This window comes from Anas acuta, chromosome 4 (genome assembly GCF_963932015.1).
Source record: "Anas acuta chromosome 4, bAnaAcu1.1, whole genome shotgun sequence".
In the NCBI taxonomy this organism is placed as follows: Eukaryota; Metazoa; Chordata; class Aves; order Anseriformes; family Anatidae; genus Anas; species Anas acuta.
In genome coordinates this window covers 8,856,606-9,136,291 of record NC_088982.1, presented here as the reverse complement: position 1 = coordinate 9,136,291, position 279,686 = coordinate 8,856,606, and the positions used below count along the sequence as shown (strand labels likewise).

Below are 279,686 nucleotides of genomic sequence, written 5' to 3'. Positions count from 1 at the left end.
TAGACTGACATCACAATGTTTAATTCCAGTGCTCTCATTATAGAAACATAAATGTTTTCCTTTTACTTTTCAGAAAATAAGGGTCATCCGTAAGACTTTTTAAATCCAGTTTTCAACATTAAAGACAATTTGCAGCGCAGGACAGAAAGTCTTAATAAACTGTCGAGGCCAGGGTCTTTTTTTTTTTAAATCTGCAAGTAAATACTAGTGCTGGGGAAAATGAAGTACTTTTATGGCTTTGAACAGCACTCAGCTACCACACCTTATTTTTAACTTACAATTAGCTGCTGAGCCAGTAGGTTGTTTTAGAAATGAACTTGCCAGCTTGGTGGTGGATTTGAACATTTGTATGAACTGGAGCGAAAGGAAAAGGAAATTAATTTGCCTGCTGCGAAGACTTACAACCAAGATTCTTGCCCTTACTTGAATCAAATTATTTAAAATGTTCCACCTCATCCCTACAAAAATAAAGCCAGTCATTTGAACAAACTAACTTTCATTTACCTCTTTGTTAATTTAAAGAATGGCATTGCACTTCAATATCCTTTTGGGGGAAAAATCATTTATACTCCTAAAGTTTTTCAAGTTTTCCAGGAACAGCATTTATAAAAACTCACTGCATAAACAGTGCAGAATGCTGCAGTGCATTCAGATGGCCTTCCTTTGAACCAGCCGAGCTTCAGTAGCGTTGTGGTTTTATCTGTGAAGCATAAAGTCAATAAAAGCCTCTGTGGAGAGTCCTGCAGGTCACAGTTACCTTCAAGTTGTGCATTCACAATGCCAAGGGGTCTGGGATAACCCAGTAGGGTTTTACTGGAATATTTGTGCTGGCCCCCTCTTGCACTCACAATGACGTAAGGAATCCATGCCACTGAACTCTTGTTATAACTACACTTAAATAATAGGTGCTCTGCTAATCATTACTGTTCTTGAAAAAATAGGCTCTGTGCCAGGGAGGGTAAAATTTACGGTTTCTTTGATTTCAAGTGGTTGTAAATTATGTATTTCATGCAATAATAAGTTAAAGGAGCAACTCACATGCTGCACAGCAGCTCCAAGAAGAGTTAAAGCTGTCCTTCTCTTCTCCACCATCCTTTAATTACCCCCACTCACTGAACTATTGTTTTATTTACATTTCCAAAACTTAGTTTTGTGGCCTGTTTTTTCTCTGTTTCCCCCATACTGGTGCAGTTTTACTGAAGACATGGGGCGCTGCGTTGACATTAACATTAGCCAACTCTAGTAATTTGTCAATGTAATTATTCTGCAACGATCACTATTTTGTCTTTGCTGTCCAACAGGGGGTCATTTTAACAGCAATTCCAGTTTTCTAAAAGGCTTCTCTACAGGACAGTGAACATGCACGTGTGGACAAAGGGAGGTATGTATTTACACATAAATAAAATAAAATAAATAAAATAAAATAAAATAAAATAAAATAAAATAAAATAAAATAAAATAAAATAAAATAAAATAAAATAAAATAAAATAAAATAAAATAAAATAATAAAAACATCTGAAAAATATGGAGCCCAAGTGCTTTATCACATCATAAGGATCATTGCCATGGTGAGAGACCCTCTCTGTGTCAACATGCTGAACTCACATCCCAGCACTTTTTGGTAGAGCACCTGCAGGTCCCTGAGGTCTCACAGAAGGGCTCTGTGTGTCTCCGGGGACAGGACCATGATTGCAAACCAGCACACAGATCACTGAAGCAGCATCACAGCATCCTGGGTGCCATTTAATCAGCATGCCTCCGAGTCTTGTGCACGGTACAAGAGCATCTGAGCTCCTTCTGCAGACTAGGGATGTTGAAAACAAATTCCTGGATGGGTTTCATAGGGTCCTAGGCACTGCCTCCTTTCCAAAGCATGCGTAACTTTTGGGGAAAGGTTATAGATTTATTGGCTTTGATGGAGGGAGTTTTTTTGTTGCATGGTGGCTCTGAACTGAAGAATGATGCAAGCAATGCCATTCTTCTCGCAGGGCTTTCAGTAAGGCAAAGGACTGCAGTTGTTTCTTCAGAAGGCCAAATTCAGTTTCACCTAATCTCCTCTGGAATTTGTTTCACAGCCAGATGCCTCAGCTGAGAAAACTATCTAATGCAGAGAAAGTTTAGAGCAGAATAAAGGCAATCTCACCTGCTGTGTAATAAAATTTTATTTGATTAGCTTTATGACCTTTGCGGCTTTATGGTTATTGGCTTTTTTTTCCTGGACAATCTTCACTCGCCCTTAAACAACGTGTTCGTTAAACCTGCAAGCACAGAGGTCTTGCAGAAAGATTTGTTTGAGTGTCTGCCATAGAAAACAACATCCCAGGGAAACCTGGATTTCATACCTGGTGTAGCCAAGAAAATGTGTGATTTCTGGGTGCTTGTTCACAGTGCCAATGCTGAAGGACTTTTGTATGATGCTGAATTTATAAATAATAAACACAGAAACTCAAAAGCGAGAAAATTATCTTTTTTCTCCTGAATGCCTCAGTAAATAAACTGAAGAGAGCTCCGTTTCTTACCATAGGAATACTGCTAGAATGCGTATGTCAACTGCATTCAGCAACTTTTCCCCAATATTTGATTCTTAACCGTTTTTCTTCCTTGGAGTACTCTTTCAGCCTGTTCTGAAGGATAGCTTTTCAAACACCTCCTGCATTTTATGAGGCATGGCTTCATTCTGGCCATTGAAATATGTCAGGTGATGCTACTCTGCACGAGCTGGCATTTTTCATACGGAAAGGTTGTACATCTCTGCATTACAAGGTATTGTTGCCTCTTAGTTACAAAGAAATGTTTTGCGCATCAGTACAAAGACAGCAGCTCAGGCTGCACAATTCCAGGGTATCCTAATGAAATCGTAAGCTCTACCTGCACACGGGGAACGACGTGCCTGCAGGCTGCTGGCACGCAGACGGAGGATCCCCCACCAGCAATACCCGCAGCAGTTGGAAATGAAGTGGAGCAGCTTGGAGGAGCCCGCCTCTGAGCCCTTACCATGAAGTGTGCAGGGAATGAAGTTTACTCTCCCAGCTCGATTTTCAGAAGAAAATCCAATTTCCACCTTTCAGTGCAGGTGTTAACCTACGCAGTCTGAGCTCTGCTGGTGAGCTGATGGAGTGAAAAGGATATTTCCATAGTGCAATCTGCTTTATCCACAGAGCCCCAGCGCAGTGGGAAAACACAGCTGCATCTCCTTGCTTGCAGTTTCCAGCCCTGTGCCCAGCCTCTCTCCTCCTCTGGAGGCCACGACTGAGGCTGCTCGCCTTCCCTTTCTGCCTCCATCCCTTGCAGACTGCCAATAATCCTTAAATTAAGCACTGGCAGCCTGTGCCTGAGAGCAGTGCCAACCTTTGGGGATGATTCTGGTGCCAGTCCCTGTCAGGTCAGAATTGTTCAAGTAATGGTTCATCTGGATCCAGCTCCTCCTGCAGAAAAGGTCTCAGGGCTCTTTTGACCCTCTCATTTCACCTTTTAGAAGATGCTGATCCATCCATCATTTTTAAACAAGAGTATGACAGCTGCAAGATCAGAGCATGCTTCTTGGCAGCCATTAACACGTAAAGCAGACATCTAATTTCATTGTAAGTTTTGCCGATGGAAGCACATCCTGCTTTTGCACTCGTTGATCTCGAGCATTTTAACATTATCAAAATGAACAATGAAGCTTGAGCCTCTTTCTTATGGCTTATCTTTCTGCTTCTTTGGCTTTTAAATTCATTACCATAGGGGAAAAGACAGTATCTCATCGCTCTTCTATCAGCTGTTTCCTCAAAATATCCCATAGAATTTATTCTTCCCTATCGCTGAGATACGATACAGGAGACTTGTGGCTGTGATACCAGATCTCTTCATAACATGAGGATGCTCAGCAGAGCTCATGGATCACCCAGGTTTCCACTCTGTGCCTGAGAAACCCAGCAGAGATAAGGGACAACATTTTCTAGTTTCTTTCCTTCTTCTCCAAACTGCTGCCAGCTCTGAGCAATCAAGTTAATGAGTTTTGGCTGCCGTTTGTGGAGTGGTTGAACCCAGAGTAACAAAATGAGGGGGTCTGGGTGCTCACACCACCTCTCTCTGGTGGCAGGAGAGAGGGGACACTGGATGGGACATCTCCCCGCCAGCACGACACCAGGGGACTAGCAGCAGTCCCAGGCAGCATCTTTTGTCTATCCTGGTTGAACAAAGAAAGTGGAGAACCTGGGCCCTAGGATGCTACAGGCATAGAATTTAAGCCTAGAAAAGACCGATTTATCTGCCCACCTTCTTAAATTTTCACTTGTTATCAGGATGTCCCCAGATTTGTTGCTGAACGACAAGGTATTTTTTCAGAAGGTCTCTGGACCCAGCCTTAAAAATCCTGGGCAATGGAGAACATATTGTCACGGGAAAGTTTAACTTTTGTTGTTGAAGGATTAAGAGCTCTGCTGCAGCTCAGGCTCTGCTGGATACGGCCTTGCCTGGAAGCAGCGGTGTCGGTGGTGCAAGGCCAGGAGCATTACCTGCTGCTGCCCTCAGGAAGCCCATGGTCACTGCATGAATCTTCATTTCACGTTTTGACAGCTTGCCCACTAATTCAATGGGGGCAATTCAGTGAGGGCACTCCTGAGCAGAGTTGGAGAGAAGAGGGCCCTCAAAAGCCTCTCGCTTCTTCACAGGGGTGAATTCAGATTCCCATGACCCTGTCTTCTTTGCACCCCAGGCTGTGCTGCAGACATCTAGCACCAAACCGTGATGCTTTGGCTACAGGATGGTTGAGGACAAAGCTCCAAAATGAAGTTGTGCTGCGTTTGCTTCTGACACAAGGGTAATGGGAATGACCCAACACCATTCGGTGGACTCATCCTGTGTTCAGATCAAAGGTCTCAGATGCAGAACACACCTGTTTAAGCATTAAAAAAAAGAGGTAAAATGGAAAAGTTAATTTCTATAACCAAGATTCTGCTTCGATAACAGTGTTCAAAGGAAACCAACACCTATGCTGCCACCTTGTCTCAGTGACCGGCTAAGAATTTTTTTTTTAATCCACCTTTCCCTTTCAATCCCACTTGACAGACAGAGATCCCCCAGTTGTGCCATCTGACAAGTTTTAGGCAGACATTAACTTGCATGTCCCCCAGGTAGCACCACGAACGGGAAAAACACTTTCGGTCTCTTATCTGTAAGGAGAGGCAGGAACCCGCCGGCCAGTCTGCCCATGCGTAACTTCAAGCACGGCATAAAAGATGCTGCCGCTCGCCCGGCCAGGCGGGGAGGAAATGAGAGAGCTGGGAGGGGAAGGGAAGGAATGCAGAGCCCAAACCCATGGGAAACTCGATTCCCACTGCCACAGAGCAGCGTATTTCAGACCGAGATTCAGAGATGGCTTCTCTGAGGTTCCTCAGAGCCTGGGGCATCTGGGGACTCGAGTTTGGTTCAAGATCAAAGACACCAAAAACAGCTGTGAAATTCCAGTCCAAATTGAAATCCTCACCACAAAAAGTGTCTGTGCTTCAACTTAAATATTTAGTTTGCCTGATGAGATTATCGGAACTGACTGGGCTTGCCCCTGGATTGTTGACTCATTTCCACGTTGTCTCCTAGGGTCCAGGCTGTGCCTTTCAATCTTCAGAAAGCTTGAGCAGTTAATATAGAGACACGATCCCCAAAGATGCTGAGCACCAGAAATCTCATAGCAGCAAGTATAAATACATCTAGCTTTTGGCTGCAGGTCCTCTCAGAGCTACCTGTTGTTCTAAACCCTTCCCATCATGAGCACAGCGGGGCTTTTTGCTGGACTATTGCACAGCTGACTGTAAACAACCATTTCATGGTATTTATATGAATACAGGGCGTCATAATGCTGAGCTTCTCTCATCCCTCTGAGAGAAAATATTAAAGGAAATTCCCCAAAGGGCAAGTCACATTCAGATAGCGCTGGCATCACTCCAAGGGTGTGCAATTGCCAGAGAAAGGGAATTTACTTGATGAAGAATGAGAATATAGCTTTATTTACCAGCTAAGAGCTGACCCTGCAGGGGGTGGAACATTGTCTTCCGTGGTATCGGAGTAGACTGAGGCCGCTCCACATCTCAGGCCCAGATTTAATAAACACTGACGTGTTTGCACAGTGTGTGCTTGCAAGAGGCATTTCGGTAAGTGCAAGGAGGCAGTTTGCGCATTAGCAAGGCCAGCAGAGACATTTTCCGAGCCACTTCAGTGTCGGGGTTGTCAAGTGCAACAGCGATATCAAAAGCTTCAGCAGAGACGGGCTTGTTAACGTGCACTGTTTCTGGGCACAAACCATTAGCAGAGGGCTACAGCTCCTGGGTCTCAGAGCTTTTGCTAAGTTTATTTATTTATTTTGAAGTAGCAAAAAAACCTAGGTGTTCTGTACTGTTCATGCATGTGGATAATAAGGAAATGAATCCCTATGCTCACATTTAGAATCCACATCTGAACATACCTTTTGCTTTAACTTCACGGGGACATTGGTGTGCAGTTGTACACTAAAGTTCGTATTTCAACTAGCACTTTCCAGAGAGTGGATCTGCCCGTCAGACACATGCTGTGTGTTTGGGAAAGGGGGGGAAGAAGGAAAGACTGGACACTGCAAACGTTTCACCCCATGTAACCCTACTGCTTCTTGAGAACATCGAGGGAGACCACCGAAATGCAGCCTGAAGGCACCGTGCTCCAACACATCGCTCCTTTGCTTTCTGCCCTTCTGATTCCCCCTGGTAAATACTGGCAAGTTTGGCCACAAAAGCAGCACCTTTCTGGCTTCGTCTGCGCAAGTCTTCCTCACACGCACTCCCAGTTCTCTCCAGGATGGTGCCCAAATGGTTTTGAACAGCAGTGAGACAGCGTTGCAACATTAAATAGTCACAAATTGTGTTTGGAGTGTCACTGTTCCCCATGGTGGCTAACGGGTACCTGAGTCAAGGCTCATTGACAAATGAAAATTTTCTCTTCCCCCTTTGAAAGAAAAGAAATTTTCTCTTTCTGAAAAGAAATTTTCTCTTCCCCCTTTGAAAACATCTGCATGGCTGTAGCCAACTGATGCCAGCTGAAGCCAGAGGAAGCAGAGCAGCTGGGTTGGGTTGTGATAGTGGGATGTACACTTACTGCCCGCTGTAGGAATATCCCATCACATCCCAGCTTCTCCAGCCCATACAGCAGCTCCCTCTCCTTGTCTAATGAAGCACTTTTAGTCATCTCATTCAAAATTAAAAATCTGACATTGCTGTTGTGCCAGATGAGAGATGGGTGTATTCTCAGGATTCCTTTATTTCTCGGTGACTAAATTGGAAACAGGCTGGAACAAAGAAGAGATATTTCATTACATGGCTGCAAATAAATGGTGAATAAAAACACTCCTCACAGTACATCATGCGCCTCAGCAAAACTACTTTTTGCTGTGAGGAATACTCTGCGCTGAAGATTTGCCTGGAAATCCTGCACTTCTCAAAGAGGAGCCACCTTTCTGCATGCCTACATTTCAAGCAATCCCATTTACTTCAAAGGAAAAAGTGGGAAGTGGCTTTATGTAAGGATATGTGGTGGCTGGATGTGCCAGAGATAAAAATAGTGGTTAATAGCTGAAATCCAGAAGGGGAAACAGATTCAGCCTGAATGAATTCGAAAGCTTTGTCAAAGAGAGCAATTCATTTTTTGGCAGTGTGAAAGCTTCGAAAGCTAGCAGGGGAAGGACTGCCAGGAATTTGTTTCTTGAAAGAAGACTTTTGCTGAGAATCCCCTGACCAAGGTTACCCATCTGACGTTCCCTGCTCTAGGCTAGGACGTGCAGAGGTCTGGGTTGAATTTCCTTTTCTGCCCAGTGCCCCGTGTGACTCGGAGCATTTATTTAACCTCCTTGGCCTCAGGTTCCCTTGGGTAAAATGGAAATAAAAAACACTGTACAAATCTTCCCTCCCAGCCTCTCCAGCGTGCTATCTGGCACTTTGTTTTCAAAATAAATCATGGATGATTGCGAAGACCATATAAATCTTATCTACAAAGTAGGTTGATCTGTCAGAAAAGCTACCTCAGTTGAATTAAATGATGGCTTTCTCCTACCAAACGTACCGGTAACATTGAGTAAGGAGTCAGTGGAAAATATGGTGGAAATTAAATGAGGCACAAATAAAATCTCTGTAAAACCACCTACGAAGAGGTATCTAATACTGGCAACTCTTCAGAAGCTGTGCTTTTTGTCATCATGTGAGAAGATGGCTTAACATTTGGGCAATTCAGATCCTGCTGTAAAGGTAATATATCCACCGCCTTGTCACAGCACTTGTGATGGCTTGCTAAAGCACCATCCCTCAAGCATTTATTAAATCCGTTTAGGATTTTTTTTTTTCCTTAATGGCAATAAAATACTAAATCACTATCTCACAGCAGTTTAATAAATGTTCGAGTTCTATCAGTACCAAATAATATAAATATAATATAATGCTGTGTTACTGCAGGGACGAGTCCCCTCTGCTCTGACCAGCTAACTCGGGAGAGTTTTTACAGCATTTCCCCCATGTTATCCTTGGAGGGCAAGTACAACGATGGCTTTGTCTCACCCTTGGCTATAATTATTGGTAAGAAGAGAAAGAGGGGAAGCAGAGGAGATGCAAGAAGGGCATTCTGGAGGGCACTTTGCAGTCTGGCTGTGACGCCTGGGATGTGGTGGCTTTTGTGGAGAAATGCAAACATATTTGGGTTCAGCGGTGGGCCAAGGCTGGGACTGGTTTGGGTTTGTTTGCTGTCTCCCACAAAGAAGCTTCCAATGAGAGGAAGGAAGAAAGGGAGAAGCTGGTGATGTCCAGGCTGCGATGCCCTGAAGAGAGGAAGAAAGGAGCTGCTGCTGCCAGCCCTGCGGGGCTGGAAGCCCCACAAGGGCACAGAGGTGGGCAGGGAGAGGGGAGGTGGTGGCCAGAGACAGGGGAGGAAGAAGGAGATTGTTAAAGGCATTTCTGGGGGTTCAGTTGCAGCAGTGGACACAGGGCCAGCAGCAAAGAGGGGATGGGGCGAGGGCGAGGGAGCAGGAACCAGAAACTGCGAGGCCGCCCACGTCACCTCTGCACAAGCAAAGGAACTTACTTTTTTTTTTTTTTTTTTTTTTTTGATAAAACAAAGCCAATTGGAGCGTTTTCAGGATGCATCCAGATTTCTGTAACCTTTTCCTTCTCGGCAAGTCCAGCCTCACAGTATCCATGGCAACGCCAAGCGCCCGTTTTCTCTCTGATTTCCCCCAGTTGTAAGCAGGGCGGAGGGAGTTGGTCCTGGCCTTGCAGCACCAGGGATGCTGCTGGTGCCGATCCCCGAGCTCAGCCTTCAGCTGAAATCCTCAACACCCATGAATTAAAAAAAACAACAAACACAAACCATGAGGTTATTGTCCCCATGAACTTTCCTCATTCTGATAAAAGTGGTGCTGATCAGTGCTGTATGGCTCCTGCCCCTATAGCAAGGCTGCTGGACCCACCACATGGCCAGGGGGCTCCTCTGCAGCCCATGGATGTGCACCCAGACCAGTGAACCACCAAAACCCACAGCCCTGTTCTTACAGCATCACTGTGCCTCCTCAAGAGGTAAAGGCAGGTAAAAATACTGCAAAGAGCTCACAAGCTGGCCCTCTGAAGGCAATTAACACTCTCTCTCTCTGACCTCCATCATGCAGTCTCTGTTGATGTCCACCGTTTTTCTGGGTTCACTCTCATCAGCACCCCCATTACTGAAATATACATATATTTGGTGAAAATATTACAAATTGCAGCTCATTTCATGAGAAATGCAATGCCCAGGGGCCCACATATCTGTCATGCCCACTCTCCCACTCCTTTCAGCATGGTGACATCTCCCCGCCACCCTGCCATCGCTTCTGCGCTCTGCCAAAGAGATAGGACAGCTCTTGCAAAATTCCCCGGTGATTAGGTAGAACAATTCGCATCCCCTTGGTCTGCAGTGAGATGAATGCTACAAGCCTGACCTACACCAGGCCTTCACTTTGCCTTATGTGCATTGGGAGCGGTCTCTGGAGCGGCCAAAACGCTGCAGAGATGCCACCGCTGTCCCTGCAGCCCGCAGCAGAGCTGTCCCACGTGCACAGAGGGAGCATGGGTGGTAACCCCTTGGAAAAGCTGTGGATAAGAAGGTAGAAACACCAGCCTGATTTCATTCTGCGTGTATATTCTGTCGTGTGTTTGTCCTAGGGGAAAACATAGTTCTTTTCTGCTGTGTTGTTAGTGCCTAAACCCTTGCCACAAGAGGCCAAAATGGCTGCATTGCCATTTTGCCCACCACTAGTTGCAGGTCTGTGAGGCTGTTCCTTACCAGGAGGACCTCAGGCAGTGGAGGCAGGGATGGATTTCAGCAGGGTGCAGCTGCGGCTGCCTTGCCATCAGCTTCCCTGCTGCTGCAGCAGCGGGCTCCCTCCTCTCCGTGGTGCGAAGACTCCTCCTGGTGATAACACAGCAGAGAGCTTGACAACCTGAAACAGCTGAAACAGGGCCTGAAACAGCTGAAACAGGGCCTGAAACAGCTGAAACAGGGCCTGAAACAGCTTCCCAGCCCCAGCACCCAGCACCTGGGGCAGATGCTGGTGCATCCACCCTCACCTCACCATACCCACAGGGCTGGATGTGCCAGCCCACGCCAGGATGCACCCACCCGGGGATTGTGACCCACGGATGGAGGATCGAGAGCACTCTGCAGAAGGGCAATGCCCTTTTCGAGGCCCTGCACCACGGCCAGGTCTCCTCTGGACACCACATAAAGCCGCTCCGCCGTTTCCAAGGTGATCCTGGAGGTGAAGGCTGTAATATATTCTCTCGCAGGTAGCAGCAGCTGCAGCCGAGGTGCCCTTGGACAGGCCATTGTTTGCAGGGAGGTGGGGAAAAGGCAGAAAGAAAAGATCTATTTGTAATTATTTTTTAAAGACCTGTAAGGAACAACAAAAAAAAAAAAAGACAAATGAGGGCATTTATTCAGCGAGACGGTGAGTGTTTTCTAATGCAGTTTGAGTCTTTGCATCTGGGAATGAGCATTGCAACTGCATGGTAAACAACGAAATTAATCATTTAATCCTCATTTAGCGCTGTCCTCTAATGCGATGGTTACAAATGCTGTTAGTGCCTAGGGCTGGGCCTCGGGTTACCTGAGGAAGACCCTGATTTAGGGCCCCACACCCATGAGTCGAGGCGCATGTTCCTTCCCCTGCCTCCCCGGGGGACGGGTTTGCAGCATGTGGCCCCTCGCTGCCTCCCGAAATCTCAGGGAGTTTGTCCCAAACTTTATACCATTTCTCTGGAATTTCTTCTCCAGAGGTTCGCCGCAAACCAAAACCACATTTATTTGAAGCTTGATTTAGCCTTGCTGGAGCCTTTCTGCTGACCTCCTCGGGCTCAGGATTTCATAACACCCCGTGGTTTTGTAAGCAATGGCTGCTTGGTTTCATGGATACATTTCAGTCGGTGCCCTAAGAAAACAAACAGCAAGCTCACCCCAGAAGATGTTTGTCTCCTTTTTGGTTTTCCTTCTGATAAATCCGTGGGGAAGCCATGCACATATCCTGTACACACTTGGATACGGCGCGGATTTCTTTGAAACATTAAGCTCCAGTCTCGCAGGGTAGGCTTTGATGTCCAGCAAGGTCGGCCCAGCTCCTCCGCCTGTATCCAAGCAATCAATGCCAGACGTTTTAAGGGAAAATTAATAAAGCCAGCCCCAGGCTCTACCACAGTTTGTAGGACACCTCTTCTCAGGGCAGCTTTGCCCAGTCTCTTACGGTTCAAGATTGAATTAAGGACTGGGAGATAATACACTGCCAAATAGCATGGGCATCAGCCATGTGGCTGGGTCTTCTTTCACAGAATCACAGACAATCATTCAGGATGGAAAAGTCCTCTGAGATCATCAAGTCCAAGTGTTAGACTGGAGAACATCAGCCTCAGCCTGCAAGAGAAACTCCTTGGGTCTGGAAAAGTGGAGAGGAGGAGGATGGAGATGGAGGGAGCCCGGCCTCACAGCAGCGCCAGTCCTGCAGCCCTGCTCCCTGGCTGCGTATTTATTTAATGCCTTTGCTTCCCAAAGCTCCGTGGTGCATCCAGAGGGCACAACGTGCATCTGAATGAGGTGTGAGCATCAGCCCAGCAGCAGCTTGTACACAGCGATGGCAGATTACATACTTACCACCCTTCTGTGCTAATGGGTGCAGGGAGCGCCGGGAACACCGAGGCTGTTTCAGCATAAATCTCGCTTGATGTTTTTGTTTGCTCCTGAATGTTACAGCCTTTTAATCTGCCTCCGACACGCTGAAATCCTGCAGCACTCTCATTTTCCTTGATTTATAATTCTTCAAAGTGCATCGACACTGCCTGACTGCCTGCCCCGTCCCTGCAGGGTTGTCGGCCTTGCCCATGCCCCTCGGTGCAGCACGGGGCCAGCTCTATGTTTGCAGGCAGGTGCCACGGGTCAGTTTTTGAGCAAGCTGTCACCTGTGTGAGTTCCCCTGGGAGGCAGAGTGTGCTTCCTCGGGCAGGGCAGCATCGTGGGCTTTGCTTCAGGCTGTGCTGCACGCAAAGCAAAACACAAGCACAAGCAATGAAAACCAGAGCAAGAGAGCATGGTCACAGGCTCCCTGGGGGTTGGTGAGGTAGGAGGCGAGTGGGGGACTGCAGCACTGATCTGTAGCCAGGGATTTTTCCTGTGTGTCTCACGCCAGATCCCCAGTTACTCATTGTACTACGCAGCGTATGCTCTTGCATCACTGCTTCCTGCTCTCACCTCGCTTATTGTAGGAAGCCTCTGCAGCACATAATTCACTGCTAATTAACTCACGGTGGCAGCCTCAGCACCAGCGCTGCTGGGGGAGCGACATTAAACCTGGAGACTGTAACTGGTGGGGGAGGATGCTGAGCAGGGAGCGGTCAGCCCGTCACAGAATAGGTATGGGCATGTGGGATAAATGGTGATTCCGTCCTGATGAGGCTGAAAATACCTTCGAGACCCCTTGGGGGAGCACCAGGTGGAGCAGCAGCCTCTGGTGCAGTAGAGAGAAGGTGCAAGGAGTGGGCAAGGTGTGCTCGGATGCTTCCTTTGGGAAGAGAAAGAAACCAACCAGGAGGCTGCTCAAGTTCGTGTCTGTTAAGCTGAGCCAGTTCCGAGACACAAAAATTCCCAGCAGTGCTGAAATAGTTAATCTTCATCTTTCAAGATGCTATTTTTACACAGACCCCTAAAAAAAAAAAAAGAAGGTTATTAAAATTCTCTCATTTGTCTTCTCTCATCCTTTAAAACTGTGTTGGAAGAGAACATCGATGCAGCCCCATCAGCAGCGCGGTGTGGAGTGCAGCATGCTGACCCCGAAAAGTTAACAGCCCCTGGAGATGCACTGCCACGTCCTAAACCAGCATAAAGCATTTGGATTAAGAGATTTTAAATTCATTTAAGGCATAAGGATGGTGCTCATCACAGAGCCCGGCTGCCTGCACGAGGAGTGAGAACATTTTGCAGCGTGTCAGCTCTCAGCTAAGGGAAACACGTGATGGCTTCCAGGAGCGGCGTCACTTTCCAGTCAAACAGACCCGAGATGGTACATCAGTCTGTTCAACAGATACAGCCATGTAAAGCCAGCTCGATTTCAATGTAAGATTAATTAAGGGGTAATTTTTGAAGTCTTTCTATCAAGACATAAAACCACCAGGAAGCAGACATCTCCACGCGTGAGCTCCCCCACTACAGGTGATGCAGGCACCTGGTGCCTGTGAGGAGCACATCGCCTCGAAACAGGGAGCTTTCCTCCCAAATCCATCCTTCACTGCTCTCCATCCTGCTCAGCACCACTGCGTGCCTTGAGCCCCCCATCACTGACCTACCCCGACTTAGTGACCTGGAAAAGCTCCCAAACCTCCCGGACTGGCAGCAGTGCCCATGGGGGGACAGCCCCGCAGTTGGCCAGGCCAGAAGGCACACGTCCACCCACACGTGAGTTTTGTTGGCTTCTGGGTGCCACCAGACCATGGCGATGCTGTTGGAGAACATGAAAGGAAGACCCTGAGATGTATTTAATGCAAGAACATTGTCCCTCATCTCTGTGGGTTTTAAAACACACTGACAACTTCGTAGGGGTCACTTCGTGGCCCCCAACAAGGGCACCAGTGAAGTCAGGGGCAGGAAGCAAATCCCAACACCCCAGCCAAGCTTGGCCATGCAAAAACCCACATCATGCCATAGCTGCCACGGGAGCAGGAGCTGAATGATGGCAATGACCTAGCCTGGTGCTCCTCCCGGGCCATGGGACAACATTTTAGGAAGTTAATTTATTTCCCTCCTCTCTCTTCTATTTTTCTTTCCCCCCTGTGATTTGCATTACCGGTTGCTCAATGGGTTGTGGCACACTTTCCCCCCATTCACAGCTCCAAAGCCCTCCCCACGTAGCAGTGTTGCAGGTAATTCACTACTTGATCTTACAACTCCAGCACGTATTGCCAGCCGCAGGAATTTTATTTCAGACCAAATCACCATCCTTTTGGAAGTTAATAGCCATTATTTTCCTCTAGTGGAGTTTCATCTCCTCTATAGCAAGTAGAAAGAAAATATTTCTGTCTCTCTGGAGGCATTAGGTGGAGATCTGCGTAACGGAGGCTGCCCAGTGCTGCCCCTTAATCTCTCCATCGGCGCTGAGCTCATTCAGAAAATAGGAGTTTTCACTCTGCTCATCTCTGCTCTTGAGGTCAACTTAGTTTTTGTGGAAAAACGGTATTCTGGGAGTTTTTGTTCATCCATTCCCCGGTGTAGTGGTCAGGCTTTTCTCCTCTTACTTGAGGTGTTCAATGGCAGCCACGATGCTCCTGTGACCAAAGACCTCTGGAGAGGCCCAGCTAAAGAAACCTCGGAGCCACAAGGGCACGTTTTAACTTTTCCCATTAAACTTGAGTGATCCCTTCCCTCTCACACTGGGCCTGTTATTGCAATATGCTTCAATATACGAAATACTTCAGTTAAATCCTCCCCAACAGTTCCCTTGTTGGGCTAAATAAAAGCCAGCTTTCTTCCTTCTGTCCCACTAAGATCTCCAATCATCTCCATTGTGTTTCTCTTGGCATCCTTAATATTATCGGTATGCAGCCAGAACAGAAATTGCTGGCTTTATGATCAGCTTTAATAACAAGTGTTTAATAATTGCAGGTATAATTATTCACAACACTGACAAATTTTCCTATTCACCACTAATTTCTTCAAATTGCTCCAGGCATAAAGCAAAAACAGACTAGTCAGAAAGCCATTCATTCCTAATCAACTTGTGTTGCTGTTGTTTAAGGAACAAAATTTTCAACCCCGGCGTTCCAATGAGATTTCATTACAATAAATGAAAAATAAAGATAACGGTGGCTTACTGCTCTATACTATGCACAGATGCTTCTGATTTTGGTTCGGAGCATTAATACTCGAGCTCTGTCGGGGTGCGCCTGCACTGATAAGGCACGACAGGCGCCAGCAGCGTATTTCCTCAGCCTGTTTTTGTCTGTTCAAATGCTTTGATGATTATTGCCACAAGCCTAAAACACAGGGCCATGTCATGAAACCCCAAAGAAGGGCTTGGCACCGGCTGCCACCCGTCCTGCTGGGGACGTCCCAGCCTCACAGGATGGCTGAGGCTGGCAGGGACCTGGGGGTCCTTCTGCTCAAAGCCCTGCCCCAGCAGGGCCACCTCCAGCAGGGTGTCACTAGAGCCACAGCACACACAGGAGGGACACACAGCGTGCTTACAGCGAGGAAGGAGCAGCTACAAGGCATTATGGAAGAGCTACACCCCTTCCTCCGTGCTCGCTTGGCCATGGCACCCTTCCCTATGTGCTGTACCTCACCAGAAGAGTCCAACTCCAAGTCCAGCTGCTGTAATGCATGAGTAGAAGCTGCGTGGGGCAATCCTGGCTTTGGGCTGGGTGGCAGAGGTGGCCTCTCGTGCCAGGTACAGGTGGTGCAGCTGTTGTGGATGGATAAGGAGCAACCTAACCCCAGCCCTGGGCTTCATCCCCTGTCTAGGAATGAGCCAAAGCTTCCACAAACCAGGCTTGCCCTGGTGACAGCCAAAACTCCTCACAAGTTTTGGATCTAAGCTAAAACAGACATGGTTTTCTATAACGTTGACCGGCATTGCATCCTGGTCTGGTTAATCTTTGTCCTTGGCATCAATACGAGGTGAATGGGACACCTGGGACCTGCCACACAAGCCCAGGACAGCATTTCCTAGCCCCGAAGCACAACACGTTGTCCCCGGAGCCTCTCAGACAGAATAGTAAGGATATACACAAGGACACCGGGGATATTTGCTAATTCAGACGTCCAGAGGTATGAGGGAGGAGGCAGGGTGACAGCAGATGGGACAAGTAGGGACAAAATCTGCCCCTCAGTGTCCCCAGACGTGGTGAAGGCCATAACGGGGCCTACCCCAGGGCGCTGTGGCAGACCCCGGCCCTCTCCCGCCTCGTCAGCCTGCGCCTGCCCCATAACAGCGGTGACAATCTGTAGGAGTTTATGGAGCCATTTGATTTTTGGGGTTCAAAATATAATAATAATGAAAACGATTTTTTGAGGGTACACGTGGCTCCAGCTGAAAGCCCCCCTTGCTTTCTCAGGGCCTCATGGCTTTCAGTGCAAGGCTCTCCACCCTCACAAAGCCGGAGAGGGCGGACAGGAAAGGAGCACCGGGTGGCAAACACAAAACACCACCTCCACCAACAGAGCCCTCGCCATTACAATAGCACTTCAAATTTATTCTAGCCAGAAGTGTTGGAAGATCAGTCTTTTGCAAGCGTTTTTTCTAATTAGCACTCTGCAAGCCACGGAGCCCCTGTCACCACAGACAGATCTCTCTCCGAGCGGAGCCCCAGCTGATCCTGGAGCCCCACGCTTGCATTGCTCAGCATTGAGGGGTGCTAATGCTCCAACATGCAGCAGGCATTTTCTTGAATGTTGAAAGACTTAAATTACAACCATCCTATAATTTGGCAGGTTAGAAAAGAAGCTTTTAAAGAGCCTTGTTAAATGAATGACTTAAACCCTCACCCCAGGCTCTTTTACAAATTCATTTGCACCCCAGCGAGAAGGCAGGAGGGAGGCACAGACGTAGGCATGATCCATGTCTAAATTCCTGATTGCTGAATTAGAGAGAAGCTATGATCGTTTCACCCATTAATAAGGATTTGGGGGAATTGTGTTGGAGCATTGGTCACTGCCATAGCCACGGCTTCCTCCCATTCCTCCACAGGGCAGGGATTTGAAGGAGATTTAAGGAGGAACCTGCGGTAGAGAAAACATTCAACTTGGCACCTTCAGATGCTTAATAAAGTGAAGGACACCATGCAAGGTGTTGTTCCTAGAGCCTGGCCACCGCAGCACAGCCCTGCCACCAGCGTGCCACTGCAGCAGGCAGAGCTCAGCAGGAGAAACATTTCCTCCCTATAGGAAATGCAGGAGAAACCACAGCATAAGAGGGCAGAGGTCCTTCTCCCTCTCCTCCTCCTCCTCCAGGAGGATCCCTCAGCAGGAGCTGAGAGCGAATGTTGTGTGCTGACCGGGTAACAAGTGTCCCCGTATAGAGTTGAGATGTGATTAAAATCAATGTCTGCAATTTCTTGCGTAGACAGACCTCTAAAGCTATTAAGCCCCACCTCTATATTAGAACGGTATCAAACCCTGTAATTTTTCTTACATAAGGTTTTTAATGCCTTTTTTTTTTTTTTTTTTTAAATTTTGCTAACAACTTGTTCACATAATTTGGGAAAGGAAATCAGTTCAGAAACAAACAATTTTCCATCTACACTTTCTTTCCCAACGTATCTGCTTCTGACTGCCTTGCTGGCAACCTTAAGATAACATCTAACACTGGAAATAAGAAAACACCGAGTCTGTATCTAAAACACCTGGTTAGCAGCATCACAAGTGGGTGGCAAAGCCGTTCAGTTTTATGCTGCTGCTGTCATTAAGGGCTTCAGTGAACAAAAGATGTTGCAACTATCAAAATCATTTTGAAATGGAGACCTGTCATATTCTTAATAAAAGCAGAAAAATGCGCTGTGTTGGCTCCATATTCATACTCGACACATACCACCAGCATGGGTTGGACTCCATTCTGAAATGAGAGGCTGGGAAGAGAACTCAGACTGCATTTGGACACAGCCTCGGAGATTTTCCTTGGTAATAATGGTAATCTTTCCCTCTGGGAAGCCCAAGACGAGATATTCCTGTCCCTCTTACTTTCCTGGAACCCACAAGGAGAAATTGGAGGAGGACTTGGGATGTCACAGAGAAGCCTTACAGCATCTCAGTGCTAACAGCCCTTCAGTCAGCTGAAGAAACTAGTAGGAATTTGGTCTTCACGTGAAACAGAGCAACACAGAAAGCACCAAGATGGGTTTCACACCATCAGCAAAAAGGTAAAAATGCAGATTAAAAAAAGGGGGAAGGGGGGGGGGCTAAAACGTGCTCATAAGCACAAAGGCTCAATCTTATACTCCTTCTTACCTGCCTTCCTAGCTCAGGACTTCGGCTTTCCCCGCTTGGGTATCTGGCTCACATCTTGTATTTACCCCTCCTCCTCTCCAAAACTGCAAACTAGGATCAGACCCAAGGTGAGAACTTCTTGTCATTCATCCCACAAAGGCCACATCCGACTGCAGGCCGGAGCTGAGTTCTGAGGGACCTGCTATTTCCAGTGGCACCGGGAGCAGACCAGGCAGCAAGGACCGAGCCACCACACTGCCTGTGTTTGCTCAGCTCGTTCAAATGGGATCCAGCTGGTTCTGCAGGAGGCTCCCGGGGGGAATGAAGTGGGAATGAGAAGCCTCCGGCACCAAAGAGCCTTCAGCAGCAAGCCAACACAGAGCAAAATAGATCAGCGATTTCCAACACTCTTGTTGTAGAAGGGACAGCTGTAGCATTCTGGTTTAAAACAAAGCCAAATCCAAAATAACGATAATAATTTGAGATTAACCAACACCTTAGAAAATCAGATTGCCAAAGATCCTTGCAAAAATCTGTTAAATAAGATCCAACATACAAATTGTTCTCAATATTGCCTACAGCAGAACGGAGAGACTGGAACTTAACGCTGAGGGAAGGGACCTCAAATGCTGGACTTACAGAAAGAGAATTATTCTTGGATCTTTGCCTTGCAATGTTTTAGCCAGGATCTGAGCTCGGGCACCTGCTTGTCACTGGTGTGTATTTACTGTAGACTTGTAGGACTGATCACCTGCAGATGAAAGCAGCATTTTGCACTAGCCTCTCTATTTTTAAGACTAGAGAACACTTCCCTTTAATATATAAAAGCCCCAAACAAATAGGTAACCTTTCTTCCCAGAAAATAAAATCTCCCCAACATAAGCAGAACCAGTGTGGACAGAGTGGGGAAGAAGAAAAACACAATTAGAAGATGCAAAAAGGCATCAGGCTGCTGTAAATAAAGATCAATAGAAAACACACACACTTAACGAGTTCCATTAGCAGCAACATATTTCAGAATAACACATTGACTCCCAAAGCTGCTGTTCAGGTCCATCATAACACATTTTAACACCTGCTGAATAAATAAGATTACCAGTGCACCTCTGATGCAACGCACTCACATACGGATGCGAGCGTGATTAAGATGCTCTACAAACTGCTTACACAGACATAAAAGGCGAACCTCCCCCCTTCCTCCTTACAATGCAGAAGCTTCATTAGGAAAAATGAGTAAGGAAAACAAATTAGAAGCACAAGAAAAGAGCTACAGGGCAACAGCATCTACTTAGCTTGTTTGGAGAAGTAAAATGAAGTGTACAGAGGGACTTCCAAACCACCTCGTGACGTCCTCTCCTCCGCACTCATCGCCCCCTCTCCTGCACGCTTCCATGCATTACAGGAGCAGCAGGAGCAGCGAGACGCCTCACCACACGCCTGTTCTGCCCAAATCCTTGAAAGTGCCACCAGCTCCCAGCTCCCAAAGCACCCGGTCCCCGCTCCCCGACCCTGCAGCAGGACTGGGAGCTGCAATCTCGCCCTCACTCCTGCACGAGGCAACACCTTCCAACACCAACTCACCAAAACTCCATTCATTTTGGGATCTGGGATCTTTTTTTCCCCAAAGCATTTAACACCATACAATTAAAAGCACGAATACTTCATTTAGTTTTTATTTTATTTCCACCTGTTTAAAAGAACTGTTTGCCTACCAGCAGAGTCCAACATAGATGTGACATACAGACATGAATACAATTAAATACAAGAAAAATTGAACTATATACAACAAGACATACATTTACATAATGAAAAATCTTTATATTATCTATCAGTTCTTGCCAATGTGAAACGTCACTGGAACTCAAATATATTGGGGTTTCTTTTTTATTTCATTTTTAATAAAAAAGTATAATGCAACTTAGCATTTTTCCATGTACTGCGAGCTTAAAATTCAAGATGCACAAATTTGTGGCACTTCACAGGGTACACAAAAGCTAAAAAACTTCTTTTTGTTAAATATTTTATAGTTTGGGATATCTAAATTTCAATTAGGCCTACTTATTGAAGCACAAACTATAAAGTGATATTTACATGGAGGGAGTTGTGCAAAGTCAGTTTAGGCTATAGCTAGTACACTATGAAAGATGCATGGATGTGTGACTCAACGTCATTCCCAGAGGTAACTCATTAAACCCTCTCGTTATTGTCCCTCTGACACAGTAACCACTGCAGGAAAACTGGCCAGAGTTCTCCACCCACCCCCCACCTCCCGTTTACGGCCCGTAAATATTTTCACAGTTTCACATTGGGCTGCTTCTCTTCATGCAGTTCTGTCTGAAACAACCCCAAAGGACTGTTTCAGCTTTTCATCTGTTTCAGGGACACCAACTCCAGCCTGCCTTGTCACCACACTATCCTATGACTGCCCTATTCCTTCTCTTATGAGCTCACATTGCTGCTGTCTCCCCAGGACAACGCCGAACCCAAGCTACCCCCAACCAGGGTGGGGAAAGTATTGCATTTCTCAAGGTGGCCTTCATGGAGCAGAACTCTTCACGGATTGCTATCTCCAGTAACACCCCTAAACATCCTAAGAAGAAACTCAGCTCTTGGATTGCCATCTTCACTCAAGAACTTAGGACAGCTAATTAGAAGAGCTGCTTTAATTAAAGGCTTCCTACAGCTCGCTAGGACATGTTAGCAAAGATACATCAGACATCAATGTTAACTAAACGCTTCCTACAATTCTGTTGTACCAGAGCACAGAATGCTACTTCTAATGGCTTTCATAATTAACAAACTTCCAAAAGGAGGCTTAACAGTTTAATTTTGCATTTTTTTTAAAAACATACTGAATTTCAACCTTTACAGATGCAGCTACTGCATATATGGACAATAAAGCACCAATTTTAATCATCTCATCTACATTTAATTATTAAAATCCTATTTGTATCAGCCCATCTTGGATTCCACATCAGCTGGCAGAGTTTAGCTGTATCAGGTTTAAGCAGACATTTATATCTTAGTCCTAGAAGAAGAGAAATAACTGGCTAGCAGTGCATACGCATGTGTATTCCTGCCTTGTTTAAATAGAAGAGTTCTCTCCTTTGACATGTACCTGACTTCTTTTTAAAAGAAAGATGCATGACCCTCAGGGCAAAGACAATTTAAGCTTCTCTTTCAAAAAATTTTCAAGTCAAGATTGCTGCCATATGTCTTTTAAAGTCTCTATTTCCTCTAAATTCATGGTACTGCAATTATTTAAATTTTGATACTATACATCAGGCTGAAACCAGCCAAGTGTGTCAGCAGAGCGACTGAAGAGAACAGTGAAGTGAACGTACTGCACTTGAAGCATTGCACTGGGTACACTTGATACAGCAAGAAGATCTGTCTGGGTAGTTTGGTATTCAGCTGACAAGAGCAAAGCATACAATTTGCTTCTTATTCATCACTAGCAAGCCTAGAGAAGACTACATTCGCCTCAGGTACAAGGAGACAGAGCTCTATAGAGTGGTAAACGCAAGTGACCATCTCATCATGTTAGAAAATAAATTCATTGTTGTGATCCAAATACAGGAATTCTTGGCAGTTAAAACATTCAAAGAACTATTTTCATGTTGTACATGTTGCAATTTGGCTACGTACTTCAGATCTCATGGAGTTCATAAAGACATCTACACGTTCAAGCCTTCTGCTTTAAAAAAATCTGACTGCTGGTTAACAGCAGGTTATTTTATTGCATTACCCTGGGTGTCAATTTCATATTGATTTATGATGAAATGATCAATTGTTACAGAACTTATTCTACTTGGACAAAGATGATTCAGCAGAAAATAATATAGTAATGAGCATATTATAGGATAAAAACAAAAGAGTAATGAAATGGCAAATTGTTCATCTGTATTTTGAAAGGTAACTATTTCATATCCATACGCAATGGTGGGAATAATTTCAAGAGTTACAAATAACAAAATATTCAGACCCCCCTTATTTACGCATTAAAAAAGTAGAAGGAAATGGATTAGCTGCTTCATTTCTGATATAGGCTGCTGGTCTAGTTTATAGACAGTCATAAATTCATTATAACCAGTGACATAACAAGAAGCAGCTTGGACCATAAAAAAGCTGTTTATATATGTACAAGTTATTCTCAAAAAAAATCAGTTTTATTTGGATGTGTTCACAACCTGCTGCTCCTTAAATCTTCAGAGCACTGAAACCAAGACGTTTTCCCCAGAAATCCAGTTGAATCTGTCCTGAGAAATGTTAAGTACTCATATATAAATTGGATGGTATTGTCTGTGAGTGAGTTTTTTCCTACAGGTTGGGCAGGAATTGGCGTTCCGAAGGGAATCACGGAGGCACTGACTACAGAAGACATGGCCACATTTGGTTGACACAATAAGTCGCCCGCTTTGCACAATCTGGAAGAAAAGAAACCACAACAGGTATTTGGAGTAAGGAATTCAGCTTTGCTGGTCTATTGGCACCAGCTAAATAGCACTTGAATATCTATACCCAGCACATTATTACTATAAGGAACCCAACTCTTAGTGCCATCTTGGAAAGTATTTCTCCCTCTACGTATACTAATAAGAAATGACTTTGAGTTACAAGCCAGTTTGACCTTGGAACCAAAATCTGGACTTCAAGCTAGCTGTCTGTGCTGTCCCACATGACCTAACAGAGCTGTGTTGCTCAACCTCTTCCCCATTCCCCCTCCCACAGAAAAGAAATGACGACAACGTGTGGGTCCTTACCTCTGAGTAGCCGTCCATGCAAATCGGACAACTCACGGTACCAGAAGGCCTTGTGGTAAAGGGAATAAAAAAAGTGAAAAGAAACACGTCCATTAATTTCATGGTACATTGACATTTACTGATACATAAAATGTCAGGTAATCATCTGACTGCACAGAACAGCCATGATGATGCACTACATCTGAAGATCCCTGCACAGCTTTAACTCCCTAAATTCCTTGCTTTTAATAAGCAGTTCGGGTCTCCTTTACTTAGGGGAAACAACTTGATTTCCATTGACAAAAATGGGAGAAAGATGTAGTTAAGTCACACACTAACATGAGGAAACATTTAAAAAAAAAAAAAAACTGGCTCAGAAGACCAACTGGGTGGCCATTTCCAAGCTGAGGTTACAGAGGCACCCCCTCCTGCCTTCCCTCTCCAAGTCAGCTGTACTGCAAGCACTGCGTACTAACAGGCTGAGCTATCCTGCATGGGGGAGTGTTTTGTAACATAAGTGCTGAATGATATTCTCTATTAGAAAGAGTAAGAGCTTTTTGCCACTTTTATTGACAGATTAATCTTGATTTTAAATGATCAAAGTAAGCTGCTTTCATAAGTCTTTACCATAAACACTTGGCTTTACCGTGTAACCTCCCATGTTAGGTAACAGTTTATAATTTATTAATCACAACAGGGACAGAAAACATGATACCTTCCATCCCACAATCTTAAATTCAAGCAGCAAGTACTGAAGTCTACGCCTAGTTTCACATACATAATTTAATTCTATTGATTCCCCCATTTTTACTACTCAAATTCTTCATGCAGCAGCTATTATACCAACTCAGTAATTACAAGTAGTGATAACCTCCATGTAAGCAGGAGTAACCTAACTCTGCAGCCCAACACTGTGAAGGCTCTGCGGCAATCTATATCATCAGTACCTTTCTGGCAACGTTAAAAGCTGCAGCACTGAGCTGTCATAGCCATACCTAAACGGACCAAGAAGGCCCAATCTAACAGAGAAGCCTGAGCTTAAGATAGCTAAACATAACATTTCTGCATTAACTAAGTAGTGGGATTTATTAATATAATATATATATTTAAAGGCCAAAAATAACAAAAAAGATCACTAACTCATTGGCCAAATCCACTCTGTTTTCAAATACAAGCATTTCAGGTTGCATATTAAGAATCTGACACACAAAATTTTCATGTTGTCTCTTATATTGCCCTCCACTAAACTAAAAGGCTCAAAGTACACCAACAAGATAAAATTATCAGTATATGGAGCTGCTTCCCAAAGCATGCTCAAGTAGTCCTGTCACAGAGTGCAGAGTTGTATATATATAAAAAAAAGACTGACTGCATACTTTCATGAATGCACGATGGAAGAACTGACCACTGCTTGAATAAGTATTTTTTTTTTTTTTTTTTTTTTAAAGTCACAATGAAGGTTTTAACTCATCACATTGCTGGGGCAAAACAGGAGGACCTGAATTGAAGATACCCAAAAGGATTAAGAAAATCTGAGAGTTAAGGCCACATGTAAATGCCTACAGACACTGAGATGCCAAAAAAGCCAAATAAGTTAGCACACTGACACTGTTACACTGGGAATGTTTACACTGTGGTTTTTGTCAACACCACAGACCACTTAAATTTTAAAAACAAAATTCATCACCAGTGCTCTTAAGCTTTAAGATTATTAGCGCATCTTTAGCCAATTTGTTATCCTTTATTCCCTGAAAACCAGATCAGGTAGATCAGTTGCATCATAAATGCCATTTAACTTGCCTAAGATCTAGTACCTTATGCTGTAAGGTCAGATGGGGACACCCTATTCAAAGCTGTAAAACTGTCAATGAGATAAGAACACTGCAGTTACTGAGTAGGGGTGGCTAAGTCAGCTGTCAAATTTGACTAAGTTTTAAATATGAAATCAAGCCATTCATAGAAGAGTTTAGGAAATATATCTCTTGGGAAGAGTAACAGATTTTTTTCCCTTTAGTTTATTATCCACTGCACTCCAGTTTCACCTTGATTTCATCTATTTCCTAGTCAGAGAGTACATTGGACCAGCTGATCTTAAAGGTCTTTTCCAGCCTTACTGATTCTTTGATTCTATGACAGTAACAACACAGCCTGGACAGCATGGTCTAAGCACACAGCAATACAATCAGTGAGCTAAATGAAAGACTACATTAAAACCCTAAATAAAATGTGTATTCCCCCCTCTCTCAAACATTTTACAAGACACTTATACCAATTCTCATGTTCTTTGTCTGCCCTAGTCGCACAGATACCTGCTTTCATAGTTATTCTAGTAGATTGTAACACCAAACCTCATCCACACCAGTGAAAGTACTTCCATATCGTAACAGCACTACTGGAGCTTTGCATGAAAAGGAAGTGTAACACATTATAAGCGATGGCTTGTCACTAATCCTCCTTCCTTGACACACCCCCACATTCATCTTAAAGGTTGTATGCAAAGCTGTGCATTCCTCTTGGGCTGGCTTTTTATTGCAGAAGTGCAAACAACATCATTTTGTCAGTATGTGAAATGTGGTGCTGTACTCATCGAGAGTGGCAAACTAGAGTAAGATTTCAAAGCCAAGACTGATTATAACAACATAAATTAGTCCTGTATGTATAAAAAAGGGCAAAACTTAATATTTATTCGGTCGTAAGGCATACATACTTTGAACTTGCAGTTTCATCCTCCAGTGGTCCCAATTCTCGAGACACTTTATCTGTTACATACACATCATTATCTCTTGTTTCATCTTCATCATCGCTGCTCAGCACACAGCTGTCTGACTGCCGCTGGCTTCTTAGTCTGAGATTTCTCCTTCGCCGTTGATTCTCTGTAAATTATTTATTTAAAGTTAGATACACTATAAAATATATAGCCCTGTAACTAACCTTGAAATGTGTGAGTAGACTAACAGTTGTAATTTTAAAGTGGACTAAAACATATTCATCTCCGTTAAGAGCAACAAAAAAAGCTTCCTCAATATTGAGGATGGACATTTCCAGACGCTTTGAATATTCTGTTACATATTGACACAAAACATTTGCTCTATTCTCTCTACAACAGCCAAAACCTGACCTTAAAGCTTGTCTGTATGTTAAGTTCCCATACCATTACACTACGTGTGAATAGAACGCCCCTATAAAGGGAGGCTACCTCTCCAGACTTCTAACAGAAGAAATGTCTAACAGAAGAAATCTAACTACCTCTAACTACTATGATACAACGTTGAGGAACTGGAACAATTGCTACTTGATTCTCTAAAGGAAATGAAAAAAAAAAAAAAAAGAGAAAAAAGACAAGTTTCCAAGTAGCATGGCGAGGTAGCACAACAAAAAGGTCTGACAAAACAGAGAGCACTTTGTTCACAACTGTATAATGCATGAGATTAGAAGGGAGCACCATCCCCCACAATTACCTAAACTGCTTAGGGCAGGGATATCATTGCCAGCAGCCAGTTGCTGCTTCAGGGGATTATCGACCATATGTGTGTACACACACACACACAAAATATTCTTCCAGTAACAACATCTAAAATAAGTAATTTTTCAGAATTGATGGAAGACATGCTTAAGTCTAAACATTTAAATTATGCAGCTGCTGTGGTTTCTCACTGCTCTATCCAGGTATACTGAAGCGTTCCACTCTTTTTGTCTGTCTTAAATCAAATCGCCCTACTCAAAAGCAGTTTTGACAAAATAAGCCTTTTTAAGAACAGTATCTGGCAGATTACGTAAATACTTGAAGTACTGTCTCCTTACACATTTTCTTCATCATCCTCCTGAGTTAGTGCAACTTGAAAATGGAGTTCATATTGTCCAAATAAAAACAGATCAAAATAATTACCTGGCCTGTAGCATCCAAAGGTTACAGAATTGCTGCTTGCTTTTTTAACAATTAGAAACTGCATGCAACAGTTATTTTTTTGTTGTTACATCAACATTGAAGGTGCAACCATGAAGGATTGATTAACATTACATCAACAGCCATAAAATTTAAGTTTCTTTCTGCATTATTTTTCAGCTATAACTTTTGTTGCATACATTTTTATTCACTTGCTCGTGTCATTCAGAGCCCAGAATGGATTACATTCTAAGTAAGCAGCTAACAACATATTAACGCATCTCAGGTATTATAATCAGAGCAAGGTCTGAAAGATGTGAAGGATTAAGTTCTTTATACCTATTCTACAACTACTGTAATACATGAAGTAGAAAAAAAAATCTGTATTTGTTAGCACTTACCAGTATTAAATTTGAGGAGAGTTAGGCTACACAATTAAAGTGAATACTATGACTTTTGACATCTTTCTACTTCAGTTCCTTCACTGCAACACAGGCTAATAAGACCTTTCAACATTTTCCTATTCAAAGCTGATATTCTACTGCTAAAAGTGCTAGTTAAATTGATTGTTCGCTTCAGGCTCACAGAAGTTCTGTACTTGGGAAGAAAAATATATTTTGAGAAACTGTGATGGATTTTATTTCAGATACTTTGTATCATCTTCCATAGAGACTATGAAACACAGACTGGATCTGTTCTCCAGAACACTGGCCAGATACTGTAGCACTGCTCTTTGTCTTTTGCCAAACACAGTTTCAGTCCACGCTGCTCAAGTTTGTTGGAAAATAAAATAAAAGAGTAAGTTCAGGACAATTCTATTGTCACTTGTAAAACGTCAACTCACCTTCAACAATCTTGCATCAATATATATGTTATGGGAGAGAGAAGAAAAATAAAATTAGATTTTTGGTATGCACCCCAAGCATTATGTACAAGTATCTAATAAGGTAAGCAATTAACAACAAAGCAAGCTAAAAATTTTAGGATATCATTATATTATTTTGTTTAAGAATGTGTTAAAAGTAGTTTCACAGCAACAAGTAATTTACAGGTTCTTACTTCTGACTCCCTTCTCCCTGTCCCCCAGTTTCAGTACCCCAATTTGATTTGGGTTGGAAGTGATTCTTCAGCTCCTTCTTCCCCAAACAAGCAAATTCACGTGACATATCCCTAAACACTTCATATTAGATAACAATTGCTAAAAAAATAATAAACCTAAACAGAAAACCAGCCCACTATTATTTTTGGTGGAACCAGAACCAAGGCAACGCAGATTACATTAAAATGTTTGTGGCCTTTCCTACGTACATGCTCAGGAACAATCTTAGCATGAAATACCCTCCCTGTTACTCCTGCTGCTTGTTTGTGGTTCTGTGCAGCAGTAGTGGCACCCCAAAACAGCCATTAACTACACCATAGGCTGGATCAAATACTGTTTGAGCTTTAAAAATAGCAGTAACAACAAAGTGGATTTTTTTAAGGAGCTCTTGGAGTAAGAAACTGAACTAGTTTCTAACAGTCAGCTACAGTTGTGCTTGCCACCTTAAACTAACGTTTCAACTAATCACTTCATATTTATGAAGTCAAAGACTTATTGCTACCTCCTCCACTTTTTATTTAAATCATTGGCCTTTATCTTTGATATATCTAACACAGCTCCAACTTTAAGTAGCATCTGCTTCTATTACATTACCCGTGACAGGTATATAACCCTGAGATCTGGAGCAACGAGCTATTTTAGATTGTGCTTTCATTATCTGCAGGTGATATTCATAGATGTAGCTACACCTATAAATCCATTTGGCATTGAATGTGAACTCTGAAGTGCTAAATAAGGGCCAGGTTTTAACCCTTTAAGTCAGGCTACTTAGATTTCAGGAGCTGTTTGTCTAGAAGATGAGCTTTTGAAGATCTAAGGTCTTGGTAAATTATGACCCAAACCCAAATCTTGTAAAGCTTAAGCTTACTTCTGCAGTCAGTATCAGTACTACTTCTGCAGTCAGTATATCAATTTACTTTTACTGTGCAGATCTTCAAATATTCATCAAATACACATTTCAATAGAACTCTTTAATGCCTTAGCATTTAGTTTTCCAGATTCCTCAAGCTTAGTAATTATCAGTAGGGTTCTTAAGCACTCATGACAGCCATGACAAGCATGCCAGACTTCTGATCCTTAGATTAGAAGCAGTAAGGTCTGTACCTAGCTATTAAGGAACACACCACTGCAACCCACAAAAATAACTGAGGAGCCTGTGCATTATGCTCCAAATAACTATACTGCTCAAAAACCCAGAGAGCAGTATGGGAGCAGCCACTGTGCAGCTCAAGTACCTTCAACATTTAGTGAACAAGGGGCCTAGATTCTTAGAGAATGTCATACTTGAAATGCATTCACCATCCTGTCTACACTACGAAAAGGCATATTACTATCTTGAGCCTGGTTAAATTGGTTAAACTCCTAGAGACATTTATCCAGTTGTTTTTGAAGAGTGCCCGTGCAGATTTACAGCACTCCAGGAAAGCAGGGAGAGACTACACTGCTGTACCCAAAGAATGCTTGTGCTAAGGAGCACCTTCAGAGCAGCTTCTGAGTTGACCTGCAATGCATGGCTTTCGTGCATTGAGAAGTCAACTCTGAACTTAGAACTCATCCTTAAAGATTCTACATGTGAGCACAATACAAAGTTTGGCTATAAGATCTAGATACGTGTGTCATTCATTACTTACCACAACAGAATCATTGTGAGTTAGATCAACTACTACAGGATCAGAAGATTCACACGTGAGATCTACAACTTCTTCACCAGCTTAAAAACACAACATTAGAATCCGTATCAGCGATCACAGGACTAAAATCATCTGTCAGTGTGTGACACGCTAAGGTATGATTCAACACTGCCCTATCCCTCTTCTCTTCGGTAATTTATCTAACATTTCACTCAAGCTTTGCTCTCAATAATCCATGTACAGCATTAACATCACTGCCTTTTGCAAGTCACACTGCAAGAGTAACAGCAGCTGACCTCACACTTTCTCATACGTCAATAGCTTGCAGGAGGTATGCAGCAACAGATTATTCATCCAATATAGGAGAACATTCATCACACCATAAAACACAGATCATACAGGACATAAGAGTTTTTCAGTGCTATGCTGTAAACGTTCTCATATCACGCCTCCTCAAACCTTTAGTAGTTAAATGCACAGCAAAAAGACAAAAAGCCATATAACTACCTACAGACCAACAGTTACTTTTAATTCTTTCCATAGAAGGCAGTTTAAGTATTATTTTTAAAAGCCTAGTGCTTTTTGTAAAACGATACTGGACAAGGGCCCTTAAGGGACAGGGCATGACTGACAACAAACTTTTAATTATCTTTTTAAAACTTGGGAGTTCCCAAATTTACTTTGCTGTTATCTGCAGAGGCAGCTGCAGTGAGTCCCAGCAAACAGCCTGATATTTGAGCATTTGCGTAGCTTCCTTACATAACTCAGCTGTAGCAGTGAACACATCACACCTCAGTAACCAACTCAAACAGTTGTCAGCAGCCTTGCTGTTTACAGATTCCATACTACAGGCATTTTAGAATAATTAGGTTTCTCTTCTCTTTAAATGCCTTGAAACTGGCAAAAAACGTGTTAGGTGGGATCCCAACACTCCAGAAGCAGGTGATTCTCTTACCAAATTAAAGAGAAAGCTTACCACTTTCTTCAAGTTCTATTGGCTCCGCTTCTGAAGCCATTTCCGTGGTGGAAGCTATCAGCCTGCTTCGTTTCTGAGCTTGCCTAGAATTCACCGATCCTCCACGGCGCTTTCTTTGAGTCTAAGAGAGAACAAAGCCTCAGAGTTTTAAGAGTAATGTTAGTGGAGACCTCACTTCTGCAGCATCAACGACAGCATACAAAGATGGACAAAACACATCACTACAAGGCTGCAGTATGGACACACTAGTGGGATGGGGCAGTCCTATCTCAACTCATCACACCAAGGAAGACATCACTCCAGATCTCCAGCCAGCTGAGTCACAAAAAAAAAGTAATTATGACACATATTGTGATGGTTTACAACTGAGAAGATGAGCTCACAATTATGTCAGAGGTTAGCTTTCAGCCAACCATTTGATCAGTCTGACCTAAAGTTTTTGCTGACATTTTAAGCATTCCTGAAACACTGCTAGCTCCTAGAGATTAATTTATTATTATTTTTAAGTAACACAGAACATGAGGTTACACAGGAACCTAATATGTTAGTATACATACAATAAATCTTAAAGATTTACAGAAGTACTATAAACAAGACACTTTAAAAGTAAGTTTTACATTGATTAGTGAAATACTTACTGTACTCATGGTGTTTCTTGATCTAAAGTTACAGAAAAAATAAGAGGTACAAATACCATAAAATTGAATGCAAGGAAGCTACAACTTTCAATTCCTTATATTATATTCCTTATATATATATATACATATATATTACATATATATTCCTTCTTGAGGTAGTACACTGTTAAAAAGTCCAGATTTCTCAATATCTTAGAATGATGTTCTTCCAAACCTATAAAAAAAGAAGAGAGAAGATTACCTATCTGTAACTCTTGTTCTCTTCAACACACCTGCTTTAAGGTTCCCATTCCTGATCCACTAGCTGCTGACCAAAGCCAGGCTGCAAGTCCCAGGAGCATTTAAGCCTCAGACACCTGCAGATGGGCCTGAAGCCTCACTTGTGTTTGCCCATTTCCTAAGCTAAATATCAGAATAAGGCAGTTCAATAGCACACCACACACACACACAAAAAAACAACAAAAACAAACAAACAAAAAAAAAAAAAAACACCACACAATACCAAGGAGTCCCAATTAAGTGTTATCTGAGAAGAACAACTGATTCTCTTCAGGCAATGTTTGTGTGTGGGCAGAAGTCACCGGGAATTGTGTCACAAGAAGCCATCTCCAGAGAACAAAAACTAGAGGTAAGCAGTTCTCTTTTCTCCATGCTGCCTCAAGATTCCAACTGAACAGCTTGAAAGGAAGCTAAAGCAGGTGGAGCGCAGGAACATCAGCGTGGAACTGCTCACAGGTCCCTGGTGTATGAGAACAGGAGTTCACAGCCCCTGTTCTGAAGGAGCTGTAGGTGTGCACGGCCCTGCTAGCAGGCAGCTCACTGCTCCAGGGAGAAAGCACTAAGCTGGTTCTCGCAGCAGCTGGCACGGGACTGAAGTTCACGATGTAAAGCCTGCTTATAGAAAAGCTATCACGTGTCCAAACACGACAGGGAGCAGCAGGGGGACCCCAAACAAACCAAATAACTCATTTCAGAGGACAGAACGTTACAGAGTAGTAGGAAAAATATTCCTTAACAGACAGCCTGCATTTTAGTGCACAAAAGACCAAGCTGAAGCCTTCACAGCCTACTAAGTGTCCAACCATCATGCCTATGCAGTCGTGTTATAGATCTGTCTCTAAAAAATAAATAAATCACTTCTTGATGCACCACTGCTTTTACCTGCAGGGGTCAGAAATTGCCCAGAATCTCCTGTCCCTGGTATGTCTTTACAGGCCTGGCAGCAGGCAAGGCTTGGCAGGAGCACCCTGGGCACACAGACGTATGATCTCAAAGTACCAAGTAAAACTAAAAATATGAAGTAAATCTACAACCATCCACTGCACAACCTTCCTGAGCACAAGGACCAGCACGTGCCCAAGCACTGCTGAGGTCGCTCAGGCTCCCACAACTTCACCATCTGTACCCAAATCTCCCCTCTCCTTTTTTTCCCGTGTCAATGGAGGTACAAACTAATTAGCAGGCTATTAACCTCTTCCTAGGTTAAGAAATGCTGAGACCCCCCAGGGGATGGAATGACTTTGGTCATCCGTTATAACCTCCAGCTCAAGGAAACCAACTGAATGTTATTCCCCCTCTTAAACATGGTCTGTATTTCTTAAATCACTATTTTTTTAAGACCTATTAACATGAACTGTGACACAAGACATGCCTGTGAATACCTTTACACTACATTTAGCACTTTCCCTAAGCCAAAAGATTCATTTAGGCACAATTTAAACCAACACAACACACCTCTCAATTTTCTGCCTTTCTTCGCCTCATTTTAAAATTGCCGCTGGATTGCAAAAAAATAAGTTCAAATTATTATTTAGTAAGAGACTACCTGTCTAGTGCTGCTGTTAGTGGCCCGTAAGCCCACTGGCAGGTTCTGCTCACAGCAGATCAAGTTTCCCAAGTCCTTGTGCACTGTCACCCACCCCTTCCAACAGGAAGATCCTGTTTTGCTCAATTTTTGGAAGAGGGAACAAGAACTTTTAAAACAAGACCACATCTGATTCTGTGCTCCTACAAGCTGCAGGAAGGGCACGCAGGATGAGGGATGGCAGAGAACCACCTGTAAGCCTACCAGCAGCTCCCTCAAACCCCAGCTGCTCAAAGGCCCCATCTTCATCCGACAGCTACCACTGAAACCAAAAATAACTCTGGCAAAGCAGTTTCCCCCAGACAGCAGGAAGATGAACGAGACCGAGCAACATCTGAGTTATATAAAGAATCCGACGGCGTGGATTCTTGCTAAGTTCATTGCACCAAGGAAGCCAAGAGACATTTCCCTCTGTTCTCCTCAGACAGGGAATGGGAAAAATACTTGGACATTAAAAAGCTGGGAAATATTTGTTGATACACGCATCTGAGGAGCATAAAGAATTAAGCTTTAAACAAGCTTAGCTGAAATTACAAACTGCTAGAATTCGTTTTAACTGAAATCTTTTAAAGATCTTTTCCTTGGCCAGGAGTGGCCTAAATGCCAGAGAGCTATTACAGAGAAAATCAACAGCACCACAGCCCAGAACAACAACAAAACAACACAACCAAAACCACTTACATTTGGAAAGTTATCGGGGGGGGAGGATGACGACGAGGAAGTACCGCACAGTAGCGGATCCGTCACACTAAAGCCATTTACCTCCGTTAACCATTCCCACACCTCTTCACCAGGAGGCCCAGAAATGCATCGTTTATGGGATTACTGCGAGGTGTCAAGGTAACACCAGGCCTCAAAGCAACACAGAGAGCTTCAGCTCACACTGAGGTGACAGCCCCGCGTCGCTATTCAGCTGCTTTATCCTCCTGAACGTCCCAGCACCACCAGAAGGATTTCTTCATACCGATTGTTACAGCTCTTGACACAGAGCACACACAAGGCACACGTGTTCCTGTCCTGCTCTGGTTGCTGCTGGATCAAACCTCAACCTCCATGGGAAGTTCTTCTGCAGAAGAAAGTTGGGAGTGGGTATCCGTAGGGGTGCTCATCGCCCTAAAGCCACCCTAAAATAAACCATCAGCAAACCACCAGCATTAACCAAAGCCACCTCACAACAAACATGCTTACAGGGAACGCCAGACTGCTGGGATTTATTAGGACTCTGGAAGGAGCCTCTTGATCCAGCAACATTCTTTTCTTGGAAGAACAAACCTCTTCTGCAGGGCTACAGATTTCCACACTAAGTTACTGGCTTATTCAGGAATCTTTGCTGAATGCTAATTGTCTGAACCGCAAGGAGGAGGATGAAAAATAAAGCTTATTTTCTTTAGTATTCCACAGATTAAGTTAGCGTCACACAAGAAGAGATAAACAAAGCTGTTCAAACGCTGCACACTTGATGACACACTCACTAATTTCTCTGGGGCCCCACGCACAAGAACATGGATGCATTAGAACAAGCCCAGAGGAGGACCGCAAAGATGGTCAAGGGGCTGGAGCACTTCTCCTATGGAGACAGGCTGAGGGAGTTGGGGTTGTTCAGCCTGGAGAAGAGAAGGCTCCAAGAGACCTCACAGCGGCCTGCCACTGCCTGAAGGGGCTGCAGGAGAGGTGGGGAGGGACTCTTTGTCAGGGGTGCAGTGATGGGACAAGGGGGGATGGCTTTAAGCTAAAAGAGAGGAGATTTAGATTAGATGTAAGGAGAAAATTCTTTCCTCAGAGGGTGGTGAGGCCCTGGCACAAGCTGCCCAGAGAAGCTGTCGATGCCCCAGCCCTGGAGGTGCCCAAGGCCAGGCTGGATGGGATTTGGGCAGCCTGGGCTGGTGGGAGGTGTCCCTGCCCATGGCAGGGGGTGGGAACTGGGTCACCTTCAAGATCCCTTCCAACCCAAACCATTCTGTCATTCTGTAACCAGAATTCCTTAAAAGATTTTTCAAGACCTCAGGACTACCAAATCACAATTCGTTATGCAGGCCCAGAGAGCCCAAATTATTTCCTAAGGCCCACATGCTCCTCCTCCAGCAGTCTCTATGGAAACCCAGCATCAGGGCTCCGACAGGCCGACACAAATAGAGTTACTGCACCAACACCTCTCCTCCCCAAAACAACCTGTAAGCATCACATCACTGCAGCTGAAGCTATCAGTAAGGTCACCCATTATACCTGTGGCAACATGCACTCGGAAACCAGTTCAAAATTCCAGATTTATTTATTTTTTAAGCTAAAGACTTCTTTTTTTAAATATGAAAACTTTGCAGATCAACTCAGCAAGCCAATACGTTCTTCCAAATTTTAGGGAACTTTCTGCATCACTGCATGACGAGGTGTTACCAGCAGGAGCTGCTGACCCCTCCTCACACACACAGAGCTCTCCACGTGCACTTACTGCTCCTGCCGTTCAGCTCTCCCAAAGGCTTAAGTATTTGTCCTCATAACAGCACAGTTCAAGGCCTATTCTAGCTAACCCACTGATATTTTAAGTACTATAACCACCGGCATTCCTCTGTACAGGTAGATACTTCAGAAGAATAATGGTAAAGCCACATAAATGTTATTTATAATAGGAGCAGAGGAATATTGTGCCCCATATTTATGACTTCAGCCTTCCGTTCGTATTTTTGTTCTAAAAAGAAGTTAGTACATCTGCCGTGCGTAAGTTGAGCTCAATTAACATGTCTGAATGACAGTCCTGCAAACTGAACCCTCTGGTCAGCACAAACCGAAAGCTTCCCTCACACCACTCTGAAAACAAGGTTGTGATCTGCCACGAGCCCAGAACGCTTTGAAGCAAATCAGCTGAAGGAGAGGCAGGCATTTCCGTCACATCTGACTAATATGGACAAGACTGGATTTGGTAAACACCCCAAACATCAAAAACTGGCTAAAGGCAGTGTTTGAAGGCAGCAGCGAGGCAATGGCCTGGTACCCGCCAGGCGCAGGTGACCCCACACAGCCCATGCAGCATTTGTCAGGGCAGGGCCATGACAGCTCTTTAAAATTGGGCTTATTTCCCCTCTTCAAACCTCTGTTTGCAACAGGAAACAGCACCAAAGACGTAAAAAAAAAAACAAAACACAAGGAGTGGGGGTGGCTCCCTGTGGGGCCAGGCCCAGAGGCAGCCCAGGAGCCCCCCCTGCCCCCAGGCTTCCCAGAGACCCCCCCCCGGGCACCCAGCGCCCCCCCCACACCCACACCGCGCCCCCCCCACAGCACCCTAAATAAAAAGGGCAAAACAAAGAGGAACCCAGCCCAAACTTTCACCCGGCAGCCACACGGCGGCGAGGAGCGGCCCCGGCCCCACAGCCGGCCCCTGGGCTCCCCTCAGCGCTGCCCCCCCCCCCCTTTCCCCTCAGCCCGCCGCCATCACGCCCCCCCCCTCCTCCTCCCCTCAGAGCCCCCCGGCCCTGCGGCCCTCACCCTCCGCGGCCGGCCCGGCGACGGCGTAAGGGCAGCGCCCGCCCCCGCCTCCCTCCCATTGGTGGAGCCGCCGCCCCGCCGCCCGCCCAAAGGCCGCGGTGTCTGTCAATCAAAGGGGGGATGGGGGAAACAGAACGCGCCCGCCTCTTATCCGGCCGCGGGGGGTGCTGGGAGTTGTAGTTCGCGTGGGTGGGGGTGAGGCCTGGAGGTCCCTCAGGGCCCAGTGGCCCCCTGGAAAGTTTTGTGCCCCCCCCCCCCTCAGGGGCTGAAGCGTTTCATGGCCGCTTTCCCCGTCCTTCCTTCGATTTTTACTGCCCCACGTCACCCAGTCTGGCTTTTTGTACATAAATCCATAGCTCTTCCTGCTGGCTTCCCTTGCCTTTCCTCACAGAGCAACCAGCTCTCGAGATTTGTACCAGTTTTTGTACCCAGCCACCACATCACTCTTTGGTTTTATGTGAATAATGAAATATCTGCGCTGTGTAGGGTAGATTTGCCTGGCCAGGCACCTAGGGACTTGCCTCATTACCAGGTTGTGAGTCTGGTTTGATGTAGGGAGCCACGTGGCAGTGACTATGGTACAGGGGCATGCACCCTGTGTCCAAAACCCCTTGGTTTTTCCTCAGTTTTTCTTAGACTCGTTATACTGTAAGTCCAAGACAAAGTTGTTGTGATCAGGCCATCTACACTGAAATAAGAGACCTCACATTTATCTGAGTGATTCTGGCATGTGAAATTTATGGCATTAAAAGGGGTTTCTTAATGAGCTCGTCACTAAAACCAGACAGGTAAAACCTCTGGATTTGTGTCTGTTTTCAGAGATCATTGAAGAGCCAGCCTCGTACGCTTACACTTGTCTCCTTGGCTGTAACAAATACTGTAACAAACACGTAAATGAATCACGAATTATTCATGCCCCTGTGTTTACCAGTGTGAAGGCACTGCTGATTACCAATTATCTCTGCGTGGATTAACCAGGCTGTGGATTATCTGTGCCACAGGTACAAGCTGTGGCTGCACAGAGAAGTGCAACTGTGTTGCTTCAAAACTCCCCTGGCTCTGATGGCATTACAGCTGCTTTTGTAATTTAAGGCTAGAACGGCCTGCCAGACCTTTGCTGGCTCTTGGTGGGATCACCTTAGGTTTCAGTGCACCATATTCCTGGAATGAGGAATAACACTACGGAAAGTGCTCTGGTGGCCATGGGCAGAGTGGTTTTGGCTAGGGTCTGCTGCCTCCAACATCAAGTTACGTATGTTTGTCATGAGTATCATGGTATTTTTAATGTCATCCTGTATATTAGTGATATGTTATAACATATCTTGGTGATACGGTTTAGTGGAGGACTTGTTAGTGTTAGGTCAGACGTTGGGCTAGGTCATCTTGGAGGTCTCTTCCAACCTAGATGATTCTGTGATTCTGTGATATTCTGTTGCAAGACCTGCCATCACATTAAAATCAATAGCTTATGGAAAATAAGAATACATTGGAATTTTTCCTTAAAGACTCAAACTCTTTTACATTCCTCTAAACATTAATTCTGAAGATGGATTCATGCATCAGGTCACAAGTACAGTAACAAGAACAGGGCTATTTGTAACTTCTGATGGTGAATCTGCAGCTAGATTACTGAGATTGCTCTGTTCCTCAGCCCTTCCATTTGAGAGCAGGGAAAACATGGAGAGGGAAATAGTTCTGAGACATCTGGATTGCAATTCAGTAAGAATTTTGAAGGCCTGGTGCAACATTCCAGGGGAAGAAGCATGCAGTATGAAAGGCTTTTGAAATTTCTTTATTACCTACGTAAGTACACTTAAAAAAAATAATCTCAAAATGCAAGATATATCAAAAAGTATAAGAGGCACTACTCAGCTATGCAATATTCCAAAATATGACTGTCAGCCCTGTTAATTTCTAGCTTCTGGAAAACTGAGGAGTTACAGTCCAGACCTGGCTTTGCTGTTCTGCAGCAGAATGCTGAACAACCACAAAGAACTCCCTGCCACCTAGTGTTTGTCCTTTTAGACTTTTACAATCCTCTACCAGACACAATGTCATAGTTCTCTCCTCTCCATAGCTGTGCTGCTATCATCCCTTCTTTTCACTCTCTTAGCTTCCCTAACTCTTCCTACGGAGCATGAGTCCTACGTTGCTTTTGTGGACTACCACAGCATTTGCAACAAATGAAAAATACAGCACATTTTATCAGCTCGCAGATTGTGGAAGTGATCTTCACAGCTAGATGGCAACAAAAGAATTCCATTAGACTTCCCTCGCTAAAAAGTGAGAAATGTAATGTTGCGAGAGCATTAAAAGCAGCTGCCTGACTCTAATGTCAATGACAGTCTCCTTCAATTTAAATATTTGCAATAGCCATAATTAAACACTTAGTAACTGGCATCAAGTTAAAATAGAAATACATTACATAGTCATACTGCTGTGCAGATTTTAATTCAGATTTATGTCCTCTTTGGCTTTATGCCTAGAGTAAGTCTTGTGATTTAAAAGCTGTTTTACTCAGTATAGAAATTGTCATAGAGGGCAAATTATCTTCTAGGTGAGTAACAGAATTTTGACTTTTCTGGAAGCAGCTTGCTAAAGTGATCAAGCAATGTTATGTTCTCCTTCCACTGTTTAAAGACTGAAGACATTAACCTCTGCAAACAGAGGGATGGTCTTTCGGGTCACTGAGCCTGGCCCCTGGCAGCTGCAGGCTATCGTGTCATCTAAACCTTCTGAACAGTTCTTCTCTTACCCTCTAAATGCAGTGTTGAAAGTGGTGATCTTGTTACACACAGTTACTGTCATGGAAGATGTGTTAGGAGCCTGGCATGAGCATGCCTTCTGAAAAGATGCTTATATAAACAAATGCTGCTTGTTTTTTCCCCCATTTTTATTTTCTGGGAACGTGAACATAGCAAACCATGGCCCGGTATGCAGAGACAGCAGAAATACAGACCTCAGCATTCTCACCCAGACATTTGACATTTTGATCTCTTACAGCTTTTGATTCTAACAGAAGAAGATACATATATACCATTATAGCTTAAAAATAAAGTTCCATTCTAAAAAATTAACACATTTTTATTCTATTGTGCCCGTATGACCCAAATTTTGCTATTCACACTGTGAAGATCAGATACAGATTAAAATTCAACCTTGTAGTAAATAGGCGCACTGGGAGATTTCCAACAGGCCTGAATTTGTTCCAAGGGTACTTTATTTTACTTCGGAGCGCAATATACAAGCTGTGGCTCCACTTCTTGCTGCCTCATAGGCTGCCATTTTCTGAGCTGTTTCTCTGGCCATGAAGCCGTACTGAAGGGTCTTGAACCTCCTTTCCCGACTCTCCTCCAGTTCTTTCCAGTGGTTCCATTGCAAAGAATCCTGCAGAGAGGACACACACATGCTCAGACTGCAGAGAATATAATGCTGCTATTTAGATACACCGAACTTTTATTTGATAATCTGGCTGGCTGGTAACACAGCTATTTGCTAGCATGATTGGGGAACGTCAGCATCAGTTTGGGCATGATGGATAGAAAGGTAACTCAATTGGGTTGCCCAGTTTAAGATGAATTACCCAGCTGCAGCGCTCCACAGAATGTGAGGTCAAGCTAAAACTATCTGGATCGTTTTCTGTGGCTCCAAAGCCACAGAACCTTATGCTCCTTCTTTGCCATCAGGTTATTCTTGAAGCTGTAAATGAACAGTGGCACAAATCCTATCAGACTCCGCTGGCTTGCTGATTTACAAGCTAGGTTCACAAGGGATCATTCCCCATAAAGCTCATAAGAAACAGAAAATAGCTACTTTTTCATCTGGTATTTCACTTAAAATGTTAGAAAAAATACATTTTCTTAAATTAATGGTAGCTTTCTGTATCTTAGTTTTCCAAATCACAATATAAATTCTGTTTTACTAAGAACTTAATAGTGATTTATTAACAAATGTGACTTTCACTTAAACTAGCACAAATGTGTTGGGCCTCAGAGGCTATCACAAATGGAATTGAAGCTACGATCTGGACTTGGGACTTTAAAACATGGGGTTAGTCTCACTTTTTGTCTATATATTGAGAAATCTAAAAGGTAGCTATACAAACTGAATGCCAGATAGCTATTACACTATAACTAAGGATTTTTTTCCTATAGTCACTCTAACACCATGTACAGCAATATGCAGTTCAACTAGAAAAAGATGCTGCTGGGCATATCTGACCGGAATTGAGCCACTTCACTGTAATAACATTTGGACAGGGTCATGCAGAGCTGAACAGCACTGATGGAACAAACACCAAAACATCTAAATAATTTATAGTAACCTTAAGGTTTTCCTGTGGTTTTATTTTCTTTATTATTATTTCTTTTTTTTACAGATGTCTTAACATTTGAGCAGACCATAAACAAAAGCACTGTGACATCTTAGGAGACTTAGTGTGTAAAGCTAAAAAAAAAAAAAGGAAGAAAGAAAGAAAGACAAAGTCTAACTTCAAAACATCTTTAAAGCCTTGGCTTTTTTCACATTTATAAAACACCAGAGCACTCACACAGACCCACATCAGTAGTCAAATGTCCTAGCTCTGAATTTATAATTTGTTTATTTAAAAAATGTCTCACATTTGTAATTATATAGCTGCTTTCCTTTGAAGTCTGCATTTATTGCTTCTGCTTTATACTGGACCTCATTCAGCAAAGTGATTAAGCATATGTTCAAAGCCTCAGTTCAGAAAGCCAGCCCAATTTAGGAAATGCTTTCTTCAAATAGGCCTTCAATACTTTATTTGCTAAAAGGAACAGACCTCGTGTCTGTGAAGCACCTACATGTTTTGCTTGCTGTGGCTTGAAATGGGACTTCTGAGGGCAGCAACCACTGATACTCTGAAAGATTGCACTATTTCAGTTTTTAGACTACACACACTTGAAAAATACATTTTTCCTCTTCATTGAACTCAGCTTCATCCTTCTCACAGAACAGGTAAAGCGTTACTATTTTCGTAGGTAAAGAATTACTATTTTAGGAGTAGGAGATTTAGTTCTAATTTTATAATGCTCTAGTACAGCTTTTAAAAAGTGACCCCGTTGTGACCGTTCCCTGCAGTGTTTCATGTGCTGAGGGAGACGAACTGTTACTGCTACATGGACCACTTGTAAATGTTAGGCATGCGTGAGGCAATGGCAGAAGTGGCAGCAGCAGTGGCAGCAGCAGCTCTCACCCCTTGTCTTTAGACCCTTGCCAAGGAAACGCAACCAGTATAAACCAGCATAAAGCCCACAGGCTTACTGGTGCTTCCATTCGATGTTGTGGGACCTGGCTGAGGAAAGGTCAGGTAAAAATCATGGAAATGATAAAGTGGAACATGCCTTGGGTGCGAGAAGGGGAGAATCCAGTTTCAGTGGGCTGAGAGTGTGTGGTAAGGCAAGTGGGAAGCTCGGTATGGGATGGATGGACCCTGGCCTGTGGTAGCAGAACGTATGGCAAGGAGCTGAGGTCAGGGCTCTGGTTTGGGGACGTTGTGCCTATGTGGGGCGTTGTCACTGCCACTCATGTGTCACACCACCTGCTTCTGCCACCCCTGCCAGTGCTGGCAGTAGAGTCAAACCCTAAACAGCAGATCTATCACACAGCATTTTCCTTCAGTAACTCCCAGACCTTCCTTGATGCAATGCTGGTTTTCTGGGGAGTAATCTTTAAGAGTCCTGCTTGCTTTTTACGCTCCATTGCCTTCTCTACAATCTTTTTCTGCAGGTTTAAAATGCGTTCATCTTTCATATGACTTTCACCAGCCTGGGACTTTCTTTTCTTTTCTTCTTGTCTGCAAAATGAAAAAGAAGCAATGAGAAGGTAAAATAATATCAACCTACAGAATAAATCCATCTGAGTATATATTACGTGGATGATAATGAATTTGCTCTTGCTTCTGGGGACCAGCTAGACTGAAAACAGGTTTAAATCATAAAGCTCAATGAATGTGGAATTCACAGCTTGCTTCTTGTTGTTTACAGAACAGCATTACTAAACAGGATAGAATAATTTCTTCCCACAGGATGCCATGATGACAATAGCTGAAGGATTTCAAGCTGACATGACATTCTTTGGAAAAAAAAAAGTGCAAAACTTGTGTTAATACTACAGCTTTTTGCTTGTGAGAGCTATGGAGTTTTCTTTATATGATCATTAGTATTCATCTCAATTGCTGTATTCCTTAGCAAATGAAAGATATTCTTGCCTGTGTAATCTCAATGCCCAGATTCAGAATATTTGGGGGCAGTGATGTAGTAAGGTTAGAGAGTCTAGGTGGGCATAAATTGATAGTACCGCGTGTAGCATATGTGTAAGGCATAAGCATAAAAGAGAGGTCATTGGATAGGCTTTTCTTTTTTTTTTCCTTTTTTTTTTTTTTTTTTTTTTTTTCTCCTTCTATTGCAGTTACTTTTCAATCCTTTGTTACATTTTATCTGTTCTTGCTTACTTTCACCCAGCTGGCACAACCTACTCACAGTTTTTCATGTAAGTTTCACCACCTTGCACTGTGACTTTGTTACATCCAGCTTTCTCTTTTGTACATTGCCCTTGGATTTGGCTGAGTATCACCAGGCTGCAGCCTTACATTATGCCACCAGCAGTTGTCATTCTCTGGCCAAATCCAGTGCTAAAGGAAGTGTCAGACCCACCAAGGAATACACCTCATATATCACCAGGTTTGATTTGATGTCTTCTCTCAGCTGGCAAGGGGAGTTTTCTTCAAGGTCCTTTTATGCTGCAGTAGTACAACAGTACATTGCTATTATGGGAAACCTGAATAGGATTCCAAACAACCAAGAGCAAAGTGCACTGGGACCATGTTCAGCCTGTACTGGAATTGCTGCTCTGTGAGTGGCAGCACTAATTTCACTCACAGGTTGCCCCTTAGAAATGTTTTACAACAGAACTGTTCCATCATCACCTGGGCATAGAAGTATGTAAGTTTATAAGGCACACTCTTCCCATTACCTCCAGAGGTCCCTTCCGACCTTAACCATGCTGTGGTTCTCAAGGAGCTGGAGGAAGGGGATGAAGGAAGAGGTTTTCCTTCTGATGCTAAAACCACCACTTTGCTTTAAAAAGGGTCTTTATCAAGATTCCAGGGATGCAAACACTTATTTCATCTCGGGAGAGATGATTTTGTCTGCCTTGCTAGCTTCATCCTTGCTAATCAGAAAATCCTCATAACAGCAGGTATTCCCCAGAGCAGCCATTCTGTTCTGTGGTCCCCCAAATCCTCAGCAACTGGATGAAGGGGAAGTTTGACTCATGATACATTCTGAAATGTGACTGTGAACTCTAAAAAAGGGGTGCAGTTTAGCTTGGTTTCTCATTTCCCTGAGACACTTCCTGAACTGTGCTGCTTGCGTCACGCAGTCTGGCTGGGATAACACTTCCGTACCTTCCCTGATACAGTGACACACTCTGTGACACCGAGATTAATCCTTAACACTGCTCTGTAAGTCTAGAAATGATGTACTATCATTTAATCTAATTGAGAACACGGGATATTTCTCCTTGCATTGTAACGAGGCGTTGCATTCCAAGGGATATAGCAGAATATAACAATAAGGTTTTTATGTAAACACTTGATGATTAAATATTGTCAGTGGGAATAAGCAACAAAACCTTTCATTACATGCAAATCCAGATTCTTGTAAATGCCACTACGGGAAAAACAGCAAGAGGTTTAACATCATGGAGCAGCGGCTGCTTATGAATTAACATTGTGAATAGCTGGCTAGCATCAGACTGATATTCAGCCCTCTTCAACACGAAGGCATGTGCCAGCCATCTACTCTGTTCCAAAAAGCAGCCAGTCCCACACACATTCAGATACCACAGCACATCCTAATGGAAAGTCAGAGAGGGGAAGGAAGTCCTGGTTTTCTCTGATGGCCAGGTAATACCTTTTAGGACTCAAGACAGCAAAATCTCATACAATTTCTGTTTCCCCATATGATGTGGGAAGCAAAGTAATAGTCACTCAGAATGGGATAGTACATGGCTAGAAGAATCTTCTCCAGATTCAATAGGAAATTATCTGATAATTTCTGGAAAACATCAGTTATTGGTATTGAATAAACAACTTGAATAAAAGCAGTCTTTAAGAATGGTCTTAGTTCCTAAAAGGTATTGTCAAATCTTTGGTCCAAGAGAGAATTTGTGTCTTTTCTTATGGTCTCAGATGAGTTTTCTGCCTCTTTGTGAATCTGCCATAAATAAAAAAAACTATTTCCCTACTAAAGACTTTGAAAAAAATTGCAATCCTTTTAATGTCCATATGTATTTGAAATGGTTTAATGAACTCCAGTTTTTGCTTAGTGACTTTGTCAGAAATTACCTTTTAGTGGTAAGGAATGAGATGAGATTCTTGTATGTGCCCACGGAGGTTTGTAGTACTGTGGGGTGTATGTATAAACTACTTAAAGGAGGAGGGGAAGGAACTAATGAGAGATTCAACAGAATACGGATTAAAAAATAAATAAATAAATAAATAAAACTTTTTTTAAATTATTTTTTTATCTACTACTCATTTCATTCTCTACTCACTTCCTGTGCATACTGTGCATACAGTCAACAGCAGGAAGACTTTGGCTCACTGTGATAAGTGCAGAGCAATTCCGTCAGTGATGGGTAAAATGTGTTTTTTCTACTTAAAAAAAATATTCCAGGCTTTGTAAACTGAAGTTCACATCCCATACTCATTCCCTCAGTAATTTCCTTAAATAACATAAAGGTGTTTTTTTTTTTTAAGTATATTTTTACGTCACATTTTACAATTTGTAATGGAATTTGGCAGTCCAGGTTCTTCTTATTTACCTATCCCTTGTAATTATTTATCTGCCCTGCAGTTTTAGCATTTGGCCACATGGACTGTAGGTCCAAAGGTCATCTGGCCTAGAAGAAGCAACTCAGCACTAAAAGTTTTCCCTGTATGAGATGAAAGCCCTTGGAACAGCCAGGTTAGGTGATCCCAGCTGTGTTTAGAAAATGGGGAGTGTAGATTTGCTCAGGGTATTCCTCCTGAAAACCAAGCAGTGCCTTCATTTACATTCTCAAACTCCAGACGTGCATTGAAACTGTGACATACATAGATGCATGACAGCTCCTAACTGACTCAGTACTAGCAGCAGATGAGTACAAATGGCTACCTGACCACTCTAGGCACCAAAATATCACTTAAGCACCTAGGACTGTTTTATAGGCTCACCTTACAAATACTAGCCCTGTGTTGTGCAACAAACAGAAGTATATTTTTAACAGCAGAAGGAAACTTAAACAAGTATGGTTGCCTCATATTGCAATAAACAATACAATTTTTTGCTATTTCCTCATTTTTTCAGTCTCAGTGGCTTGGGCTGTCTGTACTTCACAGTTCTTTGTCTTTTATCTGTCCTGCACTCTATAATCTCAGTTATTGCGATGAGGAAAATGAATGTATCTGTTAACAGCTCACTGTTAGGGGAGCCATTATTTTCATATTTAAGCATACTCTACTGCCAGATTGATTACTGTTTTGTACTAATGTGAGGGATTTCAGCATTCGAATCCTGGCTCTCTTCCAAACCAATTAACTTGCTAAGCACCTCATTTCAGGTGGGGAAGTGACTGCTACTCTGTTTTCCTCAGCTGAAATAAAGATTATCAAGCTGTATAATCAGTGTTCACCCACAGAACTGCAGAGTGCTGGAGGCAGGCAGGGACCTCTGGAAGCCGCCTGCTCCAATCCTGCTCAGACAGGGCTGCCCAGGACCACGTCCAGGTGGCTTCTGAAGCTCTCCAAGGAGGGGACTCCACAACCTCTCTGGGCAACCTCTGTCCCCCACACAGCACAGAGGAGCTTCCTGATCAGGTTTGGATGGCACCTCCTGTGTTTCATTTGGTGCCCATTGCTTCTTGTCCCGACACGGGGTACTGCTAAGAGCCTGGCTCCATCTTTTTACAGCCTCCTTTCAGGTATTTATGCTGCTGATCCATCATTGCTGGTGAATTTCTGCCTACTGTTTCCAAGCTAGTGAAGAACTGATTACCAGCAGCAGGGATTGAGAAAACAAATCTTACTTCCCTACTGCAATCACATACGGCACCCTAAGTACTTGCGAAATTTGTGAAATGAATGAAATCACAAATATTACAAAACACCAAACCCAGGTCCCTCATACTGCTAATCATTCAGCCTTTTTTCAGTGTTCTAGGCTATGTTTTTGAAGACCTGAAACAATAGCCACGCACTGGGGTAGCATGGCAGGCATTCCTCTATCACATCTTTCCAACTCCAAGAAGGCCTTTGGTCGCTAAGTCAGACCTGGTGTTAGTTCAGATTGTCACCCTGGAGCAGAAGCTGCTGCCTTCATCTGGATGTTGTCCTGGCTTGGACAGGGGAGGAGGCTTGGGCAGCAGGCACCATTGTGCCCAGCTGGCTTCTGTGTGCCTCGCATATGTGGCAGTGGCTGGGGGCGCATGGATGTGCTACTGTCAGCTATGTGAGACACTAAAATGTGAGAGACAATAAAACAGTGTGGTGTTTCCTAGAGGGACTTGCAGGGGAGCCAGGAATTGAGTATGAGAAGTTTTGTGAGATAGCTTTCCTCTAAACAGCTTTAAACCACATGAATGGGGAGAACATACAACCCCAAGACCAGGCTAAATCTAAATCTAACCCAAAGTAAAACCACCAAACCACAGATAATGTGGACAGAGGGAGCCTCAGCACCAACTGATTTTATCTATTGCTTGATTCTTACTGAGTTTAATTACCTGCAATATAGACATAGCCTCACTAGTGTGAAAGATCTGAAGCATACAGGCACATACCCATAGTACATTAGCATGTACTTAAATGGCCATAAATATTTTGGTGTTCATGTTTGAAAGCTGAGAACTCCAATGTTTGTCCACTTCATATGCCAGTGCTGATTTTCAAGCTGTGTGAAGTTCTAGCAATTAAAGGGACGTCCTGCGTATATCCTGAATTGATTCTTAAGTGTTCTGCAGGCACTCACAAAGCTACTGCTGTGATGGATGTCATGGCTTGCAGTCTATTAAAGGCTGATGTCTCTGTAATTTTTCATGTTCCATTTCCTATTTTGTTTAATATAGTTCATTATATGCTTGCTCAATGTGCTTCTTTTGTGTTGATGTATGTCTGTTTGTAAATGATATTGAAAGGAACCTGCTTGGTAGGGACCCAATTAAACTCCAGCTGACACTAACTAAAGCACATTTGTTGGGAAAAGCTTAGCCATCACACTTCAGCTGATTAGCAGGAGCCTTCAACATAACACAATTGAAGATATAACGTGTAATTTTTTGTTGATGCACAGCGCTATCTTATGAGCACCATTGGTAAGATTTGCTATTCTATGCCTGTAATTATGATTTAATTCTGTAAACACAATCATTTGCTCTTTACATCTTCTGTGCAGTATATCAATACAAGCCAAACAACTAATCACTCACATTGACTTGATAGAAATTTCAGGAGTCTGGATCTGTAAATCAGGTTTAACACATGAAGCCTACAGCTTGTTTAGAGAAAAACAAAAGCTGCAGCAAAGTGTCTAGCACTCCTAAATAGGCCAGCATGCTGCATATTAACACCACCACAGATTTGCATTCTGGATGATAATGCATTAAATACATTTCTGAAGAACAACATTTCTAGTATGTTTTGATGGTGCCTCTTCCTAGTACATGTAGATGCTCCCAAACTATGAGACATGAAAGAAAATGTCTTGTAACATCTATAATGAAACTTTATATTTGCCTTATTTGGAGAGCAAACAGGGCTCCCTTAAAATAAAGTATATTCCTGTATTCCTCATCACGAGTCTGAATAGAAGCTTGCAAACTCAGAGTTTAATTTCATTTAGATTCTACCATCTTTTGCATGGTGGTCTGTTCTAAATAACATTTCAAATATGTCGGGACAAAGAGTGAATCAAAGTTAACCTCGCATTCAAGCATAGCTTATTTCAGGATCAGAAGAGTTTTAGATTTGAATTAAGGCAAAGAGCCTGTATTAAAGAAACCCAGCACTATGCAATGTGCACAAACCGTGTATCTACCATAACAAATGATTATTAGAGTGCTCACTGGAAGAAACACATTTTGTAAGGTATACAAGTTCTTAATGCCTAGTTCGAATCTCTGGTGGAAAAGGATGACTTGAAATGCTCCCACAGGCTTTCACAACACTGAATGCTTGGAGATGGGAATTTATTTCCAGCTCTAACTCCATTTCAGGTCCTTTAGTCTTAGTCTTCTCTTTATAGACGCTGTAGAAGAGAAGTTCACTGATCTATGCAGTCAATCCACTGGAGCTGCAGTTATTGATTCATTAAACTCATTAAACTATGCTCCCGAGTACTAACACAGTAAAACCTCACTCTTTGGAGATTAACTGTCAGCAGCAAACCGAATCACAGCTGGGACCGGTGAAAACTATTTGAATGAATACACCAATACTGCCTGCTGTGATTGGGATTTAGAACTGGAAGATAAACCAATAACATGAACTGAACTCTTACGAAGCCGCCTTCGATATCTAAGTGATAAACACAAATTTAAGACGTGTCTAAAGACGCATGCTTTTAGCCTGATAGAATATGTCTTCAAAATGCCACCCTGAACACCGGCTTGCAGGATAAATATGGCAGGACAAGGACTAAACTATCTAACTCACAAAAGAAAAAACGTGAAAGAAAACTTGCAAAAAATAGCAAATAGTCCAGATGCATTAAAGATGGCATAAGATCAAGAGGTGTGCCATATTTTATACTTTTACACAGGCTTTCTTCCTGCTCAGATTTATTTGCAAATAGTTTCAACTTAGATTTTAAATTCTTTGTGGAAGGGACCTATCTTCTGCATATGTAACCATCTACGATGGTTATGGATCCTTTATGACAATGAATAATAAATACGATAATGAATAATGAATATGAATAATGAATACAAAATTTGATCAGAGAGCCTGTAAGCAAAGATTTTTCTCTTTGATCTACTGCTATAATTTATTTAATTTATAATTTATTATTATTATCAGAAAATCTCCTTCCTAAAATATCTTCAATTTCCAAAATAAAGCCTGCCCTTTTACATAACAAATGAAATTCAAGGAAGAAGACTATAGCCCTAGTGTATTGGTTTAGATGAAAATGAGAAGCCACTTTTAGTAGCAAGTTAGAATGATTTTAATAAAATCAAATTAGTTCTGATTAACTGAAAAGGAGCAGAAGAAAGGCAGAGCATCTTTCACAAGATACGAGTTTGGCTCCCAATCCTGAGGCAATGCTGTCAACACTAGCCTATAGAGCATCTTCAACCACAAATTCAAACTGATGAAAAAGATTTGTTACATTTGATGCAAAATATTTTCAAGAATAAATCCTGGTCCCAGTGTAATCTTTGACAGAAATCACACTGCTTTATAAAAGGGCAGTATTTTGCCTTTTTTTTTTTTTTTAATTCTGAAGGGGCTAGCAAAACATTAACAAAGTTGTAATGTGCTAAATGTCGTATGCTGTTTTATACTGACTTTAAGGCAGCCGCTCGTCCAAGTTCTGCTCTGAACACAGAAATCTGGTCCAGTTTATCTAGAAGAAGTTGTTCCTTAGCTTGTTTTTCATGAATTATCTGGTCTCTCTTCTCTTCCTCTGCTGCCTTCTGTGCTTCTTTGAGTAGAGCGAGGCGTTCACGTAGTTCCACTATTGACATTTCACAAATTAAACCGTGGCCACCAGTCTAGGAAATACGAAATATAGGTTTAAATAACACAGTAAATGGCAAGGGGAGAGTAAATGACTAAAACCAGAATATTTTGATTGTGTTCCAAATCATGCTGAACATATTTTGACTTCAAAAACGACAGGCATGGCTCTAACCTAACTGTAATTTACAAGCTGTTTTTGAGGTGTAGAGCTCATCTTTTGTATGTGTAAAAACACAAGGCTCACAAAACATTTCATGCAAAAGCACTGAAATATAGTGTAGATTAGACATAAACACATTTGCTGTCCAGAAAAATAGTAGTTGACCTATCTTTTAGTTTTAGTTAGACATTACAAGTTTTGAAATGTGTAAAAGTGCATATTTTCTAAGTTTGTAAAACTAGAACTGACCTTGCACTCAAAAACATGGATTTTTTTTAATTTATCTATTTCCATGTTACAGATTTGATCTATGATGGCATCTACTATTTTTATCTGAAAAGACATGGAATAAAAAATGCTTTGTATACAGGAAATTCAAAAAAATGCCCAAATTTAAATTATTCAAACACAAATGTTTAAAGAAAGCTTTTTAAAATCTGCTTTGCAATGAGAATGTGTAGTGGTTTAACCCAGCAGGCAGCTCAGCACCACACAGTTGTTCACTCACTCACCCTTCGTGGGATTGGGAGAGATCTGGGAGAGCTAAAATTCATGGACTGAGGTAAGAGTTTAATAGGTCTGAAGACGAATGGAATACAGTAGTAATAATAGTGACAGAGGAATATACAAAGCAAGTGATGTGCAATGCAATTGCTCCCCACCCCACTGGTGAATCCACATGTCTATCCTGTCCCCAAGCAGTGACCCCACATCCCCCCCAGAGCAGCCCCTGCAGTTTCATTGCTCCGCATGATGTCCTACAGCATGGGACGTCCCTTTGGCCAGTTTGGGGCAGCTGTGGTGGTTCTGTCCCCTCCCAGCTCCTGGTGCACCCCAAGCCCACTCCAGCAGGGCAGTGTGAAACGCTGTAAAGGCCTTGGCTTAGTGTAAGCACCACGCTGCAACACCTAAACCATCAGTGTGCTGTCAGCATTGTTCTCATCCTAAATCCAAAACGCACCCTCATACCAGCTGCTAGGAAGAAAATGAACTGCATCCCAGCCCAAATCAGGACAGAGGGATAATGAGCCTGATTCTGAGATATAATGAGAGACTTCTGCACCTTAGATTACATCTGAAGACAGATCATTTCTAAACAGTTGTATATATTTGAAGTTTTCAGCCCTTGTTCTTACATAAACTCTCCCTTTCCCTGTGTCAATGCAATTATACACCTGCATAAAAGGAAAACTTGCACAAAGCCACATGAATATTGAGCCTCTCTGCAGTTTTCTCTGGAAAATTTCACCCCTTACACATCAGCTAACATTCTTTTGTCTGTCAACCTAGTTTTGGTACACATCTTTGGTACATATCTGGTACCATGGCATGTTATAATGGAATGCATATGATGGGTGCAGGAAGTCAAGATGCTTACCAGATAAAATTGTACAAAATTAAGAGTGATATAATCATTAAGATTTTAATCACAAAGGCCTTGGTCTACTTAGTTCCATAGAACTAAGAACATAGAACATAGAAAATTAATAACAAGGTTTGGAAAGGCTGAACTAGAGGAGGGCAATATAAAAGAAAAACCACTCCTCCAAATTTATTTCTAAGACTGAAATTAAGTGGTAATGATAAATCTATGTAAGTAAAAATCAATGTAATCACTTTAATGGAAATTATTCAGTTAAAAGAGCCTTTGTGTTTCAAACAATCCTTTTTAGCAGGAAAAAGCCCCTGTACTGAATACTTAGTTGCTTGTTGACAGAAAACTATTTACCTTTCTGCTTTTGGGTTTTTCACAAAACAGAATGTGAAGGAAAAAAAGGAAAAGAGAAGGGTGCTCTGGCAAAGACACATGCTCTGATTGTTTGGCTGCAAGAACTGATGTGGTCCCTGTCCCTCTTCTCTGGCTTGGTGTGTCATCTAAGCAGCCTAGTCAGGAACCCTTCATTGACTGAGCATTTTGTGGCTGTTCAGAGCAGCAGGTCTATGAATCTGGGTGAAAGATGAGAGAGGTGAAGAAAATAGTAACGGCAGTGGGAAGAAAAACACCAAATAAGACAAAGAACCAGGCTTAACCACCTGCCGCTACAGCAGTAGTGCTTAAGGGGGCTCAGTATTGAGTTAGTCTGGAGAGCCTGGTCATACAAGCACAGCAGTGAAGGAGAACGTGCCTTGGGCAGCCATCCCTGGGGACTTCTCCAACATTTCAAGGAGTCCCTCCTACCATTTTGGTCCCCACAGCTTCTCTTCCTAAAGCTTCAGAAGTTGAGCAAGTAGGAAGAGAACATCACCTCACTGTTTTTTCACCTAAAGCTTGACTCTTCAGTTTTAGTTCAGTGGTTTCTGCTTCCACACTCATGTTTACTGAACATGACCTAAATAAGCATTGGTCACCAGTAACATCAGAAGACTGATGGAAGAGTTCAATATTAAAGTTTTCTTTTTGCATCTTTTTCATAGACATGTAAACACCATTCGTAAACACCATAGGTTACTGAAACAATAAATGATCATTTATCTCCTTCTCAAATTTCAATTTAGGGTGAATTTGCAAATGGTAAATGCTATCATACCTTGCCTCTAATTTGAACTACGCAATGACCACCAAGTTGTATTCACAGAAAGTGAAAGGAAAATGTTTTACAACAAATACGTCCCACTGGTTGTGTGTGAGCACGGTAAGCAGAAACCAAAAAGGCCCAGGGAAGAGAATTTCCTAGAAGCATAGAATGGTAGAGGTGAATACTTTGAGTGTGCGCATTTCAAAAATATTCAGTGAAGTGGTTCCTAAAATAAGAAAGTTTCTATACTTGTGCAGTAGATAATGCTGATACTTGGGCAACTGAAGCACCATCAAGTTAAGGACTGGGTACTTTAAAAATTGTGAGAATGAGTGTGAATTTTATGGACACATACTTAATTTTATTGAGCCTGAAAAAGCCTTTTGTAGAAAGAGAAAAATAGGGCAAGCTATCACCAAAAGAATGCTAAATGACTCTTGAGAGCCATTGCAATAACAAGTATAAGGGAACTGTGAAATAAGCTGAGATATCATTCAGTTTGACTCTCTTATACTTGCAATATGACCTGTATGGCCAGCCCATTTCCAGCAACCTTACACTACAGTAACCTTACAAATAGCATAAGCTTGATTTCAAATGAGTTTTTCATGTATGACTTGAAACCAGTTATGTTTTTCCGCTGTCTTTTCAGATGAGCTGGATGGGAAAATGCACTTAAAGCCATATCTGTACTTAGAAACAAACACGATTCCAGCAGAAGATCTATGTCAAGGGTTGACAGCCACTGTAAGTGGCAATGAAATGAACTAGGTTCACAAATAAAAAAGTACTGACATTCCAATCACCTTCACTTGCCTGAATGAGAACCTGCACCATTTTACCATTGTGATTGAAGAAGTAATGACATTTCCACATCCAGCTACATTATACTGTTGTGTCTTTGCAGCCTACATCTTATGACTTTGCAGCCTACATCTTGTGACTGAATCATCTGGGTAATAACTGTGCAGTGAGACCACGTGCTAAGGGCTCTGTTTAGGGATGACAAAATGTGAAGCTCTATCTGGAGCAGTAAAAGACTTACAGATTGGAGTACCTTTCTGCTATTTCTATGAAGACAGTTTACAATATCTGTGGTGTAAAGTAATTATTTGTACTCTTCACTTATTTCTCTTTTTTTTTCTTTCTTCCTTTCTTTTTCTTTTTCTTTTCGTTTGTTTGTTTATTTGTTTTGTTTTTATTAGATTTCAGTATTATTTCTCCATGAATGGCTGGAGTGAGTCTGGGTTTGAAAAAGAAGAAAGAAGAATTGCATTCTTTGGCTGGAAAGGTGGAGAAGCAAAGAAAGTAAAGGAGGATTTGACATCTGGGGAGTTGGTTTTATTATCGTTCACTTATTTCACACTTAAGATTAAATGTGTTCTAAATTCTGATAAATGAGATGGGTGCTTTATCTGGAGCCTGCAAATATAGCAGGTAGCTTTACAATCAGTGAATGTCTCAGTTCTCTTCAGAGGAGCAGGAGATAAAACTAAAGCATCATACAGACTGTTTGAACAGCCCCATGGAGGGAAGACCTGTTCCTTCTGTATGGTTTCTGCAGACTAGCCATGGATGGTTTTGAGTTTGTTACCTTCATTTGAATGCTAATAAAAAAAAGCAAGAAAAAAACAAACAAAATGATTATATTTAAAATTGGTGGGGTCATTTTATATTATTTTATGTTATTCTTTTTAATTTGGGTGTGAAAAATGGAAGAGTATCTTTTAGCTACTCTGCTTCTAGTTTAGTGGTAGGATAACAGATTTCTAGATGCTAAGTCTGGAAATTCTGCAAAAGTGCTCACTGCCAAGCCCAGTACCAGGCATATTAGTTGTTGTGTATCAATAGTAAGTCCAAGAAGTTTGGGATATATTTACTGTGGACTTAACCACACGCAGACAAGGCATTTGCACAGTACATTGTAACAGAACAGCAGGTTTGGGTTCTCCAGACAATCTCTTGTGTATACCTGAATGTTGACAGTTTTGAAAGCACAGGAAATTAATTTTGCCAATTACCATGGCAATCAACACAGCACTATGATAAAACAGTACATCAGTTCACACTTTGTTTTTTGTGTCAGTCCTTACTGAGGACTGATGAATCTGTGACTTTTTGAAGGTGGATAGCACACGTTGTCATCGCTTTGTAGTCTCTTTCTGAAGGACGCTGAGGAAACCTAGATACCATTGGCAAAATTCAAAGAAAGTTCAAAGGGCCTAAGATTTCACTTACCATGAGAAGTTTTACGTAAGATCTCACTTACCATCACAATATTCTTCATGGTAAAAATTTTATTTTATAAACTTTGTGAAAGTTTCATTTCAAAACTAAACTTTGTGTCATGGGGTCACTTTGTATTTAACACTACGCATGCAGGCTGAGATTTATCAGTACACAACTCCTCTGAACATGTGAAGCACACACAGTATGCATCTATGTAAAAACTGTAGTTCTTCCTTTTGGGCTTACCTCAGTTAAATCAACAAACTTGTGTTTAAGGATTGGTAAAGATTCAATGGCTCGTATTTGTTGAATTAATTCACATCTTTTCCGAAGCTTCTCCTCCTCTTCTTCTAAAGCTTGCCGAAGAAGTTCTCGATTTTCTTCACTAACTTCCTGAACTGAAAGAAAAGAACTAATCTCTGTTAGCTGATTGCATATTTTAACAAGTAGTCCATCTGGAGGAAAATTCATACGCATTTGTGAATAACGATAATAATACGGATCTAAAGGTACTTGAGGGAACAATCTGTCATTGGTGGGAGGAATGATTAGAGAAACAAATGAGTACTTCCCACCTCCAGTATCTATCATTCTATTCAACACTGAAGCATATTGTATACATACATAAAAAAGACACTTGAATTATTGCATCCTAATTTCTGCTCTAATTAATGTATACTGTTTCATTATTTAATAAAAGGATATGATGCAGTATCAAACATTCATAGTTTTTCAAGCTATATATATATCATAGAAATCATTGAATTACAAAGGTTGGTAGGCTTCGCTAGACCATTTTTGACTGGCTAACTCTCTCTGCCCCCTCAAATTCAAGTACGGAGTAAGATAAGCAGAGAAAAGTCTTCTGCTCACTAAAATATGCACAGAGGTAACCCACTTGTACACCAGAGGTTAAGATGGTATTGCACTGCAGTAAGTACAGACATGCCAGTCAGAACGGCCTTCTGCCTGGACTTCATTCACTGATGCATTAACTGAAGAATTTTCTTTAAGAATTATGGAGGATGAGTAACATCATTTCTCTTCATCCTAATGAGTGGTCTGTCTTGGAGGTGCTACATCCTCCTCCCTCGTGATCCTACCCTTCTGGGAGATGTCTTTTCTTTCCTCAGCTACAATCTTCTTTTCCAGACTGTCTTCTCTGGAGAAGACAATAATCTTGAGCTATGATTCTTTCAGAGTGGTTGCTAGGCAAATCCTCTCTTAATGGTATGAATCACAAGAAGCTGAGCTTCAAAACTTGATTTGACAAAATGTACAGTCATTTCACATATGCTGCTTTTAGATGGAAGGGAAACCAGTTGCAGAACATTAGTGCTGTATTTTTCCCTTTTAAACAAAGAGTAATTCCCATGAGCAGTAGCTTAGAATTTCTGATCTACCCATTACAAACCTGCTACTGGCATTCACATGCTTACATTTCTGGGAATGTATATCCTGAGTATTTGCCTCAGCTTCCCTTTCCTTTCAGTAAACATTGTAATTACCCCACTAAAATAAAATAATCTGGGGACATTTGGCATCATCTTTTTTTTTTTCTTTCTATTTTTCTTTTTCTTTTATTTCTTTCTTTATTTTTTTCTGGCAATATATAAATACCTATCTGCTGTTTGTATTTCTGAAGCTTTAGTTTTGCTTGCTTTGCATTCTTGTGTCCTTCCACGACCTGCTCCACCAGCTCTCTCATTTCTTTCTGTTCCTGGAGACGTTTCTCTGCATACTGGTGCATCAGCTCTGCTTTCTAAATTCCAGACAAACAGGTTAATAAAATTACTGATAACTGGTGATCTGAGAGCCTCAAATCATTGAAACAGTGCAAAGGTAAATGGATTCGTAGCACTACATCATTCATAAAAGCAGCAAAGGACTTTGGCTGGGGACAACATAAAGACCCGGTTTTAATGCATCCCTCTCTACCTTTTAGTTTCACACCACAGCCCTCCATAACATTTGTACTGTGATTTCCCAGGGTTTTCTCCCATATGTTTCTAAAAGTAGACAAAAAAAATAATCTCTGGATCTGATTTTGAGATACCAAGAAGAGTGCCAGTCTAATACACAGACAGTTGTATGCCTGCAGGATCTTCTTTGGCCTGAGCTGTGTATCTGTAACGTACAGAAAGTCCACTTTTAGTGACCACGTTCCTTTCTTTGCCAGACAAAACAAACAGGAAGCAGAAAACCATTTTCTAACATTCTTTTCTGTATTTTCTGTTTTAGATGGAATACCAGAGTTTTAAAAGAAGGAGGGAGGCCACCATGACAGCTGTTGGTCATGGATAGAGTGCCCTGCTCTCATCTGTTGGAAAGTGAAGGGAGCTGTCAGGAATTGGTGAGGTTAGAGCAAGTCTGATTTGCACATTCCCAGATAAATATAGATTGGGATATTTCTGTTAAAAATAAAACATACGTGCCCTGAAATCAAGGTGAATATAATAGTTACAATCATTTTGGAATGGGTGTGACCAACCATACCATGCACAGTTGTACATGTTAGGGTTCACTTTAAGTTCTTGCTACAGAGTGTCTAGATAGACATAATGCCAAAAAAGGTTCAGATTTTTTTTTAAAGGACAAAAAAGGACCACATTAAGCACATTTCCCTTTTGTAGCATAGCTTTTATAAAAACCTTTGTGTCCCAATCCTAAGTTCCTGAGACACTACTGAGACATCTGTGAGAGGTGGCCAAAAGTACTGGCCAGCCTATGGGCATAGCAATAAACCAGGATGAGACAAGAAAAGCAGTGGACACCATGTGTGATAGTGACTATTAAAAATATTAAGTCTATAGTATCGGTGATTCCTTGAGCATTTGCTTAGTTTATAGGAAAACCACGAGAAATGTATTGGGGTTTGGGAAAAAAAATGAAAAGATCTAACAATGTTTTGGGAAAAAATGTGATTTGCGAGATTGTGAAATGTGTGAGAGGTACTTCTTGGCATAAGTATTCATTTTTCATGTACGTAGATCTAATGAGGGTTCCCTGTCTGAATTTTCCCCTACGAGAGATCCAGGCATGTCAGATAATATGAAGTAAATTGAATTATATCAGTTATAGAAAACAAGTTCTTTTATATTTGTGGCTCTCATTTTAACAAGATAATGAAATTAGTCATATATTGATGATTTCTTTACAAACAGTGCTTAATATCTCAGTATCTGTGTAGAAGGAATATTAACAATGACATGAATATAGGGCAACATGCTTTAAACTGTTCAACTGAACTCAGAAGTGCTACCAGTCAAATCAAAATCTTGTAAAAAATGCTTAGATGTATAAGTATTGCTGTGTCTGGAAGCTATAGCAGTATTTTTTTCATTGTTTGCAGACTCCTGTGAGTAAAGACATTGTACAGAACTTTTATAACTGATTATAAGAGTTATATATATATATTATAACTAGTTATATCTATGGTAAGTTTTGCACTGCTTTAATGCAAGCAAAATTTGAACAACACTATATATATTACCTCTTCTCTCATTAGATCAGCTTTCTTCTTATTTTCTTGAGTTACATTCTGATGGGCTAAAACTGCCTCTTCATGACTCAGTTTCCCTTGAAGCCTCCTACACTCTATTTCAGCCAGTTGCTCCTCCAAATCTTTACCACGCATCTGTTTTTGCCATTCCAAGAATTCAGATGGGTCTCCAGCCCCTCGTAGCAAATTTTCAATTCTGCAAGAGTGAAAGAAGAGTATACCATAGTAGGGATCTGGCTCTCCAGCAACTGCCTTGGTTTGTAAAACATTTCTATCAGTTTGTTCTGACATAACGTGTTTGATCTCTCCAAAGAAAAAAGGTGGTCGTAGCTAAGTCACTTCACAAATGCATTTTAATTCCAGTGTAATAGGAGATCCTACTATGAAGAAAGCCTGGGAAAGCTGGGCAGGAAAAAAGTGCATGAGGGTGTGAAATTTTTCAGAACAGTAAAGCCCCAGGAGAGGGCTAACTTTATTTATATATGTATTCTCACAAGGAGTAAGAAGAATCAGGCCAATGGTATGTACATTTTCTCAGAGGATTACTTTGCTTAGAGGTAGAAAGAACAAGAAACTTTTCTCTTTGGCAGTCTTCTTGGCCACTTTTACACAGAGAACTAAAATCTTTCTCTGCTTAATTCTGTATGTTTTGTACTGTATCAATTAAATAATCCTATAACATGTAACGAGGACAAGAAGTATTCAGTTATTAAGCAAAACCACATTCTTATTTTTTGTGCTTGGTTGAGAGAGAAGCATAGCAAAGCCCTGCAGCAGGCCCCTCAAAGTCCAGCAGCAGAGGATTGAATGAGCCAAGAATTTGGGCAGAGACACAAAAATGCAGTGAGTTGTGCCTTATTGTTGCTCCCCAATGCATATATATGTATGTGCTGTTTGTTGAATGCAGCTGAAGATTACATCTCATGAATATAAAATAGTGTTAAGTTGAGGGGAAAATCTCTTCCTTTACCAAGTGGAATAAAATTCTGCCAGATAGAGTGAACGGTATCATGCATAATTGTATAAAAAAAAAACTCAATATGCATACACATCTGTTAATGATAGGAGGTAGCACAACCTGAGTGATGTGTAATATCTTACTGCTAAAATCCTGATCCATATATCAAAATTTGCTAGATCCAAAAACTAAATCCAACTTTAGGCACTCATTCCAGGATTTAAAATGCTAATATTTAGTCCTTAGCCTGCTAAGTTAGGTGGATTAGTAATAATACTAAATCAAGATGACAATGGTATAGGTTTTATCTTTGCTAAAATTATTATTGAAAATGTTCTGTATTTCTAGTTATATAATACAATCTGCAGTGTACATTCAGAAGTCAATCTCTCCCTAATTAACATCAGCTGAAAACCTATGCCACTTAGTCAGGCTTCCTTATGTCAGAGCCCTAACAGCACCAAAAGAACCTGCAACCTTTTGTTCCCCACTCCTAGGATTTAGTTTTCTGTGTTCAAAGGCAGCTCTGTTGTGGTGCAGCTGTACACCACTGGATCAGACTGCAGTGAAAAGAGCTGTGTGAGGAAGAGCTGTGAAAATTCTTATGTGTGCGTGGACTTTCTTTCTGGGAGCTGCATTTCGGTTTGTGCTAACAGCCACTGTTCTTGCCTAAGCTATGCTGCAGGTATGCGTGTGCCCACCCCTGTACTTGCTGTCAGGATGTTGTCCTTACATGCCTTGCTGTCACTCTCTGCTCCTGGCTCATTTGCCCGGTGGAGCAGCAAGCTCTTAGTTCTCCATGACAGCTGACTGTGATAGAAATGGACAGGTATTTTTATATACGGATAAACAAGTTCAACTATCAAATCTGGCATTTAGTTCCCCAGAAACTGTCAAAGAAAATGAAGGTATATGAAATGATTTGGCTTAAAATATATGCTTCTTTTATAATGGACAGGGGTAAATGTGTATTTGGGACATTATTTATTTGGCAGAATTGGAATAAATATAACAAGTGATTTGTATTGGACTTTACAAGTGGACACTACCCAGAGTGTGAAATCAGAACACTGTCACACTTCGACAGCATCTACAGCAAAATGACTTTAATGTAGACATTCATTTTAGACTACTTTTCTCTTTGTCAGCAATGTTTATATGTTTATAGAACAGCTTCCTAATGCCTTACAACAGATCCTTTATATTATTTTACTTGGAGTTTACTTGGTTATTTTCATGTGGCTAATTATTCTGTATCAATGAATGTGAAAAATAATCTGAGAAAGATGCTTGATTGTACCTCTTGAGCTCCTGTTCCATTTTCCGCTGATAGAGGGCACCCTCCCTTAAAATAGCTGCTGCATTTAATTTAATAGGTATATTGTCAATCTGTCAAGAAAGGGAATGTACATACTATCGTTAGTAATGTAAACTATAAAACAGAGTATAAAAACATTTCAATGGGTTAAATAAATCGACCTAAGACAGCATAAATTTTGCTTAAAGCATTCATCTAGCATTAATCTGACATTCACAATGAAATTGCATGCTGTTCATAAACCACTCAAGCTGCTTAAGAAATCAGCAAAGTCCCCCAAGTGGATTATAAATTTGTAATCACTCTTGGACCATGTCAAATCCCTTGGAATGTGTTCACTTCCTTTCATTGGTTCAGTGCTCATATACATAGTGTGCATGGATTCTATCTGGGTTGAACAAAGAAAATCAACTGCTTCCAAAGTTAAATATTTTGTGTGCCTATCTCTGAGGGAAAACAACTTGGCCAAAAACATTAAAGTAAATCATAAGCACACAAAGGTCTTAAAAGTTTTTTGCAAATAATCACTGTTTTAACCTAATAATATTTCTAAGACAGCTGGTATTACCAATTGCCATATCCATTTGCTAGACAGAGGCAGCAAAGTTCTCAGTGACTCTCAGCCTTCATGGTACAAGTTGGACTAGATCCTGTAGCTGCTCCGTGGTTCTTCAGAGCACTGCCTTAGGACTAACTTCTAGACAACCTATAAATACTGTGTGAGGAAGGGAACAATCTCTCTTCCAGTTAAAATGCTCCTTGAACACATAGACTGTTCAGATAACAAAATATAACACCTTTGCAGATGTGTATAGTTGGAACTGATCAGAACCAAGACAAAGCAGTGCAAGTGGGATAAGAACTGGGATCATTCTTGCAGAAAACCAAGTTCAATCACAACACATTTGACCTAAGTCCAGACAAGTTGTTTAGAATCCAAACGTCTATTTAGACTCCAAATTAACAACTTAATGAGTAGCTGAGAAACAGATGCAGAGAATCACTAAAGCAGATATTGTATGTGCAAATATGTTCTGCAGTCTCCTGAAACATATAAGCTAACTGGAAAAGCAAAGGGATATTTTATACTTCATATTAATTAGGCATGTTGAGGATAATAAATGCATGGTACCACCTAGAAATTCAGTGAGTAGAATTACTGAGTTTTCCACGTTTAGAGTTGGAATGGAGCTGTCCATTTTAATGGACAAAAATTAATTACCTGCCTATTTCTTGGCAAAATGATGATAACTCAAAGAATTAGGACAAGAACCCCAAACAATGTACTTAAAGATGGCTTTAAAGAGTAGGTAGACCTCACAAGGTATTTGAGGTCACAATACAAACACAGTCTCCTCATTAAATTATTCTGGATAGGAACTTGAAACAAATGAAAGGTGACAGATTGAATGATATAAGAGCAAACATTATCTGTACCATAATTATTGCAGAGAGAGCAACTTGAGTTTTCATGTTCTGTACCATTAACGGTGAACAGACCATTTTCTGTATTTACAGTTCTCCCACCCTTGGAAATCCTAGTGGAGAAACAATCAGTATAGTGGATTTTGTGACCTGACTACATGTCTGAAGGACACAAGACAAACATCCAGACAGATTGTATATTGCATATCAGACAATCATTAACTGGAATCTTCGTTCTTTAGAATCTCATATCGAAACTGTGATTTATGGATACAAAATTCTTCCGTCCCTGTGCTGAGTTCTTAAACCATGGGTTCACAATTCTCCTGCTGTCCGTACTGGACTTCCAGCATGGATCTGGGTTGATGTTGTAGCGATGTCTCCTGACTGGAGTTCCTGGGTTGACCCTGGACCTTGCTTTGTCTAAGGATGACTGGCTGTCAGCAGAGCCTGTCACTATCACCAGCCTTGGCCTGTTCAGATACCGTAGCCTATGTCCTGCTTGGTGAGGGCACTGCCTGTGATTTTATTACCCTTGGTTCATAGTTTGTCCTCCCTCCTGGAGTAGCCACACTCTTGTTGCTCCCTGACCATTTCTTTGTGGATTGTAAAACATCCATAGACCTATACAGCCTTAGCCCTAATCCATCTCATTCTCCTGCACAACTCGTGTAAAACCTTGGATTCCAGCAGAGCTCGCATTCCCACAAAATTTGTGTTATTTTACTCTGAAGTTTTCAAGTACATTCAGAAATGGAATCTGAACTTTTACTCACCTTGCTTTGGATCTTTTGAGCCCGGAATGCTGGCCTACTCTTCATATCGTTGTGTATGTTCTGCAGTTCAAACCAAAAATACATTTTTTCATTTCAGAGTGAGAATTTCAAATACTCAGCAGAAGAATATTAGATCTTTACAGAAAATCACTCTTGAATAATCATCTACAGTAACAACTGTGATCATGGAATATATTTTGTGATTGTTATGTCCTCAAAAACTTGCTATATACAACCAATGCAGTGGAAATATTTCTTATCAAATAACCATGCAAACATGGGTGCAAATAAAAAGTTATTGCAAAGATTCTTTGATTTCCATAACCTTTCTTGACTAAAATAATACCAAAAACAGTGATGTTTCATTTGACTATTGAGTTCTATGTATAGATCATGAATGTATTCAGCTCTTAGCTGAAACAGATACTGGGAAGACAAAATACAGTGCCAGAGGATATTAAAAAATATATATTAAAGTGGTAGAATTCTAGCAATGGTTATTAATTTCATTTTATGGTAATACTGATGCAAATGTGTCTGGATATTATGGGGATGAACACAGGGAATAGAATATGCAGATGTAATGAATTGTTTGGTGACAGAGTTGCAAATGGGGAATCAACCAAAGCAAGAGTTCTGTATGAATGGGAGTGTTACTGCCTCAGCTTGACTGCTCCATGAAAAAATAATATGTGGGTTTAGAGGAATTTTGGTGGTTTGGAGACTTGTAGTATCACAGGAAAGCTCATGGTCTCAGAATTAGCAGAATAATAAAGTAGGACCAGAAGAAAAGGGGGCTGTGCACTATGGATGCAAAGAAGCAAATGTTAGTATGTTGCATAATCTGAAAATAATATGTATGTGAGCTGTCGACACAACCGCAAGTTGTGTGACAAATAAAAATTTTCAAATACTTTGCAATATCTTTATACACCTCAGCCATTTTTCATCTTCACACTGTGTAATTTGTAAAAAAAAAAAGCATACCTCTCCCTTTTTTGGATTCGTGGTTGCACACTTGAACTGGTCAGTATTTGCTTTCAGAAGCAGATCCTAGAATTAAAGCAATTAACTTAAGGAGTACGGTACGTTTAAATTCTCTAATAAGAATTTTCTATCTGAAAAAAAAACCCTGCAGTATGGATCAATATACTAACTTGTTTCCAATGAATGAAGCCTGGACTTAACATTGAAAGTCTTGGACTTAACATTGACAGTCTTGACTGTCTGCACAGTTCTACCTAGTTGTATCCTTTGCATAGGGCATCAGGCCCTTTGCTACGTCTGCCCACGTGAAAGATGTTACTCATTCAACTTCTCCTTAAAAGCCTCATAATCATCTATGGCACATCAGTACCATAGCTAGTAACTGTTTGCACATAGCTAATAAATGATGGCTTTGTTCTTCTGTTAAATCAGAAGACTGTGATCAGATCTGAGCACCAAGGGTTGCTCCAATGGGCACATCCGTAACACTAATTTTGTCTGTCATTTCCAAGGGGGAAGTACAGGCAGCCACATCTCCTGTTTCTGGATATTTCTTTTGATTGCAAACAGTAATCTTTAATCCAATCTGTGAAACACAGGCTAGATTTTCCAATATCTTTCAGGTGGTCAGCTGTCCATAACATCCACACATCCGTAACGGTACTGAGTATGGCTTCCTGCCTTTTAAAGCTGCTCAGACATAGTACTTATAATGCCATCTATAGCTATTGCAAGAATTCTAGGAAACAAATGGCATTTCTTAATGCATAGTTCTTTTAGGACCCAACATTTCAGCTTGTTTAGCAAACAGTGTAGGGAACTGACCTTTTGGAATGCTTTGGATGCCTTTTATAACATTCCAAAGGCAACAAAAACTGCTGTTATTGCAGATCTGATTTCTGCGGTGGTTTTCTTTTGTTCCTTGCATTCACACATTTTCCCCCCTGAAGAATGTGGCTGGTAGTTAAGTGATTTTACAGTTGTCATAGATTTCTGACAATATAGGCACTGTGATATCCTGCTTTTCCTCCCCAATTTTTCTAGAAAGTTTGTACGTATAAATGAGCATACAATGTGCTTTCTCCACAATGTGGAAACAATACAAGGATAATAAATAATGCAGTACTGTTTGATAATGAAATACCAAGCAATGTGATGGGCCAGCAAAAGGAATGTAAAGTTTATCCCCCTAGAATCTATCACACATTAAGGTTTTTACTATTTTACCATCGTTTAGGAGCAGAATCCAATGCCCCTTTCACAAGGACATGCACAAGGACACATGAAGAGCCCAGAACAGTGATAAATGGTCTTGTACTAGCTAGTGAAAGCTAAAGGAAGGCATTTTCAGAATGGAGGTGGGAGAGTGCAGATAAAAACAAGTCAAATAGCACACCTTTTATCACACGCTGTGATTGGGTTGGATATGGTGATTACATAGTGGGAAGGAAGAAAGAAAGTGGGAACTGACATTTAATTAATTCCCTTCCAAGGAGAAGAAGGCAACAATCCGCTTTAACCATGATAGGAGCTAACTTATTGAACAGGTTTCATATCAAAGTTTGGATCAATTCAAATAACTAAATCTGTGTCTTTCTGCGAGGGTACTTACGAGGCCCTCCTTTCTCTTGCTCTCTTAACATACAGACCATGTACTCTGCTTCTTTACAGATCCTGATGACTTCCCACTCCCTCAGTCCACTTAAGGAATGAGTATGGATTCCACATGAAAAAGAACTCAGGATCTACTGATATTTTAAATCAGTAATGACATGTGGTTATTTACCAGTTACTATAGAAAGCAAACAAAAATATTGAACATATTTCATATTTTGAAGCCTTGATTATTAAGTGAATGCCTTAAATATCCACATGTCTTGTGGGAGTAAAAGAGCCAGTTTCAAGCTGGTGAAGAGAAGAAAGTAATTGCATTTCTGTTACCTTACATAGTTATTTGCATAATCCCTCATGTAATTCTTGTGAATATAAGGTGACCTTAATAATAAAAGGTGGATCTTAATAAATTGATAATAAAATAAAGAAGATGGGCAAAGGATGATAGAACAGAATAGAGAACACAGACCTCATGACTTTAGAGAAAGAGCCGTGGCCTATTAGCTACAAAAGCAAATATGTTTCAGATAGAGTTCTTAGATTTGTGAGAACTGGTACAAATTGCAGAACAGAGAGTTCAGAAGAAAGAAAACACTGGAACAGGAACTTAATACACTTACTTCTGCTTTCTGTCGATTTTTTATTTTGACTTCCTTTAGTTGCTTTTTTTCCTTTGGAGGCTTGTAGGTACTTGGAGGAACCTAAATAAAAAGAAAATAATATCCACAGTATGGGATATAAAACATTTAAAGTGATATATTCTTGCAGGGAAAACACCACATTCACCTTTACTGTAAAACAACTGCAGTTATTTTTTAAATATTGATTCTTTTCTATCAGTGCCAGCATAGAAGCCATGGACAGATTCCAATTAGCTGGGACCACCCAGGCTTTTCAGACCTGTGCAGTGTAATATAAGCCCTGGACAAAGGGCCAGAAAGAAAGAATAATCTGGAACTAGTACAAGAAAGGCTGAGGGAATAGTAAACACCATAGGCTCGATGAAGGGGAAAAAGAAGTTACCAGAAGGGGAAAAGTTCTGTCTGGCATCACACAAACTTCAGCTTCATAGCTCTGACAGCCAGATAGGGTAGCTGTACAAAGTTAAGTGGTGGAGCTCTTTGGCACAGTGTGTGTTGACAAGTTTACAGAGGGTCCAAAGAAGTCTGGGGAAGAAAAATACTTTGAGGGTTATTAAACACCCAGGCACTGCATTGTAACTGAGGACGTCTTTGAATGTTTGGAAACTGAGAAGGTTGTTGGGGAAAGCAGCAACTATGCTTGTCTTATCCCTGTGCTCCTCCTAGACGTCTGGGTTTGGCCACTACTGGAGAATAATAATAATAATAATAATAATAATAATAATAATAATAATAATAATAATAATAATAATAATAATAATAATAATACCAACAAACAGGCCAAATGAACCTTCTTTCTGTTATACTGTGGCTGCCCCGATGTGCTTGTAAAGGGACATCACTGGAAATGTAGATTAAATGTTTGGAGGTAGAGGACTGCGAGGACCCTCCCAGCATTAGTCAAACATTTAGGAAAGCATTCACATGTCAGAAAGTGGTACAGATAAAATGACCAGGAAAGATTTATAGTCTGGCTGTCCTATGGCTCAACAATAAACTAGGCAGAAGGGGGAAACAGGACTGCATCGTTTTGATCTAGGCTCAGGCTTCTGGGGCATTTCAGTATTTGTGTAAGCAATACCTTTAGTACAAAAGCAGAATCTGGAAAAAGACTGGATGTCTCCCTCTTGGGTGGATGAGATAGTCCACCAGCTTATGGGGCATCTGCTTGAGTATTTGTCTTGCTAAAAATGTTCTATCTCCATTCAAAGTTATAGAATTAATTCAGGAGTTACTGGGAAAAATCTACAATCTGTATCATTCTGGAACTCAGTTCAGGGAAGTAGGGGGATCCCAACCAGCTTTACGGGACTGTAGAAAGAGCTACGCTTTGAAAAACTCATGTTATCTACTGCCTTTGCTATTTGACATCATTATCTACAGGAAAAACAAATGCACAAATAGAAAAGGCTAGCAATTAAATGCATGGATGAGACTGCTTAAGTATTTTTGTGAGCTTTTTAAGTGAAGTAGAACTGAAAGTATTTCCCAGCAGTATCTATTTTTTTTTTTATTATGCTTTTATGGATGGAGAAATTAAAGCCCAGAGAATTTGCAAAGGGTTGCACAGCAATGAGTATCAGTTTCTTTCAATGTTCTTCCCAGTCATGTGCTTTACCTACAAAACTGTACTCATCTGCCAGTGTGAGCTGAAGATCTCTCTGCAGAAACTTCTGTGCTTATTCCAAGTAATTCAAGGAGGCAACTTTTCAATAAGATGTTTCAAAAACAATCCTAGTCTTGTAATTTAGCCTTCAGATACCATGGTGATGAGTACCCACCAGACAGACAGAAAGACAACACCGCAATTACCCTTTATAACAATAAACAGCGTGCAGTTGCCAGACGAGGATGAATAAATCACTCTAAGCAAATTGCAAATTCCAGCAGTAGGGAGATCAGAAAAGCCAAACCGTACCTACTTAATCCTGAAGTAAAAAAGGGGGGCTGGGAGTACGGCACACCAAGCTTGCCTGTGGCCAGCTTCACCTGTGCTTTCTGGATGCTCTTTTACTGGAGGTTTTATTTAAGGAGTAGGTATAACAAGAAATTTAAGGAAGAACAAACCTGCATGATGTACTCACTGAGCTGACACCATGCATGGATGCAGAAAGGAGCAGAACTAGAAGCTTTTTTAATGGGCCCTGAAACAAATTGCTCCTGAATGCATCCTCCTGCAGCCCTGGATAAACTCCAGCCCCAACACAGACTAGTTATTGCCTTAAATGTGCAGAGAGACACATACCTGGAGAATGACAAATGATTTTTAAGAAATCAGCTCAGTTTTATTTAACCAGCCCCAAAATACACACCCAAGTAGAAATACCTTATATTGGTTCAGATGAGGCAATTTAACAATGACAAGAGAAAATAAATTTCAGGAAAAGGTGTGAGAGGAAAATATGCAAAATGACAAATAAGTACTTTGACCTTTGGTAGTGATCAGAATTGTATTTTTTTTAAATTACTGTTATAAGATAGACAAGGACAGACTAATGCAGTGCTTGTTTTAAGAGCTTGTTTTTATACAAAACAAAATAAAAAAGGTAACTATATTGTTTGATCTATAGATTTGTAAACAAAATTATCTGTATTAGCCTTTTAATTATTTTAAATAATCAAGCAAGTCCACTGGTGAAGCTCAGCTGAAATAATAAGGAAAATCTCTCCTTTTCATCAGTTTTTGATGAATGTTTATGATGATGACTGAGGATGAGTTATGAGGATGAATCCTAACCTTTCAGGCCTATGTCACCCCAGTGAAACATCCCAACGCCAGCGGAGAGTCCCATCTCAATACTGATCACTTAGTAAGACAACTACTCTGTCTTCCACAATAACCCACCTAGAATCACAGAATCACAGAATATTCCGAGTTGGAAGGGACCCACAAGAATCATGGAGTGCAGATCCCGGCTCCACACAGGACCACCTATAAATCAGACCCTGTGTCTGAGAGCATTGCCCAAATACTTCTTGAACTCCAGCAGCTCTGTGCCCTGTGAGGCCCGTTCCAGTTTCTGAAGTGTGTTTTCAGTGTCCAAGACAGTGTTACTATCCCTAAATTCATGTACATGATACATCCCATCCTACTTTGTGTTTTATTTTAATTATGCTACATAATGCAATGTATCAGGAAGAAATACCTAAAATAATAATCTTATTAATCAAAATTAAATCATTTCACCATAGGGATGCAATGACTTCCCAGTAGTTGTTGCTTAAATTCAGACACCTCCATATGAATTCATGCAGTTGTTTCAAAGTGGCTCTGCCTGTAGTTAGCGTATTACTGCAGTATTCCCAGCTAACATGCCAAAGGGCAAACTCTTTGACAGATGAATGAGAACCATGAGAAAAAATGGATATCTCAGAAAACTAACAACTTTGTGAGAAAACAGACAGGAACAGCAGATTATGGGATATAATCTGGAAGAGGTTTTCTTTTGTGCATTCATCTCAAATAGATACAACTCTCTGCCACAGAGTAGCCAAAACTAAGGCCTGCACTTACTTTCCTGCATCTTTGTTGGCAACTGGGCTGACTTTTCTCTGCTGAAAGTACAGGATCTAAAACAGGGATGCTGGCAACAATATGGCAAATTAAAGCGAAGCTTAATTTGCTGAGACACATGCAGAAATGAGCACAACATATGTCACTACTACGCTAATGGTTTTAGATTCACACGAGCTTTTAAATTTGCAGACTTGGCCAAAATGTAAACCAAATTTAGTATAACCCTAACAACACAAATGAACTTCAGTAAATGCATCTGCGTTAAAGCAAATTTATTCTGAGAGGGGCTGCACATTATAAAGTCACTAAAATGACAGCAATATGACTCATTCCTATACTGATTAAGTAGTTATTAAATGCAGTTTTTCAGAGCCTGGTATTAAGCTGTTTCAATGTAAAATCCCATTAACTGTATAACACACTGCCATTAAATTGCGCCGCCATCCTAAGATGTAAATGGTATCTAAGAGCATTCAACACATGTATTATTTAAAACCTCAAGTGCTAATACAAGGTGGCATATAATGCTCCAAACTATGGCTTCCAAGCTCACTTCCCACTGCATTTAAATATAGATGATTTTGGAGTCTTCATTAAGTTAGTCATAGCAACTTGATCCCAAATCCTGTTTGCCTTTCCCAAGCGAGCTAACTATAAACTAATTGTGTGTCTCTGATTTGTACCAGTGCAACTGAGTCAGTATCTTGGACAGTTAGTAAAATGAAAGCGTGGCATTTCGAAGATAAAGTCAACTCTCATTTGTATGTAAGCAATAAATTAAAATGGTAAAAAATATTAATTTACGAGATTCAACATGAATACAAATAGCAAGGAATAAAAATCTAGAGTTCCTCTCATGTCCAATGAAGTTGCCTTGTTACTTATTTAATGAGAGTTCATCTACCAAAAAATAATCCATCTAGTTTATAAAATTGTTCAGTTGAATATTCTTTTCTTACCTGCTTCAGTGCATAATCCAAAGCAAACATTTTACAAAATCCAAGGACTATCAGAAACCTCTGTATCATGCTTTCATCGGTTTGTATCCACTGTAGAGTTCTACATCCAAGAGATGCAAACCAACTACAGGAAACAACCTTTTCCCTTTCCTTTGTTTGGCCTACAATTTGCTTACACAAGTTTTACTGAAATGAAATAAATGAGTTATTTTTTAGAAATCTGACCTTCAATAACAAATAAATCCTTGTTGATTTGTCAAAGATTGTAAATTTTCTACAATTATTTTGAAAGATACAATTAACTCCCTTACCATAATTTTGTGCACAAGATTACATAGAGCAGAGTATCTCATAGAGCATTAAAAAAACTCACAGGTGGACCTTTTTCCAGTACTGGTATTGGCAGAGGTATAGGAATGGCACGTGGTTTGGGTACAGTCAAATTAAATTCCTTTGGCTGAGTGACCGTTGAAGTCTTGACAGTGGTAGTACGATTATTTAATTTATCCATGAGCTGTTCAATCAGTTGCTGTACTTTTGGCTGCCATCTTCAAATAAAAATAGATTATTCAATTTTATTTCCTTTTTCTTCTTTTGTACACACAGTGTAGTATCTGAGGCTGGCACAGGTGCGAATTCTGTAACACTTTCAGCTATTCTGTTATTTTCTTTTTAACAAAATTAACCCGCGAATTTGTATGATTTAGTTGGACTGTGTTATTTCACCTCTTGATAGATGCTAGTCCAGTGGTGAAATAGCCATAGTTTTTACTGAATAAGCAGTTAATAATAATATTAGTTAATAAAGTTAATAATAAGCAGTCTGTTTTCCAGCAGGACCAGACTATGAATCAGAAAATCAGCTGTCAGAAGCAGAGTACATACAGATGAAGAGACTATGACCAGACAGTGGCCTAAATATTGCCATTGTCATCATCTGTCAGACACACAGATCAACCTCACAGCCCAGGCAGTTCTAATAAAAAAATAAATAGAAAGATGTGTGGAGTTTGGTAGAATCAGCAAATGAACCCTCAAAACTAGTTGGTGACTGTAGGGCAGATGTTTTTGAGTTCTCTGTGTTTGGATTTTTGCATGTGTGAAGTTTCAAAATTCTTCCCAGGAGTGACAGGAAGGTACAGAATTCAAGGTAACACACAGACAAGTTATCAGGGCTGATTTTGGTGACAGCTTCATGCCTGTTATTTCTCCGCCATATTTATTCCACCCTTAAGTACTACACATGCAATAGAGTTTTCCCAGAATTTAAAAATCAGCTGATGATGCAAATTTGCACTGACTTCTTTACATGACAGTTAGCTTAGCTAACACTGTCACTGTGGGATGAGGCTTACAAATAACTTCCAAAATAATGCAGCTCCATTAAAATAAAATGAACTTTTTATATTAACCTCACTGATGTTAGAAAGAGGAATACAAAGACATATTTAAAAGAATTGAAGCTACTTGAGTGATTAAACTGATCAGTGTATCCTCAGCCCCTTGGAGGAAGTTTCAAACCCGGTGATCAAATCTGGTCTTCAGCATTCCTGCACAGCTTACGTGTGCTTCTAGGCAAAACACTTGTGCTTGTTACACTGAATGCAATTGAGTGTGAAGGACAGTTCTCACAAGCCTACTATTAATGAAACACAAGCTACAGATTATATTGCTATTCTGAATCTCTCTCTGTATCTTTATATTCGAGCTGTACGCATACTTTATAATTAGAATTACTACACTGGAATATATTGAGACAAATTCTGACTTCAAATGTCTCCATAATTCCTGTAGGACTCAGTGAAATTGTATTTCAAGCCAAAACTATAGTACTACATTTGCTAATTTCATATAATCTAAAGAGAATCTAAAGGGCTAATTGTGTCTGCTGACATGACAGAAGTAGATGCAAATTCTTTTTCAGCTGACATTGTTTGTAACAGTTCTGTCTAACAGTGTTTGCCATCATCTCTGGTAATCTATACTGCAGTGAGGAGGAGGTGTGATTGCAGCCACCTAGGTGTGCCCATGCTAGCTTTAATTTCTCAGTCTTGGGCAAAAAAAGAAAACATGCTGCTGAGTAACTTGAGATTCAGCTACTGATTCTCCATGTGAAAATGTTCCAGTTTGGCAAGAATACTCAGGCTACTGTATCACCACTTAACACACCTGGCACCTTAGAGCATTTAAACCATTCAGTGATGCTGCAATTGTGTAAATAAATAATAATTTTAAAAGACATCTTTACATGCTTATCTTATTTGCTCAGAAGGGATTTTATGACCATTTGCATAAACAAATCTGAGCATAAAGCCACGCTCATGGAAATCAAACACCTTTTTTTTTTTCCTTTTTTTTTTTTCCATGTGCTTAATGTCACGCAGATGTTGAAGTGACTGGCTGGAATCAAACTCTCTAAGAGAATTTAAACCTGCTAGCATGATGATTGATCTATGCAGGAGCACTGAGAAACAAATGTACGACAGCTGTGAAAGGACTTCTCCATGAGAGAACCTTGCCTCTGGGTAAGTAAAAGGGATTACTATAGTCTCATGAAGACCAAAAGGGTTCTCAGTGACTTAAATGGGAGCAATACTTTAACAGCAAATCAAATTTTCAGCAGAAACTTTCCCCAGTGTGTTGCATTTAAACTTTGAGGTGACCACAGGCTACTTAAGTACTGACTGCTTACCTTAGCAGTGGATCAATCCAGTTCTCCTTTACATACAGCGAATCGTAGAACCGACTCCATTCATCTTTTATCCATGTGTTCAAATACAAGGCATTGAAGAAGAATCTAAGAAACTAGTAATAAGGGATACGTTTTAAATATGAATACTAAAGGTACAATGTACATACATGTAAAACTACAAAAACCACGTGTTTGTTACAAATACTTTCAAAGACCTTATTTTCATTTTACCCTGTAATTACAACCATATGCTTGATATTTGTATGTTTTCAATAGTTCTGCTAGGACAGCCTCAGGTCTTTCAGCCCTATTTTGTGAAACATTAATAGATACTAAAATATTTTAATGGTCTAAAAAATCTAGTAGCTACAACATGGGGATGCTTTGATGCATCTTTAAGTTGCTTCAAACATCGTGAAACAAAAAGTTTTTTTTAAAGAATAATTGCTAGTGCAATGCACTGATTTTTGTCTAATTATACAGTAGAGTTTTAAAGTCTAATATTTCCGCAGCCAACTCCTGATCATCTGTAGCTGGATGATCCACGGTGCCCACAGATATCTCAGGCCTGGCACTGCACCTGAATTGCTTAAGATCCTTTCAACTCCCTGGGAACTTTGCAGGGGAAAGTGGTGAGAACTATAAACTGCTATACAATATGGTTCCTTTTTCTATTGAAATATAATTAATTGGCATATTCCCATTAAAGTAGAAAGCTGAAATTTGGCACACATATATCGTAGAGCTCTACATGCTGGAGAAGTGGCAATTAACATTTGAACTTTTGTTTTCCACTGGAGTTCACCAGAAGGTCAAGAGCCTTTTTTTAAGACTCGAACTGTTCAAATAGCCTTTTGAAACACTCTTGAAAAATGGCACTCGGATTCAGCATGTATCACTGACAGCAATATAAATTCCAAACTTGAACCTGAACTTTTTCATTACAATTCTTGGAAATGGAAGTACCGGCAACCATAGAATCATCGAATATCCCAAGGTGGAAGGGATCCAAGTATCACACTGAAATAACCCCAATAATAGAGAACCCCCCTAAATAATATAGACATTATGGGAATACAGACATACTGGAAAACTGCGTGCAGTCACTTGAACAGTTTCCAATGGAGATTGCAGGACTTATTATTTCAGACTTGGCATCAATCCTTTCTTGTTTGGGTTGATTTCTACAGAGCCATATAGGTCTTCATATAGAGCTTTTTGTTCCGGAGGACTAGCAGGCAGCTTCTTAATTCACATGTGGTGCCAGGCTCAAGATGGCTCACAACCTCGTGAATAAATCAGTTATAAACAATACAGACTTGACTCTAGGTGCTTGCTGTGGATGTTCAACAGGCATAGAAATCCTGCTACTTGAAATCTATAGTCTTGTTGTGATCATTTCCAAGGAATTAGCCTGCAAATTTAGTCTTATTTTCATCTGTTGCACTTTTAGTAGAGTTAAATGACTGATGAACAACTGAATGACTGAGTGAATATTACCACCTTGGACTCCCATTCATGTCTAGAAATTACCGTTCTTCCCCAAAACTACAGCTGCTATTGTATCAACACACTGTCCAGAAGAAAATTCATCCCTAAAAGAAGGACTAACAAATTGTGAAGGGTTTTTTGCTGTTTCCAGGTTCAGTGGAGTTTGCTAGGTATATGATAAACAAATGCATTTCATCCCATTGTTCTAGAAACTCATTCTTTCTTCTTTTGGAGGACCTTTCTCTATAATACATGCATCTTGGATTTCATTTTCCACATAACATAATCATTTTTGCTTATGCAATCTATAAATAAAATGCGAAAAGTTCACAGTCTCTAAGATAACTGATGCACTGCATATACGCTACTTCTAGCAGTTATCACAACAAATTTTACATCCAGGCATCCCAGGTGTAGATTTGATTATAGACCCAGAGAATCATGTCTGTTGCCAAAGTACTCTTCTTAACTTATAGAAGGCCCCAACTATACCCAAAGTTTATCAAAAATGTGTTTTTAAACCCCGTATATGTAAGCAAGTGTGTATACAAGGGTGGACTGAACATGAGCATACTTAAAAAGAGGCAGACTCTGAGGGTAGAAGTTGTTTACAATTTTGGGGAATTCAGATAACGCATAGAAGAAGCTGATATGGAAATGCTGCGGGTGGTGTTTTGTAGATCCTCCAGTTTTCTTTCATTGTTTTTTGCTAAGTTGAACTCCTCCTCCCTCGCTGTGTCCTCAGTATTCCCCTAATACTGCCTACTCCATCCTCAGAGCCTTCAATCAATTGTCTATTACATTGCCACATGAAACTAAGCCTCTGAATTATTGTTATTTGAGCTCTCCCTGACTGATCTTTTCTGTCTAGGTCTTCTAAATATTTGCTTTAATAATCCTTTACAACGTACTTGCAACTACCTCTTCAAGGCAGATGAAACCAATAAAAGCATACAGTCAGTGATTTCTGGCTGTTGTATGGAACAGCTGGCTATGATCCCTTGAGGCCTCTCACTGCAACTCCAGTTATGTTCTCCTTATTAACATTTCACACTGAATTAGGACAAATGGATAATTCTGTGATGGATGGATGCTATGACGTATTCCTATGAGCTACAGAGCGTAATCAGATAGTTATTGGGATGTATATTACAATATTCTGTGTTTTAGTCACAGTCCCCAGAGAAATGCTATAATATGGGTATGCTCAAAATGCATCATGTGGGAGAAGACTTGGAATGCAGCCCTGCAGTGGTTACCCAGGCAATGCAGGGACTGCCAGTGGTAATGCAGGGATTACCAGGCATTGGTTCTGACCCTGGGCTGCCAGGATCCAAGTCCACAATCTTGGCTTTGACAAATCATATCACAGATGGCAAATCTGGGCAGAATCAGGCCCATGAAACCATAGGACATTTTGTTTCTTAACAGGAAAAACTTCTGTGCTTTGTGAACTGAATTACTAGGAAAAAATACCTTGTATTTCAGTTTTCTCTTTGGCCACACATGACCAGGTGGCAACCCCAATATTATCAGTCTTTGCTTTTATAGCAGCAAAATACAGCTTGAAGTTCTCAGATTCCTGTTCAGATGTTACCAGCGTATCTCTCCTTAGAGAAGCTGTTGGACAGTCACTTTGGTAACAGCGCTGTCCCGTTTACTGGTCCTCTGTCTTGAATGTTCCAAGCCCAAGAATTTCACTACTCACAGAGCATGACAAACCAGCTTAATTTCTCCTCTGAAAGCAGTGTAATTACAGCAGAAATTGTATCAATTTTTACTACTTTACCTTCCTCTGGCTGTGGTAAGATTGAACAAGGGTGTAAAATTTGACTGTTTTGTAATGCATTTGTACAGGTGGGCTAAATTAATGCCTTGCTTATGAGAATTTGAACATGCCCTGCTAATAGTCTCTTAATATGTTTTTATACAGTGAGATTATTTCTAAAAATGAAATGAAACAATGGGAAGTTTCCTCATCTGGGATTATCCCTACATCCATGAAGTCATATTTTATTTCATCACATATTTCATTTATATTCACAGCATAAGCTTTTGATTCTTGAGTTAAAGAATCAACTGTAAGAAACAGTAGATTGAGGCACAGATCAGCCACTACCTGCGAATGAGTTTATTTTGGCTGTATGCAACCACAGATATTTGCTGTAGTAGCAAAGGCAATCAAAGAGGTTCCTGTTCACTCCTTTCTTCATCTGTTGATTCTTTCACTACTATTCTTCACTTGAAGTTGAATTACCTGTAAGATTTTAACTGGAACACGGAAATGAAAAGGAAGGCAAGAAACTCTTTAGATGGCTTTCCTGCCAAGAAATAATAATCAGAAATTCCATTTTGAGGATCCTGATTTGAAGCTCTGGAGAAAAGTGTCCTAGCCTGGTCCCAGATACTTCTGCCACTGTTTGACCCAGCTAGGATTTATTTTGATGTTTCATCCTCCAGGAGGCTGATCTTGTCCTATTATTCCTACCTCATCATAACAGCAATAACAACACATGGTTCTTATATAGTAATTTCATTTGCAGATCTCAGAAATTCTTTATAAAGGACTTCACTGCTGTTGGTATAAATCAGAATGTGAAATAGAATGAAACATGTTCTTGAGTGCTAGAGGGAATATGCTACTTATTTGCATTTTTTTTACAAGGCAAGTTTGAAATTATAAACCTGTTTACTTCAACTTTTTATTTCAAGCATCTTTTCTCTAACATACAAACCCTTAAATTTTATCACAGAAATAAAAGAACAAAATGTATGAATAATAGAACATGAAAATAGGCTTGAGCTAGCAGTGCACAGCTAAGTTCTTAGAAGAACAATCCTGCTCAGGTTACAAAATTGGGTTTTATCCAATGATTCTGTCAGTATAAAATCACAAAGAATTGTTGCATGTATTCTTAACATTACAGAATAAGCTTATAATTTTCTGTTCAAGCAGATGAACATGTATGAATGAGGTGCCATTATTATTCTGCCTTGATATTGAAGGCCCCAATGAAAATATTTGAACATACACCAATCATAGGGGAACACTGACTTTGATTCAAATGGATTCCGTCATTCACTCCTGTAAAAGGAGGTTTACTCACACAAGTACGTCTCATTCATAAGAACAGTGCCTTTAATTTCATGAAGACTACTAATTTGCGTTAAGATTTATCTGCACAATTAAGAAAATTCCAGGCAGCCTGTGATGTGCAGAAACATTTCTGTTAATCAAAGTAAATCTTTTCTAAGTAAATATACATGAATAATTATTTTGCACCTCAACTGAACTCAGCCACAAAAGTCATCAGGCAGTATCTACAGGTCAGCATCCTGAAGAAGAATCCCAAATTTCTGACAACTTCAGGCTGTTGCTAAGGCTGCAAATCTGCCTTCTGCTGTTTTTGTCACTGTTGCTGGGGGACCAAATGCTGCTTCTAAATCCTCTGCTGCAGGTGCATTAATATAATCTAGCATTACTTGGTAGACAAAGGACCTCTTCTAATGCAAGAGAAGAAAACCTAGATGCTGTGGTGATGAGGATCTGGTAAGATACTTAAGTAAGCAAAATTACATCTACCGCGAAAAAAAGGTAGCAGGTGCAGATCATCACACATGCAGCACTTCCCTATCAGAAAAAAAAATATTCCAGACAAGGAGATAGAAATTGTCTGAAGTAAAACGTCAGGGTACTGACACATCAGCCATATAAAGCTAGGTGAATGGAATTGACAGGAGATGTCATGTAGTGGGAAGACTGTGCTGCTGGCTGAATGAGCTCAAGATGCATCCAATCCAGTGGCTCGTTTCTAAGATGTTTACCAAAGAAGGGGCTGGAGAGCATTTAGACAGAGAGTGATTTGTCTGTCTGTCAGATTATGATAATTCTTCTAGCCACTTCTCTGTTTTTTCTAGCAGTTAATGAAATAAATATATATATTTCCTCTCAATGGAATTAATAAAAAACAGTCCAAAGTAAGCCCATCAAAACAAAGTGACCAGAGGGCTGAGTGTTTTAAAAGCATTATGCAGACACCCAAACCTTCTTTCTCCCTACACATTACAAAACAACTGTACTTAGGAAAAAGATACAGGCATCCACATGAACATTCAGTGTAATCAGAATAAGGACAAACCGTAGCCTTTTGAATATTAATGACTAGAATTTGCCTATCCCTTGAATCTCACGTTTATATAGAAGCCTATACACTTGCTGTTCAAACTTTGTGTTTGGACATGCTTTGAAACATCCAGATGATCAAAGCTTACATATGTATGTCACCAGTAATTTAATTTTTAGCCTATTTTCCCAAGAAAACAAGGCTTATGGGAAAGCATTGTCAGTCAGTTTATCCCTCTCCCTGACTTTAAAACATAGCTTTTAAGATAATCAGCACTTTCAACCATTTTGAAAGAGAAGCAAAATATATTTACATTTCCACCAGTTTCATGAAATTTAGCAAACTATGAGAGGAGAGAAATCCAAACCAATGACCCCGGAGAGGAAAAGGCAGGCAGAACTTTGTTGTCATGATTTCTATTTGGCAGCAATGGAATTGTATATATGTTGCAATGAGGTAACTGGTACATGTATAGCTCCAAACAAGCAACTGTGCTTTTTTGGAAAAGAAAAAAAGCAATGGAAGGGAAAAAGGCTTGATAAGCAAAGTGGCAGTGGGTTATTTAGGGAAAAAAAGAACACAAATTGGCAAGAACCACAGTTTCAACAGATTCATTGTGTACAGCAAAAACTTCTACTGCCTGAAGTCAAAGAACAAATGCAAGCAGAGCCAAGAGTGAGTATGTAAGTTAGGGGGACAACTATAAACCACATGAACTGTAGATCCTGTGTTTATTCTACTTTCTCAGATGATAAAAAATACATTTTAACTTGATCTTTGACTGAATATGAGATAGTCATTGCATAAATACAGAAACTCAAGATTTTTATGATAAGAAAATAATAATTTCTCATTTTATTTCTGAATTTAAACTGAAAGTAACACTAATTTCTGAATTTAGATGATCTTAAAAGTTGAGAATTCATCTGATTAATAAAACACAATGAGGAAAACACTAATTGTAGAAAAAAAATTGTAATATCATTACCTTATGCATTTTTGCGGTGTCCTGAGACTTCACAATTCTGCTGAAGTGCTGAAGACCAAGCTCTTCTAGTTGAAAAGTTGCCAAATAGCAAATAACTATCAAAAGATAAATATATTTAAAATGCAGCAGAACATTCTAGTAAATATATACCCTATACTCAACATGCTCTAGGATTTAGATTGTTACTTTAATTTTAAATAGTCTTCAGTATTGCTTATCTACCTGGGCAATATAGTGCTTGACAATGAGAAATTGTAATAGGATTTTATAATATTAACTCTGTGTTCATTACTAGCATTCTGACTGTGCTGAGGTTCATATAAATAAGTTATGTGTTTCTTGAGTTAGATCTAAGCAAGTAAAAGTCTACCATGAATGCATGCAGAATTTTATACAGAAATGGTAACAGCTGAGGGTTCACTTACGCAAAAATTGTAAAACAAGTGTAGTTATCCAAAGTCATGCTCAGACGTCCTCCGGATGCCTGCAAATATCTGTTTGCAAAACTGGGAGATCTACCAGAGCAGAATTTGGAATCCTCTAAAATCCTGCTGTGATTTTGCAGTCATTTCATTCTGCCAACACCACTAAAACAAGCAGCTTTTTCAACCCCTGAATGCTTGTTCCTATTCCCCCTTTTAGTTCCTGGTGTTTCTTCTCTTGGGCAAGTACAGTCCCCCACACAGCCAAGTTAACTCAGGCTGTGAATTTTAACCTGAAGCAGTTTCTTGATCAGTTCACTGGATGGCTGCTAAACACTCATTCTAACTCATGGGGGTGAGAATGAGTGGCCCATGATGGAGACACAGGCAGCCCATTTCTTCCGGTAGTAGCACCATCTTATACACCAAGCACCTGCATACTGCATCAGTGAAATTCAGTGTTAATCTGGCAATAAGGCAGGAAAAACAGGAGACAAATGGCTCCTGACAGACACAACTGAAAGGTTTCTGAAAGAATGACATTGCTGAAAATAGCTTTCTTTTGACATACCCAAAATTTTCAGTGTAAGCAAGCTTATTCTGACAAAATTTAATGTAAAGAGATGACATAAAAGAAAGTTTTGATATTGGATTTTTTCACATAATCTGTTTTTAATATTGTTAGAGAGGATAGTTCTTACTCTGTTACAAAATCAGTTTATTACATAAAACAAAAAATTCAAACATAAAATATCATATCTCTACTATTTCATTTACTTTTCTTTCTTTTTTCTTTTTTTTTTTTGAAAGTGGCTGTTTTGCACTAAATGTTGTAATTTTTTTTTTTTTTTTTTAATTCTGAATTATAATAAAACCAAACTTTAAATCTGGAATTCTCTGGGAAGTCCCAATCTGATTTTCGCATCCCCTTCTGGCATGTATGCAGTTTGGTATGGGAAGAGTCAGTTCTTTAAGATTTTAATGGACCTGTAAAGTTCACGAGTTCCTGTATCAGCTCTTATTTGACCTTATTCACTTGGATCAATCAGACTCACTTGCAGTGCAGTACTTTAGCTGCCACCAAATAGTAATGATGAAATCAGTAATTCCTGACCAATATGCTGCAACCAACTCAGTGTATCGTTAGACTTCAGTCGTGTGCTTTAGCATAGCAACATATTTAAGCAGTCTTAGTAGAGTACACATTTATCTCCTACCAGCTTTATTAAATTCAAATCTGCTCACACATAGCAACAGCCTTTATAAGCAGCTTTGATCATTTAAGTGTCAATGCAGCTTGGTAAAGGGAATCACAAGCAGCTTAAAAAAATCTAAGCCAATGACTTTAGACTCTCGACTTGTTGATAAAGGAAAATCTTCCGGGGTCTCCCCTTTGCCCATGATTAATGGAGGCTTTTGTGTGGACCAGTCCTGACAATCCAATTACAGCAACACTCAGCTTAAAGTTGTAATATATGTGCCCCAGACACTGAAAAACATGGCTTTGCAGAAATGGAGACAATGAAGCATTATTATTTAGAATCAACTCAATGTACCATTAATTTCATCTCTGGCAGTTTAGGTTCCATTTAATTTGTTATTTGATTTAGATTTCTATGCTTTTCCTGGGACTGTGGCATTAACAACCAGAATTACAGTTAAAATGTAACAGCTTTTAGAACATAAAATGTAGACGTATGTATATTAATTCAATTTTTAGTATTTTCAACCACTTTGAATTACACTGACTGGACTTTACAAAGTACCTACAAAACTTCAGAACATGTAAGACTCAGAGAAACAATGCCAGTGCAATTGTGATTCAAATTTCTTTATGGACTTTATAACTCAATCTCAGTTATATTAAGTGCATAGCATAAACATATTTAAAGATGACTTTTCAATGTATTTCTTAATGCCTGAAATAACATTGGTGATAGTAACTAGTCTGATTAACTAGCTCATACTATCAGATGTAGTAATATTGTAACTGATTTTAACCAAGTCACTAACGAAAGGGAGATAATTGACTTATCTCACAGAGACAAGACAGGAGTCTATTCAATGTTATTGTGATGACCACTAATGAAGAAGTCCAGGTATAGATAGAAGTTATGTATCTCCTTCTGTGAGATATGCTGCGTTCTTCAGCAAACAGAGCTTTGTTATACAGTTTCACATCTGAATGGCAGAGGTATTAGATTAGAAGGCAATAAAGGGAAAACACTGAATAATATTTTTAAAGTGATAGTTGAGCTTTCCAGGTATTTCTTGTAGTCAGTGATGTCATTTTCCACCTGCACGTTACAATTAGCTTAATCTTCTGGCACATTCTGCAGAACATTTTTAGGTAAATATCCAGCCAACACCTGTGAGAATCCAGACTAAATAACAATCTCAGGATTTAGGCTTTAGATCATAAGGCCATTGGAAAAGGTCCTGGATTTCATGCTGCACTAGCCACAATGATAACAAAACCTGCACTAATAATATAATATTTTTTAAAGTTCTGTGTTAAACACATTTGCTGTTTTAAAGAAAACTTACCTATGTAGAGATTACGCTCAGAAATCAGACAGTATTTCCCATCCCGAACAAAAAAGGCATTGACTACTACATCCAATAAGGATTTATATTCTATGCATCCAGCAAGTGTTTCCAATACAAATTTTTCTTCAGTCACATTAAGAGTCTATAGAGATACAAAATTAATAATTATTAATGCATTTTGGAAAGAAAATGTTAGTTGTGTACACAAAGAAGTACAATCATTTTGAGGCAATGGAAAACCACAAATACTTAAGAGCAGTGCCTTTGTAGGGCTGACATTTCCAACACTACCAAGACATGGGAAGTTGTAACAAATCAATGGCCTTTATTCAGTAAAATGTAACCTCCCCCAGTATTAAACTTTCAGTTGATCTGCAGACATGTGAATTTAGTTAAAGGGCACTGATATGTGAAAGTTAACCGTTAATAACAACAGACAAAATGGCAGACAAAAATGATTCTCTGACTTAAAGAAGTTAGCCAAGAAAAAAGCCAAGTCATCTTCTGAAAAGATAGTTCACATTCAATAGACGATCTCTCCCACTGATCTGAGATGTAAGAACAACAGACCTGCAATGACATAAGATCAGAGGTGCACCATGCCCAGTAGGCTATCGCCACTAGCATCATAATCACTTTGTCTAATATAATACAATTTTAGTTTAAAAGTATTATTAGGGGCTTCTAGAAGAAAGTATGTGAGTCTTCTGATGCATGACACTGTGTAGGGCTTTGAGACAGGGCAAATACATGGTAAAACTTTAAAATTACAGTTCCAGTTTTTAAATGTAGAAAATGACATAGAAGAGTTCCAAGTGTATTTACTTAGCTTGTCTTTCAGAGCAAGTACAGCTCTTTTTTTTTTTTTCACTAGTCTTGCTCTAAAGCCAGGTTTCACTCCTTTTTACATGCACATTTTCACTAGAAACACATCACTGTTGCATCTGTATAATTGTCTACAAATACATATGTATATATACTCACAGGCACACATATATGCAGGCAAAATTACACAAACACATGTCCTTTGTAACTTCTTTACTGCCACTGAAATCACACTAATATATCTGACACTCTCTAGAAGAACTGTAATAGACAACATTGCTAATAGTACACATCCAGAACGAGAATCAAACTCAGTTTTTGTGGGTTTTAGGTCTTTAAAGCTAGTAATAGTTAAAATGATATACAAAGCTTTATTTCTATAACTGAAGTAATCAGGTATGACTTTGGATATATTCTGTGACCCATATATGTTGGGTAAGAAGAAACAGTATAGTCAAACTATACGTTACATAGAGACACTGAAGTCTTACAAAGTCTATTGGGCATCTAGAGACCGAGTGCAAGTAAGCAGGGTATCACCTTCATTCTTCATTAGGGCTCCTGAGAAAGAAGAACTAATAGGCTGTGGTTGAGATAGCAGAAAGATAAAAGGGAATGCAATCAGGAAAATGGAGCCAACAAGAGGGAGATGGCAAAAAGGGAGTAGAGAGAAAGGAGTGCAAAGGAAGGCAGAAGAAAATGGGAGATACAGGAGGGCTTTGATGGAGGAAGGACACAAATGGAAGAGCAAAGAGACTGAACATATCCGAAAAAAAATAATGTATATATATATATATATATATATAAAATTGATGGGAAGCATGAACTCCATCTTGCTAAGCATTGAGAATTCTTGTGAGGGATACCTTCCATCCATTCCAAATATACCTTTTCTGGATTTAAGGAAGATCTTTCATAAATGAAAGCAGAGAAAATCCAGAAATCTAATCCCCTACCAATATTTAAATATATATCCCAAATTTCATAGGAGGTATCAGAATTCACCACAAAAGGCAAAAGCGAACAGAAACACCTGAAATGCAAAAAGAGAGAAATAGTTCAAACAAAAGTAAGACTGTGGCATTTTGAATCTAAAAAGATAGGTCCCCTTGAACAGATGATTTTGTTCACAAGCAGATCAATCTGCAAGTAACAGTAGCTCTGATTGTAAAGAGAAGTTCATGTTAAAATTGGACAAGCTTGCTGGGAATATGCCTCCAAAACCTCTAACAATTACCTCCTCTAAAAGGCTAGAAAATAAATAGTTCTTAAGATATTCATTTGATCAGAATCCTTGCATTCACCTCCTGAGTATCCTACGTGTACAAAGTCCTCCAACAAACCCGTGCTTTTCAAGTGTACTTTTGAGAGAGGAACAGAAGTAGACAACCAGATGGCAATAGGAAGACACCAGTACCCAAGGCATACCTCCTGCACAGTTCAGACTACACAGAAAAGTGCAATTGCTTATATACATTTACTCTACTTTTGCTGTTCTGATTTAACTAGTCAGCCAGAAGCTAGTTGGTAGAACAAACACAGAAATATGTGCTTACCCTTGTCACAGCTAGGGGCAAATAAAGTACATAACCACTGTATGGTCTCAACGTAAGGAACAAGTAGCAGGAGGTGCAGCCTGGGGACAGCTGTGCCCCAGAACATTTATACTGACCAGTAATTCTGTGGACCACATGCCCCAAAGAGTCCTTTCCTCTTATCACACAATATCATACACTGAATCTTTTTTTAACTACAGAAGGTACTAAGTGTTCTGTTTCTGTGTCATCTGAGGAAGTGATCTCACCCACACTCATAATAAACTAAACAAGACTGGGCAGGATCAGGACTTGGATAAGAAATCTCAAAGGTAAGCCAGTTTTTGGTTTAGTAGGCCTGATAATCTATTAAATCAAAAACTGACCTAATGCTTTAAAAAGTTCATAGTCTCTGCTATGGAAAATGCTATGTACAAGACTAAATAAATAATTATCAAATAGTTGTGGTCATTAATTCTGGTAGTATTCCTAGGCTGTCCACTGAGACCAGTAATTCATAAGCGCATTCTTTCTCTGTGCCTTCTTACGTTGCATTATGTCAGTGGGATGGATTTCACAAGTGGGTCAAGTGACCCAGAAACAGTTACTACAATATGATGACAGATTGTAAAGTTACAGCAGCTTTTGAATGAGATTCTCAAAACATGTCACAAATATTAATTGTGCTTAAAGAAATTCCTTTTGGGTAATACTGTTTTGTAAAAGTGGGAACTACAGGACAGAGCTGGGAAGAAATTTTCCCCAGATAACACCCTAAGTCATTGGTGGCAATCAAAAAAAAAAATTATAAATGCTAATTTCTGAGTCTTTGTGCTGTCCATCAGACCATATTCCTACTTTCCGAATTTCACTTCACCTCATTTCTCTCAAACAACTAACAGGTGGTTATGCTTGCAAGTATCTTCTGTATGTCCTTCAGCATGAGGAGGGCCAGATAATTTACAGGTGAAAGTAATATGCAGCTATCATCTTTTGTTGCACCAGCTATTGAAATATATCAAGGACAATAAATCTAGAAAACTATGCCTCCAGAAACAACCTCTCTATCTCTAATGCTACAGGGTCTAATTTTTTTTGTTTTGTTGTTTAAAGCGAAGTAAGTTTATAGTAGATGAATACTGGATGGTTCGGTATTTTTAATGTTCGGGAGCCTATATATTACTGTGCTGAGCAATGCCTGCACTGTATATAAGCAAAATATTGTTATATGTGTTCGTAATGTCATGTCATAAAAATATCTGACCATATTCTCTTTATGACATTGAATTTCAGCTTTTCCTGATTCCCAAGTGATTAAGCTGTAAAGAAAGGATTCAGTCTGCAAAAAAAGATGCATGAGATTGACCTACCCTAGTCTGAATATGTGCTGATTGGCATTATCTCTGCTTTTTGGGAGATCCCTGGTGCCCTCAGTCTGCCTCTTTGGGCGCATTTTCCCTGCTTCCTGCTCCCTCACTGTGGCTGGAAGCCAGTCAAGTTCCTTCAAGAACAGAAGAGACTGTGTAAGAAAACTTAAGCACAGGATTTGTAAGCACACAACTTTCAACATGCGTGAGTACAAGCAATAGCATGAATTGAATGGAAGAGCATCTGGAAAAAACAAGCCTTGCCACAGGGGGTGCATGATAAGCATGGTGACAATGGGATCTGTTTAAGGGAGGTCAGAGAAGGATGGGTAAGGAAAGACAGAAAAGTTCTTGTTTCTAGAGGGAAGGGAGGAAATGAACATCAGCCATGCCCTGCTTGAGACTGCTCAGGATAAGGATTTAGTTTAAGGTGAACAAACATTTAAGGTAAGAAGCTAATATTTGATGAAAAGATAAATACCTTTCACCTCCCGAGAGAACTGTGAGTAATAGCATGTACTGAACTTGTCGACTTCTACACACATTTTGCAGATGCAGTCTGATTAATTCATAGCACTTCAGCTATCAGTGCTAGTCCTCTCCAGGGGTCTAATCAAAATGCCATGGAAATGAAAGAGAATATCCCTACTGACTTCACTGGGTTTTGGATAAGTCACCAGAACTCAGTCCTCTTTGCTTCCATTAATTTCAACAGGGAAAAAAGCCCTGGGATCTTAGGATATAAACACAAGAATGCACTGCTTCTACTATTTACAGTCTATGTTGCATTCACCGTCTCATATTTTCATCTTCATGTGATAATGCCGACCATCTTGAAGAGGTACAAGTAAGGTTATTTTCCTTTGTACTTATTATTAAACCATATGAGCAGGACATTGTGGAAAAATCAGATTCCATCCTTTTCTTACAAAAATCATAATTTACATTTATATCAGTAACCAATAGTACAAATTAGACTCGTATAATTTAGTAGGATTTTTTTTTAAACTACATACATCAAAGTAATCTTGCATTAGATGATTTTCATATTTAAAACTAAATCTATGACATTTGATATTTGGGGATTTTACTCACAATTGAGTGGGCATGTGTGAGACATACAGCTGAACCAACACAAATGAGAACTATGAAGAGTTGTGCCAAATTACACCGTGTTCTTGCAAAACAGAAAGCTCAAAAGCAGGTTCCTGTTGCTATCAATGAGAGGGAAAAAGGACTAAAACCGTGAATTTGGGGTGGCAATTCTGCTTATACAGAATTAAGCTTTTCAGTAGATGGAGTTTATAAAGCTCAACGTGATTGGTCTGATCCTGAAACTCTAACTGAAGCAAATCATTCCACTGAAAATAAAGTGAGTTATTTACATAGAGAAAGGCACAAATGTTGCATGATAACTTCTGCATTAAAATCCATCTATCGTTATCATAGCAAAAGCTTGATTCTAATAGTCACTCCAAAGAAAAACTGTCTGGGATGCTTCAGTTTTGTACAAAATTCATTTTTTTCTTCAAAATGAATAGATGCAGTCCATTTTTATAAATGGTCTGATGAAATGATGTATGTTATTACTTATGTACAATACACCAGATGAAGGATCACTACGATGTCGATCATTTTAATAGATTTAATTGAAGACACTAAAAAAAGGGGGCTTTAGTAAACAAGAACAATGACATTATCTGGAGGGCATCAATCTGATGAGAAGAGTAGTAAAAAGCATTTAGGAAGATAAACAAAGAGAAGTAGTGTTGGCATTCAAATGAAGAACAATAGAAATAGAGATGTTTAATGTTTTCAATATGAATACCCATAATTTAAAGAACTAAGATTTAAAGAACTATTTTAAGTTAATGTGCTATTTGGGATAATTCATACTGAACTCCGTTAAATACCAACAAGGTCGCAACACTGAAACGAGCATTTATTTGCATTTACTATTTGTTTTTATGAGCTTTGAAGGGCATAACATGATTCTTCAAGATTGAAGGTGAAGGTTTGCTTGTTGCAACTAGGAATCACACATCATATTACTAATGAACCCATGTTCCTATTGAAAATATTCCCAGTGAAAACAAGTTCAATATTATGTTGTAAATGTTATAACGTACAACACAATAAGCATGAGGACTGTAAATAGCCAAATTACAAGTCAAAGCGTAGTTTCTTTCCTGGAAGAAAATCAAGTCTGATCATTCATTGGGAACAATGAACAGAAATTCTTTTCATGATGTAAAATTAACATGTTGCAGAAATAAAATATATGGAGATTAACACAGAATTGCTTCTAGAGTAATTTTGATCATAACATTCTAATTAGAGGAAACCGTGTTGATTTATCTCGCACTATTCAAGAAATAAAAATGCTTACCATATTTCATTTGTATTTCTCTAACAACAGAAGGCTAATAATCAGTGAGATTCACTAGTGCCATTTGTATATAGAAGCACGAGCTAGGAGCTGGAAAATAGGAAATGACACCGGAATGTGGTTTTCTGTCTTGTTTCCTGAGTAGCCATGTAGAGATTATCTTCTCTCTTAACAACCTGCTTTTCTGATCTATAGAATGAGGATTATCTCAAACATGTTCAGATATAAACTAAAAGCACCATAAATTGCAATAATAAATAGAAAAGCAAAAGCGTGTGCTTGAGTGTTTTGCTGAATCGTGACCGAAATGCCTATACAATAAATTAAGAAAGAATGGAAGGCCTCAATGTTGTGCTGAATCTAGCTTTCTGTTGGAGCTGAAACCAAATATTCAGCTGAGCAGTAGGTATTTGAAAAGACCTTCATCTGCCTTCTGAAATGAGAGGTCCCTTCCAGAGAGCAATGAGGTGTCCCCCCAGACTCCTCTTCTGCAGACCAAACAACCCCAATGTCCTCACTTTTCATAAGTCTTGTTTTCTAGACCCTTCACCAGCTCCGTTGCTCTTCTCTGCACATCCTTGAGCAACTCAATATCCTTGTAGTGAGAGGTCCCAAACTGAAAACAATGTTTTTGGAAAGTCCTTTATTTTACCATTTAACAATATTTGAGATGCAATCTCACCAGTGCAGCATACAAGGGGAAAATTCCTTCCCTAGTCCTGCTGGCCATGCTGTTCCTGATGCAGGCCATGATGCCATTAACACGGTAATTCTGAGTGTGTGTCACTTGAAAGACCCAGCCTTGAGCTAGTTACAGCTACACTAAACATTACTAACTACATGACACTTGGGCAGTCTATTTATACATTTCCATCACACCACGAGAAGATTCTGTCTTTATATATACAGTGGTTCGGACAGATCTGAACTACTGTCAAAGTAAAGCTCACCTCTATTCTTTAAAATTCAATTTCTATTCCTTTGGTACTAATTTTCTGATTCCCTATTTGTATCTTGAAATAGCATGTGGTTGCAAAGTGCAGTAAGTGAAGAAGAAAAATGCATTCCAACAGTTATTGGATATGCTATCTGCATCATCTGCTTCAATCACAAAAATATAGGGAAAGATGGGTGCTGTGATTAGATGTGCAGCCACCATGATTGTAAATGGATGATGTAAAGGCAAAAAACTTAAAACTTAACTCTAGATAGCTTTATCTAATTCCTCTGCAAATAAAAATGGTCAACTACTTATCTCATTTACACCAACATATGTACAGACTACAGCTTCTGACTTTGGGAAGTCACTCTGGAATATACTTGGAAGCAAACAGTACACCCAACTGTTTTTCAGATAGGTTCCTCTCTCAAAAGCTTGAGACAAGATTTCCTACAATGAGCGAATGTATTCAGATGGGAATAATGTATTGATACTTAAAAGAAAAATTATAATGATGAATTAAGAAACAATAATATTCAAAAGGTTGCTTCTCTTGTTGATGTCAATTGATACCCTCCTCTGGCATTCAAAAGGAACAAGACGAGAGCTCGTGTGGTCTGATGCAAGGAACTATTTCATGGAAAGCTGTCTACACCATTTTAATAGAAGAGCATAATATACTATTATTATTTAACATAATCACGCTTTTTGGGCTTTGATTTAATTACTTATCTAACCTTACGTGAAGGAAAAATTAGAGCAACTAAAGATTACAAAGAAAATCTTGCTGAGAAGTTATTATGCAAAGCTCTGGGTAGTGTCACCTTTGTAGCAGCACAGTGAAACCAACAGAAATGTTGTGCTGGATTTGGAGCAGAACGTTCAGCACAGACCTATTCCTTCTATACTAATAAAGTAAAAGGTTTAATATGGAATTCTGCCAGTTAATTTTCACTTAAAGCAAGTTATTCTCAGTAGTTGGTACATTTTTAACCTACAGTTTTGACCCTTTGGATTTTATGCCTCTTTCTTTTTTTCATGTTCTTTTCAAGTCCTTCATTTTAACATATATTTGCTTGCCCACTTTGCCACTTTCATTTCTTTTCCTGTACCTCAGTTTGCCACCCATTTTTAATGCTTTAATTCGTACGGATTCCCACAAGAATAATTCCTGGTGGACTGTTGACAGGGATATTTTGGTCAAGACAGATTATGCCTTCAGGACTTACTCCCTTAGGATTAAATCCAATTTCCTTTTATAACATATCTACATTCACTGTGTACGTAAATAAGAATTCTAAACTACAGTCTAAAATCCAGCCTCATTCTGTATCATTTCCTCATTGTTGTTGATTGTCATCTGAAGATGTTAAAACAAAACTTCAGCACTCTCTTGCAACTTCTTTCCACAACTTCTTTTCCATAACTTCAGAAGTACTTCTTACCAAGTACAAAAGTCTAACAAAGTAGAAGATAGTAAGTTGTAGAAAAGTCGAGTCTGATTTACTGCATATCTAACTAACTAAATATAAAGAGAGCTGTGTCTTGCAATCATATGGATTTGTGCTCTTGGAATCTGATTCTCCTCATTTTTGTCTAGTCAGTAGTCCACAATATTAGGTTTGCTATTAGTCATTCTGCTAGCACAAGAGGTACAAGCTTGGACTGAGTGTGGTTTGAAGTGATGGCCTTAATCAGGATTCTAACTGGAGGAAGTTTCTGCAGGAAGCAGTTAATACCAAGTCAGTTAATACTGGCTAATTGGTAAGTGGCCAAGCCAGGAGATCATGTGTACAAAGATGCTACAATATTTCTAGGACCACAAGTCTATTCTGAAACTGAAAAGAAAGTGAAATGAATTTTCCATGAGGAATTATAATCACCCATTTGGTACTAAGACATTGCATGAAAGCTTAATTTTGTATAAAAATAGATCTCTCTTTCAATTTTCTCAGATAAATATGCATAAAAATTATTATATAGTAAACAAAGTGAAACTGAATGATTTAAGATGTCCCAGACAAGGATTTTTGCCCTATCTTTGGTATCAGCTATCCTCCGTGTTCTTTCCCCTTTGAAAGTGTTTATTAAGAATCTTAAGATCCATGTTTCTCTAATGAAGCTGCTACTTCTGTTGTCTTTGTATCACCTTTCTTGGGCTGAGAAGAGCAATGATCTGAATATTAATAGGTATTTATTTTGGCAGCAGTGGTAGCTGAATTTACCCAGTCTTTGCCCAGTCAAAAATGATTATTTTGAAACTGGACCAGTTCCATGATGTAATTCAGCATATGAATCCAGAAAGAGTTGTGCCAGCACTACAAGGCAGGAGGGCAGTGCCAGAAAATAGGGGCCTGAGTAGAAACTGATGAAGAAAGTAAATACCCAAGAAGTGTGCATCACTGCCTCAGCTTGTGATGTCCATATCAGACCTCTGAAGTTTTATATTCTTGTAATCTGTTGTGTTTATGCAAAATAAACATAAAAGACTAACTAATTGGAGTAGCAGTATTTTAGACCTTATTGTCAGAAGTGGCAATGAGTACTTGAGCTACAACGTGGCAATGCGGAATGAGGGCTCTGACAATGCAGTCTGATAATACACAGCATGCGCAAACAACAGCAGACTAAACAATATTACTGTCTTTTCTTAGTAATTTCCTACAGCTGATCCAATCCTCCAGCTGCACCAGCAGAAGTCAGGGGTGCACTAAGGACAAAGAGATGGGAAAAGATGAATGAACATGTTGAGGAAAAGACAGGAACTGCTTCAGCTGGTATAGCTATACACTGTTGAATCTTGTTCTGGTTACCTGCAGTATTAGATTAAAAGCAGGTGGTTAATTTAGTGCCTCTTGCCTTCCATCCCACTGTTCGGACAGTCATGTCCTCAAAGCAAGAATACCTGATCCTGTGAGTCAGCTTCTGAACTGTGTTTGTGTATACAAACAGGTGGTGCTGGCAAGAACTTTCATTTAGAAGGAGAAAAGACGAAAGAAAAGTACAAAACAGCTTAGAAGTGGGAGAGAAACTTTCCCTGTCACCATCAGATCCGTTTTAGTAGGTTGCTGCTTCCCCCATCTTTTGTTGCTACTCAAGCAGTTATTTAATGACTCTGATCTTTGCTGCCTTGTTTTCTGGTGATAACCACAAGAAATTTGGACTTTACTCCTGAATCAAAAACGTTGGTGCTGTAAGAAAAATCTATGAGAGTTACAACAGCATGTCAGAAAACAGATATCTTCATATTTAAAATCATCTACTAAAACATTGTAAGCAACATAAGATGAATTGAAACTGAATATACCTGCAACATCTCAGCTGATTCATTCAAGAAATCCTCCACGCTCTGATTTTTTGGGTTAAATTTGTTAAGCTGTTGGACTATTAGCGCAATATGTTTTCCATGGCTGACCATCTTCACCATGGAGAATCCTATAAATATAGTAAATCATTAATTTTTCATGCCTGCTTCAGTTGTAGCATAATGTATGTTGATAGGCTCATAGAGAAGATACACTGCAGTAATGTACACAAGAACATTTAGGTCAAGCTTTCAAAACCATGGGTATTCAGAGCAGCAGAAATGAGAACACTAGAAACAATAGAAACATCAATAACATAGAAGACATAATTACATACTTCTTATTCTGCAAATATCTTGGAAGATCATTAGGGCAATACTTTAAATGATTTCTGTATCAGATTATTTGACAAAATTTAATTAAAGATAATACTAGAGAAAAGCATTAATTTTTGTATGTGTGCTACACAGGTCCTACTTAATACATTGATCTTCCTAGTGAGATGCAAGTGAATACAGAATTTTACTCTTCAACCTTATTAAGTGTTATTACTAGCGGCCTATTTTTCAAGACAGAAAGAAAGAAAGAAAAAAAAAGAACAGGAGCGGAGAATATGAGGAATACAAGGAAGCAATGAGACAGTGTTGGTCAGCAGGCAGCAATCACAGCGCATCGGTAGCTTAGGCCACTGCCAAAGTTTTCTAGGGCACAGCAGCTGAGTACACTTAATGCTCGATGCTTTGTTTGTGAAATGAATGGATTATATCCACCTCTAATGATGCCTTAATCATACGTGAGTCCACAGTTCTTGCTACCTACACTTTAATGTTCACATGACAGGAACTATAATTCATCTGTTTACACTCACAGGCATGTTGCTGTGTATTAAAGACCAATGACAGTAATGAGCAGGGCTGAAAGTCAGGAATCCGGTTTATCAATGGGAAAAAAAATGAGCAGAGAAGTCATTTCACATGGTGAAAAAATACTTTTGAAAATTGTTCTTTCATTTTATATATCATTATACTCTGCTGTTGGAAAAGAAAGCTTGATCAAGATGATTCATTCCCACTGTGGTAAATATAATTCATTTCTTGTTGTAAAAAGATGTTGTAACATTTTCCGATAGTGTTTTTATACCCTGCCTTTCAGCACTATCAAATGTAATTATAATTGCCTAAACAACTCTTTTAATTACTAATGTCAAGGTCCTTAAAAAAGGTGTTTTGTGCAGTATAGACATTTAGTTACCTAGTATGATGAAGATAAAATGTCCAAATAAAGAAAAAATGACCAGCAAGACAGGGCTGGATCATGACAAGTGAGGACAAGCAAAGAAGAGGTGCTACAGTGCCTCTGTCATCGGGGGAATCACCGTTTCTCCCCTCCTCTGCAGAACATGATCTGTTTCTCTGTACCTGCCAAGGTTCTTACACTCACAATGAATTTCGGATAAGGGCGATTGAAATACCTCTGTACTCAGACTGAATCATAATTCAGGCTCCAACAGCTCTCTCTGTGACAAATATTTTTTCTTCTGGCACGGCAGAAATCAGTTTGAGTTCCTGTGCTCTGTACATGCCAACATTCCCTCTTCTCCCTCCCCACCAAAAAAAACAGTCATTAAAGCAAAAAAATGGAATATGAGAAGTAGGACACATACACCTTGAGAACTCGGGACATACAGGGGTTCTTCACCTGTGACTGTGTTTAAACAAACTGCTGCTTTTTTATTTTATATTTGTTGATTATTTTAAAATAATCAACGTTATTTTAAGACACATGCACCAGAATTAAAATGTGTTATGGAGTGCACCCTTATTGCCATATGGTTATTTAGGAGAAAATACTAATTCCTGTGTATAAAAATGATACAGAATCACTGCACACAAAATGGTATACATTTCCTTCCATTGTCAGATGTAGAATTCCAGTTAAAGGAATTAAGAGCCTGACTTAGCCTTATTTTATGGCAGAGCTTGGAGATATTCTGAAACTAACTCCATTTGGTAAGGTCAACCACAATTGTAAGGACTTGTTTCAATGGCATGAGAGAGGTCTTCTGGTTTCAAGTGTGTTCCTACATTCCTAGCCTAGAAAGTCTGAGATCGCATGTCCCTAGATGAAAGCAGTGCTTGGGGGAGGGCTGAAATCAATCTTCCTGCAAAATTCACTCAGCTCAAGCCACTCAGAATGCCATAGGTGTTCTCCTCACGTGTGCTAGAAAGAGAGCCACCGAACGCAGGGTGCTGTTGCCTCCGTGGTCACATCCTGCTGGTCGCATTTACGCTGGAATTTAGAACCACAGAATCGTTAAGGCTGGAAAAGCCCTCCAAGACCAGCCGGCCCAACCATCGCCCTACCACCAGTGCCACCACCAAACCACGTCCCTCAGCGCCACGCCAAAGCCTCGGGTGGAGAACATAAATGCTGACCAGCTCCAGATCTCCTCCTCCTCCTTTTTAATTTTTCACGTTTTTCACTATTTTGTCCCCTACAGGCGTTGTATTTCACACAGCACTTTTGTCACCTGATACCTCGCGGAACTTTATGACCGGGGACCCGCTGCCCAAACCCTTCTCAGGGAAGCGAATCCCGACAGTCTCGTCACGATACGTCACGATATGACGAGTTCCCCTCTCGGTCTTCTGTTTCGTGTCTGGGTTTGGGCGCCCCCACCCCCGTACCTGGCTCGGCGCCGCTCCCGAGCCCGCTGAGGCCGCTGAGGCCGCCACGGCCCGGCCCGGCCCGCCGCGGTTGCTAGGGGCCGCGGGGGCTGCTGGGAGTTGTAGTTCTCCCGCGCGGCCGCTTTCGCATCGCACAACGGGCGCGGCGGGGGCAAAGAACTACGGGGGTGGGAGGAAAGATGGCGGCGATTGTTTGCCGCCGTTGCCAAGCAGGTCGGTCGGCCACTTCTCTGTTTTTGCGCTTAGGAGCGGCTAGAAACTAATCCGCACGGACTCGGATAGGGTTGTCTGACAGAAACAGAGGCTTGTTGCCCAGAACCGGCCAGGTTTACCATTTGGTTGGGAGAGGAGACTACAACTCCCAGCACGCACCGCGCGGCGGAGCACCCCCACCGCACCCCCAGCAGCCCTGCGCGGCATGCCGGGACATGTAGTCCCCCGTCTTCCTCTCCCGTTACGCAAATGAGCCGCGGGGTGGGCGGGGCGAGCCCGAGGGGAGAGCGAGAGAGGCGGAGCCGCCCGGCCCCCTCCACCCCCGCGCATGCGCAGAGCGGGGCCGGGGCGCCGCTGCCGGGCGGGCGGCCGCGGGGGCTGTCAGTGAGGCGCGGAGCCGGCGGCGGCGCCGGGCGGTCCCTGCTCTGCGGGCAGCCCGCGGCCACCACAGCCGCCAGCAGCGGCTCAGCACAGCCCTGCCTCACGGAGCGTCCCGGAGCTTGCCGGCCAGCTCCCCCCGAGCAGCCCCGGGCGGTGGCGGTGATGATGAACAGGTTCCGAAAGTGGCTGTACAAACCCAAGGTGAGCGGCTCCGGGGGGCTGCGGGATGACAAAGCACGGCGGCGCCTTGCGCTCTGCCCTTCCTCCTCACCTGCCCTTCCTCCTCGCCCTCCTCATCCTCTTCTCCCTCTTCTTCCTCCTCTCCATCCTCCTCTTCCTCCGAGCCGCGCGCCGGAGGCAGCGCACAGCCTCCTGCTGTCGCGCCGCTATCGCGACAGCGCTGTCGCGAGCACCTCGTCCTCCCCCTCTGCCCCTGTCCCCTTTCATCCCCGGTCCCCTCCTGCTGCCGCCCGGGTTTGGGTGTTGGAGCCGAGCCCCTGCAGCCCCCGGAGGGCACAGCCCGCTGGGGGGGGGGGGGGCTGGCGCACGGACAAAAAGTTGAAGCGTGGTTTTCGGGGAAAAGTTGCGCTTTGCCTTTTTTTTTCCTGCCGTCGGAACCCCGGCCAGCCTGTGGGGGAAGGCTGCCGGTCCGGCGGGGCGGCTGCTAAACGAAAAGGAGATAAAATTGAGCGGTGAGGGAGCTGGGAGCGCGGCGAGGGGCTGAGCGGGCGGGGGGGGGGGGCAACAAACTTCAGCTGTGCCCCATAAACTTTGTAACTTTGTGCTGTCCTCTGCATCAACGGGATCCTAAGGAATAATAATAAAAAAAAAAATAAGGAACGTGGAGCTTGCAATGAATAAAAGAAGCGGTAGAAATTGTGCGTGCAGCTTTTGTCGCCGTTTCTTTATCAAAAAACCAATTAGCCTTCCCTCTAATTGTCTTCCTGATAGAGATCTGAGCTTTTTTTTTTTCTCTTTCTGATAAACCCCGGGTTGGGGCTTTCTGATAAACCCCAGCTCGGGTTGGTTTCAGAAGCTGGCTGCATCGCTCCTTGTGCTCCTCTTCAAAATGTGGCACTGGGGGGTGTAGTAAGGTGACGACCGGTTCCTTCAGGAACAAGCATTTGCTCTGATTTTCCTATTGACTTGTTACGGGTGATGCATTTGAGCTAAATATGCAGGATTTCGCACGGTTTTTTGTTTGGTTTTGGTAGCAAGTCAGATGGATGCGTTCAGGTGTAGCTCTCCTGGTTGCTCTCCTTGCTGTCCCATTTGACCAAGGGGTTCTGAGGGCTCCTTCCCGTCAGGCTGATGGCTTCCACAGTCTGCTTTGGAATATAACCTCTTTCAAAGCTGTTTCCTTTTGGGATTTTTATTCTGGTGGGGGCTTATCCCCACTCACATTACTTAGTTATAATCTTCTGTTAGGTACTGCAGGCTCCACGTGTGTTTTGGGGGCAGGAGCAGTATCAAACCGACGATGGAGACTGCTCCTTTTGAGGCTTTCCCCATCCTAGTGCGATGTGACAGGACTCCTGCACGGCAGCATCTTCTGCTGGTTATTTGGCTGCTGTGGGGTGTTTGGCTGCTGCTTTCATTGCATCCGGAGCTGGTTGTGAAGGCAGAGGGGGAACGGGACTGGGAGGGAACAGGGGAGCAGCGGGTTCGCAGCGCAGCCCTGTCAGGAACCTGGGTAGATGCTCATATTTGTACATGGCTGAGGCTGAGAAATGGAACAGAGAGGTATTACTCAACACGATTGAATTACAAAGCCGTCAGGATAATTGCCAAGTTACTGTAAGAGGCAGGGACCTGCATCTAGGCAGAGACATTTACTTCAGAACTGCTGCCTCTGTTTGAGCATAGCAAGGAGGTGAGAGAAAACGTGGGTGTAGGGAAGCGGAAAGTCCTGACTAATGTTGGGAGCGTGTCACGAGAGCAGCACGGCTTTCCTACGGCCTTACACAGCCCGTGCTCTGACTTCTGGCCCTGCCCTGGCTCTCCAGGTGTGCTGGCATGCCCAGACGTCAGTAAGCAGGGTGCTGGAGGTACCCAGGGACAGAAATAAACAGCAACGATGAGGTCTGCACAGCTGGCAAGAGGCAGACTTTCAGCTGATGTATTAGAGGCAGAGCAGAGAGATGAGGCTTGGTTTCCAGCCTCCTGTGCTGCATCGATGGTGATAGAAATTTTTGTGTGCCTTCACGTTGGTGGAACGAGGGCTGCGTGCTCTGACCTCAGGGCACTGCAGGCGTCCCACTGCCTGCCCGGCTCCGCTACCATATGCAGAGAAAGGACGATTGCTTCTAAATCAAAATATTTGTGCGTACGCAGAGATAGACCAGAAATATTTCCTGTCACTCCAGGGAGCTTCTTATCTCGTACCTCTTGCTGTCGGAACATTCCACAGGTGCGAGGTCAGAGCCTGCTGCCGGGCAGACCTGAGCATCCCGCGGAAGTATGGGAACTGCCTGGGTTTGGACAATTCGGAAATGCTTTTGATGCTCAAAGTATTCCAAATAACTTCTGTGAATGCTGCTGCTGAATTTCCAAGAATAGCTTGAAAAGGGAGCAGAGAAGAGCTCACCAGGGTCGATGTTTTGAATTTGGATCCATTTTATTGATATTTTGAAAGAACTGTTCAGTATTTGACATGGGAAAAAATAATCTCTGTAACCACAACTCAAAGATGTTTTTAATCAGCTTAGCATAAAAGACTGGAACATCTTCAATGGATGTTCAGTTTCCTTTATTTAAAACATTAGTTGGTGATTACATCTATGAATCTGAATTTCCTTGGGTTTTCTTCACGCTGATGATTGCTTTCTGTAGCTGGATTAGCAGATGCATTTTCAGGACAAGAGATTCTTGCTTTCTGTTAACGTGTTTCTATGAAATAACATTTAGGGATGCGTGGATGGCTGGTACTGGGAGAAAGCTTGTTTTCATGTCTGTGCATAGTACCTTTCTCTAACTTTTTAAGGGCCTTCTTACTAAGCTATGTTTTGGGAAAGTAAGCCCTAGGTAGCAACAATGCTTTTTGTAATATTTATTGAAGGATTTAGAGTAAAACATAGATATGCTAATTTAAAACAAGGCTTTAAAACAAGAGCTAGTAAATGAGCATCTTGGAAGTAAGAGGAAGAGAGAATATTCCTAGGGGATCAAGAGTAATCCCCTAATGTAGAAAAGTGAGAGGCAATGGCAAAATATTCATCAAGTGACCTCTAGGAGCTTCCTAGAGGCTCTTTGCATAAGGATAAGTGGTTTTGTTTATTTTATTATTTTAAATATATATATATATATATATAAATAATAAATGCATATCTATATTTAAAAAGTAGGTAAAAACTGATCATTAAAACCTGCAGATACGAATGTAATCTTGCTTGGGAGCGTTGTCAGTGTTGCTTTGTGGCAGAGCTGACTCAAAGCATTAAAAGATGGGAAATAAATAGAAAATAGCCAAGGCTTTTTTTTTTTTTTTAAGAAGAGGAAAATATTCATAGGATTTCTTTTTAGGAAGAAGTTGTATACAGAAGATGATGAATTGAAGTATGAACTTTAGAGGAACAGAAGATAGTAAAAATTTCTCTGGAATATGTGCTTAACACCCTGTGAAGAACACTTTTAAAATTGAGTCAGTAGAATGAGATGTAGGAAGAGGGAGGATTATTTTAAGGAGCGCTTTGATGGACTGAAATGGTGAGAAATGAAAAAGGATGAAGCTACTGGAATAGCCAAGCAACTATTGAGGCTAGTTTGGGGTGAGTGCAAGGAAAAGGAAGGATCAATTTACAGAGTGATAGGAAGAAAGCACTATCTTATCTTAGCTATAATTTCCACATCTTAAAAGTGAAGTGTTTACTCTTCACGGAGCGAGTTCAGTTGTGGGAAAAGTGTCTTAAGAAAACTACTTGAATGAAGAGTGAAGGAAGAGGTAAATTGCATTCGTAGCCTGAAATTTCTGTTTACTGGTGCCATACAGTAACCGAAGTCTTTAGGCGCTGCTGTTTGTGAACAAAACTTGGTATTTAATACTAGATTTTTATTAACATCTCACTACTTTTCAAGACAAAATTTAGGAATCTTATTTGCGGAGACCTCAGTTACCTGCTTAATTCATCTTGTTGCTGCTGTCTGATCAGAGGCTGCAGCTATCGAACCACATTCCTCAGCAATATTGATAAAAATCCGGAGGAAGGCAACTCAGACATCAACAGACATTGCTTTAGAGCTCTGCATGCTGAAGCGCTTTATTTCAGAAGCACCATCTAGTGGTTTGAACACACGTGTGGAAACTGGGGATTCTTTGCAGCTCATTGTGACTCTGCAGCCGACTTAAGGTAATTCAAAGTCATGTTATTTGTTGGCCTTGGTTTACCTACATCTGAAAAAGCCAAGTGGGCAGCTGTTGTAGTTGTCTATTAAGGGAAATGCTTGGCTGTTCTTAATTACCCTGATGTGGGAGAGATGCATGGACCTTGCAAAGTGACTTTTTGGATGTAGGTTTCTGTGAGCAGAGTCAGGGTGTATCAGAGCAGGAGTCCATCCAGCCTGGTGTCACGTCTGGTGGTGCTCGTTGGCTGCGTCCCGTAACAGATGCCTGGGGAGAAAAGATGAGATGAATAGGAAGTGATATTTCCCCTGGGCTTTCTTTTGAACTTACGGCAGTCTGCATTTTTTTCAGGAGTGTGCTGAGCTGCGGATTGTGCCCTTATAATTCAACAGCTTTGGAACATTTTTCCTTAAACTGTCTAATCGGTTTTCAGTCCGTTTATACTTCTGGCCTCCTTTATGACTACTGGCTACTCAGTGCTCAGAGCTGAGTTTCCCTCGAGTGAGGTAAATGTTTTCCAGCATCCACCAGTGCGACCCAGCGTGTCCCTTGTCCTGCACACTCCCTTTGCTCTTCCCCTTGGAAACTTATTTGGATCTTTCGACTCCCTGTCCTGTTCTCCCTCCATGATAGTTACCAAAACCTAGAAAAAAATACTTAAAGAACACATTGTGCTCTTCTGTGTTATTTAGAAGAATCCCAATACAAAAAAAATGTCCGCGTTGACCACAGTATTTAAGCTCTGGTAGTTGAGGGTGCCCAAAGAATATTTTTGTACTGAGCTAACTAAAAAATTAGCAGTGCAAATACCTTTGACATGCTTCATTTAGCTGTTTTAATAGTTATGATCTACTGTCTTGGCAGTTCTGTTAGCGATGTTCGTTTAAAAATGCATTCAGTAAAGCTATTTTTATGTAAGGATGTTAAAAATAAATGAATTGGAAGCCGTGTAGGTACGTTTGACTCATGTCTGAAGACTGACCAGCCGTCACAGCGCATCTGAAAAAGCAAGTTTCTCAGGCTGGGTTGTTGTATTGGAGGATGCTGCTTCGTTGGAGTCTGTCTTACCTGTTCTCAGATGAGTCTTTTTTTCATCTTGAAAGTACAGAATATTCCGGTGTATCTAAAACTACAAGCTGGTTTAGTGCCCACGTGCTCTCTGCTTGTATTTTAGACATGACCTGCTGCTCTGCAGACAGGGTGAAGCTGCTGAGCCCCCTAAACCAAAGCTGTCCCGAGCCAGCTAACACCAAGCTCTCAGCCCCTGTGACAGGCAGAGCTGTGTAGCAGAATTCGGTTTTCTTTTTTTGGGGCAGCATCCAAGCCTGTTGTTTGGAAACAGGCGGGTGGCAGAAGTTGTAATACCCTTTGCAGAGCTGTAGATTCAGGATGTAGGAAAGGCTGAGCTTCTGGGGGGTTGTGTGTTGGGACAACAAAGATGCAGCCTTCCTGTCTGAGTGCTTGTCGCTGTTAAAACTGGAGAGTCTTGCTCTGTCTTACTTATTTTGATGGTTTGGGTGAGACTTGCTGCCTTCTCTCTGTGTATTTCTGTTCTCCCTCGCAGCCTGTAGGATTTCCCTTCTTGTTTCCTAGTGGGCAGTGACCCTTTTGCAGTACTTCCTTGAGCCCCTAGCATGGATATTCTTCTTGACTGCCCTGATCCTGCTGGTGGTTCTGCTTGCTCCTATCCCTCTCTATTCACCACCGTCTCCTCCCTGGAGTATCAATGCTTTTGATGTTGTTTAGGATCAAGATTCCCTGAAGAGCTGATCAACAGGAACTGGGTTATCAAAGGAAATAGGATCCTGCAGCCAGGCTGTGATTATACCATTGCACTGCAAGGAAAGCTGAGAATGTCATGTAAGGACTGCCCCTGCTTTACCCTGTCTTTATAGGGCACAAGATCATTTTTCTTTTCTCTCGCAGGATCTTTAGCCATGCTTGATGGCTGTTCAGAATGAATAACGTAGCAGTGAGCATCGTGTCAGTTCCATGTACTGCGCGCTGGGTGAATGCAGGAACGGAGAGCTACCAGGGGAAAGGCACTGAAGGGGAGAGAGGTGAATAGTGTAGAAGGAAGTGCTCAGGATAAAAACATAAGAAAACCAGTCTGAGGGTGGAAAAAGGGAGGAGATGACTCTCCTCTTTCGAAATGCAGGCTTAATATTTGCAAATGGGCCATAGGTTGATTCAAATTGGGGTGATGTTTATGCTGGAATGTCTTAATTCCTGCCATCGCCTGGCACTTTGATCTCGGAGAATTACAGGTGGTTGAAGCTAAACTAACCGGATGCTCAGGGTGTTCGGCATTTCTACTTTGCATTCTTCTAATTTTCTCCTTCCTTTGTCAACCTTTTAACACAGGAGATGTTTCCTGCAAGTCTGAGGTTCATCAGATGTTGAAAACAATCAGATTATCCGAGCTATCATTTCTGCTCTGTACTGATGTTACAGAGCTGAGCCTGAAAGGAGCCTTCCATGTTTATCTAAAGTTGGCTTTTGGAGGGTTGTCATCTTAGGGATCTTTTTAGAAATGATAAGGGGCGCTCATATCAGTGCCTCTGTACAGAAGGAGAATCAGAGCAGCATCAGCCTGTTGGCAGAAGCTTCACCTTCCTGGATCAGTCCAGTTGCTGGAGTTTGAGTGCTCTTACCGTAGAGATAAGGACTTATCAGACTGTTTCCTATCAAGCCCTACAAATCCTTTGAAAGAACTGCCTGCTTTTACCTAATTTTCAAGATTCAGAAACATAGAGTACCTGCACTTCTGAATGCATTATTTAATGCTTTTGTAAAGTGTTTGTATGGAGCTGGATGAGCGTCCCTGATCTAGTTGATGGCCTTACAAAAATGGCTTGACGCAATAGAGGAGACGTTGTTCTGTGGTGCAAGATGGATGGAAACCCTCGTAGAGTAAAGCAGAGTTAATAGGACGTAAGGAGAAGGAGAAAATGTTAAGGGCCATAAAGCAAATCTCATCTCGAACCTGTGATTTATTTGGCCTTGTATTTTAAGGTATGTTGCAGGTCATCACTGAGGCATAAGAGATTAAATGGAAATGGTAATTAGGTTTGCTCCAGTCCGATGGCGATGACTGGTGCATGTTCATCCTGGAGCTGAGTGACTGCTTTTGTTTATGTTTGTGTAGGTCCTGTAGGGACTTAGGGTGCCCTGGTGAGGTCTCTCATATCCTTGTGTCTGCCTAGGCGCTGTTGGCCCATTAGGTTGTGGTGAAGAGGTCTTAGAACATTTTTGCATTATTTTTTTCCCTGTCAAACTTTGCTTCTCTTTGGTACGTAAGCTTCTGATGGTGAGCTTAGCCAGAGTTGGAGGGCTTTTTTGAAGACTCGAGAGTGGTAGTGGGTTGTTCCAAGGTGTGAGCTTCCTGTGTGCTTTGTAGCTCTCTTACAGTGTTTGTATAAAGCCTGTAATAAGACCGCAGTGTCATGATGAGCAACAAATAATTGGAAGAGGGCAGGTGGGTTATTTTATGTGCCTTACATTAAACGGTGCATGTTGTTTACCTATAGGAGTTCACTGGTGTCATTGGTCACTTGGTTGATATTTTCTTGATAATTAAGTTACTCTCAAGTGTTTTCTTCAGAACTGATGTGTTCAATTTGGAGACTGCTTTCAGCTGTCGGGTTTTTGTGTGTTTTATTTCCCTAACAAAGCTGCTGCTTCTTGCTGGATTTTTTATTTTTCTTTTCGTAGTTGGGGACTTGCTATAAATTTTTCTTGCCTCATGATTTCAGTCTAGAGGTGCAATGCATAATGTGATAGTGGTCATGATGGTAGGAAGAAAGGTACTGAAGTACTCCATTTTCCTTGCTAGAAGAGGCAAGGAAGCAAGGTTTATTGTTAGGCATTCATCTTTATTTCATAGCATATATTCTATTCCCATTTTTTGTCGTGTTATTTTAAAGGATGTATTATCTCAATCAGCTACAGTATTTCTTCTGATTGGTTTCCTGAAGAAAGCCTCAGCCTTAGAGTGTACCTATTTTTCAGTAGACTACTTCTTCTCCTGTGTAGCTTGGAGAGTTGCTGTCTGGCACTTTCCTGGCAGACAGTTCTGCGTGTAGCTGAGAGCAAGAGTTTGAAGAATTTTCTGATGTAGACTTGGGCTGCAACTTGCAAAATGAATGCTGCTTCAAAAAGCCCCAATGTATATGTTGCTGCATAAACAATTAAGATAATTTTTTACTTTAGAAACGTTCTATTGATTTCTTGATATAGTGTGTGTATATCTAGATCTACCTATAGCTGTGTGTATGTGTTTAACCTGCTATTCTCACGTTAACAGTAAAGGCAAGTGAACTGAAGTCTAGCTGCTTTGGTTTTCTACATCAGAGGTAGGCTGTTGTTTCTATTGACCCGACTTAATCTGGTTAAAAAGCTTTTAATTAGTTTAGAAAAAAATGTTTACCTGACAAATAAAAATTCAAGCTTTTTGGAAAAGATGAACCCTTCCAAATTACTGCAGATAATACTTCATGAGTATTCCTGAAGACTTAATAGATAAACCTTTCCACTGGGAGCATTGGTTTCAAGGTAAGAAAGCCAAGCACGTTCCTTGCTGAAGCTTGGAGTCGTTTGCAGTTGGTCAGGCCAAGCAGTGAGATGCTGCGAGGCTGGAGCTGGCTCTTGCTGTGGTTCTCTCTGTGCCCATGTGCTGTGTGTGATCCAGAAATTGTGTATAATCTGTGCATTTTTTCAAATGCCAGAAATGGTTATTTTTCCTAGCTTTTAAATGGGGGACTGAGGCACAACGGTTTTTCAGTGCCACATATAAGCTAATAGTCAAACCAACCAGAAAAGCTTAATTTGGGGGTTTCTTATCTATTTTTTCCTCACTCCTCCAGGTCCGCTACTTTATATGAGATTATTTTTCCTCTTAGGGTTACCGTGCAGTCATGTTTTACAGCCAAAACTGAAGACCAGATTGTGTGTGCTTTGCTATTCAGAGACAGGAGCGCAGCTTACTGTTTCCATATGTTTGGATTCACTGTCCAACTCTAGCTTACAAATGAGAACATATGGGGGATAGGTAATGGTGATTTTCAACTGTTAATTAGTCATGTTCAAACCAGTGCCTCACTACCCAGGCCTTTAGTCGCTTCTGACTGTCATCTTTCTCATCTCCCCCTTGTGGTAAAATCACTGGTGTGTATTGGCATGCAAAGCTGCTGGGGGAAATGGGTTTCCTTCTGCTGAAGCATTTTTGTAATTTGGGGTATGAGGAGAGTGTCTTCCAACTCAGGTGCTGTCCAGGAGTCCTAAGTGCAAGGTACTGAAAATCCATCTCATTGTGGTGGGATATCTTGCTTACATTATAGTTTGTTTGGTTTGTGGAAAGAAAATAAAAATGGATGATGTGATCAGTGTTATACGTGAAACAGTATGAATTAGAAACATGTCTTAAATGCTGGCATCTATGGGATGTTTAGGTTTTGCAGGACTGGATGAAAGCATTCTCGGTCATGACTAAACTTAGCTTTGAACCTGTTTGCTGCATTCTTGCCAGAATTTGAGTCATCTCATGGCTACTCCATATCACAAGTCAGGTTGCTTAACTCTGTTCCTGCATGCCATTTCTGACTCCCTCCTTGTACTGGTTATTAGGCAACTTTTCTATTAGAATGACTTTTTGGGTTTTGGTAAAGTACTGTCGAAGTATAGTGAAATGTATTTGCATAGTAGTGATCTTTCAGAGCAACAGAAGTACTCATCTTCTCCAGAGTTCCTAATCTGTCACCTATCAGGAATATTTTTGTCCCCCTTGTGAATTTTAAGTCGACTGAAGACATTGCTGCTTCTGCTGGTCCCCTGCTCCTTCAGCTGCTGCCTGTGTGCTCTTCTCTTATCTCCCTACGCCCTGCATGAGGAATGGAGCAGCCTTGCTCTGCATTGGATCAACTTCCTGACACAGCTGGAAATTAATTCCATTTGTTTGTAGTAATTTGCAGAGCTACCCGTTAGCTTCATCCAGGGGGGAGCAGCAGGATCTCCTCTTTTGGTGGCAACGTGGTCTTTAAATTACCCTGTAGCAGCCACAAAATTGCATCTTCAGAGTCTTTTGTGTTTGTGTATGATATTGTATTCACAACACAAATAATGGGAAAATGAACCCCTAATCCGAAGAGAGAAACACTTCTGTCGCTGGCTCAGACAGCACCTATTCTATTGCTCCTTTGGCACGAGAGATGCTGCGTTGTGTAATGCTGGGAGCAGTCTGAAACCCAGGTGAAGTCACATGGAACTGACAGAGCTGCACTTGTGATTCGATTCTTTATCATAAAACACAGGCCCACCTCATTTTTTTTTAGGTGACATTAGGGTGCAGACCATGTATAAAATGTTAATGTAGCTAATCTTGCAGTGACAGAGGCACAAAGCAAAGCTGCAGAAGCAGTGAGGCAAAACAGGGAGCTGTGAAAGGGCAGGGTTTCCACATTCTTGAACTACCTGACACTTTGAATTTCCTTTTTCAACAGGAATTGTGAAGGTGCTAAAGCATCCAGTTAATGCACCATTGTCTGTTTGGCATATCTGTGCTCTGTTTCAAGTTCATTATATGAATTGTCAAACCTAGAATTTGCTAATTTGGGGCTTGGAGTCAGTGAAGTGAAGGATTTGAACATTTTTAATTAATTTCCAAGTCTTTTAAAAACCTTTCTTTTATTTACCTTTCATCAGTTGGGTCAGAATTAATATATTTAAATAGCAGTATTGTCAGATAACGTAACAGTTTTCACTGTGTACTTAATGGAATAAGAAATTTCAAAGAACTGTAAGGAAAGGGAGAAGTACAAATTCTTGTTAAACTTTCAGCTATAATTAAATTAATCTGTGTTTCTCTTGCTTGAAAGCTAGCAAGTAAATCTTGCAATGCTAAGTACAAAACTAATAACTGGGGTATGTAAGTAGAGGCAATCTTTTATTTTGTGGATTTATTTTCTTCCCCAAGTATAAAGTACTATCTGCACAAGTTTCTTCATTCTGCATTGTGTGTGCTTTATCATGGTGTTGGGTGGTTCCAAAAAGAGCTAAAAGCTTTGCTATTTTTGACGAGTTACTCTTAAAGCAGCAAAAGCTTCTTGTAGGGGGCTTGTTTGCCTAAACAACTTGGGAGCAACATGGATGAGGATGTTGCAGCATGTGTCTCCCTCCATGGGTGAGTCCCCACTATCCCCACTCCACTAGATCCATGTGGAGCAGTTAGGTATCTCATTTAGGTGCAGGAAAAAGGTGACGTGGAGAAGTGCTGTCTTCCTAGACATTATTTCCACTCTGACTACCTACTGTTAGGGATTAAAAAAATTACTACTACTAATTGTAATTCACATCACCTTTCTCTGAGGGTAAAGCTGGGTATTAGGGGAAGCCTAATCTTAACCTGCCTTCAAAATTATTTTTCAGGCATTATTTCCAAATTGTAATTACTCCTGGAAAATTGGTGAGTGATTTGCTGAGGAATATGGGGATTGAATAGAAATTGTCTGTAAGCAGTGTCAGAGCACCCTCTGCAGCCTCGTAATATTTAAATGAGCTTTGTACAGTTCTGTTGATCGCTTAATGATATGAACATTAAAAAAAAAAAGAAAAATTAAGTTTCCAGGTGCTTTATACCACTCTGTTGGGCCATTGAAGTACAATGGCAGATCCTTAGGGGAGATAATTAATGAGAATATTTTGGATGTTTTGTGTCGATTGTCCTACTGTACCTCTCCTGAAAAGAAAACCCTCAGCACTTTTAGTAGGTTCACTGCAGTTCAGGCTGAAAAGTAAATACCATGTCCAGTGGAAACTGCATATGAATTAGGTCTGTGTGATAGACAAATTATAATGCCATTAAATAAACTGGGGAGAAAAGCTTAAGAATAAATTTGCTTATTTGAAATGTCAGTTTACTGCCTTGGGATCAAAAATTCCCAAGATTTGGTAAGCAATGGATCATTTGAGCTGCACAGTCAGCAACAGACTCGTCTGGTGTCAAGCTGGGACATTGGTTCAGGCCAGGTTGGGGAAACGTGTGGGCAAGCATATGGCCACTACTATGGGCTTTTTTGCAAACATCTGGGTTTCTTCTAATCTGCTGTTGAACGACCTGATGCTATTTAATTTATGAGCCACGCTAGCTGGGTGGAGGGGAACATCTTGCAAGGCATTGGAGGCTGCACAGCTGAGACATGAAAGCCTTGTGATTTGTAGGTGAATGCTGTTTTTAATGTACAACAGTCATGTACTTTTTTTCTATATTATTCAATCAATGACACCGTGAAGTGTTTTTTTTTTTTTTTTTTTTTTGTGTGTGTGTGTTTCTTTAGTGCCTTTAAAGGACTGTTTCATTTAAACTCAAAGCAGGGATCCCTAGAGCAGGTTTCTCAGGGCCGTGTCGAGTTGGGTATTGAATGTCTTCAAGTCAGTGGACTGCACAACCTCTCTGGGCAGTCTGTTCAACTGCATCATCACGTTTCCAGTAAAAAAAAAAAAAAAAAGCTTTTACTTATATTTAAATAGAATTTCTGGGACTTCAAATTTATCTGTGCTTTGAGCAGTGGGGATGTTCGCATAACCTATTCTTCACACTTGTCAGAAATGGTTTTCACCATCTCTTAGGACAATCTACTCCTCTTCTCTCATAGCTGGTTCCTTTCCATCGAAATGCCAAGTGCTTTTCCTGTTGTTTAATACAATTTCTTTCTTTCTTAAGACCAAAGGGATACAGAAAAGAAGTTTTACTTCTTTAACTTTATCCGTATTGGAATGGTGGTTTTTTTCCCTGTCCTCAATTAACTTTTTTTTAAGCATGTTTGTAAGCTGTGCTTTTTGAACCTCTTATTCCTGTTGTGTCCTCTTATTCCTTCTCTTGTTTGAGATACAGATCTTTTATAGAGCTCAATAGGTGGGGTTTCAGCTAAGCAGCAGTGCCGTATGGAGTGGCTTACGTGTCATCTGGTCCTTATCGGTGCTGTGACATTGACTTGTATTTGCTCTGTGCTCTGAGGTAATTAGCTGATCCTGCTTTGCATTCCTCGTTCGTTAGAACCTGTTCTTCATGACTACACTCCAATTTGCAGTTTTGTGTAGTATTATGCTTTTTTTTCTTTTCGTTCATTTCTGTTAAGCCTGAGCTTGTTACTGCAGGTGAGCTGAGCTCTGCCTTGTTCCCAGTGCTCCCCAGCTTTGGCTATGGCATGTGGTGGTGCCCTTACTGAGTTAAATCAGCCCAAAAGAAAACAGTTTAGGATTTTGTGACAACTGAATTGACTTCTTTTCCACACTCATTCACAGCAGACCCAAACAGCAGCCAGCCAGGTGTGCAGGACTGGGTGAGGAGGGTTCTGGAGAGATGGGATTGCTCTTTTGGCAACAGCAAGTCATTAGAGTTCATCAGTAAAACAGAGTCAGTTTATGCTAATGTAAGTTCTGTTCCTGCTTTCCAAAGCATTTTTCATGCCTTAATGCAATTCAAGTGGACTGTAACCACACTTAATTTTTTTGAAATTGTACAGAGCCAGACCCACGACAGCACTTGACACATACTCACATTTTAATAGCACATAGTATATGCTGTAAGTTACACAAGTAGTTAAACAATCTTTTATCTCTGGGCTACTTCATCTTGATTGTTTCTTTACTTAACAAGAATGCCACGTGGGACCGCGTGAAGAGTTCCAGTGAGGCAAAGAGATCCCTCGTCTGTGTTCAGTACATCAGTCATGCAGTTGAATGGAATTAAAATGGTTTCATGATTTGTCCTTAATGTAAGAAAATAATGTTAGTAGTTCAATAATATATTGTTCTTTCAAAGCTTACAAACTCAGGCTTTAGTGGTTCCCCCAGTCTTCCTTCCTCCTTCCCTCTCCCTGTATCTTTCTAAGCATCAGCTTAGACTGAGTTGTCCATAATTCTTTGAATCATTTTTCCCTTTCTTACCTCAGAAAAAGTGATGGTGGTGTGTGTGTTAATTAAAAAAAAAATAAATTTAATTTCTGTTCTCAGTCCTCCTACTCCTCCATGAAGTGGTCTTTGGCTCTTTCCTTGAACATTGTAAGGGAAATTTTATTGGGTAATACTGAGATAAATAATATTTACTTGTTAACCAATTGATAGATTTTTCCATGTTTTCTCAGCACCAAAAATACACTTGTTTTTTGGCGTACATCAAGTTTCTCATTAGAGGTAGCTTGTTAGTACTCTTGCTGCTGTCATACTGGAGAAATGAGCATTTCCAAGTACATGCGCTTTATAAGAAATTTACAAACACAATTAAGACTGTGACGTTATTCCATATTGAATGAGATTGCCTCAGGCCAAAAGTGAAAGGCAAATGAAGAAGATCTGAGACATGCCCTAAATACACATGAACCAAAGCTATGGAATGAGGTGGTAAAATTAATATCTTCTTTTTATGTTCAAAAGATGTCAGAAGATGAGGGCAATTACTATTTTTAGATCCTTTATCAAGAAGGAACAGGACTTGCAGCTGTTTTTTCATATTTAATGACTAACATTTGATTAGTGGACTATACACTTTGCAAAAATGACGATTCTGTTGCATTCTAACTTGTCTTAGCTGGTTTGTGTTTGGTGTGGATTATTTTAGTGACGATCATGAGGAATCGTCTGTTTCGGTGGGAAAATTCTTCAGAGAAAACTTCAGCTTTCTTATTTATTTTACAAAAAAAATAATCATTTCTGGGTACTTCAAGTATAGCTACACTAGCTGATTCAGTTTGTGATCTGGTTTGACTTGAGATATACCTGTTTGTGTCATCCTTAAAGATTTCTTCTTTGTGAGAAGCTGATTAGACATTAGGCAATTTTTTATGAAGCCTCTTCAGGGAAAATTTCCTCTTCAGAAAAAGTGATGCTTTCCTTTTGTAATGAAAGTAGCCAGAGTCCAGGGCATAGCTATTTATTATGTATTGCTGTAGCGTAGAAATTTGCCAAAAGTACCCCAAAAATGAATGAAGAAGCCATGCATGACCTCAGCAGTTCTGTAGGTGGCTCCTCAGAGATGTTCGTGGCTGAGGAAAGCCTGGGGCAGGGTTGCTGCTGCCCCAGAGCATGCCTCGAACAACCTAATTTTCTAAAACCAGGCAGCTTTAGAGCAAAACTATGCTGACTTTTATCTTGTCTTTTCCCTTTGCAATCAGTCTGAGAACATTTGCAATTAGGTAGGCCTTGAAGTACTTGAAGAGAGGAAAATATTCCTCTTTTTCCTACAGAAGGAACGATGTCGCAAGGTGCTGAGAAGCCTGCTGCTTAGCCCAGTGCAGCCAGCCTGCATCAAGGATGTGGAAGGTGCTTCCACAGGAAACACTCAGTAGCTTTGGTAGCTTGCTTTTGGTGTCATTTACCCCCCAGAAGAGCTTTTATCTCCTGTTCTCTCAGCTGACTACAAAACTGGGCAGGTGATGGTCCTCCAAATCTGGCTTTGGTGCGTACTCCTGCTGTGGTTCCTGAAGCGAGCTGGGGAGTGGACTCAGCACCTGAAGTCTTAAGATTTTCTTCATAAGAGGCTCTTACGGTTATTGTGTATAAAATAAATTTCACTTAAAATTTTTAGAGGTTTTGGGGAATAGGATCGTAGCAATCAATGAATTTTTATAGGCTATATGGAGGTTTTTCTCTAGTTTCTGACTTCTCCTAAAGTCATGTTCTTCTGTAAGGAAAAATTCAAATAAGCCTGAAAGACACTGGAGGACGCCTGCAGTACTGATCACGTTCTTCTAGTCTGTTTCTCTCTTCTGATTTCATTCTTTTATGTCTTGAGAACAGCATCAGCCACCTTGAATCTTTGTTTTAAAGGCTATATGGCTTCCGAGAATAAAAATTTTTCTTTTAGTAATATCTACCACAACTTAGTTTATTTTTGCTTGCTCTTGTAGATGGTATTTTTACTGGTGCCAGGATGCTGCTAGTGGGAAGAACTGCCTCAAGGTGAAGTCCAATTACTGTCTCAGGGAATTCACACTTGTTCGGGCATTTTTGTTGTCTGAAGACTCGAAAATACTGCATCTGTTCTAAGTAACTTACTGGTTTAGTTGAACGGTTGGAAGACAATAACTTAGAGTTTGTATTTTAAATTTAATGCTTCCAATATTATTTTGGTATCTAAGTTTGCAAGTATTAGTAGGTATGACTTTTGTTGGTAGTTTTGTCATGTTTGCAGAGAAACTGGGAGAAAGGATTATCTCTGCTTTCTCTATGCGTTGTTTCTCACCTGAAATAAAAAGCTTTGCGAGTTCTTCTTTCTTAATACTAGGAACTAGCCAAAATAATGTCTTTGAGAAAAGGTGGTTGGGGTTGTCAGGCTGCATTCAGCCTGATCTGCTGTCATCTCTCAGAGCTGTCAGCAGAAGACAGGGATCATTGCAGCATGGCATTAGAGCATGAACGCTGGGTCGATGTGGGTTAAAGTCATTACCAGGATTTTGTTGGGCTTTTCTTGAGGTTTCTAATCCTCAATATCTTCATTTTCATTGCTTGTGTCAGTTCAGCTGAAGCTCACAAAGGTTTACCAATCTATTACACTTGGCCTTTTGGTATCCTCTGTGTGGATGAATGTCAAGTAAGAGGAAAGTGACCTGAAGTTGTCATGATTATGAGGTACTATTTACAAATAAATAAATAAATAGAATTCATGCGTTTAACTTGTATAGCTTGAGGTAAAGTAGCCACGCAGGGGAGTAACTCAAATCATGTGGTGGCTGGATTAGCCCCTGCTGTATCCTGGTTGTCTCTTCTGAACATTGGCAGTGTTTGGGTTTTAACCCATACTTCTAGCAGCTTTGCCTAAAGGATTGGGGAATGCTCGCAAAGCGTCTTATGAGAATGGGACACAAAGCTTGAGTTAGACCTTGAGCACAGGAGGCTCTGTCTGTGCCAGAGCCTGGCACAGGCTGCCCAGAGGTTGTGGGAGCTCCTTGGAGATCTCCAGAAGCCACCTGGACATGGCCCTGGGCCACCTGTTCAATGGACTTGTGGCCCGTAGCTGAAGATTCTGCCTTTCTGTGATGTTAAAACAAAGCTTGTAATTACAATGGAACAATAACTATGAACAAAGGCTCATGAAGATGTGGTGGGGAAAAATACCTGCAGCACGTGGTACTGCACCCGAGGGCCTGCATTCCAGCATCAGGAGCTGAGCTGAGATTCTGAGGCTGGGGGATAAGAGTGGGCACAAGTCCACTGTTTCTTTGTTTTTAAGAAAGAAAAAGTTGTGGTCTACCTGCCCTGGGGCAGAGCTGTTTTCAGAAGCCTTTGTATCTCTTCTGTGATGTCCCCCATGCAGGTCATAGGAGATTTGGTGCAGCCAGTGCAAGTACTGCATGATTTAGCAATTTCACAGCATCGGCCAGAGTTGCTGTGATGTGCAGAAACGGCTTCCAAACTGTGGCAGTGAGATTGGAAAAGCTTCAGCTCTTCTCCTGTTCTCTAAGGTGTTTCGTAACGACTGACTGCGCAAATCCCCCTGGATAATTAGCCTCCAGTATAGTAATTACTTGATAAAATCACTCGGTACACAAACTGAATGCATATCCGAAGTGGAGGTGACTATATGTGTTAACAACTGATGTGAAATACTTCTGAAATAGTTCAGCAAGTAACTGTTTTTAATCAAATATTCTGATTATTTCCTCAGTAGCTATAGTTTATGTTCTCTAGCTGGAAAAACACTGCTGCCCATCGCTGGCTGCCCTGACAGTCCGATTTCTCTATGAAGAAGCTTCCATAATTTGTGAAACTGCAAGATTTGAATGTCTAATTTGAGTTTACTTAACCTGCACATTCTGTTTCTTTCTGTGTCAATAACAAAAATGTTTTCTATTGCAAAAAGTCGATTTTAACAGGATTTTTCACCTCAAAGAGGAATTAGTGGAAGAAGCAACATATATCCGAATGTATATAAGAAGTGAATTGGGTAACCTTTGGGAAACCTAGCTGAAAATGCCATCTTTAACTTCTTCCAATCCTATGATTCAGCGTTTTAAGTGCAGCTTTTAGTAAGCTTTAGGAATGTGTTTTAACACAGCAGGTAGAAACTTGAATCTAGCATTAGTATTTTAGCAGAAATTTGTTACAGGGCTCCATAAATCATCACTGTTTTAAAACAACCTCACTGCAAATCAGTCAAAAATTTGTTGTTGTTGTTGGTCTTATTTTTGGGGGGGGGGGAGGGAATTGTTTTTTTTTTTAAATAAAAATACATCTTTCCAGCAACTTGACAAGCAGATCTCTCTGCATGAATTTGGTTTTATGTGGAATTAGTACAGGTAGCAAAGGCTGCAGGGAAGGGGTACAGCTTTCTGCTGCTGCTTTTGAGGCTTCCCAGGCTTGCTGTATTTCTGCTTATTTGCTTTAATGCTATTGATCCCCATGTATAGAGGTGGCCATGGGGGGTTAATTGAATAAGCAGCATAGCCTAAAAGTGGTCATCTACATACTACCCTGAATAAGCAGTTCACAAAAGAATTAGGTAAAAATCAAGGTTCATAAATGTCTCAGCTTATGGTAAAACTGATTTCTACCGGAATTCTTTCCCTCAAAAAGATCTAGCTGAGCAGCAGATGGAGACAAAGAGTATTCACAATGATGAATTACATCCTTTTTTCCCTAGTTTTGTTCTTTTCCTTTTTGTTTGAATAAGCAGCATGTGTTTTTATAGGTGGTTAGGATCAAAGAACTGGTACTTAACACATGTGCAGTGTTAAAGGCCAGCTGTTTACAATGCTGGTGAAAGCAGAAGGATTTTTTGTGTCATCGTGCTCATCATGCTCATCGTGCATGACATTTTTGATAGACAAACTAAAACCAAAACATCACTCCCCCTCAAATCCTCCAATTGCAGTCACGTTCTTCCTCCACTTGCATTGGAGAAATGAATGTCAAGTTTGTTGATAGCTCTTGATTCACTTCCAGCCTTGGGGAATGGAGCCATTGAGAAGGGTTGGTCTGACCATGGACTATGAAGTCTTCCAAGATTGTATTTAGAGCAGAACTGTGTATCATGAGCACTAGGTATGTTGAGAGAATTGATGTCCTTTGTAACACTAAAGATGTTTCTCCAGTACATAACAGGAAAATTTTTCTCTGTTAGAAGTGATTCTGGCTCTTTGTAACAACCGAATCCAGAATAAGGTGCTTGGTTCAGTTCTCCTTTTTCCCCCCAACATTTAAACAGTCAAAACTCTGCAAAGGTGGAGTACAGGCCTGGCTGGCTTTCAGAGGTGACCTTTCTTTGCACATGGTGTGGCCATATGTGTATGTTTCTTTGTTTGTTTGCCTGTTTTTTTTTTTTAAACTTGGGAATCTGGTGTAGGGTTGGGTTAGCTCTTGCAGTATGACTTCATGGCTGATCATTTAATCAAAGCCATACCTTACTGCAAGTAGTTTTGGGATTTAGAAATAGAGTGTATTTTAGTGTAACAATGAAAAACGAATTGAGTTTTATTGACAGAGAGATGTCAAAGCTTCTGTTAGTCAACCATATAATATTTCATGGGATTTGCGGCCAACTTAAATAATAGGTGCTTACTTAAGGAAACCAACCAAACAAAACAACCAAACCCGAAAAACTGCTGCTACTAGATAGATACGCCAGGTCACCCATGACTAAAATGACTTTACTCTCTGATCTGTGATGGACCTCCTGGCATTTTTGAAAACACAGACCCTGTGTAACCTGCAGTGGAGGCAGTGACGGATGATGGATGCGTGGATCTTCTCCCCCCACTTGTACTCTTACAGCAGAAGTGGCTTGGTCAGTGTGAGTTGTATCAAGTCAAATACAGGTAATAAGGAGAGGGTGCAAATATTTGGGTTTGTCCACTGAATGCCCACGAGTTCTTTGCTGGGAGAACGTCTTGTGTTTAGAAGGTTAGTGCAAGCTATTGAAATATGCGCTGTTTTGTGCAGATGCTTGGGTGGGGTTTTGTTGCTCTTGGCTCCTACAGCTGGGCAATCTATCAGAAAACGAGCAAGAAATGCTACAAGAGGATATGGTATCGACAGCTTGTCTTTGTAATATGTAAATAACTATTGAGTCATCGTGTAGTTAAAGCAGTAGTTTTCAGGGTTTCAAAGGATTTGGAGCTTTCTTTTAAAGGTAGTGCGCTCTTCAACATCAGTAATTCATGTTCTTTTGCGTTCTCTAACAAAGCTACTGCTGTGGCAGGGTTTAAAACACTCCTGAATTTGCACACGGGATTAGAAACCAGAAATTCTTGAACACTGGTGCTGCCTCTCCTAACAGATTTAACTACTGGTAGGTGTGTCGCATAAAATCACCAACTCGTGTTGGGATGATGGCCAACCACTTTGGGGAAGGTCGTTTTCTAAAAACCCAAACAAGACAAGTTGTTTAGACTTTTCTCATTAGGCTCTTCTAAAAGTGTGTTCATTGAGCAACACAGCCCCTGAAGTGAGATCTGCCTTACCGAAATGTGTACTGGTGACTAGGAGGGAATTCTCCTGAGTAAACTGGTAAGAGATTTTTATGGAATTCAGTAGAAAAAAATAGCATTTTTGAAATGTGAGTATTCCTGTTTCCTTTATGCTTTCTGACTTTCTTTGTTTAAGTATTCTCGATTCTTCCCTATTAGTAATTAAATTTCTACCTGTTGATGGTTGGTGTTGCAGAATAAAAGCCGTGATTTTATCAATCTAAAACCATTGAAAACTTTCACATCATTATCAAAGTCAATGTTGTTCTTTGGATTAGTTGAATTTCAACGTAAACATTTGCTTTGGAGAGCAAAAGAACTTGCAAGCTGTGTTTAAAGGCACGTCTACTTTGCTTTTAATAGCAAAGAAAATGATTAAAATATCCACATTCATTGTTCCTTTTTTCCCATCTGGATTTAAGGTCAGATAATCTTTCTGTGCTATGCAGAATGTGTTCAGAAGATGATAATTAGTTGCAATTTAGTAATGGGCTATATTTTTTGGCATAGTCCATGGAGCTGCTTGTGCCACATGAAACAACTTGTGGGGATTCTGTATTTCAAAGCACCTAATGGAGCTCATGTCTGAGCCTGTGCTTTGCAGAACGGCTTCACATGTGATTGACCAACTTCTAGAGTAGTTTCAGATGTTTTTAAGACTTAACAAACCTTTATTTGGAGAAAGTCCAAGTTATTTTATTTAAAATGTGCATTCTCTTTCGTAACTTTGACTTCATTGTGGAAAGCTGATATGTACTTTATCGTAAGAGAGCTAATAAGAAATAAGATGGTAGACTTAGGAATAATATTGGTGAAAGAATGAGAAATGGGAAAGTTTAAATATATTTCTTCTTCCTAAGTTAATCTGTGCTTTCAAAGGAGGGATTATGCCAACCAAAATGTGGGCAGGAAAGCAGAGAGGGAAGAAGAGAAGTAAAGCACTCGAGTAAAATTAAAATGCCATGGCTGTCTGGGAAGCAGAAGTAAGTGGCTATGAGATATTTGACTCTTTTTTCCAGTCTTCTAAACAGTTTTCATCTTAAATCCTAAACATTTTTTTTTCTGAATCTGGTAATGCAAGGAATGCATGAAGAAAATAGAGCTTCACGAGAGATTTATTGTGCTAGTTTGGCTGCCAAGAAATCTATGGTTATATATCTGTTTTGAAGTTTATTTTCCCAATATAATAATATTATTTGAAGTATTGGATACTTCTATTATTAAAAGTAAATTCCAGACACTTTAATGTAGCTTAAATTTTTTACTGTTCTACTTAGAAATTGCTTGAAGAGTCGCTGTGGTTAAATGATTGGCTACAGGGTAAGAAGTTATAAGGGACAAGAGTGTCAACACTTTGAATTGCTTTTCTTCAGCGTATTTAGCCTGGTGTGCTTTTATCTTTCTAATGCTCAAGTCCTCCATATTTTTGTTCACTAATTATAGAGTCCTGTCCAAAACTTAGCTTACTTTGTAACTGACACTTCTGTGAACAATTTTCAAATATTTCATTAAATATGGACTCTGCAATTATTTTCCTACAGAATTTGGGTTGCCTTGAACTGATGATGGTTTCAAAGGACTGGTAGATTTGACTCATTCCCTTATTTACTCTTTGTAGTTGGATTTCATCTAACCGTATTTGTTGTACTTGAGTGAAAAGAAATGCAAGCTTGATTCCTGCTATTTGAAATAACACAGTTTAATACCGTGTTTGAAACTGCAGGTAGAAATTCAGTATGAAAATTGTAACTTGCCATAGGATTGGCAAGAACAGGTAACATCACAAAACCTTAGCTGTGATGCAGTTGCTTTGCTGTGATACTTCCAGTATAGAAGTTATGTGTTATGAACAAATGCTGTCTTCTGATCAGGAGAATACCAAATCCCAGTGTGATATAAGGATTTCAGTCTTAAATATGTCTTTTAAGCTCTTTAAGGAGGAACGAAAGCTGGGTGGTGTTTAAAAATCAGAAAGATTTAAGGTGATTATTAGAGAAGTAGTTTTTTTGCTTTGGTATTTACTGAAACAAACAAAAATTGCTCAAATATCAACTTGACTGTTGTCACGCTTGGGCTGTGGCTCAAAAATGCATTTTTGTAAATTGAACTTTAGATTAAGCTTTTCCAATGGACTAAATGGGAAAGTTGTCATTATAATTAATGGTTTCTTTTCACAGAATCATAGACTATCAGGAGTTGGAAGGGGCCCACAAGGATGCTAGCCCAACTCCTTTTGTGTACCTAATTAAATATTATCTTGCCCATTTTAATATTGCTCACGTGTAGTTGCTGGTACTTCTAATATAGCAGTGATGGATAAAAACAGACAAATGTGACTTGGGTGGGAATCCTGTAAGGAATCCGAGCTGTTGTCTCACTGACCGTGGCAGTCTGTAGCTGGGAACTATTAGAAGTCCGTTCAGAGCTGCAAGGAAAGCTTCAGCGGGAAGCCTGCCTCTCATTTGATGTTAGAGAATTGCATTAGGGTAGGGAGTTGTAGGAAACTGAACTTAGTTTAGTTTTGTCACCAGCAGTTTGAGTGGAAGGGCGTGCAGAAGCTGCACAGCTCGTGGAGCGAATCGCTTCACGAAAACTGAGCTGACGGGTGGCTCTGGAAATGAATGCTGCTTGCCAATGACTACTTAAAATAACTAGAGGGAACCTGCATTCTTTGGGGAAAACACAAGTCCTAACTTTCTGCTGCCATCAGTGACATACACTGCGAACAAACACACGATGCCATGATTAAATGATTAAGCCTGAGCCTCATGGGAGGAGATCAGCACTCATTTTCTGTAACTATTGCCTACCCTCTTGCACATTGCGAAGAAAATCTTTTGCTTTGTGCAGGAGTTTAAAGGCTTGAAATTCTTTTTTAGTTCTGAAGTAAATCCTGACGTTATGTTAATGTTTTCTTGCAAAGGTTTTGAACCTTCCAGATTTTTCTGCTAGTGCATCTTGCGTGCTTTCAGTGCTTGACAAATTTGACAGACTTGCTCTGCAGGAGGAGCCTTGGAATCAGCAGAACAGAAATAGCCCCATTATATGCTTGCTGGAAGGTAACATCTAACAAGAGTTTGCAAGGTAGCATAAAAAAATCCTGCCAGTCTGACTTCTGTATGCGGAGATCACGTCATGGAGCAAGGAACAGAGACTGGCGTATCTCTGTGTTTTTTCTTTACAGATAGGCTAGGTTACCAAATAATACTTTTATTACTGGTTTTTGTCCTTAAAAATATCATCACTTTGCTAAATATTAACTTTGGTAAACTTTTTTTTAATGTTTATTAAAGCATGTGAATAATGTACCAGTTGAGATGATGAGAAATTTGTGTGAATTCAGAAATATCCCGAATAAATAACAGCAGTGTTACCTGCAATTTAACAAAATCTATCATTTTGTGGTTTTAGAAGTGTTAATTTGTTCAGCTTGGTATTTCGCATACCAAGATAACAGGCACCTGGCTGCAGCCTTCATTTGCCTTCACTCATTTCATCAGTCAGCATTTTGCTTCTTAACATGAGATCTGTTTCTTATTTGTGAAGGGAAGGGTAGGAAGTATCACTGAGACGGTTCTTTTTACTTAAAGACAGCGTAGAGCTGTTGGAGGGTGAAACTGATTCAGAACTGGGTGCAAGTTGGCTTATTAAATCTGGGTGCACCAGGGAGACCATGCTTTCCTTAGGCAAGCTGCAGTTTTCATGTGTTAATGCTGAACCCAGTAGTTCAGGAGACTGTGAGCCTTCTGTGCTGGTTGAAGAGAAGTATCATCATCGTTCTGCTACTGCAAGGGAAATAAATGAGTCCAGGTAAGTTTTAGGAAACTTAAACCTTTGAATGCTTTCTGGAGATACTCCAAGAGGCCATGGTTAAACTTGTTTTTACATCTGGTTTTGTTGGAAATCTGCACCGTAGCGTGCTCTGGAGGCTCATCTTGTCTCAGTTGTTGTTTATCTGCATTTTGCACTGCTGGAAAGGGCATGGGGTGGGGGCTTCGGGTGGAAGGAAGGTCACCTGGCTTGAACCGTGTGCAGTAAAAATCAGTGGAGAAAGAGCCTGTGCGTAGTTCTCAGCAGGAGAGTGCTGCTTGTGGGCTTTGGGGGAAGATGCTGCATTATCCCTTAAATATGCGTGGGCTTTTTTATGCGGTACTTCCTGGAGCAAAACAAAGTTCTGAAGCTTTTACTCTTAAATCTGGTATTTTAACATCTTCTACAGTTTTCCAGTTATTAGTTTTTTTGAGATGTTAGTGCTTGTTTTTTTTGTTTCATGCAATTTAGTCTAAGGGTTTGCCTCTCCAGCTTCATTTAGGAGAGATGATGCAATTAACTAAAGATGAGAAATGAATGTATGTGCATTATGCACATTTGCAGAGGAGAAGATGGCCTTTTTTTTCTTTAACAGGTTGATCTTCCTGTAGGGAATGTCCTTACAACAGATTAATGTGCTTTAACTTGTGTGTCAATGTAATGCCTTTGGCTAACTTGTCTTCTCTCTCTCGACTCTCCCTGTTTAGGTGAGCCCTGAGGCATGTCTTCTCAAGGCCAAACTCTGGAAAATAACTGCTTGGTTATCAGATATTTCTGGTATTTCAGTTCAAGCTGCTTTAAAAAGAAGTATTTTCTACGTTCTCTTCATTTACACTTAGGGGGCTCTGTGCTATTCTGCTCGGCACAGCAAGAAGTGATGCAGTGAAAGACTATTCCCCAGAGCAGGAATCCACACTCGGGGGTTTCATTTGCTCGAAGAAGCTCCTTGTGGGTACAACTGCGTGGTTCCAGGTGTTACCCTCATCATGCAAAGCCCCAGGAGCACAAGCTGTGAGGCCTCTTCCCAAGGTCGTACCTGGGCTATGGGTTCCTTTGCAGAGCTCCTTGTCATGAAAGCTGTGCTAGGAGAGACCCTAGCTTAGAAAAACCTCTGTGTGTGCTGTCAGGGGTGCTTGAGATGCCTTTTTGGTGTGCTCTGTTAGCAGAGGAGGCCTCTGCTTGCTGCTGTGCTCCGACTCGATGCTGCTCCTGCCTTACGGGAAGCCCACTCTGCAGCCAGAAAGCTTGGGCAGGGTGTTTTATGGAAGCATTTGCTGACATGCTTAGCTAAATATTGTAAATCTGTTGAGTTGAGCTGTTGACAACATATTGATCGCTTCCAGAAAAAAATGAAAATTTGAAGGCAAGGATTTCAGTCAGAGCCACGGGGTTGATTGCTGAAGCTCGCTGAGCGAGCGGCAGCGCTAGGAGGAGATGCAGCAACCTTGGCTTCGGGCCCTGTGTCCTGCTCAGCACATCTCCTGCGTTAAGTGGGGTGAGAAATGGCAGAGTATCTGGGCCCATAAATTATGTAAGCAGGAAACACTTTGCTCTTTGTACCGTGTTTTCATAAAATGCTAAAAAAAGGAACACAGTAGGAGAAATACATGCCAACTACAGACCTATGGTTAAAAAAAAAAAAAAGTGGGAGACAAAAATCATAGAATGGTTTGGGTTGGAAGGGACCTTAAAGGCCATCTAATTCCACCCCTTTGCATGGGCAGGGACACCTCCCACCAGACCAGGTTGCCCAAAGCCCCTAAAAGCAAGGCCATAGTTGGTCATGTCATGTCCAGCCCCTCGTGCTGGTACCTCGCTGGAGGGTGTTGAGCAAGGTGACACCAGCACAGTGGTGATTTCTGCAGTCTGAGAAGTGAAGAGCTGCTGGACTTTGGGGTCTCTTCCTCCCTTGGTACTAGTCTGAAACAGCAGCTTTAGAAGACAAACGCCATTGAAGATAATAATCTTTTTCTGACAGAGAGGAATAGAGGCAGAACCTGAAGGCCAGCTGCTCAGGGTATGTAAACATGAGTCATAGGTGCAGCTATTCCATCAGGTTAATGCTGCATCGTTTTCCTTTTAACATACTGATTTTTAAAAATTATTTTGCCAAGGTTATATCGACTTGTTCTGAGTGGTAAGTTTTCACTTAGCTTATTCTATTTCTAGGAGCAGCAATAATTTTGGTTGAATATGCTAAAATTAGCGGAGGCTAAAATAGGCATTTATCCTAGGGAGGAATCCATCCAGGAACTGAGATGCTAAAACCGTGTGTAATGTTCACAGGGGCTGACTGCCTTGTCGTCTTTCTCTGACGTAGCAGTGAGTTCGGTGAGTAGTACGGTGTAGCTCTGGGGTGGGCTTTCTGCTACAGGGTAGCTTTTAACAAGCGTGATCATGGTGAATTCTGGATTTGGGAATTCTGAATCCTAACACACTGTTTAAATCTACATGTGGCTTTCTCAGTTTGATCTGAAGTCTGAACTCCACATGCCTATGGACTGCAGAGTGAGGTCTGCTGTTTCTCAAACTTGTGCAGTGCACGTTGTCCTCCTTGCTGTGGGAGAATTAATGCAGGCAATTGAGCACTCTCAGATTTCTTCCCATTTGAGCCTTCCTCACATACACGCGCCACGGAACTTGGGTTATATGCTTTGTATGGCACTGGTCATATCAGATAAGTGAAATTCATTGTGCGAGACTGTTGTGTGAGTACTACTCAGTTCCTGAATGTTATCTAGAGCTAGGTAGCTTCAACCCAACCATGTTTATGTTTTCATTGGTTTAACACTGCTTCCTAGTGGAAGGAAGCTGAACTCTTGTATTGGCAAGTTCAGGCTTGGGATGTTACATTGGCTAATGCTCGGATGGTCCTTCAGGAAAGGGGTCTTACCTGCTCAGGTCTTTGCCTTGTGGCTAAGTGTTTGGAGAACTACCAAGTCTTTGGGTGGTGTGTTTTTGCCTGTTGTTGTTTTTCAGGTATTAGTTTATCTTCAGACACATCCAGAGTTCCTGTTCCTAAGGCAGTTTTAGGGGGTCTCATATTAATCACAATTATGTGAAGGGATTGGGCAGTTGGACTCAATGAGCTTCATAGGTCCCTTCCAACTGGGAAGGCTTGTATTGAAGCTAATCGTATTTCTATCTCCGTAACATCTCTGTAGTGAATCTTTCATTGGACTATGCAGTAACTGAAGTTGCAGAGGAAAGTGAAGGGGAGTGGGAGATAAGGAAGGAACCAAGGAAGAAAAGAAAAGAACCCATTGCTCATCTGGAAGTTGAAAATTCATGTGGAAGTGCAAAGAGGTGTATTTAGGATTTCAGATAGCTTTCCGCCTGTGTTCTGGTTACAGTAAAAGATGGTAAGGTTTGCTGAAGTCTTGGTCTTAAAGAACAAAAAAGGCTTCATGACTAGAGCTGTGGGCATCTCTTCATAAAGTGTGGTGCTGTCAACGTACTGAAGCTGAGTGATTGGGTACTGCCATTACCACCATTTGAAGCAGTTCTGAATATATTCAAAAAAGGCTTATCAGAAGCCACGTGAACACTGTAGTGAAGTGTAATTCCTGAATTTTGAAAATAAACCAAGTAGGATCTTGGTCTCTTCACACTGTTTTTGGAGCCCATATTTCTGGGGAAGCTTAAGCAGGGAAGCTGATGGGAAGATGAAAACCCGTGCTATGTTAGCTGTTCAGTGGAGACTTCTGAAAGGTGGGCAGAATGATTTCCTCAAAACATCTTTAAAAAGTGAATTATTGTCACTGTGAACGTGTCAAGAAATAGCGTGAGCCTGTGTGGGCACCTGGCTCGGCTTCATGGCCCACGTGCTGGGGCTGAAGGAGACTGCAGTCACTGTCAGGGGCTGGAAACTCAACGAGGAGGAATTTCCCATTGACAGAGCTGTCACCAGCAGCTGAATGGTTGCTTCCCGAGCAAGAATAAGTGTTTCATTTTTTTTTTTTCCTTTCAAATAAGAGTGCAGATGTTTCAGGGCCAAGCAACGCCAACAAGTTACTGCACATCATCAGGTGTCTCCTAATTCCTAGCCTGTGGCCGCAGTGGAGTTTTTTACTTAGCGGAGCCCTCTTTTGTTGAGTGGCTGTTTACCTCTACCTGTCTGGCACTGGCCACCACTGCCTGCTTCTGGACAGACCTTTGGAGGTGTCTCGGTGATGCTTCACTGCCAGCTTGCTTGTCTTCTAGCTGAGGATGCTTCGTTAGAGGCAGGAAGGGAGAAATCACTTTAAGGTTTAGCCGCGACTTGAAAGAATGTGGATTGTGTGGTGTGTTGGAGGCTTTGAAGCGGTGACTCACTCTGCATCATCGGTATCGGGAAGGAGTGCTTTATATAACGTGGATTTCAGATCTTGGTTAAAATTTCAGACAAGCAGACTACTTTTAGAAACAGCGAATGCGAAGTTTGGAGAAACACTAAGTTGGGAGTTTGGATGATGCGCATTGCAAGTAACTTTAACAAGCAGCTTTGCAAGAGCAGTGGGGATTTCATATTTATTCCAGTTTTGGCTATTATGAACAATTTGTGCTTTGATTATTATAATTTTGGAATGGTTTGAGTGTAAAATGATGGTCTGTAATGTTGTCTGTTCTGTCAGATTCTGTATCAAAATTACCCTGATGTTACAGTGACCGCCTTGCACAACTCGTGCTGTACAGAAAGCCAAGCAAAAAGCTTCATCAGCTCCAGCTGTTCTGGGACAAATGTGCTCTGGAAGACCGAGGCAGGCAGAAATGTTTTAATTGTGGAGTTGTCTCCACTGAAACTCTGGCATAGTCCCTAGTACGCCAGTTTGGATCATCAGTGTGCAGCAGCAGCAGTGTGTTCCCTCCTTCTCATGTTAGCTCTTTCTGTACTTTTTTTTTTTTTTTATATTAAGAAACAACACAGCTGAGACAGAACTAAAAAAAAAAAAAGAAGCTGTCTAACACTTGAATGCTGCTAAATATGTTCAACACAGTAATTTGAATAAAAATAACAATTTGAGAATCCCTTAAGCTGCCTGTTGGGTGTGTTCAGGAAGGAACATGAAGAAACTTGTCCTGTCCCAGACACAGGAGGGTACTAAAGGAGCTGAATGGCCTCGAAGGGGATCCACACTCCCCTTTGTAATGCTTTATACCTGTACTTTTCCCATCCTCCTTTCGTTAGCTTGCAGTTAATGTGGTTGTTAATAAGGATCCCTGGAAAGTTTTCTAAAATGAAAGCTGCATTAGAGCAGTAAAAACGTTTAAACTTTAATCTGATCAATCAGAAATCACATGCTTGATATGTGACTTGCCTGTGACTTGTACAAGTATTTTTCTGACCATCACCATCACTGTTAGGAGCATTTGAACTCTGCTACATGGGATAAAATCATGCAAGGTAACATCCCATGCTTTTCCTTGCGTTTTAGGTCTCAGTGACGGTGGGTATCTTTCAGCCCCAGTTGCACCATCTTGGTTTTGGCTCCCCTGTCACCACCAAAGCCTTGTGCTGCCTTAATCTTAAGGATTGGAGAGGATTACAAAATTGCTATTATCGATACAAAGTTATCATCTCATTTGATTTAAAGGAAAGGTTCTCTTTTTCAAGGGAAACCAGCAAGTGCAAAAGTAATTTTTGAGTCTGCTGTAGAAGCAAGCAGGTATATAAAATAACCAGTGTGTGGTCTTTTTCAGGACTGCTGCTAGCTTTGTGGTTTAATTCATTGTTTCTGTGTGCCCTCCAAGGAAGAGTTTAGTTATTCTCTTATCTTCTCTTTCCTTAGTGGTCTGATCAGCAGGGTTTTGTAGGCAAGGGGGAAGTCAGCTGCCTTTTTTACAATTCCATTTTGTGTATTGAGATTTGAGTTTGGAGTATGAATGTATACAATCAGATTTGAAGAACTGAAATCTTGTTCTTTCTTTATATACTTTGGAGAAATTAAGTTTTAAATTGTAGCTTTTTGAGTAAAACCTAGGCAGTTTGTCTCTTCCCAAGTGCTTCCATATCTACAGGTGAAGATAAGCCTCTTGTGAAAAATTGAAATGGAGGCTAAAGGGCTTGCTAAAAGCTGAGCTGAGTGTGTAACCTGCATCTCAACCTGGTTTTGCTCAGTAGTTACTATCCTAAATTGGCTTGTCCAACTGCCTTCTCAGTGGGATGTCTGGTGGAAGAAGTTTTGCCGGCTGAACTCTACCTGCTGTGTTTGATGAGAACCTGTTTGCCTTGGGATTTCTGGTTTGGGTCTTACAAAGAGTTCTGTGAACAACATTAGGCTTTTTGTGGAACATACACATTATAGTAGTTATTTCCATCTCTTTCCAGTAATGCTGTACCATATGATCTTTGTCACTACGTCTGAGACTGTTTTTATGGTTACTTTCTTAATATTTTGAGTATTGGCGAACAGTTGAGTACAAAAAAAAAATCCCCTTACAGGAGACTCAAACTGGCAGACTCAAATCACCTCCTGAAGTCTCCGATGTTACTATGACCTTGCTAAATAAAAAAATAATGACAAAACCAAAACCCCAACCCCTAAAAACAAAGTCAGATTATGGTTCCATTGCAAGTATTTACTGAAACAGTCTTCAGGATCATTCAAAGAGAATATGCTGAGGGGCTGTAATGTTTTCTAACCTCCCTTGTTTTTGTCTATCTGAAATCTGGCAGTTGTCATTTTTTATCAGGAAATGAGAAGATTTTTTCAATGTTTGCTTTTGTTTAATGGTAAGAGGGTGCAGGAAGGAAACATTCACTGTAGCAAATAGGCAAGTAGATGACAGAGATACCTGACTTTCTCTTTACAAGATCCTATTCTCAAAGTGGAAGTGTTCCTCTTGATTTGAAACAGCCCTTTTAAAGATGTCAAAAGTTGACCATCCAAAACCAGAGGTTTCCCAAGTGACTTCCTCTGAAAACCTTTGTTAATTACGTCTTTTCTTCTTTGAACAATTGAATTTAGCTCTCTAAAGCATTCCTGAGTTCATTCTCATTCTAATATATGTTGATTTCTGTCTTGTACCAAAATAACCTGTGCTAATTATTGTTAAAGGATTTGAATTGCATAGAAATATCTGTAAGGTAATTGGAATATTTAACAGAGACAACACCTTAAAAGTGAACTGCCAAACGTGGTGCTTTTGGTGAAGTCCAAATGCCAGGCGCATCCCTTTGCAGATGTCATATGACTCTAAATGCTACAAAATACTGTAAATCTTACTGTAAAACAAAGCAAGGCTTCACAGCAGCTTCTCTTCTGTGCATTTTAAAAACATATAGTTACAGTAAGTTGTCATAAAATCATCATAGCTAGCACTAAGTTGAAGATGTTTGTGGAGCAATTTGCTTGTCTCTTGTCTTTCCCAGAGGTGGATATTAACCTGCCAGGCTTGATCTCTGCGTTCAGAGTTATTACTGCTAGAACTATCTGTAATTGTTAAAAAAGGTTTTGTTCTTTCTCACTTGCTTTAACATAACTGAACTCTCTCAAACTTTTTTTTTTTTGGCAGGGGGGATTGCTTACAGGGAGAGACGCTGTCTGAAAAACATTGATTTGAAAGATTGCTCTGGAGATTGGTGATAAATTGAAAACATTAGAGCTATAATGGAAATACTCCTGACATTCTCTCAGCACTAGCAGGTAGTGTAGTAGGGACTCTGTAGCGTTGTTCTTTTTCAAGTCCAATTTCTCCACCTATATCAAATTATTTTTCATTTGTGGCTCTTGATACTTAAAGCTTCTTGTGTGCACCTTTAAAGGAACTAGTGGCGTTCTCATCTGCAAAGCTCTATTTTCAGAGGTTTAGCCCTGAAGGCATTTTAAAAATAAACTTGGCACACTACACTCAGCTACAAGGAGAAAATTTCACTGTATTTAAAAAAAAAAAAAGTCTTTGTGCATTTTTTCCTTTATACTTTAATATTTATTGGAAAACCTGGGGACGCTCTGTCCTGGAGGAGAGCTGGCAGGGGCTTGGCTGCTTGGGGCTTTGGCCAGCCCAGCGGGTTGGCACAGGATCTGTCCCTGCTGCTTGCAGGTGTGAGAACCCTAAAAGAAGCGGTAATGCAGGTGGCTGTGTTGCTGGCCGAAAGATCTGGAGGTAGGATTTAGGAGAAGAGAAGAGATGTTCGCGTGTATGGCTGCAGCAAGGTGAAACCATGCTGAATGTGGGTGCTGGAGGTGACCTGGAAAGGCAGAGCGAGTCCTTGCTGGGGCTGGCTGTTGCCTGGAGCTTTTTCTCTCTTGGGAAGAAGGCAAGTGAACGAACCCACGATACTGAAAACATTTCTGGAGTGAATCTGTTCAATATGCATACAGAACCTCACAGCGTGCTTGTGCTCAAGCTTTTTCACTTACTGTATTTAACTTTTTACAGTCCCCCATCCTGTTTTTTTTTCCTGTTTGTTCTCTTGACTGTGCTGTCTCAGACTGAGTAGACTTCATCCAACTCCATGCCTGCTTTCTGCAATAAATAGCACTGGCATGGTGTGGCCTTCCTGTGCATCCACACGTATACAACACGGCGTGCTCTGTTCCCTTACGTTCCTCTCTATGCAGTACTGTACCAAATGCAGTTCCCCTATGCCTTGCGTTTGAATTAATAGAATCACTCCAAGAGTAATATTCATTTATCTCTATTCTGCACTATTTTCTGCTGCCTCCCTCCTCCCTATCAGAGCAGACACAAGCTATTTCCTTCCCTGCCTGTTTGCCTCCCCGAGCCACGTAGCCCACCTAATCCAGCACGTGGAGGAGGTTTCATTCAGCACAGAAAGGTCAGCAGCTCTGCGCAGCCGGACACAAATATCCAGGTTGTTCTGCTTGCTTTGCTCCCTGCTGTTCCCTAGCAGGGTCTGCTGCTGCTTTTTTGTTTTTTCTTCCTTTTTTTTTTTTTCTCCTATGTAGTCATAAGCTTGGCTGTAGCTAACTTGCTCATGGGATTAATTAACACGCTGGACATATCTTGTCCCCTTTATTTAGGAGTGAAAATACTAAAGCTTTTCCTCTCCCCAAACAAATACTCTGGGAGTTCACTGTGATGTCCGACAGCCCCAAGGCAGGCAGGAGGTTGGAGAGAAAAAGGCTTCCTGGGGAAGGGGGGGGATGAGAACAAGTTCTCTAAGCCAGGAGCAAGAATTTATTCTGTGTTTTCACAACCTGAGTTATACAATGTCACCCGAGGGATGTCCAGGGCAAAGGGGATGCTGTGCTTGCCGGCACACAGTGAACACACAGTGATATTTGTTCATCTTTTTCATGACAAGAATTTAGATCTGTTAATGGAAAAATACAGAAGTCATAAGTCCCTGTCAGCGTTTTGTTCGTGCTGTCTAACAAATAGAAAGGTAGCAAGGAAAGAAGGATGTGTTAGTGCTCTGTGTATGTTGGGGAGTCTTTATTCGGAATATCTTTGTGCTTAGGTGTTCTGTGGGGCACACCTGTACATTTTTAATTGGGAACCCGTATTCAGCAATATTTGGGTGGTTTCTGCTTGCTCCCTCAGCCACTTGTGACACCAGTCCTTGTGAGCTAATGCATAATATCCCAAACCAGCGGGACGAGGGGCTGCAGAGCCCTCTTTTTTTTTTCCTTGGATGAGTTGTTACAATTGGTTTTGTGGAATTTAGTATTTCAATTAGTTCATGTTGCTCTGGAAAGGTGCTTGAATAATTTCATTTTAACCTTCTAAAGCACCTTATAAAAATATATTTATATAAAACATTAAAAACCTGTGCCTTGTGCATACAATTGAAGTACCACATTGCAGGTACTTTTTCCCTTTAGGGGAAAAATGTGCCGTTTAAATCTTATTTTGCTGAAGAAGCTTGAGGTATGAATTCAGGGTTCTTTTCATTGTTTTTTTGGGGGGATGATAATAGTTTGTGTTTGTTTTAGGGCAGGATTGAACACTACCCATTGTGATAAAGTATATTTCCTATTGTCAATACATCCTGGTTCTTAGATCAGTAAAAGACAGAAAATAGATTCAGGGCAAACCTATAAAGATCAATGGAAAAATTATCTTGTCAATATCTGCTATGTTATGGGGGAAAGATACAGGAGCTGCTTTGTTTTTTACTGTGCACTTCAAGGCTATAGTGTTTCCCACGGCGTTCAAACTACAGTAATTTGTCCTGAAGGAGAGTGGCTTCAGAAGTTCACTGAGTGGCAGCCACAAGTTCAATCAGGTGATCCTTATTTTTACTGCAAAATCCCCTTTTTAATTCCCTCCCAGTACCCTCATGTGTCTCTGGTAAACTAGCAGTTCTTGTCCTCACAGCTGTCTGTCAGCTTGGACAAGCTTTTCCTTTCATTTTTTAACTGAAAACTAGTAATTTTGTTTGCAGCATTTATTCAAATGCAGAGCCAAGAGGAAGTATGAAGTTTTTACTAGTGACCTGTCCCATTCATGGCTGAAATGAAAGCAAGGACGGCTGCTCAGCACAACACAGCAGCCCCTTAAATGCCACCTAACCTTAAGGAAAACAAAAACAATAAAAAAAGACCAAATAAAAGCCATGGTGGGCTTGTACGGTTTGTGAAGGATGCTTGAGTTGGTTCTGACTGACAGGGGAAGTAAAGGACCGGCGCAGGTTCCCCCTGTGCATGTTGCCTGTCAGGCAGCATTTGTGTTCGGAGCCTCCCGCTGGAGCGCCTCGCTTGACCCTGCTGCTGCAGTGCTGTGGCAGCCTCCTAGGGCTGGTACAGGGTTTGTCACGGCTTCAAGTGCACCAGGAAATAAATGGGAAGTCGGGATGTGTGTCTGAGAAGTATTTGCTTACGGGCTTCTTGTATTTCGTACTGCTGACCTCTTCAGCTGTGCCCCTCAGCAGTTCAGCCTTGCAAAGGTGTCGGTCCTTTGGCTGTGCCATCAGCTCCTCTCATGGCACCAAGCTGCTTGCCTGGAATCACTTTTGTGCATTTTGCAGGCTTCCTGCATCACACGCCGTGAATACGAGGCTCACACAGATGGCTTCTGTGTTGTGCTCCCACTTGGCTGTGCTGCCATAGCTGCTCTCTCTCTCTCGAGCCTCATGCTAACACACGGGGCGTGCAGGGGATTGCTCCTCTCTCCCCTTCAGCTTCTGCAGCGCTCAGGTAACCCATGGGCATGCCCTGAATCTCGTTTGTCGTCCCCAGTTGTCACACAGCTAACATTTGGTGTCACACGTTCAAAGGGAGGGCCCATGAAGGTGGTGTGTGGTCTCCAATTCCATCCTGTATGGCTCTGCAGCCTGCTGTCAGTAGGCAAGAAATGTGGTCAAATCCACCATACAAAGGAAAAACTCTGATACATGAACACTGTTTGGAGCACCTGAAAACGTGGGGCTAAGCATGTTCAGGCAAAACTTCCCTAAAGTGTTTTCGGCAGCTCATGAGTTCATTTGGAGGTTATATTTTTTTAAAGCAGCCTGGTCAAAAGCATTTTACTTCTACTTGTTATCACTAGAAAAAGCATCGAGTTGTATATTCTTGATATTGAAAGAGGTAATGCTCTCACTCTTTGCTTTCTGAAACGCTTTGGCTTTCTTTTAGGCAATAAAATCAGTCCTGAGTTTGTTGTTTGCTCATTTCTTTCCTTCTGCTTTTACCAGGAGTTGTAAACATCTGTTAGTATTTCCTGTAGTTTTTAACATCACTTACCCTCTGCTTATCTACATGTATCTTTTGTCTTTTTAAGTCTTTTATGCTTTTTCTATTCTTCATTTTTCATTGCTCTATTATCAGGTTGATTCTTGTTTCCTCAAGAGGAAAACAAACCCCAAAACGTAAAGACAGTTACAATGCTCTGGGAGGGATCAGGATGTGAACCTTACCAGTAAAGGACACAAAAGTTGGGCTTTTATTTTTTCCTAAAGGTTTGCTCTATCTACTTTTTCTCCTTTGAATTTGCCTAGTGAGCTCCTCAGAGAAGCTTCAGTTTAGTTTTGCAGAGCAGTGAAGCCTTCCCCATATTTTACACCTATGACAATTTTAAAAGCCACGAATGTATCTTCCCCAGTAAAATGGGAATAAACAGCCTTACATCTGTAAGGCCTAGCTGCCTTGTGCCCCTGTCATTTTTCGGTAAACTTTAAGCAGCAGATGCTACATACTCCTTGCAAGCTTTTATATTTCTTTGATTTAATGGTAAAAGTAGCTCTTGCTTTACTGTTTACAGCTGTTGAAAATGGTCTGGTTTTGCTAGGCTGGAACTTGCGAGCGCTTGGCTTGCTGCCTGCTGCTCAGCAGCTTGTCGGGGACAGATGTTGTGCTGTCTCCTTCTGAGTGCTTTAAAGCTGCTCGAGTGAATTCTTCAGACAGCTCTTATAAATCCACACGCAGGCTTCTGAAGGCTAATAATTTAGGCTGTAAGGCTAAAAATTTAAACCCTCCAGTGGCATATTTGACACGCTGTTCAGCGGGTGCGCACACAAATCGGTGTCAGCTTTTGGGAGCTTAAAAATACACCTGGGGAAAAACTAAATACGATTTCTAATAAACCCTGGTAATTATGTAGGAGAGAAAAGAGGAGAACATGGAAGTGCTCGGTGAGATGAGCATGTTGCTCTGTCTGCAAAGTGTGCCTAACTCTGAATATTCACATTTTGAATGTGCAAGTGCTCGTCAGTGCTGTAGGCTCCCTGTGCCCGTTTCACGTAATTTCAGATTCATGTATACAACTTTTAGAAATGATTTGCATGTCCACGGCTCTGAAGAGAAATTTGGAATATAAATCAAGTCTGCTTGCCATGTCAGTCATAAAAGGTGTCAGTGGTTAACGCGATGGGAACTTTGGAGGTGCCAGCGGAGTGTACATTTAAGAACCGCTTGAGTCTGCTGTTTTGCAGTGTACAAAGTAATACAAAAGACTTTCCAAAACAGACTTCAGAATCTCAGTTAGTGCTTGCCTTAAAGAAATCCCAACTAGGACCTCATGCGGTTTGTTATATTATGGCCCAAACTTTCTCAAGAAACTTTAAGTTAAACACAGGTGTGCTTGATCTTCAGTATTTCCTTAACCTTTTGTATTCTGTCCATCCACAGATATTGCTGTGTGAGAGACAGGATAAGATGGATAGGGAGGAATTCAAAACACTTGGTGGCTTGAAGAACGGAAAAAAATTGGCACTAAGTTGTTTAGGAATAGCTTGGTTTGGTCTCTCTCTCATCCTTCTATTGAGAACCAGGAACTTTTATGGCATTTGCCGTCCTTGGTGGGTTTGTTTTGTTCCAGGAGTGGTTTGTAGCCACGTGTGAGGCTTTCAGTCTTGTTGCGGTGTTGAGTTGGAGACTGGAGGGACCTGGTGGTTTAAGTCAATGTAAGTGGAGAGGCTCAAAGAGAACAGAAAGTCATCCCTAATGAGGTGGCACCTTGTTTTTGTTTTCTTGTCCCTTTCTATTTTTTTTCTACGACAAGAAGCACAGGGACTCTGTAAATGTGTTGTGTGCTCTTCTGAAGGCCACAAGAAATGAAGATAGAAGTGATCCCAACCATCCTTTATTTAGCTTTTTGCATGTGAATGGACAGGATCTGTCCTCCTCAAACTGGACTAAGCTGAGTAATACGAGTTTGTATTGCGCGTGGTCCCTTAAGGGGATTTCACTTTTTTTTTAATGCATTTATCTCCACAGCAGCTTTGTTAGTGCTCTCTTACTGCCCTTGTTGCTCTTGTGCCACTTCATAAATTAGCTCAGTATTTTAGCTTGCCTCTAGCAAGCTTTGTCAGGCTGTGCTGAATTGCAAGGTTAAGCTTTGTGCGTTTACCAAGAGGTGGTTCAGAAATTCTGCAACAGTTTATGCAGAGACCACAATGCATGGTGGTCTGCAAACAAAGCAAGCCATTAATCTCACATTTGCACCGAGTTATTAGCCTTTTTCCGTATGATCACGGTTTGTTTCGTTTTTATTTATTTCATTAAACCCAAGACTTAGGTCGATATTCTCAAATACTATTTGACTCCTTGAAGGTTTTTTCAACTTAACCACAGATCATGTTGTAGAATTGCTATTTCAAGCATTTCAGAAAGTTAAGAATTAAATTATTTTAACCATTATAATTTAAAAGCAAGTATCACCTTGGAAAGGAAGAAAAATACCATCGGCAATTCTGCACGGCCTTCTCAATAATGTAGAGCTATTGCAGAATTGTGTTTTATTTTACTTCTCTTACTAAAGGGCCTCTGTATTCCCATGTTTTCAAGTCATGGAAAGATCTTGATATTTTTTTTCCCCATCGTGTTGTAAGAAATTGTTGCACTATACACAAGGCATTTTGCTTTGTTTATACCAAATTATTTCGGTGATAGCTCTGCATGTAGAAGAAATGTCAAGTCTCCTTGGCTGAATTAGTACAAAATTTTTCTACTCCATCTTTGGACTTGGCTCTTCCCCTGTGCCTACAACTCGATTTTTGGTGGTTTATCTAAGAGTAGAGGAAAAGATTGCTGTTTCAGCTAAAGGTCATGCAGTGTTCTAGCAGTAAGGATGTAATCATGGAGCAATAAGATCAGATCTCTGAGCCATCCTCATCACATCTTACCACTTACAGCCCACTAAATGTTTGTGCAAACAACTATACCCTGACTTTCAGGAACCTGCTTAATAGGTTGCACATGTGCATGTCATTCCTGTGTTTAATGAGGTCAGCTGAGGGACCCCTTGTGACTTCAGCCCTTTTAGTTTTGTCAGTAACCTCCACGCCTGCCTCCCTAGCAGGGCTGCTTGCACAGTCCCGAAGTGGAATCTGAAAATGAAGCTGCCTTCCTCTTAGGAGGCAGATCGTCGCTCTGAGCATTATTTAAGGTTTCTGTAGCTCCTTATTTTATGACTGAGTGTTCTTTCAAGTGACTACTTGACGCTTTAGCAGTGAGATGCAAATACTTCTGTAATTGAAATTGCGTAACAAATCTCTTGCGTGAGGTGGAAGAAAATCTGCATCCTGTTTCATAACGATTTTGTGAATATATTCAATTAACACACTCCTTGTAGATACGCCTATATCCTTGCAGATATGCACATGGAGCTGAGGAGGGAGACATGAAATTTTCTTTTATTATAAGCCCTCTCTCCCCTCTTTCTTCCCTCCCCCCCCCTTAAATGCACATTAAAAACCCTACATAAACTTCTGTGGGATATGCAGGGTGTGTGTGAAGGGGAGTTGGGCACCACTCCTATCCCAGAGCTGGCTGAGATGGGATGGGGGAACTCAGCCTTCTAGTGGGGGGTGGTACAAAAAATGTTCAGTAAAATCTACCTTTTGTTTCATTTCTTAACGCTTCGTTCTTGCTGTGGTATTTGATGGAATTTATGAAGCTTTTCTGTTACTATACCAGCTCAGGGCTGGAGCTGTGCTATTGATTATGTGGAGATTTCTGTACAACCTATTGCCTCTTTGTACTTTTGGAGTTGTTTAGCAGGCAGTGCTAGGATGTGGATCTGTTGTTAGAGACTAAAATGTATAACTTCATCTTTTCCAAGTTTTTAAGCACATAGATGAAGTCTGCCTGTTTTCACTTAGATATACAAATTGCAAATCTGAATTCATTGGTCTGAGTCATCCTCCACTCAATTTTTGATTATTTTTTTTTTTACTCCTAAGAAATCCCTTTCCCTTGCATACTTTTTTTCTGACTTTAAACTTGTGCAATTGCAAATGATGTTGACAAACAATGCGATGCATTAATGTGACAGCACATTTTCCTTTCCAAATGCAATGCGTGGAGAATAATGAAAAGCACAGGCTGATCTCACTTGTGATGTATGTGGCACTCACAAGACATCATTTCTTTTGCTGTCCTTGATGAAAATTGTGCTGTCAAAGATGCTAGCTATCCATGTGTTAGCAGATGGGTTTCCTTTACTCTGAAATGTCACCAAGCTTTATTATGGTAATGGCTCAAGGAAGAAATTGTGGAGAATAGGTTGTCATTAGCTAAGCAGAATTTAACAATGAAAAAGCATCCTGACAAAGTTTATTTAAAAAGATGTTCCATTGTCTTGTAGTTTGTCATCTTTACAATCGCACAATTCTGTGGAAGGAAACAGAAGGTACAAAGATGCATTTTAAAAAAAAAAAAAAAGGAAAAAAGTAAAAAGCTCCCCCACTTGTACTTCATCTTTGAACTCCATTATAATGTTAAAATGAAACCTGCATCAGGTTGGTTAGTTTGTGTGTGTGTAGCATATAATTATCTGTTCTGATTCAAGATTTTTTTCCCAAATCCACTATAATAAAAGAAAATAAAATGCTGGGAGTTAACTTTGCAATGGCGTTGCTTATGGTTGTAAATGTATTTGTTGTTGTGGCTTAACTTGTAAATTGGCAATAAATGGTGTTACTCACATTATATGTGAAACTCTGCTGGATTCTTAGTAAAATGCTTGTTAATTCTAATCTCAAATGGTGCACGAAGCCTTCCAAGTTCTCTCTCTGTTCTTTTGCATCAACTTACTGATGTAGTCAAAGTAAAGTGACCCCTTGAAATATATGCAGGCCACTGAATGCAAGTATTACGGGTGGTTGAGTGTCTCTGTGCTGCTCCTATCAAGCAGCAAGCACATAGTAATACATGGTGGTAGTTATCGAATACAAGGCTGGAGTATCTTTTCCTGAACAACTCCTTTGAGACAGTAACTGCACGCAGGGCTGATTGAATCTGAATAACAAAATGCTTGGAGAGCAACCTATGCTTTAACAAGACAGACCAGAATCTAAAATATATCCATCTGCCAGCCCAACAATGCCTGTACAAACATTTTTTTCAGCATTTTAAATGTAGCACCAATGAGTGCCTAAATTGGCGAGCAGATTAATGCGCAGCTGGGATTTATAACACTGGGTTGAAGAGAACACTTACTGAAGTCTAGAGTGGGTTAACCACAGCAACTTTTCTTCTTTTTCAGAGCAGCCAGGGTATTTCTATCCAGGTTTTTATTGGAGTTTATGAGCTGAAGTAACTGCAGTTTTAAGAACTGAATGCTCAGTATGGCCTGAATGACTAGATTTTAAGAGTCTTTTAGTTAAAAAATACTTTTCTGTTATGGCTTAGGTTACTGTCAGCTGCAATATAAGGGGGCCCCTGGGGACCAATGGTACGTTTAAAATAAATAAATAAATAAAAATTAAATATATACAACAGTCCCAATATTGTCTGAACAGACCTGCACTAAAAACTGTAGGACTGGAAGGAATGAATAATAAAAGATTCACTAAAAAGTGCGTGTGTTTCCTTTTGAGCTTTTTGCCTAGTAATGCGTACTTTGTGATGATTTTGCTTTATAATTAAAAAAAAAAAAAAGCAAATGGGGAAAGAAAAACACCTATAACCCCCAAAACCACAACAAAAATCAGACAAACTGTATACATGAAAAATTGTATGTCACTGCTTTGAGCCTGCATCTTCTCTCTTCAACAGCCTTCTTGGTCATCTGCTCTGCTCTAGGCAGGATATGGAGTCACTGACTGGTAGCTGGAAGTAGGTTATGTACAATTAGCATGTTTTCCTAACAAACCAACCAACCTCTGAAAATGTCTGTTTAAAGATCATAGAATCATAGAATATCCTGAGTTGGAAGGGACCCTTAAGGATCATCAAGTCCAACTCTTGACACCGCACAGGTCTACCCAAAAGTTCAGACCATGTGACTAAGTGCACAGTCCAATCTCTTCTTAAATTCAGACGGGCTCAGTGCAGTGACCACTTCCCTGGGGAGCCTGTTCCAGTGTGCAACCACCCTCTCTGTGAAGAACCCTCTCCTGATGTCAAGCCTAAATTTCCCCTGCCTCAGCTAAAGATGGGGAAACCCTTGTAAGGTCCTTATCCTCATAATTTTTTAGGCCAGCAGTGAGAAGTCATTTTATAGCCAAGAGCCAAAGACGAAATCTAAAGCTGGGCAAGAGGTTGGGAGGGGACATAAGAAAAGAGTGACCAAAGGGTTATTGCATGCTGTGAGACACAGTGCTCGGCATTGAAAGCTCAGGAAAAGGTGAAGAGGGGCTGTTAGGAGTTAGGATTTTTGTGATTTTTGTCTCCCCAAGCAAATGCTAACACAGTGAGGCCTTGCTTCCAGGAGGCAGCTGGACATCTGCCTGCTGATGGGAAGCAGGGAATTCCTCTTTTTTGCTTTGTTCGTGCATGCCGTCTTTGCTCTTATTAAATTGTTGTTGCCTTCCCCTTGGGTCTTCTTGTCTTTCCTCTGTTTCTCTCCCCATCCCTTGGGTGAGGGGAGCGAGGGGGAGGCTGTGCTGCTGGCTGGGGCCTGCCCACCACAGGGCAGCTCACGCTGAGTAGGATCAAAAGGCCATCACAGATGGGGCTGAGTGAGGCCAGAGCTGATTTTTATGAAGTAGTAGGACCTGGTTTGCTGCTCGAAGGGAGGGATTTACCAAGACAAAGTGTGTAGTTGGTCAGGGGACTGGTGACAGAAACAGGCTGGGCTGTGATGGCCTAGGCCCCCTCAGGCTGCTGGTGTTGAAAGTTCAAGGTGTGGGACCCCTCTTGAGGCTGGGGGAAAAGAGGCTCTGTTGTGTTTTTATTTTAGAGCAACCATGAAACGGGCTGCTCCAATTAGAGGCTTCTGCTGTTTTCTTTCAAAAAGAGCTTGTGTAGGGAGCTGTGTGCCCCTGCCCGACCATGCTTGGCTGAATGGACAAACCATCGGAGATGATGCTGGGGATCTGAAAATGTGTGCCTTTGGAAAGCTGTCTGTGTAAACTGTATTTGTGCAGTGAGAACTGGGGAATGAAAGGATTCTGTATATATTTGGCAATAGAGGATATTATTAATTAGAGCCATCTCATAAGCAAATTAATATAATCTGACTGTGGAACTGTTTTTCTGCATGGATAAGCAGATGCATTAGGCGATAAACAGAGACACATCAAGGCTTCTGCTTTAACTTTTAATTTTGCCTGTGTTGAAGCTGGTGAGCAGGTTAAACATTAAATAAAATTACCAGACCATGAGATAAATGCAGCATGCAGATCACCTGTATGATTCGGTATCCTAACACCCTTTGAGAGCAAATAGCGACCATAGCGCTCAGTTCAAGTTCCCTCTCGGTATCAGTTTTCACTTGAGAGAGTTATGGGACCATATTGCTGTGTTATCAGTGTAATTAGAGATGGACACTCAGGAAATTTAAAATTGCATATTTACAAGATCTAAATGCAATTCTATAGTCCTGAAGTCCAGGTATTAAATAGCTAAATGTATCTGGCAGAAGTAGAGTTGAGACAAACTGCTGAAAGCTCTAAGAGAAAGTCTGCAGTTCATTCTCCTCATTACTGCAGTGGTATATAAGCTGTTCCTGGTTGGCAAACAAGCCAGTTACAAAGGCTACAATTAGCCATGGGAAAGTCTGAGATTTACAGTGAACAAATCTGTTTATTAAGTAAGTCCATAACAACTAAATGATATGCAGTTTTGTCTCATGTTTCTGCTGTTTGCTTTTAACATGTCACTTACACATGGATGAAAAAAGTCACTTTGTGTCTGATCTCTGGTAGGTTTAATAATAATATAATTTTTTTTATAAAGGTGTGCATTGTGAGAGCACCTTAGGAGACTTGGTAGAATGCTGGTAGCCAGCCCTGATGAAATATCTTCTATCAATGGTGGTGTTCAAAATACAACGTTAGTTTTATGGATATGTGGTTGACAGTAAACAGATCAAATCTGCAAAATGCAGATATTATGGTATATTTATAACTTGAAAAGTTTTAAAAGGTATTGCGAGTTTAATGTGCACGCTGCTGAATTTTTATTTCTATAATGGTTTTGTATATACCATACACATTAAGACAGCAAGTAGGCATTCATCTTGGCTGTCCAGTCTGAGATTTTGAGCTTTGTTTTCTAATAGCCTCCCTTGTTTAACACAGCTCCCTGAAGCTTCAGATGCCTTGTGAGCTCTCAGCGTTCCCGTGTTGCACCAAGTAATTGTGCTGGTTGGTGATGAGCAGGGTGCTTAGCTATGGTGTGCTGCTACTTGTCTGAATTGGGTAGTTGTGCTGCTTCTTAAAACCGAGACTTGTTGGTATGGAGAGTGTAAAATATTATTGTTCAAGCTTTCATTGTGCAGCTGTTCTTCGTTTTCAGAGGTTTTTGTAGAATATCAAAGTCATTAACCATTTACAATAGAGCTCATTGCAGCTTGGCTCATTTAGTGTCTTCCCAAGGAAAAAAAATCCAATTGCTACTCATGCACTCAACTGTAGTTGAATGTGCATTAAACTCTGCCTCACCCCAGGTAGGCTGCACAGAAGTTGTGCATGCGGGCTCTGGGCTGAGTTGAGCTGTACAAGCACACCTTAGCGTCCCAGTTACATGGCCGAGGTGGGACCAAATCTCACCTTGCTGCCCGAGCAAGGATTTCTGGGCACTCCTCTTCCTGCTGTGACCCTTGCTTGCAGGTGTTGTGGTGCCAAATAGGTCAGCATCGAGGAGCTTGCTTCTAGGAGAGCTGTGGTGAGTGCTGCTGGAGCAGTGCCCTTTGGTGCTAAGGGCCCCAGCAAGTGCAGTGAGGTATGTGTGTAGGCACGAGGAGGCAACTCAGTGTCACAGGAGTCAGTTTAAACCTGGGAATAGGAATGTCTTTGTTACAGAGCCCTCTCCAGGCATGCTGGCGTACCCCTGCGGTGGTTGGAGGCTTCTGTGATGTTTAATAAGAGGTTTTGGTTTTAGTAACATTATCCTAAACTTTGCTGGATGGGAAAGCAAAGTCATTTTATTGGCTGAGCATTTCTTCTGCGAGCTTTCAGGAAGAAAACTAAGTGCTGCAAAAATACCCCATGCAAGTTATTGTATTTAAAGAATTATTTTTTTTATGGCCAAATGTGAATTGTTCTGAAATTGGGTAATTAGATATTCTGTAGTACCCTGTAGGTCAGGCAGTGAGGTTGTGGGATTTATAGGTAAAAGAAAACAAGTGATAAATGTGATAGGAGCCAAATAAGTATATGTTCACAGCCTGTTTCATTATAAGTGCCTTAATTCCCTGATTTTTGTAGTCAAATTTTTCAGAAGCTGTCAGTTAGAAACTTAGTAGCTAGTGTTCTATGCATTTTTAAACTATTTTCTAGTTTTTAAGTACATGTTGCACTCAAATATGTGGATATGCCTAGTTTAAAGCAGATTGAGAGGCAGAAGTAGGTAAATAAACCAGAAGAAGTCAGTTGCTGTTTGAGATGTAATACAGCAAAATAGTTTTTGCAAATCTGGTGTTTTTCTGCAAAGTACAATGAGAGACTATATGGTCAGGTCTGGAAAATGCCTGTTTGAATGAAGGGACAGCATTTAATAACAGGAGCCTGGTGGTGAAGGCAGTGCCGCCAAGTTCTCAGGGAAACGCAGTGACACCCAGGGAGCTGCTGCTGGAGTCATGCAGGGTAAGGTAAGAAACAAAACGGGAAGAGGAGCCTCTGAGATCTTCGCTGCATCGAGGTGGCTGAACTCCCTGGCTGGCTGAGCCGGTAGCACTGCCGAGCTGCTATTCCTTTACCGCCACTGAGAGCAGGTTTGAGGCAAATGCAAAACTGCAAGTCGCTGCCAGCAGCCTGACTGAAATCTAATTGTGTCATGTTTCCCACAAAAGCTTTGCTGTGCAACCACATGACTGCGGCATCCATAAATAATCACATAATCTCTGCTGGAGGGCCTGTGCTAGACGTGCAGCACAATGATTTTTTTTTTTAATGCTCAAGATGGTAAGAACTTCCCAAATGTACCAGGCCTCTTACATGACTTGATCTATTACTTGACCTTTTTATCCGCCAGACGTTGTAGGAAGTGACTTGTAGCATTTGCACATGTAACTGAAATTGTACAAATGCACAATAACTAAAAAAATAATAATAAAATTTATGTTTTAGAGGGACCATATTAAAATTAAACGTAATTATTGCTTGGTTATTGCTTGTGAATAATAATGTATGTAGCAAAAGGTGCATATAATTGTTTTTGTTTGTTTACTTTTTGGCAGAATTTCTGAAAATCTGTGAATCTCAGTAATTCTCTTATGCAACCACTGGCAGGAGCATGCTCTGAAAAAGCATGAGCTGCCCAGCCAGGGCTAGGAGAGAAACAAATGCTTCTAAATAGGAAAATGTTAACATTTGAGCTTTTACCTATTTTAAAATAAATGCTGTATTTTGCTACTTGCCTTTCCTATTTATGAAAGGAGGAAGAAGTGACTTGTAAGATCTTCACCCATGTTTTTACTTGAAGTTTTTCCTTCCCAGACAGCTCAGCGTGGCGTGGCACGTGCACCCATCACTTGCTAGGTGCCGTACTGTAATTTGGGCTTGCTCGGTGCTCTGGCTTCAAGCTTCTCTTACAAGCGTGGGCGATTCACTCCCCTAGCTGCCTGTAGCATCTTCACCAAGCTGACCACTAGCACTGCCATTTCCCAGACACCTCTCTCAAAGACAAAGGCAAGTTGGGGTAATTTTTGATGCTCTGCTGTTGTCTTGGTGGTTGGCATTGGCCTTCCCACGTGGGGTAACACCAGGAGCCTCACTGCTAATGGTGCCTTTTTAGGACAGAAGATGATACGTGTACCAATATTTGCACAACAAATTCTTGATGTCAATGTCATCTCATAGCCATTTTTCTTTCAGCATGGAGATGATTACAACGTGTGTTAGGGTTTTGGATATGGTGGGTTTTGAAATGTGGAATACAGCTCTCCTGCTATGGGAAAGGGTTGCTCTGTGCATGAAAAATGTTTCCAACAGAGCTCGCTGGGCTTTTTAACTTAGCTCACAAGTAATGAAAAAAAGCCAGGTGATGGTGATAAAATCTTGTGAACGGGTGTTGAAAATTTTGTGGGGATTTGAATGTGTCAGTAACTTTCCTACTGCTTAGTCATGAGTTTTTTCTGCAAATATTGACCGGTTAAAATTATAAAAAGTTCAGGCAGCAATACTCACTGAAGGGTTACAGCATTGATCCCTACCCAAAGTGGGGCTGCAAGTTTCAGGTTTAGTGTGTCTTAGTTAACTAACAAAGGAGGAGTTTTCTCAGCTGCAGTGGTGTCAGATGTGTGCCTTGGAGCTGAACTGAGCTCGGGCATCAGCTCGCCTTGTGCCCACACCGGCTCTGCGAGAGCAGCTGACTCGTAGCAGTGCTGCTGTGCAGGACACAGGCGCTTCCTGGTGCAAAATGCCTCCCACCAGTTCAGAGTAATTTAATTTTTAATTATAATAGCTTTTATCCATGAATCTCCTAGTGTTTTATAAACACTGGCGGCTTCGTTCACACAATGTTCTTCTGTATTGCAACGCTTGGCAATAAGGGAGTGCTGTGAGAATGAAATGTAACCTTAATTTTCCACGTGTGAGATGAGCATCTTACGGTTCCAGTGCAAAAAATGTTCGTGATTACTCTTCATGTGAGTCACAGGGTAGACCACAGTTTAATAAATTTAATCATACAGTTACAGGTAGAATTAAAGGCTGCAATCATGCTGGAAAGGCCCAGAACTGTTCCATGGTCACAGAGGGATTTGGTGGTAATGTTAGTAATAGATATGCATAGAGCAGCCAAGGACCAAAGCTGCTGGTTTTCTCATCATTCACAAACCATACAGGTTCACGTGGAATTAAGATCAGGGAGGCCGTTGCCTTATTTAATCCATTTGTGGTCTTACTCTGCTTTTTGTTCTTCTTGATTTGATTTTTTTAATGCTACTGTTCACAGTTTGAGTAATCAAAAAGTTTTTAAAACAGCTTTAGGGAGCCCAACTCCCAAGAGTTGGACTTGGTGATCCTCATGGGTCCCCTTGAACTGTGACGCTGTGCTGCAGGATTTAATCACTTGAACAGAAATTAGAAAACTAAAAGAAATCCAGGAAGAGAAAACACGGAGGTTGGGTAAGGCTAGAAAACTCAGCTGCAAGAGTTAAGAGCATGCAAATTCTGCTGTTTCATTTCAGGCCCCCTGATTTCTTTCTCTATTTTCTTCTTTTTCCCTTGTCTTATTTAATCAATACAGTTTTCAGCTTAGCGCTTTTTCATATCATGGTTCTTTAGCAAAATGTCACCAGCCTAGCAGTGCTTCAGGTTACAATCTGTATCACATCAGTAGCCTAAAAATATAGCTGGAGTTGTTTGCTTTTGCTCATATCTCCCGAACATGGTCATTTAACAATGCGTTTGTAAAAAGCAGAGCAGTTGACACAGAAGCATTTTCTGTGTTTTAATGACTTTTTTCCCCCATGAAACTGTGCAAGCATTGGTAGAAAAACAATTTCATCTAAGTAAAAAGGCATTGGAGTGCCTTTATTGGAAACGAGGTTTCAGATGAGAGGAGGTCTGTACAGTAAAACTGAAAACTGTGAAATAAAGTCATTTGTAAGCCTTTATGGAACAGGTAAAAAAAAAAAAAAAGCTTCCCATGGAATATTCTAATATTCTTGATTGAAAAGATCTGATTTTGCTTTGATGCACTTGAACCTTTTTGTACAAATAGGGAAAGTGAGTAAGAATAGAAAGGTTTCTCATAAAGGTATCTTATTCGTTGTGTTGCTGTTCTTTTCTCCATTCTTGATGCTGCATCAGCAGTTGTGCATCCACAAGGGTCTGTGAAGAACTGAAGGAAGGAACGCCAACGCTGCACAGCACCACGAATCTCTAAGGATCTGAAGGGAGCTCCGTGTGGTCTGGGGCAGCCAGGATGCGTTTCTCTTTGTAAAGAAGGAGGAGTTACTTGTGAAATTTGGATTTGTCCAAATTACCCATATAGTGGGTATACCAAATCTGTGTTGACTTCTGTGAGTAAATAATTAAGGAAATTTGTAGTGTGCTGTACAGATGAATTTGCAGATGTGATTGGTACCATTCTTCCACTTTGGCTAGCTAGTGATACCTCTAGCTGAATTTGAAAGTAAGACATAAAAAATGATGAAAAGCAACTTAATAGGAGAGAAAAAAAAGAAACAAAACAACAAACCAACAAAACACAGTTTGGATTATAACTGACTCTTCTAGCTCTGGGATTTGGTTTCTCTTCTGCCTTTAAACATCTTCCAAATGTGCATGCAGACTTCTCTTTCTCTTTTTGCCCAAAGGCTTTTCTTTTTCTTAATTGTTCCTTTATAGTTGCCTTTCCTCAGAGCAGCTCCAAGTTTTATTCTGTTTTCACCTACACTGAAGAAAATTGGATTTACCAATTTTGTGGTTTGATAGCAATCCTCAGTTCCAGTGGTTTCTGGGCTAAAGATGCAAATTTCTTAGAATATGACTTGTTTTGGAGGCTCATTCCAAATCAGATACGTGATCATGAGACAGAAGTATTGTGGCTTAAATCAGTACACGCAAACTGTGCAAGTCCACTTCTTACCTCATCTCCCTGAGTCATGTTTTGTGTGTTGGGCTTTGAAGCGTGTAACAAATGCTGCAGCGAAACTCGGTGTGATTGCTAATGAGTTGTGTAAGTGCTACGCTGCTCCTGATGTGTGCTTTTTTTTATTATTATTAAATTGTTCAGTTCACTGTTGTGCTTTGTTTGTCCGTGTAGGACTTGCCCAGGTGTTTCTGTGGGCAAACAGTTCAGCTCTTCTTGCTCTGGAGGCTGTGGGGAAAGTAGGCTGGGTGGGCACAACTTCCCTGCCAAGGCACTTGTTAGGCTTGTCCCTGCTTAAAGGTTTGTGCATTGTGTGTCTGACTTAAGTCAAAGTTCGTGTATGTGATGTTCCTTGGAGCCATGAAGTTTGTTTTACATGTAGAGAAAAAAAATCTTTATGTGGTTTTTACATTGTAGTCCATAATTAGTTGTTTTGATCTTTTTTCCCCTCCTATTTTCAGTCTGTAAGTAAAACCCTACTAAACATCAGTCCATTTAATGAAACTTCTTGCATCTGCCTTTGAAGCAATGGGCAACAGCATCCTTTCAGTAAAGATTGGTTGCTAGAACAGACATTTTCATTTCCTTAGTTTTCTTCAGCATTTGCTGGAGAGCCAAAAAACCCCCAGCCGTTCAGTATGTGCACGCTCGCAGAATATTTGTGACAAACTTCTGGAGGAAACCCTGAGGCTCACGCATGTTCTTTGGTATCCTGAGCGTGCCAGAGAGCCTTCCTGGCTATCATTAGTCACTGGAAGCTGCTTCGTCCTCAGCAAGCATTGCTTTTTATACCTTCCTCCCGTCCCCCCTGGTGCTCGTTGTCACTGTTGGTTTGAAGTGTCCCTGCCTGTAGATCCTCGGTGCTGGCAGGCAAACGTAATGTGAACGCTTAGATGAGGCTAATCTGTTTAGCTCATTACTAGCTCGAAGATTTGAGACAAAACATGGGAAGAAGTGACATGATAGATGCGTACGGGGGAGCACTGTGAAATGGTGAGCAGGGAGGAGATTCTGACAGCAGAAGAAGTTAAAGGGCGCTGAATGGAGCAGGTTCAGGGCAAAGAAAAGGTTCTCTGCTCTTCTTCAGCCCGTGATTAACCTGTGCAACACCTTCTCCTGGGATGCTGCAGATGCTTGGTATTTACAGCATTGTCAGGAAGCAGCTGGACAGATGCTGTAAGTGAAGTCCCGCACACCACGCCGGTTCAGAAGGTTGCGTGGCTACAGATAAGGCTTGCCAGATTGCAGCTGCACACAGCTTCTGGTGTCTGCTGTAACCACAGCTGCAAGCTCTCAGGGCTAGGCAGGCACTTCTTCTGTCCTGGTATCACTGCTGAGAGAATGGGAGCAATGTTCTCCATATGCAGAGATATTCTGTAACCTGTTCATTGTCACTGAATCTAGGAACCTGATATCAAGCAGATGCTAAATGCAGTAGGGATACAGTGTTGCAGGTTTTTTTTTTTTTTATAAGTAAAAATAGATTTGATTTTGTTTAGGTTGCCTTTTTTGGCTTGTTCAGCTTTGCTGTTGAGTGTTGAAAAAAATTAACATGCCTGCAGCCTTTTGACATCGAAGTCAAATCCAAATAATTACGTGTTGCTCTGCAGCAAATTGCTGTGAAGATTACACACAAACAGAAGCCAGCTTCTGAAAACAAAGCCAAGGTGCCAAAATGTGCTCTGGCACCTTACGTGCATTTATAAAGAGAAAAATATATCTGAGAAGGTGAATTAAAGCCAACGTGAACAGCTGAGCAAGCAGACAAGGGTTTCAGCAAGGATCACAGAAAGGTGAGGAAGGAAAAGCAGCGAGGAGCTAACACCCCATACGGGCTGACCAAGCTGGCCTGTGGGGCTCTTCCTTTTCACTTTGCCTTCAGGCTTGCTGTGAAGTTGAGGTGTTGTGGCCAGAGGTGGGTTTAGTGTGATTTGCGATCATTGCAGCGTGATGGAGCCATCCTAGAGCGATGGCAATGTGGCTTGGGTTGGTTATTAGGCTGTACAAAGCAACACAGCAGTTCCTTTCTTAGGATGCTACAGAAGCGAAATAGTGGATGTTGCACCATAATTGCTTTGTGTGAGATAAATAGGACAAGCAAAGAGTTAAGAAAAAGTTTTAGCTCAGGTTTGTGAGAAGTTGTGTGGTGTTACATCAGTTCATTAGCAGCAACCAGTTCAATCTGTCAGGCGGGTGCTTTATGGGAACCTTTCCGATGGCAACCAGCAAAGATTTTTTCCCCACCTTGTATATACATCTCTAAATCTGTCAAAGTCTGCCTTCAGCCTGGCTGTTCATCCATATGCTGCGGCGTGCTGGAAGATTGGGGATGCTGCTAGTTTGTACAGACAGCAGGATTTTTTCATGCTCTGGAACACTGACTATGGAAGCTAATTAGCTTTTTGGGGTATTTCTTTGTAGTTTGCTATTACGCAGTGCAAAATTTCACCTGAGTGTATGCAAACAAGTTCATATTGATCTTAGCAGCATAATACGATGTCTGAATGACTAAAAATAATAAAAAGGATGTTGTTCATTCTCTAGCACCTTACAAAAGCATTTCTTTAATCAGTTCAACCTTTCTTTTGTTGTCGTCTCTTTCTTTCTAAGCAAACAGTCACAGGGGATCCTTATCTGTAATTAATTCTACCTTATAATATGTCCTTACACATAAACCAACTTTAAAACATTTTTTTTTCTTCCAACAGTGCTGCAGTGGCTCAGCAGCTTGTTTTTAAACTGAGTCAGAACAACTATAACAACTCGTTGTCAGTGCAGAAATTGGAAATGCAGGATTCTGAGAAGTGTCTGGGTGCCCGAACATAGTCCTTGAACTTCTGCCTAGCACATGAACAGTGTAGATTTAGAGGGCTTTCTGGTTCCTATTATTTCTATCCCTATTATTTCTAACAATATTTTTCAGTTATCATACTAGAAATTTCCATGTAGATTTTTTTTCTGCTCTTTATGGTCATATAGCTTCTGATGAGACTCTATTAGAATTGTGGTTTTAAGAAAAAAAAACTTGTGGACAGCTGAAGGAATAAATTCTGAGTGTATGTAAAAATAATTGTTCCTGGTAAGCAGAGCTAAGGCACTTCTCCTTCCTTTTCAGGCTTCCTAAAGTGCTGCACCCGAACTTTTGCCAGCATTTCCAGTAGAGTGGGTGGCTTCTAGGCAATAGGAAAAACAAATAAATCCATCAGTGTATCCACTCAAGATGGACGCATCCTGCATTATCTCTAAAACTACTTGCACTTTGTACAACAAATTAAACTCATGAAATTACACTCTTATCTTCTTCTCTCTTGGATAAAGAGTGTCCTTTTTACTGTTCTCTTTCAACTTCCTGATAACCGAAGCAACACATGTTGTATTTGCTGGTTTCTTGATGAATCCATAGTAAAAATCATTTTTTTTTTTGGCCTTATTCAAAAACATACAAATAAGGATTGGTATTTTTGGAACATAAATTTAGTATATCCAATTGAGCTGTATTACAGGCAGAATGGAGTTTTAATCCAAGTATTTTTTTAAGTCATATGAAAAAAATAAATTGAAAAATAATTCTTACCTTGCCCCAGTAGTAGATGCAGTTTCCAGGAGACTCCTCCTTCACTCTCTCCTTCCCTGTCCTGTCCCTACCCCTGCCATTTTCTCTCTGTCCTTGTATTTCCAGTGATTTAATCCTGACGGCTGTGATCTCGGTTCATATGCATCCTATCTGTGTCTGGTTCATGTTTTTTTGGGGCGAGCTCGTGCCCCTGGCCAACCGAGGGAGCACCTGTATCTCTCCAGGGAGCAACTGCTCCTTTTCTTTGTAATTAACCTTGGTGCTCCACATCTCACCTGCTTTCCTGCGTAAGCTCTTTGGGGGGTAAGCCAAGGCTGCTCAGCCATGCCTCGTTGGGAGCTGTCAAGTTTTCCACTTTATTTGGTAATTTTTGGAAAAAAAGAAAAGGATGAGAAAGGATGCCAACAGAGGGCTGCCTCTGCAGAGCGATCCTGGGAGACATATGGGGGAGTTGAGGAGAAAGCTTCTGCAATAAAAAAATGTCCTCATTTGTAGAAGGATTTTGGCATAGCTAAGCCAGCCCTTGCACAGAACTGGCAAGTTTTGAGGGCAGCGTTTGCATTTTTTGGTTACTGGCTCCTTGTGCTGCTGTGGTCTCACGTGGGGCTGGGGCAGCGTTGCTCGTGCAGAGCTGTGAGGTCTGGCTGTGGGATGTTAAAGCCAGAGCAGATCCTTAATGTTCAGTTCTCAGTGCAGCGTGGTGTAATTGCACTGTACCAACCTTTGTTTTTTCCTTTGGACTGCTCGACTCGATGTTTTTCCTCTTTCTTCCTGGGGTGCTCTGGCTGTTTGCGCTTCAACAAGATTTTCCTTGGCACAAGCTGCCAGACAAACCTTAAGAAACAGTCTGAGGAAAAGTGCTGGCTTTGATTCTCTTCCCAGCTAGGAACAGCGCTGATTTTATGAGCGGGGAGGAAACCCTAAGAGCATCTTACCCTTGTCTATCTCCAGTTATGGTTGTGAACCCCTTGAGGATCAATGCACATCTCGTTTGCTTGCTTGCTTGTTCTGAGCCTTCCTGGCAGTCCTGAGAACTGTGGAGAGAATAACACAAAGCTTCACGAAACCACATCTACTGACACGGGAAGAAAAAGGGGAAGAACCATACTGACTTAATTTTTAATTGCAAATTATTGTGTTTATTTCAGCCAGCTAAAATAGTTTGAGCTGTCCCACAGACCGAGTGGAGAAGCTTGCTGTGTGGGGTTGCTTTGCAGTAACCTCTTAGGATAACCATTTTCTGGCTCCAACACTTTTCTGGAAGGAGGCGTGATTGAGTTGGTTTTCAAGGGCGATATCTTCCAAACTTCATTTTCCTGTTCTGGAGAATATCGGGACTCCAAGTGTGTAATTACACAAATACAGTTTAAGACAGGTCAGACTGCAGGTTTATGAACTGTGATGATAGTGTGTGGGGGGAAAAACTCATTCCATTGTTAACAAAGGGCTCCAGACAGTCATCTGCATGTTAACAAGGCCAGGTAGCCATCCATGCCAGGGATGGACTTCTGAAGTAGCTTGCTAACAGCCACGGTTACCAGAAGGAAGCAGACAGTGAGTATGTGACAACAGGGAGAGGTGGCTCATGGCGGAACCTGTAGGAGTGGCACATCCAGGAGTACCTTAGCTCAGAAGTCGGGGCTGGAAACAATGCTAGTTTGGTCAAAAGCATTGTTCTTCTAGTTGGGATAAACCTCTTAGCCAGACCCCTCAAAACTTAATCGTTTTACCCCTGCACCTGACTATGGCGATGCTCGCAATGCGAGGCACCGGTGCAGGGCTTTATTTTAGCGTCATCCATTGCAAGTCAGAATAAATTCCTTGTGATGTGACATGTATGGGAGTCGCGTTGTCTCCTGCTGCAGGTGGGTGCTGAAGCAACTATTGGTGCTCAGCTGGAGAGTGTTCCCATCTGCTGCTCCGCGGGGTGCTTGGGGAGGGGGCTGGCTCAGCTGCCTGGGCAGAATAGGGGGAAAAAACACCTTTTTTAAATTGAAATTCAGCTTTTCCCATCTTTATGTGAGCTGTATCTTGCTCTAAGCGCTATAAAGCAAATTTTTATGTAATAATATGTGCAGAGAGAAATTAAGTGTATAGCTGAGAAAGTTTTCACGCTTCTTGTTTTGTTGGGAGTAGCTGGGAACATGGGCAGCGGCAGGGTCTCCTCGGCTCTTTCCTAGAAATAAGGAGGGCTGCTCTGCCTTATGTGCACATTTAGCTTCCCAGGTGCAGCAGCGCTGTGGTAAGGAACACGTGTGATCATTAGGAGCCCTGGCAGTCCCTGTGTTTTGGAGTCTGTGTGTTTTCTGTAATGGAATTATTTCCTGGGAAATGAACTTGTTTGTAATGGCTTTTCTGGTAATTTAGCAAGTTTCACTTCGCAGGTAATGTAGCTTTTCCTTTATGGAATCAAATAAGTTGCGTGGCTTTCCTGAAATTGTCTCTTGCAAAGACAATCATGTCTACGTAGAAGAGCTGTTAACGTAACTTCCATGCTGCCAGTTGCCTCATTTACCCTAGGATTCATCTGGATAGAAGGGCTGCATTCAGTGCAGCCGTAGAGGTTTGCTCTGATAACTGCTTCATGGGTTGGGGCCGATCCTCAGAAGTTAGCAGGGAGCAGGAGAGGTCTCGAACATCCTTTCCAAAGAGGTGCTGGGGTTTGTGCTGGGCTTATAAAGCCATCTTTTTGGTTGTGTATTTATCTCCTGTATTTGCACTGTTCTCAACACCAGTAATGATGTTAGCTTCTGTCTCAACCTGGGTGTATCTGTGCTTTTTTTGTGTGTACTTCAGTTTCTTATTACCTTCCTCATCCCGAGCATCCAGTGCTGTGTTCAACGATGTGACTACTCAGTTTTGTGCGAGGATTTTTTTTTATTTTTATTTTTTTAAGTTTAAATCCTGAGGATGTCTGTCTCCAACTGGTCTTTCTGAAACAACCTGCATTCAGATAGCTCCTGGAAATTATTTCTTTTGCCATGCCCTTTTTTTTTTTTTTTTTTTTTTTTTTACCAATTATTTTGCTTTACATGAGATTAGTTTCCTGTATATGGAATAACTATATAGACAGATATCCCAGAAATGAGTCATCATGATGTAATCTGTCAGTATTTTAACAATCTGACTGGTAATTTTGTCCCCTCAAATAGTTAGTTCCTCTTCCTTTGTCTTAGGTTGTGCTGGGAGCTGCCTACAACCCTTGTAGGTGCTACCGCCAGTAGCTGCCTGGAGAGATGCAGCAGAATGCCTGCTTGATTTACACCACAGTGTTTTCAGTCCATTTCAAAAACATAATTGTGTTTTGCTGACTGCAAATCATCTTTGATATCCCTCCAAACTGCATGCGCATCCCCAAACTTGATCAATTCCAGGCTATCTTCTTCTGCCTGCCATCTCCGGTTGATAAATTCTGGACTTCCTTTTCCTCTCAAATAAATAAACAAAAAAGTAAATGAATAAAAATTGTTTCTCCACACATACTGTAATTACGGGTGTTAGTCATGATTTTGAATGGTGCTTGTGTTCCCAGCGCAGCTCTGGGTGATGGTAACATCAGCCTCTGAAGTTGGTGCTTTTCTGAACAGAGACATTAATTGCAGATATTCTGTTTTAACTTAATTTGTACCGATTTTCTATGCACGTGATTGATAATTGAAAAGAATGAAAAAAATGACATCAAGGAAAACAAACAAGTGCCAAAAGCCCTGACTTCTGCTATACTGACGTGTGGTTTAAAAACCCCTGTCAGCCTCCACAGCATTTTCTTTGACAGAGGATGATGTATTTCACTTACATTTGATAAGGAAAAGCAATGTGGCTTTACAAGTGGTGAAATATTCAGCACTTCAGGAAACTGAAGTTTCTGATTAGATAAGCTAACTGCTTGGAAGAACAACCTAAAGCATTGTTACTGTAAGGCTTCTCAATTAATTGCTCTGAGAGTGTTTGCAAACCTCCACAAGTGCACAATACGCTTCTCCTTCAAGTACTTCTCCACTAATGCTTTGTCGTATATATTAAAAACATTTTTCTTGGCTTTAATAATGCCTTGAGATTTTTTTTTAAAGATCGTTGGCAGTCCCTGAAGGCGTTGAACCTGCTGGCTTGAGGATATCAGAGCAGGGCTGTGCTTCAGGTAACCACAGCAGGAGGGAGAGGTAATGGAAGGGCTGAAGGGTACTGGAGCTAAACCCTGGTGCAGGGCAGCTTGTCTGGGTTTTCTCTGAGATACCAAGGAAGTGCAGGTGAGAGATTTGGAGTTCATGAGGTTCCAACTGATGTCTGGCCATCAGAAGAAGATCGTGCCACCATGCTCTTGGTGAATCTGGATGGGTCTTTCTGCAGTTCTCATGTGAGAACCCGTGGCTAGGACGGTCAGGTATTGACTGAGCTGTTGGAAAAAAAGGCATCTGGTTCGAGCAAAGACCACAGTGGGGAAGTGCATCCAAATTGCATCCTCTATTTTTACATTTGTTCCCCAGTACAAAGTTTTGAGCAGGAAAAAACTGAGGAGAAGGGAGATGACAACTCATTTTCACTAGCATTGCAGCAATTTCCCGTGTTTTAGGCAAGTGATGTGATTGTGTGACTGTAGGCAAGGCATGTGCCTACCAAATCAATGCAGATATTACCATCTATTTTCAGGATAGTCTTGAAATTACTGGGGATAATTAAGAACTTCGATTTCAGAAATGTCAGAACGCTTTTTTGATGCCTTGTTGATTTTATGCTGATTATTTTATTCAGGGAAAAATATTCAGTTTGACAATTGCACAGCAATGAGCAACTTAGATCAGAGGCTGCGTGTGTGCTGAGCCTGGTGTCGAATGCATTTTTTGTAGTAAAAACAATTGAACTTTTTGACCTGTGGAGCTGTTGAAACGTAGGCTGTAGATACACCAGCAGGTGTTTTGCCCTTTTACGTGGGAGAAAAATCATGGGTCTGCCTCCAGTTTTGGTACGGTGCCTAGTTAGGGTTCGTTTTAGGAGTCTGGCTGGGGTGTAGAGCAGTGGTAGTGGAGAAGGGAGCTGAGCTTTGGAAGACAAAGTCCACTGCTGTGTGCTGGTACAGACCAGCAGCAGGTGTCTGTGTAGGAACTGAGTGAGTTGTGCACGTAGGAGTTAATGTTTCTGCATTACCTAAGCGTGCTTCGCTTTTCAAAGATCAGATTTCTCTTTCGTTGGTGTCTCCAACGATGTAGCGTTGTTGGGTTGTGTTTTTTTGGTGCTATTATCAAATATCGCAAAGGAAAACCAGGCTGAAGCACGTTCTTGCCAAAGCGTTGTAAATATTACAATAAGCATTTCTGGTAATGCACTTGCTTGCTTTTTAAAAGCAGTTCTGCAATTAATGCCTCTGGCTCTTCTGTCATTGAGCATACTGAAGAAAATAATCGGCAGGCAGAATTCTGGGGAATGCAGCTGGGGAGCATGAAAGTGGAATTGTGACATGGAAGTGATAATACTGATCAATAGAGAGCAATAGGCAGCAGGCTTCTGTGCGTTACAGCTTTTCTAGAAGTTGTTTCTGGAATGAGGAAAACCAATTAATTCTCCTGGTTAAATAGGTAGTGTTGTAATTGTGTTGGGTTTTTGTATTTACCTAAATGGGCAACAGACAGGTCTCAAACTTGGTCTTGTCTCTTCTGCTAAGATGTGATTTGGAAATCCTAGTGCAAATTGCTAATATATAGGTACTAGAGGTTTTTTAATTTGTGTTTTCTCCTTCAATAAATGAATCACCCAGCTTAGAAAAATATCTGTCAGGAAAGCATTCGTCTTGTGCTTCTGCTTAGTTTTGAGCATTCTGTGTTGGGCTTTAAAAGGAACCTGTTCATATCGGGGACGGGCAGGGGAGACCAGCTGAAGCCTGGTGCAGGTTATCCCACATCTGCTTGCTGATGAGGAGAAATGGTCCAACTAAAACCGTGTGCTGAGCTAGCACAGAAAACAGGAATAGCTGTACGAACACATTGCTTTCCCAGGAGAGATTTCTGTGTGCCCAGGAGACCAAGGGCAGACCTTGAGGATATTGTACAAAAAAAAAAAAACAGAGAAAAGCCTAAAGGAGCAAAAAGCTTCAATTCCGCAGGGGAATGGGGCAGGGATGCTGGTGACCGTGCTGCCACACAGTGTCACCTAGTTAGGTTACTGCCTTACCAGCAAATACAGGCTTTTTATGTGCTTGTATACATATGTATGTATGTGTATAAATATATATAATACTGATGGGCTGTTTGAAAAAAATTTAGCACAGTTTACAAAGCCCAGTGTGAGCACGCTGGTGCCTGTCTGTTGCTTCTGTCCTCTCTCTTCTTGCCCACTTTTTGCTGATTTTCAAAGCCAGCCAGCATTGGTGCTGAAGTAAGCTTGGAAATAAGATGCTAATCTCAGTAACAAGCCCTTAAAAGCAGTGAAGACCCTAAAAGGGACCCTGTGGACAAAGGGACTTTGTGCCAAGCCAGAAGTTCAGTGCCCTGACCGAAGGGCTGTGTTGCGAGCGGGGTCGTAACACAGGTAGGAGCCGTGGTAAGCACGGGACAAACATCATCCAAAGCTGCTGTTATCCTGGAAGCTGAATAATAAGCCCGTTTTGACAGATGATGGCACTCAAAGCTACTTTTTTATATTATTTAGCTGAAATAATGGGAATCGGATCAGAAGTTTTACTTAGGCAGGCGTTCATATGAAGTTGCTGTCTGAAGGTGGAAGCCGGGAGAAGTCGCTGTGCCGAGGGCCTGGGAAGATGCGTTGCTTTCATCCCTGGGCTTGAACAGCTGCGTCTGGGAATGAAGTTCTGATGAAATCTTTTTGTTGCAGTGATTGATGGCGGTAGCGATACGATGCCAAGGTAGTTAAATCCTGCACATCTGGCAAGGCGTTCAACCTGAGCTTATTGAAAGCCTCCTACCAGGCAAACGAGGTAGTGAACGAGCAGCTTTGCACAGGTGATCGGTCTTTTATTCAAGTACGATGCGGAGCACCTCAGATTCATCATAAGCAAATTTGTTGAGGCGAAGAAAAATAAGGATGCACCTTCAGTATGAAGAAACCTAAGGAATGTGCTGCGCCTGTTAATACCCGAGAGGGACTGCGTAGTAAGTCTTTTATTATAGCAGTCTTGAACTCGTTGCTGGGTCAGGTTTCCTTCTTGTTAGGGTTTTGTCTATGCCCTGATAAATGAAGGCATTTCTCGATCCAGAAGTAAAGTAGTGTATATGGCAGATTGTTCAGAACAGGTTGGAACCGAACAGGGAGGCAAAGCTGGCACGCTACCAGGGCTGCTAAGCCTGGGCAAAACAATGGAACTACAGACCTGGAAGGAAAAAAAAAAACCTATTAGGATATAGCAACCTAGAAGAAGATGGAGATTTTGAAGAGGCTGCAAAGCAATCTGTAAACTGCACAAAGCTGTCTGTTTTTTTCCCCCCTAAGAATAGAAGTCTGATTTTGGAAGAAAAAAGCTTATAGGAAAAAAAATAATGAAGACATGAGCATTGAGGATGGGCGAGAGGAGGTTACGGTTTGTCTCAGCGTTTAGGAATTTTTATAAATACTTAAAAAACATTAATAAAACATGTTATAACTGTAGTGGATTCTGAAGTCCTCTAATGCATGAAGCTGTGAGAAAATGGAGCTTATCAGGGCAGAGGGGTTTGCATTATTGGAGGAAAAACAGTTGGATGCTGCTTCGAAATGGTACTGCATTGCCGTGCATAAGGGGAGGGCCTGTATGTCTGGAAATGTGGGGATCTGAATTGACATTTTTCCTTTTGATAGGTAACAAATCCCTAAAAACATGGTGGAATCTATCTTATTGAAAAGATGCTTAGTGTAATGTTGACCAAAATGTAGACAAATCTGAAAGAAACTGCATAAAAACCTTTAAAGAATGACCTCTCCACTTGGATACTTATCCCAACAAGCTCAGTTCGCTCCTTCTTAGTAACTAGTTGTCCTTTAAGCTTGATGTTCGTGCAGCAGTTGAGAAAGAAAGGTGATTATCCTGAAGTCAAAGCTGGGGAGACTGGCTATGGGAAGAGGCAGTCAGGAAGTGCTAGGAGGTCAGTGGGAGGTTGGACCACGGGCTGGTGGCCAGGTGCCCACCCAGCCATCCTCTTGCTCCCCAGTAGCACAAGGGGAGAAAATAGGATGAAAAAGCTCACAGGCTGAGATGAAGACAGGTAAATCTCCTCTTCCTCCCCATGACTTCTTCATAGTTGTGGCTGATTTTGGCAGGAGGCAACAAGGCAGCTCTGGAGGTGGAAATCCCTGCAGTGGGCTTGGTGGGGAGGCAGCGCTTCAGGTTACCATGCTCCATTGCTACCTAGAGCCTTGGTGTCCCCACAGCAAACCTTCTTCCTCCTCCTGGAGTGTGTCTTATTCCCTAGAAATAGAGGCAATGGTTCAGCTGCAGTCCACTCCTGTTCAGCACAGTCCGTGTCCAAAAGCTTAAGTAACACGTGTTCAGCATATGCTTATGTACTTCCCCCAGAAAATATGGATTTGAGCACATGCTTTTCTAGATTAGTATTATGAACGTGCAAAAATAGAAACTCTGTGCAGTGACTTAATCCATCATGAGTGAAAACTGACTGTGTGGCAGTCTCAAATATTTGCTATTCTAGTTCAGTGTAATCACTATCAGATTATTTTTTTGTTGCTGGTATTATTTCTATATCGTTCTGTAATGGAAGCATAGCGTTTAAATGTGCTTTTTGGAGAGCACTAGTAGTGGAAAAAAACTCACTCACCTAATTTGTGTTGTCCAATAGTAAATAAATCATTATCTCACTGATTTTTTGCTTAAGGCACTAGTAGCGTTTTTTTTGTGTGTGTGCTAACAACCTGTTCACCTGTCTTTCTAGCTTGTGTAATGATATTCTGTAGATAAACACAGAGCAGCTGGTAAAGCTTTAACCAGTCTGTAGCTTTTCCCACAGTGCTTTTTTTTTTTTTTTTTTTAACAGATTCTTATGACCAATTACCAATTGTTGTGTTCATTTTGGAGTCCTTTTTTCTTTTCATACCTGTGCAACACCAGAAAGCCAACAAATTCATTAAAAAAAAAAAAGCATTTTCAGTATTTTTAAGACTTCATTACAAAGTTAACCTTGAGGGAATATTTCACCCTTTTTTCTTAATGGATAGCACTTGAGGTAGAGTTGGTAGATGTAAAAATAAATAACTAAATCCTGCATGCTTTGAGTAGCAGTTGCTTTTTCCCTTCATGTGAAGCAGTGCCTATGCTATTAAAAATTATAACATTTGAAGTTAAGTATCAGATATTGACTCCTCCATCTGTTAGGGAATGATCATTTCTTATTGGTATTTATTACCATTTGGAAAACATTAAATAAATAATCAAAGAACCTGTCTGAAGAGAGGATGTTGGTACACTTGCTTGCATAGAAGGTGAAAATGAACCCATGTAACGATTCACACTTAATCCCTTTCTGAAAAAAAACACCTAAAATCTTTGAAATAAGTCATCTGCCAGTCAAGCCTGCTGGTGCATCTGTGATTTGGGTAGTCATGTTTCGACTGGGTAAGTTTCGATCACTGCGAGTCCATTATTTTTCACATTGGCAATTAATACGTTTGGGGTTTCAAGCCTAAATCCTATTTTTTTGAAAAACAAAACAAAAAAACCACACAACAGACTAATAACTCTTTTTTTTTGTAATAATATTACATAAGTCTTAAATGAGTTTAATTAGTTGAAAACTAGTAACATGCAACATCGGTTTTGAGCTTTAAAAATACAACATTGCCTCTGAGATGCATGCCTGATCATATTTAAAACCCTAGGTCCTAATTCTGCTTCGTGGTACACAAAAGACATTGTCACCATGTACAGTTTTCCAAATGGTAGTCAGTGTTTTCTGTGTGCTGGAGAAGAGGATCGACTTCTTAACCAAGAGCCTTTCAAAGTCCCGTTTCAAAGCAAATGCACTTGTGAAGACCCATTTCTGATTTCTGTGCCGTGCAGTAATCATTCCTGTCTGGCATGGTCTGATAACTACAGCACTTATTTCAGGGGATGGAAAGTTTGAGGTTGATCCTCTTTCTCTGGTGGTGCCCTTCTTTCCCCCCCAAGATACAGCAGGCAACAGGTTTCGACTGACAACAACTGGACCTTCTGTAGTAGAGACATTTCCACCACCCTTCCCCATAGCAAAGGGGGAATAAAGGAAGCCATATAGATAAAAGATGGTTCTGCTGATGTGAATGCCATGGCTTTTCCCTAAAACTTCTCACTTCATCTGATGGAGTCCCATCTGGATGGAGTCCCAGCTGGAGTGCAATAGGAACTGCAGAGTTGATGTTTTTTAACCATCCTGGCTGAGGAAGGGCAGCGTGATGTGGCACCCACAGCAATTAAAACGATCACACGGGGACTGTCTGGTGTCACTAAATACTGTCCTGTAGGTGTTTGGTGGATGCAGTTGCTGTAATGTGTAGTAAAATTAATTTACTTGTGTGAAATGCACCTTTTACCATTACCAAATACTATTCGAAAAGCATTCCCAGTGGATGTAGGCTTATGTTTTTTTTTTTTTTCTAGTCAAAAAACAACTGGGATTTACTATCAGCAAAATGCATGTAATTAATGTTTTTCCTCATAGTTTCTTTCTGTAGGGATCGGGTCAGGGTTTGAGTGCATGGCAGAGACATTAGTGCTTAGGACACGGAAAAGTGCAAATGGACAACCAAAGTCTGGAGCCTTTCCTCTCTGCTCCACGGGTTTTATTTTAAGCAGGGCTGGGGTTTAGCTGTTGTTCTGAAGCCTTTAGATCAGCAATTCAAACAGGAATATTATTTTCTGGAGGGTGACTGACAGGCATCAGAAGATAATTATATCGCTAGCGAGGATCACGCTCATCTCTCTGCTTCCCTTGTTTCAGTCTGCTCTTCGGCTCGTTTGTGATGATGACGTCTTTTGTCCCTATTTTTGGTGGAGACGGTGGGGGCTTCATTCATGTTGTGATGGAAGCAGAAGAAAAACTTGAACAGGATCTTTCTTTACTTCCCTATGAAGGATTGTAGAAACCTGGTGAAAATGCTCTTCAGTGTTCAAAGTATGGGCTGCTGTCGGTGGTGTTCATAAGACCATGCATAATTTTGCGTTAGCTAGTTGAGAATGAAGCAGTATTCATACTTGAAAGCTGTCATCAAAATCACGCAGAAGATGCTCGCAATCTTGCTTTGAAAGAAGAAAATCCCCCACAAAAATGAATCCTTATTTCTGGAAACTTGATTTTCAAAACAATTACTAAATTCTGGAATTACTGACCAAATGGTTTGAGATTTCTCTCTTGGCTCCCTGGCTTGTCATTGTAGTACCAGTTTTCTGTCTAGCTCCTTGCTTCTGTCCTGTGTTGAGATGTCTGTGCTAGAATTCCTTCCTTTCCCAGTCAGTTTACACTTCTTTTAAGTGACAGCTTCTGTTTTTGATAAAGACCAGCTTGTTTGCAAGACATGAGAATGGCATCTTTTCATCTGATAACATGTAATAAGTAATCGTACTGACCTGTTACTTATCTAACAACATGTAGCTCATAGCTCTCTTAAGTTGTTTCCTTTCAACATTCTCTTATAGTCCGTGTAAATCCTGAAGAAAAATCAAATCCGAATCTGTTATGAAACAAACTGAGCTAACCTAATTGTAGTCACTTTTAGGTCTTCATTGGGGAAAAGCTGCATGAAGCCTGTTCAATAGTTAATGCAACTTTACATGTAGAGCTTGGCAGTGGCAGGGAGCCTTCTGCATTAAATCTCTGACTTAATGAAAGCTGCAGATGAAGAGTAATGCCTAACAGAAAGTGGATGAAATACAACAACAACAAGACAACAGTAAGAGAAATATTCAGTGGGTAACCTTTCATAAAAAGGTGAATGATGCAGTATTACAGTAACTGATGATATGCTGATTCCTGTCTGGAGTGATAGTCAATGCCTATCATATAACTCAGAATAATAAGTAATGAGCAATGTATAAAATGATGGCTTTGAATCTGTGGTGGATGTGGTCTGGTGTTATGGTAAGTTATGCACTGGCTGTACAGCTACACGGAATATTCTGGGTCATTTGGTGGGCTGAATCTTTTTGAACGCGAGCTGTGAAATGCAGAAAGACTTTGGAGGGAATGCAGGGTGCACTCATAGAGTGAAAGAGCCTCCCGCCTTGAGAACTCAGGCTCAGGAGGGTGTTAGGATGATAATAGCTTTAACAAAAACAAACAAAAAATAAAACGGGAATAAAACCCTATATGTGATCTACAAGGGAGTTGTAGTAAAAAGGGCAACTGCAGTCCATGGATACAAAAATAGCTGACAAGAAGTAGCTTAAATGCATGGTGCTCTAGTGGAACAAGACAAGGTAAGTACGTAGAAGATGAAGTCCAGCAAATCAAACCAAGAGATTAGATGGATGAATTTGGTTGTAGCGTGTGAAGTTCTTGATACAAAGTACAAAGACATGAAGTGGTAGGTTTTCTGTTAGGTGCATTCAAATGAAGTCTGTCTATTAATTTAAACAGTTGAAGATGAAAGAGTACTAATTGTTACTCTGCCAAAGAATAGTAATTCAGACAGGATTATTTGAACCACGTTTTGCATAAGCTGAAAGTGAAAATGGGCATTGAGCATGGTGCTATCGTTTATTTTCTCCTACCAGTTGGAACAAATTGAATTTAGAAAGTTGGGGTTATTCATTTTAAGTGTCCCCCCTGCTGGGAGATTTCGAGTTTTATGCAGGTGTGTCTTGCCAGGGACCACATGATTGGCACAATTAATCAAAGATCATGACACTAATCCGCAACAAACATAACACAGTAGAAAGAACTCAATTAAAACTTTTGTTCCTCCAATTTAAAAGATCAGCCTCGTGGGAGTTAAATATCTCAGCCTAATGTTTTCTTTAGCTCGAGACCACTCTTAACAAATTGCCTTACTGTGCTTCTGCAGTGCCATGTAGATGTGTATAAATAAGAAACCATCCTTTGCTGCAAGGCCAGGCTGGATGGGGCTTCGGGCAGCCTGGTCCAGTGAGAAGTGTCCCTGCCCATATCAGGGGTTGGAAATAGATGATCTTTAAGGTCCTTTTCAACCCAAACCATTCTGTGATTTAAGACTAAACTTCTCACAGTTTACACACATTGTACTGTAGCTGCTTAATAAAACAACAGAGAAAGGATGAAAAGGATAAAATCTTAAGATTGGAAAGGCTTTTTATTATTTATTTTGTAGTAAGTGGCTGGCTCTCTGCTTAAAGGAAGAAAATACCACATTCATTACTGTTTCAACTGCCTGAAAGGATTATTCCTGACCTGCCTCGCAACTTGAATGGCGTGAACGAGTGATGCAGAAAGCTGTTTGGTAGTGTTACAGCTCATAATAATATTAAAGATAGGAAGCCTTAAAATCATTATATTCGTGCACAGATAGGGCATGTAGGAACAGGAGCCGGTGTGTCTGCTTTCAGGGATGGTTGTGTTTGTCTCATTAAATTGCTGGCTGAGAAACCACGCGGCGTGCACCAGCGATGTAGTCTGTAGCATCATTTGTAAGACTTGATCTTTTTTAAGAGTGACTGTAATAACATACTTGCAGTAGTTAACTCTGTGGAGGATGTGTACTGCCCTCTTTAAAAGATGTTAATACTGTGCTCTTTTCCAGGGACTGTACAGGTGTGTAGGTTTTATACTCTTGTAATGCCTAAAGGGGTTTTTCTGTATTTTGTGAAGACTTGAGTTGGGAATTGAGCATCAGTTGAGTTGGAAATTTTTGGTTGCTGTTGTTTTTGGAAGTAGGCAGCAAAAAAACCTGCTTTTTCCATGATATTTACTGTGCTCTGACCACTTCTGTTGCTGGGGTGGCTGAGAGAGCTTGGACTTTTTAGCCTAAAAGAGAGGATGCTCAGGCGGCATTTCATCAGTGTGTTTAAATACCTAAAGGGAGAGTGCTAAGAGGACTCATACAGTCTTTTCAGTGGTGCCCAGTGCCAGGCCGTGAGGCACTGGGCACAAACTGGAACAGAAGAGGTTCCCTCTGACCACCAAGCAGCCCTTCTGTGCTGTGTGGGTGCTGGAGCCCTGGTTCAGGCTGCCCAGAGGCTGTGGGGTGTCCTTGGAGAGCTTCAGAAGCCACCTGGATGTGGTGCTGGGCACCCTGCTCTGGGTGGCCACTCCTGAGCAAAGAGACGGCCTCCAGCAAGTCCCTGCCAACCTCAGCCATTCTGTGATTCTGTGAATTGCTTGGAAGCTTTCATAGGGATCTGAATTTCCCATCCTTAATATTATTATATTTTCCTTCTATAGGAAATTATTCCCACATAATTATGATTATTATTAGTATTTCTTGATAAATTCCCTCATTCTTTTTTCCATTATTATTGATGTTTTTTTTTAATGTGGACAAAACTCGTCATAGTAATTCTGTTCCTTGCCACTTGGAAGACTTGTGAATAGTTTTCTCTCTGAAAGACTTTTGACGTAGTTTTCTCTCTGTAAGACTTGGTTTAATCATATCATTTGCTTTGTCAGGTCTTTGTATCTACTTGACCCTTACAACATATCTAGTAGATTCAGTACCTTTACCTCCTATGATGTGATTCTTGTGATCCTCAAAATGAGGGTTGTGTCCAGGTGGGCAACGGGTTTCAAGGGTCACTGCAGTGGTCACAAGTTGGTGCTGCAGCTTCTGCTGAAGGCCCATCACATTGTCTTGTTGGCAGTGGGTGGTTGTTGTTGACCTGGCAAGCAACTTTGTCTTGTTTTGCCAAAACCGAAATGCACTTTTGTTTAATAAACAAAACTAGTGATTCAGTTGTTTGTCCACCAGGTAATTATGCCACAATGGGTGAGAATGCCAGGATGGTTTTGGAGATAACAGTAGCTTAATTGTGCCCCAACTTTGTTACGGGAGAGATTTTTTTCTTCAAGGTAGAAAACTTTTATAAATATGCATAAATGCATTAAGATCACTCTTTTTGTGCTGCTGTGCTACAGATCTGGCTTAAACATTTTTTGTTTGTTTGTTTAATTACAGAAAATATAAATAGCTTTTTTTTATTGGCAAAAAATAATGTAGGATTCTGTATGTGTCTCTCTCTTCCATGCAGAGAACAGACCCGCAGCTCCTTGCTCAATTCTACTATGCTGATGAGGAACTAAATCAAGTAGCAGCTGAGCTGGACAGTTTGGATGGAAGAAAAGACCCACAGAGATGTACGCTGCTAGTCAACCAGTTTCGCTCTTGTCAGGTAATCAGAATGGCATATTCCTGGTTTCGTTGGCATTTTCGTGTACATTAAATGTATTACATTATTATTTATTGCATTAATTAGTTTTTATTGTCAAATCTATTTAAAATGACTTTGGTAATTGTATGACTTTTATTAGCTTATAGGCTGTGTTCTTTGAGAACAATTTATAAAATAAATCTACTCCACCTCATTTAAGTGTTTGTTGATGGTTTCCTTTAAATGAGAGCACATATTAAAGATTCTGTTTCCTTTATGTGAAATAAGCATACAGAGCTTACTAGAACGTGAGGAATATTGCAAAATTTCAGGCAGTGTGAAGTAGCCATATCTTTTGTAGATGCTCAGCTTCCATGCTTCATGAATCTGACAGCTTTTCATTAGTAAACGAGCTACATGAACGCAGCTGATAGCTTTGCTAATTTTTGGAAATAATATTATCTGCCTCATTTAAGAAGCCTTGAAAGTGAGAGGAACTATTGAGGAACCAAACAGAAAAAGATATTTATTAGTAAATTACTTCCAACAAACAAATAAGTTTCTAAATTCTTGTTGTATAATATAGCTTACCTAAGATTCCTCAGAGTATTTTGTGAAAGAATGGCTATAATTTACGCAAGACTTGAAGGGAGTATTGAGGACTGCAAAGACTACTTCACTGTAGTTCTGCTCTTCATTCTTGTACAAATGCTCTGATAGTTCCCCTCCAGTTGCACCAAAGAAAAGACTTTAAACCACAGTGAGCTGAAGTTCACAGTATATTACGCTCCGGAGGATTTCTGGATGAAAAGCAAACAGTTGTTGTCGAGTCAGGTGAATTTTAAGTGTAAAGACCCTGGTAATACAGATTCATTGCCATTTTTTATTTGGTGGGAACGTAAATTGGGTGTAAAGGATTCATTTTCATTCACCTTGGCTAGAATTTCTGACATTACTGTTACTGGTGGTTAAAATGTACCAAACTTCATTATGCAGAAAAAAATCATTGCTGACCAAGTTAAGATAAATTAGAAGAGCAGTGCCCTGATCAGTGTAACAAATGTTCACATTAAGTTAGCTGAGTCTCTTAATGAAAAGGGAATGAAAAAAAGTGAGGTACTATGTGGTGGTTTGCAAGAAAACTGAATGAAAAAGTGCAGTCTTTCGTTTTTGAAGAACATTTTACAGAGAAAGAGTTGGCAGCTAATGTGTTATGTCAGAAACAATTTCAATACTTCTGTCTGGTTTGAGTATCTTCAGTTTCCTACTGTACTTTCACTAGAGAAAAAATGTGAAGTTACAGGGCTTACAAAACTGGAAACTAAGTTTAGCAACAGTAAAAGTTCAGTGCCTTGGAGGATAAAATCGGGGTGAAGTTATCTTGAAAGATCATTGACTTCAATCTTCTGTGTGATGGATCAGCTATACCTAAATCACCTTTCACAAATTGTGTTTGATTTATTCTTATAAACCTCTAGTAATGGACATTCCACAAACTTTCTAGGCAAATTCTTTCCAAACTGTTGTTATAAAAGGCTTTATGATAACAAGGATGGATGAATAATATCATGGTACGAGTTAATCTCCTTGTTTTATCCCTGGAGATAAAAATTTCTCCTGTTTCTGTGCAGGTGCACTGGCTTTCCTATTTGCTTATTGTAGTACAGGCAGAGAATTCTGTTCAAAAATAGCTTTTCTGAATCTTTCAGATGTAGGAATGCAAGAAATGCGGACTCTGATAGTTCCTTGGTCAGTTTGCTTGGCTTGTTATGTAGTGACTCACTATCTTGTGACTCTTAATACCGTCTGATGCCTGGTAGTTTCTTCTTTTCATTTGTCTAACAGATTGCTGTTACTTAAACAATCTGTTACTAGAGCAGAAAGAAAAGAGGGAGATAGTTGTATTTTTTTTGTGCAGCTATTTTTGCAACTTCTAATTTTCAGAGATCTGCAGAAAAGGTCAGATCACAGTCAACAGTCAACAAGTCTTACAAACCGCAGTTCTTTTTAGAGATGGATCTTAACCATATCCAAAGAGCTCAGCTTTATATCTGTGTTGATATTTTCAGTTGTTGAAACTATTGTTTGAGAGTTCCGAGTTTACTGCATAAACAGGTTCAGACAAAACAAAAGGGCTCTACCTAGAAAATGCAATGCTTTATAATGGTTATATTTAGTGGTTTCTCTCTTAACAAAAAGGGCAGTATTAGTCTGGTGTCTTAGCTGTTCTCATTTCTTTTATTTTTTTATTTTTCCAATGGATATACAGGGAACTTCTGTTTTCAGGGCTGTTGAAACTTACGTAGTAAAAAAAAAAAAAAGTGCAACTGTTGTCTTTTACTATTTTGATTTAGCACTATTTGATTGATAAAATCACACTTTTTACAGTAAATTCACTTTTTAAAACTTCTGAAGATCTTGCACCTTGGATTTCAAATGCCGTGAGTTGACTGTTTAGCATGATGCTGAGTAGCATGTGCTTATGAGTAAGAATCAAGGTATTGGTTTTCAAAGCTTTGCTTTTTGTGTTCACATTAATGCGATATAAAAGTTTGATCCAGTTATGGTAGCTTGTTATAAAAATTACATCCTTTGTTTTGCTTTGGTGTTTGTGTGTCAACAACAGAATATTCTTCAAACATAACATATCTGTTAATAAAATGTCTTGCATTTTTTTTGTGTGGCTAATACCTACCTAATGGAATAAAGCATTTCTTCCTGTGTTGCTTTCTGCTAAAATTAATGGTAACTTACGTGTGGAGAGATGCATGATGAAAAGCTATGTAAGTTTTTCTTAAATGAGAGAAGAAAAGGATGTTATACTTCATTTTTTTTTTTAATCTTGATTGATAGCGATAGTGGGAAGGTACAATTTTTTTTTTCCTTAAGTAAAACTTATTTCCATCTCTGAATCTTGAGGAATATGCAGTGCTGGTTCATCTGAGTGGCTTTTATTTTTTTCCTTGCGACACAAATAACTAATTGATTTATTTTTATATTGGGGTTAGAATAAGGTGTTCTTTTCTGTGGTGCTCCTGCCCCGCCCAGCATCACAAGACGTTTTTTGGTATTGAATTTCATAAGAAATAATGTCATGTTGTGTACATTTTTTTAATTAATCGCTCATGCATTTGTGATAGTTTTCTAAATGAATTTACTTTGACCATTGCTATTTTCATATTGATTAATATCTTGTTACTTGAGCCAGTAGACTGCTTTAAATCAATTTCTGGATCATTCTAATGGAATTAGCTTTAATGTTACATATTGTAGATCTTTTTTGCTTAAGTTGGAGAGTAAAGAATAAAAACACCTTTGTTTCTAACGTGGAGATTTTGCTAGAACTTGACGGGTCAAAACCGAACCTGCATCTAAGCGCTTCCCGTTATTAAAGTGCTCCCAGGGTCACGGTGCTTGCTTGCTGCCTTAGTACGCTGAGAATTACCTCTGTGTAAAGCAGCGAGTTCTCAGAGTAGTGTTAGCAGTCAGTTCCCAGTGTGGTTTTATCAAAATTATTCCTTGTACGGTAGGCTGTCTCAGCAATGTGTCATTTGGCACATTAAAGTCCACTGGGAAGGAATTTGCCCCTGCCAGGGCACTGACCTGAAGCAAACCATGGACTCGCCCAGACGTGCTACCCCTCGTGCTCTGCCACAGAATAGTAAAATGGGAACTTTCTAATATTTGTGAAAGCTTACATTTCCTAGCTCATTTATAGGAATCATTGACTGGGTAACATATTGTACTACCTCTTCACTTTTCTTGCTATTTGCCTGATGGAGCCACTAGGGAAGCACTTCTTCAATTCCTACAACTTGGCTGATTTTTGAGTCGTCTTTCAGTGGTTTCAGTTTGCTGTAACATTAGGCTTTAAAATATATGTAGACTTTAGTGTACTGCTTCATACATATGTTAGTCCATACGTCGGTGGTGAAGTGGACACCTGAGTCCGAACCTCATTAACTATCACAGTATAAGTGAATGTTGCTGAGGATTCAGAGCTCTTAGAGAAAGCTGAAGCATATTCCAGCATTTTGTTATCATTTGTCTGCATCAATTTCTGTAACAATGTAAAATGCATGTAGAGAATGTTATCAAAAATGCTCTGTTTCAACCACCAGTACTTATCTCCGTATGTCTTGTGGCTCAGTTTAACAACTGAAAGCATCAGAAGGAGACGAGCTGCGATTCAAGTGCTGAGGAAAACAGCTTTGCCCTTATCGTGAAGGAGTGCACATGTTACAGGCTGGTTCTCAGCTACAGGCTGCAAGAGCACCCTGTAGGGTATGGAAAGGAAGTAAAAAACGGGCTGTGGAGAACAATGAGTAATAGGAGGGTAAAATGCTGCAGAAGCTCCTCAGGGGAACCTCCCTTGTTGCAGGAAGGCATGCTAAAATCTACAACAAACTAAAAGACTTGCAGCCTTCATCATTGAAATAAGCATAAATACATCATTTGCTTCCTGAAGCTGGAGATGTATGGGTAAGATCAGTGTAAAAGTGAGGAATCTCTTCATGTGGCCCTTTTTGGTGTTTGGGTGAACCAGCGTTGCTGTTTGATAACGGGGCACTTAAGGAAGGAGTTACCGATGGCCTGACAGAGGGAAGGAGGCCAGTCCAGTTGCTTTTCACCTCTCCTTGCACTGTTTGTGGGTTCCTTTTTTCTTTTAATAAGAACCACCCAACCAAAAAATGCAGAAGTGGTCGCAGAATTGCCAAAATGCCTGGTGCTGCTTCCCGAGCTGCTGAGAGCCATCCCTGCTTTGCAGCCAGCTCTGCACGGAGCACGTGGGGATTTCTCTGCAGCGAGGAATGGAAAGTATTGTCAGTGAGACTTCTTTATTTTGTGTGTATTTATATTTCAGAAGGGTGAAACTCAAGCTAGAATCACAAGTTGGTAAATAATGAAAGAGGAAACTTGTCTTTCTATATAAAATACAATTAATTTTTTATCAGCGAGAAGAGGAACGTGATTGTATTAAACAGCGCGTGCTGGGGAAGCGGTAGGTTGTTAGTGAAAGGGCTCGTGATGCTACGTTACCCTGCACCATCTGCTCATGAGGAGCGTGTTCTCTGCTTGGAAACTCAGAAGGAAAAATAATTTGTCTTTGGTGGGAGATGAGGTAGTCCTCCATTTAACAGGAAAGCAAGGTTAATATTTAATACCTACTTCAATTAGAAAGCCAAAGAGATTTTTTTTTCTTTGCTGTCAAGACATGACAATTTTTGTGCATTAGAAAAATGTGGTGTTTTCTTCTTAGTGCGTGCTTATCTGCCTTGGATCATACTGTTTGTATTAAGAAGAACAGACGTGTTGGTATCTTGCCTGAACATTGACATACCATACCTGAGACATGCTGGTAATTACTGTGCATCTGAAGGCTACGTGAGGACAGGGGATCGAGGTTATTTTAAAACTGACTTTTTTTTTCCTCAACATTTGTGGATATGAGACTACAGCAGATCACTTCTGTAAGCTCTAATTTAATATGACGTGTCTAACTGTCAGGGGCTTTATAGTTTTGTAGTTTTTCCGGGTTCTTCAACAATGCCATCAGAGAGTTGTAGTCAGCTCCTTTTTTTATCCCTTTTTTCCTTTTTTTTTTTTTTTTTTTTTTTACTGTTGAAAAGAAGGATGAATTCCCACGTCGGCCACTGAATTGGTTATGCAGTCACATGATTTAAATGTGCTGCAAAATGCCTTTTTTCCTCCATACGTGCGTGTTACCAACACGTTAGCAAGATCAACAATATGGGAAAATTATTTACTTGTTATTTATGTACTTGGGGTTTAACTTTGTTTTCTTCTGCTAGAAGCTTTTTCACTTAATCATATTAGAAAAAAACATTCTTTAATTTAATTTTTCTTTCGTACCAGTGAAGTATGGTAAGAAAGACAAGAAGGCAAATTAATTTCTTAAAGAAAATTCTTAACAGTGGACTTAAATTTACGTTGTGATCTTAATGTATTTGAAAGTTAAAGGCTAATTTTTTCTATATGAAACAATTCATAAATCATTAACTAGCTCATATTTGGGAGGAATATCACAATATCCCGTGCATGTATAATGCTGTGAATATATTTCAAATATTATGAATAATGGGTTATTATGCATATTCTGTGAAATATTGTGCAACTTTGGCTTCTCACGTGTAGGTTGTAAGCTTTCATTAAACAAAAGGAAGCCTTTAGATGTATATCTACATACAGATCCACATATATTATGTGTTGGGCACCCCTAGGACTTGTGCGTATTAGCAGGAGGGATTACTAAATAGATTTAGAGTTTGCTGAGAGAACAGATGAATTGCAGACTGCACTGTTGTTACTGCTGGTGTATAATTTAACCATAACCCGCTAATTAAATGGCTGGAGTTCAAGGTGAGGGGAGGAAAATAGATAAGGTGTTACCCATTGGTCAGTCATTGCAACTTGATCATTAGACAGAGAGATGACTAAATGAAAATAGTTTGGTCATAGCTGACCTGGTTCCTTTTGTGGTGTAAGGATGCTGCGACTGTCTTCAGCCTCAGACTGAGGCTTGGGAAAGAATTCCTCTTAGCTCATTGCAGCACAGTGCTCTAAAACAATTGGTGGAAAAGGGACGACTTTAGGACAATCATTTAAAAAACAAGTTAGTTTTTCTAAGAACTACACTTATATTAAATTAAGTTTATATAAATTAAAGTTAAGTTTATATAAGTAAAGAATGCTTCAGAGAAGTTTGAAGTGCTTGATATGAAAACAGCTCAAATGAGCCAAAGTTTATTTATCGGGGAGCAGGCAGCAGACGGTAGGCTTGGTGCAAGCATTTGCACTTCTTGCACACTTGAAAACTTTCCATTTTAAAGACTTTGCAAAACAAGTAGTTGTATGAAATGAGTTGTGCAGGAAGCATGCTGTGTTGGTTAGGAGTGCTCCCCTTCTTACTTACGCCATCTACTCCGGCTGGATTTTTCACTTCTTACACTAAATAGTCTTGTTTTCTTTCAAAAAAAAGTGTTGATGAACAGCAGGACTGCCCCAAGTTCATGGTCCTACCCATATGTGGATGCTGCTCCCTGTTCAGAGAAGATGCCGGAGGGGAAGCAGAAGTATTGCTCCTAATAGTGCTGGGTGATGTACACAATAAAACTTTGGGTTCAGCCCTGTGAATACATTTTTAGTTCTCTTTAGTGTTTCTGTTGGGGAAGTTTCCTTAAGCAAATGCCTAGCAATAGGTACTTGTATTCTGTGATTCCTTGGGTGCCCCAATGTACCTACTGCTAAAATTGTTGCCATGCCACTTACACAGTGTCCATGATAAAGCAGCCCAGTAGTTCATGTGGAAGTGTAAGTGATCACCCTGAGACCACAAATTTTGTTGAATTGACTTGTGCCAGTAAGAGAGGCATTGAGATAAAACTGTTTTATTGACATAAGCTCTCTGATTTTTGCCTTAGAATTGTTCTGATACTGTCAGAACACTTTTTTTTTTTTTTTTTTTTTTTTGTTAGGTCTGATGTTCTACAAAAAAAGGATGAATTTTAGCAGGCTTATGTAGTAATGTTTACTCAAGACTTCGATGGTAGCTGGGTTAAAGAAGTATTGTACCATTTTCGCACATTCCTGCAAGCTGCTGGCCTTAAAGTTTGCCCTGTTTATTCAATGTGCTTCCACGGGGATTTTGCAAATTTAACCCCGTAACTGGAATGTGAAGAGTTCTCTCAGTAGATCTAATTAACATAATTGTGGTTGTCTGGCTTATTCTGCAATGCAAATAGGAGTCTAAAAGCACATCATGTTGTATAATTGAGAAATCAAATTTTGAGTGCATTACTCAGTAAGGAAGGCAACATTATCTTTATGTAAATTTTTTTTTAAGGAGAAAATCCTTAACTTGGTCATTTTAACTATACTGATAGCAGAAGTGATCCTGAGCCACCAGACCCATCTGTTTTAGAACAGATACCTCTAAAATTTTGGGCTCTGCAGTTTTGAGTTGAATTCTTGTTGGATATAACTGCAGTTGATTGGTAATGTAATACCTAATTAGCCTTTTGTCTTCTGTCTGCAGCTCCAGAACTTCAACATACCTGTCTCAGTTAACTCTGTTCAATGAAATCACATTTTCCTTTATTTATTTATTTATTTATTTATTTATTTATTTATTTATTTATTTATTTTTAATGTGAAGTGTGTTCTTTCTCTGCTAGTAGTTAAAGGCTTTTTAATCTACCAATGCTGTGGATTAACACTGCTAGTTGGTTTTTTGTTTGTTTTTTTTACTGTAGTGGTGGAAATGCATAGCATGATTTCAGGAAAAAAAAAAAAAAAAAAAGTATTTTATGTACGTTTGGGGGGTTTTGGTCAGAGTCCTGTGATAATTTCAGCAGCTGTGTATGTGGATTGCCCAGTCATGGGCTCAAGCAAGCCCTTGGGCAGTCAGTATAAATGTTACATACGCTTTAGCTTGGGTAAATTTCTTTGCATTATTGCCTGGATATGTGGTGGAGTATAAGCAGAGAAGATAGATAAACTGTAGTTACAAAAGAAGAATCTCCTGAAATGTGAATTTTTGTGTTACAACACATGGCTCCTTGGGCTGTAGTTCCATGGGCCATTGACAGTGTCAATATAAAGGCTTCCCGTTTCCTACTTACACTATTCTTATTCCTATCCCTACACTTCAACGTGCTCCCCCCAGGTCACAGGTTGGTTTTACCTAAAACTGATTTGAGACGGTGTTGCCCACAAATGTGGCAGCATCGTCTGTCCGTCCGTCCCTCCTACAGCAGTCCGTCTGTTCCAGGAGCCTGGCTCGTGTTCCAGCAGCGATGGAGCAGCCGTGGGGTGGCCGGGAGCCTCCTGGAAGCCTGGTTGGAGGCAAGTCTTTGGTAGGGCTGTGCTCTCAGCCCAAGTGATTTGCTTGACGTGTGGATGCCTGCTGGCATAAAAGGGCTGCCTGCGGCTGGATAATAACCATAGACAGGCGTGGCAAGGGAGCGGTGGGGGTATAGATCCTTATCCAGAGCCACTTTAAATAAGCTGCGGCCAGCTGTAGACCATTATGAAACCGCATCTTCAGCTGTACCGAGGCAAATATTTGCAGAGTCATCCCGTGAACTTCAGCAGGGAAATGCCCGGGGTTACTCTGGGTGAGTGCACTGAGCCAGCTCACTTGTACCCTTTGTACAAGAAGCTGCCAGTGCCAGCGAGACATCCCGGCACGGGCTGGAGACAAGAAAGGAAAGCTGCAAAGTAGGTGGGATGGGGGCTAGGCTGTACAAGCTGGTGTCACTGCCTAACAGATGATGTTGCACAGCCGCCTTATGCTGTTTGCTGCCCATCTTGCAAAATGACTTATCTGGAGGTGTCTCCTGTTATCTGACAACTTTAAGTGGTACGAGGGAAAAACGTGCCCTTTTCTTCTTTTAGTTTATCTAAATTATATCTGTGCCGAAGAGAAAAATTTAAAAAGAAAGTCAGCTTTAATGAGCATCCCTTGGTGGAGAAGGTATCTGTGAAGAGCTGTTAAATAACTCATAGGACAATGATGGTGTCATAGAGGATTGGCAGCGACTTATCTCAGAAATACTAATTGTATTCATTAACATTCTTGATAAGAGCAAACTGGGAGTATGTACCATAATCACTGCGCACAGCGAGGCAGTTCAGAGGTGCGACATTCTCATGTTTGATTGCATCTGTCCATCGAAGAACATTTTCTTCTAGAATTAGGCAGAAATAGATCTCATTAAACAAGGCAAGTTAGACTAAAGCTGTAAGAAACTCCCAGCTGGATTCTGAGACCTAATGATTGGTTAGAAGTTGGCAAGAATCTCTTCCTTATGTTATTTTGCTAAATGATGTAAAGGTTGAACAGTGGGGACTGAGCCAGGAGTACTTTCAGAAAGTAATGGCCAAGTCTTCCTGGTCTGCTCAATTTGTGTGAGCCCTCCAGATATTATGGTAGTGATGCTAGGGGAGGTCAGTGAAGGAGACAGCAGGGTAATTACTGATTCATAGGGAAGAAATTAACTTAAATCAAAATTCTTTGCCTCAGTGTTCCCAAATTTAAGAAAATATATTACACAAATATATTTTTTAACAGTAGAGGGGAGGAAGTAGGAATCCACGGCAGAATCTGGCATTCAGTGGTATCGGAACACTTGGGCATTATTCATGGATCTGTGATGAGGGTGTCCTCATTTGTACCTGTTTGAGTTTTTATAAAATGTAACAGAGCTGGTGGGCTCTAGAGAAATTCCCATAAGGGCTATATTTAAGAGACTTGATACAGGTTTAGGAAACCCAGATATTCATGCCAGAAGGACTGGGCAGTTGACTGATAGGTGAGCCAGCCAAGCCTTGTTCTCTTTTTATACATTCTCTGCCAATTTAATTGAAGTGGTGACAGTGTCAGTTTAAACAAGAAGGAAAGTGCAACTGAGAAGAGAAACATTTTTTGATTGATTTAATTGGTGATTTCAAGATTGTCCCTAAATTCCACACAGTGAACGCTTCTGCTGCAGTGTTTATCTCTGATAAAAGAGCCTTTACATTTTTTTCTATAGAGTTTGATCTCCACTTCAGTTATTCTGTAATTGATTACAATATTTCTTGTTTCATTACTCCTAGTGAGTATCAGAAAAGCTGATTTTTTTTCCTGTTGTCTTCAATAACCAAAGTAGGTTGTGAGTGCAGATTTTGCATTTAATCTTTCTTTTCCCCCCAGAAGTTTTGAGTGATCAGTGGAGTGGTATAACTAGGTAGAAAAGAAATGTACTGCAATAAGCATTTTTATATTAGTAAATGAAATGCTTAATTGTGTCCTTTTTAAACTTGTCTGCTTTTCGTCTTTGTTGGGAAACTTTTGGTCACTTCTATTATTTTTGAGTATAGAATGAGTGGCAAGGAGGCTAGGAAATAGAAAATGCTTGGCCATAAGTTGGTACCCCTAAGTACTCACCGGTACAACTCTATCAACATTCCAAGGTTTTTCTTCCCTGTCTACATTTTGGATTCGCATTTAATCTTGCGTAGGGAGTGATTAATATTTTAAGATATTTTTCTTGGGGAAAAAAAGGATTGTAACAGTGTTTACTATGATAGTCCGAAGTTATAAGTTTCCATGTTAGGAAGCTTTTCGTGCTTCTCTACCCCGTGGCATTGAAGAGGCAAAGAGGAGGTGGCAGTGAGTCGTGGCAGCATTGCCCTTCTGCTCGCAGCCTCTGCTGCCAGGTAGCTTGGAGGCAGTAGGAAGAAGGTGGTGCCAGCTCTGTGCCAGGCTGAAGGTCTTGGGAAAGCTTGCAGTACGATTTAGGGCAGTATTGAGATCATTGTGCCATGCAGGAAGCCTGGTACTGTTGTAGCACATGCCCTTGTTCAGAGGGAATTATTCTCCTGTTGCCCTGACACTACATAAAGGTTAAGGTACAAGTTTACTTACTGTGTTGTTCAAGAGTCTTTCAACACAAGACAAACACTTAGAGTCCTTATAGAAAAAGCTTGAGTAGTTATAAACTGCTCTAAGAGCAGTGTATCCACTATGTTTATCTGGTAATATATTGTCTTGCTGTGCACAGTTTTTAAGTTCTCATTTCCCAGTAAGGCAGGCTTGGCTGGGAAGCTCTGCTGAGAACCCAGTCCTTCAGTACAAGCTGGGGTATTCTTCATTTCAGGAAAGGCTGTCATCTCTATTATTAGCTAATGGCTTTTTGGTGTGGAGGAGTAAAACAGATTTTCTCTTTCTTATGACTGCATCAGGAACGCTGAGATTTCTGAGATCTGAAAATGCTTTTCTCTGCAGAGAGAGGAGGATGCCCTAAATGATAACGGTACTTAGCGTAGTGTGAAGATGGTGGCACTTCTGAACAGCCCTCCTGTAAATGGTGATGCCTCTCTTATTTACCAAGAGCTCTGTTTGGGTGGGTAGCAGGAAAAGAAGGAAATTTAATTCCACGATTAGATCTTTGTGTTAGCAGCAGACACACACTAAGAGCAGATTTAAGTTAAATTTAAATGTAATCCATCAGAAGAGTGTGCGGTGGCTTGCAGAAAATGTTCTTTGAGTTGAGAAAGAAATAAATCTTGGCTAAACAACCAGTTGTGCTGGAAGCTACGCTCAAATATCTGTGACTCCTTGGGCTTGAAAATTGGTGTGCCGGTCTTCACCAGTTCATATGTACCAGTCACTCCACGTGGAGATACAATTATTCAGTGTACCTCTAATAAACTTTGAGCATATGCAGGAGGTGAGATCAACATTTCAGTTAACACGGCTGTGATAATTGGAGTGTGTAGTGCCCTCATAAGGGTATTTCAGCAGGGCAGTTTGGGAAGAGAAGCTTTGCTGCAGTTCAGCACAAACCAGAACAATTTTTGTTGCTGATACAGCATTTACATGGCTAGAGATCCAAGTGGCCTTTCATTTGTGATATATTTTGGAAGTGCTTTATAGTGTGCTAGGTTAAACGAAAAGTTACTCCACACAATTCAGAAGTTACTTTTAGAAAGTGGAGCATCTAGGGCTTGGCAGTGGGAAATAATTATGAAGCTCATCAGGAAAAAAAAAAAAAAAAAAAAAGGTCTGAAAGGGTGACCTTTGGCACCTGTACAAAATGGGGTGGAGGGAGCGCAGTGGAACCTGTTGTCTGGAGACTTTGGCTCTCAGATCAGAAACAGCCCAGCAGGGACCATGTGTGGTTCTAAAGCCAGGTATTTGGGTGTCCTTTTTGGGTGTCCTTTGAAATATTTGCTTACTTCCAAGTGCACCTCTTCTGTTTGTGCTTTCTCCTGTTGATGAAAATAACCCACAAACACCTGAGTGCCAGCTAATTGCTTGAACTGGAACAGAATCTTCCTCTATGCCTCTTTATGTCGTTTTTGTTTATCGGTTCCCTGTTTGTCAGAAGTGTGCTGTGGAAGGGAGTCTGCGACTTAACATCAAGCCAGAAAAAGAAACAGCAAATTTGAAGGCCATATTTCAATGAGGATGCTGAACTGCTATCTGTTGAGCTCCTGGTAGCGTTATCAGAGGCTGCGTTTCCATGGCTGGGTTCTGCAGTGGGGAACAAAGAGGTACTTAGCAACATGGGAAGTTACCTTCCTCTTGCAGAGGACCTCAAAAAAGTCATATTAAATTTAATAGCATGGAAGGGCAGCATAGATTTTATCAAGGATAAGTACAGAGAGGTAGATAAGTCTGCCTTCAGTTGATTAGACCTTAAGTACAGTGGAGTTATTGGCTCTTCTTTTTGTACCTACCCAAAGGCTAATGCAGTCGCTGTTGGCTTTTTGCTCTGCTTATTGAGTATCTGGCCAATTACTGCTGGGCCAAAAATAAACCAATTTTTTTTTGTCCTCCGCTGCGGCTAACTGCATTCACTGTCTGACTACCGCTCCTATCAAAGTAAGATATAAACAAGTGCTCTCCATTACATGAAGCTCCGAGTTTTGTTTTCCAGGAAATGTGGAACTTGGAACCCATCCCGGAGCACAGCTCTGCAGCCCTGGCACTGCAGGAAAGCCCGAGGAGAGCAGCCGAAACAAAAGCGCTCAGCCCCCTATGCAAATGAACCGGCAGATAACAGATAAAGCCACCAAAGGATACATTAACATCCGGAGGCTTTTATGTAGGAAGATAGATCAAGTGAAAGATTTACTACTTCAATTCCAACTAATTGATTTCTGTTGCTTAACTTAGAGCAAAACCTCGGCGCTGCCATGTATCTGAACCCATTCCTTCTTCGCTTACAAAGCAGAATACTGTAATTAACTAAATTGAATGTTTCTTGAAGCTCTTTTAAAGAAAAGACTAATTTGCTTACAATGCATTGGATGGTCTGTCTAAATTGGCTGGCACTCTTCCAGCTGCAAAGCAGCAGAGATCTGAAATCGTTACAGGAGCAAGTGGTGTGAATTTCCTGCGCAGGTTTCTCTGCTCTAGGTGTCACAAGAAGGAGGCATGGAAGAGGGAAGGATGGAGAATTGGTTTTATTGGTTTTGCTTGCCTTTTTTTTTTCCCTTAGTAGGATAAGATAAACCCTGTGTAGACTCAGAGAATTTGGGAAATGACACATCCTGAAACAGCAAAAGCAGTTTACTTCATAGTTTTCTCAGCACTTTCACACTGCATATTATTTTGTCAACTGTCCTCTTTTAGATCTTCCACTATCACTAATAGATTTGGCAGGAAGAAGTGCTCATTTCTTCAGTTGTGTTTTTTGTATAGCTTCTTGCCAGAAAGACCAGCTGCCCATGTGAAGCCAGGTAATCCTTGAAAAAACTGCTATTAGGCCAGAGTACAAAACAGAACAAACTGTACCCAGCCAAGCAACTGGTCTGGGAGTCCTGTTGCTTTACCCCATTTGTATAAAACTTCTTTGATATATCAGGAATTTTTAGTAAGTATGTAGAAGATTGTGAAATGGGAAGTCCATCTGTCAATCTGTCTTGTATTTGCTGTAAAATATGATTGCATTTGGAAACTAATGCATTAAAGTTTAAAAATGTATTAATAAATTGGGAAGGCTTTTCAATACAGGCCTCACTGTCCCATTCTGTGCAGCTTTTTAGAAAAGTAAAAGATTGAAAATTGCATTTTCCTATATTCAAACGTGGCGGCAAGTAAAATGAATTGGAATATCATGCCCTAAACTAAGATGGGACTGGATTATTTAAACTCTGATATAATTCAATTCAAATGTAATTCTTTTCTGAGTTCCCTGCTTTTATATTTCTTCGCATTTCCTGTAGGTTTTGTAAAAATTCAGCTGGTAGGATTGCTTTTTATCTCTATCACTCCAACATTATAAGATCTTTGCAAACTTGTATTAATGTCCTGAAAACAGAAATTTCACTTTTTTTTTTTTTTTTTCTGATGCGCCAACCTGTACTGCTCGGGTGCTAATATGGGTGCTATGGACAAAGCACCTGCTCTTGGAATAGATGAGGAATAGCTCATTTAAAATAGATGACGAGTGACTTGTGACTTTCCACAGTTTCCAAGTTATAATCCTCAGTTTCATTCTTTGCTCTGTGCCTTTGGGTAGGGAACTAAATGGTTTAGGAGCTGATTTCATTATGGGACCTACTTTCAAAATACATGTATTTTGGTTTCCCAGCTAGATCTAGACTACATAACACTGTGAGCAGTTAAGAGATGGTGTTCCTACTAATCATTTGATCAACACCTGCAGTTTGTAGAGGAACAGCAGGAGGAAGAGAGCGGAGGAAGGAAAGCAGTACCTGGCTGTTAGTCTGCTTTTGTCAACCTGCCACTACATAAGAATTGATATGTAGTTCCTTGCTCGTGTGTTTTACCCTGGGGAGGTGGTGGCAGCCTTGCTGCTCCATCAGCCAGTGGTCCTGCATGCCAGTGCCAAACCAGGGTGCAGCATTTTCCTTCTGTGCCGTTGTCTGGGACTGGAACTTCAGTTCCCTTTATTGGGGAGCATTGTGAGGCTGTGTTTCCTCAGTGTCTATGATGGGTATCACTTTGAATTGGGACCCAAGCGCTCCATGAATCCTGGCAGCATTTTCTAGCAGACAGAGGGCACAGCTCTAAAATTAAACATGACACAAAGAACAGCCTCAGCACGAGGGGCGACTCTTCCAGTACAGCTCCTGCCCCTGCGCCTTCACTTTGCGCCCATCTCCGCAGGGTGCAGGACTGAATCCCTGTCTGTGTTATAAATGTTCGGGGGCTGTTTGTTTCTTTGAACAACTTAATTAAAATTATATGTTACTGCGTGATACACTTACAAAATACTTTCAGGTAAGCATGCTTTAATAAGTGCAGCAGCAGATAAAGCACCTTATGCCAATGTGTAATAAATTTTGCCGATCATAATTGGTTGATTATTTATTTTATGAAGGCCATTGTAGTTCCAGGACTGATACTGGCATTATTTTGTGGCAACAGCAATTCCAGCTATCTGCACTGAAATTACAGAAAACATGGATTATTTTTTTGAACCTAGAGTAGGTTTTGTTTTTTTCTCAGTGGGAACACACAAAAGAGGCAGGTTTCTTTTAAAATTCCCATCTTCTGTTATTTTCTTGAAAGTGCAGAGCAAAATAAAACAGAGCAGTGCAGACTTGAAGCAATTCTGCCTGTTAAACAGTTCTATACATGACAGATTTGTTTTTATTTGTTTGAGAAATATTTTAAGTAGAATGCGAGTTCTGTAAATAATGGCAAAAGCATGAGACAAACAAAGCATCTTTAATGAAAGCACTCAGCCTTTCCCGTGCTCTGAATCTACCTTTATTATGGTAATCAAATTCCTTGCAGTACCCAGCAGGGGTAGGTGAAAATTATCTTCTCAAGTAAACGAGCGTGGGTTATTTACCGCGTATCAAGGAGCTGCTTAGAGGGCTTTGATCTCTGTCCTGCTGCAGAGGCAGATCAGAGTTGCTATTAAACCCTATCACACTCGGGCTGTGTCCTCGTATCCCCCCGGGTGGTCCCGGAGGTGAGGTGGCACAGTGCCCGCCAGCCCTATGGAAACCTCATCTGTATTTCCAGGACGAGCTCCCGGCCACTCAACCCTGACGATCGCAGCGTAAATCAATTTCTGAGGCCTCCGGGGTACCCTGCAGGGCACTCTTTTTAGGAAGAGCGAAATGCCTGGCGCTGGGACTGGTGAGAGGAAATGAGAGGGATCTAATTTACTTGTACTTCTCGCTTATTTACTGCTATCTTGCAGATAGGGAGCTGCAGGTAAGAAGCTCTTCAAATCACGCCTCCTCACCAGAAGTCCCACTGAAGTATTGAAAGCTGAGTCCTTCCAGCAATATTCTCCTTTTTCTCACCAGCAGGATGCTCTGTGTGTGTTTGTGTGATGTTCTTCAGTTGCATTCTGCATTTGCCAAGTCACTTATTTAGTTGGAGTCTCGCTAATAAAATCTCTTAAAACTTTTTTTGTTGTTTAAAAGTGTGCATACTTTGGGAATAGTATTTATGTTTTCTTATATTTTGCTTCAGGATAATGTTTTGAACATCATAAATCAAATCATGGATGAATGCATTCCTCATGAACGGGCCAACCGAGACTTTTGTGTGAAGTTTCCAGAGGAAATACGCCACGACAACCTTGCAGGACAGCTTTGGTTTGGAGCAGAAGTAAGTCTCTCATGTTTCTGTTACTTGGGGCTAATGGGCAGTTTTTTATGGCAGAAAGCTTGCAGTTGGAATTTAAAGTGCACCCTGAGACTTCTCTGAAAATGGTCTGTATAATTACAGAACAATGGGAACAGATTGAGAACTTGCTGGGGATGTGTAGTGGAAGGGGATTCTTTCACTGTGCTTCTGGTTATTGGATATAGATTTAATTTCATAATTCTCTACTGTCAATATGACCACCTTTTAAAAAAAAATGTTCTTTTTAAATTAGCATCTGATTGGTGTTCTTGATGACTTTTATCTTGATAGGCCATCTCACATCTCATGCTCTGAAAGCCTTAGAAACAAAGAGAGAGAAGGAAATTTTCTCAGGAGAAAAGTTCTCCTGCAAATCTAAGTGCGTGCTGCCATTTTATTTTGATGTCTGTGTGATGCTATAACTCATATTAAACATGCAGAGTTTGTTCAGCTGACATTTATTGCACTTAATTCACATTTCACATGTATGCTGAAGATCTAATGGGTTCTATGCAAAACACTGAAGCCCACTCTCCTTCTCTTGCCTGGTTTCTCTCAACAACCTGCCTCCACAGCAACTTGTATGAACAGGGGATTTTACAGTGAATAAGCCTTAATTAATTTAATCAAGGGAAGCCTGAATAATCAGAAAAAAGGATGTGATATGTAAGATGCTTATTCATTAGTGCTGATATTTGTTGGCTAAAAAAAAAATCATTGTGGCATCTTCGGTGATAAATTTAGTACCTTCAGGTCTGCTGGCCTGAAGGTGACTTTAAGCATCCTGCATTTGTTGGGGTGAGGGGGAAGTTGTCTAGACATCCCAGCACACGAGAGCACCTTACACTGTTACTTTCAGCTTTGCATCTTTGCTATTTGAAACAATCCTTCAGCTCCCGTTATTAACCAGCCTTTTTCTCCACTGGTGCCTCCTTTCTTTTTAAAGTGCATGATCTCCATTAGCAGTGCCTGTCTTGTTCAGTCCAATATACCCCATATGTTTTGCTTCTGAAAATTTCTTTGACAGTAGTTAATTGTAAGCTCCTCAGAGTAGGAGAAATCCTGGGTAGCATTTATTAAATGAATTTGTGATGTCAATGTTTTATAATCCTGTGCTCAACAATAACAGCCGCAGTTTTTCTTCTTGTTATGATGTGACCTTCCCTACCTTCATCCAGATGGCACCCAGCTCTGTTTTAAAATGCTGAGGGCGTCTGCCATGTTGCCTTAACAGCACCTCCTTGTAGCTAGGGAGGGCAAGATGGGGGTAACTCTTCATGCAATCATTCATACTGAATCCCTGTGAAGCCTATTATCCTTTCCTCCTTGAAGGGACTAGCAAACTGGGATTGCAGCAACAAACAACCAGGAAAAGCCCCAACCAAGGCAGTAACTTCTCTGTGAGTGCATAGTGAAAAGTGCTCGAGGGAGTCACTGGAATGACTGATATCTTTCAAAACAGAACAACTTCCTCCCCCTATTCATTGCTTGGGTTACTTAAATAATGCATTTAATCTTTCCAAATCAAACTTCCACTGTCCCTGGTCGGAGCAGACCTGTTGGTTTCAGAGACTTAATGCGTGCAGTGCTGATTCATGCTCCTGCAGACACTGTCCTGTGAATGCATGTAGCAAGGAAGACTGTATGGGCAGTTACAAATATATGCCTAGGTGTCCTTGTCAGTGCTGTCACATCAAATCGGTAGTTGAAGAGTGCTTATCAACAGGTAAGGCTTGCCTTATCCATATTTTTCCACCAATACTGCTTTGGCTGGTAAGACGTAAGAACGTGATCTTGTCTGAGTGCACTTAAACACAAGGCAGGGGCTGGGACTGCAGGTCCTCTGTCTGGGGCTGAGAGGGAAGGGGTGCAGAGCTGCAAAGGGGGATCAGAAACAAAAAAATGAAAACAACCTTCTACATTTTTGGTTTAAAAGAAAAAAAAAGTTGTTCATTTAATAAAACAGAGCAATTATGACTTATGTCAGTGCTTGTTGTCTTCCAAACATATCTGTAAAGGAATGAAGCCACTAGCAAAGATATTTAATGACATATTTTAATATCAAGATCTTGAAAAGTGTTATATTAATATGTTTATATATTAAAAAAAATAAAATACAGTCTTTGAGCTGGTTAGAGGAAGTCAATATATAACTCCAGGGCCAAGGAGTCTCTTAATCTGCTGTTTTCCAGAAACTGGAAGGGAAGAATCACTATGACCTATGGTTTCTGTTTGCTTGTTTGTTTGCTTGATTGCTTTTTAATATTCTTTCCTATAAAATATATTCACAGCTTCAGAGGGAGACAGGATACTGTCTCCCTCTAACCTTGTTATATGGCCAGTGTGGTTGTACTTGTTGCAAAAGGCATCACAGTCACAGAATGTCTTTCCTTTTTGTAAGGATATATTTATTGGACAAAATCAAACAGTCCAGCTTGAATTGAATATTTTACCTGTATTCACGTCCCTTTTCTGCAAGCAATCCTTGCACACACAGAGGATATATCCCACTGAAGATGATTGCCTCAGTAGTAGGAGTAGAGCTTTCCGTAGGTTTGTCTGCCAACCTTGCTCCCGTTCTCATATCTCCCTGAGTGAGCTACTCCCTGACCTTTAACATGAAGACTTAGGACTCTGAACCTATCAGTCTTAAATCTTCTAGTTGTTTAATAATTAGCAACAAATGAGGCTAAGCACTGCCCCGGTCAAAATATCCAATATCTCATCTTGTGCTTTTTTTAACGTAAAAGTAATGTTATGCAAACTAATAATTCCTTTCTCAATGTGTTTTCATAGTGTTTGGCTGCTGGTTCGATTATTATGAATCGTGAAATTGAGAGTATGGCAATGAGACCGTTGGCCAAGGATCTTACTCGCAGCCTAGAGGAAGTTAGAAACATCATACGTGACCAGGCCTTAAGGGATTTGAACCTCTACACAGAAAAAATGAAAGATTCACTCAAAAATTTTGATATCCTTTTTGCAGAATTTGAATTAAGGTAACAGATTCTAAGTTAATGAGCTACTATCGCTGTTGCTTGGCTCTTTGTTTTTTTGGAAGTTGGATGTTTTGTTCTGTTTTCCTTTAATAGAAAAAGCACTATTTTTTTTGTCATGACATTTAAATTCTTCAGTAATGTGTTGTGTTGTTAATTTTTTCCCTGCCAGTGTAGCAATAATAAAAAGAAAATTAAATAGCTTTTTAGCAATCAGCATTTGCTCTCCTCAAGTCAGCTGTAATCTTCCATTTGCATACTGGCATATGGCATTTGAGGGAGGTTTTCCAAGACACAAAAGAAAGCCATAAGTCTCTTCTCTTAATGTTTTCTTTGTCAGAGGAGAGGTGACAAATAAGAGACATTAAAAAAATATTTATGATAACAAATAGTCTAGAGATTATGAGGTTTTGTTCTGTCTCATGCTTAGAGATAAAAGCAAGATGCACTCAGTGAGTTTAAGAAGGCAAATTGAAATCTGATGAAGGAAGTGCTTTTACACATGAGCCATAATTAAACTCAAGAACATATTGATTTAAAAAAATCTGATGGAAAAATGGCTTGGAGGTTTATGGCAAAAATAACTGCTTTTTGGGTGAGAAAAAATAACTGCTTTTTGGGTCAAAGATCCTATTGACCAAGTCTTGTATTGTGCTGCATAATTTAAGCCAGTTTCCTGCAAGTCTGTTAGATGTATGTGGTGCTGGGCATAATTAAAAACAGGGTACTGGATGAGATTATCTTTGGATTTAACATGATACAGCAATTCATACCTTCAGCAGAACAGGGTTTTTGGTAATTGGGTAGTGTTTTAAATTTCTCTTAGGAATAATCCCTAGTATTTACTGTCTTTTTATTTGTCCTTCCTCAGTATTCATATTCTCTTGTATTACCTTACGCAGATAAGTCATTTTTTTCTGATTCAGAAAATCATAATTATGCTGTTATATTGAAAAACATCTTAATTGGAAACGCAGATTAAAAATGTGACTTTTTATGCAGACACCAATGGCAGTCAGTAGTTGGTTCTGGACAACGCCTGCACAAAACGGTTCAGGATATGTTGTGTTTCTAAAGTGTTTTGGCCTAGGTTTGTTTTTACTTATGATCAGGTTTGTTAAATCATGTAAAACAGAAATACATTAATTACTTTATATTCTTTGTAGTTATGTGTCGGCCATGGTACCTGTGAAGTCCCCAAAAGAATATTATGTACAGCAAGAGGTAATTGTACTATTTTGTGAAACTGTGGAGAGGTAAGCAATTCAATTAACTATTAGATTTTCATTTTGATGGTTGCTTTCAGTCTGAACACGTATAGAAATACCTTACCTGTAGCCATTAAGAAACATCACAAAAATATGTGGCATTTATCTTTTAAGTATCTTAAAAATTAAGATAAATTAGACAAAGATTAAGATTAAACAAAGATTAAACAAATTTAAAAAGCATTAGCACAAGTCTTTTCTTTTTGTTGTTAAAGGAAAGGTAATACTTCTGTAATATTGTTGGTATAGATGTGTAAATGAAGGCTAAGCATTTAAAAGGGCTGAATCTCTTTAAGGCATCAACATGTAACGTTATTTCAGTAAAGAATACCTGGGGAGATGATTCACATCATCTGCCAACCTCCAGTGATTATCATAAATAGGGGAAGAGCAACTGACATCATCTACCTTGACTCGTGCAGAGCATTTGACACTGTCCTCCGTGATATCCTTGTCTGTAAACTGGAGAGACAAGGATTTGACGGAGGGACAGCTTGGCGGGTAAGGAAGTGGCTGGATGGTTGCACTCAAAGAGTTTTGGTCAACGGCTCGATGTCCAAGTGGAGATCAGTGATGAGTGGTGTTCCTCAGGGGACCAGCACTGTGTAACATCCTTGTCAGTGACGTGGACAGTGGGACTGAGTGCATCCTCAGCAAATTTGCTAATGACACCAAGCTGTGTGGTGAGGTCAAAATGACAGAGGGTAGAGATGCCATTCAGAGGGACCTTGGCAGGCCTGAGAGGTGAGCCTATGCAAACCTCATGAAATTCAACAAGGCCAAATGCAAGGCCCTGCATCTGTGCCAGGGCAATCCCAAGCACCAATACAGGCTGGGCAGGGAATGGATTGAGAGCAGCCCTGAGGAGAAGAAGGACCTGGGGGTGTTGGTTGATGAGAAGCTTGACATGAGCCAGCAATGTGAACTTGCAGCCCAGAAAGCCGCCGTGTCCTGGGCTGCACCAACAGCAGCATGGGCAGCAGGGAAGAGAGGGGATGGTCCCCCTCTGCTCTGCTCTTGTCACCTAGAGCCCTGCCTTCAGCTCTGGGGCCCCCAGCACATGTCTAAAGACATGGACACATTAGAACAAGTCCAGAGGAGGGCCATGAGGTTGATCAAGGGGCTGGAACACTTCCTCCCGTGAACACAGGCTGAGGGAGTTGGGGTTGTTCAGCCTGGAGAAGAGAAGGCTCCAGGGAGACCTTACAGCAGCCTGCCAGTGCCTGAAGGGGGCTACAGGAAAGGTGGGGAGGGACTCTTTGTCAGGGAGTGTAGTAATAGGACAAGGGGGAATGGCTTTAAGCTAAACAAATTGCATATTTAGATCAGATATGAGGAAGAAATTATTTACTGTGAGGGTGGTGAGGCCCTGAAAGAGGTTGCCCAGAGACACTGTGGATGCCCCATCCCTGGAGGTGTTCAAGGCCAGGCTGGATGGGGCTTTAGGCAACCTGGTCTAGTGGGAGATGTCACGCTAAAGGGGGGTTGGAATTAGATGATCTGTAAGGTCCCTTCCAACCCAAACCTAGAAAGAACCTGTAAAGGCTCTTTAAAGTCCTGGGAAGACTGGAGCTTAGCTTCCGTGCATATGTGGTTGAGACTGTCAGTAAGGAATACATAGCACGCTTTCACGATCTGTAGATGATCCCAAAATCAGAGGTGTTTCAGGCCTTTTAAAATAAAGGATCATAACTGAAAATGATTGCAACAAGTTGGAGAAAATACTTACACTCTGTCAGATACTTACTACATAGAAATGCCACATATTTGACAATTAAGAGGAAAATCATTGTTTGCCTTTTAAAGATTTGGTTAATCTGGCAGTGAACTGTAGGAAAGAATGTGGGAGTTGTAGTTGGCCATGTACTGAATGAGTCCATCTAGTGCTAGCACCAAGTGAGCCATGGCTATTTCTCTGTCTGCCAACAGCAGCGTTGGCAAGACAAGTATTGAAAAGGAATAAGAAAATGTTAATTCTGTTCTACTCATGACCAGTACTAGCAGATGTACTAGTGTGCTGTGTGGGTGTCATCTTACACAATTATATGGTGAATTGGAGAAGAAAGTTATGAGGAAATAACAAACTATGCAGTAAAAGTTAGAAAATATCACCACGTGAAAAGCCTAAAAAAAAAAAAAAAAAAAAAAAAAAAAAAAAAAGGGTTTCAGCCCAAAAAAGGGACTGATGTGATGTTTTTGAAAAGTTATTAGGGGTTGATGAAAGATCCCAAATACTAAATTCAGAGACTTCAATAGTAGTTGCTCTATGTGTGTTTTTTTAGTTATGTTTGTGAGCTTAGTGTGTTTTGACCTAAAAGATTTTAGCAAGTTTTATTTGAAAATGAGGCTAAATACTTTCCCCTATTATTTTAAAATGTATGATTTGTTCTTTTCTATTAAACTTGCAAGTCTATAAGCACCAGTGGTTTCCAGTAACAAGCTGAAACCTGACATGAAATAGTATATAAGAAGGGAAAGTGGCATAAAAAATATTTTGGTTTTGTTTAGATGGCTGTATGTTATATATATATATTTTACAGTGAATGCTACATCAGTCAGTTTTGTACATAGTATATTAGGATGTACGCTAATAGTTCATCAATTAAATACTATTAGTTTGGGCTTATATTACAATTTTTTCATATTTTTTCCTATTGAAATATTTTCTTTGAGTGTCTAATCTCTTGCTAAATAATTTTATTTTGCTTAGAGCCTTAAGGCTTGGATACCTCACTCAAGATATGATCGATGACTATGAACCAGCTTTAATGTTTACTATCCCAAGATTAGCCATTGTGTGGTAAGTAATTCTGATAACTATTCTGTGCTCTGCTTCCCCTTCAGATATATATTGAAGATTTAAAAAACTTGTTCAGAATTTTGATGTATTTTCTTTCACCTGAGTCTGCTTGCATTTTTTACAAAAAGAGAATTAAATAAAAGTCATTGCCAGTTTATCATAGAAGGTGAAGAGCAAAAAAATGAAAGGGAAGAGAAAGGAGAATATAGAAAGCAGGACCCTGAAACTGTTGATTAGACTTCCTCCAGAAAAAATTAAAAAGGTCAATGAAGAACATCGGTACAGTGCAGTAGAATGTAATGTTGTCAAAAAGATTTTTTGAAAGCAGATATTCTGTCACTCAAAAATATCACCTAAGGATACATGTCCCGGAAAACAGACATTTCAATTTTAATTGTGTATTTTTCTTAATGACTCTGGATCCAAAAAGAATCATCATAACAAGCTGAGTGCATTGTGACCAGTGAGTTAGGTTTAAATCTCTTTCAATGAAAAGTATAAACATGCATAACTTGTTACATGTAAACTTGTGCCCTGTATTGACCACTCAGGTAACGAAGTTAAAACATTTTTTTTTTCTTTATTCAGCTTTTTCAACATTGAAGAGATCAGATGCATTTTTCCTAATAAGTCTTCATGATTTAATAGACAGTTTCTCTGAAGTGAAGCCAACATATTTTCAATATTTTACCATTGTGAATGTTTTAAAGTTAGCTAATATCAGTAGTATAATTGAGGGAGATAAGAAACCTAAAATCCTGAGTATAATGTGCTTCTGTGGCCCATTTTTCCTTTTAAATAGGATATTCTCTGTAACCATCATTCTAAAAATAATAACAGTAATAATCTGATTATCAAAAGACAACAGAAATGTGACAGTACACTCTGATGCTCTTGGAAGACACAAAGAAGAACACATGGTTGCTCACTGGAAAACCAAGGGCTCTCTGGAAAATGAGCAATATCAATCCCAAATTACAAAGAAGGACAGAGAGAGAGAAGAGAAATTGGTTTAACTGCCCCCAAGTATCCTGTGACTTGAAGATAAATCACTGCCATATGAAGTCACATGGGAAAATAACCCCATTCAGTTATGGTACTGCCTTGAAGAAATTCAGGCCTTTTATTGGGACTGTGAAAGGAGAAGCCTTTGAATTGCATCTGTCTTCCATTTAAAGTTGCCATGTTGTTGCTGTACTGGGTAGCCTGAGTAGGATGGGTCTGGGGCCAGGTGCTGGCTTCCCTTGATTCTCTAATAACAAAGCCTTTCTTTAAGGAATACTTTTGAGAGTCATTGTTCTTCAAGGTTTCTCTTCTGACGCCAGCTTACTGTGCAGGTTGGGCAGTGTATGCTGCACCGTGTTTAACAGGTGTCAGTGAAATTTGGATTTAGTAGGAAATGTTAAGATGTATTCTTTTTTTGTGCATTTTTTACTTCCTTCCATGGTACAACCAAATTCAAGCTTTGATTCAGAACTCTTTCAATGGTCTTATACACGGAGGTCATTTCACAATGGGTTTTTGTAGTGCTTTAGCCCTCTTCTATTTTTATCTTTTAAAACTTCTGAGAATTAAGCTCTCTAGAAAGGGATCCTGGAAACTGTAGTGTTTTGTGGCCGTTAGAAGTTCAGGGGGAGCAGCCTCTGGCTTCCACTCAGCAAAGACGTGACATTTATTGAGGCAGAACGTGACTACATGAGTCAGTGATAACTCTGTCGCTTCATGGTAGCCTCCCTGTGGAAGCTCAGAAAGCTTGAAAAAACAGTACGTAACCTTGGTAACAGGATAATTTGTCTTAAACCACACAAAAAAAAAGTTGACTTGCAAAAGAAGCAACTTCCCTCATGCTCCTGTTCTCCCCCTTCCTTGCTCCTGCCCTCAAATACCAATCCCCAGAGCAATGTTGATCACGTTCAGTAGTCACATTTCTTGGACCCTGTGTTGTCTTGACAATTCTGAACTTTCTGATGGCCATCTTCCAGCCTGATGGGAGACTACAGTACTATCCTGGTACCAGGGCATGAGCCAGACTCTGGGTTTATAAGCAGAAGAAAAAGAGCAGTATCTCCCAGATGGTAAACAGAGTGTGAGTGTTGTTTTTTTTTTAAATACTTCAGTGGGAACCATATTACTTGTGACACCAGCATTGCTGTGGTGTCTCAGAGAGCTGTAGTTAGTTATCCAGGGTGCTTGCTAATGAACAGAAGGTGAGTAGAAGACACTAACAGTTTATTATACCTAGGAAGCTCTCTGAAGCAACTTGTAATTTGACTGCAGGAAAAACAACGTATCCTTGAAATAGTCAGCTCTCAGAAGGGGAAAAAGTCCAGGGTGAAATAAAGCATATGTAATCTAGAGGATAAGAACACGCAATCCATTTGCCTTTGAGAAACAGAAGTTGTTTTGGCAGTGGGCAGAGGATTAAATAGTTTTAAGCAGAGTGGGGCCTGTTATGGGTGGAATCCATGCTCTCAGGCACAGTGCCGTAATATGCAGCAGGTATAGTGTAAAAGGTGAATTTTGTGTAATCCCTGACACACGTGGGCTTTGGCAATAGAGATTCTGTCAGTAGGTATTTAGGTATTTTCAGCAAGGTGCTCAGAGGCTTTCAGTATCACGAATATCCCCTTTTCAGGGAAATGTTACGAGTACTTAGTTCATTTAGAAGTGTGGTATTATCAAAATATGTTTTATGTAACTTAGTGTGTGTATCTTCTTTATCTCAAGTTGCTACCAGGTTATACTTATCTTAGAGGTAGAAAAATGGGAGTGCAAGTCAAGCATCTTGCCTAGAAATGATTTAGACTGGAAAGAACAAGCCATTTGAAATCTCTCTCAAGCCAGTGAGCTTTCCCCAACTTACTCGATAATCGATTTGTGTTTTGATTTTGTTTTTTTCTGGGTCAGCTGCAGCAGTGATATGAGAGGATGTTCTTCCTCTTGGGCTTCCATTGCTCTTTCTCCCATGCTTCAGTAGCAGGGGTTGGAGGGGAGGGGATCTTTTTCCTGTAGCTTTAAATACCATTTATTCTAACTGGAGGTGGATAAAACAAATAAGATAACAATGTGAAAATGAAGTAACTTGATGGTAGTTCTAATATGTATGTACAGTTGCTTTTCTGATTCCTCACTGAGTAGTTGCTGTTGTGAAGCAATTTTCATTTTTGTGTCTGAACTACAGTGGCCTTGTAGTCTACTCCGAGGGACCACTGAACTTGGACCACAAGCCAGAAGATATGTCTGAACTCTTCAGACCTTTTCACACTCTGTTAAGAAAAATAAGGCAAGTAATAAATGATTGTTGTAACTGCTTCTTTTCTGTAGTGAAAATCAGAGGGTAAAACAGTACACAGAAATGCCTACGGAAGTGTTTGTTTGTTATGTGAACTTTAAGATACATTTTCTCTCATCTGATTTATATACCCATGAAATATCTTACTTGTTTTTCATTTTCCCTGAGTTTTCTAAACTTTTTCTCTTTGATATTTTCTTTTTTCTGAACATAATTTAATTACATTTCAGTTTTTCCTTACGGCGGTATGATGCCTGAAATATCAAAGTTGCATTTTATTTTGGGAGATCCTGCTTCTAATTAGCATCAATATTTTTGTTTAACTAGGCTTATTATATTTTGTCAGTATGTTATGATGCAATACTCAGATCATTCTTAATCTAATAGAAGTGACCATCAGTTTTTCATATTGTGGATCTGTTTCTAGAGAGTGGATCATATTCTGTATATATCCTTTTTTTTCACAGTGGTTCAGTCTTGGTAATCATTGGAGAGGTTTTTGTTGTTTTTTTTGAGTCTCAATTCAAGTATAAAGGACGTCACTTACGGTATTTTATCCAGAAGTTTAACTCAAACTCAATAAATAAATAATGTTCTTTCAATCCATGCACCCTATTATTTTCTAATAATTCAAATTTGTATACCCACTGCAAATACTGTTTTTGTACATCTCTAGAGTTAACTTGGCAGATTTTCTTTCCTGTTTCCAATTTTTACCTGTCTGTCATGATGATGGTTTGACATATGAAGAATTTGCATGGAGACTAAGTTTGTCCAGATTAATTTCCTTGTGAGGAGCCTATTTCTGAAGTTAGCTTTTATGAATATCCAGACCATGTCCTTTTGTGCTCCTTGAAGATTCCCTAGGTACAGTTTTATTTTCAGGTACACTAATGATATTCATGTTGAGATCTCAGAATTAAAATGGTCAAATTAACATGTATTTTCGTATATTTTGGATGATGATGGTTTTATAAAACAGAGTAAAGAAAAGTAACACAAACTGAGTAGCAAAACTTAATATAGGGTGGGGGAACCTTATACATTACTAAAGCTTAAAAAGTCCTTGCAGTTTACTTTAGAAAAATATCCCAATATATGCCTATCAAAGAAATTTTCACTAGTTTTCCACAGGTTGACTAAAGCCAAAAAAATATTACAAAACTAAAATATTTCTCATAATCTGTACTTTGTGCTTACTCCTTATGTTTTGCAACAAGGAAAATGGAAATCAATGAAGTCAGTTTATTGCTTAGTCCGTTTAATTTTCAGTTTCTCTGAACTTAATGCTTGGGTTGAAAAGACATTAGTAATGTGCTTATTTGTTCAATAACTACTATTTTCAATGCACACTTTCAAAGATGAAAAGATTCTTTCAGATTCATTTTTGGAAAAAGGAATGTAGGTACTACATGGTCTATATAATTTATTCTTTCAAATGACCATTAAGAGACTTGAATTCAGTTGTCTAGCAAACAGTTTGCAACGTGTTCTTAGTGAGGTAGTATTTATCAGGGCATTGGGGAAAATACAAGCAAGCTAAGAAGTAACTTGAAATTTTTTCTCAGTGGCAGTCTCTGGATTGAAGGAACATCGGGGAACTCATCCAAAGAACTTGATTATTCGAAAGAATCGGGCTTAAAAAGATCCTTAGTAATACTCTTGAATGAAAAATACATTGGATAGAAATAAAGAACAGTATAATACACATAAGTGTGCAGCTCATTCAGAATAATTAAATTTATTTTAAAAGTACCTAAGCTGTCTAAATCTTTTTTTGTTTGTTATGACAGATTTATTTAAACGCATCAGGTTGCAATTCCTACTCACTAACGATGTTCACAGAAGCCTATAAGAGAAGATGGAATGAGATATTTGAATGTGTCTCCAGTAAAAATGAAGTGCTTTTTTCCAGGGGTCTTTCTCTGGTCTCCTTTACCAGAGAAAGGCACAAAAAATAATTCAAGTAGTCCTGTGTTAAATATTTTCAGTTTCATTTTATGCTGCAATTGTGTATCTGTTGTAATAGTATAGAAAATTGTACTGAATAACGTGATCACATCCCAGGAAATTTCTGCATGTAGTTCAGTATGCTTTAATTCTTAGCCAACTAAATATTTTCACTCCAGTAAATCCAAGTATACAGTCGATAATTTTAAAACTATATTATCCTAAAACATGCCTGCTCTCAAATGAAGAAAGTACCATATTTTTGTGGATCTGTGTAACTAAATTGCAGCTAGCTGAGAAAAACATCTGGTTAGGCAATTTTTGGCGGTCTTGTTGGTGGCTGGCAACTTAGAAAGCAATAGAGGCTGTTATTTGTGGAGACTTTCAGAGCAAAAAGCATTAAGGGTTTTTGTTTAGGTTTAGTGAGGTTGAGCAACAAATGATGAGTTTGAATATTTTAATGCCCATGCAAGATGCTTGTGTTGATTTCAAATTTAGATATAAAATATCAGCACTGTGTTTTATGCATCTACCAATGCATAAATATATATAGTAGGGTTATCTCCCGTTTGTTTTAAGCTGAGATGTTTGAACCATTTCTGCCTATTAAGCATACAAAGCATATATTGTGGGATATGCATAAATATTTAATTTGGATGCCTATGCCTGAACATTCTTGCAATAAAATATTGCCTATACCATACGTGCATTTGTGGCTGCTATGTGGGGATTTTCAGAGGTGAGCACATCTGGGATTTTGCAGTACTCCTTAGTTCTGCCCTCTTCTCAGAGCCCTTTGCCTGCCTGGTGCTTGTTTCTGGACCCATTACAGCTGGTGGCAGGGTCCCTCTGGATTTCAGTGGTGCAGAATCAAGCAGATTGCAGATAAGTGATGCAGAATCAGAGGTCCCTACCATTTCAAGTACACTGAAATCCTTGCACATTGAGTAGAAAACAAATGTGGTGTACCTGCTGTTGGTGTGTTAAAGAATATGAGGGGCAAGTTGTGAATCTCATGCCTTTAAAGCATGCATGGTGACTTGGGGAAAAGACATGAGTTTTTCCAAGTTGGTTTAAAACTTTGAGTTTTTTTTGCAGGAGGTTGCAAATTGCATTTCCATACCTGCATCATGTCCTACAGTGGCAACCCTGTAAACTGAGAGCTGTTGGTGTTCTGTTAGGAGCAAGAACTGAATTGTGGGCTGGCAGTACCATCAGCGATGCTGTTTCCTGAAAACAGTTTAAGGTACCAGTCAGAATAGAAGCAAATTTCAGCAAGGAGAGAGGCCCAGTGAATGTGCAGGATCTGTGCACCTGGGTTGTGTGACCCTGGCTTCTGTTCAGCTGCCTGTCTTTAAATGGGCACCTGGCCTTGAATTTTCAAACAGTAATTTCTGCTCCCTGGGTACTAGCAGTGGAGTCAAAAATATTTATTGCTTTTGCAATAGGTAGAGCAGACTTTTACTACTGGCTTGTAACAGGCAGCATACGTTTTAAGACCTTGGCTTGTTTTCCTGCCAGTGGCTGAAACCACTGGAAGAAGTGTTCCTTGTACTTTCAAGGCTAGACTGCTTTTCTGTGATACCAAGCTAATAAGAGTAAAAGCAGGTGAAACCCCAACATGCACTTGTTTTAATTTGCTATTTTCTAAAGCCTCAGAGAAAAGCGAGTGGAGTGCAGCTGTCAGGACAGCCTGTAGAAGCCCTCATTACCTGTGCCTTGTGAATAATGAAAGCAGAGAGAATTTTCCTCCACGTGAGCACAGCACTTGCTTGGATCCACTGACGAGCTACAAATGCTTCAGCAGAAAGGAAATGAACCATGGAAGTAGCTCTTCTTTAATTAAACCTTAAGGTTTAATAATGATGTCTGACATCTAGTTTTAAACTTCCAGTAGTGAGATTTACCATTTCTTTCTGGATACTGGTTGATATTAATTTTATTCCCAATATCTACATAGGCATTCTAAAACAGGCCGTGTTCTAATGCTGGCGGTGAATCTTTCTTAACTAATATATCGTGTATCAAAAAGATAACTGTCAATCAAAAGTTGTTCATCTTGCAAGGAAGCTTTTATCTAAATTAGTCCAGTGGCTCTAGTTTTTATGCAGAGCTGGGAAGGTAATTGCCAAATCCTGTTTTTCTGAGGACAAGCTTTTCTTTCTTTCTGCTTCTGATATTCCACATCCTAGCATTTTTCTAAAAATTTATAAATTGATAAATTGTAGCACAAAGCCTCATGGCAAAAATCATGCTATTTTTTGTTGTTGTTGATTTATATTTGTATAATTCTTTCAAAAACAAATAATACAGCTCTCTATGTTGGCCATAAAACTTAAACTGTTCCCAGTCAATTTGCTTTTTATGGTGATGTTAAAACACTCGATCTCTTACAGACATCCGTTTCTGTTTAATTAAAGTTTTGACAAAAGAAAGGTAATATCATGCCATACTGTTTAGACAAAAGAAGTGTGTAGGTCATCTTAAGTGTTTTAGTCTGCAAGATAGCGATATTGGTTTATAGCTTTACAAACTAAGTGGGTATAAAGAGATTGTCCATTTCCCTTTATTACTAATACATGACTGGAAAAATGGTCACATTTGGGACTTTGAGATGCATATGGAACAACTGAAATAAATACTTCTCTATTAGAGAATATGGAAGCAGGTGGAAGGGGGAGGATATGGAGGTGCGATTGTCTTTATAAGGTGGTACTTGAATAAGCCTAGCATTTTTTCAGGTGATGATGCCTCTTATTTTCAGCCCAAGAATAAAAGCTTACTTTATATAAAGATGTTAATGAAATGGAGAGTACATAGCCACCACCACAACAAAAGAAAGCGTATATACTACACTTATTCTACCTTTGAAGTGGTTATCTAAACTGATACATACATATATATGTGTGTGTGTGTATTTTTTAGATTGTATGTTAACTGATACACAAGTGTATCAGTGTATACCAGTGATTTTTTTTTAGGTAATTTGATATTTATTGATAGTGATAGGAAAAATATTTGGCCTTTGAGGTAATGTTCATTAGTTGATGGAAATCAAAACATGAGATGTATTGAATGGATCTTTTCTGAGGAGTGGATGTTGTCCTCTTGTTTAGACTGAAGTTACTTCTTACTTCTAATGACCTCTAAACCCACGAGGAATAGTGGACTCTAACCTCTGTTTAAGAGAAAGGCCTCCCATTTTCCATCCATTTATTTATGCTAAAATATACTTGCTGGTCTATGAAACAACTGCTGTTGACAACGGTTCTTGACAGAGGATATTTTTATATGCAGCTCCTACTTCAGCAGTATGGTATAAATCAAATGCAGACCTGAAATTCAGTGCTGTGTCTATGTATCTTGTTGTAAAGTTATAAAGCATTTAAACATAAGTCTCAAATAACACTTTTTTATGACTGCTCGTAGTCCAAAACTGCAATACTGAGGACACTTGATAATACTGGAGATGAATTATGCCTCTAGAAAGTTTCGTAAATACCTCAGTGTTTGCTTTTAGGCCTGCCTGATTCTTAACATCGTGCAAAAACCTAGCTCCCTTATCCCCAAGTTGTGTTGGAGGTGGAGGAGGGCCAAGTTCCAGTTGCACTGAATTGGCTTCCAAGACATCAGCACTGCATAAGTGATATTGATACTTATAATGAGTTCTTTTTATCTGACAATGTAAGGGTGTGAAACTTCTGCTGTGCTCTTTTGTAGAATAATTTTCAGGATCTTGTACCATGGATGGCAAATGTATTTTCTAACCAAAATCAAATCTGTGAATTAAAAAAATGACAAAGTATGTTCACTGTGAGTAACACTTCCACTCAAAATAAATAGGGAATGGGGAAGATGCATTTTACTTTATGGGTGTGTTTTGATTTATTTTGGGGCTTTACGGCAAATATATAAATAATTTGGTAGCCTGTATTTGCATGAGTGTTCTCGAATTCAAGCACCAGCAGTCCCAAGTGTTCTGAATGTGAATGCAAAATGCACCCTGAGATATGCAGCTGAAAGTACTCTGTGTTCCCACGTTCACTCTCTGGATTTCTGTACTGACAGTAAAAGCTTTTTTAAAATGTGTAACGTCAGTGCCTCTTGTGATTGTGAATGTAATGTCACATGTTTTGCTTTACTTTTAGGGATCTACTTCAGACGTTAACTGAGGAGGAACTGCACACACTGGAGCGTAACCTCTGCATCTCTCAAGACGTGGATTTTCCTGTCAGAACAGATCCTGAAGTACCCTCTGTCATTACACCAGGCATAACTGCAACGTTGCCAGCCAAGGAGCTCTCAGCAAAAGCTGAGAACACAGAGGCTGAGCTGGCTTGTTCGATGCAGTATGATGAGCAGGAGCTGGAACAGCTGAATAGGATGGTACACAGAGTCGGAGATGAAATGTCTTCTCTGCTTTCCCCTCCGAGCATCTGTCAGTCCCCAGCTCACAGACCTAGCCTAAGAAATAGTTCTAGCACAGAAGCTTCACCAACGAGACACCATCTTGACAATTTAACTGATGAAGAGGACAGAGTGTTTTTTATGGATGACCTAGATGGAGCAGGAGAGGCTCTTGCTGGGTTGGATTCAGTAAGTGATACCTTTGCTTGGGTGAATAACCCTTGCCACAGTTCAAAACAGAACCTGCAATACAGAGATGCTCTGCTCTATGAGAATGGTCATCAGACAGAGGAAACCTTGCTTTTAAAAGATGCAGAAAGTGATGTAAGCAATAATAACAATATTGAAGACAACAAACAGATGTCTGGCATCTCAGTTCAGAATTCCTGCAGCTGTTTGGAAGGTCCGGATTCGCAGTTATACCTCAACGGTTGGGATGCATATGCTGATGATGCAGAAATGGCAGAAGTGATAGCTCACAGGACAGGGGGAATGAAAATATCTGCTACTGTAATATTCAATCCTAAATCTCCCTCTAGCTCAGAATCCCCAGGAACACCCGAAGCAGCTATTAATTGTGTTCCTGGATCTGCTAATCCGTTAGCAAATGAGGAGGAGGATGAATCCCATAAACTCAGTATAGCTGCCACAAACTGTCTAATTAATTCCTGTGTGTGTTGTGGCAGCTGTGAAGACAGCAGGGAGGAGAATGTGGAAGGTTTAAAGACTAAACATTCTGCAGGAGGTGTTGTAAATGCTTCATACACGTTAGTGAAGTCTAAGGAAATGGACCATGTAGATACTGTGGACAATTCAGTCCCTGCACAGGAAACATTAAAACCTGAAACCTCTGCTTTGTTAGCAGAAAGAGACTTTGGCAGAGAAGAGCAAAATCTGCCGATCTCCTCTAAGTGCCTGGCACATTCCTCAGGTTCACAGGTAGGAGCAGAAAATGACTTGCAAGGAGAAGCAGAAAGCATCTCAAATCAGCAGAAGAGGTGGGAGAAGAGAAAACAGCTCTGTGAGAAAAAAGTGGAGAGCACTGAAGATGCTAGCAGCGAAAGAACAGCCAAGGAAGATATAAAATCAAGATCTAGTTCAAGGTAAGAGTAACTTGACTTTTTGGTAGTAAGATTTGCATACAAATAAATTCTTTACTAGTTCTTTTGTGGTCTGTGCACAATTAGTGTTGATTTTAAAGAAGATTACGCTGAAGGATTTAAGTAGTTTTTGAATGTACAGTTTTAATGCAAGTAGTTTTTTGTTGGTCTTCATCAGCTTTTTTTTTTCCTTCTGAAAACTCTATCACTGAAATTAAGTATCCCAATCTTATCAGTTTAATGTAACTAAGGGTGCATTGCCACTAAATCACCTGAGTGGCCATACTTGTGTTCTGCTGTTTCCCAGTACATGGGATTAAATTGTGATTGAACACATTCCAACTCATATCTCTAGTTTCTTTTAAGAAAATAGAGCTTATCTGATCATGTTGCCTGTGGGCATGAGTGGATTTGTGAATAGGTATGTTGAAGGAGCCTAATAAAGTGCAGAAGCAGCTTTTAAACTTTATTAGACCATTTCAACCAAAGCTGACAGAAGAGAGGTCACAGATTAATGTTAAAATCATTTGACATTAGTAACATAATTAACATTTAACAAAATTATTTTATTAAAATGAGGAACTATGTAACATCTGTTAAAGAAAATGCTACACTTCAAATCAACTTTGATTAGACACTGGGGTCCTGCTCTAGAACACCAGACTTTTTTTAACCATTTTGTATTTTTATATTTATTTTGTTTTACTCTTTAGAGGATAACTTTTTTTTTTTTTAAAGGTGAGTAGTATCCTTGGTTTCCTTGAAGGATTAATACCGCAAAGCAGAGGGAAGAAATGAAATAAGTTACTATTGTCTTCTCTATTTCTGTGATGATTTTCTTCCTTTGTGCCTTACAGATTCAGTAGTGCAGAGACTGTGTGTAGTGCAGGATTTGTCTTTTATATGTGCGTGGAGTTCAGGATAACGGAGTGGAGGTAGCTGGAACCATGAAGCATTACTGCAATGTAAAGGGTGCAGAAATAATTGTAATTGAATTACGAAATATTTCACTGCAGTGGAAATAGAATCAAGAGTTATTTGGGCCAGAGTTAATTCCTCTTACAGGTACAATATAACTTGTCATGCTTAAAACTCAACTTTTGAGAAACTACCTTTATCTTCCTCGTTATTCTGAATATTTGCAATCTCAGGCTTGCAACTATCATCATATTCAAGGCCTCATAACAGAAATACTGAAACATCTTCATTTTAGGAAGTAATTCACAAACCCATTTGACATTTCATGCTTTTACAACACTTCAGATGGAATATTGCTTAAAAGTAATTATTGTAAATTACAACAGCCAGATAAATTATACATCTATTGCAAGACTCAATTCATTTAGCAGTTTTTTTCCTTGGGTGGGATATTTATAAGAGCAATTCGGCAAAATATAATAAAATTATATATCAGTGTTTTCCGCAAAATATAATAAAATTATATATCAGTGTTTTTTTTTTTTTTTTTTTTTAGCCTTCCATGGTTTGTGTTTGTAACAATAGTCTCTTGTCCACGTCCTTGTCTGGTCCGTGCCATTTGTGACTTTTTAGATCTCAGTTACGCCTTCCCATCCTGGTCCTTCTTTGAGGCTGGATGTCACAGCCTACACGATCGTTCTTTGTACTGAAGTTGTCCCATAACATTCATTGTTCCTTCTGTCTTCCTCTCAACCTTCCTTTTAGGGGTAAGAGGATGAGAACTGCACTTAGACAAGGTATGGGCAGACCATGGATTTTCACAGTGCCAAGTTGTTTTCTGATGATTTTCCAGTGATTCCTAATATTTGGCTTCGGACTTCTTGGCCTGTTGCAGAGTGGTGAATTGATGTTTTTTTTATGTTGTCTGCCAAAGACCCAAAATTCTACTTGTGAGCTCAGATTGTTCTGTGTGAAGCTAAAATTGTTCTCCCTGTGTTTATCCATTGAATCCTGCCTGCCATTTTATTACCTTTTTTTTCCAGTCTTTAAGATCCTGTGCAGTTCTTCACTCTGCCCTTGTTCTTACTATCCTGAATAATTTGGCACGGCCGGCAGCTTTTCAGACCTCATTACTCTCCCCATCTCTGCAGACCATATCTGAAAACTAAAACCCATGGGGTCCTAAATGACCTCCTGCTGTTCTGGGAAGAGGTCTTTTAACAACTCCTCCCTGCTTACGGTTGAGAATTTTCACCCGTTTTGGAGAATTCGGCTTCCCCACTGTGTGTTATCTGTCTAAAAACCTTTGGTGTGAGGTATTTTGAGAGATTGTTGCTCCTTTATTTGGAAATGTTCTCATACTATATATACTCCTTCAGTATGTTCTGCAGGAGATGGAGATCCTGGGGATCTACTGAGGACTTCACATTCAACAATTGTGTGTGTGTTGCTCTTTAGTTTCCATACACAATATGTCTATATATAGGGCTGGTTCTTGCCTCTGAATCACCAGTCACATTATCGGTAAAAGAGAGGATTGAGTTACAAAACACAACTTTGTGGGCCTTTCCTTACTCACGCTGCCTGGGTGGTGACTAATCGCTGCCTTTCAATGGGATTCTTAAATTGGCAGATCATATTAGGCTTCTGTGACTGCTCCCTATTACATGCTTGTGAATGCCAACTTAACCATAGGGGAAATGTTGGAGACATAGATTATTCTCAGAATGATGGACCCATTAGCTAGAACAATAAGCAATCTAATATACATGGAGTAGCTGCAGGGTGTACTCATTCATCAAATTGATAAATGTATTTACTTTCTAGTTACTGGAACTCAGAAACTCGGAAAAGAAAATTTTCTTTCCCTTGTCTGAATCAGGCAGCTGTCAAATGTGTGTTATGACATCAACTGCTTCTTCTAGCAAATCCGTCCTTATACTGTGCAATATGACATTATTAGTATCGTTCCAATGATCCTGTCGGGTTTACCGTAATTAATCCTTTAAGTCTGAACTACCTTTATTCCAGGTTTTTCGATCTTGCCTCAATGTTCAGTGGAGTTTAAAGTAAGGATTAAATTCTCTTCTGCATAAGATCTGTGTAGCAACATCTTTACTAGTCTGGTTTTATGGCATAGCTGACGTCGTTTCCTCTTTTTCCATTATTTGCTTGCAAGTATCTCAAAAAAAAAAAAAGCACAAGGGACACTGAGAGTCTTGGGCAGTGGGATTGATGATACGCAAATATGAGAAAAACACTGGCAAAAATGTGGTCAGTATCTGATCTGATGCAGGCACAATGTTAGAAGGAAAGGCTGTGGTAGCAAAACAAACTGTTATGAAGAGGAAATAACGTAAGAAGAAAACCACAGAACAAAGTGGCATTTTGTATTTTTGGGTAAAAGGGCATACTTTAACATGAAAGAGAAGCTTTAGATCTTTATCTGTTCTTTCATTCATTTTCTTCCTAATGGAGGCAAGCTTTACAGATTTTTGAAATGCTCATTATTCTATCATAGCATTCTCCCTTGGTTTTCCAAGGGAAGAATATAGAAAGATTGACTATTGTGTTTATTTTAGTGTTTTGGAAGTACTTGGCTTTCTGTTTTTTTTTTTTTCCAGAATTGATCTGTCTTGTAAAATTTCAAATTCTTCTACATATTTTAGGAAGTTTAGCAGCTTGTTTCCTATTGTCATTCCATCCAAGTGTTTTCATGTTTTAGGCTTAAATACTCGGGTCTGGTGCATGTTCATTTATCTACATACCGACCTGTAACAGTTCTGATGTACAAAGAAGATTTTGAAGTGCAGCTTCTCCTCTTTCCCCTGCAGGTCTATTATATCTAACTTAAACTATGCTTTTTTCCCCCCTGTTTTCCTTGATGTTAATTTATTTGGTGAATGTACACTGAATGAAGCCTTTTACTGTGCACTTGAGACTTGGCAAAAGGAGCTGAGGTTGGTGGTGAGGAGAACTTCCTATCTTCGTGTTTTCTGCAAGCTCAGAGTGTGTCTGTTGGCTGTTAGATACTGGCACTGTTCACATTTATTTGTGGAGGCTTAAAAAATAGAATATTTTGCCATATGCTTTTGATGGGTAAGGAGGAGGAATGAGGCATCCTCAGAAGAGCATGCTTTCCTGTTTACTGCTCTGTATTGCAAGTCTACAATAAGATGAATAATTTCATCTCCTGCTTGGTATTCATGGTGTCCCATTTCTTAGGTTTGCACCTCTGTACCCTAAAGAATGTCAAACTATAATATATTTAAAACTTTATTTCCTCAGTATGCATGTTAGAATGACTGAAAAAAAAAAAAGATGAACACCTGTTTTTATACAGTTGGTTTCTAATTTTGATTTTTCTGCCAGTGTTTTATCTCTCCTTAGCAACATGTGACATGCTTATATTTTCATTAGAACAACATTAAGACACTGTAGTCATTCCACCATGATAAATGCATGGAAAACAAGTATTTGGATTTTGGGGTTGGCTAGCATTCACATTGTAATATTAACAAAATTCTTTCTAGTTTTTCTTTTAGTTTATAGCATGTGCGCTCCTCTATCAAAACAAGATTAACTGATGCAATCCATATTAAGTTGATTAAATGCATTAAATTCATGTTTTTCCTACAATATTCCTATGTTTTCCCAATAATATTCCTATCACAGGAAGATTTGAGAAGATTGTGCCCGTCTTCACATGACAAAGATGCCTCTTCCATAAAAATGAACGTACAGCTGTGCATGTTCACAAAACCAAACCGCATCTGCGTAGCCATCCCGTATTGATTAGTCTTTTAACTAGCTATTCAGGAGCAAGAAAATTTCTCATCAGCAAGAAGGAAAGAGTAGTTGATTGGGAAAAAAATAGGAGCTTTTCAATTGCAAAACTTTGCTTAAGCAATCTTTTATCTGGCTTCTGATTGAAATTCCTCTCTTCCCCTTCTGGCGTTCTGTTTCTTTACTATGTAACCTTTTATATATGCAACTGAACAAACTCAGATTTAGTACAAATACCAGTCTCAAATTAAAAATGACAGTGTTTTTGACCTTGTCCATTGAACACCGATTCTGTGTGGTATCTGATCATGTGGCTGCTGTTCTGAAGCCTTGGTGTGCAAATAAAGGCTGTCAGTGTTTTAGAGCAGGTTCCATCTCCCTTGGACATAAATCAAATGCGGCAACAGGGAAGTGCATTAATTCTCAACATACATATTCCTGAAATTAATTTATGTGTATAGCAAGTACAACAAGCTTTTAAAAGGGACTTTTGGAGTGGATTTGGTATCACTGACGCATCAGGCTTCAGTTAGCTCTCGTGTAGCAGGAGAACAACCAAGAAGAGAAGATCTGTGCTAATTAGCTGATGTAATGTGGAATGTAATTGGAACTCAAGTAATAAAATGCATGAAGAAAACGTTCTGTAAAACAATGAGAGGTTTAATTGAACTTTTTAAGAGGCTGGAGACACATTCCGGCAGAAAAGAGCACACAAAGCAGGAAAAAATGGCTTTAAATATTTATTTACTTATTTATTTAACTTATCTTTAAATAAGTGGTTCTCTTGTCCAGTTGGCCAGTATTCCATGAAAAGAGGCGGTCACATCACCTCATGTCACCTTGCTCTGTTGCTTCAAATCTTTATTCTGTATTTTTATCAGAAGTGCTGAAGAGTTTCATTGTGGTCAGCCTAGATGGAGGTTTGATTCCAAGCTGGAATGTCATTTTAAAATTAGCACAGCAGGCATTTAAGACCTCACAAATGAAACAAATGAAACTTTTACCACTTACACAATTTAAACAGAGTCCAATGAATCCTGTGAGCGTGGAGGCCCAGTCCAACCTGGCATGAATTTCAAATGAGTACAAGATGCCATGAAGATCATGTTGCACGTGGGCTGGAGTGGAAGAAAGGCTTGGCTGCCCTCTTGGAGCTGCTGCCTGCTGCAGGACGTGTCTGCGTGCACATACGTTCCCTTCTTGTAATTGTGCTACCAAAGAACACGTGCCTAGCTAGTACTGGCTGGTGACAGCCACCATGAGCTGGGAAAAGCAGGTCAATTCACCTCAGGATCCACCAGCATCAGGCAGACACTAATGAGAAAAAAACTGTATAAAGAGGTATCCTGAATCTGTGCATACTGAGTGAAGATGTAGTGAGTGAGTATGTCAGGAATCTTTTTGTGTGTCTTTTTTTTTTTTTTAATACTTCATCGTAACACTGAGAAGGTCTAGAACAGACTTCTCATTATTGGATTTCATTTCTCGGTACTGAATAAACACAGAATTTCTTGCTCTGTAGCATTCTAGTCTGAATATAAACCAGAAATAAATACTATAAATAATAAATATTTCTGGTAGAAAAATTCAATCTGTATCAGTACAAACGAGTGAGAAAAATATTTACAGATTGTAATTGTCCAAATGATGCATCCTTTTGTACAACAAACTAACCTCTGTTAAGCAGGGTTTGTGTAAAGCATCTGCAAACAGTTTACATTGCCAAATGATTTCTGACCAGCTGGGTTTTTAGTGCTGAAACCACTGGGTGGCTTGGCACGGCCACGCTCATACACCGAGTAAAAGATGAAGGAATAGAAAATGAAGGCTCTATGAAGCAGTTGGCAATGGTAATCAGCTTTAAGATAAGGCTTAAAAGTAGATAAGATAGTGAACCTGAAAAGAAAAATGCTAGCTGTTATTTCTAGTGACTAGGTAGAGGTGAGGGGATTTAAATGAGGGGGAAAAGGTGTGGAGAAGGGGTGTGAGAGGCTTACAGGCTTGTATGCTGGCCTGAGAATATCCATGAAGATGAAAATACGTTATCAAAAACCTCAGTATTACCTTTAAAGTGGTGTTATGCCATTCAGCTCTGAGGTTACTCATCACATTTCCTTACTGTCTAGTTCCAGCCCTTTGTGTTCCAGCTCTCTTCCTCGTTTTGCCTTCTGGCTTGGACGTCCAATCCAAAATGTTAGCTCAGGATTGAAGGTGATTTTGTGCTTGGGACAATGTTGCTAAATATTATCAGCTCTTAACAGAGGGATGATGCTTAGGGTGGTGATGGTTTGTTTTGTTTGTTTTAGCTCATAAAAATGCATCGAATTCTTTATACGTAGGAAGAGTGTTAGCCCTTTTGGGTTTGAATAAGAGCTGTGAAAAATTCAAATTCTAAAAAAATAACAAACACAAAACAAGCCACAACTCAACCTATGAAATGAAATTGAATTTAGGTTCTTAGTCTCACAATTTTGTTGTGTACTGTTGATAACAGATATTTTGTCTGGATTTTAAATATATCAGGCAGAGCTTACCAAAAAGCACTAAAGGACAGCAAACCTTACATCTCTCGGAAGTGTTACTACCCAAATCAGCTGGCAGGATTGTTAGACTGGAAAAAAATGGAAATGATGGGGAGGTGAGAGAGAATAAAAGAAGAAGCTGAGTATGCTAGTTGTTCTTGTTTCCTGGATCTTGCTCTTCAAAGATTATTTTATTCTGAACAATACATTTCATCTTTGCAAGACAGCTTCTCCTGCTCAATCATGCTGTGAAATCGCATTTTAATGGTGTTTTTTTACATCATTTAGCTGCCATAAAACAGATAGCAAAAATACATTCTAGTAGCATGACTGTGTTGTAAGATTGGATGGGTAGAGGTGATGAGGTATTAAAAGGGTAAGCCTTTGTTTAAATGCACCTATCTCTTCATAATGAGCAGAATTAGCAAAGGAAATTATGTAAAATGAATGAAAGTTAAATAGATTTTTGTTCAAGTCTGATAAGTTATTCTTCAATTGCGACGGCTTTCCTTTCAACTAAAGCATGGTACACTAGGGATTTATTTTCAAATTGGCAGTCAGAAACGAAGAACATGAAGGTGTACATATTCCAAGCGATTAGTGGGAGGTATGCAAACAAATCCTATTATTTCTTAGTGGGATTAGAGTGCATACCTTCCATACACTGCTTTGAAGAATTCCCCTTAAGCGTTCTTCCAGACTTTTAGCTGCAAAAGCAGCAAGAATGGTAAATTTGGTAGAAGAAAAGAATTTAGAACATAGCTGGTCTGAACATGTACCCCACATACTCCCACAATTCAGTTAAGCCTAAGAAATCTTTTGGTTGCCGTGGATGAGTAAGGTAAAAATCCTGATCTATACAATTATATTTCTTTCAATAAAGATATTTCTTAAGCTTCTCTCTGCATTGGCCAAAGATTTCTATTGACTGAACATTTCAGTTCAGCTGGCTTGAGTGATTCTCCTGCACCGCCTGGAGCTAATACAGCTTTGATATATTTGATTACATATTTTATCTAGTATAATTTAATTTTCTTCAGCTTGTGCAGTTTCCAGTGGCTGAGCAGTAAATTGTTACTGAAACAAAAATCGGTCTTTCCAAGAGAGTTCTGTGACGCTTACAAAACTTTTAACCTTCGAATCCTAGCTTATATGGATAATATGATGTAAGATCCGAAGTGATGTACTGTTTAAAAGCTTTTCCTTAGTCCAGGGATGACAGAGACAAGTTGTGTACCATTAACTTATTTTTTTCATCATCTTTTATTTAGTAACTAGTGGATTTCCTCTCATGAAGTATCCATGGTTTGCCATGGGACCACTACCTGGTGCTCATACAGTTTAAAGCACAAGCTTGGGGTACATGTATAGCAGCTGTAGAGACTGAGCGAATTAGGGGTGGGTATATTATCCTCATCTCCTTACTGAAGAGCCAGCTTTCTGCTTTTTCTCTTGGACTTTTTCCTTCCCATTCTCATTCTGTGGAAATTTAGATAAATTAGTTGTGGTATTTCAGAAGCTCTTGAAGCTTATTTGTGTCTTGCTTGAAACCTACTGTGACTTTATCAACTTCCAATGATGTTATGCCTTTGTTACAACATTAAAACAGCATGGACACATTCTTCTGTCTATGCCCTATGAAAATGGAAGATCCTTGCTTCTTTCCTGAGTGATGTAACTGCATGTCATAAATTAAATTGAGGATTTGTATAAGAAGTGTGCCCACTAACTTTGCCAAATCGCCTGACCCTTTGGGATGCAAACAAAATAGATGTGTATCACTCCCTTTCTTATTGCTATTTTTTCAAATAAAATTGTCAGTTTACTCCGATTTCTGTATGATCAGTGACAACCCATGCTTTATCACTCTGTTTTTTGCCTTTGTTCTCTTCAGCAGTTCATTTTGTTTCCATGTTTTTTCAGTTCTCAGGATGGCTTACGTGATTCCCCCCTCAGCTCCATCTCCAGCAGTGACTATGAGAGTGTTTCTGTCACTACATGTAGTCTCTCCAGCATATACGCTCTGAGGTAATAACATCGCTTCACAGTCAGATTTGACTAATTGTGTTGGGTTACGGTTGGTTAAAAAATTTCATTGAATTAACAATCAAGTGACAGCAACACTTCTGATTATTCTTCCTTGCGAACAACAGGTGCTGCTTTTTTTCTTGCCTTTTTTTTTTTTTTTTCCCCAGCAGTTGTCTTCAGTGCTGCGGTGGAGAGGCAACTATTTACAGGAAAGTTTCAATGCATGTAGTGCTGAACTGTATGGTATGCTGGTGATCTCCCTTTTATTTGTCCATACAGCATTTTTTAAGAGAGATTTCAGAATTCAGCTTGAAAATTACTGAATGTTTGTCTTAGCTAGGTTTTGCCTTTCTAGAAAGCATGTTTTTTCCAATTCATTTTGTGTAGTTAAAATGAGGGCAGCATGCCACTTAATAATTTAACTCCCAAAGGTGTTTTTTTTTTTTTGGCTAAAGTTGTTAAGAATACTGGTTTATGTTCTCATTATCTGAGCCTGCATGTGAAGGCTTTAACTTTGTTTTGTGCAGAGCTCCTACTGTGAATAATAGAGAAATAAAGGTATGGGAAAAATATATCTTACTAAAACAGAAATCTGAGTTCTTTGGCTTTTTTCAAGGGATGCATAACATACATGTATGTCATCTGTTGCATATGTTCTATGCAATAATGTTATTACTCTGGTACAGGTAGAGAGATACCACAGTATCAGTCAAGGTAAATCTTCCATTGCTTCTTGCTCTGCCTTTTTCATCCGTTAATCTCTACCCAGCAATTTTCATTTTAACTCCATGAATACCAAATTTTGTCTAGGTTGAGGGAAAGAAAGAGGGTAAAAGGCCTTTTCCTATAGTGGTAAAGGAAATAAGACAAAGTGTTTTTTAGGATGTGTCCACAATCAGGCTCATTTTTTTTTTTAAGAATTCCATATTTTAAAAAGGCAAATAAGGAAAGGAAGATGCAACTAGAACCAGTTTTCATGTTTTTAATTTTGAAATACACTTTTAACTATGCTTCAAACAAAACTCAATTTACCACCATGCAGTTGCCCTCTGATAAATATTTTAACATGTAAGAGACTGTCCCACACAGAGCTGTCTGAATAGACAACAGAAGTAACTTCTGTTATTCTTTAGGCATAACTGAAGCAGAATAAGTAAGTTTTCATTAGGTGTGCCACCTTTTTTCAAGACCTTAATGTATTGCCTTCATATATCAGTATTGTGCTTGTCACTGTATTTAAATATCTTGACGCTTAGGTAATTAGATCTGTCTATTCCCTTTTTTCAAATTTTATGTTTCTGAGGCTCGGTTTATAAGGCAATTTTTTTAGGCTGTTGTCCACTGAATTATAGCATTCTATCATCCCTGGGTGTCATCCAGGAATTCAAGTTACCTATTTTTCTGTATCTCATCCACGTTGCTAGAGATCTAGCTATTATAGTTGATGGTCCAATAAAATAGTAATTGCCTGCTTGACTATACTGGTATAAATTTCCCCTTTTGAAATACTTACACAGCTTAGTTTGAAAACAGAAAAAAAGCTCAGAAGTCTGACTGCTTCAGAGAAGCACGTTCCTAGATCTGTGTGCATAGAAGAGGAATATTCAACACATCTACTTGTATTATATTGTTACATCATCTGTCTACTGCAACAAGAATGTTCTTTGCAAAGACCATCTCTACAGAATGTCATTTTCTGAAGTACCTAAGTTCTTCCTGATGTCATGTGCATAGCCAAAATAATATTTATAGTATTTTTTTCCCACTGAGATATGCCATTTTACTGTCTTTAATTCCTTGCAGTTTTCACTTGTAATCGTAACAGGAATTGAAATGTTACACTTCCAATTTTATCTGAAAATTAATTAGCTAAACACAGAATTCATAGAATGCATTTATTTGGCCTTTCCCTTTCCCATAAATCGTAAACAATTCCTCTATGCTATTACAATAGCTATAGGTTAAAGTGGGTAAGCAATGCTGAGGCTGAAAGCCTTGCTGTCAGAGATGGCAGTGTCTTTTGGAAGTAGCTGACTGCCTTCAACAGTTCGGCTCCAGTAGCAAAAACAGCTTAGCATATAGAGTTCAATGAACTACCAGTATATTAAACAGTGTAGATGGAATGGATTTGAAACAATGAAGTATAGTATATATGGAATTACATATATCTATATATTTATTGTTTTCCAAATGGAGAACCACGGAGAAAATTTTATTTTCAACTGGGAAGAAAAAGCTGGTGAGGACCATGGGATCCAATTGGGATCCTGTAAAGGAGGCTCATACAAATCAGCATGTAATTCACTTTCCCATGTGATAGACTTTCCCATCCTCAACCAGTGGTGTAGAATTTCTTTGAGCTACATTCATCCCACCTAACTTTAGACACTGAGGTAATACAACTAAATTAGGAGTTTTGTTTCTCAAGTTTCCATGTTCAGTTAACGGAGAAAAGCAGAATCCTCAGATAAGCGTGTATTCTCTTGAAATGCACCTGGGCCAAAGATTTTCAGGCTTATATCAGAACTATGATTGTATGCTTTGATTACTGACTGTGCTGATGCAGTAATTTGAAAAAAAAAATATTTGCTTGAAGGTTTCTAGAGCACAAATTGAAGGAAAACAAAACAAAACAAAACAAAACAACCCGTATCTATATATATGCAGAGAGAGGGTCACAGAAGGTTCCTGAAATGGTTTTGCTAGTGAAAGTTTGATTTCATTGGAGGCAGATCTTTGTGGGAGGTTCCTTCTTCTAGCCTCAGAGATCTGATGGTGAAGAAGTTAAACTTTCAGCCCAGTTCAAAAAAAGATATTTTGCAAAATGTTCATTAAGCAGTATCCAGACTTCAGGTGCCTATATCAGTAGTAAACTTTCTCAGTGAGGAGTAAATATATTCCTTGTATTTCAGAAGGTTTCAGAGAAACTGTGTTTTTTATGCAGACTTGCATGAGTTTGCATAATTCCCGTATTCCATCAATGTGGATGTGGACTAATGCTGCTGACTTAATTGAAAATGAGATGTTTGTAGCTACAGCAGGGAAGTGGCAATTGGTCTATTGTTTATATTAGCTCCAGGAAACAATGCATCCAGTTTTTTCCTTTTTTACTGGTATCTATTTCATAAATGTGATTTTTAGAATATTTTTTAATGTAACTATAGCTTATTGGATTGTAAGTAGGCAGCTAATAAAGTACAATGCTGGAAGCTTATCCATTTCGTTGTCAGAAGCAGTAAAGTCAGTGGCTTTTAAAAATAAACTGTTTGCAGAAATTTGTTTGTCTGTAAGCTTTCAACATGCATTAAAATTATCGGGCAAGATCCTGAGGGAGCCATTAATTTGAGTGGAAACTGAAGCGAAGGCTATTCATATGCTAACTGAATGAGATGGCTTGATAAGCTTAAAGCCAAGAATGAACTCAAGTTCTTTGAAGGAGAGGAGGTAGAAAATGGCCACAAAAACATTGTTTTGGGAATGGTGAGGGAAAAAAGTGAGATGGAAGCAAAACAAGGTAGGGACTACCAGTTGATTTCGAGCCTTGTTGGAATTTTTGTCAAAGACAATGCAAGGGAAGAAGAAATAGCAACAAATCTGCATTCAAGCAATTTGCCTGCCTGAAGAATGTGGAAAAGCCAATTCCTTAATTTTAAGGTTATGACACAGTAAATGACAACTTCAAACAGTAACTTTAGAAAGTAACCTCAATGCTACAACAGATGTCTTCACTGGTCAGCAGTCCCTTTTTTTGAGTTTTTCTTTGTGGCTTAAATATCAGTAATATTTAAATCAGTAATTTGTAATATTACTTGTATAACTTTTGGCATTTACAAAAAATGGTAGTGAATTTTTAGCCTGTGTTATTTACGTTCTGGAAAGGGAGGTGTCTGAAGTGCAATGTGACTGAAGCCAAAGCAGCCAGCAATTAGCGCGGGATGTTTATGGGGCTCGTGGTTAGAATATCTCGATCCGCGTGTGTGTGGGCTGAGCCCAAGCTCGCTGGATGTCCTTGAAGGATATCTCTGACTGTATGGCATATGCCGAGTATGGCCCTGTTAGAACAAACACACACATGTGAAACCAAGTGGGGAAGGTTATCTTGGTATGTAAGTGAGAAGGATGAAATTTTGATTACTGCTTCAGAACTAGAGGGGGTTTTGCCAAAGCCTGTTGGAAGCTGCCTTGCCTGTCAGCTCCTGTGGATGGGTGGTGCCTTACAAACCCAGGTGCTTCACTGGGCTTTCCATCAGCAGAAGTCAGACCTCGGAGAGGATGCTAAAAGTCAAGGTAACTTAGTTGTTCAGCAGGACTTTAATTAAACTAGGAGAATTCACTTCCTTCATCTCATGGTCCAGACTTATTCATTGATCTGTCCTATAAAACTACAGTGCAGATTACTTGCCCACAAATTTTAACAGACATCACACCTGCTCCTGGGGATCTAGTAGCTGGTAGTGAGGGGCACGAGATGTGCTAGCCAGCTATTTCAGTTCATGTGTCACAGTCAACCTGATCAGCTCTTTCCCCAAATCATCCCTCTTGCAGTTTCATCATCACATTTGTTTAGCCTATACAAAACACCAGATTAATTCAGCATTAATATTTGGTGCTGTCATTTTTTGATTTGATCAATGCATTGCTGTAGATTTTCCTTCCCCCTTTTTCCATAAAGCTCCTCTTTATGGAGAGGCTGCTTGTAACTGGAAAAAGGCTGGTGATAATTGCCCTGCACGGACTGTACAGGAGTCACAGAAATAAAGAGCTTAGCGGGAAGAGCTGTAGGATGAGAATGGGTTTTTATACCTTGAGAAAATTCGGATGACTCCTGAAACAGGCGCCATTCCTTCCTAATGGTTTTCAACCCCAAATTGGCTCTGTATGTTTTAGGCATTGCGAATCTGTGCTGTTTTGGACAGCTCTGCCACTCAAGCAGTGTGAGGACAATTAATATGCATATTAATACAATCATAAACAGGCTGCTGTGTGGACTCTTCTTGCTTTGCAGCTAAATCCCTTGCCCCACCAAGCAGCTGAGCAGCAGCGGCAAAACAAAACAGTCATTACTGATGAGGTCTGTCAGCTTTTGCTTATGATTTTAGTCAGCGAGACATATGTGACTGCAGCAGATGTCTCCGGTTTCTCACCGCCAGGATCCTTCTTGATGTGTTCCGTGCCATCTTGTTCTTTGCTCTGCAAGACAAAAATGAAATCTCCGAGTGGTGCAGCATTTTCAAAGCTTAGTGTTCCCTTTTATAGGAAATTCCACAAGGTATTTCGAGGTAGATTATATGTATATCTTGGTCGTGAGTAACAAGTCACTGATGCAGATTTTATTTTCTCGAGGAATAACCCAGGCATCTTGTGTGAACTACCCATTAACAAGAGCTTTTTACAGCGGAAGGATGAAAATTCAATTGAGTTGTTTTGGGTTTTTTTGGTCTTTCCTATTAAAATGGTAAAGCTAATGTTTTAGAGATGTTAAAATGCCCAATATGGTCAAAGCAAATTAAATATAAAATCTGTTACTTTCTATGTAAATGAAGTGAAATAGGGCAATATTTTAAGCTGCCTAGCATCAATGGTAGAGGCAAAGAGGCCGTTCTAGCAAAATTGCTGGACACCCCAGAATTTGCCATTGTGTAGCTGTAATCCAGGTGGCGTATTTGGCTGGAGACTGACACAAAGCAATCCTAATGGGTTAGTATTTGTGTTTTTTTTTTACAGAGCTCGCTTGTAATTTTCATTTTTAGTAATTTGGCCACATTTAACTTATGTTCATTTTAATGATGTGTAAAATCTGTTGTTGAATATCACTTGGTGTTCCCTGTGCTGCTAATAGAACAAGAGTTATTGGCTCTCAGAAATTAGCTTTTATTTGACAGATCTTTTTTTCTTTTTAAAACTCCCTAACTTAAATAACACGTTTGGGAGTTGTGAGATTATGTGTAATTAACTAAAATCACTATAGTAACTGCTGGTTTGCAGGTTTTTTAGCAATGCCTAAAACCAAGGTACGTTGTAAAACCACAATTTATATTGCAAGCAAAAACAGAGGCTTTCCTCATACAGCAGCATTGAAGTTGAAAAATTAAGAGAAAGCTTTCTTTTCGAATTCAAATTTTAAGGCTCCACCTAATACTTTAATTAGCTTTCCTCAGCTTTGACTCCCACGGCTGGATACGGAATTCCTGTGGGATTCTCCTAGACCCTAGGATGCTTTAATGCTTCAGCTGGTTGTTTTATATTATGTTTTGAGGGAACCGATGGAGGCGATATGAAAACCTTGTGCTAATAAGCTTCCCTATCCCTCAGAGTTCCTCGTGCTGGAAGATGTTTCTCAGTGCCTCTTCTTCATCTCTGTGTCAGCCACACACAGCAGTTGCAACGCAGGAGAGCATCTACTGGAGCTGGATGCTAAATTAATTCACTTTTTATTAAGCCATACAGTATAGTTGCTTGCATATCACAGGGGATGCTGCAGAAGAGCTGTATGAAATGCCTTTCGCTGCCCTTGGAAGTATTTGTATCCAGCATCAGGTATCCAGGTTCGGTATATCCTGTGTCAAGTTCTGGGTCTGATGCATTTCTATTATGTCAGATACCAGAGCTGGTATTACATATCATTTCTACATAAGTGCTTAACCATTTCTGGTTTTCAATTTCAGTTTTTACAGTCTAGGATTATTTTTAAAGTTTAAGTATTTCTGTGCTTTAATCTCATACTGTTTGCTCTTTTGCAATGTGAGTGAATGCTTCAGAGCTTTAAATGCATGTTTGATTACAGGGAAGTGTTAGAAAAAACATCGTGGTGGAACTGGGAAAATCCTAGTAGATCCTAAACAATTCTAACTTCTTGCATTTTCAGTTGTAGTTTTTCTTGAATTTTACCATGTCTTATCTTGCAGGTCTTATCCATTTTTGGTTTAAGTTTTTAAGGAAACAGTAAAAAAAAAAAAAAAAAAAAAAAAAAAATACCTTGCAAGTACCTGATATTAAATTTGATGGTAAGAAGGCAGCCTTGTTGGTTACTCATGCTCTAAGCTATTTGTTCATACATACTCACTTTTATATACATTTTATTCATATTGAACAAAAAATGTTCTTTGAGAGAGAGCATTGTTAAGGACAATACTTTCTGGGCTCTCAATGTTGTTCCAGTTAATCCCCATTTAGAATACAGTATTGTTGCATTCTTCTGAAAACCCAGGCTGGAATGGTATTGAGTTTGAATAAGCCAGTTGTCTAGCTAGAGTTTCTTATGGTTTCTTATCTACTTAGCAGCATGGTGCTTCAGCAGTTGTGTTTTTTCAGATGTCCAGCATGGTAGGTACAACAGGAATGCCCTGAAGTTTCAGGAACTGAGGAAGGGTTCAAGATATTTCTCCAATGGAGTGGGCAGCTACAGAAGCTGCTAGAGTGTGGAATGAAAGTTTTTGTTGACTTCAAACTCAGCATGCAGAGGAGGGAATGCTGAGGGATTTTTCCTGGTTGAAGATAACACTTAAGACCCATGGTTCATCCCAGCTGGCAATTTATTTATTTTAGTCCTCCCACTTCGGCTGAAGGAACAAACACTTGGAAGGGGCTTCTACAAATCTTACAGTGATGAAAAGATAATTCCCCTACAGTGGAGTTCAGAAGGCTGACAGCAGATGGGGCTTCTAGCACATGTCCTAGATGCGTGGGGCTGGGCACGGATGGTACATGCGATAAGGCTGTGGTGCAGTCTGCTTCTTCTGGTGGTGCCTAGCTAAGTTGTTCCTGCTAGGGGGGCTTGCATGCAGTTCTATTATTTGTTTCTCATGACAATAAAGTTTTGAAGCCTTTGGAACATTTAAAGGGCTTTCTTTTATCCTCTTTAGTCTTTTTTTTTCTTAAAATAGAGAGAAAATACATAAGCGATTGCACACAAAAAGCCTCTTGACTTAATAAAATGGTAAGGTTAGGAAGTCAAGAAAAAAAGTTTTGAATTGAAGCTTTTTTAGTCTGCTTTAAATGTAGCTTCTGGGATCATTTATTAAAATACAGTCCTTTGCTAAATAAACGTATGCTATTACCCAAATAATAAGACAAGTTCTGGATTTGGTTTAAATGACTCTAAAATTGGATGTGTAGCCCACCCTATACACTTAAAATAATTGTAAGAAGCCATTAATCTCATTATAGTTTTCCTCCGAACCATATTAGAACTAGTACTTATTAGAAACAAAAAGGTTTTAACCTGCTGTTTATTGTATTTTTTTGTGAGATAACCAAAAAAAGAAATGCCAGAAGTACTGCAAACGGCAGGATAGGAACTGGTAATTTTTTTCATACTTACATGGAGTCATACTTCTCTTATTCCAACCCCTATCATTTCCCTCTTGTCATTCCTCATATATACAACCTTTGCCTTTCCCCAACCATTGTCTGATCCTTTAGATGGCCTTTGGAGCAGTTCTTTTCTGCAGAATGGAACCAGGAGCTGACTGCAGCCTTGAGGCACTTGTAATAGCTTAGGAGAGACCTGACTGACAGCTCGGTGGTGGGGTTTCCAGTTACAGCCCACGCAAGTATCAGTGGGATGAATGCACCAGTTACCAAAGTAGGTCTAGAAACCCTCTTCAGACAATTACAAAAAAAAAAAAAAAAAGTTTTTTTACTTAAAGTATCAGAAAATTCGCATGGGAGAAAAAAAGCTTAAATATCATAGATTGGCTAAGGAGTGTATGATACTGCTTGTAGAACAAAAGAGGGGCGCTGTGCTAAAATCTGCATGAACCAAATCGAAAGCCGGAGAGCTCATGGTAATAGTTTTGAGGAAATAGCATACAAGTGTTTAAGAACAGAGTATTTAAAACATGCATATAGGGAAATTCAAGCACATAATATAGCTCTGCATTCATAAGATACTGAAAAAGTGTGGCATTTTGAGCAGTGCACATGAGAGATTTGTTTAGGCCGAGTAGTGCAAGTGGATTGCTGTCATTTGAGTCAAAGGAACCGCACTGTTTTATTCTTTGGGGGCAGTCTCTCATCAATTTGTTTAATGAACTGTGATCATTACTCCAGAATTGACCATTGTCCCTTTGTAGAAGCTTTCAGCATGGTTATAGTTGTGATGTCCTTTTACGTAAATAGGAACGTGTGAAATTGTGTTTGTGGTGTGTATGAAAACCTGTGGCAGTGTTCACGCTTCCTTACTGAAGGAGGGATCCTACCTGAGGGATTTTGCCTCAAGATTTGTTGCTCGGACTTTGCAAAGTGCCTAAACCTCTGCATCAGAATAGGACTATTTAATGCAGATATTTTGAATTCACTATAAAGTGGATTCACAAGCTTTGAATTCATGATGTAAGAGGCAAGTATGCTCTTCAAGTTTCTCTGCAAGTATATTGCATGCTACTTCTGCCTGTGCCTGTGCAGTTTGATGGAGGTTTCCAGGGCAAGTGACTAGGAGTAGCTGATGGCATGGGTATTTGTGTGACAGAAATGTAGTGAGGAGAGTCTCTGAAATGCGTGTTAGCACTTTTTGAGTAAACATCTGTAATGTTGCTCTTAGAACTTCTGAGTGTTACACACTTTTAGTTGGGATGGGTTTGTCTTGCTGGAATTTGATCCCTCTTAATTTAAAGGGATCACCGACAGTCTTTTGAAATCTACACCTGAAAATTAGTTGTAACTAAAAGCTTTGCCTGAGATCAGAAACAGAGGATGTTACTTTCCTTTTAAAATTGCTGAGATAATTGCGCTGTTTGGAGTAGAAAAATACATTGAATTTTTTCTCCTTTGCAAGGAGTGACCACCTGGTGCTTTTGATCTGAGGCTTCTTAACAAAGTTATTTTAAAGGTTTATTATTTTGAGAACAGGATAATACAGTTGATTTCTTTATACTCATTATATCTGATGCAGTGAGCTTCTAAATTCTGTTTATCTGCCTCTGCTGTATATGTAATGGGTACTTCAGTTACTCTGAAGGTTTATGTTTCTGAGTAATGGGGAATTTTTTGAGAGACTTATGTACGTTCTGCATTCAATACAGAGCAGATTTTAGGTTTAGTGAACCAAATACTTCTAAATTTGAAAGGAAACATCTATGAATAGTTACAGATTTCTACTGCTACTGACTATTTTTTGAGCACAAATATAAAATATTAAATTTGGACTAGCTTTAGAGTCTTGTTGGCTTCGGTTGCTCAGTTTTAGACTATGCTGCTTTTGCTGTTTTTAGATGAGTGTCAATGCCCAGCAAATTCAGCACCAGGCCTACGGTATCACAGATGGTTACCTAAAGCAATCAGCCCCTTCTGAAAATGTCAGTCGTAACATTTTTTGTTCCACAGCCCTGCTTTCCTTTATGTGTGGACACTACGGCTTAACCTGGCCCATGGGTAAATTTTGGAATTCAGAGCTGTAAAGCATATTGGTTTCACAGGTGAAAGATGACATTGTGCACAATTACGTTATTGGGTTTTGTTTGCTTGTCGAGTCAGGTAAAATGCTAATTTGCACTTAGTCACATGGTCTGAACTTTTGGGTAGACCTGTGCGGTGTCAAGAGTTGGACTTGATGATCCTTAAGGGTCCCTTCCAACTCAGGATATTCTATGATTCTATGATGATTCTGCCTGATCCTTTAAACGTATAAGCAAGTCTACTGTTTGGAATCAGTCCTTTGACATAACATCTTCCTTCTTCATATTCACCTTCAGAGGTGTTAACTTTGCAGTGTTCTCACTATGAAAAATAAATATATGATAAGCCTTGTTTGTATGATTAAGATTTCACCAGGGGGAATTCCATGCCTGCTTTATCTCTTCATAGCCTAATTCGTTGGTTAACACAGGGGGTTTCCCTTCAACCAAGAAGGTGAAAAGAAGACATTATGTCTGTAGCTACTCAGTGCTTAAGTATGGTTATTCATATTCTGCAGTGAGACTCAATTCTGGAGATATCGGCAGTGAAACATTCCAAATCTGAGCGTGGTCTGACGTTAATGAAATGCTTCCTACACACCTGGTATCAGCTGAGAGGCTTTATCCAAATTGTGCATGTTAGATAAGCCCAGTAGGAATGGTATTCCTCTTAGAACTATAAAAATAACTTGTTTGAAAGAATAATTTGGACAAAAGGTAAGTCAAACTCTGTAGATCAAAATCTGGGTTTGTTTTCTAAATTATCAATTTAAAAATCAAGAGAATCTTTAACATTTGCATAGATATAATCACTGCGGTTTGGGATACCCAGTTACAAGAAAAGCTGTTTATCTGAATTGTTATGTTTCTGTTCTTCCAGTGCTTCTGACTACCTCTGCAATATTTGCTGACTACATCCTTTAAGAGTACGATGTATTTTCAAATAAAGAACAGATGGTTATTAAGCCTTCTCTAAGAGTAATTTTTGTCCAGATCTGACTGGGTCCTGTTGATAAAAGAAGCGTAATTGTTTCTTTCCAACTCTGCAGTGATGCTTAAGTCCAGTTTAAAATTATTCTGGAATGCTCACGTTTCTCTTTGCAGTGGCACAGGCAATGAAAATACCCATTTTTCTGAATCTCTTTTGTATGGATATTGTACTTCATGCCTGGCTCTCTGTACACATGAAAGTATGTTGTAACTGTGGGTGTTGTAAACGTCCTGACCTTCATCCCACAGTGCTGCAGCAATTCCTATCTGCTCTGTACTGTAGGCTTTTTAGGACAAAACCATGAGGTCTTGTGGTGGGATGTGACCAGTCTTAATGACACACTGCAAAATCTTCCACTGAGTAGTCTGGAACAGAAGTCGGTGACACCACAATTCTTGTATATAGAGTAGGAAGAGACTTGGAAAGGCAAACATTATTACTGCAATTGGTCAAAACGTGGTCAGAGTTGTGGAATGAGCCTTTCTTCCTGTCTGCAAAATGGGAAAGGACTGAATTTTTATTTATTTACTTATTTTTCCTTAGAAGGCACTCTTTACAGCTCTCTGTCCATTTAACACCTTGGAAATATTTCTTCAGCTATGAGTTGAGGGAAGGGAGCCATCCTTACCACCCCATCTGTGCCCTGCACTTACGTTTTTGCTTAGTTTGGGACTTGCCAGGACATCATTCTGTTGAGATTTTATATTGTATGAGGAGTGCATTTCTTTCTGTCATGAGCTCTGTGCTTGCCTTGGAGAGCAATTTATATTGCAAATATGTATTGGTAAGATTGATTCCTCTAAAAATGAGAGAAAAGGTAGACCTTATTTGGCTGTGTTAAGAGGCACACAGAAACCCTTTTATTTGGACAAAGTCGCTCATGCTGCTGAGGGAACTGTAAGCATAAAACCAATATCTTTTAACAGAAATTTGCTTTTGTTAATAGCAATAGAGACATGAACAGAAATGGGTTTCTTATAAGTATACTCTTTACTCTGTATTTGAAAGAATGAGAAGCCAGCTAAGGTACTCGCACCGCATATTTTCCATTGATATTTCAGTCAATAACTAATCTCTAGTATTTATGTATTTTCAGTTCTGTTTTTACTAGGGCTTTTAAAACTGTATGGCATCATAAATCCTTTTCTACATTTTAAGGATTACCTGTACAGCTCTGGATAGAATTTCAAAACAATATCCCATAAATTTTTGTTTATAATTATTTTCATGTAATTTCTGAAAATGCTACCTCTGTGTCTTATCCTGCAATACGTGTGCATGCTGGCGTAAGGGTGGGATCTGCAGCTTGGTAAATACTTCAGCATCTCATAAAAACAGGCTGAACTCAAAATGCATTAAAAACTACATCCTTCCTCGTGTTTGCTATTTATGCAGTCAATAACATACATAGATTATATATATATTTATTCTTTACATAGTAGCTTCCAATCAACACAGTGAATCGTTAAGATTCCAGCATAGTTGCATCCTGTCCTATAGTGCTATTTAGGGTTTTTTCATTGGCGAAATGCTGCATTTTCCTTTAAGCATTTCCTTCTTTAAATGCATTTTACTTTATAAGTAATTTAGATAATTCTGGATATTTGAAGAAGCTGGATTCCTGCCAGAGCTTTCTGCAGTGTGTTCCAGCTTCCTTTCCATAAAGGTGGTCGTGGTGGAAATGGCTAGCAACCATGCATCCCTTTTTAAGAAAAAAAAAAAAAAAAAAAAAAAAAGGTTTAAGGCTCTAGTAGACACTTAGAGACACATTTTAATCTCTTTGGAGTTGATGAGCCACTTTCTTGCAATAGTTTGACATTTCAGTAATTTTTACCGTTAGGTATATAAGGGGACTAATCTTCCTCTCTACTGCCTAAATTATGTTTTATCATCCTTTACATTTTTTATGTAAGGTTATATTTGGATTCTATTCTCGCTATTTTAAGGCAGCATAATTCAGAAATTCTTTTTTCAAATTTACTTCCACGTTAATAAATTTCTAAGGTGACTTCAGAACTGACCTTCTTGTTTGATGCTGATATTCCCCTCTTGCATTTCTTGTGGAGTTACGGTCTTAGGACAGAAGTTTGAGTGGGAGTTAATGTGAAAAATGGCCCAGCATTTTGAAATAGCTAAGGGAAATGCAATAAAATACAGACAAATGATTTTCTGCTTAAAAGTTTTTTGCAACTATGCCACAGAGTGAAAATCAAACATGATGGTGATTGATTGCATGTTGATTACCTTCAACAAGAATTTACAGCAATTAGTTCTGGTTTGCTGTAGAGTATTGCCTGAATAATAAATCCTTTAGGATTTTCTGAACATCCTGAGCAAATTAAAGCAGACTTACATTACTTTTCTTCATTATGTTTTTTTTTTTTTTCTCCAACAGCAGTTTAATGACGAGTTCTTGTTCATCCGATGACATTGATCAGGAAGAAATCCAGCTTGCTTTGCAGGCTGCTAAAATTGCCACCCGAGAAAAGATCAGATCCAGATTTCATGGCAGTAATGATCTTATTCACCGCCTTTTTGTCTGTATCTCAGGTATGAGAGCATCGTTTGTTCTGAATGTACTGAAAAGACTTTCTTTTTTTCTTTTTTTTTGGTGTGTAAATAAATGGTAGAATGGACTAGTGATGAAATAGCAGGAGGACTGTATGTTGGAGTGTAAGTTGCAGATTGGTCTAGATAGACCTGTTACCTAATTGTGACCAGCATAAAGAGTCAGAGAGACAGACAGAGACCTGTAATGATGAAGAGTTTGTGTACGCAATGGGTTTGCCTTCATAGTGCTTCCCGTGTCTTTGTAATGCCCTGTGTCTTCTGGGGAAGACATTTGATGTAGTCGTTGTATTTTGATGCAAAAGGAATCTCCCAGTGTTTTCTGCCAAAAGGGCAAGGAAGTTGTTTATCAAATTAAAGCCAACATAAAGGCCAGAACATGGCTTAGTCATCATGGAAAATTAGTTTAATTAATATTTCTATTTTTATTACTGACATGAGCTAGTGAACCTTGAAAATGTACACCAGGCCATTACTGGGAGCAACAGACAAATTTAAATGCTTCATTTTAAGGGAGGTATAATACTCTAGCAATGATTGATCTGTTTTCTCAATCTCCTAGGTGTTGCTGACCAGCTGCAGACAAACTATGCTAGTGATCTAAGAAGTATCTTAAAGACCTTGTTTGAAGTTATGGCAACCAAACCTGAAACAGAAGACAAGGAAAAGCAAAAGAAAGGTGAAGAGATTAAAATATTTTTTTTCTATACTGAATTTCTGACGGTAACTCCACGTGGATCTATGAACTATTTGACAAGAATTTTCTTAAAACTTGGATAATTTTTGACAGGACACACTGTACAGTGATTTGAGCTATGTTTTTTTTTTTTTTTTTAAAAAAGTCATGGAAATGGACTGTAAACAGGATGAAGTCACTGAAATTACATGTATATAGGATTATGTCTCAAGGCAAACGTTGCAAGACATAAAGCCTTCAGAGTGCATCTACTCTTGCCCGTATTGCTGGGTGCAACAGAACAGTGTTCATAGCCTATATGAAGCGTTTAGACTTCCGATTTTTTATTTATGTATTTATTTTTAATTTTAAGTTTTCCTGGTACTGTTTTACAATGTTTTACAATGGTCATATTTTAGTTTAGCAAGACAGATGTCTTTTTTTTTTTTTTTTTTTTTTCCCTCCTGGAATTTAAATAGCTATGTAAAAAAAAAGTAGAAGAGTAGGCTATGAGATTCAACATTCAAAGAAGAATAATGAAGAAATGGAGGCTATAAAGAATTATCACTACAGTTTTGTAGGCAACAATTCTTAGTTGGAATAATTTCCACTGGATGAGCTATAACCTAAAAAAAGAAAACATTGACAAATGTAAGCATAAACTAAGTAAGTGAATGAAAGTCAGGGACACTTGGGATGATGCTGCTTTGTGATTTGATGTGTGCAATACACCTAGGGAATCTCTGGTTGTTTTCATCATCTACTTCTTTGTAAAGGAGCCAGGTTAAAAACTGTGAAATAAAATATAGGATGCAGCTAAACTGGTGGAACTACAAGGACTGTATATCCTGTTATAACAGCATCTTTCATTTCTGTTGTCATTTCAAAGAAGAATCCAGGAGATTCTTAAATCGCTGTGTCAGGTTGAATAAAAAAGAAGAAGTATAAGAAGGTACATATAGATGCTCCTGTAATATCGTTCTGGAAGTCCTAACACAAGTATTTTGAGTACAAATTGGAAAAATATGAATTCAAGTACTTTTTGGTTTGTTTTACAGTTAATCAGGGTTTAAGGAACGCAGCATTGGAAGACTGTGCTTTGTGTCAAGAAAGTATATCATCCTCAGAACTTGCAGCGAAAGCCAGAGATGGGGACTTTGAAGGTACTTTCTTTTTTCTGAGAATAAATGAGACAATACTGTTGTTTTTAAAAACAAAAAACAAAAACACATGAAAATGGAATAAAACCCCACTCTTGTAAAATTTGGCTCTGGAAAGTGAATATAAAATACTGTCATTATGTGGCTTATAAACAGAGTCAGATGATAAACTGAGCATATATTCCTTTCAGAACTTCCTCCAACATCCTCATGAAAGTCTGTGATCTGCAAATTGTCATATCCAGTATGAATGCATTTGTATGAGTGGAGAAAGGTTCTGTGTACTAAAGGCTTTAATATAGCACATGACATTACATGTGACAAGTCTCAGACGGCTGTGTATGATGTGATGCTGTAAGGAAGGTCATCTCAGCCAAGTCTAGAGATCTTTTATATCCTTAGCTATATGTGGAGGTGCTACTTTTTTCACCAGAAGTAGCTTTCATATTTTCTATGCATCTGTCTCTGAGGAAAATGATCAAAATACTATGTTTTTTATTTTTGTATGCTTCACCATATTACTTCAAAGTGTGGAAAAGATATTTCTAGTGAGTGTACTGGGGGTACTTAAATCTCACTGAATGCATGGAAGGGCTGAAGAGAAGTGAAGAGTAAGTCTCAAAGTGTGGGTCAGGATTCAGTCCTCCTGAGAGCTCAGAAGTTTTTTGGTTTGGTTTTAAATCTGAGCTGCAGGAGTGCTTAGGAGTCAGTTATGGACTGTAGCCCTAGTATAGTAAACAATGTATAAAAAATGGATTAAAAGAAATCTTTGCACTTGCAGTCAAAGAATAAGAGAAGAGAAATAGCTGTATGAGATGCAGCAAACAGGAAAGCTGTCGGCTTTGATCTTGAGGGCCAGATGGTGATCTCGTCACACCAGGAGCCCAGTTATTGGAGAGGTGTTGTCTCTGGTCAGGGTCCCTGGTCAGGTGAGAGAAATCCTAGACAGCCATAAACTGAGAAATTTTACCTAAACTTGCCTGAATATCAGCTGGGCAGTAATTTTGCCATGCTCTAAAACTTTCTCCTGTTGTTTATTGTCTATTTGTCTATGTACACCAGTGTTTTGCCAGTCACACTTTGAATCCAGGATGTTAAATGAGTAATGAGCAATGTACATCTCAGCTTGTCTGCAGAAAGGGATGACCAACAGGCAAGAAATGTTAGTTCATGTCTTTTGTAGTAAAGATCAGAGATCACAGGGAAAAAAAAAAGCTCTTAGAGATTAGATTTTAGAGAAATCGGTTGTTTTGTGCTTATATAAAACTCAAGGATTGGTTGCTAACCCTTCTTCTAAAGCTGCAGGCTAAAGACTTCGAATTTAATCTATTCATTTAGAACAGCAGGCCTAATTTATGTATAATGTACTGTAGAAAAATTATCTCTTCTGGAGGAAGATGATTTGGGGGCAGATAAAGTAAAGAACTATTCAGAATAATTTTAATTGATTTTTCTATTGTGCCATAATTCAGACTGTGACAGAAGGCACAGTGAAGAACAAATCTTTAAGCAAAATATCTACCGTATACGGGCTGTAGTGGAAACAAATGCAAGAGATGATTCACTCCCTACCATTTCGGTTCGTATTCTTTTGTTTTGAATCGATGCCTGATGGTGTCAGTAAATGTGACTTCCAGAACTTGAAAGCAAGTTCTGCTGATCTGCAGGATGCTGAATAACCCTCTCACAGAGAACGTGCGTTTTGTCAAAGCAAAGTCGGTTTATTTCTGTGCCATGTTATTCAGCTTTTAAGGTTCTTCAGCTTTTTGTGGCATCTTTTATCAGTGAGGGGAAGGTTTTGTGTTTGGAGATGCACAGCTTCTGGTTTGGGATGCTGTTTATTGAAAAAGAGGGCAGCAGTCTGGGTGCTCAGGTGATGTTATGGCGGGCTGTGTTGGAGTGGGGTAAGGAGAAATCTGTGGTGTTATGTACTGGGAGCTCCAATAGCCCCAGGAAGGCTTGGACATGTCTGAGTGAATCTCCTTGCAGTATTCTTTGGGAGTCTTGTGTATAAGTGGTTGTGCTATAAATACCTCCTTCTACAAATGATTACAGCTCCTCTGACTGGGTAACCTTAGCTCTCAGGTTGGCTGATGGGCAGGACTTCTCTGTTGGAATGAGGCTGAATTTCACAGAATTACAGAGCCAGAGTGGATGAGGCTGGCAGGGACCTCTGGAGGCCATCTGGTCCAAGCCCCCTGCTGCAGCAGGGCCACCCTGAGAGAAGTGCCCAGGACCATGTCCAGGTGGCTTCTGAAGCTCTTCAGGAAGGAGACCCCACCACCTCTGGGCAGCCTGTGCCAGGGCTCCATCACCCACACAGTGCAGAAGGGCTGCCTGGTGGTCAGAGGGAACCTCTTGTGTCCCAGTTTGTGCCCAGTGCCTCTTGGCCTGGCACTGGGCACCACTGGAAAGGGACTGTGTGAGTCTTCTTCGCACCCCCCCTGCAGGTATTTATACACATAGATGAAATCTCTCCCCCCATGCCTCTTCTTCTCCAGGTGGAGCAGCCCCAGCTCTCTCAGCCTCTCCTCACAAGAGCTACTCCAGGCCCTTCAGCACCTTCGTGGCCCTTCCTTGGACTGTCGACAGTTCAGGTCTCTTGTTACAGGGGGCATCACAAGAAACAGAGGGTGCTGGGGAGCGTGGAGGTGAGCTCTGCCTTCCAAACTAGAACAAACAAAGAAGGGCCTCCAAAAAGGGGTATCTGAAGTGGATCAGTTCATTGAATTTGTGGAAACTGTAGGAACACCCATCCTGTCCCCTCTTCAGTACATTCCAGACTCATGTCTCTTCAGGCACAGGTCACAACGTGTCATTGCTGGTAGTGCTCTACAGATATTTTCCTATGATCTCTCACTGAGGTATGCAGTGATAGCTAATGGGACACGCCCTTTGCTGTCTCTAAAGCATCCAGAATGATGCATAAACTCACAGCATCATTTTAACTTCAGCAGCCATGTGCCTTCCCCCCACACCTTTTAACACCTCCCCACCTATCTCATTTTTGCAGGTTGCTGTGAAAGCAACAGCTCCTGGCATTGTGCTGGGTGAGGTTTGGATGCAGATGAAGGTATTTGCTGGTCAGGATAACCTTTGCTGCATGAACGGTGTTCCCCATTTGTTGCAGCAAGTCTGATGGGTTCATCCTTCAGCCTAAAGCTGGGCCACAGGCCACCAACAGGAATTCACGGCAGTTGTCACTGTAAATGGATTCAATACAAAGTCTGTTGATTGTTGCAGCAATCTGTTGACATCATTGCACCAAAATTAATTATATCCATTTTTCTACATCGTTTCTACACTTCAGGTCACTCCTAATGATTTCAGCAGAAAGTGAAAACAATTTAAAGCGAGTGAGCACATCGGCAGCTCCTCCCTTCTGCCATCATGGCAGAACACAAGCATGGATCAAATTGAGAAAGTCCAGCAAGCTACCTGCCAGGAAAGCTTTTTCCAATTATCAAATAAAACTCCCTTACAAAAAGTACCAAATGCTGAAGATTGCATCCAAGTGATGTTAATAAAAAAAAGGCAAGCCTAGCAACCCAAACAAATAAATGAATAGTGGTAAGATTTTCGTGAAGGTTCCAGCCTCTACTCAGATTATGAAGATGAATCACTTGTTTTTGTCAGATTTCTCATTCTTACTCTATATCAAACTCACCAGCTGGTCTGGGTCATAAAACAAATACGAATGCTTATTATGAGCCAGCTGACATTGGCAAGGGTGTAAGAGTTGAATCCTGTGACCTTCTGAAGGTTGAAAGACAATATACTACAGATGAATTGACATTCCAAAACAGAAGCATTTTCATTTTCAAAGTCCAGATGAGCCTGTGGTGTATATATTCATCTTTGCTTTCCTAATGCTCTAGGATTATTTTTTTTTTAGGAAGCCGACGTATTTATAATTTATAGGCATAAAAAGCAGTCTGTTGTTTTTTTCAGAGAGCAAGTGAAAACTATAAACACATTTGCTTTACTAGAATATAAAATGAATGTATACAAAATTTCATAATTGAGTTTTAAAATATAATTTCCCTGATATGCCCTGATCAAATGATGGAGAAGGTGGCCAGTGGGTGTGAAGGTCTGTATATAACAGGCATATGTGTGACAGCTGCTCAGAAAAAAGCAGGTTGGGTACTCTGGTTTGGGACAAGCCAGTCAGATAATACGCTGGCCAAGGAATTTGCATGGGACTGGGAGTGGGCAGAATGGGTCATATGCGAATTAAAGCAGACCTTCACACTGGAAAGTACAAGAAGGCTGCTTTTCAGTTAACCTAGTTAAAATGCATCCTGGCTGCGACAGGGCTGTCTCGCTCGTAGAGGCTTCAGAATCTAGTATAGTTTTTTTTTTTTTTTTTTTTTTTTTTTTTATAAAACAAAACAAAACATTGAGAATGTAGAAATTTGACGTCTTTATGCAGTTTGTGTGTCTGGGATCTTGTTTCCAGTCCTAATATAAACCTCGCTTTGTATTTGCATGCTGTTTCCCATATGTATACAGTAACTTCTTTTCTTTGTTTGTTTTGTTAAGGATTTGTATGTATTCATTTCTTCTTCCATCTGTAAATGTGATCAAGCACAATTCCCTGCTTACCGCATTTGGGATTGGGGCAAGGTGAATATTTTTCATGTGTTGATACCACGAAGCTAAAGCAGTGAGTTACATTTCTGGTCTAGGAATAAGCGTGAGATGCTTAAAAATTGAACGATTTTCTCAGGGAAAGACAGTAAGCATTAGGAAGCTGGTTGTGCTCCACAAAAATATTTGCTGTAGCATCCTACCTCTCTCTGCAGCCATACATCCATTTCCCCTCCCTCTCTCTCCCATTTATACAGAACCTCCTTGCTGGCTGCCACCTAGCCATAACTCTGGCCGTAATGCATTTGCTGTGGCTGCCAGTACAAATAACTGTTTGTGCCAAATGGTGTTAGCATCTGTTTGCTGCACAACAGCAAGCCATTTCTCCTTGATCCCTTTCCATCTCATAAAGTCCCGGCCCACCCACTTTTGTCTAGTCACAACTCCTTGCTGCTCTCCAGCCAGCAGCACTAGCACAGCTCAGTAATTTATGGTCCCGAGGCTCGAGTTCATGTTCTTGTTGCCATATGAAGGCACAAGGTCAAGAAATACCGCCCCTGCTGCCGTGCGTGCAGAGTCTAATCACCGAATCTAGAATTAGCTGTCAACCCTGGCTGAAAGCTTCAGTTTTCCTTTTGTCCTTTACACACCTCTGGCTACTCTATTATTTATAATGATGACCAGCAAGGCTTTCTAAGTGAAGGAAGCTAAATTCCTGCACAGTTCAGTGACCAAATATATTCTGTCTCTATAACTTCTTGCATTTTTTCTTATTCAGCAGCTCTGCTTGTGCAAGTGCAACAGAATAAATTAACAGAAAGTTTTCTAAAATGAGACACTGTTTTACAATATACACTGAGTGTCTTAATCATGGGAGATTACGGGATTTCCAAATGTTCAGGTTTAGGTATTGGTGTGGCTTATGTGTTAAAAACTTGCTCACAGTCTCTTACCTTTTCAGACTATCCCACTCTGTCAGCACAGTGCAGAACTTGAGATTTCATTGCAGGAGGAGAAAGCAACCAATAGGTACTGTAAGGCACAGGCTCATTTGCCTCCACTGTGGCATAATTGAAATTTGATTAGGTTTGAATTTTCTTTGTCCTAAAAGTACACATTTTTGAGTGTTCTGCTGTCATATAGTGCACAGTACCAATTTGTTTTCAAACAAATATCAATCAAATTCTAGGTTTCAGAACCTAAGTCAAGAACATTACTAGAAAGTATTTAAAATCTAAATGTGTGTTAATATACTACATAATTTTTAAATCTCAAAATTTAGGCTTCAGAATATGTTTTATTACATATTCTGAAAACTTTAAATAAAAAAAAAAAAAGAAAGGGAGGGAACACTCAGGGAGAAATCTAGAAGATAACTGTTCTCTAATTGCTGGTAGGCTTTATGAAGGGCTGCTAGCAATGGTTATATGGAAGATAAAGATTTCAGGTTCATCTGATACAAAGTTTTAAAAACAAAACAAACATATCCAAGTGAAAATCAGTGTTTTCTATCAGAGTTGCTTCATTTTATGTTAATAATTATTTGGCCTGAAGAGTAAGTTGCTGGTCAGGCACCCGTACAGAACAGATTCAGGATGTCATAGGTCAAGATGTGTTGAATCAGGCACAGCAGAGGCTGCAGCCCGAGTCTGCTGAGCTCCGTGCTTCATTCAGAGCTTCCTAGGTCTGCGCAGAGATCGCATCTTAAGAAAGCCATTTGACAGAGCTGTCCTTGAAGCTAATAAGTCTGTACCTCTGTTTTTGCCCTCACCTCCCCCCTGCCCCAATTTTCATCAAATAACATTGTTGAAGCAGAAAATTATTTTAATTGAAAAATTTCAAGCCAGCTGTAATCAAGGCTAAATCTACTGAGCAAGGGAAAAAATTACTTTGGTGCAGTTGCCTCCAAGGAATCTTACATAAAAGTTGGAGACTGCCTGGAATGATATGCGGAAAATTAAGTGTCATGTGGGAAAAAAGGGCTCATCTTCCCGTGGAGGTTGGGATGAGGGGTAAAGTCACGTCACCTTAGTTCTCTGCTTTCCGTACTTACAACTGTTGGAATTTACCGTGTGGCACAACTCCTACGTTCATCAGAGGAGCTGCAGCAAGGCAGCCTGACCTTTTTTGCAGCAGTGAGGATAATGCGTGATGATGCCTGCAGCCCCGTAGCTTCCACGGGGTGCCATAGGAACAGCCCTCGCTGAGGCTGCTTTGGGAAAAGTATAATCAGGATTGTGCATGGAGTGCTCCAAAATTTAATACACATTCATCCAGGAGGAACTTCCAGTTCTGCATTATGGTTATTCGATAAGAACAGAAGATGCAGAAAGGGTCCACCCCTTCTTGCCTGGCCCTAAAGCAGGCGCTGGCACAAGCTTCGGGGTTTGCAGCTGCCCCTCCACAGGGAGTTGGGAGTGCATGCTTTTGGATTTGTTTTCTTCCAGACTATAGATTTGTTAGATGAGGCAACTTGCAAGCTCCAGCAATTTGGGGGATTTTTTCATCCTGTGTGTCAGCACCACCAAATGAACTCAGGCTGTCGGTAAGGATTCACGGTTATTGCAGACCTGTGTGGCTCTGTGTTGTCAACACGTGGATTCGGATGGTTTACTCACAGGAGGCAGGGTTTGTTTTTTTAATTCTGGTCTTTCAGTCTTCAGCACTGCTGTTGCCAAGTGTCCATCCCAGCAGGACCGAGCTCTAGCTGAGGACCACGCTGGCAGCGTGTCCTGGTGCTGTTTGCCTCACCCCTGTGGATGGGTCCAGGTGCAGGCTCCCTGTGCTTGGTGGCACGGAGATGTTCTCCCTGCTTATGTCAGATCAGACAGGCTGCAGCAGTCGTGTTGCACACATTGAAGCAAAATAATTTCACATCTGCTTTTTGACATGTTTCCAGCATCTGATTTTTATCATGATTATGCTGTTCTTAGAGCTCCAGCGTCTTGGGTTTATGTTGGATTTGTAGCTTTCATAGTGCAGAATGAACTTTGTTTAACTAATGAGGTTGCAGGGACATGTAAAGGTGAATTGTAAAAGCTACAGTATAAAAGTGAAACAAAAGAACATAAAGTTTCATGATTTATTGGCTTTCATAACACAGGATATAATAGCGAGGAGCTGGGAATACTGTCTCTCCCTTTTAAATGTCTTTTTCAGTCTCCACACTGTTTCACTTTATCTTGAGCCCTTAATTTTATTTTTTTGCTTTCTCTGAACTCGTGCTTCCTAGCCATTAAATTACTTGTTTCGCTGCTTTTCTCTGCCTTTTTCCTGTGCACGCTTTTTATGTTTTCTTCCCAAATTTATTTCTGTTCTCTGTCTCGTTAATCCCTTCCCTCCCTTCCTCCTCCTCTTTGATGTTCGTGCTGTGGTCTTCATCCGTTTCCCAGCAGACTTCTCTGAGCTCTCGCAGCCTGATGAAGCAGCGGGCCAATTAGCCCACGAACGAGCCTTTCCCTCCATGCCTCGTGCAAATCCCCGAAGCCCAGGCAGATGCTGCTTTGGGGACTGGATCTTTCCATCCACTGCTGCGTGCGGGGCTGGTGGGGCTGCACAGCCTGGAGAAGGACCCTAAGAAAAAGCCTGCGGGCACGGTCTGCTGCCCTGCTTCCAGCCAGCCTTTGGGATGATGCTGAAGGTTTCATCTCTCTAACTTGCTGTGCTCCTCCTGCGGGAGCTTTCTACCCTCACGAGGCTGCTCTTCAGAGAGTGTTTCAGAAACCTGTTCTATAAAAAGCCCGATGATGACTCAGTCGCTCATGTAAGTCAGGCAGGAAGGCAGCTCACAGCGTTGAGGGGGATGAGGCTGGAGACAGGCACCTAGAGGTGCTGGTCCCATCGCACTGGGGTTGCACGGGCTCCGAGAGGCTGGGCTGCTCACAGCCTCGTCCTTCCAGCAAGTGCTTTTGGTGATTTTCCTTTTTATTTAGCACCGGAGATAATTAAATCCCGATAAGGTCAATCAAAAATAACTTTCCAGCAATGCCTATCAAGGGCAGCAATAGAGAAAAGCAAACAAACCAAACCCAAACGGTGAGCACCAGCTGATAAGAAGCCTCCTTTTGCTGATGGGCTCTGGAGTCTTTGCAGTGGAGTTGCGTTGGTCACGGTCTGAGGAGAGGAGCGGTTACGGTACGAGCTGCTCTAGAAACCTTGACTCTTATTGCCCTGTTGCAGGCTGTACAAAAAGGGCCTCTGTTTTCTGGCTTTTTGGTGAATAATAAATTGATAACTAGCTGCACAGGTAGCAAAGTAGGCAACTTACCGAACTACTTCACTGGTGTGCTGTTCGTGTGGGGGAAGACTTGGTGGCAAAAGGTTGAATAACTTCTAAATGTTGCTGTCTTTAAAATTAGGGAGAATCAAGGGGATGGTTAAATCCCCGAAAACATAACCAAGGCTGTGTAGTCTAATGGCAAGTTAGGAATAGGAATATCTTTACTGGTTAATTATTTTGTGTACGTGATGACCCAAAGGACCTCCTGGATGGAGAACGTGGAGATGGTCCAAGCTCAGCATGCCATGGCTTCAGACTAGGTAATCCCACGGATGTGATACCCAGTTTGTGTCAGCATCACAGATCGCTTTCAGGGGCAAGTTCCCCTGGACACGTTACACGTAGGAGCTGCAAAGGTAGCAGCAAGAATAACAGAGAGGAAAATCCTCTGCTTTCACTGACATTAATGCTCTGGCTTAAGCTGGCAGTGCTGCCTCTGCCTGCTGCCGTAGGAAGCTCTGGCTTTTAAATCGGATTTTGTGCCCTTACGTCCCCACAGAGCACTTCTGATGAACTGCTCTGCTGTTCCCAGGGGTGAGGTGAAGGCTGCAGTGTGCAGTCCTCTTTTTTATTTTATTTTCTCTTACTACCACAGAGGTCAGTTCTCTGAACATTGACTTCGGTTTTGGTTGCTCTCCCTACAATTACAGCCTTTATCAGACCAGATAGTTTGTTAAATGAGAGATTACTTCCTTAACTAACTTAATTTGCAAGATAGTTTAGATCTTATAAAAGCTGTGTCCAGATTTGAAGTTCTGTTCAGACTTTTTTTTATCCATCTGCTTTTTGAATGTTTCCTGCATTGCATTGTATATCCTTTTTTAAAAAAAATTTGACAAGTGTTGCAATGTGACAGAGGAAAACGGGTCACGGCTACATTTGACTGACGAATATAATGCAATGAGCTGGATTTTTCATTTAATTGTCTCCTTTCTGTCTGTAGCTGCTGTCCACTTGACCTCTGCATTAAGTGCGCCGCGTATTTTGTTGTTGGGTAACGTGCTCCTTGAGGCAGGGATCGTGCTTGTCAGGTGTATAAATCAGCAATCGCATGGGTCGTGTGCTGTAAATAACACTTGGAGAGAAGCTGCGTATGGGGAACAGGGGTGAATATGTCCAGCAGTTTATGTTTCCACTTTGTCCATGGATTCCTTTTGAGTAGAACTTGGCTTGCCCTTGATTAGACTTTTATTAACTTAATTAAGCAATCAGCTACGTCATTTCTACACTCATAATTTTAGACTCGTGGAGGTCGCGTCAGCCTGTTGCTGGCAGGAGCAGCTCAGCAGAAGTGAGCCTGATGCTGTGCAAAAACCAAACCATTTCGCTGCTTGGCTTTTATGAGGGGTTACAGAGCTCCCAGGAGAAATAAACAACTGAAACCTGCTCTTAGGGATGGTGGTCGAGATCTTTTTCTCTTAAGTCTTGTGCACGTGATTTTGTGTATTTGCTTTCGTTGCCGGTAAGGCAGACTTCCAGGAAGAGCACTGATAGCACAGCAGAGAGCAGCCAGGCTCTGTGTCGATTTTCTGCAGAGTTTGCCTGAAACTGTACAAAAAGCAGCCAGCTTTCCTGCAGGATGGGCTGCAGGGGCTGGGAACGGCTCGCAGCCTGCTTTGATGGCTGGTTGCATTGTCAAAACCACCTGGGTTCTGCTCAATAGCCTCCTGTCCTCATGTTTTATGTTGCCTGTCCACGTCTCCCTGCCACTTTCACTTGCCCGGGCTGCGTTTCATTTCAGGCCCAAAGCAGCTGTGCTCTGCCCCGGAGGTGGTCGCCTTGTGGGGAATTGGGGGCGAGCCCCCCCGGCGTTCCTCAGAGCACCTTGAGACGCCGAGATGAAAGCAGCTGCTGTGATATTTTATCCTCCCTGCTCCCTGGAGGACCCGGTAATCGCAGGCTTGGTTTTATTCCCTTCTGATTTATCTCCCCTTTTGTTGTTGTGTTTCTGACAGATCCTCCTGACTGGGTTCCAGATGAAGTCTGCAGCTACTGCACGGCCTGCAAGGCTCCTTTCACGGTCATTCGCAGGAAGCACCACTGCAGGAGCTGTGGCAAGGTAATGACTCAGGCAGACGTGTGAGAAATGCTCAGCCGGAGAGCAGCACATTCACACATACCACAGGAACTCAGCTGCACAGCAAAACGTGTGCTCTTGCCCAAGATTTTCAAGTGACAAGTGCTTTCCTATGTCTTTTGTCAACTGGCCAGCTTATTTAAAAACTGATGGGGGTGGGAAACGTTAACTTCTATACAGCAGTTTGTCCTCTTAAAAGCAGAACTCCCTGTTGAGGCCCAGGAACCAGCACCCCGAATCTGGAGTCACTCCGGTTTGCTGCTCTCTAAGCTTTCATGAACCACAGCAGCCTGCACAGGGAGGGTGCTGCAGGGCTCAGCTGCGGGGACAGCGTGTCCCTTTGTTTTATTCCACGTCTTTGCAGGATGACTGGTGCACAGGGCTGCTGCTTTGCAAGTCTGGGGGGGAAGGAGAGGGAGAATAAAGCAGTCACAAGTCTTGGAAAGCCAGAAATCCACAGTCTCATTTCACTTTCTTTCTTGCTTTTGTACAAAGCAGTAAAGAAGTTGGTTCTGATAACTTTATAGTGGACATGCAGGAGTGGGAACTCGGGATATTCACAAATACTCCCCTAGTCTGTCTTCCCGGGTATTCCCAGTACCCAGGAGCACAGCACATGCCATCTTCTCTCCCCTTTCCTGAAATGAGTTTTGTCCCACCAGTTCTTCAGGGAACTAACGTGAGATCTCCCTCTTCTTTTTCAGATCTTCTGTTCCCGCTGTTCCTCCCACTCTGCTCCATTACCTCGCTATGGTCAGATGAAGCCTGTCCGTGTTTGCACTCACTGTTACATGTTCCACGTCACTCCTTTCTATAGTGACAAAGCTGGTATCTGACGTATTAAACTACTGGTGTGTCTGCTGGAGTCTTACATGGACTGAGATATTTGACCTAAGCCAAGACTTAACTTGAAAGAGGGACCCTGTGAGGGTGTGTAAGCTTTGACATCCATTATTATAAATTTTGTACAGTTTTTATTGCATTTTCCTAAGCTGCTAAAGGGAAGTATGAAGCGTCTGTAGCTCTAAGGCTGCAGTACAGTCTTCCATAAATCTAAAACATTAATGTTACGATGCCATATGCAGAACAAATGCACTGTGGGGAAAGAAATAGGGCTCAGAGAATTGAACGAGCATTGCTGCTTATCTGACATGCTAAGAACAGAGCAGGCGGTTATCTAGTTCATCTCAGCAAACCAGTCCCAAAGCCTGGACACTTCTGTGCTTACAATTCCAGCATGGCTGTGGATGTCAGCTCTCTCCCTCCCGTTGCTCTTTAACTTGCCCATTGCTAGGTTTTTGCTACCTATGCTAGGATTAATTAAAGCAACAATATTTCAAATCCATCTTGAATATTTATATAAAGGCAAAACTTTCTTTGAGTCACGTAGGAAGCACTGGAGGTCCTGAAGCAGTCTATTTCTGTTGCCTTTCATTTACTGAGCAGAGCAATAACTCCAAGTTGTCTTTTAAAAATTGCGATTTATAACTTCTAGTTCCATATTTTGAGATTTTGGGATTATTTATAATCTGCATCATTGATGCTAAATCCTGTTAATAAAAGTATAAGACAGAGTTTTGGTTTCTATATCAACATTTAAAACTTAACTAAACAAACTGCAGAGGAAATGATTACAAATGAATGAATCAATATTAAAGTACATATTTTTGGAAGGGTTTAGCAGCAGAATTCAGTATTGTGACAAATGATTTATCCCATGCTGAGTTTTTAAAATGATTTTTAAAAGGCAAATACGTAGTGATACATTGGAAAGGTCAGAGCGTTAGAGAATGGTCAGCCAGAGAAGGGTTCTTGGTGTCCACATTTGGCAGAGTAACCGTGTAAAATATTGCATACTGTTACTTCACTCATGCTAACAGCTCAGAAGATGTTTGTATTTATTTGAAACACCAGGGATTAATTTTTATTTCCACTTGGAGAGGAAAGAAATAAGATTCACATGGATTCTTGCTATGATCTTGCACAAGCTCTTTGCAGTAAGAGCTCCCTGAGCACTGAGGTTTCAAAGACGTCTGGACATGCTTTGAGCTAGCCACATTAAAAGCAAGACACTGTGTGCTGTGGTTGCAGAGGAAATGAGATCAAGAGCTCTTTGCTGTATCCTCTTTCCTGACGTGCAGAGTTACACAGTGTGTTTCAAACTGATAAATACAAAAAGAGAGATGAGGAAGTTGTTTGCGGTTTCATGCTCAAGAAAGGTCGTCATTCGAAATGATAAAGCGAAACTGGCCAGTGTGAATCATAATTTTTTTTGGTGGACATTCCCTTTGTTCAGTGGTTTTCTATTAAACGTTACGAGCCATATGAGGGTATAGCAGTCTGGCACTACTGTCATTTGGGATCACATGAAACAGCTTCACCTAGTTTATGTGTAATGCACAAGCCTTATGATGCTGTTCGTGGACAATGTCAGCTATAATGTGTTGTCCTCACCTTATTTATATTTTTCTTATTATTTCCCTGAAATTCCTTCTGTGGAATCCTTGAGTTGAAGTGTCGGCATTCACCGGAGTTTGGAAAGGCATGGGGTGGGTGTTTGGTGGGAGGTGAGTATAACGTGGTGCAAGCAATGATACTTATTCAGGCTTAAATCTCAGGCTTCACATTGCAATGATTATTGCAGTTTTATTTTTAGAAAAAAAAAAGAAATAAATAAAAACAAATTTAAAGCTTCTTTTATAGGATAAAAAATACAACAAACTTCAGTTGTGAAATAAATATGCACAAAAAGTTGCTTCTGTGAAAAAAAAATCTTATTTAATGGACTGAATATTTATTCAAGCTTGTTTTTATTTTGTAAATGCTGTAATTCAGAATCATTTCCATAAATATGATATTTAAAGATCTCAGACACTATAGTTTCTTATGTAAATACAGACTCCTATTTCTCTTACTGAAAAGCACAATGACTATATCAATACTAATATACATTTGCCTCAAGGCAGACTTTCATCTTGTAATCTCTTCAGATAATTAAAATGTCAGGACTTTCTACTTCCATGTGCCGGATTGCTCTTTCATTTCTGGGTCCGTTCACACGTAGTGACAGCTGCCAGCCTGTCAAACAAACTGCCCCTAATTCTTTCTCACTTTGCCCACTTCCCAGATAACCCGAAAGAAGTGAGTTTGAGTTGGGAAGTGGAAGTGGCCCGTATGGAGAGGGGGTGGCAACCCAGCGCCAGCTGGCCGAAATCTCTGCTGTCAGCAGCCACTTCACACCTTAGGCACCCTTGATCTGCCCATGTCAAAGCTGAGCGAGCTGTTCTGCGGGTGATGCAAATCCACAGTGAAAATACCACTCCCTGGACCCACCGCAGCAGCTCTTGGGCAGGGTCAATGCCCAGCGCTGATCCATTCTGCTCCTACGTGAGATGGAGCTGGTGTAGGGGTCGAGGTTTTTATCTTTTTATTTTTCCCAGGGGATTTAATGCCTGTCTATGGGATACCATTTCACTGAAGGAAAAACCCTTCTGCAGCTCTGTGACATTAGGGTGTTAGCTTCAGTGGTGCAACGTCAGGAAAATTTGATGGGAAGCCTGCACGCAAGTTGAATTGCAGTTGAATTAATGCACGTAATATTTATGGGCAAATAATGCTGCCTTGGGGTGTTTATGAATAAATGAACAGCAGCACTTTATCCCAAAGGGCCTTTTCAATGAAATTCACATCGCTTCAGTCAGGAGTGGGGGAAACCACAGCAATGCACCGTAGCTCCCCATTCCTTTCAGGGAGGGACAGGGGCTAACAAGGTAAGAGCGACGTTGCTGGAGGTGGCATTAATTCACCTGGTGCTGCCTGCCAGCTTCCCTCTGCCTCCAGGCTGTTTTCAGAGCAAGTTCACAAGAAATGGTGAAATGAGCCCTTCTGGCTCTGTGCGAGTGGCACGGTGCTTCCTGCTGCCAAGGCTTGTGCGGGGAGGTGGGATGTCGGTGCTCCCTCTGCAACAAAAGGAGCTTCAGCAAAATCTCTGCTGTCAGAGATCGTGCATGTGCAGGAGACTGAAAAATAGTGAAAATACTGAAGAGGTTATAGGGCGGCTGAGTGAGGAGGAAGCTGGGTGGAAGGGATGGGTAAGAAAAATGATTTCTGAATAAAAATGATTTCTGAATCATTTTTCTGAATCATTTTTCCCAGTTTAAACTGGGAGTAAGCAGGGGGAAAGCTCTGTGTGTGCTTGGACACCAAGGGGGGACACGGAGGGTTGGATTTGGAAGAGGTGGAAGCAGGAGATCTGACTGCAGGAAAATGGAAACACAGCCACAGCAAAATCGCTCCTGGGAGCTGGAGGAAAACACCAGCCTTCTCAGCGCCTCGTCCCCAGCTGAACTCCCTGTCAGTTTATGCAAAGTCAAAGCTGCTGGGTCTGCATCCTCTGGTTTCCTCGGCAACCCCGATAGCATCTCTTCCGCGAGCGCCAAGACTGCAGCACTCCCTGCCCGCGCAGGCACAGAGCCTTCTGCTTTCTGCTTCGTCAGAGCGATCGTGAGCGCCCAAACGTCTTCATTTGGAGCTGTGAGCACGGCTGCTGCAGGGCCAGCTGCTTGCTAGGAGCTCCCTTTGAGACAGACAATTTAAATAACAATTTACTGAGTTGCGTTTATTAGGCTTGTCTGAAAGAAATCCCCTCCGTGGACAGCCTTTAGAGCATTTTGGGGGTCCTTCTGCTATTTTCCCCTTCTCTCTTTCCCCCTCACCCAACTTTTCAGATTTTGCTCTGTGGAAACCAGATCCCTCGTGATACTTCACAGTCAGCAAAATATCAGGGGCCGTACTACACAATTTGAAGAGCTTTCAGCTCCATCCCTTGCTCATCTCCCCCCTCACGTTCCCAGGCGCAGGCTCACCTCAGACCCTCATTCGGTGTCCTTGCACTGGCGACAGCATCGGGCTGCAGGAGCCCTGCCTGGGTTTTGCACCAGCGCTGTCCTGCAGCACTCGGAGCCCTGCAGTGCTCCTTTGCTTGGCAGGAGGAAGGAGAGACCTTAAATCTCAGGTGAGGCCCAGATCTTCTCTCCCGGCTCACTCGGCGGTGTGAAGTTGTTTTGTTGCCTTCTGCCCAGCATTGCTCTGCAAGCAGCATCCGAGGCCTTGATCCCAGGGCTCTGACCGAGCTCATCCCAGCAGAGAAAAGTCCTTGGAGCCTGAGGCGATGCAGCCACTGGCAGCCTCCAGCCCTCTCCCTGCAGTAGGGCAGGTGGGTGTTTGAGGTGACTGCTTCCTAGGATACATTTCAGATGTCAGCAGGGCCCAGCTTTCAGGTTATAGCTGGAATTAGGCCGTGGTAGTTGTCAGCGTGGGGGACGAGGCCTTGAAGAAATAGTCCTGAAGAGAGCGAGGGCCGAGCCCTGCCGTGTGGTGGTGTCCTGTGAGGTGGGTTCAGCCCCCACAGGCAGCTGAGCACCACCAGCCTCTGGCTCCCTGTCCCCAGTGGGATGGGGAAGGGAATTGAGAAGGTCCAAACATGAGATGGGAGGTACCTGAGGTGAAGGCAGCTTACCAGGGGCAGCAGAAGCAGGAAAATGCTACACAGCTGTGCTGCTGCAAGGAGCCTTTCTCTATCATGGTTACTCATCGCATTGTGATAGCTATTTTTTTTTTTTTTTCTCTTTAAAGGAATAATATTGGAGTTAGACTCAAAACTTAGTCTTGGGGGAAATACTTCTGTATTTCTTTCCCCTAACCAGTGTTTGAAACGACTTACTGCTGTGTCCTCACCTTAAAGGCAGACTGTCATGAGCAGCCTTTCCCAAATATTCCCACCCAATATTAACAGAAGTACCGGTCCTTGGTAGATGGAGGGGGACAGACGGAGGCTGCTGTCATTTTGCTTGTGGATTATAGTTGTGATTTTTCTCCACTTGCTGCAATGAGAAATACATCAACAACAATCCACGTGAGCGATGGGGCTAATGTCTATGTGGGTAACTAGCTGGTGAACTCTCTGATGCTGATCACTGGATTATTTTTTCTTAGTTCACTATTAGAGGGCTTCCAAAAAGCGTGGTGGTGCAGCCATGTGTCTGAGGATGGAGGCAGGAGGTGCTGTGGTGGGCTCAGGTGAAGCCCTGCTTGTGCCACTGCTGCAGGTGGGTGATCTCCATCCTGCAGGAGAGGCAGGAAAGAAGGAGTTTGTTAAACTGTACTCAGACAGTAAATACTGGGGGAACCTAAAATCCATTCCCAGTGCCTGTGCTGGGCAGCAGGGTTGGGGGACGTAGGCCATAGCTGCAGTGTGGTAGCTGCGGCCTGGAGGTCTTGGCATTAACACTGCCTCTTCCCACCTCAGCCCCTAACCCCGTCCTTGTCAGCGATGGACCCGCTGCTGGGCTGTGACCTGCGGCCCTCACCTCACACCCAGCAGCTTCCAGGGGCTGATTCTGCTTTGTGTATTTTCTCTTCTGGTGCCTCCGAGTACCTTTAAGTCCTGGTACCTCATCCCAAAGTCGTCTTCCAGCAAAGCAAACATTTCAGATGGAAAAGGCAGCACAGCTTTCCTTTCCAAGTCCTTGAGCCGAATCATTTCTCCCCCTCTGGTGGCTCGGTAGCTCGGGGGGAGGCAGTGCTTTCAGGAGGGAGCTGCTTCGCCTGCTGCTGTGACAATCTTGGAGCTTCCCCATTTCACCCCAGACTGGAGGTCCCGCTGTCCCCTTGCTAGCCTGGCCTGAGTGTGGCTGTGGGGTTTGGTGCCTGCCCCGGTGCCCCCGAGCCCCCTGTACCCCTGTGCTGCTCCTGCATCGCTGCTCGTGTGAGAAATCAGAAACATCTCCAGTGCCCCACGGCCCAGCAGTGCCTCCGAGCTGCAGCACGAGGCCCTTTGGGGAGGATGCAATTCCCTGGGTGGGATAAAAGCAGCAAAAATTGCCATTTCTAACCTCTCCGGGACAAAGCACAGCCCACGCTCGTCCCCTCTCCCCATTCCCTGCTGCCACCATCCCGTTCCCTGGTCCCCGGCCGCCTCACCCCGTTGTGGGGCTGGAAATGGCTGGTTTGTCCCTAAAAATAGCAGCTGGTGACGGAGCGTGGCAGCGGCGGGGCTGGTGTGACACCGTGTGGCGGCTGTTGAGGATGTTGAGATGGATAGCATGGGCCTCCTCGGAATTAGGGCTTTCCAAGGCCTCCCCTGCTGCTTGTTTGCTAATTGGCACTGACGAGCATCCCTAAATTTCTGGGCGTCCCATCGGATGTGCCGCATGGCATGGGGCACGGCTGCTGCTCCGGGAGCATCCTGGCATTGGGCACAATGTGTGGGACCACGGCACCGACCACAAAACCCAGTGAGCAGCTGGCAGCCAGGCTGCCCCAGGCTCATGCTGTGAAACACCTCGGCTCTTCCCTGCCCACCCCTTGGAAATCTCCCCAGCCCCTTGCCTTGAGGCCTCCCCGTGGGTTTGCAAACTCTGAGAACATTTTTTTTCTTTTTTTCTTCCTTCGGAGCTGAGCTCTCCTTGCCAAGAAGGCTTTAATAACTCACCGTGAAATTTATAGCCTTTAAATTTAAACCACACGTGGGAAAGTGGAGCTGTAGGAGTTTAATCCGATGTAACCTTGAGCGAGCCGTTCCGCTGAGCCCTCTGCAGGGCAGCAGGCAGCGGCTGCCTCACCAGGTCTGTGCCCTCTCCGAAGCACAGGGGACCAGGCTGCTCAGCTACGTCCCTGTCATCAGACTTCAGACTTCTCCTTCCTGCTGGTCTGTCCCTGTGAAACATCAACAACCTGATGCAGCTCAGAGTTGGGGCATACCCAGGAGGAGGCTAAGATGCACCTTCCTCCCTGTGTTAAGGATTATCTTTTAAAATCCCAGTCACATTCCCCCTCCTTCCCTGTTCCCATCACCGAGCAAGGCACATCTCACTGCTGTCCCTCCCTGGGGACGCCATCTGCTGGGGATGTCCCCGGCACCCTCCAAGGACAGGAGGTGGGCAGGACTCAATGCTATGGATGGCACCGAGCGCTTTGTGAGGCTTTGAGAGTTTTTTCAGGTGTCCCTTGGCAGACAGCACAGCACTAAGGCTGTGTCACTGGTGAAGCAAAGCAACATGCACAGAGCTCCAACCATCGCCTGCACGTCTGCTGAATAATAGGGGCTGTGGTAGGGCCTCAGAGACCCCCACAGCCCAGTGGTGGTAACAGTGGCTTAAAACTCAGCTAAGAGCTTAAAATTGGGTTCTTTTGAACAAAATGCCCAGGAGACCACCACCACCACCAGAGAACCCCTTGCAGATCTTCAGAAGTCACCTGAGCAAGGTCCTGGGTACCCTGCTCTGCATGAACCTATTTGATCAGGGAGGTTGGACCAGGTGCTTTCCAGAGGTCGCTGCCAACCCCACTGTTCTGATTGTCATCTAGCTCAGAAATAAAGAAATAAGACAGGTTTTGGCTTTGCAGCCATCCACCATCAGGGGGAGTCCGTGGTATGGTGGTTCCCAGCCAGCTCTGCTGCAGGGTGGCCCAACAGGGTGATGCCGAGCTGGTGTTGGGCTTCCCAGCCTTTACAGGGCTTTGTGTGCTGGTTTGAGCTTCGGTGCTCCCCTTAGCAGCTCTGCTGGACAACCAGACTATAGAGATGGAAACTTGCCGTTGTGTCTCAAGGAAGCTGAAGCAGAAGTTGTGCTGATGGGCTGCTCTCCTCTCCAAGAGGCAAAGGTTAAGTCCCTTGGTTCACAGAAACACGATGGTTACAAACCATGGCTTCAGCAAGTGAGTGTTGAAAGCTTTATTTCCATTGACCCGCTTCATCTTTTGTAGCAAAGTCAATTTTGTATCAACACCATCCGAGTGTGGAGGCTTGAAATCTCCAGTGTGTGTCTGCAGCCCGAGCAGGACGTGGAATTGGCGGGGATGTGAAGTGATTGCTCTCGTGTGGGCACCCCAGCCCCACGGAGGATGCTCTGACTGCATGCACAGGTGTGTTAGCGACTCAAGCCTGGGAAGGCCGAGTTTCCTGCACGCAGTTTGGCTAAGGAGAGCAAAGTCAATGCTAAACAGACACAATCCTGAAACTCCTCTATATGTAGCATATGTGGCTGACTTGAAGCTAGGAGAACTAGCCAAAACTGTGTAAACGGCAAATTCTACTTTTCAGATTCTATTTTTTTCCCCCTCTTTTCTTTGGTTTTGTGCACTTAACAGAAGACTGTCGGGTAGCCTGCTTCAGTGAGACTTGCTTCTTTGCTCTGTTTCCAGAGAGATGGAAATTGACAGCCAAATATTCTTTAGACACTTAGATGTGACTCGGAGGGACCAGAAATCGATTTCACATCGTGTTCCCTGCCAAGCCGTTTCCCAAGGAGGCTGCCTGCTGCCTGTGCCACTCGACTCAGACACTTAGTGGGGGTGGAAGCAAACAAACTGAGCTTCCCTTGCAGCTTGCCAGCTGTGCCAGGCTCCTGGGCTGACTCATGAGGCGGAGGTTTCCCGGATGACTAATGGCCGAGCAGGCATTGATTTCTGCCTGTCTAATGGGACGTGTCTTAAAGTCTCCGGCTTCCAGACTGGGTGGGGTGCCCGCCCTTTGAACATCAGCTCCATGTATTGTGCATGGAGTTGGCTGCTCCAAAAAAGAAACCGTAACCTTGGGATCAGGTAACTGTGTCAACGGCAGGCTCCGGGCTGCCAAAACTCATGCAAAGTGCTGAGGCAGCTGCCAGAGCTGCCCTCGTGTGCTCCTGTGCTTCACCAGTGACAGGAGCAGGGCCTGAATTGCAACCTAGACCTTCCAAAGCCTTGTGTCCTCGTCGGAGGGGTTAATGCAGTCCCCTAAATGGTGTTTCATTTCCTGTGAGGATGATATTTGCTCTCCTGTTGCCACCTTCCTGCTCCTGATGAGCACACAACGCGTCCCCATGGTTAGGCCTGGCCATGCAATGAGGCCTGAGGTTGTTCTGGGTCAGCAGCTCCGTGCCAGCTCCACGGGAGACCTGAGCAGACCTGAAGGCTTTTGTGAAGACACGAGCACAGCGATGTTGTATGTTATCTTTCATCGTGGCTGTGACTTTATTCTTAACTCCATGTCACAGAAGGTAATTAGACAATTTCTGGCATGGGCCTTGCTGTTGAGCACCCAGCTCATAGGAGTTGCTCCACACCTGATCCAGGCTCCACACCTGATCCAGTTTAAGGTCTTCAATCAATACAGGACTTGGGAAAGCCCATGTTTGGCCTGTAAACCTGACAAGTACATCCTCAGCTCTGCACGAAGTGAGTTACCTCCCCTACAGAGCACCCACTAGGTGTGAGGAGACTGGGTTACTTTGGGCCTGTCTTGTGTTCTGCTTCATCAGTTTCTGAAATCAGCCCTGTGAGTGCCCAGCACCATGTGTGTGTCATTTCCCTGCCCTGTGGTAACAGCCACCAGCACAGACATCCCATGGCACCCCTGCTGCCCTCCGTTCCAGAGGCCACGCTTGGCTGCTGTGGACCTGGTGGCCATCCACATCATGTCCTGGAAGACGTGATGCTCCTCAGCCCCAGAGACCTGCACCTTGCTGCCCTCTGCACTCCTGGGTCCAGTCCTTTAAGAGCTGGGTACAGTGACTGGTGATATAAGAGGCACCCAAGCAGCCCTGATGAACCCAACCATCAGTGTTGTGTGTGTGCTACACCAGTTACATGCACATCCCTCATTGAGCTTGCCTTTTCCTAGGAAAAAAAAAAACAAAACAAAAAAACGTCTCAGGCAATGACAAAGCAAGAGCATTACGTTTTTAAGAAGCAGACTTCAGAGACTACATCCTGAAATTTTCTGCTATTTAAAATGTTTCCCTAAGGTTTTACCGCACGTAAATGAAATGATAATTACAATATTTTAATCCAATTAGCTCCCTTCATGATCTGGCAGGTGCAAATTGGAGACGGATCAAACTTATTCTTGCTGCAGATTGTGCCTGGAGCCTCCTTAAAGCTAGCGCCTGGCCTTGTGTGTACACGCCGTACAGCTTGTGTTACGGGGGGACTGCGGCGGGTGCCTGAATTATGTATAGCGTATGAATTATTGCTGAAATGCATTGCTGAGACTTCACTCATCAAACATTTCCAGCTCCCCGCGAGCAGCATGGGAAAAGCAAAGAATGTGCCTGCAGCATGGGCAAGGTTTCCATTTGCGTGGATGTAAATGGTGTGTGTCACCGACAACGGCACAGGTCACCCGGACTCCACTTCGTACATGCCCCCAGATCTTGAAGGAAATGTATTTTGCAAGCTTTCATCTGATTAGCATGGAAATTACACTGGGGTTTCTTTTTTAAAATAAGGACAGGGCTGAAAAAAAATATATACATCTTGATTTGTCACTGGAAAAAAAAAAAAAAGTCTTTGAAGGTTTGTGTAGCTGCCCTTCTGCAGACAGATCTCCAGCTCACTTCTGGAGGACATCCCCTCCTCTTGCCTCCCACTGAAGCCTGCAGCAGTGAGCCCACACTGTGCAAGGAAACGTCACGAGGGACATCACAGCAAGGGCAGCCAGCGTGGTGTGGGTGGGTAGCCTGGCGCTTCTTTTTGTGACACCTGTGGGAACAGCAAGTGATGGAAACCTGCCAGGTAACACCCTAGAAGTGCCCCAGTCCGACTCCAAAAAGTGAAGCCCTTCACTCCTCTCTAAGCATCTGGGGCAGAACTGGGAGGTTTTAGGTGAGGTGGAAGCTGCTGGGCTTTGGGCAGCTGTAGGAGAGCATCCATGGGGAAAAGCAGCAGTGGGAGATGTTTAGGCAGTTTCCTGGCCCAAAGAGTCTTTAGAGAGGAAAAGCCTGCAAACAAAGTAAAGCACAAATTAGTCTTGCTGGAACTCAGTGCTGGGTTTCACCATCTGTAGGTGAATTATTGAGGGAACCTGCACTGTGCCAAGGGAAGCCCCAATGTGCCGTTTTACTTCCCAAGGCTATCGTTGCAGTGCTACGGGTTATGGTGTGTCTGGGCAGTGCATTCGCAGAGTGGTTGGGTTTTCATGGTACATAGAGAGGATGTAGAAACTGTCTCTTGATGAAAACCATATGGACTCTGAGAATTGCTCTGTAACATTTTGACAGCTCTTATGGGGAATGTGCTATTGCCTTTTCCATCTCTGAAACTGAGACAGGAATAAAACGACTTCTTTTCTTTTCTTTTCTTTTCTTTTCTTTTCTTTTCTTTTCTTTTCTTTTCTTTTCTTTTCTTTTCTTTTCTTTTCTTTTCTTTTCTTTTCTTTTCTTTTCTTTTCTCTTCTCTTCTCTTCTCTTCTCTTCTCTTCTCTTCTCTTCTCTTCTCTTCTCTTCTCTTCTCTTCTCTTCTCTTCTCTTCTCTTCTCTTCTCTTCTCTTCTCTTCTCTTCTTTCTCTTTCTCTTTCTCTTTCTCTTTCTCTTTCTCTTTCTCTTTCTCTTTCTCTTTCTCTTTCTCTTTCTCTTTCTCTTTCTCTTTCTCTTTTTTCTTTTCTCCTTTTTCTTCTGTTTTTGAAGAGATTGCAATTTCTGAGAAATGACCAAACCTCCATATCCCCAAGTTAAATAGCACAAATGCCCCTCCCTTGAACATACAAGGCCACCCATCTTTACAGCATTGATGCAGTAAGAAAGTAAGAGATAACTTTCTTATCTTTAGCACATTTTATGTGGAAAAACACAAATTATTTTCCTGTTTATGTTCTGACTTCCACTCAGAGGACTGCTGCAAATCTGTGCTGATTGAAAGCTCCCCTGCTTTATGGGAAGGGAAATCTTCACTCCTTTTAAAAGAAGTACTAAGTAAATAGATTTCAGAATAAGGCTTTTTTCAATATTTGCACTTTAAATGACTGCATGCTGGCTGTATCACATCCCATTTATGTTTTGGTACCTCCAAATCTATGACCAAGTTTTACCAGCAGCTTGAAGAAGAAGAAGACTTAACCTCCCATCTTCAGGACAGAATGAAAAGGGATTTAAAATCAGCTATCCTTTAGCATGGGCACCAAAACCCTGGCTGCAAAGACACTACTCACCAATGAAGGGAGTGGGACTAGCCCCGATAAGGCGCTGGAACTGACTTGGTAGGAGTGAGACACAAATCACACAAAATTTATATGCAAAAAAAAAAAAAAAAAAGGCACTGAATGTTTTCAAACAAACTAGAGAAAATTGGTTTTTGCACATTAGCAGTTTGTGAACATAAGGTGGCAAAATCCTGCCGGCAGTGGTTTGCTGTGCAGCAGCGTGTAGACAGAGAGCTGCCGGTACGAGGGGCACTGAGACTGCACATCTGCTCTGAGCTTGTGATTTAGTGCCCTTTGCTTCAGCTTAAGTTCCCTCACTTAATGTGTGTGTGTGTGGGGGGGGGGGGGCAGGCTGAGCCCTCCTGTGACTCCATAGTCAACATGCAAAGTGGGGACACCAAGAAGCAATTTTGCCCAGCAAGGTCTTTGTTTCTGCAGGAAGAGATGCAGCCATGAATATTCAAATGAAGACTTGGGTTCGGACTCCGAAATTACCTGGTTGTAAACTGGTTGCTTTGAGTTCAGCTCCATTTCTCTACATGAAGCCTTTGGTCACAAAAGCACAGAGAACAGAGGCCCAAGTCTTGGCAAACTGAGGAAACACAGCCAGGGGGAGATGGACAGTTTCCCCTGTTGTAAACGGTTGTCAGCAGATACCACTGAAACTGGAGCCAACACAGAACTAGGAGCAAGGCAATGGGCAGGTGAGACAACAGGTAAGATTTGCTCTATTGAGTTAACTAGTCAGAATTGAGTCCTGTAGCCAATATAGCAAATTTATTAGACTGCTGTCACCTAAAAATTCATATCCTTCATAAGAATTTTTATTAAATAATGAAACTAATGCATATTTAGAAAAGAAGACTTTTCTCTTTCTTTCTTTCGTTCTTTCGTTCTCTCTTTCGTTCTCTCTTTCTCTCTTTCTTTCTCTTTCTCTCTTTCTCCCTCCCTCTCTTTCTCCTTCCCTCTCTTTCTCTCTCTTTCTTTTTTGCCACTTTTGGTGACATTGTGATGGTCTAACCCAGGCTTCCTACAGACAGGCTTCCTGCTGCTGGACTAGGAGGAAATGAGTTAAAACAGCCTCTTCTCTGGAAATCAGCCTGTGTTGAGTCATGCTAACTATGAGGTTTGGGGAAAACCTTTTGTCCACCCAGTATTCTGGGGGTGCCAGTACAGATCTGTTCTTTGGGCAAACAGAAAGGTGACCGCTTGTTTGCTCACCAGCTGATGGACTGCTCCACCTCTATGTGCTCAGGGCATCTCCTCACAAACAGTGCCCCAAGTGCCCCCTGTGGAGCAAGGCACAGCCCAAAAGGCAGGACGGTGTCCAGATCCATCCTCCCTGCACATGGCAAAATGCCCAGGACCAAACTGTGGTCACAGTGCCAGAGAAAGCAGGCCAGCCACCATACCGGGTCAGGTGGCAGGAGCAGCAAGCCCCACTGTGACTCCCCATCACCTTCTCGCTTGGTTAATTTGCTGCCCAAAACACAGCCCAAAAATTCTGCTCTGCATGCGGAAAAACCCAGCAACCCACAGCCAGGGCAGGAGCAGGTAGCTGGGCTGAAGGTTCACTGCTGTGGGACCTGCTGGGTACTCAGTTGCACCTCTTGTTTCCGCCTAGCCACTGACTTCTCGGGAATTCTGCAGCAATGTAATGCTTTTGAGGCTGCTTCCTCTTGGTCACGCTGTCGGAAGCGGGTCAGCATGGGCTCTGACGTCCCACTGCAGTGCCACAAGCCCTGTCGCAACCCAGCCGTGCTCAGTGCTGGCCCTTGTGGTAGCCCAGTGCTGTTGGGCAATGCTGAGGCTTCTCTGAGACTCCGTTTTCAGCAGGCGCTGAAGGAGAAATCGCTGGTACTGACCAGAGAAAACTTGTTTGAAGGTGTGCTTTTAAGAAAGTTTGTGAGGTGCCTGTGCTCAGTGGGGAAGATGGAAGTGCTGAAAGTCCTTATTCATCTAACAGAGCATTAGGTCAGTGGCAGGGTCCTACATGAACCTGGGCCTTGGAAAGAAACCCCCTGAAGACTTTGCCTTGGCTTTGCAGGAAATAACAACCCTGCTCCCCAGTGAAATCTGGAGCCTCAGAGAGGCCTCCAGCACAAAACCTCCACTTAACTTAGTTGCCAAAATGGCCGTCTCCTGACCATGCCCTACACATCACACATCGTGTCTCTGCAAATGTCCTACACAACCCAGTCAGACACCTCTTGAGCCTGCAGTCGGTCTCACTGAGGTGCTTCACTCCCTTCATTGACCTTGCAGGAAAACTGGGGTGCCTCCAGGTGGCAGCCCTGTCCACTCAAAGGAGGTGTTTGTTGTTCCTTTGAGATGACAACCTGCAGTGGAATTAAACTGGGATTCAGCCCACCACAGCAGCATGGCGGTAAGATGGTGCCCTGTATCTGGTGGTGGTGCTCTCTGCTTACACAACAGGCCAACACCTGCAGAACTCAGCCCCAAACCAAAGATGTGGGCTCTGAGCCTTGAAAGCTCACAGACAGGGTCAGAGGATCGCAGGAGTGACCCCATGGCCTCCATGGCACCTTCAGGCCTGTGCAGGACCAGGCTGGAGATTCACAGGGCAGAAGGATGAGCATGGAGCCACGTCTGGGCCTTGGTGACTGTGGCATGCAGCTGACTGGTTAGAGACAGGAACTCGGAATTCCAACATAAAATGTAATTAGATTAAAAATATAAAGGTGTAATCTTTAATATAACACAGAAATGACCACTACCACCAGCAAAAAGCCTCCTTCTGGCACTGGGTGGTGAAGTCACCATGTTCCTCCTTTTGTGCTTGAGGAACACCTAGCAGTTGTTGGGAAGAGGCTCCTCAGCACTGCCAAGGTGTAGATGGTTGAGCCCCCACAAGCATGTTCTTTGTGAGAAGTCAGAAATCTGCACGTGGCAGCTGAGAGGCTCTTCACATAGCTTGACCTTGGTCCTTTCATGGATATGATCAAAAACACCTTGAAGGATGGCTTAAAGGAGTTTAAACTAGTAATAAACCATTCACAAGTTGACAGAAGTAATGAAATTTGGGTGTTCCCAAATTTTGCGGCTCGGTTTCTATTCCCAAAAGAAGGATCAAAATCTAAATATTTCCTGGATCCAGCTAGCTTATTGCTCACAGGCATTCCAGAAAATGCCTTTAGTTTCTTACCAGAAAGGAGACTTGTTAGGCAGACCATGCAGAATTTGAAAATTTGCTTTAATGCAGTGCAAAAGAAATGCAAAGAACTGGCATCTGAATTCTGTTTCATCTAATGACAGAAATCCCTCTTATTTATACTTGTAATTAATGATGATTTTTTTGTTTGTTTGTTTCCATCACAATGCACAGAATTATTTCTAAATCATATTTGAGACTTCCAGCAGAAGAGGTTAACTAATACTGTGAACTCATCCACCCAGGGGAGCTCTGAATTAATGTGGTATTTAAGTGGGGAGATCAAAGCAGTGATACCAAACAAAATGCTATTAACAATTTCTCACAAGAAAAAAAAAAAAAAAAATGTCAGTACCAGGCTTTGGAATGAAGGAATGGCTGTGGATGGGGATTAGGTGGCTTCACCCCAGTGCTGAATTTATTTGATGGTCAAAACAGGGGCTGAGAGTAGCCAACATTCACTGATGTTTGTGGATGTGTTGGCCATGGTCAAGGACGTCATGTACCCCCTGAGAAGGGGAAGAGCAGAAGATGAAGTAGAACTCTTCTAGCCTGCACTGTCTTCCCACCAAGTTCCCCAACAACAGGCAAACAGCAAAGAGAGTTGCTATGGTTTGGGTAATTCAGCATTGAGTTTGGACTGTGAGCTATCTGCTTCTTTTCCCACATCATCTCCCACTAAGTAGTGCAGGGAGCTGCTCCACCCGCTGGCTTTTTTTTTTTCCTCTTTTTAGCTAGAAAGCAGACCAGTTCCCCATGTTCCCATATGTACTGCAGCTCTGCTACTGGCAGTAAAAAGCCAAATTCTTTGAATAAACTAGAATTTGGTTGCCATCCTTTTGTCCTTTGATTAAGGAAAAAAAAAAAAAAAAAAGAAAAAAAAAGAAAGTGAACAAAATATTTTGCGGAGAGCCTCTGTGTTTTTCAAAGCTTGCTTATCTATCTTACAGCAGTGTTTTCATAACTCCACGCCACTGATCAAGTCAACAACTTATAAGGGCAGGGTCAGGCCACTAATTAAGCAAGAACTGTAGAAAAGATTTAAGTAGAGTCTGCGGGGCTGTCCTTTTTCAAATGCCAGGTTCATTTACGTGACCGTGCATTTCAAATGGGTCAAGAGAACTTGACTGTAAGTACCCAACATACTGCTGTGAATTAATATTTAATCAGATGTACAACACAGGGCTGAATATTAAAGCTTATCTTTGATTTTGACTTCTACGATTTTCTCGGGTTTCTAAACCCCTCTGAAAGTACTCCAGCGTTTCATAATAGTTTTACTCATGTTATGTTTCTTACTAGTGATTAAAAGTATTGCGAATGTGAATCTACAAAGGAAAATCTAAGCATGACCTCATCAGCATAGAGTATGTGGGAGACTAATTTAGTTCCATCCCTATTGGTAATGACAAATCAAATTGTTCCTCCAGTTAAATCACTAATATAGCAAGGTTTTGCAACTCAGCACATAACATGCACGATAAATCAGTTCAGTCTGTACACAAGCACTGCCGGCTGCTTTAAATCTGGGTTCATTTCTGGTTCCAAACTCTATTTGCGTGCCGTTCAGCTGAGCCATCCCAGGTCCCTTAATACCTGGAAAGAGGGAAAAAAAAAAAAAAGTTAATCTGTGCTCCCCGTGTACCGTGTATTAAGCACTCAACATTTATAACCCTGCAGCCGATCGCTTGGCAACGTTGGGGGGAGGAAAGGCTCACCTGATGCATTATCAGGCTCGCCTCGATTGCAGGGGAAGGGCGCGGATGAAACGAGGTCAGGCAGAGTAAGCTCACCCTGCGCCAAGCGGCGCTCGCTCCGCTCCGTAATGAAATTAATCAAGGTCATTAATTTGATCCTGTTTTATTGTTATAACATGAAGCTGTAATTTGAGGTGGCTCAAAGAGGCACAGTCTTATCTGTAATTATACCTTTATAATTACATTTGTAATTTAAAGTAAACGTTTTCATGTATTACTGTAAATAGAGTGTGTATTATAGAGAATAATGCTGTCTCATGCTGCTTTTCAGCCAGAACTGCAATATTGAAAACACGGGCTGTAAATAGGATGGGGAGCTATTGGAATCAGTCAGTTAAGTGCTATTCAGCTTGTTTTTAAGAGCCTGCTTTATGTATCATTCATGCTAAGGTTAAAACTAAGTCTAAAACTCTATTCAGGCCCAAAATCAAAGGCTAGGGCACCTGAGATGTATAAAGAAGAATACCTTTGTACTAACTTTTAAAAGTAGCTAAAATGTTGTAGATCCAAGGCACGGAGATCATCCTCACCTGGGGGATGCTTCAGAGCTGGAGGAGCTCCAGGCGGCTGACGGCCACGTGCCAGAGACACCTCGACATGGATGCTTGTGATGATGCCAGGAGGCAGCAGGGACCGACAGTGCCAATCCTGCAGGTTTTGGGTGCAGAGAAATGGCATCGCTCGTCCAAGATGGGGATATGAAAGCACCTTCTGTCTGCACAGCCAATTTGGCTGCCTGTGTTCCCCCCAGGGCTCTGCTCACCGGCTGTCTCCACGGCATGCATATGAGCTCCCTCCTGTCTCTGCTCTGGAGCAAACCAACTGGTTTCTCCCAAGAAGAAACCTCGGCACGACTGACAGGCTGCTTTTTCCAGGGTTGCCCAGACGGAAAAACCTGTCATGAGCTGGACCAGGCTCTACCTTGGACAGTCCTCCAAACATCTCAGGAGACCTCATGCCCACTGACCTTCACGCCACGATGCAGAACACACGACACCTTCGTGTCCTTCTGTGGACGTGCAGTTCTGGCAGTGCCTTTCATTACCTGGAGAATTTCAAACTAGCACAAAAAAAAGAAGTCCAGGATGTGATCATTATTGACCCAGGTTCTGTGGAGCTCTGCAGGGAGCTCAGGAAGGACCTTTGCCAAGCGTGACCATGGCTTGTGCCCTTCAGAGAGTGCTTGGTGGGGTGGACGCGAGCCAGTCCGTAGCAATGAGCCTACACGTTAATGTGACCTCCGAGGCATTTTCCACCGCGACAACTCGTACAGAAGCTTTGCCAGGTAGCCAACACTCACAGTTCTCTTCTCTTCTCCCTAGGACTATTTCTGGGCTTTGCAAACCTCTGCTTCCCTGTGGCTCAGTGCTCCGGCAGCAAGGTGGTGGGGACCCTCCTGAGTGGCAGAGGTAGGTGATGCAGAAATAGGTGACAAAGAGGTGGGTGACCCAGGTCCTGAGGTGCAAGGATGGGTCTCCAGAGGCAGAAGGAAGATGCTGAGCACAGGGAGCCCAGAAAGAGGGAGCCCAGGGAGTCCAGGAACAAGGGAAATACAACTGTGTTACTGGGTGAAAACAGCTCGGGAGCGAGTGTCATCACTGCTTCATTTGGGGAGGAATCTCCTGAAGCACATAAGAAATCTGGCAATTTACTTTAGATAGCTGAAAAGCAAAAGTTGAGAAATTTCTAGTGTAGTAAAAACTGAATTCACAGATTTAGAGAGAAGGGGGAGTGAAAGCCCCAGAGGCCTTCACTTACAGATAACCTTGATGCAGCTGCCAGCAACATCTGGATTGAGCCCCAACCAGATTCATACCAAAATCTTCAATATGAAGGAGTTTAAAAAGTAATGTTACCATTTTAAAACTTTTTTTTAAGATGGTGGGAAAAGCAGCAATGGCCACGTGGAGGCAAAACAGGCAAAACCTGTGTTGGTGTTGTGCCCTGCCAGGAGAGCCAGGGCCCACCACGTCCTGCGTGCGTGAGGGTCTGTGCTTCACGGCTAAAAGGCGGCTCCAAAGCTTTCATGCTGCTCATCACAGGGGTGCTGCTGGAGCATCCAAAATGTGTTTGCAAGTAAGCATTTGTCTGTACTTGGCTTATTTCATTCTGTGTTTAAACACACACCTGAGAAGAGTCATAAACAATCTGCAGCGAAGCCTGCCTTCCCTCACCGGCAATAAAAGCCCTCATAAAAACGTTCCAGTGTGTCTCTGCAAAGTGAGTACGTGAATATGGGTTTGTAAGAGCAGAGCAAGAACTGGCTGAGGAGGAACCTGGCAGACACCGGACGAACAACGCATACAGGAACCTCAAGGCACAGCCATCAGGTCAGCCGGCTTTATTGTAACTTGCCATAATGTTTAAAAGTGACGTGTTATTTTTGTAACCTTGATTTGGGGATTTCTCATCTGAGACTTTTATACGAGACCACTGCTCTGAAAACACTTGTTCACCTCCTGATAAAAAAAAATAAAATTTTTAAAAAAGAGAATCAGCCCCCCAAAATGTTTCAGTCTAAGCACCCAAAACTAATGGTCAGTCTTGAAAATTTGGGGCGTGGAAACGATCAGGGATGGGCAATAAAACACTCCACTTCTTGTGCAAGTGCGTGTTCCCATGGGGCCCAACCAGGTGCCTGCGGGGGCCGATTTCCCAAGCAGGGCAAGATTTTTCTGAGCAGTCCAGGCACATCTCGTTACATCCAGCAAGAGAGCTTGAAATGGGTGCAGATTTGCTTGGATCACTTTGCTTATCCAGCTGTTGCCTTGGGGCGGGTGTCCCGCTGCAAGGAGTCATGTAAATGTGTAGAGCCAAGTGGTGGGACCTGAACTCACTCAGACAACACAACCTGGGACAGATGGGAAAGATTTTGTGCCTTGGTGAGTACAAACTCCAGGCTGGCTGGGGTGATATCAGTGGATCCACCAGCACGACCTCCAGAACTAGACTCCCCATGGTTTCTTGGTCATTCTTATCCTTCTCCAGCATCTCCAGTAACAACACATCAGCAGCTCCCTTGGTTGTCTGAGCAGAAATCTCCCCTGCGCAGGCTGTTATTAAATTCTCTTATGTCTTCATTAGATATCAGATGTGATGAAAGAAGGTGACATCTCCAGGGAAATATTGTATGGGGTGTGGGGACGGGCTGTTAATGTACTGGGGGAGACAGAGTGTCTGCAAATGTAATGATCTTCTAATGCCCTGATGTAAGTACCGAGATCCAGATCTTTCTTTTTTCTTTTCTTTTTTTTTTTTTTTTCTCCAAAAAGCAAAATGTACTTGAGGGGTGTATAGCAAAAGGCACTTATCTCTTTCCTCTTGCCCAACTCTGTTTTCTCTCTGCCTACTTGTCCCCCCTTTTTTAAGGAAGTTTTTGGTGTCTTTGCTTTTTATTATTTTGCCATTCTTCAATCTTCATCCTTTATGTCTTAGCTGTTGGCACAACTGATGAGTTCTGCTTTCTCCGTGACAGCTTTGTTTCAAAGAAAAATGGCAAAATCACTGCATAATCAGCATGTGATTTTTTTTTTTTTTTTGATTAAAAAAGGAGAGAAGAAGATGGATGCAGACTGTGGGGGCAATCCCTGCTGCTTTGCTTCTGCACATTGGAGTTTGCGAAGAGGATGAGAAGGGAGGTAGATGGGAACTGCTGCCACTGGGCTGGGCTCAGAGCTCCCCAGTACCTTCCCGTGCAGAACAGGTAATTTACATATCCTGCTATTTTCATCAGCAGCTCTAAGCCTCTTGAGGACAGTCCTTGGCATGTCCCATTCCTGCAGCAACACCAGAGCTGCCCTGACCTGGTGCTGGTGCCAGCCCTGCTTTGAGGCCACGAGCTGGACCAGAGGTCCCCAGAGGCCACTTGCAACCACCTTTTCTGTGATTTTGTGAGCCAGCGCTGTGAAAGACTTCTTTTATCTCACCCAGCACCTTTCCATCTGATATCTGCTCCCTCCCTTCCTGGAGAACCCTTGGAGGAGCAGCTTCTGTTACTGGGGACCAGCAGCAGGTAGGCAACGAGGTGTCTCCTGACCCAAAACACTTCTCAGCAGCACTCACAGTGCCCTAGGCTTGCCTATTTGACCTCACCCTGCCCTGTCGAGAGGGTAAATCCCTGTTGGCAGTGATTCACCACCCTGTCCCCCCATGTAATGGGAGCCTGCCTCGTGCCGTGGGCGTGAGCTCTGTCTCCCCGGGAGCCAGCCGGCAGCCACATGACATGCGAGAGCAAAGTCTCTTACTTCAGATTTTCAGATGCTTAAGCTGTGTTTTTCTTTTACTGAATATCCAATGGACAAAAAAAAAAAAAAAAAAAAAAAAAGATCTTAAAGTTCTCTTTGCACTCATTTTTAGCTGTAAGCGAATTGGACATTTCTGTCTGTCTGTAGCAGGGAAGGCATTCTGTGCTGCGAGGAAGTTTTCTGCAGTCTGTTTTCCGCATATGACAGAAAAATGATCTTCCCTTTCAGTAGAAATCTTGGCCCAAGCAGAGCGCGGCAAGGACTGGTGATGCTGCCGGAGACGTGCACGTGCTCCAGAAATTGGGCTGGTGCCCATGCTGTTACAGTTCCAGGTCTGGATCCAGTTCCCTCTTTGCAAGCGGATTTCCCTTGCGCCTGTCTCTACAGTGGATGTGCTCGCAGTGCAATCCCACACGCCGCTCTCCCCCCTCTTTTTGGGAAGGCAAATCACAGCCCTGTTTGCTCCCAGAATGCGTCCACATCGCAGCTGCTCCGTTCAGCTCTTCCCAGCCCAGCGGTCACACACAGCTGCTCGTTAAGCGCACAGAGCCCGGGCTGTAACGAGGGAGTGTGCTGGCCCTGCCTGGGGGGCTGTGACTCTTGGATTGCCTTGAAAATAGTTTTCTGGTTTAGCAGACCTGAGAGGCCGAGGATCTTCACATTTGTTCTACTCGCTGGTTAACTTCAGATCTGTTTTAATGCTCGTAGCAGTAAGTAGTTACAAAGAAAATCCTCTCCTGGAATTTTAGTAATTAAAAAATAAAAATAAAAAAGGAAGCTATCATCTGTGGAGAGATAGATTCAACTGTGTGTGGAGCTTTTTAAAAGTGTAATCCCATAAACAACCAAATTGGCCATACGGGGGAGAGAGAGAGTGTTCTGCAAGCCAGAAAGCAAGCACTGTGCAAATTGCTCTCTAATAGATTTCTGAAGGTGCTGAAGGACGCTTGCTGGCTAATCTAGGCTGGTGTAATTCATATTTTATTCCCATCCATTACGATGATGGTCAGGGACTGATGTAGCATCCTCATGGCCTGTCCAAGCTGCAGGTAAGATGACCAAAAGTGAGATGGTATCTAGCTGGAAATTTAGGAATTTGGCGTAAGGAAACTAAGATACCCACAAGGGGGAAAAAAATAAAAATAAAAAAAAAAAAAACAGCTAGGAAAAGCCATAGGCGCTCCCCAGTGACAGAACCGTGTGACTTAGCAACAGGGCTCCCGTGGGGAATAAGGAATGCAAACGGCCGAGGCAGCAATTTATTGCTGCAAACACTGGCACAGGCACAGAGGGAGCCGCACGCCTGAAACGAGCCCTCGGCACGGCCAAGCAGGGGCACGGCTGGTCTGCTTCTAGGAATCGCCCCTGTGTCACTTGAAGTGCCTGTCCCTCCTCCTGCCACCTTCCTCAGCACGCTGGGAAATGCCAGGCAGTGCATGGGGCATTTCTCTGTGTCGGAGCATCCCGGTGCCTGTGTCTGCGTCCTGCACCTCCTGCAAGCGGGAGGGTTCGGGTCACGGCACCTTGGCTCGCATCCCTCCGCACTACCAGCTGTCTGTCCAGGAATGTTATGTACTCAGAAGTCTACGAAAAGGAAAACAATAGAACCCCCTTCTCTGCTCTGCATGTCTTTTGTAAACATTGAAGATCGGAGTAAAATAAACACATGCCCAGTAATTACATGCCACAGACGTTCCCTTGCAGTCAGAGTGTGATACAGGACATGCAAGCCCTGCGGACAAAATTATTAGCAGAGTTTCTCTTGGTTGGCACAACCCCCTGCAGTAGTACATGCGAGCCAAATTAATGTTCTCAGGATGGCAGGAAACACGTTTTCCTCCAAGTGTTTCCATGAGCAGGCTGGAGGTGCTGAGATGGGCTGTGCAGAATGGAGCAAATTCTCCTCAAGTGCAGGCTTGCCGTATGAAGTGGTACTGACCTCAGCTTCTGAGCTCCCTTGTGTTCTGACCGGCTTTCTAACGATATGAGATGTGAATACTCATTCGCAAATTATTTTCACTGAGAAGTGTCCGAGGGCCTCTGGATTCAGCTGCTCTCCAAAATCAATGGCACTTCTGAGCCATCACTGCCTCCATCCCAACTGCAACTCAGCTGTGCTGCACTGGTTCGATGTGACCAGGAATTAAAATACGGGGGCTTGGGGTGTTTCTTGTTTGTTTGTATGCTTGCTTTTATTTTGTTTTGTTTTGTTTTGTTGGTTTTATTTTCTTTTTTCTTTTTTTCCCTTCTGACTGCCAAATCCTGACACTTTGAGGCTGTCTCTTTGAGCTTGGACTAATGCTAAGCAAATTTTTGGTGAATGTTACTAAATAGTTGTCCAGGGTGGGAAACACCAGCACTGTTTCAGCTGAAATATTTTCTTCTCTGCCCTCCTGAGTGACGTAGCTTTGCTTTCCCTTTGCAAAGAGCAGGTTTCCTTGCTATTGCTTCTGTAAGGTTTGAAGGTTTGCAGCCCCTGGGCCATTGTGTAGCCGCTGGAGCTGTGCTCCACCGGCCAGCTTCCTTTGCTTAGCGGTCATTAATGCTTTCTTCATTAGCAATTTCACATTGCGAAATGAAAACTGCTTGCATCAGCTGCAGCCTCACTGGAGATGATAAACCCGTGAATGTAAGACCCTGTCCTGTCATGAACGTGAGCAGCTGGCAAATGATGACTCTGGGCTCCACTGCTCACAGCTCGGGTTGCCCAGCCTCATACTGCTCTGGTTTATGAAGTGCTGTGAAGTGGGATCAGCCCAGAAGTCCTACGCTGTGACATTTAAGATACTTCCTGAAGTGCTTCTCCCCTCTTGCTTTGTCTCACAGCATCCTCCCCTCAACTGCGTGTGTGCAAAGTGCTAACACCGTAATTTGTCTGTAGCGGACAGGGATGCACGTGGTTTTAAGTAAAAATATTTAAATGCCCTGAAGCCACCGGTCTCAAAATTTGGGGAAATTTCCCTGTTTACAGCTTCACCATGAGCTCAGTGAACCCTGTTAGCAGGAACCTTCGGCCCAGGAGCAGGAGGTCCCATACCCACAGCCAAACATCTGGCAGCACATCTGGCAGCCGCGCCAGCCAGCTGTGCCCCTTCCTCTGCTGCTCGGGAAGGGCGGCAGCACGGGATGCAGCCCGTGTGGGGAGGAAACAGGAGCCTGACACCTCACCGAGGGGAAACGCAGCATTTTTGTGGGACCATCTTTGTGGGCACCGCAGCGCAGGGTGCTCTGACGCACCTCAGGCAGCGGCTGTGGCACCGGCGCAAGCACCCACACCTCTCAGCAGAGGAGTTTTGTTAGCACAGAGAACACCAACTGCTCAGGTTGAGAGGGGAGAGTAAGGCAGCCTTTTGCTTGGGAAACGTAGAAAAGTTGTGCTCGAGGGCTGTGCAAGCTGAGAACTGTGTAAACAGAGCAGATAAATTATCCCCTAAGTTACGAATGTGCTCAGAAGCAGAGCTACAGCCAACCTTTGCATTAGATGGGAACAGCTGCATACTCCATAGCCTCCAAATTTCCATAGAAACTTGGATCAGCCATAGATTATCTTCATTTTGTAAATGTTTTAATTATTATGCTATAATATTGTTCTGTGGGGATTGCAACGCTAAGCCAAGGCTCAGTGGAAGCCACATTTTAAAAGCCGTTTCTCTAGACCATATTTTACGAAAAACGAGGCTGTTTCAGGATTAAGACTTATGGTTTCTGATAGATTTGATTTTTTCCATGCTACTGCATGCACTGCTTTAAATAAATAAACTCCCACTGAGCTTGCTACTCCAGTGGGACTGGATTGAACTTCCCAGGCATGCATGAATTATAAAGTCAGATCCATGTTCCTGTGGAGAGGAAAACTGCTGGCAGAAACCATCAGCTGATGCACGTAGCCTGCCTCGGCCACTTGAAAAAATAAGCCCTGGCTGCACACGGGTGGATTTCCACAAGCCCAAGGGTTCATAGGGTGCAAAAAGGTGGCCCCTCGCCCTGACGGGAACCGCTCTTGCCTTGCAGCAAGCAGACAAGTGCCGCAACTCCTCCACGTCCTGGCCACCGAGATGGCCCCACTGATTGCCGAGCGGGTGACAGGATGTGGTTTCTGTGTGCACGGCAGCCGCGCCGTCACTGATGTTTACAAGATCAGGTACCGGGGTGGAAGTGCGGCCCCAGAGCTCTGGTAACATCAAAGACTTTCCCACGGCGAGGGCTGCCGGCGCGGTGGGGACGGTGCCTTGTATGGCCACGTCCCCACCGCGGCCACCGCAGTGACGCCTTCCCCCGGGTGCTGCACAGCCGGAGATCCCTTCTTCGGTTTAATTTCAGTAAAAAGAGCTGCAGGAGCCCAGTTGCTTTTGCCGAGCACCACGAGGCACCCAGAGGTGTGGTTAGGTGGGTGCAGATCCAGGTGCGCTCTGTGCCGTCTGCATTGAAAACCTATCCTTGTGCTCGGTGAAATCCTCCTTAAATAATTTGTCTTTTTAGGCCTGCCAGCCGTGATGCTCAGAAGATGTGAAGCTGTTTCTTTTTCCTTGCAGGGGAAGTTTTGCTTGCATTTTCCTCTGCCTGCCCACAATCTGATCCCACAGGGCTGGGGGGAGCTCTCTGCCAGAGCCCATGAGAAAACCCATGAGCTTCTTACAGCTGTTGCTTTTTATGTGCCTCTCCTATAAAATGAGGTGTCCTGCTGTCCTGCACGATACCGAGTGGGGGAAGATGCAGCCCAGCACCCACACCAGCATTAAGTCAACAGAATATATTTGCACAGATGCAGCAAGCCATGAGTCAGAGCACAGCTCCTAATGAAAGAGAAGTCTTCCCAGCCAGCACCGTGCTCGTCATCGATCAAGGCAGTGATAAAGCAGCTGGCCCTCCTCGCCCTGATCAGTGGTTTGTTCTTAGGCTACCTTTTAGCATCCCTTTGGCAGCTGCTGCTGCAGGCTGGGCTTTCATCCCCAGCTCCTGATGTGAACGCTGACCCACCTGATGGCTTGTTTCTGGCAGCGGTGTGGCCACTGGTGTCCTTCTGTAAGGGGAAGCCAGCATGCTGAGAAACGAATTTTCATGGAGAATGGCTTTGAGATGTACAAAATCTCACTTCTCTAGAAAAATGGAAAGGAAATAAAATAGAAAATCGACAGAAAGAACAATTTGAATTTCCTTTCCAAAATGTTTTGGTTCAATTTCTTCCAGTCTCATACAAAAATGTAATACGTATGGTGTATAATTTTCAAGGCTGAAATCAGATTTCATGGAAATCAAACACTTTGATCTACCTGAAGTTAAGCAATTTTGGAATTGCAGTGCCTGACAAATTTATTACCCGTTTCACAGTAGAAAACAAATTCCAAAATTTCAGGTTTGGTCATAAAACAAAAAAATGTCTCCCTCCTGGCTCAGTTCTGAATAAAATATTTGGTTCCCTGCAAAACCCCAGTGCTGTATTTATGACCAGGATGGTCCCTTTCGCCCCACGTCTAAGACTGCTGTGTTTCCATGTGGGATTTCTCAGCTGTGTGTGTCGACGGGCCATGTGCTAGGCAGATGGTTTGCAGCGGGGCCATAAATCGGAGGGTTTCAGGACACATCCAATTTTCCGCGCGTGCCCTTAGCACCTGCACAGCCCATCCCCAGCTGTGCGGCCTCGCCCCAGGCTCGGTGTTTCCTGTGCATTGGCTGCATTGGGATTTCTTCCGATGCTTCGGTGCATTTTAAGGTCTCCTCCAGCCTGCAGACATCCTACGGAAATATAGAAGGAACTCAAAGTCCACCCAGACTTCCCCAGCAGAAGAAAAAGGGGTGTCTGAGGCAATACCTTTAAGGTATTAAGTCACAGCACATCCGTTAAGCACAAGTGAGGAGAGCAAATCTACCTTGTAAAATGCTCATGTTCTCTCCCAAGAGCCTTTTCCTCTTCTCCGCTATAGCTGATCCTCTTGCACCTCCTCTTTGCCTGTAATTAGATGGCAGACTCTAAACCTGCTCGTGGCAGGGCTCTTGGCCGCCTCACTGCACGCCGCTCACAATGGGAATTGTGCTCATAATAATAATAATTATTATTATAGTAACATCTACAGGGCTCGGGCATTGTGGCAAGCATTTTGCAGACACATAGGAAAATGTAAGTCTTTCCCTAAAGACCTTGCAATAGCAGGCAAGATTCAACAAGCGGGAGGCAAAATTAGAAGGATGGGTTCATGCTGGGGATAAGCAGCCAAACCGACCCCGCTGCGTGCCATCTGAAGCACTGGCTGATAAATGCAAATGCTTTCCATAGAAAGTCATTAAATGGTTTAAAATTTTAGGCCGATGTTAGTTGCACCTTTTATTTATTTATGTATTTTTCTCAACCTTAAAATTTTGCAAGCCTTTGGCAACCTGTTTTTTGAAGTCACTTTGGAAAGTGAAGTCCTGATGATGTTCAGGGAGATGGGAACTCCTGAACACCTCTGCTGCTTTCAGAGGCAGAACATCTTTCAACTACAGAGTTTCAAATCTTTCCTCATTCACCTACAGAGTTTTTAATCCTGGATGTGGGGTTAAACATTTTTGAGTCCCGATATGTGAGAATGAGGGAGATGCATTTAAAAGAATAATAATAATAAATAAATTAAAACAGACACTCACACGCACAAAGAAACAAACCTACAAACTTTATCTAAAAGTGTTTGTTTATGAGGTAATTATGGCTTTTTTTCACAGGTGGTGCTGCCAGGAACTCTTTATACACAGGTAAAATGCGCGTTTACGTGGGTTTTGACACTTCAGACGTACTAGCAAAACATTTCAGCCCAGATAGGCGTCAGCTTATACATTTATAGGTATTTGAGGAAAAAAAATAGCAGCAGTTCGTGACTCTCCAACATTCATTCGAGCAGTGTTTGCCACCAGGAAGATGTGACATGTCCCTGTGCCCCAAACTGGGGGCTCTGCCAGGCCCCACTAGAGGGAGCCGCGGGGGCTCGGCCTAGGCCCCGGCCTAGGCCCTGCAGTCTGGGTGACAGGCTGGAGGTCATCTGGGCAAACGTTTAATAAATTGAAACCCTCAGAAAATCACTTCAGGGTGTGTTTTGGGTGGTTATTTTTCAAGGAGCCTTTGCGCGGTCTCCTTTGGCGTGCGAAGGTGTTGCCAGTAAAAATGAGCTGTGGGCATCTCTCCACACAGCTCTAAGGACGCACGAGAGCTTTGCAGTCCTGAAAAAGCCTGACTTCTCCAATTCAGGGGAAATAAACAGAAATTTGTGACTCTGTTGTGACCGTTGTGACAGCGAGCCAAGGGAGAGGGAGGAGCACTCGAAAATTTGGCTTCAATAAATAGTTCCTTAAATTCAATGAGTCATGATTTTCTTTCAATGCACGCGGCTGTCTGTGCATAAACTCCAGCCCAGTGAGAAAAAAATATCCTTTGGTCATTTGTGAGAGCGGGTAATGGTTTCCTAAGGATTAATTCCTCCTCAAAGATACCGTCTGCATTCCTCTGGAAGATGCCCTCCCACAGGCCCTCTCACAGCGCAGCACTAAAAATAGTGCTCAGCGCTTCCCGACGGCAGCGCAGGGTTGCCATTTCTCTGGGTAGGTGGGTGAAGCCGCTTCAATTTACATAGCTCGACTCAGTTGAATTTGCATGATAATGTTGTTAATTATCCACGGGTTTCAAACCGAATGACGATTGCACAAAAAGATAAGGCACAGTCCTATTTTTCTTTCCTTATAGGTAAAAAAAAAATGTGCATGTGGTTTGCATAATTAAAATGGATTTTTTTTTTTTTTTTTTTCCGTATCCATTGCAGGTTGAGGTGCAGGCTCCTCTGTCATTTGGCTGCTCGCTCCGTGTGCATGCTTCTGCAGACCCATCTTGTGGTAGCTCATTTGCCCATCCATGCTACTGGGAGTGTGCATTCAGCCCCGTCAATAATCACTGGAAAAGGCTGTGCAAGTCACGCTGCTGTCCTGCTCCTCTCTGGCTTTGCTGCAGGATGGGCTGTTTGTGAAGGGCAGCAGCAAACCCTTCCTCTTATCTCCACGGAGATAAAGCAGCCAGTGGCTAAGGGTGCTTCTTCATGAGCAAATTCACAGGGTCTTCGCAGCACATTTAGTCCTTGGCTTTTCTGTGATGGTGGCAACTAAGTCATGGCAGCAAGATTTTCCCCTAGAGATCCCTGAAACCCTTCCCGGCCCAGGAGACTTCCCATAAAATTAAAACACAGAATGTTTTTCTACCTGCTTTTCCTTACATCATTTTTTCAGCCCATATCTTCAGAAAACATCAGACGCACTGTCTCTTCTGAGTGACCAAAGCAGCATCTCAGATATACTGTCTGAGTGACCAAAGCAGCATCTCTTCTTCATTTAAAAAATGACCTTGTGGAAACGGGGATGCTCCCCTGAATTTTGTTGTCCAGCTTTGTCTGAAGCCCTCTTCTAGTCCCTTCTCCAAGAACAAGACAAGGTGGCTGAGAATGGAGGAGCACCTCCAGTCCTGGCACGGGAGCAGGAGTGTGCCTGGTCCAGATGCTGGGCAGACCTGGATGCTGGGCTGATGACATTAATGGGCTGGGGAACTGAAACTACTGCCCTGGAGAGGAAGCAAGATCATGTCTGCTGCTCCCTTCACACTCTTGGCTTTGTTTGCTTTGCATGGCTGGCTTCTGCTTGGATAAAAAAAAAAAATAAAAAAAAAATAAGTCTCCTGGCCCTTCGAGACGAGGAAACTCTCAATGTCAAAAGGAGGTTGTGAGGGGTTCAAGATGTGTCCTTCCCCTGGGAAAGGGAAAAGATGCTCCCATGGGACCTGATATATCCGGGACGCATGAAGCCCTATGTCTGCTAATACTTAAACAAACATTAATTAAAACATTTTAATTAGGATGTTTTGAGAACTGTGCATTGGTCTGTCATGCCCTTTGTGAAATATTAAACACCCCTGCCCTTCCAGTGGAGTCCTTCTCCCCAGGTCTTCCTGCAAATGGGGTTTGACACCCCTGACTATTTTGGAATTAAACAAACTTCTGCAAAAATCTTAATGTGATCTTTGATGTTACAGTCAAAGGAGCACATGCCAGAAAATGTTTTGCTCTCTCCACTTCATCATCTAGCTGTGTTTGTTGATATTTTCCCATCAGGCCCGACAACAAACAGCTGATTAACTCGTTAGCCGAGAGCATCAAAGCACATGGCGAGAGCATGAAATCTCCTGCTGTGTCCTCCAGTCACTCCTCACAGCTCGGTGGTTTCTGCAGGGCCTGTCTGGTGCGATCTCTCTGTCCTGCACAACTGCCCGTCTCGAGGACTCGTGGGCAGAAATGTGCCCACTCTTTCTTCACCCAACTTTTCCATGTTTATGGCTGTGCCGCTGCCAGGAGCTCCTCGAGGCAACACGATGTGGAGGGTCTCCTGTGGAGGATCTCAGCCCTGTGATCACCTGCAGATACCCATCAGGTACCCCACGTGTCTCTTCCCTTCCACCTTCTCTCGCTTCTACCCCAAGGTCCTCCTGCCCTTTCTCCTTTTCATCTCTAGCATGTTCCTACATACATTCCTCCAACCTTGCTGTCCTCCTTGCATGCACCCCTTCCCCAAAGCCTTTGTCCTCAATGTGTGGGGCTGGCCCAGAGCCCAGCAGGACCATGCTGGCTCTGCGCTTCTGAGCTGGTGAAGGGTCTGCATTTATTGGCAGCACTGGATTCAGGTCCACTACGTGTGGCACACTTAGAAGGCAAAATAAAACAGACTTTGCACTTGTAGAGAAAGAGGAGTCGCAGATGAACTTCTTGCTTTTCTCCCAGAGCAAAGATCTTTGCAAGGACATTGCTCACGCAGGCAGCACATGGGGATCGAAGGTCCTGGAGAGCTCATCAGAAAGGCTAATGGGCTGGTAGCAAACGGCACGATGAGGGAGAGGAGATGGGCAGGGCTAAAGTGTTTTTACATCTCTAAATCTCAGTCTTGGCAGCGGTGCCGCTGCTGAGCTCCCGGTTCTCCCGCGCCCCCCTCCTTTGCAGCCTCTGGGCCTGTGCTTTATTTGGCACCAAGTGCCAAATCAGACACTGCCAGCCTTGGTTTTGTAAATCTGAAACACAAGCAGGCGTGTTCGCAAAGATGGGCGCGCGCTCACGCGCCCAACAGCACCTGAAACCACCTCCTGACGCAGCGCCCCATCGTAATGAGGCACACTCCCAGGTGTGAGGAAGTGGTTATGTTTTTTTTCCCCTTTGCATAAGGAGCTGCCACGGTGTGCCTGAGAAATAGATACCCAGCAGCAAGCCGCAGGCAGCGTGAGATGACAGATACATGTTTAAATAATGTCTTTATTCTAGTTGAGCTGAAAAAATAATTATTGAATTTGGATCTTCAGCCAAGAAGCACCTTTGTTTCTGAGTGCTCATTGATTAAAACATCTTGTGCTTTCAGCTACATTACCCTTCACACGGAGTATTAAAAGAATATCTTTATTTGGAAGAGAAGAGGAATCCAGAGAGTGACCTTAATGTTTCTTGAGATTTGAAGAATTTCACCAAGCCTCGAGAAACTCCTACTTTTAAACTGGGCTAGAACAGGAAGTTTCTCTTGCATTGTTATTCACCCAAACGAGCCCTGGATTATATTTAGTCCCATTCATTCAGCACAATGAAAAGTGAGACTCCAGCCAATTTCCTTAAGCAAGGTTATTAATAAGCACCAGCACTAGGTGGCCGGCCATTTCGAAGTGGGGAAGGCGATGTACCCTCCACCCTCCCCCCTCTGACCAAGGTTCCCAGGGGATTTGACCACTCAAAGCATTTATGACCTCTGCTGGGTACCTGAGCCTAAACATGGACCCGGGGCAGCTTCCAGCCTGGCCCTGCCTGCCTGTGCTTGCTGGCCTGTGCTCCAGGGGAACTGCAAACAGACCATCCAGGGGCGTTTAACAGTTTTTAAGCTGCAGCTAAATAACCTTTCAGAGGCTTCTTTGGGCTCAAGGCTGTAATTCCTGGCTTCATCCTTTGCCTTTCATGTATCTAAAGAGAAATTGATGGGGCTGTGCTGAGGGCTAGATGGCAGACAGGTGGCCTTATGCATGGCAAACTTCATACATTTTCTTCCATTTTGTTGGCTATCACTAGGATTTGAAGTATCTGAGCTCAAAATATCTCCTGACTGTGCTCAGGTAATTCATCCTATATGACTGGAGGTTTGGCCCTGCCCTGTAGGAGTGAGCACCCTGCCACCGTCTCCGTTTGTAGTCACCGAGGGGAGAGGTCTGGAGCTGAAGGGTTTTGCAACACTTCCACCAGTGGGATACGCTTCACTTTAGGCCCCGAGCAAAATTCAGGCAATGTGATATCTTGGCTTTGCTTGAACAGGAAAAACAAGTCGCTTCCCTCCTCCTGGGAGGGATGGTGGGGAAGGGGTGGAGGTGACCTCCGTGTTCCTACAAAAGGAAAGCACAGCAACGTGTGGCCGTCCTCTTCACATCAAGGAGTCATGGTGGGATGTCTTTGTGGGTTATGGGTGCAAGAAAATAAAGGAAATGATGTGTGTCAACCACAAACTATCGCCCTTGGGGCTCAAATGCTGAGGATGGAGGAAAGCTAGTCTAACTTCTGCCTGCAAACTGCCCAGGCACATGAAATAAAAATTATCTGAGGATCTGAAAACCAGCCACTGGTCCTGGGAAGGTGATGGTCAGCATGGTCATGGGTCCGTGGACCACTTGGACCCTCCATGCTCACCCCATCAGCAGTTATGGCTCTGCTTCTTTCTTCCCAAAGTTCATCAATTTGCACCTTTCTGTCTTTGTGCAAACACAAGCACTGCTGTGAGGCACGTGTTCCAGCAGGATTTAGAAGATCTCAGCTGTGAGGACTGTAAATGGACTTACCTTTTTAAAGAACACCCAAGGCTGTGTACCATCAAAGCATGGCATCTTCAAAACCGGCACAAAGCAGCTAGGTAGGGCCACCTAAGCCAGCCAAACGTGCTATAAAAGCAAGTTGTAAAAGAAACAAAATATTAAGCCACAGAATTTCTTCAAATTTTAGCAAGTTTTATGTATGTGTATGGTTGGCACTGCTCTGTTATTCCTGCCAAGCACTCAATTAGCACTTGAGTTAATAAGATGTTTTAATAGCTGTTAAATTAATCAACAACTCTGACACTGCTTCCCAGTGTTTTCCACGGGAAAGCCTTCTTTCAGCCCGGTTCCTATGTTATCAGTGTCACTAATTATTTGTGTTTATTCTCTTTACTACACTTATTTGACTTCATTTGAAATTAGATGCAGTGATAGGGGATGTGTTTTCGTGTTTTTCTGTAATGTGCTGAATAGATGAGGATTAGAGCTCCCAGCTATGAGAAAATGACTACTCATAAGCGTTTGTTCAAACAGAAATCACAGAGCCTTTTTGACAACTGTCATAATCCCTTTGATTTGCTCCTCGTCGGTGCTTTTGTGAGTTTGTTCACGGAAACGTTTGCCAAAATGAAAGTACTGCTAATAGAGGTGAAAACATGTAACAGCCCCGGAATACTTGTGAAAATGTTTGGGCTGCCCTGTGCCACAGCTATTTTTTTTTTTCTGGTGGTCTGACAGCAATCCAGGCAGGAAAAAAAACAATAGTTTGGGGTTGAGCTCATCAGTCCCTCAAAACAGCAAGTGTGCTAAAAATAGAAGGAAAACACCAAGTAGAAGAAATTTACAAATAACTGAAGTATGTCCCCCAGACCATGGATTTAGAATTGTTTCATTAAAGAACAAAAGCAAGCACATGACCTGTGGGCAGCTCGCGGCTCCACACCAGCTGGGTGAGGGTGGTGGGATCCCATCGAGGCTGGGAGCGGGGTTGGAGCACGAGCGGGTTGCTGTAGGGCTCGGTATCTCCCCGGGTTCGTTCAAGCCCATGCTTCTGCTGTGAGTGGAATAGCCTAGGGCTGGAGCTGCGCTGAGAGCAATGAAAAGCTGTCATAAAATTATGTCATGTGCTGAATGTGCCAGCCTGTCGTGTAATAATAGCTAAAACTTTCTGTAATTAAAACAAGTAGCTAGTTATGGTGTCTGACTGTGATCAAAGCTCTTTTGTCTGCTCTGACAGTTGGCACATGTGAAAGATTTTGGCTTACACGGAAAATACTGTTGTGGTTTTTCTCTCGGTTTTAAATGGCAAGAAACATACATCTGAGATTATCCCTAAACTGAAAGAAAACAGTAACGGGAAACTGAGAACCAGAATGTGCATGACATAAAACGTCTACGATGTCTGGCAGAAGCAGCCCCTGTGCCCCGAGACCGTGCCTTCGGAGCAGTTGACCCGCTGCTGCAACGCAAGCAGTTGAGTTGTGTCGTTCTGTTTTTCTGCAGAGATGGGAATGAGGCTTGTGGGAGCATTCCCAAAGGTACCGCGCTGCCTTTGTAAAGTAAGAATTGCTTTTGCATAGCAAATATTTGTCTGAATTGTGACAAACCAATTGACTCCCAGTAAAGGATTTTTTTTCGTTACTTGGACTGTAAAATATTTGAGATATTTGATGGATTGAAGCTACCTTTCTGCTCGTGACATTTACATTATTTTTCTGTACTTATGTCTGGTATCTATATTACAAAATACAGGGGTTGATGAGTAAATATAAACTGGTTTTGCCCTCAGATTCCTCTTCATCTCCAAAAAAACCTCCAAACTAATCCAGAATTCCTCTTGCATCGCTGAAAACATCTACTTCCGCTTAGAAGACTCTGGGAGGACAAATATAAAGAAGCTGTGAAAAAACAGATGTGAACTGATTGGCTGAGGAACATCAGCCAATAATGCAATGTCTTAAACATTATTTTAGGCAACAAAACATAATCTGAGGGAAATGACCATCAGAGCGTACTGCTGAGCACTAGGATTTTTCCATCCTTTTCCTCAAGTTCTGAGGTATGTTGTGTGAAGATTTCCTTCTTCCACGTTTTGTGTGCAGTTGTGTCTTTCTGTGTTGCTTCTAATTGCAAATTGCATCCTGTGAACTCAGTGGGCATGGGCTGAGTTTTTCCCCAAATTCAGGTATGTTTGATGTGGGTCTTCTCATCTCGGTCACGGCGAGCAGAAAGGATTGTGAACTCTTTGCTCTGCTTTGAAAAGCCACCCTGTGTGCAGGTGGGCCTACACCTGCTGACCAGAGATTTTTCTACCTTTGCAGTTTATCAGAGAAGATAGGAAATCTTTCTCCTCATTTGCATAACTGGCAAATTAAATGATCTTCAGTCATCTTGGGCCACCTCTGCTTTAGAGGACTTCTGGGAATGGCTGGGAGCTCTTTGTGTGGTGCTTGGAGTGCCCACAGACTCCCTGCACCTTTTGGTCCTGGAGCAAACTGCCAAGTGCAGGACCCTGCTGTCCCTGGAGCCTTGGCCAACATTCACTGCCAAATCGTGTTGAGTGTCATGAGGGTCTCCAGTTGTTTGTATCTTGGTATTGCCCCGTGTCGACTGCGCCTTACCCACTTTCACTCTTGGCTCCACACAATTCTGGGTGGCCATCCAGGGTGCCAGCACGGTGTGCTCACGTGGAGAGAGCGGTAGCATGAGAGCTTTGGTCCTTACCGAAACAAACCCTTGGAGCAAACATGATGAACCACAGCACCGTGCAGGCTGCAGGCAATGGTGTCGTTCACATATCCAGGGACATTGCTTCCAGGCAGTGACAGGTAGCATTACCGTCATGTCCAGCACCAACAAGCAGTGTGCTGTGACGTTCCCTTGTCCCTGGCAGGAAGCTGTTGACCTATGGAGCTTTCTTATTAGATTAATTTATCTGCGGCTCACCTTCAGTGAATGCTTTTAATTGACAGCCTGAGTGATCCACCTCTGATGGAAGATGAGCATTGGCATCTTGTAGACTGGTACCTGAGGCAGGAGACATTTGGAAAGAAGCGTATTAGCTGCAGGTGCCAATGCAGGGGGACTGAGCCTGCTGTCCTCAAAAAGGAAGGGGTCACAGGCTGTGGCTGGACCTGTTTCTGCTCCTATGCTTGGTCTGAGTGCCTGAAATATCATAAATGGTGATGGAGATTATTCCGTGGTGCCCAGGTACAGGCAAGAGGGAAGGGTCCTTCGCCAAAATCCCCGTCCCGCTGGGTGTTTGTACACTCATTGTGTGGACGTGCGTGTTGGCTATTCACCGCTAAGAACCTTGCTTACCATAAGCAACCTCTCTTTTTGCTTACATAGCCTTCTGTGGAGTTCTCTCGAGTCCTCAGGGATTCATTCCACTTGATAAAACAAAAGAATTGTTTGGGTACTATTGTAGTTTGAAGTGTTTCTCAATATTGTATTGTCTCACACCAGGATACGGTTAAGTAGGAGAGAGATGGAAGCTGTATTTCAAGCTGGGCTTGGGAAAATTATACTGTAATTTGCATGGCTGCACTAGATACAGGAATCCACTGTGCACAGCTTAGCACTTTCTCAAGCTGAGAAACTCCAAAGCAGAAAGGTTCCCTGAAACCTGAAGCTAAACAAAATGTTGCTCTTTTGCACTGTTTAAATTTTTGAGTAATGTGAGCGTTGTACAGATGGTTAGGGCAACAAGGTTCCTGGGGCAGGTCTAGGAAAATGGTATCTTCCGTGATAGTAACTGGATTTTTTTTGTGGTATTGAACATGTTGAGTATTGGCTTTCTGTGCTACTACTGTATTGACTCGTAGCTTTTTTTGCCAGAATATAGCTTTTCTTTTTATTATTATCTGTGTGTGTATAAATGTAGACATACATATGCACATATGTGTATTTATGTACATATATACACATGGCCTGGGGCACAATCTGTATAAATTCCATTTGGATTCTAAAATTTAAAGTTTATATAAACTTTATTTCTCAGTGCCAATTAATGTGTCTGTTTTATGGCAGAAGAATGATCTTAGCTCCAAATCAGGGACCATCAGCATTGTCACGGGAGCCCTTGGCTTTTCAGAGATCTCTTCAAAGATGCTACTTGAAGAAAAAGAACAGAAAATCTCCAGTCTTGAGAGAGATAAAGAGATCAGGTCCCACTGCAGAAGGGACAGACAGTCTAGGGGAAGAAAAAGAAAAAGGAAAAAAAAAAAAGCAATCTAGAAGCAGAAGACTGAACAGAGAAAGAGGGATGAGTAAGCCAAAGCTCTGTGCCATTTCTTGAAAGACACCAGTCAAACCTCAAAGGATTCAAGAGGCAGTAAGTAATCCCAGAAATAGAAAGGCATTCGTGTGTTTACTGTTTTTCAGAGGTGCTCTTATTACTTGCTGGGCTTTATAAGCATACAGTATAAAGCAAAGATGACTTTTTCCTCTGCAAAGCTTTCATGTACGTTAGCCTGTCACACACACGAGATGCCAAGAGGGGCAAACTTGAGGAATGGAAAATTAGGGTAGAGTTACGGAAGAAATATTGAGCTCAGGGCAGACAGATAGGAGTTTCTCTGCCCCAAAGGCATCAGTCAGGGGGCTGCAGCATTGGCCCAGCAGGTCCAGAACTAGATGGTTGCCTAAATCCAGATAACTGAAAGCCCATTGACTGAGGTGAAGCTGCTGGTAGCATCCGCAGCACAAGAGTTAGATGGAGTAACAAAGGACCCAGCGAACAACGTATTTCTGAATCGAGTAACATCACTTCTGAACAAAGCCAGATGTGTAACATTAGGGCAGTACATATTTAAATAAAAGCTTAATCTTTAAATCCGAAGAGCATACTCCCATGGCTGTCACTGAAGTGAGTGCAAGATAAAACCCCAATATAATATTATAAACATGAAGAATTCCTGGAGGGAGGGATCTCGGGGTGCTTTGCAACAGTAAATGATACAGAAAAGACTAATAGTTAACAGTTTGCTGCGAGCTGGGGTCTCATCTCCTGGAAACCCCTGCAGAGAGGAATGGGGTAGGTTTCTAGCTGAACATGAAGTGCTGTAGGAAGGAAGTTTGGTATCCCCTCCCTCATGGGCATGAAGAGTTTGAGAATATTCTACTGTTTTTTCAGTAAATCCTTTCTCTGTAACACATGCAGTTCATGTTCTTGGGCTTCTTAGCTGAGCACGGTCCTGCTTCCCTGTACCATGCAAACCCATGAGGTCCTGAAGTTGGCTCAGAGGGTGTTAGCTGCACCATAAAGGTTTTTTTAATTCTAATTTTTGATTGAAGCGTATGTAGTCTGCCCAGAAAAAAATGATGAGCAAAGGCGTAAGCAGCTGTAATGAACATCTAGGTGCTGTGGTCCATATTTCCACCTCCCAGAACAAGCGGAGTAAATGTGCCTGGTCGTGTCCTTCCACCTCTGCCCAGCCAGCTGCACGTCTCCAGCTTCTGGCAAAACATCTCTCACCCTGACAATGGTGAATGTTTCATGTGGTCAGAGACTGCTGGAGAAACAGGACAGAAATTCATCCTGTTGTGCTAAACCCAGCAAGTAGGAAATTATCTGCATATAAATGTAATTTATGCTTTTCCACTTGGAAGGAAATCGCCTTATCAGCTCACTCTTGGATGAAAACAGCCATGGACACTGTGAGCCCAGCCAAGTGCCCTTGCTGAGAGGAATCAGTGGCCTTCCCTGATCACTGGGTCCATGCGTTTCTGGCCCTCTGGGGAAGAAGTTGTATCATATTGCATAAAGCAGGTTGCCAGACAGGGCTGCTGAAGGGGAACGGGGAGCATGGAGATAGCATGTGGTGGCTGTGCTGAGCCAGATATTGGGAATGGATATGAAAGCAGGGAAGGAGATGTGAAGCTGGAACAGGTTTGTTGGGTCAAATGCCCTTTTTTTTTCTCCTTTTAAATAGACCGTAGTCCTGCTGCCACTCAGATCAATGAAAATGGTGCTATTAAATTCAAAGCAAGTAAGCAATGCTAGGCCTTAAAACCGGTGACAGCTTTTCCTCCTTGCCAGAATCTTCAAATCATAGTCCTTCCTCATTTCTCCTTTTCCATGTATTTTCATCTCAAACTGCATTGGGTCAAACCCATGAAGTCCCACGGCAGGGGGCTGGAACTAGATGAGCTTTAAGGTCCCTTCCAGCCTGAGCCATTCTATGACTCCGTTCTCAGTCTTATACAGATGATAACTATGTGTGCACAGGTGGACTGAGGCATTCTAGTTAATGAAAATATACATAAATCCGGAGTTCCCTGCTGCAGCAGTATATGAAAACCAAACTAGTTACAAGGATTACAGGGTGGCATGAAGGTTAAATACAGTGCTCAGAGATTCAGCACAGCCATGTACAGCAGCAGACAGCTGTCCACATGTCCATCAGGAAGCTCAGCACCCCCCTTAAACTCTCCTAAGCAATCTCCTAGGAGGACATATTTTTGTTCTGTGTTCTCTGATGGCCAGAAATGAGATTTTTTTTTAACCTCAGAAGAGCAGTGATGTGGCTGACACAAATCAGAGTTTGGAAACACCTACTGGTGGGCTCCATGTGCTTCTCATACAGGACTTGAGATGCAAATTTCTACCACAGCCAGCCTGGTGTGATGGGGTAGGCACTTGTGCACTGCTATGCTGGAATACGTCTTGAACCCCCAAAAGCTGAACTTGGAGGAGGAGCGAGCCTGACAGTGGGCTGATTTCACGGGGCAGGTTTAGGAGGACTTTTTGTGTTCAGCTCAGAGGTGGAGACATGGAGCTGCTGAGACAGGGGGAGGTTTAGCTCTTACAGATTTCATTCAGTTGCTCCAATGAAATAAATACACCCACCCTAAACAATTGAACAAGGTATTTACTGCCTGTGGTTTAACAACTGTACTAAGTCAAAGGGACCAGTCAACTAGAGCCTTATAATTCTTTTCTGAAGAGAGGATGAGAGAAGAAAAGGAGACGACAATGCAGTATTTATAATAAAGATGAAACGAGTGGAACTCAATGGCGCCAGCAGCCCCGGAGCTCCTGCTGCTCAGGCTAATGCATTTTGCATTAGCACGTCTGGATATCTGGCACTGGAAGGTCCTGAAAATGCTTTTACAAAATAGTGGCATTCTCAGATGGGCGGCATTTCCTTCGAGCACCATCACCAGCAGCTGGGATGGGCAGCCCCTCCAGCTGGGAGCGTCACCACAAATGAGTCAGGCAACTGGGAGATGCTTTCCACTTGCACCTGGGTTGGTTTTTGCTCCACTCACCTCTACACATCGATAAAAAAAAATGGTTGAGTCACTGGTATGCCAGTAATATCCATCCCTGGCCGGGAGCGGGGGCTTGTCCTGTCCTCACGTTATCACTGGGTTCATGGCTTCCTCACGTTATCACGGGGGATACTGGGCAGCTGGACTTTACAGTTAGCCTGTGATCACAAAATTACATCTGTAAATAGGTTTGCTCAGCATTGGCTAAATAAATAACATCTGTGTTGCAAGAACCCCAAGATGCGTATCCCACACTACTCCACCACTCCAACAGCTAATCTTGTATTTGCTTTGGAAGCCATACAAAATCCTCAAAGGAATTAATAGCCAGCAACTGCATGTCACCAGAGCAATTTAATTTTCATTCTTTCCCCCACCAGGCTGCAGAGATGCATGTGTCTCTTATTTCTTCCTGAAACCTCGATTTGAAAACTCTCAAGTTGTTCTGTCTTCCCATAACCCTGGGGAGCGATAACAGCAGCGGTAATGAGCAAAGACCAGCAGCATCCCAGGGCAAGCTCTGGGGCAAGAGGAGAAACTGCCTGGGTGTCAGTGTCCCCAGAAGCCGATGGTGAATGTCACCTTCTTCTTAATGACTGTGGTGATAGAAAGGGGAAATTCAGCACTTCAGGGTTTTTGTTTGGTTTTGCCATAAACAAATGATTTTGTATTGTAAAAAAATAAGTGATACTGGAATCTATTTCAATAATTCTTAAAATATGGTCCTCAGATGCTGGTTTCTTTCTTTTGGCCTGACCTCCTTACAGATGAGCTCCTCCCTGCACAGCAGCAGCACGTCAGTCTGAGGGGGGAATGAGAGCAGCACCAAAAAGCCTTGGAACAAACCAAAGGGGAGAGAGGCAAGGAGAAGAAAATAAATTCCTGAAGTTGTCCTGGTTGTTATGTGCTCAGGTCCAGGTAAGAACAGGACCCGTTCCTTCCAAAATACGGCTGATCTCCATCTCTGACCCCAAATGCAGGAAGAGCAGGATGGGGGCTGCTGCTCTGATCCCAGCTAGCGCCGAACCTCTTGTTCATGGGCAGATGGCTTTTGGCTTCACTCTTCAGCAAGGCCTTTTGTTCTCAGTAGGACATGCTGGTGCTGAGCTCTTCAAAATCTGCCCTTAATATCTGAACCTGATACAAGAGAAATACTTATTAGACCCACAGGATGTGGGCAGGGTTGTGTAGTTATCATAGCACAGTGCCTAGAAGCTACAAAGTCGGGAAGAGTCCAAATCATGCCGCTTTTCACTGCTAACCCAGTTGCCTACCAACACACCAAAGGAGAACGGGCATGCTGACTTCATCCAAAACGGAGTGTAAAAAAGAAATCAACACCTACCGATGTTTTAAGAAAACACCAAACAAAAGGAAAAGTCTCCAAAGCAGACAGAGCCCCAGGTCCTCACACACAGGCGGCTGAGGCTGGTTGGGATGCGGCCTGGGCCTGGAGGTGCGGCCTGGGCCTGGAGGTGAGGCCTGGGCTGAGGATTTCACCTCACCCACTGCTGCTCTGAAGAGACCCCCGGGCCAAACGTCACACTGAGCAACCTCTGTGTCATGTCTCCAGAGCTTCTTTGAGTCCTGACTAGAAATTCGAGGAGGAATTGGAAGTATTTAGCAGCACGGACGTTGCCTGCTTCCAGGAGGATGTGCCGCTGGCCTCGCTCCATGGGTTCCTTGGGGAAGGGCTGAGCTCGAACAGCAAGCTGCTCGAAGTTTGGCAGGCTTTTT

General features: G+C 41.5%; 3 protein-coding genes and 3 long non-coding RNA genes across 12 annotated transcripts; 3 read left to right on the top strand and 3 right to left on the bottom strand.

Moving 5' to 3' along the window:
- Positions 1-20,135: 20,135 nt before the first annotated feature.
- RNF4 (ring finger protein 4) lies at positions 20,136-36,859 on the bottom strand. Of its 2 annotated transcripts, none has more exons than XM_068679722.1 (8): positions 36,789-36,859; positions 31,448-31,661; positions 30,810-30,930; positions 29,834-29,913; positions 27,948-27,957; positions 25,928-26,093; positions 23,242-23,290; positions 20,136-22,905 (listed from the first exon to the last, which is right to left on the bottom strand). In XM_068679722.1, the coding sequence occupies exons 2-8, from the start codon at positions 31,454-31,456 to the stop codon at positions 22,756-22,758; spliced, it is 585 nt and encodes a 194-aa protein (XP_068535823.1). In that variant the 5' UTR covers positions 31,457-31,661; positions 36,789-36,859; the 3' UTR covers positions 20,136-22,755. The 2 variants fall into 2 exon arrangements, with proteins under 2 accessions (XP_068535823.1, XP_068535824.1); XM_068679723.1 differs by lacking the exon at positions 36,789-36,859 and having other exon boundaries at positions 31,448-31,469; positions 31,584-31,661.
- Positions 36,860-39,663: 2,804 nt separating this feature from the next.
- On the bottom strand, positions 39,664-96,590 carry CFAP99 (cilia and flagella associated protein 99). Of its 3 annotated transcripts, XM_068679720.1 has the most exons (17): positions 96,447-96,517; positions 95,975-96,048; positions 93,762-93,889; positions 83,396-83,540; positions 80,427-80,521; positions 73,824-73,936; positions 71,505-71,679; positions 66,635-66,715; positions 64,401-64,466; positions 63,414-63,473; positions 61,195-61,283; positions 58,928-59,132; positions 57,055-57,196; positions 55,681-55,832; positions 50,356-50,561; positions 42,441-42,603; positions 39,664-40,175 (listed from the first exon to the last, which is right to left on the bottom strand). In XM_068679720.1, exons 3-17 carry the CDS (start codon positions 93,879-93,881, stop codon positions 40,008-40,010), a joined length of 1,980 nt encoding a protein of 659 aa, XP_068535821.1. In that variant the 5' UTR covers positions 93,882-93,889; positions 95,975-96,048; positions 96,447-96,517; the 3' UTR covers positions 39,664-40,007. The 3 variants fall into 3 exon arrangements, with proteins under 3 accessions (XP_068535821.1, XP_068535820.1, XP_068535822.1); XM_068679719.1 differs by lacking the exon at positions 95,975-96,048 and having other exon boundaries at positions 96,447-96,590; XM_068679721.1 differs by lacking the exons at positions 95,975-96,048; positions 96,447-96,517 and adding an exon at positions 96,297-96,433.
- Positions 96,591-96,985: 395 nt separating this feature from the next.
- On the top strand, positions 96,986-239,734 carry ZFYVE28 (zinc finger FYVE-type containing 28). 4 transcript variants are annotated; one of them, XM_068679716.1, is made up of 14 exons: positions 96,986-97,241; positions 165,661-165,801; positions 182,753-182,890; positions 185,705-185,907; positions 187,071-187,160; positions 189,883-189,972; positions 193,154-193,255; positions 199,363-200,724; positions 209,871-209,975; positions 223,759-223,910; positions 224,491-224,607; positions 225,663-225,767; positions 236,592-236,695; positions 237,418-239,734. In XM_068679716.1, the coding sequence occupies exons 1-14, from the start codon at positions 97,203-97,205 to the stop codon at positions 237,547-237,549; spliced, it is 2,880 nt and encodes a 959-aa protein (XP_068535817.1). In that variant the 5' UTR covers positions 96,986-97,202; the 3' UTR covers positions 237,550-239,734. The 4 variants fall into 4 exon arrangements, with proteins under 4 accessions (XP_068535817.1, XP_068535816.1, XP_068535819.1 ...); XM_068679715.1 differs by having other exon boundaries at positions 223,756-223,910; XM_068679718.1 differs by lacking the exon at positions 209,871-209,975.
- A 203-nt stretch (positions 239,735-239,937) lies between these two features.
- Positions 239,938-242,324, bottom strand: LOC137855526 (uncharacterized). The gene is made up of 2 exons (XR_011095787.1): positions 241,579-242,324; positions 239,938-241,289 (listed from the first exon to the last, which is right to left on the bottom strand). It is a non-coding gene; the product is annotated as an uncharacterized lncRNA (long non-coding RNA).
- Positions 242,325-255,110: 12,786 nt separating this feature from the next.
- LOC137855524 (uncharacterized) lies at positions 255,111-258,532 on the top strand. Its single transcript, XR_011095785.1, has 3 exons — positions 255,111-256,009; positions 256,479-256,676; positions 256,755-258,532. It is a non-coding gene; the product is annotated as an uncharacterized lncRNA (long non-coding RNA).
- Positions 258,533-267,863: 9,331 nt separating this feature from the next.
- LOC137855523 (uncharacterized) lies at positions 267,864-273,262 on the top strand. Its single transcript, XR_011095784.1, has 2 exons — positions 267,864-268,276; positions 270,181-273,262. It is a non-coding gene; the product is annotated as an uncharacterized lncRNA (long non-coding RNA).
- The last annotated feature ends 6,424 nt before the right edge of the window (positions 273,263-279,686 follow it).

What these genes read in the sequence shown, in the direction of transcription:
- RNF4 (XM_068679722.1), bottom strand. An exon ending in AATAGAACTTGAAGAAAGTG is followed by an intron (nt 29,914 to 30,809) that starts GTAAGCTTTCTC and finishes TGTGTTTTTAAG; the next exon opens with CTGGTGAAGAAGTTGTAGAT. An exon ending in GCATGGACGGCTACTCAGAG is followed by an intron (nt 22,906 to 23,241) that starts GTAAGGACCCAC and finishes CTTTTCTTCCAG; the next exon opens with ATTGTGCAAAGCGGGCGACT.
- CFAP99 (XM_068679719.1), bottom strand. Translation starts at nt 93,881, where the DNA reads ATGGTGAAGATGGTCAGCCATGGAAAACATATTGCGCTAATAGTCCAA. An exon ending in ATGGAACAGGAGCTCAAGAG is followed by an intron (nt 59,133 to 61,194) that starts GTACAATCAAGC and finishes TCACTCTTGCAG; the next exon opens with AATTGAAAATTTGCTACGAG. An exon ending in CCAGCATTGCATCAAGGAAG is followed by an intron (nt 40,176 to 42,440) that starts GTCTGGGAGTTA and finishes TCCTCTCTGCAG; the next exon opens with GATTCTTTGCAATGGAACCA.
- ZFYVE28 (XM_068679715.1), top strand. Translation starts at nt 97,203, where the DNA reads ATGATGAACAGGTTCCGAAAGTGGCTGTACAAACCCAAG. An exon ending in AGCTTTGGTTTGGAGCAGAA is followed by an intron (nt 182,891 to 185,704) that starts GTAAGTCTCTCA and finishes GTGTTTTCATAG; the next exon opens with TGTTTGGCTGCTGGTTCGAT. An exon ending in CCAAGATTAGCCATTGTGTG is followed by an intron (nt 189,973 to 193,153) that starts GTAAGTAATTCT and finishes TCTGAACTACAG; the next exon opens with TGGCCTTGTAGTCTACTCCG.